This window comes from Argentina silus, assembly GCF_951799395.1.
Source record: "Argentina silus genome assembly, chromosome: X".
Taxonomy (NCBI): Eukaryota; Metazoa; Chordata; class Actinopteri; order Argentiniformes; family Argentinidae; genus Argentina; species Argentina silus.
The window spans coordinates 12,962,040-13,195,321 of NC_139653.1; the positions used below are offsets into that span (position 1 = coordinate 12,962,040).

At 41.3% G+C, this 233,282-nt stretch overlaps 5 protein-coding genes across 9 annotated transcripts; 2 read left to right on the plus strand and 3 right to left on the minus strand.

Annotated features, from left to right (window-relative positions):
- Window positions 1-8,833: 8,833 nt before the first annotated feature.
- Window positions 8,834-83,740, minus strand: prim2 (DNA primase subunit 2). The gene is made up of 14 exons (XM_083695430.1): window positions 83,671-83,740; window positions 83,192-83,341; window positions 77,614-77,726; window positions 76,815-76,909; window positions 76,454-76,574; window positions 73,721-73,816; window positions 73,363-73,500; window positions 38,840-38,907; window positions 32,804-32,876; window positions 30,275-30,460; window positions 20,421-20,547; window positions 17,572-17,654; window positions 11,960-12,028; window positions 8,834-9,398 (listed from the first exon to the last, which is right to left on the minus strand). The coding sequence occupies exons 2-14, from the start codon at window positions 83,334-83,336 to the stop codon at window positions 9,171-9,173; spliced, it is 1,542 nt and encodes a 513-aa protein (XP_083551556.1). The 5' UTR covers window positions 83,337-83,341; window positions 83,671-83,740; the 3' UTR covers window positions 8,834-9,170.
- A 477-nt stretch (window positions 83,741-84,217) lies between these two features.
- On the plus strand, window positions 84,218-91,627 carry rab23 (RAB23, member RAS oncogene family). Of its 2 annotated transcripts, XM_083694801.1 has the most exons (7): window positions 84,218-84,647; window positions 86,372-86,615; window positions 87,435-87,520; window positions 87,787-87,943; window positions 88,110-88,192; window positions 88,306-88,398; window positions 88,603-91,627. In XM_083694801.1, the coding sequence occupies exons 2-7, from the start codon at window positions 86,461-86,463 to the stop codon at window positions 88,734-88,736; spliced, it is 708 nt and encodes a 235-aa protein (XP_083550927.1). In that variant the 5' UTR covers window positions 84,218-84,647; window positions 86,372-86,460; the 3' UTR covers window positions 88,737-91,627. The 2 variants fall into 2 exon arrangements, with proteins under 2 accessions (XP_083550927.1, XP_083550928.1); XM_083694802.1 differs by lacking the exon at window positions 84,218-84,647 and having other exon boundaries at window positions 86,292-86,615.
- A 213-nt stretch (window positions 91,628-91,840) lies between these two features.
- On the minus strand, window positions 91,841-93,497 carry bag2 (BCL2 associated athanogene 2). The gene is made up of 3 exons (XM_083696346.1): window positions 93,315-93,497; window positions 92,733-92,842; window positions 91,841-92,591 (listed from the first exon to the last, which is right to left on the minus strand). Exons 1-3 carry the CDS (start codon window positions 93,434-93,436, stop codon window positions 92,197-92,199), a joined length of 627 nt encoding a protein of 208 aa, XP_083552472.1. The 5' UTR covers window positions 93,437-93,497; the 3' UTR covers window positions 91,841-92,196.
- Window positions 93,498-93,731: 234 nt separating this feature from the next.
- znf451 (zinc finger protein 451) lies at window positions 93,732-99,741 on the minus strand. Of its 4 annotated transcripts, none has more exons than XM_083694891.1 (13): window positions 99,699-99,741; window positions 99,366-99,425; window positions 98,969-99,052; window positions 98,732-98,845; window positions 98,400-98,511; window positions 98,040-98,190; window positions 97,749-97,875; window positions 97,146-97,305; window positions 96,856-97,006; window positions 95,177-96,708; window positions 94,996-95,028; window positions 94,745-94,822; window positions 93,732-93,916 (listed from the first exon to the last, which is right to left on the minus strand). In XM_083694891.1, the coding sequence occupies exons 2-13, from the start codon at window positions 99,414-99,416 to the stop codon at window positions 93,876-93,878; spliced, it is 2,634 nt and encodes an 877-aa protein (XP_083551017.1). In that variant the 5' UTR covers window positions 99,417-99,425; window positions 99,699-99,741; the 3' UTR covers window positions 93,732-93,875. The 4 variants fall into 4 exon arrangements, 2 of the variants coding, with proteins under 2 accessions (XP_083551017.1, XP_083551016.1); XM_083694890.1 differs by having other exon boundaries at window positions 94,996-95,073; XR_014554900.1 differs by having other exon boundaries at window positions 93,898-93,916; window positions 94,932-95,028.
- Window positions 99,742-109,132: 9,391 nt separating this feature from the next.
- On the plus strand, window positions 109,133-232,159 carry dst (dystonin; the record flags this gene model as incomplete). Its single annotated transcript, XM_083694576.1, has 108 exons — window positions 109,133-109,144; window positions 109,447-109,660; window positions 136,275-136,336; window positions 138,545-138,634; window positions 141,252-141,329; window positions 142,864-142,956; window positions 150,411-150,577; window positions 152,216-152,328; window positions 152,533-152,639; window positions 152,853-152,972; window positions 153,501-153,596; window positions 153,713-153,840; window positions 155,271-155,364; window positions 155,461-155,615; window positions 155,764-156,220; window positions 156,358-156,486; window positions 156,919-156,996; window positions 157,115-157,276; window positions 157,918-158,022; window positions 158,259-158,354; window positions 158,429-158,554; window positions 158,728-158,880; window positions 159,080-159,234; window positions 159,503-159,629; window positions 159,916-160,099; window positions 160,533-160,690; window positions 160,854-161,032; window positions 161,160-161,298; window positions 162,343-162,536; window positions 162,680-162,842; window positions 162,965-163,048; window positions 163,199-163,306; window positions 163,398-163,496; window positions 164,508-167,711; window positions 167,992-170,071; window positions 170,356-170,378; window positions 170,601-170,747; window positions 171,645-171,733; window positions 172,253-172,361; window positions 173,090-173,876; window positions 175,194-175,313; window positions 175,455-176,185; window positions 176,378-176,509; window positions 177,269-178,060; window positions 178,202-178,351; window positions 179,002-179,151; window positions 179,362-179,595; window positions 180,251-180,403; window positions 180,527-180,760; window positions 180,924-181,208; window positions 181,440-181,988; window positions 182,396-182,572; window positions 183,427-183,550; window positions 183,952-184,160; window positions 184,370-184,687; window positions 184,820-184,986; window positions 185,154-185,310; window positions 190,614-190,740; window positions 192,481-192,531; window positions 192,832-193,067; window positions 193,234-193,363; window positions 193,641-193,840; window positions 194,206-194,704; window positions 194,939-196,407; window positions 203,375-203,536; window positions 203,773-203,943; window positions 204,212-204,378; window positions 204,893-205,052; window positions 205,284-205,610; window positions 205,819-205,903; window positions 205,988-206,229; window positions 206,363-206,569; window positions 207,040-207,159; window positions 207,300-207,407; window positions 207,566-207,784; window positions 207,990-208,193; window positions 209,278-209,509; window positions 209,673-209,899; window positions 210,178-210,300; window positions 210,641-210,742; window positions 211,566-211,667; window positions 212,118-212,291; window positions 212,632-212,787; window positions 213,485-213,682; window positions 214,545-214,673; window positions 215,368-215,538; window positions 217,111-217,266; window positions 217,538-217,744; window positions 218,591-218,710; window positions 219,354-219,523; window positions 219,742-219,901; window positions 220,840-221,034; window positions 221,296-221,424; window positions 222,205-222,348; window positions 222,647-222,835; window positions 223,671-223,800; window positions 224,018-224,181; window positions 224,314-224,476; window positions 224,574-224,728; window positions 224,827-224,901; window positions 225,126-225,143; window positions 226,263-226,379; window positions 227,815-227,932; window positions 228,361-228,471; window positions 229,234-229,430; window positions 229,808-229,918; window positions 230,670-230,793; window positions 231,066-232,159. 108 exons carry the CDS (start codon window positions 109,133-109,135, stop codon window positions 231,320-231,322), a joined length of 25,254 nt encoding a protein of 8,417 aa, XP_083550702.1. The 3' UTR covers window positions 231,323-232,159.
- Between the last annotated feature and the right edge of the window lie 1,123 nt (window positions 232,160-233,282).

Consider the following 233,282-nt stretch of genomic DNA (forward strand, 5'->3'; position numbering starts at 1 on the left):
ATTTATTTTCTGTGCTAAGTTAATAATAACTAATAATAAAACAAACCGACCACTTAGATTTGCTAGTGTGTGTGTGTGTGTGTGTGTGTATGTGTGTGTGTGTGTGTGTGTGTGTGTGTGTGTGTGTGTGTGTGTGTGTGTGAGTGAGTGTGTGTTATACAAGGTCATCACTGTAGTGCTAATGTGCCTTTCCATATCACAGGTGCATTGGTGTGAAACACATACATACTATCGCCAACCAGATGCCTGAAACTTTACAGGTCCACCTCAGAATATTAATAGTTTTATTGGCAATGATATAAGCCACCTCTTATACAAATGACTATTATCAAAAGTAATAAGAACAAATTCATAATGACAAATTAAAGTGCTAATTGTTAACTAAATAACTAAATAACTCAAAGCTCTCCATCTCAAAAGGAAAACATTTACGTATTTTCATCAAGAGCTGTTAAATTCCTCTGAAAGTTGCTGTTCGTACTTACTCACAGACTAGGGTATGACTTGTCATTGGCATTACAGCAGGATAGTAAAGCCATTTGCGCTGCTGTTCACTTTGTAAATTTTAATACAGTGCATGAAAACGACTATTATGTAACTTATTTATTTCTTTATATTCACGTCCAGTATATCGGCATGGCAACACTGTAATACCTTACAGTGCCATTCTCCAATGAGATTGATTTCTCAAACCCTCTTATCCTTCTAGCGCTTATATTGATGTAGTAATTTAGAGCCACGACACTGTCAACACTGAACCCTGAAGTATGTTTTTTAATTTGTCAGTGTCAAAGGGGCCCATCAGAAGGGTTTCCTCTGAACTGTGGCTCCTCACAATCACATTTTCCCGCTTCTTATCTCCCCTCCCTCCGTTCGGGGTGCCAACTCTTTTGGCAGCATGTGAAGAATAAGCAAGCTCTGCTCCTAGTCTAGCTCCCCACACCCCCTACATGAAAAAAGGAGAAGCACTCAGCCGATTGATTGTCAGTGCCATTATGTCCTCCTAACATCCTCCAAGGACTCCTGCTCCCTGCAATTCACTCTATTAACAAGGGTTTTGGGTTCCATTTTCCCTTTGATGTCACACTTTGATGTGGATTTGTTTTTAATACGTGTGACAGGATCCACTTAACTGTTAGAGGAAGAGGATAGACTTAGTTGTAAAAGTCCCCCATTGGCAACTTTGATGAGGCATTCCGCTCAGTGTTCCTGAGGATAAATCTCAAGTAAAGTGGAGATGGATTTTAAGACGAATCATCATCACAGACAAGATAATTAATATATACACGTGTCACACATGGGTGAGAACCCCAAACAGACAGCTCCTGCTCTTTCACTGCTATTTTGGTCTGTTTTTGTTTCTTAATATTCCAATAGAAATTAATTACATGTGTGACAGTTGTTTTAATGGGACTGAGGACATACTGTAAATGATGAAAAAATGTTTGGGATGCCCTGGCTAAATTCCTTTTTATTTGGAGGGTAAGAGTATGGTGATTCTCTTGAATGCATTTGAACTTGACTTTGAGTAAAAGGAGATCTGACACACGGAAGGACATCCTTCTCCAGCTAGGTCTATCTACGAAAGTACAAAACAATATCATGGTGGGAAGCTGGAACTTCCCAAACATTCTCTGAGCAACACGGCATCTGAAACACGCATCTTGATGTATGGGAGCAAATCAAAAAATGTTTACCAAGTGAACACGCTTCCTCTCTTCCTCCTCCTTTTCGAAAAATCCCCACTTTCAAAAGGTCGTGTGCAACTGTAGGTCTAATAGGATGTGACAGCATGACTGCAGGTGGAGCTTACGGAGGAGAGTGAAGAGTTAGGGAGTGAAGTTAATCAAATGTGCAGCGGTTCATGTGTCTGCCAGGTTAATGAAGCAAACCCTAACAGAATAATGACAAGTTTACATACAGCCCCAGGAAGTCAGTTTCCAATTTTACAACCAGCGGGGTTTTCAAAGTGTCTCACTGCCCAGGCAAATTTTGTCCTAGGAGAGAGCACTTTGATGCTAAATGCCACTTTTTCTCTCTCTGAAGAGGAACGTTTTTTTCCACAGAGATACGTGCAGTAACTCAGAGCTTTAATTGACTACACTAGGTGAATGATTGCATGTGAAAATTTACGATGGGTTTTTAGATGAATAGGTCAAAATGCTTGATGAGATAATAAATTATGCTGATTCAATCAATCAATACAAACCCATACACTATTAAGAGCAGTAATACACATTCATGTGCATGGTGACCCAATTTCAAACCAACTAAATAATCCTCATGAAAGCATTCATGGCAGGCCTCATCAGACAGATCCACACCCTCCAAGTCTTAACGCTACACTAAAATCGTTGGAGATGTGTACATTGTTAGTTATGATAGGGGATTTATCAGAAGATTGTACTACTATCATAACTACCTTGCATATTACAGTAGATGGTTACTCTTCAACCTATACTCAAATAAGTACTTTACTTTTTCTCTTGAACTTGACGGGTTTAAATTAAAAATGGATTACAATTTTACAAATTCATCAATATTCGTCTTCATCACGACCATAGAATAACATATTTTTAAAAATCACAGCTCTCAGCACTGTCTCCCTCATTATATCTCACCCACACATTTTCCGAGTTCAACGTGTCAGTCTCACTGACACAATGTACTTTTCTGAAAACCCTTTTTAAGCATCATAGGGAGCATTCCTTTCACAATGGCATCCAAATACTCTGCGCTCCTTTTGACAGATGTGCACCAAGCATACCCCCGTTTGTAGAATGTGTTGGAAAAGTTAGAGTTCACTCGTCTTTTAAATGAGCCATGCCTGATCAGATCCCACAGTTTAGATCAAGGGTACTAGAACTTAGTTTGCGGTCTAGATTTTAGTGCATGATTTTGATCTTACTTTTTTGTCATGGTCCTGATCAAATTAGCACTAGCATGAGGAATACAGTAATGAGGAAGCTCTGTTTAAGGTCAAGATATTTAGGCCTACATTGTTTAGTACATTGTACTATAGTTTCTGCCTACACTCTTTGTTACAGTAGGAGAATGTGTTGGATATCTATGTCTTTTCATATTCATTTGTATAGTCTTACAGTAACACCTCTGAGGCTACTCTGATATATCTAAGTGTTCAGTCACCCCTACCATGGAAAGCCACAGAGGTAAGTTTATAGTGATGCTTTGACTATTACTGATGTTCAATGGATCCAAACATAGTCCCCAAATCCCATGAAGCGGGGGGAAAATAGTTGAGTGTCAAAAGACACAATCATAGCCAAATCAAACCCCACAAAGGGGTACATTTTTAGACGTCAAATAATTGAGGCCATTGATAATTAACCTTGTGCAAAGGCAGAAAGACTAGCACAGCAATGTGCCATTTGAAGAGAGTAGTTGATTAAAATCAAGCTGTAGATTATTTCCCCCTTAGTTTAGATAAATTGTTTTAATCAAATTCCCAGTACCCACCCACTGATGGTATAAAGTCACACACAAAGTATTATGCCACTTTCTTTTCATGTTGATGAGCTCCCAAAAGAATAGTGAAATTTGTACTGTAACACACTAAACAATTGTTTCTCTTCTTGTTGTTTGGCAATGATGACAGAGGTTTACAGAAGACTATCAGATCAAAGCTAACATTCTGTAACTAAGTCCCCTTTTAGACAATGGGTGGTGTTATCTACTTTACCTAACCCAAAAACAAGTGCTGTATTTTCCTCCCTCTTGTAGAGAGGGGTGGGTTGTGCATTTTTACACTGTGCAGGCATTGAGAGGAGGAGGAGAACCCAGCAGGACAGGGTTTGTCAGACAGAGGGGAGGCTGAGGCCCGTGGGAGAGAGTGCTGCCTGCTGATGAATGAGGAGAAAGAGAGTAGCTCATTTGTTTTCTCTCTCTGAGCGTCCACAGTATGGGGCCACAAGGGACTAGCCATCTCCCAGTTATCCTGTTATTCCACTGACACTTCACACAGTGACACCTCCACAACAGAACACAAACATATTATCCTATTTGTTCCAAACGATAAACCCATACTGTAGCATAAGTCTACGAAACAGAGTATCTCATTGTCTTTCTCAATGTACAGTAGGTGTGTGACCTGAGGGCATTACCATAACTGTCAAGTGGCTGTGCTGAACTATCAAATATATACTATATGAGACACACCCTAACTTAGATATGTGTGTGTTAGTGGACACCATAAGAAAGCATGAATTCACATTTCTACATAGTATGAACGCTCCCAACACCCTTCTAACAAAAACAGTCTATGTGAGATAACTCACATACTGTAAGTAACTTTGCTTACCTTGAAATAAAATATTTCTTAAATGTAAATATCCAGTATCCAGGAGGTCTAACTGTTGATTTGATTGTAATACCCTGAAGACCGGAATAATATTTTCCTCCCTCCGATTGTAAGACACATTACTCTATCATTATGGTAGCTTGGAATTTTAATTGAATTTCAATTGCTCATTACGCTTCTCACCCTGACACTATCAGTGATTCCATGGTGCAAAATAACCACAAGATGTATCTCTTTAATTATTCACTAGCAGTATAAAACAAACATTACACTTTTTATGCCTGCCACGCAATAACGTGAGGTCATTTTAGTGCACAAAAGAGAAATACAGTATGATATGATGTCTTGTGGGATATTATGAAGTGAAATTGGATGATTTTACCAACTCCACTAATTGTGATTGTACATTTCCCAGTCACGATTTCAGTCATTGCAGTCATTTCGTTACTCTAAAAATCGGACCATGATTCAGTTGTTTTCCACCGGAATCAACATTCAAAAATAATAACAACTCTTATATTGATATATATTGATTTTACTAATGTACAATATATTTATTTGACTAATGTACAATATTATCAGTCAATGATTAATCAATCCATTTCCTTCAAATGCAGTTCAATTGTCAACAGTTTTTCAAATTGGTTATTACACATGTACTGTTAGATACATAAGTACTGTATGAGCAAACATTTTGAACAGAACACACAACATACCAATATAAAGTACAGTAGAAATTAATGTAGTAAGTTGCCTTTCTTAATTCCTCCTTTAATATATGCTCTGACAAAACATTAATTTTCAGTGTAGTAAAAAAAAAAAAAAGTCACAATTGGGTAGGGAAAACGTCAATGCGTTAATAAGTTCCCCTTGACCTCTGCCAGTAATTTGCATTTTTGGGCCAGGTAAGAAACTTCGAGGTGCCAGTGCTTCGAGTTATCAAGGCTCTCAACTCCCTCTGGCCTCCCATTGTCACAGAAATATGCTAACCGCCATGATGGCCCACTTCCTGGGCTGTAAGCAGAACAGGTGTGTGGTCAAGGGCCGATAAATTAACACTTTTTTTCGGACATTCTGGAAATTGTGGGTTTGCAGAGGACTAGCCAGTCTGTGATTTGTTCACAACTGCTGCTCTGTGCACATAAAAGCTGGGGTAACAAGCAGCACTTTGAGGGACAGCAACGCATGAATCAATTCAACACCTGCATCCTTATCCAGCTTTTGGAGGACAAGACAAGACATACATTGGCTGTACAGCATTTTACAAACATTGTCATCTTTCGCAATGTCAAACCAACATGCACACCTCTTACAGTAGGCCAAAGTGCAATTCATCAGTTCCACATACAAGCTTTACATTGATTTTGTCCACTGGGCTCTTGTGGGAGGAATGTTGCAAGAAGAATATTTATTCAATTAATAGATTGTCCAATAAATAGATTGGGGTAGCTTGATATTTGGACACTTATGTTTACCATGATACTGTGGTACATGAATCATAAAGGGATACGGTACAGTATGCTAGTCTCAAGAAGCAAGCATCGTGAGCCAACAGCCCTCTGTGGATCAAAACCCTGGACCTGCATGCTGAAATTAGCAGGTCCACTGGCAGGTCTTCTCCTGTCAGTCTCTCCATTTTCTCACCAGCAACAAACGTCCTGCTGTCACTGTCACCGCCGCTGCCTGATCTAACACATTCCGACTCCATCCTCCTAGGCAGTCTCAAACTTCCACAAATCTCCTGGAACAAAACTCTAAGACCCACGCATTAGTCAACACCACTGCACTGCCTCGCCAGCTTTCCCCTTCTCATTTCTATGCAAGCCCAGATTTGGGTGGGGAGGCTGTAAGGAGATTGAACAGAAAAAAAGAGGGGGAGGAAGCGGGCAGCGTGAGATTAATTTAAACCTCACCAGGCCAGCATGTGCACCAGTAGCCCCTGCTAATTAGTCAACGTCAGGAGACATTAGGAGACGGAGAGGGTGTTGGGCATTGGCTGTATGGAGTTTAATCACTATGACTTCTGGTGTCAGGTAAAAGGTAACATCTCACAGCAATGTAAAACAGTGTGATATAGTACAGTACAGTACACACACATTATGTACATTACACCAGAAACAAAGATTATTCTCTCCAGAATTATTTATTTGTGGAGGGAAGAGGAACAGTGCTGATCTGAAACAATTGAGTGCAAAATAAAAAAAACAGTTAATTATGTGTATACCTTTTAAAAAATATATAATTTATGAGTCTCACACCTTTGTAAACAAACACTTGCATTTTTGTACACAAGCCTTAAATCATGGCCAGTCAAAATCATAATTTTTCCGTGAAGAATACAAGCCCAGGTTTTATTCAACAGTTTGAGGTGGAACGCTTCAAAGCACACAATTGTTCCCTGTGGAACTAGAACTGCAAAAAATGCTTATTTATGACTATTCCAGTGTCCTTTCAGCAAGATTAGAGGAGGAGGAATTATACCAAGAGTCAATAAAAGTATCCACAAGAGAATACTATATCAAGATAACTGAGGCTGGTACTGACAGAGCTTTGAAGCAGAAAGTGCTTCTTTTTTTTTTTTACTTTGAGAATCATAATAGAAAACCATATTCAACATTATACCCTGTTTTTCATGCTGTGAAACCCAAACCACTGGTTGTGTAACTACAGAGCCAGAAGCCAACTCTGCATACTGTAGTAAAGCATCTAAACAGTATTAGATGGCACACAGTACTGTATCCACAACATTAACTAAACTTCTGTTGGAATACAACCAAACACACAAATTGATCTTCACATGAATCATTAGAGATAGACTTGGCTTCTATATCAAACAGGTAATACCAGTATGCAAACCATACATTATGATTATGATTATACTGTATGAATTAGCCTGTAAATTCACCTACTTTGAAAACGCCAACATCAATGAATGTCGGTTGTTTGTTTCCCCACTGTCTTCCCTAACTGTATAAAATAAAAAAAATAAACTCAACAGGCACAGAAACAGAACACGCTTTAATGTGGGTTATTTCATTTCATCTCACAATTCACAGTTCATTCATTGAAACAAGGATTGCATAACTGTAAATAAACTGAGCTTCACAAATATGACAGCATAACATCTAGGAGTTATTGTACCTTTGTGCAATTGCAAATGGACTTTGAACGTTTTAAAAGAGCGGCACTTTGCTGAGGACAAGCCCTTAAATCAAATGCATTTTGTAAATCTACAGCAAGATATGCAGAACTGTGAATGCATGTAAGTAGTGGAGTCCCAGTTACAGTAGGCCTACGTATCTTATTCAAAAGATAAATGGAATGAAATTTCCCCTACAGAATGTAAAAAGGTGCCATGACTTGAAGGATATATATTTTAGGCCATGCTCTGAATACAATATACTACATAGTGTACTTCCTATCACCATTTTTTCAGTGAATGCACGCACTATTCCATCTTGACTTTTAGTCCATGTAAAGAGGAATGGAAGAAAACAAAACAAGCAGTGAAGTTGATAATATGACTAATGATTGTATATCTATTTGTGGAGGTGAACGCTGCCCTGGTGAATTGATGCAAGCCACTCGTGAAAGAGGACAGCTTTGTCAAATGCAGTCAAGCTCCACCAAATATTAAACATCAAGGTCTCTTGCTGACAGTAGCCTGGCTGTGCACTGTTAATATCCTGTTGCCTTGTTATATTGTGTAAATCCTCTCTCTGTCAAGCACCATGCTTGGATTCCAAAAACTAATTTAATTCCAGCTATGTGGCAGGGTGCAGGCTCCAAGCAAGCCAAGCGTTTATGCTTCAGCATTAAATGTGCGAGACATAAATGTACTGTAGCCTGATAATATGTCAGAGGCTGTGGCTTTGACATGCAGCAAGGGTTTATAAAACGACTACGGTACTTTTTCTTCTTTAAAGTGAGGAAAAGTTAATTGCTCTAAACATATCTGAACACTACACTAACAGGATTTTTGCTGTTATCAAATCAGGTGAGTAGGTAACAGACATTTCAAAAGAACAACCAACATACTGTCCACTAATTTGGTTTTAGGCACCCAGTATTTTTCACAAATAATTTTGCCAAGAGAGTTAAAGTAAAAGAATGCAAATATTCCCTGACAGGGTGGGCCTTGGTTAAAGTGCATCAAGTGGACTCCAAGGCAATGCAATACAACAGTGGAAATGGTGTTCACTCGTATCCATCCCCCTGCAAACAAAAACAATAACATTGTTTCTGGGGCAGCTGGGACATTTTCTGGTCATAGCCCAATGAGCAGATTAATCCTTGCCAGATCTACTGGCGATAAGCCATTTCTGTTTAAACCTGGATGGGCAGAGGAGAACAAACTATAATACTATTCCTGCATATATTGTTACAAAATGAATGAATAGAATTATATCAATTTCAGTTTCAACAAGCATTCAAACTGGGAGAGAAAATGAAGATGAATCACAGCAATATATTTAAATAATATCATTCCATTGTTGTGTGTTGAGGTATGCACATTGTTTTTGTATATCCCACAGTTGAGGCTGAAGTCAAGGTCCAGTTTTGCTCAGTATAGTATTGCATTTGTCCACCATCAAATCAGCACAAAAGAGAGATATTCAAAATACTCAACTTTATTAGTACATTCGGAGATAAAACAAGAGAGAGAAACATGTTTTATTTTGTTTTTTTGTTTGAAACATTATACAATACATGTGGTAGCTAATATTGAATAATTGGAAAAGAATATAAACTCATTATCCCATGCACATGTTTTTGATTGGGTAGGGGGGCGAGGAGGTCAAATCTATTCGAGGGAAAAATGTGATGACTAATGTAAAAGATATTCATGACATCAGGCATCTTGGAAGAAAGAATCAAGTTCCTCTGCCATCTCTGCCAAAGCCTGGGAGGGGTTCCTTGGTGTCTGGCTGGGCACGCTGGGGCCCTTGATGGCTGAGTTGTCCTGTCCTCTTTGTTGGGTGTCCAGCTCACGCTTCACCTCCTTCCCCCCACCCAGCAGCTTCTGGCTCTCCATGAAGTACTGGTTTGGGTGGTTGAGCGAGAACCCAGAATCCTCAATCTGATAACACAAAATAGGACATAGGAAATAGTTAGTTACTATATGTGACAGGGATGAGTTGTTGATGAAAACATACAGTAAAATGAAGAAAAGGTATGGTCAGGTATGACAGGGAGTCAAGTTAGATTGAAAACTCTGGTAAAGCTCTTACTTATTAAGTCTCACTACAGTCATGTTTGAGATGCCAGTCCGTCGCCCTTACAAAGCAGACTCGTTATGACTGATCAGTCTCTCTACTGTTGTCAGGAGATCATTGTCCCATGCAAATGCAAGCTGACTCCTCAGAAAAATGAATCAAAGCCCTCTACCGAGCTAGGCTTCCAAGACAAATATTTTAGTGCCACTGGTTGGCGAGAACAGATCTGGGCACTAATCTATTTCAGCATTATAGAAAATGGCACTTGGCCTTCTGGCCGTGGCGAATGACAAATGCATAAATATGAAACAATCCAAACCAGAGATCAAAAACTAAATCAATCCAGAGTGATTTTGCGGCAACCCAATTTCTCAGACCTAGGCCCCCCCCCCCCCACCCTTCTTCTGAGCTGACTTGCTATTGTTTGATTTATTGCCCTTGTGTAAATATTTCATCAGTGAGGTATTATATTTTGACCTTAAATACATTCTGCCAAGTAGGGAGGAACAGTGATGATCTATCTGCACAAACTCACAGATCTGGAAGCAGGTAAGACATATGGCAGAGATTGAGGTCTCCTAGGCAATCTCTTTGTGCATATGATGACTTGAGCATTCAATATGAGAGGTTGTGGATTGGTGGGATGGCCCAGAACCCACAGAAACAAGTATGCTTTATTATGCGTATTAATGTCACAAACTTTAGTGCATAGGACAGGGCTAAAATATGACTCATGAATTTCATAAATGTGGATTTCATTTGGGGAGGGGGGGCCAGAGGGGGTCCATTTATCTTTCAAAGCCCGTTAGACCACGCTGTTTATCAGACCTGACATCTTATTTATATCTGGGGAATTATCTGTCCCTCTGACTGTACAGCTCCAGGCTATTAGTCATCACCTATGACCCAGCGTGCTGTGCCTCCAGAGGTTTCAATGAAAGATGCCCTTGGAAAGTAATGACAGTCACATTCAGCTGAAACACCATTTAGAGCCATTTAAATCCTTCCTGATGACAATTGGGAGTATATCAAATCGACAAACGAATCACAACCCATAATTACCACAGGGATACATTTAGAATATATTGAATATAATGGACTAGCTTTGGGACATTTATGATCACAACCTAAGTCGCTTTAGAAGAGCAATGTATCTAAACCAAGAAAGGGCTGCAATACGAAACTGATATGAGGTAATTCAGGGCTTGAGACGACAAACAACGAGATTTACCCAAGGGTGTACAGTATGGCCTCCGCAGATACACTGTCCTCTGCATATGCCTGGAAAAAAAATCTAACATTCACTTTGCTTTTTGTCTCAAAGAGGCAGCCAAATGGGCCCTGTGACTTCTCAGTTTAATCTCAATTTACTTATGCTCAATGATAAAGGGAAGCTGAAAGTGAGATGAGTGAGATCATAAACAGGTCCATACTAACACCGTATCAAATTGCTTCAAATTAATCTGAAATCTGTAACTTGACACACAAATGATCTGTGAGACCTGCAGTATTTGGGGTGATGGAATAAATGTGTGCACATGTACCCTGGGTTATCAGATTGAAATCTTAAAGATATTTCCACCAGAGTGATGGCAAACATTTTGAAAGGTTTTTCTAACATCCACATCAAAGACAGCTCTCTTCTCAGACTTCAAATTAAACTGTCACATAGCAGATAAACATTTACATTTTGGTGGTATGTGCACACACTCCCATCCTGATCCTGTCTCTTTAGAGCTTTTCAAAGTGGAGGGACAGGCTACGTGTTAAAGAGCTAATCCTGACTGACATCTCACTGGATTATTGCTTTCTCACTTGAAAAAAATAAACACTATTTCTCCAATATCATCTTGTGGAGCTTCCAATTTGAATATAATAAACACACCACCACAGAGCATCAGAAGAATTGTCAACACATATCCAGAGACCCGCTTCTTCTCATTTGCTTGCTCATTGGCACTGACCCAGAAACCACCACTTTTGTTGCCTACTGAAAAAAAGGCATTATCAAACCCAGAGACCTATGTCACAGCAATTTGAATGATCAACATGCACAATAAAGCAAAGCCACACAGACTTCCAGTAATAAAGGCATGTTTGCACAAGAATATTTTAGATCCCTTTTTTCGAAACTCCCCTATAAATAGGGATCGAATATTAATAACCTTGAATGTGACTGAAACTGCTGATCCAAAAGGTCTCCACTAAAAGGCATTAGATCAAATAAATTAAATATTCATAGGGGGCTAAATTAATCTAAAGTGCCATAATAAACCTATAAAAATTAAGCGGCTGTGACAGCTAATGATGGATGTGATTACAGTGCTGGGCACCTCCAGAGCCTTCACGCACGAGCTGAAGGGCCGTCCCCGGCCCATAAAGGCAGCCCCAATTACTTCCGGCCTCAAATGAAAGGCGTCCTTACATTGTGTGTCAGCTCAAAGTACTTCTGGCAGGCCAGCTGAAAGTGCATTCCCTTGACCAACTCCAGGATCTGCAAGAGAAAGACACAGGAAGGAGGAAAAACACAAATGGGGAAAACACAAATAGCGGGGGTTAGGTTAGAGACATGGTATTGTAATTTCAATGAAACTTGAATGTTGTTCTTAATGGTTTGACATTGACCAATAACATTAGCTAGCAGCTAAGCACTTTCTTGAATAATTTGCCTATGATGGATGTTGCATTTGTATTTAGGCCCTTGTGTTTTTCTGATGCTAATTATGGAGAGACATCCCAGCACATCATAAAATTGAGGCTCAAACTATTATAGGAAATAATACATCCCCTGGCCTTGCACTCAATATAATACAGAGACATTCCTGACATTCTTATAGTGCATGCTTCCTCAGTCCTCCCCTGTACATTGAGCAGTGAACATATGCACAGGTGCAGAAATGCATTATACTTCCTTAAAGTGAGATTAAAAGCAATCGTTTCACTTCCCGCTTGTCAAATCAGCTTGCGGGTACCTGACACCCATCACAAAGCCCCCATTGGCTGAGGGGACTGAATATCACATTAAATCAGGTATGGTGCATTCAGAGCGTCCCTACATCAGTTAGGTCAGATCATAGGTCAGAGCGTCCCTACATCAGTTAGGTCAGATCATAGGTCAGAGCGCCCCTACATCAGTTAGGTCAGATCATAGGGCTACTGAAAGGCAGGATGGTGCCTTGCCTGCCACTCATGCAGTACATACATTGCATTTCCTTTGTTACCAACCTTTCAGAAAAAAAGAGCTAAAGGAAGACGTCAAAAAAGGAAGAAGCCAAGCTATTGGGAAGCTATAAAGGAGCATGTATTCATTAGCTGGACTTGGAATAAGAGAATTGAAAATAATGTGGTAATACACACTCACCGGCCACTTTATTAGGTACACCTGTTCAACTGCTCGTTAACGCAAATATCTAATGGTGTGGGGGATATTTTCTTGGCACACTTGGGGCCCTTGGTACCAATTGAGCATCGTTTAAATGCCACAGACTACCTGAGTATTGTTGCTGACCATGTCCATCCCTTTATGACCACAGTGTACCCATCTTCTGATGGCTACTTCCAGCAGGATAACGCGCCATGTCACAAAGCTCAAATCATCTCAAACTGGTTTCTTGAACATGACAATGAGTTCACTGTACTCCAATGGCCTCCACAGTCACCAGTCATCCAATAGAGCACCTTTGGGATGTGGTGGAACGGGAGATTCGCATCATGTATGTGCAGCCGACAAATCTGCAGCAATGATGCTATCATGTCAATATGGACCAAAATCTCTGAGGAATGTTTCCAGCACCTTGTTGAATCTATGCCACAAAGAATTAAGGCAGTTCTGAAGGCAAAAGGGGGTCCAACCCGGTACTAGCAAGGTGTACCCAATAAAGTGGCCGGTGAGTGTACATGTATACAGTCACATTTAAATTATTGGGGTAACATATCCAGTCAGTATACAGTTAAAAGTCTAAATTACTGTTACTACTAAATGAATAGTGTAATACTTATAGTTGATAAAGTATCTAATGTTAATATTGTTCCATTTCCCAAGATAAAACCATTGTCATTTAAGCCTCACTGAAGGACAGATGAGTTAGCTCCCATGGTGCATGGTCACTTCTTGGTGTCTGGCCTCTATGGCCTCCAGTGTCAATGTTAGTATGGGACTGGCTGAGTGAGAATGTTAATCACTTCCCTCTGAGTTCTCTCATATTCAGTTCACTTTCTCACATTTAATAATTCTGCTTACTTGTCCTCTCAGCTAAGGGGCCTATTGTACATGGTGCAAGAGCTCCTGGGCTGAAGCACAAATATTGTGCCCTCCACTCAACACACTCCAACTCTTACAAGTGAGGTTCCATGGAGGGGGTGCCGAGGGGGACAGGAGGGAGATGCTTAATTTAATTTGATGAGAGAGATGAGCATCCCTTGGGTTGGCTGTCCACCTAAATTAACACTCTCTATGACCTCAATGGCTCGCTTGGTTCATGGGCAAATCAATATTTAAAAAATAATCTCTCCTCATATTAAAACGTAAACATACAGGCATGAGTATGTCTCGACCAGTGCTAAGAATGAGAATGTTAAATGCCTCAGTGAATGGACATATTCAATTCAAATATATTATACAAAATAGTCCACACACATCTATGAACAAACAGTCAATTTAAAAAAAAAATTATATGCATAATACATGCCTGAGAAGCATGTTAATGCAAAAATGAAAATAGAAAAATCTCATAATATTATTTTAAATACACTGCCCCCCCATAAGTATTGGAAAAAGGAAGCATTTATCTTATTTTATCTCTCCTCTCCAACAGTTTGGATTTGAAATCAAACAAATACTATGTTCTACTTTCTATCACCATTTAGAAAGTACAACATTTTAGAAATATACTCCCCCTATTTCAGGGCTCCAAAGGTATTGGGAAAAAAATCATATAATGTCCAAATAAAGTACTTAGTATTTGGTTGACAATCCTTTGCAGGAAATAACAGCCTGAAGTCTGCAACCCATTGACCCCCCAGATGCTGGGTATATTCTTGGTGATGCTGCCAGGCCTGTACTGCAGCTATCTTCAGTTGTTGTTTATTTTGAGGACTTTTTGCCTAAAATTGTAATCATCAGGAAATTAAATGCATGTCCAATTGGATTTAAATCTGAAGCCTGACTTGGCCACCTTTCTACTTTTTGGCCCCGAAAAAGTACCTAGCTGCTATGGGAGTATATCTGGGGTCATTGTCTTACTGTATGATGAAGCGCCATCCAATGAATTTGGAGGCATTTACTTACCCTCGAGCAGACAAGATGTTTCAGTACACTTCAGAATACATTCTGCTGCTGCTGTCAGAAGTAACATCATCAATTAAAATTTTTTGCAATCACTCTGGTACATGATAATATTCGTCTTATCTGTTCACAAGACCATTTTCCAGACCTCTGGTCAGGTTTTTTTTAGGTACTTTTTAACAAACTGTAACCTGACCATCCTTTTTGAGGTTAACTAGTGGTTTGCATAGGTAAATGCAAAGGCAAATGCAAAGCCTAGAATCAATACTATAAATTGACAGCTCAAATGATGTCACGGAACACACCTGACTAACCAGAAAGACCTGTCAAGCCAACTTTCCAATACTTTTGGTGCCCTGAGATAGGGAACTATGTATAAAAAAGATTGTAAATTCTAAATGGGGATACCAATTTGAAAAAAATAAAACGTTCAATTAAAGCTGAGAATCTCCACTTTAACCTAATAAAAATTAAAAAAAAAAAAAAAAAAAAAAAAAAAAAAAAAAAAAAAGGACAGAAAATTGATTTAAAATCCAAACTGTTGGAGTATAGAGCTAAAAGAAGACAAAATGCTTCCTTTTTCCAATACTTATGGCGGGCACTGTATATGGGCATGAGTATGTCTCAACCGGTGCTGAGAATCAGCATGTTTAATACCTCAGTAGCCAGCTTTCCACAGGCCAATTGCTTTTCCACAGTCACTCCCGGGCTTCAACGGTGCTTACTCAAGGCCTATTCGGTGCTTAAAACTCAGGCTCTCCCCTCCTGGTCCATAGGGGGCCAAAAAGGGCTAGAGGCGCATTTTTAGAGCGAGGGCGGGATATTCTTATCATCCAAGTTTTAGTTGGCTAGCGAACTGGTAGGCGGCAGGCTTGATCTAAGTTAGCTCGCTGTAACTACACAATCAAATTGATTTGAATAGCGCTTTTTAACACCAAAGTTACCAGAACCTGCTGGCAAACTGGAGGATTTGACATGTTTCCGCCATATAGTTTGCCTCCTTACAAACTGTAGAATGTAAACAAACTGGAGATCATATGTGAGGCGGGATTAGAAAACCCAACTGTGGAAATTCCAACGTGCTTGTTCAGTAAGCTCGAAGCACAGGGCTTTAAGCACTAGCTGATTGCTAATAAGCCTTGGCATACACTTGCATCACTGCCGAAATGCGACTACTGAGAGGATATATTGAAAAGGCCACAAAACACTGATTGACCTGCAACAGTTTGAAAAATAGTCTGCATACATCTACGAAAAAACCCTAATATGCATAATATCTGCCTGAGAAGCATGGCAATTCTTACTGCGTGTACATGTCAAAGCAAACAGGGAAAATCAAAAGCTTTGAGCTCCATTTATTGTTTTGCCCCTGTTAAGTTTTTGTATTGGGGCTCCTTTTTGACAGCACACAAATTATTAGATGTAACTAACTAACTACCCAGCACAACCTCAAAACCTCTTCTTTTGCAATGTCATAGAGAAGGTAGTGATAATTCATGCAGATTTAAAAGTAAATAATGTGTGAATGCAATGCACACAAGACAATCTGCACTGTTCCAGGCTAGTCTTGAATGGTCATTACCGTCATTTTTAGGTAACATCTCTGACAAAATGTACCGTAATGAGGATGAACCTTACATTTTCAATACGCGTAGTAGTTATAATTTACAATACGGATTATGTTAAACTGCAATAGACCTATATCACGTTTTAATTAGATCACCATGGAGAATTTATAAGTACAGTAACATGAGTACTAATTGAAATATATATTGCAAACCTGAGTGGCTGCTTTGTTAACCATGGCAGAGGAAAACATGTCATTTTATTCCCTATCCTTAGTTAGATGTAAATGATATACTTTCAAACTACTTTAGAATATAATATTTCTAGATTATGCCTGGGATGTTAGGCTATGTGCTGTGTATATGTTCTCAATACAAGACTTTGAACAGTCAACTTTATGGCCCAATTAAAACCCGGCCATGAATTAAATTAACTTGAACTGAAGGTTCATAATTCCATGAGAACATAACAGCGAGACCTTACAAGTTCATTTCATTACCTGCACCATTGAACCCAGTTTAATATGTTGAGAGAACACATTGAAAGTGCTTAAAAAGTGCACTTAGAAATATGCCCAGATTCATTTTAAAGACATGGATGCTGAGGCTGTCAAAACTGTAAACTCAGTAAGCTGAGCTGCTCATGACTGGAGCATTGCGGTTTCTACTGCAAGCAGGAGAGCAACACTAAAAACCCCACTCGCATACTGCGGCTTCCACCAAGCACTAGGCTAACAATCTGAGCGAAATTTAATCTAAAGTCAATCTAAGGGAATTCTATTTCAGAAAATTGTGACCCATGTTAAATAACATTTCATGAATAGATTGTATATGGTTTCAAAACAATAACAGTTGTGGATGAATAGAAACTAATTAAAGTAACTAAACTAATATTGCTCTTAAACAAAGAAAAAATCTTCAAGAGAGTATGATGGCAATCCACATTTTGCTGCATTCAAAAAATATGATCCTGTCAATCTTTTCTTTTGTAAGTTGATTTCTAAAATAGTTTGGCACCAACCTAATTAATTAATCAGAGATAGCCTTAGTCTTGACAGAGCAGTGACAGCATATGCAGGTCTTACTGACTGCACTAAGATGATGCTATTTATATGTAGGTAGGTACGGTAGGTTAACAGAGTCTTGGAGAGGTCTGCAACATTGGCCACTGTAGTGAGCCAGACTCACCTGATTGATCCCACTGGGGGAGATCTTATAGGACTGCAGCTTCTGCTTAAGCAGCTCTGGGTCACTGTGTCGGAATGGACATCCTGCAAGGACCAGGCAATAAGTTAGAGAGTGAGGGAGGGCAGAGAGTAGCGATGCTGATGGTGGTTGGGGGGTACAGTAGGAGGGAATGGCACTCACACAACCTCATAACCTAAAATAACTAGGACACGACACATATGGTTTCAGTCAACTCGGTTCGACCCCACACTATGGGACACGTACTTTCGCTGAAGACCCCTATTCAATCACACCTGGTACAGGCCAGTGACGCAGGTGATAAGCCCGCCTATTGTCCAACCCAAAAAAGGGACAGAGCAAGTGCGCCATTTCATCCTTTCCACTCTTCTCTCACTGACTGTCCAAAGTGTACTGTAAATATGTCAGAAATATTAGCGCCCTGTTTGCAGGAGGGTTGGCTAGCGTGTGTTCATAGTCGCAAGGCCTACTGAACACACAAGCTTCGGCTGACCAGCCTAGCACGTTCATTGTCATTATGACATGTGGCTAATCTGACAGTTGCTAACACGAAATAGAGCAGGCACGAAATATCAGACAATTGGCATGCTAGCTATATTTCACCATTCAGTGTAGCTTCATTGCTATACTATTCTGGTGTATGGGCGTTTTTTCTCTCTAGGGAGATCTTACTGTTTCAGTTGTCGGCCCCACTACAGCTGTAGTGCGTGTGCTAACATCCTTAATAACCACTGTGTCTATGTTTCTCCCACAGGAAACATGGATCCGCTTTCGACTAGACCCAAGAAACTCCACACCAACATGGCGAGCCCCAGGGTCTGCCCGAATGGATATGGTCATACGTTGTGGAAGCAAGACTCTCACTCTGTCTGCCCACGGGCTTGGGTTTAATCCACGTACGGACCGCCATCCTCGACACCTCGTTCTGCGAGCTTTGCTGGATTCTGAGGTACTTGGACAGAGGGTCAGGCAGGTGGAGGGTGTCGTTGCTGCAGAGGAGGGCGAGGCGCAACAGCCCTGCCCTGGAGATGGCCCCTCCATAACTCCATCTGCCTTGAGCCCCTGCTCGGCTATATCACGTATGGAGTTGAACGAAGGGGACTACGAGAGCAAGGCTAGTGAGCTACCTAGCGAGTTCTCAGACAGGGACGGAGATTATGGCATCGATATGGACTCCCTCCCATCTGCCCAAGAGGTCTCCTTTGAGCCTGACATGACGAGTTCTTGTCTCCACAGTGTTTACAGATACATTCTTGTATCCGTACAGGCTTCCAGTTTGGAAAAGGCAATCAGGGGGTTCTGTAGAGTCCAATAGTGAGGGGCTGAACCGAGTTGACTGAAAGAGAACTAAAGGTGACAACTGTAAGGTTCTCTGAAGGAGATGAGGGAGACCCCTCACCTCATTGCCCCTCTCACACTAAGCTTGTGAAGATGGTGGATGAAATGGGCCACTTGCTGCAGCCCTTTATTGGGACAGTGATAACCCTGCCTATCACCTGCAAGCGTCACCGGCCTGTAACAGGTAGGGCTGTGACTGTCATGGAATTTTGGGTAATGGTCGGTTGTCAGGCAAATAATCGTTATATTACGATTTCACAATGGGGACACAACTCTAACGCATGACAGAGCCAGAATAACCTTGTGGTCCACTGCTGTTGCTATTACTGAATAACTAATAAACACATAAGTTGAACACATTATCGATTCTGACCCTCGACCTATCTTGCATGTCATCCCTCCTCTCTCTCCCATCCTTCCTGTCAATCTCTACTATCCCAATAAAGCAGAAATGCCCTAAACATTATTTTATTTTTTTTAAAAAGAGAAAAATAAACACATGCTATTTAATAGCAAAATGGGCGAACTATAAGAACTTTGTTAAGTCTATTACTAGGCCTCTTCCTTTAAGTTCCGTGCCAGGAATGTGAGCATATTTATGTTGTGCGGCTTGAGGCAAGACCGGATAGGGGTAACAATGTTCCCCACTGTACTAAAAACTCTCTGAGGCTGTGCTCGTTGCGCAAATACACATGTATTTTCTTGCAAGTTTCGCCATCAAAGGAAAGCGACCCTGGTTGTCTTGCCACCATGCCAGGGGATCATCAGTGGAGTCCAGCGGCTCTCTTGTCTGTCTAAGATGACAGTCATTTTGTTTTATTCAGGCCTTCCTCCTCCCCTCTCCTGCATCTAGCGTGATAGCTAGCTAGCGTGAGCTTCAAAGGGATAGCGCATTTCTTGAGGAAGAAAGCGCAACTACCCAACTATCTCTGCCTCAAAATACGAGACAGTTTGATAGATAGACGGACTATTGTAGCAAAACAATTGATAAGAATGATTTCACACTCATGCTATTAGGTAAAGCATATATACATGAAAATAAAAATCCACATTCTAAAATCAAAGCATTTCAACGGTTATGATGTTTTTTTTAAATGCTCACGGTCATCCTTGTGTAACCGCCAGTAACCACGTAACTGCCACAGCCCCTAGTAACAGGCATGATTGAATAGAGGTCTTCAGCGAAAGGTACACAAGAGTGTGTTTCCCATAGTGAGGGGTAGCATTTAGTTTTTTGTCACATGAACCCCATGATAGGCAAAACATAGTAGACTGTATACTATTGCTAATGCATCAAAGGATTACATTTGAAGCCAAACAAGTGTAATGTCTGGGTTCGTAGTGAAATAAATTGCATACAGTACACAACCTCATGCAGCATACTGTATGTGCATGGGTGTCACTGATACCAAGCTACATTAACTAAAATGGCAATAATGTTAGAAAAAAGGCTCATCACATGGGCAATAACCATCTCTCATAGCTTGACTCACCATGATGGTCTCCTTGGCTGGGTGGGTTTGACAAAATCACCTTCATGCAACTGTAGGGGGTGTAGTCTGTGCGTTTGCCTTCCTTTCCGAACATGTGGCGGATGCTGTAGGCATATGCTTTGTCAAACTGCAAGGCAAGAGAGAGAGAGAAGGATTGGGGGGGGGGAGGGCAGAGGGGGCAGAGGAGGAAGGGAGGTTGGGGGTGAAAACATAGACGTTGTCGTACATCATGTCAGTAGTGGCAGGGTGTTTTCCTCAGTGAAATATAGAGCTATTAGAGGGAACCTGCTGTAGAGGTGTCACCACACTGCAGACAGCTGTGACTGGATTATGGATAATGTGGCCCTTTTTCCCCCCTTCATTTTTTTATCCTCTACTGCACACCTTTACACTCATAGCCTATACTGTGATCTCTCATTCCCTCCTACAATGAACTCCATTTTAATGAATTTAACCAATAAACACAGTCCAATCACACAGGCGCATTACTGTATGGCCTGCACTACTTGAAAACTGTTGAGGTTACTTCAATGGAGACCCACATAGTGTTCTCGGAACGCATCTCTGAAAGTCCTCACCCCCCTACATTTTTCACTGTAGTGTAATTTTCCACCAGATGGAACATGATGGGTATGCCTTCACAGACCCACGCGATGGGTATGCTTTCACTCGTACTTAGTGAGACTATTAGCAGAGTAAACAATCAGAATAACCAATCATGGTAATAATAGTGTACCCAATTGTCATACATATTTACAAGTAATTATGCACAAGTGTTTTGTGTAAAAACTCCCTCTGTTCAATACAAAAAAACCCAGCAACAGACTATTCAACAGAAATTAATAGGCAACAGCTTTCCAAAGTGTTAATGCAAAACCTGGAGGCCCATGAATCTTATCTGTGCATTCCAATGCCACAGCTCTCTGCAGACCCACCGTCCACCACCTCCTGTCCTGCCCAAAATATATGGCATGTGCTTAAGAAACCATTACAGTGTTTGCGTTTGATGGGGGTCACTGCATTCAATCTCAGTGGTGAACTCAATTTACCAATCATATGTACTCCTGCGTAACCATTCAAAGGTAAACTGCCTCCCTGTGATGGTAAAATCAAGTGTGCTACTGGGAGAGGGAGAACACATTCATCACCATTGTACTCATCATAATCCATTAAAGTTGCCATAAAACCCCTGAACTTGACAAGGTGACTAGCTGCAGTGGCAATATAAGGAACGATAAAAACTACTCACCAATCATATATTAATTATATGGTGGTTCTAAGGATTTAGGAAGCCATTTCCAGTTTAAAGATCACAACCTACTGTATTAAAATTGTTCTAGGAGCTATCTAATGGTGCCAACAGACATTTATTGTGTAAAAGTGTCAACCATAGATTATATATATATATATATACACACACACACACACACATACACATATATATATATATATATACATACGCATATTCATGAGACAGCATAATAAAGTTTAGCACTCATCTTTATGATTTGTTCTGAAAGGACTCATCTTGGAACTAGTCCCCCCCCCCCGCCTTCTGACATCCTCAACAAGCAGCTAAGATTGCAAGGACAACAATGAGATTAGAAGCAAGTATAACTCTATTGAGGCGTCACTCCTCAGTGTCAGAAATGCCAGCCATTCATCCATTCACTGCTCTGTTGAAAGACTGCCATACACAGAAACCGTCAAACTTCTCTTGCACACCCCACTTATTCTTAAGCCACTAATTACTGTATTAATGTCAACTGCCTCAATTCATGCAAATGTGCAACAGAGAAATCAAATTATTTTCAGCTGAAATAGATTTGCAGGCTTTTCTTTGAAAAAGGTAATTTATCATTTACAATTTGAGACTACAATAGATATAAAAGGTTATACCTATAAACATTCATGTATTTCACATGCTCTTATCTACCTAATAGCTTAATTAACACACATCAATTCAAATTGTTAGTTTAAAGACGAGCCAAACACACGTAGCTAATTATCACAGAGCAAGTGCCCCTCCCACTTAAAACAACATCCCATGGTAACCCATGGTAACCCACATCCCATGCAGGCAGATGAGTAAGGCCTCCATTTCAGCCTTACCCCAAACATTTACACAGGAGACACTCCCCTAAGATGATGGTTTTCAGATTAAAATGGGGAAAAACCCCTGAAGTCATATAGATCCAGTAGAACATAATCTAACCCCAAGTAGATCTATGCCTGCCCCATCCACATCACAGGGGCTGAGGTGGAGTCAACAGCTTCAGGTTCCTTGGTGTCCACATCACTAAGGATCTAACATGGTCACACCACACCCACACAGTCATCAAGTCAGCACGCCTGCGTCTGTTTTTCCTCAGGCGGCTGAGGAAATTCAGCTTGTCCCCCCAGATCCTCACAAACTTTTACAGGTGCACCATTGAGAGCATCCTGTCCATCTGCATCACCGCCTGGTATGGCAGCTGCACTGCTCATGGCCGCAAAGCCCTGCAGAGCCCCCCTCAGCGCTTATATTTATGTTTACATTTATACTTATTACACTGTATTGTGTTGTTGAATTATGTTGTAGAGCTGCTCTGCCTGCTCTGAGCTGCTCTGCCTATATGAAGTAATGACCAATAAACTTGAACTTGAAATGGCACTTGTCCAATCCTTCTTGTGTAATGCCAATTAAAACACTTTCCGTTTTAATCTCTGTATATGCCTCTTGACAAGGAACACTTTTAAAGAGAGGCAAACTCAAAGCAACAATAAAGATGAGGGGCTCTGTACATGTCTCTTCCCAAAATGAATATTACATTGTGTGACGCAGTGGTTAAGATTCTTTTTGGAATGAGGAATACACTTTTAGATTGACAAATCACCGAACTTAGGAACTATATAGTCATTGACTTGGGTGAACCGATCTAATAATGTAATTTCTAACATACAAATATTTTGCCAAAGAATTAATGTCCAGAGTGGATTTTAAAGCACTCTCTTTGCAATCATTAATGCTCAGAAGCCAGCACACTGACTGACTACTTTTGTTTTTCCAAAAGAAAGAGTTCCAAAGACTAATGCTTCAGCAAAGACATTAAGCACAGAACTAGATGGAAACAAAGATTAGAGCCTGGCAGTGACTTGAATAATAAAACCTGTCGCTCCTTGAAAGATGTATTGAAGGTGGGGGGATTTTTGTCAGTCACGTACAAGCCTCAGTCACACAAGGTTTTTGGGTCAATTACCCAATTCCAATTAAAGGCAATGAATAAGAAACTATCAAATTACAGGAAAACAAAGTGGTGTATTAAGGACTGAGCAGGAGTGGAAGGAGAAACACAAATAGGAGTTTTTTTTTACTATGGGTTTGGTCCTCACAAATGCAGAACAAAGAATTTACAACAAAAGTTCTGACTTATTTTCCATTACTGTAGAAATATACTGAACCAAGCTATGGATATGACTGGGATTTACTAGAGCAACTCAAGTAAGAAACTTACTCAAGGGCACATGCTGTTGTGTCCTAACCTGATTAGATTAGATTATTGTCATTGCACAGAGTACAAGTACTGAGACAACAAAATGCAGTTTGGCATCTAACCAGATGCAGTGCAAATAGTGGCATAGTGCAAAAGACATGAAATTGTAGACAGCGGAGGAGGGCAAACAGTCCGTGGCTGGGGTGAGAGGTGTCCCTACTGATGCCTCGCGCCTACCACAGACACCGCCTGCTCTGGAGGACCTCGACTGCTCTGGAGGACTTTGAGGGCAGAGAGTTCGGCACCGGTGAGCCTTCCGGTAAGTGACAGAGCAGCTACCATGCCACACTGTGAGGCAGTTTGTCAGAATGCTCTCGATGGTGCTCAGATAGAAGTTGACCAGGATCCTAGGAGACAGATGGGCTTTCTTCAGTCTCCTCAGGAAGTATAGACGTTGCTGCGCCTTTTTGACCAGAGTGGAGGAGTTGAGGGTCCAAAAGAGGTCCTCGGAGATGTGGACACACAGGAACTTGAAGCTGGAGACACGCTCCACCCCATTGATGTAGATGAGGGTGTGTCTGCAGCCCCCAGCTTTCCTGTAGTCCACAATGAGCTCCTTGGTCTTCTTAGTGTTGAGGGCCAGGTTGTTGTCAGCACACCACACCGCCAGGTGCTGGACCTCCTACTGTAGGCCGACTCGTCGTTGTTACTGATCAGGCCTACCACCGTGGTGTCGTCTGCGAACTTGATGGTGAAGTTAGAGCAATGCACAGGCACGTAGTCATGGGTGATACAAGCCTTCTTAATTCCACTCCTCCCACTTCACGCCCTGCCACCCTTGAGTGTCTCCTCTCTCTGTCAATTAGTGAGGGTAAGTCATGGTGGCGCAGGTGGGTTTTGCTGGGTAAACAGCGTCCTGGGTAGAGGCTGGTTGATGGAGGAGGTCTCGTTGGTGCTGTGGAGTGTGATGTCTCTGGAGGAGGAGAGCGCTCTAATTAAACAGGCAGCTGCTGTGTGTGTGTGTGTGTGTGTGTGTGTGTGTGTGTGTGTGTGTGTGTGTGTGTATGCCAGGCCCCATTATTGCTGGACCAACCCTGTGCTTGTTCAACACCACTTGCCCTTTTTTGACATTGGAAAAGAGACAGAATTTGTGCATAAGTTATCCACTGCTTTCTCTCTGGAGATAACAGATGTACAGTAAGCCCATACAGTATAGAAAAAGGAGTTGAGAGCTACGGTCTGAGTTCTTATTTGGCACAGAGCAACAATCTTAACTTGACAACTGTAAACAAATGCAATCAGAATATCAGCACTTGCATCACCTGTTTTAAAACTAGTTGTCCCCAAACGGAGGTCCACAGGGGTGTGTGACACTATAATAAAATAACTCTGCTGTTGAGAAACTCATGTCCCCCTCCTTCAAAAAAAAAAAGCATTATGAAATCCTCCTCCTCTCATCAATCCATTTGTTCTCTATGTAATAAAGCCATTTGTGCCAGAGCCACCTGAGGCACTATTAACCAATATGCCTCTAAAACACTTTATATGTGTGTTCAAAAACAATCACATACTTTAAACACAGCCAAATTAGTAGAGAATGAAATCCAGTTTGTTGGGAGATTAGAAATGTAACATTCATATTGGTTCAGTGTGAATAAAGCGAGGGGAAAAGTTGACCAGCTATGTAATTACACAACATGCTCCCGAGGTCTCACACTGCCTTGAAACAACACTGCTACTAATTCATTCCACTGGTCTCTCCTGCGAGCCGGAGCACTAATGATAAGGACTAAGCTAATAATTACAGGATTACCGGCTGCAGGAACAAGAGACAACGCTTTGTTTAATTTTTTGAAAGACTGCTTTTCTTCATCCAAAACCAAATACTAAAACAAGCTAAAGGTCTTTGGATCCTGTTTCAACTGGTTCGGTTTTGAAGTCCTTTGCATGAAAAAATAATTGCATTCATCTTACGGAATTTCGGCTTCAATGTTGGTTGTTTTTGTTGCTAATTAGTGTAATTGTCAATTTTCTAAAGTATTGCTGTTTATAGAGACAAACTAATTGTTATCAGTGACTCTTAACGAGGCATGCACCTTTCATCAAGCTTAATTGCTGAGCCTTCAAACAATAATAAACAGTCATTAGAGTCTAGTCTGGAGTTTGAGTATCAGATGATTACGTATGCTCATTGCTTAAAAACTCATTTCATTACACATCTTTCTAAGGAACCAAAGAAACCACAACAACACTACCAATGAATGGAAATTATATCCTAATATATTTAATTTGGGAGGCATCAGCTAACCAAAAACTTCCATAACTGAAACATGAGTCATTCAAAAGAGAATAAAAACAATTCCTACCACAATATAATATACAATCCAAATATGTATATTACATATGGCTCCCTGTATTATTCACATAGACATGGATGTGCATGTAGCTGTGTCTTCTTGAGGTTAACAGTCTTTCTCCACAGTTCCATATGCCTGCGCTTACAGGCTCATAACACCGGCTATAAAAGATGTTCTAACACACAGCTGCTACGCAAGCTGCCAACACCTGCTGAAGTGTTAAAAAAGACAAATTAAAAACAACGCTAGAGCTTAAACGCACCTTGGTCCAGACATGCCCTCATCTGTGGATGCGACTTGGAAATAGGAATCACTAATGTAGGCTACAGTCAGCATCCCATGGTGCGTCCCTGGCCAGTCAAGAGCATTATATCCTCCGCAGGTCTGCAAGCAAGTCTAATGAGTTTCACCCTGATGCACCTCACATTGTACATGCTCAATCAAAATGAATGTTAACACAGTCCGCTTAGCAGCAGTGGAGACCGGAGGGGCCATAGCAGCAGTAAGAGGATTCCTGGCCTTGTCAGCCTCTTGCCTCCAGCCACAGAAAACCAAAAGGTTAACATGGCTCAGGCAATTGATATGTAACGTGTGCAGTCAAAGACCTGACACACAGTACAATATTGATGAGGTGTTTCTGAGAACGTCATGTTCCAGAAGCTGTAAGAGGGCCAAGGGGTTGCCATGATTTATTTAGACCAAATCAGCTCCATGCTGAATCAATAATGTAACTTACAGACACCACATCTTGGCAGATAAAGGCTGCTTTCCTAATAGCAAATCCCAGCTTGCTGCTGCCTTACAAATGCAGAAACAAAACATATAAAGTGTCAGTAGGTTGCAAATAATTAACCTCAACTTAACATCCAAAATCATATGAACAGAAGCAAGTACCCAGAAGCAAGAAAGCCACAAAACAGCATGGATGTAGTCATCCAAGTGGAATGCCTTTCAGAGGAGAAGAGAAATGAAGAGATTTACATTTACGGCATTTAGCAGACGCCTTTATCCAAAGCGACTTACAACAAATACATTTGTCTAAGTAAGTGAATCATCTATCAAACAGTCATCATACGAAAAAGTAATCTATGCTAGGACCAGGGGCCATTGGCTGTCACAATGCTAGAAGAAGAAAGAATTACTTTTTTAATTATTATTATTTATTTTTATTAATTTATTTACAGTAGGGAAACTGTACAGGGGGGTAGTGGGGATTAAGAGGTCTTTAGGAGGGACAGTTAAGATGTAGCCTGAAGAGATGGGTCTTCAATCTACGGCGGAAGATAAGTAGTGACTCTGCAGTCCTGACAGCAGTGGGAAGCTCGTTCCACCAGCGGGGCGTCAGGACAGTGAAAAGCCGTGACCGAGTAGCGCGACTGCTGCATCCACGTAGAGACGGCGGTGCCAGGCGGGAGAGAGATATCGTTTCTTTCATCCATTTTCTCTCTCCCTAGTCTGTAACATAACGTGCCTCCTCCTCCGGGCCTCCATTTCGGCATCGCTGCCTCCCATCTTTTTCCTCTGCCTTTCGCATGCTAATGGGGAGGCTTTGTGCAGCCTGCCACGAAGTGCAGTCCCACAGCACATACATCACTGCGAGAGCCACAACTTGCCTGGCTCCAGCCTGCCGCTGCCTCTGCCACTGAACAAGAGCCGGGCTTTGTGTATGCAGCCGTCCAGGTTACACCTGAGAGGGCAGACAGAGGGGACCCAGCCACCCTGGAAATGGGGCACTTTGAAGAGTGGCGTTGCATGACCACCAGAGAATGTCTTTGCCCGGGAGCCGCTTAAACAGGACGAATGGTGGGGGACTAAGACGGGGGTGGTGGGGAAAAGAAGGGAAGCTGGATAAATGGACACCCTCTTATTTATTTTAGTTCTGTGAAAGTGGCTTAGCAGTAGTCAAAGCAAAAGCATCACTTTGAACTCTGGCATGTTCCATGCAACCCTGTGTAGCATGGCACATATTTGGTTCTTCAGAAGACTGCTGAACTCAGAGGAAATGCCCAGTTGTGATGGTAACACAATGAGTCTCATACTGGATGCTTTTTATATATTTGTTTTTATTATTAAAAAGTTACCTACATACTGAAGAAGGCAGTTTTGCCCCAAAAAAGTCTTCCCTGTTGTGTTAAATGAATAAAAAAACTAATTGACACAATTGATCACAAATGCTTAAATCTAAGGAATTAACATAAGTGCATAATGCTAAATGCCTTAAGACTAGTACAATATCCTAATATTAACGATTTGCTAGTCAAATCAAGGAGATCACTGTGATTTATGGTATGGCACTCTGACTAAAACCTCTATCACAACGCCACTCATTCTAGCCACTTGGGCATGTCAGTTCATATACAGAAACTGTAGTCACCCGAGGCCATTTGTCTTGCTTTTAGGGACATTCTTAGCTGGTTCTTCAAAACAATTCCTACACAACCATCCACTAGATCTTCATTTATTTTACAAAGCAAAGTGACACCTTATTTCCTTGAAAGTGGAACAGTTCTATTCAGATGAAAACAACCTATATTTAATATCCATTTTCTATGCAGTGTTGTAAGAGAAAATTGCTTACCATTTGAAACGTAATCAATGAAAATGCTGCCATCTGCAGAAAGATAGCTGTTGTATTTTTCTTCATTTAACATTAGAGGAGGTGAATATATCCACACCTCATCACTCCCCACATGTCCTTGTATTGTCAACATAACACATGTATGGCTACACCTCCATTGTTCAATACATACTGTATGCTGCAGTCAAAGCTCTTTAAACCCATGAACTATTCATTTTGTGGAATATTCTCATTTGCACAATAACACAGCTCAGAAAAAGGAAAACAATAGTTAAAACAAATAATAACTTTGCTGAGGTATTGATGATGTATTTGTTTTCTTTCCCTGTAGTGGTAGAACCAAATAATGTTTATATGTTCTTAATCTATAAATTATTTAATTGAATATTGAAGTACAAATATAAATGAACAAAAGGCTCCTGTAAAAGCAGCATAATTCATTTACAGCATTACAAATGGCTCCCCGCTCTGTTGACAAATACTATGCTATCTTAGCTGGGAGTAACACTTGCAGAATCCTTATATACAGATACATGCCGTTAATACAGATTTGAAAATCTGTCCCTCACCTCTGGTATTTGCATTTGTCCTGCAAATATAGGTCAGCAGAGAGCTAGCAGACTGAGATGCTAATAATGTTCATCCAAGTCTATCCATATTTCTCTTTCATTGCATAGCTCCTAAACACACCTTCTATTTAACCCATTATAACTGCTCTGTTTATCCGATATGCATATATCATCAGCCACTCAATACATTTACTATTACTTACATCTACTATGAAACTAGAACATACTGTATAAAGACGAGCACACATGATCTAGCATAGGGAAACACCATCAGGTGAGTTTTACTCTAACAGAGAAAGAGACACAGCAACAATTGGAAAGACGCTTGACGCTGGTGTCATTCTCCAGCTGAGACTAACCGAGGTGAAATTCTACTTCAACGACAACAGAATTTCCTGCTAACAGCATGAGTGAGCACTCATCGACTGAAGAAACTCTCGACTGAAGTGATTATAGTGAAATGTCTCCCCATTCAGACACCACCCCTCAGGTAAAGATGTGTACCTCATCAGCATTCTTGTGATTGAGGATCAGTTGGGAAAAAACCTTTCAGTTAAAAATGAGAAGTGAAGAGAGGGAGAGAGTCCAGCTGGAGAAGAGTAATTTTCTTGTTAAATGTACCATAGACATGAAAATCTGATTGAATCACAAGCGAGGTGCTTTCTCTCAGAGTTCTATAATTAAGATCCTATAGGAAGGGATGCAAGTTAATCTCAACCTTCAATACAAATATGAGTGGTGTGGAGCCCAAGGCCATAAAATCAACCCTGAGTGATTTAGCCTTTTTTGAATACCTTGTCTTTATTTATTCAGAATTTCATTACTGGTCAAAATATTGTGGGTTGAAAAAAGAAAAAGGCAACACGTTAAAGGTTACCTTGTCAGCATCCACTTTGCCCTTGATGAACTCAGACCTCCAGAACTGCAGTGCCTGGTCCAGGGTGACGCCGATGCCCTTGAGGAAGAGGCCGTACTGCATGCGCCCGCCGTGGCGGAGGTGGTGGTTGTCCCTCAGGGCCTGGTGGAGCTGCCTCATGCACAGGGGGTAGGACTTGACAGAGAGCTGGAGGGCAAAGCCATGGATGAGGTTAAGACATCAGAAATGCAGGAAAAAGGTAAGTGAGAATCATGGCAGTAATGCAATCAACAAGCTACATGAAGTGAAAGTCACATCAATCAATGATTCCATATTCTGCATTTCCAATAAGCTTTCTGAATGCATACAGTACATGAGATCAGCAAGTAGTGTTGCAATGTGACAAACTAAATAATGTTTTCTCATATTTGATCTACGCCTGGCTCCACAGTCCCTTAAAGCTGATGTTGTGCTTTGAACATAGCTCAATACATCCAAAACATTCATGTACCACAACAGCCATTCAGTTGACCTGTGGGGGAGATGCGTCAGACTGTGCTTCCCTAGCCTAGTTGTCTGGTGATGACATGGTTCCACATTAGACCCCCTAAGCCCAAGGCTGACTCCATAAGTGCACAGCGAAGAGGTAAAAACAAAACCCAAGGCAACCGATGGCATTTTCATTATGGTTGAAGTCTACCGCTATGAACTTGGACACACAGTGCTTCCTACCATCAGGTTTCCCTGCACCACATCACAATCACAAACAGCAAACCCCTTGCTGGCCCATTCCAATTTTCCTCTCAGAACAGGAGAATGGAGTTGAAAAATATCCTGCCAGTATAAGAGGCAAACATTATTTAAACTGTAGCAATAAAGATGCAACAGCATCCATTAATGTGAGATTCTGTTCCAAGGATATATCATCATATAATTGTTCATCTTTTCTTTATGCTCCATCTATTTCCATTGAGAAGTCTAGAATGAAGGTTATTTCCCCCATAGTTAAGTACGGTACTAAAGTTTAGTGTCAAAAAACACTGTGTGTGATATTCTTTGTTAGGATAAGAAATGTCTAATCCTGAATGCCAACAGTTGGAGTCGAGTTGAATTGAAATGTTCTTGTTTATGAACCAGAGAAAGGCCTGGCTTTAAAAAAGCTGCTAATTACAAGTGCATACATGAGTTCAGATTTTGCTTTTATTTACTCACACTAAAACTGAAGGACAAAATTAGCATTTGTTGACAGCCACTTAATTTGAACAGCAGTCGTACATTAAGTGCAGAAAGTGCAAGTAAAGTGAGCAGTGGCCTCGGTCTGTTTATCTCTCCTTCAGAGAGACCACAGGAGTTCATTTAAATCCTTTTTGAATGTCAGTGAAGAGTGGTCTGTGTAGAATGAGACTTTGGGCATACAGTGTAAAGACTAAGGCCTCAAACGTCATTATCCATGTTTGCTACATCTTTGACCATCTGCAAAGAATCCTTCACATAAGTCTACCATTCTAAAACGGACGACCACCTACAGTATTAGTGCATGTTAGACCAATACAGAGTTGGGTGAAAAAAAACTGCAATGACATGACCATTGCCATAGGTTTGATTTTATGTGGGGGGGCACTTTTGGCAGGGGGCATCTGGGGGTCCAGAGTCATTTTTTTTATCAGAGATGAAAGGTAAGAGTTCTGTATACAGGTATATTACAATAACACTGATAATAGATAGCACTATGGATAGATGGCCTCTCTTCAATGTCCATAATTGAATTGAGTATTATCTTACAAAAGAATACATTCATTTATATAAATAATTGAGTTGATAGAGGGAGGGAGGAAGCAATTAGTTATGGTTTTAAATCCTAACTACAAAGGGTGGTAAATACGACCTGTGAATGTCCTCAGAAGGTCCCTAAAAAGTTCTAATAAAGTTCCTAAAAGGTCCCCAGAATGTACCCCTGACCACGGACGTCCCTAGAACGTCCTGAGGGACATGAGTAGATAATGGTTGTATAAACATCCCAATAAGGTCCCGGTTTGGTCCCATGTCCTGGAGACGTCATGGGAGTCAAAGTTAAGTAGACATGTCTTTAACAGACCTCCTAGGAGCCGAATCTAACCTTTACAATAATGTGAAATCCTCTCAACCCCCCATATTGAGCGACTGACATACCGTTGGCGATGCGGACCGCAATGCTTTTGCGGTATTGCAATCCTGTAATATTACAGTAAACTAAATCACATTTATAGGAAATATCTGGGCGCTCTTTGGAAATTGTAACACTCCAAGCTTTCTCTTCTGGGCCAGCTCAGATCCTATAATCTGGCTTTTAAATGCAATCTTTTGAATAAAAAGTGGGGAAGACAAAAATTCAATTTTCAAAAAGTGAGTGGGACAGGTCCCAACCATGCTTAATGAAACTTACGGCCCTGGCTATGACTGTATATATTTTCACACTATCTACAAATAAATAACCTATCCATCTTGAAGTGGAAACCATTCTCTACATCTTAAATAGAAAAATAACAAGTGTTAGTGTCAATGCATACTCACAGCATCAATCTCTTCCAAGGAGATCTTCCCAATACTCTTCTGAATGCTGTAGTCCTGGCCAACATAAGCATGGCTAAGAGAAGGAACAAGAGCGAGGAGAGTCGTCATTTACAGAATTACAAATTGTGAACATACAATCAATAATGAGTATTTGTGCATTTGTAAACATGCATAAGTGCAACAGGGTTAGAAGCTTGCTAGAGCAACAATTTGATTCTCTAATGTTCTCTCATGTTCCACTCGCTAGCTCTGTAATATGATAATGTTGCATTGAAAAGTGAATGTATTTTATTTTATTTTGCATGGGCAGATCCTGATTGCAGACAGGTTTTAATGAAGACATTAATCTGTTTTGTCTATCTTCTACTCAGGTGTGTTGCTTCAAGCGAAACATGTACATATGTTACAATGTAATGCATTGTCTTTCTGTGCCCAAGTTAGGTTGCACTATATTCATTCTGTTGAATGGGAAATGTTGAAAATAACATTGTAGAAAATGCTTTTCTTATACGTTTCTGAGAACTCAGTCATGTAATTCTATGCAATCACTTAATATTGTAACCATTGTGTATAATGTATTTTTGTATTGTTTGAAAGAGATTTGTATTCTTTCTGTGAACTTTCTCTCAATATATATAAAAGTAAAAAGCAGAAGCGGTACACTTCAATTGCTAGAGATCGTGATCGCAGACAGGTTTTAATGAAGACATTAATCTGTTTTGTCTGTCTTTTACTCAGGAAATAAATGAGTAAAGCTACATCATTGTCTGTCAGTCCTTAACCGCTTTGACCATTGTTACATAAGCATTATAAAGATTTAATCTTACCCAATGTTATACAGTAACATGTCATTGCAACCCATCACATATGGCCCAAAAACAATTCTCTCTCATTAGCTTACAAAGTGCAACACTTCAAGCACATGGTTTGTAGCTCTTTTGCTGTCCCTCCCAGCAAAAGGTTATATTGGTCAAAATCAATTACATAGATCAATATCTGTTTGACTGATTTCCCAGTCCCTGACATTTGAACAAGACCCTCCATAAATTAACCGACTCTCTTTGAGCAACTTTAGTGCGCCTTGCCAATGAACAACTGATCAATAAAGTGTTTCCCCAGTGTCTATATTTATTACATACCCTGTAATTATATAATGTAAACAAAACAAATGGTGGTAACCTAATCCACTGTAAATTGCAGGTAGACATTGTGCTTACATAAAATGTGATGTTAAATCATAAAAACAAAGCTTTGATACGAGTGTAAAGAAAAGGTATGAGCTCTGTGTCCCGTGGCCTGTCTTCCTCAACAGGCTAGTTGTGGCAGGAATTACCAAATATCAATGACCCTCTTAATTGCTTAAAATATCTTTGTGAAGCCACAGTGAAATTTCCAAACCATAAATTCATCTATGAGCGACTAGCCTGATGAATGTGTGACACACCTTATCACCCTTTGAACAGATTCAAAAACCAATCCATTAATGAAATCAACAGCTCTGGTTTTAGGATAATCAGGATTGTTAAAACCATATCCTGTCCAACTTTGATTAGAAGCTTGACCAACTACCCATAAGGCAATATTTAATTTCAACTGAAGGTAGGTTTGGCCAACACTTCATGGTATACCTGAGATTACCACTTCAGTGCCATTTACCAAGTCAAAAACAAGGTTCCAATACATGATGTGCCCTCTTTACAAGTGAATGCTAAATCTTATTGATATTTAGATGATTTAAGTCTCACTCCATAGTAACCGCAAGCCCACAAGGTTACGTCATTTACGTCATTAAAGGGGCATCCCCAAATGCCCCTTTAAATTTGTAAAATTTGTAACTTCGTGCCTACACCTCGCACAACTCTTAGGTAGCACCCTTTCTAGATTTGTTTTCTTTGGCAGCACACCTAATGACTGGATTGGATTTCCCACATACTCACATAATTGATAATAGTGGCATTGGCCAATGCTACACACACATTCAACAACAAAAAGGGGCCCTCATCATTGCAAATTCGATTATTCAGTAGGCTATCTAGAAGGCTCAGAAACATATTTTGTGTTGACAAGCTGAAGAGCAGACTCAGACTGTGGCATCATATAGTGTTCTTCCTTTATGTTATAGCCTAGAGAAATATCAGTAAGTACATCAAGCCTTCTTTGAATAACTGAATGTGAGCCCTTGTACGTCTGAGGGACAATTTACATTTACTTCCCATTTATATTATCCTGACAAATTCGCTAGCATGCAAATTTCACGTGTATGTTAGCCTAGAGCTAGCAACATGTTTTGTAGCCTATTTTCCTGATTCTAGCCCATGAAAGACCACATTAACTCTGCCTTGGAACAATATCGGAGCTGTTAACTATATGTTGCAATAATTGCTGATTATTTGTTATTAAATTAAATTATTTGTGTTTGCATTTACAATGCTCCACACAAGTGTGTGGATGTGCTGTACTTTGTTTATTATTTTTAGAAGCCGATGCGGGCTGGGCAAGATACTGCAATAAATCAAATCATCATGTTCATTGTGCATCCATGTGCACAAAATTAGTTAACAAACTCCCCAAAAATACATATTAGGACATGCTGGTAAAGATCTCAATATGTACATGATTTATGCCAATTGAGACCTGCAGATTTTCCTCCAATATTGTCCTCCAACAGTTTACCTTAGAAGTTAAAACAGTATTATAACCAAATCCTACCCAAATCTATTATCTGAAAATAATGGGCCTTTTTTTCTTTTGACAATAATAAGCCAAATGTTGTCACTGTGTGATTAATTAATTTGTGTGCATTATCTGTTATTATCTACACTTTACCTGATATAATGGTCTCTCTACTGGCCTTTAGCGGTATAGTCTTTCAATGTCCTATTTGTCAAGTCAAGTCAAAGTGCATTGATCATATGCACAAGATACAGGAAGTAAACTGTACAATGAAATGCTTACTTTGCAAGCTTCCTCTCAACAGAGCAATGACAACAGAATTAAAAATAGAATAACAAGAGTACACAATAATAATATAAGAACTAAGTCAATAACAATAAAGTGTAAGTAGCAGTAATTATATACACAATAGGACATACAGTATGAACTGGCTGCCAGTTTGTGGTTCTTTTGGGTTCTTTTGGTTACCAATTTGCAGTTGTTTTGGTTACCTGATTGGGGTTTTTGGAGGTACTTCTGGGTACCCGTTGGTGGTTGTTTTGGGTGATTAGCAGGACCCAATAAAAGCCTACCCTAACGGGAAGGTCAACAAACTCGTCCCTTTTTTACCAAGTAGCTGCTCTTACCATTGTACTGCTCCCTGATGTAGACTTAAGTATGGAGGACTTAAGACTGCAAGTGACTGTGAACACAAACAAAAAATAGCTCCACCCATTTCACGCATTGAGGTACGCACGGAGACCATGCAGCAGGCTTAAGACAACTCATATCCTAATCTAATGGGGAAAGTGAATGATATGCTGTACATTCAATGGGTGAAATAAAACATAAATCATTCATAAAATAAAGTCCCTACTAGTCATCCCAACGGAGGTCCACGGGCAGGATGTGACAATTTACAATAAAATAACTCTGCCGTTGTGAAACCCATGTCCCCCTCCTTCCCTAACTTTTCATAAATGTCTATTTTTAACATATTAGTGTTGGTACAATTTCAAAATCATACAGAAAACAATCTGGAAGCATTTTCATGACTAACACCTTTTTTTGATAGTCCACATCTACAAGGCACGTCCTGAGGCACGATTAACACCTGTTCCCAAAAGTAAATGGTCCATTCGCGCTAGCCTAACCCTCGTCATGGTGATTTGAAACTGACCTTATAGTTATGAATGTCTTATCCATTTCAACCATAATTGGTAGACAGAAAAACAATAAGGACTTATTTGCATTATCAATGGGCAATTACATGTGAATAGAAGCCAGCTGGCACCCAGCCTCAGAAGAAGACAGGTAACCTTCACACCCTTATGTCGAAAGGCAAGCTTGCTTTACTCACGCCACAACAGCTTTTCTCTGTCTATTAAACCTTTGTTTTCAATGAGCATCCTATGATCTCTCCTCCCTCATACTGTATGTATGTAGGCTACAGTTTGTGTGTGTATCAAGGCGAGATGATAACAATACTGAAAGTGGGCACTCAAAGCGTAATGACGTATATAGTGAATGAGGCAAACAATTTTCTCTCCTGTGTGTGTGTGTGTGTGTGTGTGTGTGCGTGTGCGTGTGCGTGTGCGTGAAAAAAACAATCCCTATATCCCTATGTGCTATGTATTGTCCACTGAAACCTTAGTTATAATACAGCTGCAAAGGCAGAAATGAACAACTTCTTAACATCAATTTCCCTGACAAACAAGTTGATTGCAAAAATGGAACCGGGAGCTTTCTACCCTGTCAATAATTCGCAGCATGGGGAGTGTGGACTGAAGCGACCCTCAATCTATAATGTGTTCCACATTTGACACGGGTTGAAATACGTCTGTTAATGTTATATTTAACAAGTAGCTCTTTAAAACACAAAATGTGGTATTCTAAATTCCTGGATTCTTAATTCCTGACACAACCAGTGCATTCTTTTTTGCATGGTATTGATTGACTAATTCAATAATTACACTGTAATACAGTGATAACATCAATGAATGGATGTCTCTGGACCTCACTCTGGGTACTCTGGTTAGTAATGCCGGCTCTGGGTTTCTATTGTTAAGATACATTTGTGGAGCACAGCGACACAAAGTCAGCCTTGGCAGAGGATGAAATCGGACCCTTTCACTGGTAATCTAGCTTTTAGCACATTATGTCTGAAAGGGAAACAGCTCTTAGACCAAACAAACAGTCAAGTGAAAAATCTATCTTGGGCTTATGCAGCATGCATACATTCTGATAGAGAGAGTCCCTGCCAACTATTGCTTAGTGTCCAAGTCCTCTTGTTTTCCCTTTCGATTCAACAGCTGGTTTGCTATAGGACATGGGTTTGTTTCAGGGGCACAAGCTGGCCCTTGACACTACCTTATCTGGCTGCCCCAGCATGTATGCCTCATGCTGGCAGGCACAAAGGGAAACCATTCTGCCACCGTAACAATCTCTGTTCCTCCAATGACACATCCAATTAAAGTACCCTCATTCTCAGGCTCAATCAGAAACCAAATGACATGGCTGTTGGCAGTGTTGCCTTTGGGGAATACCTCCGTTGTTCCCTCTCCTTTATAATCATGGCAGGTGGAAGAGGACTGGGGGACCAGTGAAAGGTTGGTGGAGGAGCTTTCATCTACTAGGGGACTCCCCAGTGTGTCATTTTATGAGAGCCAGGATGGGCTTACACCTGTAGGGTTGGATCATTCTAACATGGAGAATACGCGGACACTACCCCTGAGGTAATTTCATAAGTCCTTTTAAAAAGAGAGAATTGAGTAGAAGAGATGGAAGGAGGAGGGAGGGGGGAGCAGAATGAAAATGAGGGAGAAAGGAACAAAAGACAGAAGAAAATGCAGAGTGTAATCATCTGCAGAGCACTGGTGTGGAGGGGGATCCTCCGCTTCATTTAGAGGCAGGCTCCTCTGGTCATGGGTGGGCACTCCCTGGGCCAGGCTCTAAAAATAAAAGCCCTGGCTGCAAGTTGACACATTAGCTCTGCTGTTTGTGTTCCATTATCACAGTGTATGGGACAAGAGGGGACATGGTCTCAGAGGGAAACTGGTGTTAGAACCGCCTTTTCTGGGAAAGTGCACAAAAAGGATTCAGGGGCATGTGAAGTGAATGAGCCATCCGAGAAATTAACTTTAAGGAAAAAAAGCTAAGATTTTTTTTTTTATATAGTGGTTCTTCGTGTTTTTGTTTGCACTGCCATCCAACAAAGACTTAAAGGGTGAATTCATCAGAGTCATTTGAGTGCCCTTTATCTCTGCATGCTCTGCCTGTTTTGCTGTGGGTTTTTCTGGGGGAAGTGTGGTCATAATGACTATATTGTCATAATGAATAAAATAAAGCAGCGAATGCAATAATGCTACTAATAAAGCCAATTACCTGAGGTGGTTAAGCAGAGGTTGGAGTCGTTCATCAGACTGCACTGCTGGTAGGGAGCGGGCTGTCAGCTGCAAAGAAAGTGCATGAGATAAGAAATACAAAACAAGTTGAGAGGCACTAGCTAGGAAAGCTCATTTGGAAAATACCAGTGAACATTTCCATGCAATCATTTAATGTAACAATAAATCACCATAAAACATAGGCTATATTGCACACGGTAATAAAAACTAAAAATAAGTTTTCATGTAACCCAACTATGAAGAGCTTTAATCCCTCTCTCCACAAATTCCACAATTCATACATCAATTTTTTAATGAATATTCAAGTCACCACTTGGAAGTTTCCGATTCAAGCTCTAACATGATCAAGTCATTGTTATATCTTGTTAGCAAAATTTAAAAGGAAAGAAATCCACCTAAAAAGTTAGAAATGTCCTCAGGCAATCAGAAAAAATGCAGAAAGAGAGAAACTTTAGGGCCCAAATGGCCATCCAAACAATTAAAGCACACAGCAGCCTTGCTCCCGGAAATTAAGTTAATAAGTAACTCCCCCTGAAGGACATCAATCAATGCATGACAGGATATCTGTTAGGCGAAGCTGGAACAGAGACAATGATGAAGAGGTGTGGTGTTGTGAGCTTGATCAAACTATTGAAGTGGCGACAAATTGGATACCGTGACGAGTCGACTGTGCCCTTTCCAGCTAATTGATCATTGCCTCAAGATCAGAGGCAGCAGTACCTTTCAGAAATTAAGAGGACGTCCACAAAACCCTGATGCTGCAAAAAGGTAAAGGATGTCTAGTGTCATGGACAGATTTATAGACACATGGGTCCATACGGCCTCCTACAGTACCTCCACCTATCACAGATGAACACCTCATTGATCACCTCCATTTCATGGTTATTGACAACCTGCATGCTGATGTTCAGCATCACAACACTGAAGAGAGAAACAAAAACTCAAACTTCTGCAGCAACCTGCCCCCCCCAAAAAAACCTGGGAACATTTCTGTTCAGATAAAAATGACTGAGCAGCGAAATCTAGTCAGATGGGGAAAGCAGCTTTCAATTTCACGCTCTTTAATGACACCCTTTCTGTGATGTCCCCTCACTGTCCTCAACGGAACTGAATCACCATTATAATAACACACAACAGCCACAATGGTGCACTTATAGGGAGGGAAGGGAAGAGTCCATTACTCCATTCCATAGTTGGTGATCCGGATAATTGCCAGGAAATAGGAGGATGGATGGGAGTGACTACCACTTTTTGTAGTCTATAAGAGGGTCAGTCCGTCCTGTGCTGGGGGAGGCAGACATATTGAGAAATCTCCCAGGCTGACCTGAGACAAGTGTGTGTCCCCTTTCCCAACATCATTACCACGGCAATCACGTCCTGCTCTATCTTCCATGCACAGAATATATTTGATACTGATTGGATACTGGATTGGATTCTGATCCCATTTTTGCCAAGCCTCCCTGCCACAGCACATTTACAAAATATACATCTTCTTGAAGCAAAAGCAAGAAACAAATTAGCTATGCAACAATGAGAAATGCTGTACAAAGTGCATATACCAAATGTACATGCAGCGAGAGGAAAAGAACACCACTGAAGTAGAGAAGGAAGTTTCTGAAGAAACTTTGTGGGCTTGCAAAATCTCAATATGGCAGTGGATAAAGTTTAAACCTGGATTGGATGGTCAAGCTTAAAAGGTGAAAGACGATAAAAAATAATAAAAAAAGTAGATAGTCTAAATAGCATCAAAAGTATGTATAGAAATTATTTACAGTCTACACATTTTAAAGTTGGATTGAGTTGTCAAGCTTAAAAGATGAAAGATGAGATGCATTTTTAAAGTGTATCGTAGTAAAGCCAATGGTCCTGATAGAAACCCCTGTTAATTAATACAACCTAAAATGCTTACAGTTTAAAAAGTCTAAATGGTATCAAAGATCTGAATGAAAGTGAAGTGGAGTAAGTATACACATTTTAAAGTTGAATTGATGTGTTGAATACAGCTAAAAAACTATAAATAGTGTGAACAAGATTTTTTCACGCAAATTAAGTTAAGTTATCCAATGTTGCAAAACATGTTGTGCGTAAAATGAGCTATATAGGCATCTCTGTCACAGCTATGAAGTAGGGTGAACAGCCATGAAAAACCTTCTCTGTCCAGGCCATCTACATACACTGCTCAAAAAAATTAAGGGAACACTTAATCGTCACAGTGTAACACCAATTCAGTTAAACTTCAGGGATATCAATCTGCCCATTTAGGAAGCACAAGTGATAGTGAATCAATTTCACCTGCTTTGGTGCAAATGAAAGTGACAACAGGTGCACTGGAGAGGCAAAAGCAAGACAACCCCCAAAAAGGTAATGGTTTTGCATGTAGTGGCCACAGACAATTGCTCTCTCCTTATCCTTCCTGACTGATTCTTCTCTAGTTTTGTGTTCTGCTAGTGTCCTTGTCACTACTGGTAGCATGAGGCCCTGGGTTCCTCCTAGTGCAGGACAATGCCCGGCCTCATGTGGCCAGAGTGTGTAGGCAGTTCCTGGATGAAGAAGGCATTGATACCATTGAATGGCCCTCTCGTTCCCCTGACCTAAATCCAATTGAGGACCTATGGGATGTTATGTATCGGTGCATCCGACGCCACCAAGTACCGCCACAGACTGTCCAGGAGCTCACTGATGCCCTGATCCAGGTCTGGGAGGAGATCCCCCAGGACACCATCCGCCGACTCATCAGGAGCATGCCCAGACGTTGTCGGGAGTGCGTACAGGCACACGGGGGCCATACACACTATTGAATCACATCATGAGTTGCCGTGATAAAATTCACACAAGTTGGATCAGCCTGTGATTTGAATTTTTTACTTTGATTTTCGGTGTGATTTTGAATCCAGCCCTCAATGGGTTGATGTTTTTGGTTTCCATGGGACCATTGTTACGTCATTTTGTTCTCAACAAATTATACAATGTACATCAGTAAAGATTTTCAACTTGAATAATTCGTTCATCAAGATCTGATGTCTCCCTTAAGTGTTCCCTTAATTTTTTTGAGCAGTGTATAATCTATCCAGTCTCAATCCCACTGGAACTCAAAATCCTGCATGAACATTTTTAACTTTATTCTGTAATCCATAGGTTGCATTATCAAAGCCGATTTATTCATGTCAAATGACCAGTAAAACATTTCCCCCACTTCTCCAAACTGTGTTGCTGCACCATATGAGAAGGTGAGAAGGATAATGGGGACTAACTTGTGTCCTTAAGATAACATGATGTTTAAACAATAACAACTCTTTATCTACCAGTAATCTGCTAATTAACTCTGTTTGGCCAAATATAGGCTAGGACATATTTTCATTGTGCAAGGAGTTAATCTATCTACCAAGCTGATTAAGTGAGACTCTGCAATCAAACTATTCTTTCTCTCATGTTCATTTTTGTGATTATTTTGTTACAATGAAGAAACACAAATGTCAGCACTGTCAGTCACAGAAGGATGGATCTTTTCAAATATCCTTCACAGCTCTTTCCTCCACCTTGTGGTGGCTTTCAGCAGCACTTCACACGTCTTCACAACTACTATCTGCCACAGCAGTGGCATTGAGGTAGCCCACCGCTGCGATGACAACATGCATATTTTAAACAGTGACCTACTGTAGCTTACAAGTTGTAGGAGCAAGAATGAAGCAAGCCCACTAATAAGAATAAGTAAAAGAAGAACAATAGTTGGACTTGCTGAAGCAAGCCCACTAATTAACAATTTGACAAAGCAAAATCTAGTTTTGAATAAAATAAACTTGCCTTTGAGTACACTACTCTGGTTTATAGTTCCCTACCATTTCACTGTAATGTGCTCTTATCAATGGCAAAAGGGTGTGAGGGTATTTTTCAATCCGTATTTCATCAGTCCATATAAATGTCACTGCCTGAAGTACTGTAGAATGAGATTAAAGTTTATCAGGAATAAGGAGGATGATTTAAAACAGCAGTCAAAATATCTGAGTTTCAGATAAGAGAACTTTGTGACAAAAAAGGCTTTGTACCCACTACATCAAACATATCATTCTCTTCAGAAACTAGCATCAAACCAGTTTTAAAACGACGGGCTAAATTTATAAATGGCCAATTGGCCATTAACATTAAGTTGCAAACCAATTTCAACCTACAGAGTCCTACAGACCCACAGCACACTGTCCTCCTTCAAAACTCATCTTTTTAAACTTGCAACTATTTTTTATTGTTGTTTTTACTTATTATGGAATGTAGTGCCTTTGAGTACTGAGAAAAGCGCTGTACAAAATAAATGCATTATTATTAGTGTTGTGTAAATAAATGGGGGGTCAATCTGCAGTGTCCGCCCAGTCTGGTGCTTAGAGGTGCAGTGGGGAGAGCGCACCTGAGTGGACCGCTAGTCAAAGCTTGCACTTCAATGTTTATGCTGCTTCAAGCCCCACTTGTGCAAAGTGGTGATCAATGGCTGGGTGGCAAAGTCCACTGTGCATTTCTGTAAAGCCTGCATTACATTTAGGGAAATAAATAACAATGTGAATTTTCATATTTGTTGTAGCCTAAGATTTTAATCTCATATATTCTCTCAGGTTATAATTTAATTAATTTAGTAAATACTTGCCTTTTTGCCAATAGGCCCGACACATTAGAAATGTTTACTGATTTGGTATTTGAGTTTTTCATCCACAAATGACAGTGCCCTGGAAACTCCCCAAAATGTCCCAGAAATTTAATTAATGGGGGCAAAAAATTACCCTGAAAAATAAAGTTAATTTCCTACCGTGCAACAGAGTGCTGCCCTGAGTGTCCTCATAGTCTTCCTAGAGAGGCATTTAACATTATACTTTCTCACTAATGAGATATGACCTCCCACGAGCCAAAACAGGTCTAAGAATTTCCAAACAGTCCAAAAATGCTTTATTAACAGTACTTGGCCCGAGGCTTCCAGTGGTTGTTTTGTGAGATAGAGGCTGTTATACGGTATGGCCCTGTCCTCTTAGCGTCTTTAATGTACAAAACATAGAAGATATATATAGAAGCAATGAGACAGGCACAGTGTTTCCTCCTGTCAGCACCTTCACTTATTGGGCATGTCCTTTGCAACCAGTGTATTTCCTTTTTCATAGTACTCAGTACTCTTACATTTTCTGAGATTTGCATTTTTACTAATCACTACCTATGGTAACTATATACATGGTATAATTGCTTTCTACAATTCTGATGGAAGAGGTGGTAAAAGCCCACATTCCCTGATACATTAGAGTTCTAATAGAATTGCAGTCCACTCCATTGGTCTATTGACTAATCAGCAGTCTATTCAGCATAATTGACCCAGCTGTGTTTCAATGGCATTTGAGAGTTGATAGCAAACACAAAGGCCTACATTACAAGGTAGAAACAGATCAATATGGGGGGCTAGGGTCAATGGAGATAAGAAACATCTGTTGAGGGCTTTTCACACTGCTTATAATTTAAAAAAAAAAAAAAAAAACTTTGCACTCAGGTAAAAACAAACCATAATATAAAGCTCACTACATGACAGGAGATAATATTACACTGCCTCTCCTGGCATCATCCAGATTATTATTATGATTTCACAGAAAACAATAAATTCTCTCTTCACAGAAATGTCAGTGCAGACAGTAACAACCTTATGATTGAAAGAAAAACACTGCAAGTCTGTTTCTACCCTCATCTACTAATACTAAAACATTCTAATCAGGTAAATATATTGCCCTTCTGAAATTGACTGAAACTGCGTGGGAGAGAACCTGGGAAAATGCCTTTCAGAAAGGAATAAAGCTTTGTGACTGAAAGGCAATAGACTGCAGAATGACAAGGCAGCTCCACCAACAGGCCAAACTGTAGAAAACATTCTCCACGAAGATATACAATAGGTCCAGAATTAATCAAGTTCTGCATAATCTATTTAATGATCATCTCTTATTAAGACTCAGGTAGGGAGATGGGGGAACATTTGAACATGTTAGAGAAATCTACAGTATGCCCAGTACCATTAAAAACGAGGGATCACAATATCTGTGCAAATGATCCATCATTTGATGTACCTCCATAGTTTTCCACCAGGACTGAAAGCCAAACTTTATCCAACTCATATATGCTTTGTCCTTTGGAATGCTCACTGGGCATTCCAAATCAAATGAAATCAGTTGGGGATCTTAATGAGCTCACAGCACCAGATGGTGATTAAAACATAATGCAACAGTGAGGAAAGTTAAACTAGCCATAGTGTGCTGGGAGGACCATCAGGAGGCCCGAATCAACCAGCTAAGAGCCATGTAGGAAGATGAAGACCACATGGATATAATGGTTGTCAGTGTGACTCAGAGAACCTGCTTCACAGAGGCTGTTACAATCAATCAATTCACAGATGTCCCTCGTTAGTCTCAGTTCTAGCCATTAATTTATCAGCTTGGATCGTAAGAACCCTCCTGGTGCTCCATGGGAACATCTCCATGCTGAAAATGAAATGGGGGGTGGTACAAAGGGACTCACCTCTGAACCAATATTGGTAATCTCTGCAGGAACTTCATTACATCTCAGCAACCTCCATTGGTGAAGGTTGGGAACATATAAAATGGCTCATATGCATGCCTTTAATCTTTCCCCAAACCTGGCTTAGGTTGAAAGATATGGCATGATGGGGGAAATTTCACAATGCCAAAAAAAAGGTTACTGATGTCAATAGACACCTGCTCATTTGGAGATCATCTAGATGTAAAATAACTAGGAGTGGACTCCATCCATTTAATCTAATTGACTCAGATTTGGTCACACTTTACATGATGTTACTCCTATACCTGTGTAGTAACTCTGTAATTACTCTTGTTATTGTATTACATAACAATAAATTGTTACCAACACTTATTTATGAAAATCTTCAGTGAAAGGCTTTACCTCTTTGACAAAATTATGGATAAACAGGGAACAGGGATATTGGTCCCCAAAACCCAATCCTGACATTGCAAGAAAGAAAAAGTGACTACTTCACTGAAGGGATCCTTTTAGACCTTGGGGATATATGAATCATTTATTCTTAAGCAGCACATAATTTCTATGGAGTAACTGATGGTGCCCATCAGCTTAGGTATTTCAATACATTTTCATTGTGTCACACTGGTCTAGAATTTGCGATAACCCATCGAATAGCTCCTCATGGAATCTCCAAGAATATTTATGAATGTAAAATGCTGTAAGAATGACGATTTCTGTTGGTTTTTCAAATCCTAAGGTGTCTGTCTATATTGGGTTTTGTATTAACATGGTCTGGATATAAGATAGGAAAGTTATCTTCCTCTTGTTGAGAGAGCCATCAGCATCTCGATAAGCAATCAGTAATAGCGAAATTGACTTGACAAGATTAACTATCTGGAACCACTGAAGGGTATCTGTCCAACAAAGATATGGATGTAGCAGCATGAAGGTTGAGATGAGGTGATGTGAAATACACACTCCATTGCAAGAGAGAAAAATAATAGGTATTTTTCACCATTTAATAAATGTATAGCCTAATTTAGTTGTATTTTGAGGGTTTACCCAGCACAAGTAATACATAATTATTTGTTGGTCATGAATAGATACAAATAATCTAGGTATCTGAAATGAAAATCCAATTAATAATTGACTACTCATTACCTGCTAAATCCAGAGAGATGCCAATATTGGTCTATTCAATGGATTGAATAAAAAGTGGACAAACAGATGTACATTTTGTAGACACACATTAGTTTTGCAATATATACGATTTCTATCTAGTCTATTGACTAGATTTATTATTATTATTAAAGCTGTAAATAATAATAATAATAAATCCAGCATCTTAACATCAATAATATTAAAAACACTAACAATAGGGTTCTACACCCTACAGGCTTAGACCCCCCCTAATCCGATTTATATAGGCTATCACTTTCACTTTTCTAAGACCCGAAGATGCTTTACAAAAGAAGTGAACGGTACAATTCAATTCTCATGAGATTACATCAATACTATATGTGTTGTTTGCCCTAACAAGGCAGAAGCATGGTTTGTAAAATGTACAGGAATTTATTTACAAACCCACTATCTCCACTACCGATAGAAACCTGTGCTCTAGTAGCTTTCTGCCGCCAGCGCCTGCTTAAATAAAAGGTGAAATAAACAACTATCACCAAATCTAGACTTTTTGCATTGGCCTTTCCAAATTCCACCTAAGCTGCATATCCTAAAGATTTATTCGAAATGCATAAATTAACACAACCATTTTATTATTTTTGTGGCGTCAAATGGAATTGGAAGTGAAAAACACTACGGCAAAACACAACTCCATATTTTGTTAGCATAAGAAATGTACTGCAAGTTTACATTCAGATAAAAAAGACATGGAGGCCGACATTAGGTTGCATTTCATCTTTGCTCTGAGCATTTTTTGTCCTGGTCATACTAAGCTATTACCCTATCGCAGGCTGAATGACATTCAATGCGATGAGAGGTGTGTGCGCACACTGCTTGACACTTTAAAATCTAGTGAATAAGCTAGACCACGACCCCATATCGTATCGCTGCACAGTGCCCAAAATACACCAGCTTTATCAAAAAAGAGAAACATAAAAATTATTATTATCCAACTTGTCTTCTAGTAGTGTGGATGAGGAGGAATAAAATGTTGAGGGTGGGCTCAAGGGGTGGGGGTTCATTCAGGAAATCTCACCAGCCAGTGACGGACTGGGATGAAAAATCGACCTGGGAGGTTCAGACATACCAGCCCCCACCCACCCACACACCGTAAGCCTGCTGCATGGTCATCTGTGTGCATCTCAACACGCATGAAATGGGTGGAGCTAATTTTAGCAACAACGTGCGTTCTAGTGTTCATAGTCACTTATGGTGAAGTCTTCAGGTCTGTACTAGGAGGCAATACAATGGCAAGAGCAGCCTAGGCTACTTAGTAAAGAGGGACAAGAGCTTGTTGCCCTTACCCTTCCTTTCAATGGTAGGCTATTTTATATCATGTCCACTCATATAACACCTGCTTAAACATATTTGGCAACATGGCAAGCCCACTAATAAGCTTCCATTTGCAAAGCTTGACAGATAGCTAAGAGCTCCAATAAAGATCCAAGGCAGAATTAAATGTGGTCTTTACTGATCTAGATTCAGGAAAATAGCTACAAAATGTGAGTAGAGTAGAGTCACCCAAAAGTGTGATTGTCTGACTTGAGAATTCTGAATAATAGGCTAAATGTTGTTATATATTATAGTGTTACCAGCGGGTGGCATTAAATGGGCAATCTGGGATTCTAACAATAACAAAGCAGTCTCCCCACCACTTTTTGGGGATAAACAGCTGAGGGATGGAGAAATGTAACCACTCTCAAATTCATGGATGGAGTTATGGAGGCAAGGTCTGACCACCCATGAGATCAGTGATAGTTGTAACAATGTTAAAGCTACATAGTGTTTGATTACATTTCAATTGTTTACAAACAATGGATTAAAACAAGCTTAAATTTTGGGTTCTGATGGGGTAAAACAGTTGAACCAAGCTCATGAGGCATTGATACATTATTTTCTTCAAGAACCAATGGCCATATATCATGCATTTAAAAGTAAAAAAAAAATGTATGTACCAATGGCAGATTGGCAATGACAACTTTTACATCCCTCTATTCACATAGTTTTAGAAATAAATTGCAGTATGTATCATACCATGGCCTTTGCGACCAGTCACAAGCTTGCTGTATAAGCATCATTATTTATTTTATTTCAACCACGAGCCCCCATGATGGCACTGAACAGAGAGCCTTTCAGGCACTGATTGATTGAAAACACCAACTGTCTTGTTAGCATTATAGCAAAATGTCTTTTTATGCAAATTCACAGTGGCTCAGGGACAGCAGCAAAAGTGTTGAGTCGGCATTAAAGCTCGGCAGACCATGCAGGCAGCTGACTGGACTGAATTGATGAGTGCTGCAGGACCATTTAAAAGTCAGAATATTGTAGATCATCTCAACTTACACAAAGACTTTTATCTAAAATCTAAAAGTATCACATTTTTCATGCAATTATCTAAGCAATGGAAGTAGAGATCATCGGAAAACATAAAGCAAAGATTTTCCCATCATAAAGGGCAACACAATTCCTTGCACTTAAGACCAGGAAAAAGAAAAGGGCAGATGCTATTGACAGCCCTGAGACATTACTATGCACAAGCTGTACTAAGGGGTCACCTCATAGTTCCATACTATAAAACTTGGGGTAATTCAAAATAATTACTCATCAATTTAGCTTAGACTACAAAATAGGATGATGGTTCAGTACTGATTTTCATTATACACTTCACGCAACAAAAATGCATATCTGCAAAAATATAAGCACTTTTGTGTTTCATAAGTTTGTACTGAACCCCAAAGACCTCATTGAATTTAATCGTCCTACAGAAGGTCTGCATGTAGTGCATTTGGCAGATTGTAAGTCATCAGAGTGAAGAAATAGCAGACAGTTGAAAACAGCATCATCCATTATTATTAAAAAACCTGAACTACTGAGAGGGCTGTTGGTGAAAGCAGAAGCAATTTCTTCCCTGGATCAGCGGTGAGCTAAAGGTCACCTATCCTAGAGGGGGGAGAGACTGTTTGCCTCCAAACAACTCTCAACCACCTAGGGACTGGAAAGGGCATTAACACATTGACAAAATTACACCTTTGGTTGAGACAGTACTTCTCTACAGGTCCTATACTAAAAGTGCTAGAGGACAAATGGCAGAAATAGGCATGCAAGTCCTCCAACTTCATTCCATGGAGAAGGAGGGCCTATATAGCAAAGTGTGTGTAGTCCCCCACCACCACCACCACCACCACCACCACACACACACACACACACAGACCAAAAAAGGGAAAAGCCAAAGCATAAAGTAGCAGTTTGACACAAAATAAAGGTTATGCCCCAGTGGGGGACCTCTCAATACTCTTCATAATGGTTGTCTGCTGTTTCCACATATTGGTGGCTCTTGGGAGAAGCTAATGGGCTGGAGAGATCTAGGGACACTCTGGGCTGAAAAGAGGTTAGGGGAAAGGAGATACAGTGCCCTGCGTAAGTAATGGGACAGTAAAGCATTTTATTTTGGCTCTAAACTCCAAGTTTGGATTTGAAATAAAACAATTAGCATAAGGTTAAAGTAGAGGTTCTCAGCTTTGATTTAATGGTGTGTGTACATATTGGTTTCACCACTTAGAAATGGCAACACTTTTTATACATAGTCCCCCCCTATTTCAGGGCACCAAAAGTAATGGGACAATTGGCTTGACAGGGGTTTCTGGTTCATTAGGTGTGTTCCGTCATATCATCATAAGAGAGTGCTAAATGTCTAGTATTGATTCTAGGGTTTGCATTTGCCTTTGGAGTCTGCTATTGGTGCCTGTGAACATGAAGACCAAAGAGACATCAACAAAAGTCAGGGAAGCCATTATGAGACTGAAATATCAGAACAAATAAATCAGAAACAGAGCCAAAACCTTAAACCTATGAAAATCAACAGTTTGGAACATCATTAAAAAGGGAAAAAAAGCACTGGTGAGATCAGAAATCGCAAATGGCCTGGTAGGCCAAGGATGACTTCTAAAGTGGATAATGCTCACTGTGATTAAGAAAACCACCAAAACAACTGTCGCACAGGAACACTCTCCAAGAGGTAGGTGAGAATGTGTCAGCAGCTACCATCTGCAGAATACATCACTAGCCAAACTACAGACACTTCACTGCAAGGTGCAAACCAAACTAGTTATCCTCAAAAAGGATGGTGAGGTTATAGTTTGCTAAAAAGTACCTAAAAACCCTGCAGTCTGGAAAAAGGTATTGTGGATACACTTTATTAGGTACAGCTGTTCTACTGCGCATTAACGCAAATATCTAATCAGCCAATCACATGGCAGCAACTCAATGCATTTAGGCATGGTCAAGACGACCTGCTGAAGTTCAAACCGAGCATCAGAATGGGGAAGAAAGGTGATTTAAGTGACTTTGAACGTGGCATGGTTGTTGGTGCCAGACGGGCTGGTCTTAGTATTTCAGAAACTGCTCTGTTCTACTGGGATTTTCACACAACCATCTCTAGGGTTTACAGAGAATGGTCAGAAAAAGAGAAAATATCCAGTGAGTGGCAGTTCTCTGGGAGAAAATGCCTTGTTGCTGCCAGAGGTCAGAGGAGAATGGTCTTGTATCAACGGTTCAGGCTGGTGGTGGTGGTGTAATGGTGTGAGGGATATTTTCTTGGCACACTTTGGGTCCCTTAGTACCAATTGAGCATCGTTTAAACGCCACAGCCTACCTGAGTATTGTTGCTGACCATGTCCATCCCTTTATGACCACAGTGTACCCATCTTCTGATGGCTACTTCCAGCAGGATAACGCGCCATGTCACAAAGCTCACATCATAATATTCATTCATATATACACTCATATATCCATCTATCTCCTCAGATCCTGGTGAACTTCTACCGCTGCACCATCGAGAGTATCCTTACCAACTGTGTCACAGTATGGTATGGCAACTGCTCGGCATCGGACCGGAAAGCACTGCAGAGGGTGGTGAAAACTGCCCAACGCATCACCGGTTCCTCACTCCCCTCCATCGAGGCTGTCCAGGGCAAACGATGCTTGCGTAAGGCACGCAGCATCGTCAAGGACATCTCTCACCCCAACCATAGACTTTTCACCCCACTCCCCTCCGGGAGGCGCTACAGGTCTCTCCGCACCCGAACCAGTAGGTTCAGAGGCAGCTTCTTCCCTGCGGCTGTCACCCTGCTGAACTTGAACACTACACCTACCTGACAACCTACTACCCCCGCAACCCCCCCCCCCCCCCCCCACCCGGACAATTGCACTATTGCACTATTACTCCCCTCCCCTGCTCTTACTCAATACCACTGCTCTTCTGTACATACCTGTTCACACTGTTCATACTGTTCATAATGCACATAATGCACATATCCTATATTTTCTTTAATACTACTGCACATACTGTACATACTTGTTTATACTTTTTATACGGCATTCCATATTTATATTTATTCTGCATCTACCTCATGTTACTGTTAATACATATATACTGCTAGACTGCATTACCCATACAGCTCATATGCTGCTACACTGCTCATACTGTTACTATTTATTCTGCTATAATGCTACTGCTACTCACATACTGCTATACTGCACTGCTATATTATACTGCTTATATTATACTATATCATACTGCACTACTACTGATCATATATTGCACTACCTGTAAATACTGTTCATTGCACTTTCTGCTATTTTGCACTTCTGGTTAGACGCTAACTGCATTTCGTTGTCTCTGTACTTGTACTCTGCACAATGACAATAAAGTTGAATCTAATCTAATCTAATCTAATCTAATCATCTCAAACTGGTTTCTTGAACATGACAATGAGTTCACTGTACTCCAATGGCCTCCACAGTCACCAGTCATCCAATAAAGCACCTTTGGGATGTGGTGGAACAGGAGATTCGCATCATGGATGTGCAGCCAACAAATCTGCAGCAACTGTGTGATGCTATCATGTCAATATGGACCAAAATCTCTGAGGAATGGTTCCAGCTCCTTGTTGAATCTATGCCACAAAGAATTAAGGCAGTTCTGAAGGCAAAAGGGGGTCCAACCCAGTACTAGCAAGGTGTACCTAATAAAGTGGCCGGTGAGTGTATATATGAATGAATATTATGTAACAGAGTGATTGCAAATGTAAAACTCATCGAACATGCATTTAATTATAGAGGAGACTTAAGGCAAAACATCCTCAAAACAAAAACTGAAGATGGCTGCAGTACAGGCCTGGCAGAGCATCACCGGGCAGCTGAGAGGAAATGGAGAAAAACTGGCCTCCGTGATGACCTAGACCCTTATCTCTCTCTCTCCTCCTAAACTTCACCTCATCTGCATCAGCTGCTAAAGCTTCTTACTACCATTCCAAAATTCAATCCTCTGACCCAAGGAAACTGTTCTCCACAATTTCCTCACTCCTCAACCCACCTCCTCCCCCTCCTCCCTCCTCCCTGTCTGCAGATGACTGTCACCTACTTTGAAAAGAAGGTTGATGACATTAGCAGCTCTTTCCCTCTACCTCTCACCAACACTGCTACCTTTCCTCCCAAACCCATTGTGCTACACCCGGTCTCTGGTTTATCAGATTTTTCCCCCCTCTCCCCTGATTCTAAAACTGGTCACATCCAAGCGGGCAACCACCTGCCCCCTCGATCCTATCCCTTTCTCCAATCCGTCTCCAAAGACCTACTTCCATCCTTACCACCTTAATTCCTCTCTATCCACAGGATCTGTCCCAACGGCCTTCAAGACAGCCAGAGTCAAGCATCTTCTCAAGAAACCAACTCTTGACCCGTCTGCTGTCCATAACTACAGACCGGTATCCCTTCTCTCCTTCCTATATAAAACCCTTGAAAGTGCTGTCTCTAACCAACTAACTACCTCCTTCAGAACAACCTCCTTGACCCTCACCAATCCGGCTTTAAGGCTGGGCACTCTACTGAGACTGCGCTCTCCTTGCTGTCACGGAGGCCCTCCACTCTGCTCGAGCTCCCTCCCTCTCCTCATTCATCTGGACCTGTCCGCTGCATTCGACACAGTAAACCACCCGATCCTTCTCTCCACCCTCTCAGAATTGGGCATCTCTGGTTCTGCACTCTCCTGGTTTGCATCCCACCTGGCTGATCGCTCTTACCAGGTGACGTGGAGAGGATCTCACAGGTGGCAACACGCTTCTCTGCGTGTCTTGCAGACATTTCTACTTGGATGTCAGCCCACCACCTCAAGCTCAACCTTAACAAGACTGAGCTGCTCTTCCTCCCAGGGAATGCCTGCCCTCTCCAAGACTTCTCCATCACAGTAGAGAACTCTACTGTGACTGTGTCCCATACAGCCAAGAACCTTGGGGTGATCCTTGACAACCACTTATCCTGTGTGGCAAACATCACAGCACGCTCCTGTAGATTCTTCCTCTACAACATCAGAAGGATACGTCCATTCCTCACCAGAGAAGCAACACAACTTTTAGTCCAAACACTTGTGATCTCTCGCCTTGACTATTGCAACGCACTCTTGGCCGGTCTCTCCACCATCAGGCCTCTGCAGCTCATCCAGAATGCTGCCGCCCGACTGGTGTTCAATCTCCCCAAATTCTCCCAGGTCACTCCCCTCCTTCGCACCCTTCACTGGCTCCCGGTAGCAGCTCGCATCAGATTCAAGACCCTGGTGCTTACCTACCAGGCGGCAAAGGAAACAGCCCCTCCCTCCTTGCAAGCAATGGTCAGCCCCCAAACCCCTGCCTGATCACTCCGCTCTTCTCTAACGTTAATTTACTAAATTATCGTACCTTTCCAGTATTATTGACCAAATCCACTGTCATTCATTTCATCTCATCTAATCAAGCACCATTTAAACCAATGTATTAATGCATTAGATAGCTAGGAATAAATCTACATACTATTTTCCTGCAGGTTAGGGTCATGCTGTAGCCATGCAGCTACACTTATGTTAAAGGTTGAGCTGTGGGTCAGGATGGGAAAGACACAGATGTCTTGTACTTCAGGAACTAATATGTGGATCCACACATCCAAGAGAGCGGTGAAGCCAGCCAGACTGAGTGAAATCAGCTTCAGAAAGCCTAAGAGGACAGACAGCCAACTGCAGCCAGCCAAAGCAAAGCATAGAAAGACCAATGTCAAAGGTTATATATGATATATAGACAAGATCAGGTCATGGACATGTAAGAAGCAGGTATAAATGAGTACTGCTATCACACAGAATTAATATAAAAACATCATTATCAGTGCCATGTAATAAGTTAATGACCCATGGAACTAGCTGTGGTTGCAATTTGTATTAACAAAATAAGTTATGCAACATTTCTTTTATTATGTTTTCAGAGCTGACAAATGAAGACATAGCAGAAATGAAACTACTGACACCTAAAGCAGCTGTGCTCACTAGCACGGACTTCAGTGACACAGATTAAAAATTTAAAAATTAAGACCTTTGTTAACAGCTTTTCGATTCTGGCATTCCACTGCACAACATGTTTTCGGACTTTCGAACTTTCCTTTTGCAACCAACGTGCATTCAAACCTGTGTGATGTCAGTGTGACGTAGTCTGATAATTCACCTATATGCACACAAATTCCATCAAATAAAACCTCATAGTAATTGTTTGATTTCAAATCAAAACTTTTGGATTGTAGAGCCAAAAGAAGAAAAAATGCTACATAGCCATTACTTATGCAGGGCACTGTATATGAGGAACAGAAGAGGTCCTAGTATTGATCTCTGTGGCACGCCACACATTATTTCCCTAGCCTCTGACAGGGTTCCATTAACATCATAGACCTGCCAGGTACGACATTTCACAGCTGTTTAGTCCCATACACTTCAACTTTAGCAACAGTATGGTCTACTGTATCAAACTCCTTCTGGAGGTCAAAGACAACCATACCAATATAATTCCCCCCCTCACTCTCCAGTTTGATGTGATCAGAGATGAGTAATGTAAGCATCTGTGGAGAATGCTGCCTGGAAACCAAACTGATATTCATACAGTAGACTATCCTGGATAAGGTGCTCCTCAACTTGGTCAAAAACAAGCCTTTCAACACCTTGGATATTGTAGTTGAAACAGGCCTGTAGTTCCCCACCTCTGATCTACTACTCTTTTTGTTGAGGGGGACAACAAGGTTGGTAATACATTTGTAGACGATACCTGCACAATCCTTCAAGAACCTGGCTGGGATATGATCCAGGCCAGTGGCTTTGTATGCCTACAGTGAGGACAGCAGGACATCATTTACAACATTTTTACAGTGATAAAATGTGTTCAGGAATGGTAGTCCATATTGCCCTGAACCAGTAGATAGTTTCGAGACAAGAGAAGCTATGGTTGTATTTATTATTTTTTTGTTGCAATTTTCAGTTTATCAAAGCACATGACATTATTATTATTATTATTATTATTATTATTATAATGTACAATATTGCAGGATTTTGAGTTACACCTGCTTGTTGAGCCCAGATCTTTTTGGACTTTCTAAAGTTATGTAGGCTGATGAGCATTCTCACTGACAGCATCAGTATAATACTGTGACTTTGCTTTCTGTATCTTCTAGCTGGCTTGAATTCTACAATAAACATGTCATAGCCTGCCTGTAGGATTTTATTAATTTAGTCAGTTAGCAATCTCTCTGTCTAATTTGGTCCAAAAACTCACATTTTGCACTCCTGTGTTTAATTCTGACCTCTTTTATGGGTGAAACTTCTTCAAGCACAGATAAAAAATGTCCCTCTAAGCAAAAAAAAAAAAAATGTCCCTCCAATTCAACATGCATTGTCAACATCATTACATGACAATACATTAGAGCAGTCCCATTTCATCCAGTTGACACAAAATTACAATATATGTTTAACCCACAGTTTTCCTTATCACAGCTCCTTCTTCTTTTGTTTCAAGTTCTGAAGACAAGATTACCATCTATGAATGATTGTGTCATACATTCCCTCCTCTCTTTTTTCAGAATTCTAAAACTGAAATTTTGCACAGTATCAAATTCAATTCCAAACACCAAACCTCACTAAATGAGCTTACATATACCTGCTTATGTAATGTGAATGCACGGTTACATTAAGTCTATTCATTTTGAGTGTCATTTCATATTTAAATATGATTTGTTTATGCCTTTTCATATTTTTAGATCATTCACATGGTTGTAATGAAATATTTGTAATTGTGAGCACCTTGGATCCTTGTTTGGAATAATAATAATATTTTCTGGTGTCAAGTTGTTGGGTTAGGCCTAACCGTTAGGGTAATGGTCCCGCCACTTGGGGGTCAAGTTAGTCCAGGCGTGTATCCCCCAGGTCAGTGCTGACTGAATAAGCACCATAAGCATTTTACCATTTTCTGAGAGGAATTTCTAATAAGTATTTGGTTGCATGTTGAGTGCTTGTCTACATATTCTAATTGGCATGACATGGATCTTGTTTGTTTAGAATGTTTATATTGATCGCACACTATGAGGTTAGGTTGCTTGCTCAAGAGCTTCATAGAGCTACTGTACCAGCTACTGTGTTGATTGTACCAGCTACTGAACTAGGCTATACGGTTACATGCTGATGTATGTAATACTGTTATGAGATCATTTAATGTTTGAATTTATTACTGCGTCCAGGTTTGCAATAAATAGTAACCCCTTTGTCTATCATCACCGGTGTCCTTATGTGTGGCTATGCAGCGAGGGAATCAATGCAGCCAGTCAAACAACAGCACAATTCAACACAGAGTGGCTAGCTAACCATAAAGCCTATAGTACAGACAGTACCCCCATTTACCGGGCTGGGTTAACATACAGTTTCTTTCATGGTGCCTACAGAGTTTGGGACTAAGTTCCATACAGTATACATCATACTGTGACATTCTACTATGGTTTAGGTTAGCTACTACAATATATGACCACGTTTGGGATGGTTATTACATCTACTGCCAAGGTCTAGTTCTACCAAGGTTACACTTGCAAGTCATCTTTATAATCTAGACATCAACAATTCCATTTCATCTTAGAATCTCTTTAAAAAATTAATCTCATTCCTCCAGTCTAGTTTGTCAATTGCACATCAATTACATTGAGAATCATGCCAACAGAAAATTGGATGCAAGGCAATACATTTAACTAGGACAATATGCGCACAAGCACACAAGCTATGCATTGGCAACAAGTACTTTCACACATACAATGCAGTTAATGTACAGTAAAAAATGGGACACCGTTGAAAGTTCAATAAGCAATTTGTCTTAAAGAGGGGAGAAGAGTAATGGGATGCCATGACAGTGTCTCCACACCAGAGCCTGCTTGTTGGGCCTGGGCTCTCCCTGTGAAGATTCTCACTAGAGCAGGAGATTAGGCCTTTAATATTTAAACAGCCACACCACCCTGTACTCTCTACAACAACCAATGTGACAAATAATTAGAATTCTGAAAAATGTATTTGGGTGACTTTCCCCTTATCAAGGTGAGGTGAGAGAGAATGCATTTCAGTGCACAGTAGCCGTTATTTTTTTTAATTTTAGCCGGGAATGTGAGAATCAGTCTCCAAAATTCCATTATTACATTGCATTATTTCCCATCATTACAAATGGCAAGAAAAAAACCCTACCATATCATGTGAACGATCAGCACCCATCAATGCCATCACACACTCTGTGGAAGTTTATTATCCAAATTGATGACAGCTCTTCCAAAGTAAACATTCAGGCAACTCATTCAGACAACAGAATGGACCATTTTCACGACCATGCCCCAAGGCATGCATCTTACTACAGCACAAGCAAATTATTTTGAACAAAGTGCTTGTTGTTCTGCATTACAATGAGGGAAGAGAGACAGAGGAAGGAGGCAGTTTGATAGATGCTTGGATGCGGCCAGAGCGTTACATCCCTGGTGAGGCTTGCCAAGCGAGTAAGCCAAATAAATCAGCTCCTGTTGTTACTAGTGGTCCTCAAGGAGGTCATCTACTTCACTCAACATACATCAGGAAATAGAATCAGGCTGAAAGTGACAGCCTTGATGCTGACAATCAATTGGTGGGTTCTGTGACTTATAAAAGACATGGAGGGCTGTCGTTGTTAAGCCTTTAACAGTTTAGATATCCTAACCACCACCCTTAATACAGAAACTATGAATCAACAGTGACTTCTCTAGCAGCAATTCTGAAAGGTTACATAGAGCTTTTAATCTGCATGAGTGTTAAATAGCACTTGCCAACTTAGATACAGTAACTACCACAGGCACATCCCATCTATCCATCCATCAATCTATCAACAGTGCCCTGCATAAGTAATTGGACAGTGAAGCATATTTTCTTCTTAGACCATTTACTATGGAGGTTAAAGTAGAGATCTAGACCATTTACTATGGAGGTTAAAGTAGAGATCATCAGCTTTTATTTGATAGTATTTGTGTACGTATTGGTTTCACCATTTATATATGACACTTTGTAAACATATACATATACTATTTCAGGGCTGTACTTTAGGACCAAAAGTAATGGGACAATTGGCATTAGAGGGGTTTTTGATGTCTGTCAATATGAGGACCAAAGAGGTTTCAATGAAAGTCAAGGAAGCCATTATTAGGTTGAAAAATATAAAAGAAACTATCAGAAACATTGCCAAAATCAACAGTTTGGAACATCAGTAAAAAGATGAAAAAAGCACTGGTGAGCTCAGCAATCGCAAACTGGCTGGTAGGCCAAGGAAGACTTCGACGGTGTAACTTATCTATCTATAAATATAACTTTCTAACAGACTATCTATCTAGCTTCCATCTTTCCAACCTTATTATATACCTAACCTTTCTTAGAACATCTCACATGAGATTTCTGGCCAAAAGAAAACAAAAAAACAGTATCAAATGACTGATGTGTTGCCGACTGCTGGTTATCCTAGTGTATAAAAATAAACATGAATCTTGGAATGACACGTTTGACTTTCAGCAACTCCAAAAAACATAGCTTGGCTAAATATTTAAGACTGGCATAAACGTTTAGGCCCTATGGATGGCAGTGATAATGGACTCTCAGTGATACTTTATATCCATGGCTCATGTCTCCACAGGATGCCCGTTAAACTAAAAACTCTTCCCACTGTGGTGCAGCTGAAGGTCACCTTGCCCGGGAGCCATGCAAGATAAATCAGAAAATTAAATCATTTTAAACAGGCCAGTTCAAAGAGGATGCTTGCGGGAGGTGGGTGGGTGAAATAGTAAGAGCAATAGAAAAGATTCATAAAGAGGGTAATCTGAGGGAGAAATTGAGTATGACTGAGCATATTAGAGACAGAAAGACAATGAGACAACAATGAGATGCCTTTCATAGACACTGGGCAATGACTATGTGATGTCTTGGATCCGACATATAATCTGGCTTCTCCATTTTCCTCAGATAAATAACCACTTCAGGAATAGACATACATCATCTTCATGCCAAATGTCTTGAAATGTGTGTTCTACAGGCAAACAAGTGGGAACCAAAGCCAAATCCATCAAAGATATCCTACAGCTTTTATGTGAAGGGGTTTACTAAAGAATATACACAAGTACCTCATCAAACTGAGATATTGCCTCATGCCTTTTCCTAATCCACACAACCAGTTCCTAAGCTCTTTCACATGATGAAACAACTAGGGCCATGTGAGGAACTTTTCCTCAAGCTGATGCCATGCACTACAGAGGGCAACTGATATTCTATCATAGTTTTACACTATGATAGAATATCAGGCTTTCCGGCTGCTGTCTTGCAGCTCCCTGCCTCTCGCTGGAATCTCTCTGTTGTGTGAAACCCTTGTACGGCCCGGTGAAGCGCTCGCCTGCTTCCTCCTTTGTCTGCCGGCCTGCTCAACAACTCCTTCTCTCTAAAATACTTTTCTCCCTGGACTTTACTGGTAATTCAGCCTTCACTGCGTTGCTGTCTGATGGGCCCTGGAGGTTAAATCACATTGAGTAAGTCTCCACTCTCTCATTGCTGTTTGTTCTGCTGGCGAGAATTGTGTTGTGGAAGTGTTTTCTGACTGTGGGTCCTAGTGCTGGCTGGTTTTAAGTCCGTGGTCGGGGTCTGGTTTGCTGCGTACATGGTCCGTAGTGGTTTTTATGAATGGTGTGATACTTGGTGGTCTTTCTGTTCCTACATGGACATTTCTATTTTTTACTCTTTACTTCTGGATATTACTGTACTGGATATCTGCACATCTTAATACTGGAACATGCCTCTTTTTAATTCTCCTTCAGTGGACTTTGAGGAGGCTTCTGCAGAAGAGCGGTCCCTCTTGCTCACAAATTGTAACTCAGAGGACATGGTTACTTTAAAATGTGTCAAATGTTTTTAATATCTATGAAGGGAGACTCCTGTTTAGTCAGAGGAACCTTTTGTGTGTGAAGGATGTAACTGGCTCATCGAACTACAGGCAGACATCCTCCACCTCATGGAGGAGGTGAAAGTGAGAGACGATTGTATCATTGTTCTCCGGGACCAGCTGAGACAGCATCCTACAGCTCAGCCCTTGCTGTAGGGGAGCTCTTTAGCCCAGGTGCCTTCCCATGACTAGACCGGTCCCCAAACCAGTGGTCGCAGGTAACAAGAAGAAAACCAGGCAGGCGGCCAAAAGTATTGCTCCCCAGGTTTTCCCCCCATTGAGGATGGCCTGGTGGAGCTGTCAAACTGCTTTGGTCTTCTAGACCATGATACTCCAGCTCCATCAGCCCGTGACAACCCCTTGGATTCCTCTCCCACCCGGACAATGGCGGTCCTGGCCCCAGCAGCATCCTCAACTCCTACTGTTGCCACCAAGCCTCCCCAGGACTCTGCACAGCCTCCCAGCTGCACTGTCCTCCCGGAAGTGGCTACCCCTCCTCCCATCCAGCTGACAGCTGTTCCATCACACACTGCCCCACCTCCCAAATCACCCACATCTGCCCAAAGGCCTCCAGTGAGCGGCCGGCCACACCAGTCTCGCCAGCATCCCTCTCCCTACCCACCCTCCCCTAAGTAATAACTAACCCTAACCCTGCCTGACCCTTCTAGGATCGTAATTGGCAGCTCTATGGTGCGGGATGTTGTGATCGCAGAGAGCAAAACTTTCTGCTACCCGGGAGCATGTCTCCAGGACATAAACCAGATGCTTTCCTCATTCCTAGAATGTAACCAGAAGGCAAAAACTGCTGTGGTTCATGTTGGGTCAAACGACATCAAACTAGACTGTTCGGAGAAACTAAAAACTGACTTTATGTAGCTTACAACCCTGAAGGAATCAGGACTACAGTCAGTCATCTCTGGTCCACTACCCCCGCTAGACTCAGGTGATATGAGGTTCAGCAGGCTACGGCAGCTGCATCGGTGGCTGAAACAATTTTGACCTGTTTCTGGAGAGACCAGCATTTTTTAAACATGACCGAGTACACCCAAACAGAAGAGGAGCTAACAATATGGAGAAGGTGTTGAGTTGGTGGTGAGGGGACACTAGTCCTAGCCCTGTTAAGGTAACCCCAATCCATTTCCCCCATTCACTGCCAAAAAAACATGTTTCAGTACAGGCTAGCAAATTGACCTACGCCTCAGGGGAATTACCCACCCTAAAAACACCAGATGATTTTAAAATGAGAAATATGCTTGGACAACTACATTTAAATGCCAGAAGCCTAATAAATAAAATGGACTTCATCAACACATGGGCTCAACAGGCAAACCCAGACATTTTTGTGATCTCTGAATCATGGCTAAATTTGTCAGTGCCTGACAATGATGTGTCCTTAAATGACTATACCATATTTAGGACAGAGAAGGGAGAGGTGGATGGGTGGCTATTTTTTGTCAAAAACGGTTTTACTGCATCTGTTCTGATGTCCTCCACAGTACTACATCAATATGAATGTTTAGTCCTAAGTGTGTGTTTTGGAAATAACTCTAAGCTGTCTGTGATAGGATCATCTGCTCATCATAGTACCCTTGCTGCACTTCTATCCTCCTATTTACATTCTGAAGTAGTAAAAATAGGTGATTTTAATCTAGACTGGTTGTCTCCAACCACAGATAAAATCAAACACCTGTCCAATAACTATCACAGTTAATCTCACAACCAACACGGCCTAACTTGAAGTATTCAGATAAATCCACCATGCTATACATCATTCTAACAAATAGGCCTTATAAATATACACTCAATGAGCACTTTATTTGGAACACTATACTAATAGTGGGTAGGGTCTCCCTTTTCTCTCAAAACAGCCTCAATTCTTTGTGGCATTGATTCCAAAAGATGTTGGAAACATTCCTTTGAGATTCTGGTCCATGATGACACGCAATTCCTGCAGATTTTTCAGGTGCACTTTCAAGCTGTGAATCTCCCGTTCTACCACATCCCAAAGGATTCTATTGGATTCAGATCCAGTGACTGGGACGGCCACTGAACTCATTGTCATGTTCATGAAACCAGACGACTTTTGCTTTGTGACATGGTGCATTATCATGCTGGAAGTAGCCATTAAAAGATGGGTAAATTGTGGCGATGGAGGGATGCACATGGTCAGCAACAATACTCAAATAGGCTGTGGCATTCAAGCAATTGGTATTAACAGGCCCAACGTGTGCCAAGAAAACATTCCCCACACCATTACACCACCTCCACCATGAGAAGGTGTACAGGTGTTCCTAATAAAGTCCTCAGTGAGTGTATATCCAGTGGTGTTTTTTCAAATGACATCAGTGATCACTGTCCGATATTAGAGATGAAAGGATAAAACATTCTGCTCCACACTTCATTACAAAAAGAAGTTTTAAACATTTTAGCGAGCAAGGTTTTTTTTACATGATCTTCATTGCAATTTCTGCTATTTTGCACTTCTGGTTAGACGCTAACTGCATTTCGTTGTCTCTGTACTTGTACTCTGCACAATGACAATAAAGTTGAATCTAATCTAATCTAATCATTGGTCAAATCTTTCCCTCATCAGCTGCATACCTGACACCGATTTGGCTCTAGAACATTTCTCATCTATATTTCCATCTCTGTGGCAGACAAACATGCCCCCTTTAAACACCTTAGAATTTAGAAACAATCTAATCCTTGGTATTCCACCGAACTCTCAGATCTCCTTTTGTTGAGAAACCAGGCCTGGGCCAAAGCTAGAAAATCTCCCAGCCGGCTCGATGAGAGATCAGTCAACTAGTAGTGAATCTTTGTTGTCATTTCAACCATTTTCTACTTGTGATGAACTAGATGCGCTGTTTAAAATTGATGTTAAAAAATCCATTGGGGCTGATCTGCTTGATCCAGTCCTATTGCAGATTTTGGCCCCCCTGATTGCAGAGTCATTGAAACATATGTTTAATCTGACTCTTATCTCAGGTGCTATCTCCAAGGTTTGGAAGGCAGCCCATGTACTCCCTCTCAATAAATGTGGTGACCCCTCCGACCTAACTACTGCCCAATATCCAAGCTCCAAGCCTTTCCAAAGTACTAGTCTCTGGTCAACTCCCAGCTAAGAACCTTTTTATCTTCGCATTCTATTCTAAATGTGCACCAATCTGGCTTTAGACCTGGTCATAGCACAGTCTCAATGGCTACACTTGTCTTAAATGATGTGTTAAATTGCCTAGATCACAAAAAAACAATGTGCTGCACTATTTATAGATCTCTCCAAGACATTCAATATGGTTGACCATTACCTACTCATTCAGAGGTCGTCTGAAATAGGTCTGGATCAGGCTTCATGTAGATGGTTTGAAATGTATTTAAATGGACAGAACAGTGTGTCTTAACCCATGGTCTAAAATCAGGTTTTCTGGACATAACGAAGAGTGTTCCACAAGGATCAAATCTTGGTCCAGTTCATTTTACCATTTACATCAACAATATTGAATTATCTGTAAATAATTGTTACATGCATCTATATGCTGATGACAGTGTTGTACATGCTACTGCCCCCACCAGGCTCTTTCTAAGATACAGTCTGCATTCACTGTCCTGCAGAGAGCATTTGTTGGGCTGAGGTTGGTGCTTAATGCTGGAAAGACAAAATGTATGTTATTTACCAAACCACAGAAATATTTATCTGATTTATACATATGTGCTTTGGGTGGTGCCCACATTGAGCGTGTCCCTGCTTATAATACCCGGGCATTTGGTTTGACAAAGACTTGACGTTCAGAAAACATACAGAGGAGCTTGTTAAAAAGCTCAAATTTAAGGTGGGCTTCTTTTATAGGAATAGATTGTGCCTTTCCCTGAACAATAATCAACTTTCATGCCAGTACTTGATTATGGTGATATCATCTACCAAAATGCAGCAGCCACTACTCTTAAACCTTTGGATGCCATCTACCATAAAGCCCTTCGCTTTATCACAGGTGATGGTTAGGTCGGCTGAACTTCATAAAAATCTCTTCATACTCCCTTTTTGTGTATAAAGCCTTACTGCATAAACTCCCAGCTTACCTAAACTCATTATAAAAATTCAAGGACAAATTACCTAACCGTTCTCAGAATTGGTTAACTTCTTGAGGTCGTCCAGGTCTCAACCAAATTGGGTAAATCCGCTTTTAACTGCTGGAACAATTTAAAAAAATTAAAAAAATTAAAAAATCTGTTGGATGTTCTGGTGCCACTTGGGCAATTTAGGGTGTTAATTGAGGATGTCCTTGGTGAAAGATTTTCTTCCAGTATTGTGGTTTTATATAGATTTTTGTATTGAACTGTGTTGTATTTTTTACATGTTTTGTTATTATGTAAATATTGCTGCAAAAGAGGCAGCCCATGAATAAATTCATGAATGCTGCATCAAGTCCGCAACAGTCATTGCAATCTCCGGGGATTTTAACCATGTCACCCTGACAAAAACACTGGCAACGTTCTCCCAGTTTGTGAAGTACCCCACTAGGGACAACAAAACACTGGACCTGTTATATGCTAATGTAGAGGACGCTTACATCTCTACAGCACTCCCCCCCGGGCAGATCGGACCATAACCTAGTCCACCTCAAGCCCATGTATGAGCCTCTAGTCCAGCAGCACTCTGTGACCACTAGGACTGTGAGGAGATGGACAAAGGAGGCTAATGAGGCTCTGCAGGACTGTTTTGAGACAACGTACTGGGAAGTTCTGAGAGTCACATGGGGAGGAAACTGATGGTCTTTTACATTGCATCTTGGACTACATTAACTTCTGTGTGGAGAACGCTGTACCTACTAGGAGGGTGCTGTGTTTTCCCAACAACAAGCCTTGGATTACAAGTGACCTAAAGGCCCTCCTCAACAAAAAGAAGAGAGCCTTCAGGTCTGATGACAAGGAAGAACTTTAGCGGGTGCAGAGGAAGCTCAAGGAGAAGCTGAAGGAGAGCTGGGACACCTACAAGCAGAAGATGGAGGACAGCCTGCAGGACAACAACACAAGAGAGGTGTGGAGCAGCGTGAGGAAGATCACAGGCTACATCCAGCTACTCGCAGGCTAACGACCCGCAAGTGGCTGGAGATCTGGACAGGACCAAAGAGTTGAAACCAGGTCTTCAACAGGTTTGACTCGGGGGGGCTCTTTGTCTCCCTCCCCCCAGCTCCACCAATGACTCTTTACTCCGTCCTCCTTCTCCTACCCTGCTCAGCTACCGAACCAGAAATTGCTATTGTGGGATGTGTCAGTGGAGGCCTGGAGACTGAGTACAGAGGACTAGTGGACAGTGTTGAGTGGTGTGAGTAGAACCACCTGCTACTCAACATAAGCAAGACAAAGGAGATGGTGGTGGACTTTAGGAAGACTAGGGTCCCCCTGTTCCCTGTTTCCATCCAGGGAGAGGACGTGGAGGTGGTCCAGAGCTACAAGTACCTGGGGGTGCACCTGGACAAAAAACTTGGAGGAGGATGAGGACCAAACTCCTGGCCATCATGGACAATCCCTCCCATCCCCTACATGACACTGTGGCAGAGCAGATAAGCTCCTTTAGCAAAAGATTATTACAACCACGTTGCAATAGGAGATCTTTTCTGCCTGCCGCAATAAGACTGTACAACTCCTCCTCCAGCTGGCTTGATTGGGGTGATCAGTCAGGCTAGGGGATGTTAACTCATACTGGACTGTTCTTACTGTATATAATGTTTCAGATGTCTATTTTATTCTATTATTCTATTGTCAGTTTATTTTGTTGATGTGGGCTGCTGTAACGCCTTCATTTCCCTATAATTACCTCTGTTGGCAGGGTTTGAAATTGTTCAAAATCTTTTGCTCTCAGTATTTTATGGATGACTCATGGATTGATTCAACAGTAGGCCAATCAAGTAATGTAACATTGCTCATGTCATGGCCATTTGTTGATTAAAAAATATATTTGTAGCAGCATTGAAATAGAAAATTGCCATGCAAGCTGTGGTTGACGTTTCACTTGTTAGCGGTCATTTAGCCGACCTTGATAGTAACTGACCCTATCAAATAGCCTAAATGTATATCATTTCAAATGTATTGTCATTATTGCTTATCAATTAGAAAGAATGGCCACTCTGAAGGGAGGGAATCCGATCCAAGAATAACAGAATACATACAGTTCAAAGCTGTATTGTCATATTACTGTAGGCCTATGTACTGTAATACAGGAAAATGCACGACAGCACAAATACATTCTTATTAGCATGCCCTCCTCTTCGCAATAACCTATGAGAGGGATGGTGTGCTATCGTGGATATTGGAACTGCTGTGTTGCGGTCATAGAGGCACAGCCGATTTATGTTTGATGAAGATACTTTTGGGTACAAATGTTTCAATCTTTGCAAACAGTTGAGTCCTCCATGACAACTCTGACAGACAGTTGAAGGCTTAACTTGGCAATGTTTCCCCCATTGATTTCGCAATGCAATATAAGCACTGGAGACTGGACAGCAGTCATGAATAATTCATTGATAGCACTATGGACGAAACATTATTTTGCAAGCGTATGCATCTTTCTGTGCCTGTGGTTTAGATAATCTATTTTAAATCGATGCAATCCTATGGTTTATTGAAATTATAGAGGTCACAAACATGTTGCACTGCTTTATAAATCCCCTTCAAGCACAATTAATCCTCACAGAAGTTTCATGTCGCACATTATTCTCCACATTCAATACCATTCCAAAGCAGGTGGGCTATGGCAAATAACAGGGTATTTAGTTGTTATTTTAAGGTAAATGATAATGATATTCCAGTTTTTATATGTTACTATCCAGAAGAACAGCCTTCAAAATAAAGGTATTATAGCCATAGGACATAAGAACTCCATTATCTTGAAATTAACTCATAGATGACCAGAGGGTTGGGATTTTGAGGCAGCAGGGTGGGATTTTGAGGCAGAGGGGGGGATTTTTCAAGTGCGTAAAGGGTGGAACGTCTATTGGCAAGATACACGTGCACCTTTTCAAAATGGGAATACCAAATCTGGGAAAGTGAGGAGCCAGCAGTAGGTAAAAGACACTGAGCGCAAGGAAATCAAAATACACCCCTTAGGGAATGGCCTTATCAATTGTGACTTGATGACCATAGAGAATTACACAATTGAATGGCAAACCACTGTCTCAGAGTATTATCAGTCATATAATACCTACATGTTCTTTATGCAAATGTGCACAGTACATGACCCAAAGACCAATGATGAAACAGTGCTTTTACACAGTAATTGGCACCCAACAGTGGCCATGCAAGTGAATCAATTGAACTCAAAGACTGTCTTGTCAGGGGGTAGGAAAAACAAGCAATAGAAGCCACAGCGTTCCTCCAACCATGTCTGAAAAGGAAACAGGCCCTTCTGTCCGATCAGGCAGAGAAGTGTCGTCAAAGTTATGTTCCCATTCGTTTCTCTTGGCGAGGAGCAGGGCAGCTTCATTGAAATTCTTCACATTGCACAGCAGAGTAAAGGGTCACAGGCATCAGAGAAAAGCACTTAAGCTTGCACCCTAACCAAACGGCTGAAGAAAACAAGTAAATACCAATGGGTTCAGAAAAAAGTCTTGCGATCACAGTGCTGAGCAGAACCTTCAAAAAGACATAAAAAAATAAATAGTTGATGAGTTGAATGACTCAAGAGAGAGAAGAAAAAAAAAAAAGTAATAGACTTAAACAGTGTTTTTGATAAAAATTGCACCTCCTTTTTTGAGAGCCATTGCTTGGCATTTCTGACACCTGCATTTGCTAGGGCTGCTCAGAAGGTGGACAGTGAAGGAGAAAAAACTCAACCCAAGTGTATGGTCTGATTTTTAACCTGGCAATTGATTTCAACATTACACTATGGAAACTATTTTGAGTCTCATAAATGTCTTGTTCCAGGCTTGATTTACGCCAGCATCCACCATATGAAGATTGACACATTTCATTTTCTCCCAGCACCCCACATTCCGAATGCCATAGGAGGGAAAATGTGCAGGCAGCATATGTTTTCATTTGCCAAGATGGATTAGACCCGATGCAGCCATCACACAGTTCCTTGATGCAATGTAAGAGTAAACATTTCTGGCTGGCAATGTCTGCACCACACAGCCTGGACGCTAGTTTACTGGAAAATAATTCTAATGATTTCTTTGAGTGACAGAGGTAGGAATGTTTGCCAGAAATGAATTTCATTCACCTGTCACAGTCTTCTTGGCAATAATGCGAAAGACACTTCACTAGTGTAGCTGCCATGGTGGAAAGAGGCAAACAAAGCCTGATTTATTTTTTGCCTAATACAACTGGTCTGGTACTGTATTCATTTTAACAATTCCATCGTAATCACTACTGATCTAAAAATCATTAAAAAGAATAAGTGAAAAAAGGACGTTTTAACATATAGGGAACAGTCTTAAGCCAAACTACCAGGATTCCAAGTGATAAACAGAGCCAATTCCATTGCACCTTTCAGCAAAAGCTAATTGAGCAAAATCTTACCCGCTATTTTGCCAGATGATTGACTTTGGATGCAAACTTTAAGTACTGTTCCTAGAATCTAATTAAAATGCTCAATCAAGCTTTGGGTGGACAATTTCAGGATATGAAGCACTTTCTGTTCCCATAGTTGTCAGATGTATAATTATTCCCCATATCATGCCTACATTTTAATACCTCTGGTTATAGCAGCAATTACATCCTCTTCCACATTGTTTACTATAACTGAGTTTTCTAATCTGAATTTAATAGGTCATGAGACTAAAGTTGCAATTACCACAGATGATCAAAATCTCCCCACAGGAAACATAGGCTTGTATTAAAAATGGACGGAGGTAAAGTATATATTATATATATGTATATATATGTGTGTGTGTGTGTGTGTGGGACATGGGCCCCATATTGCTAGTCCATAAATGTTCTTGTTTGTCTCAAGGGCAAACTAGAGACACCATCAAAGAGACTTGCTTGAGAAATGTTAGAGAGCAAGCACAGGCCACACACCTGACAGTAAGGGACATGAGCTGACACTGCCCTCTGGAGTTATGGGGTGAGGAGTCAGTTATGTAGTGTCTAGTAAATACAACCTAAAGATACCTAGACCTAAGGTAGTCACAATACTTACAGTAGAAATGTGTCATACCCTACCATTTACACCATAATTTGATATCAGGCTATATTGTATGTATAATGGAAGCGAGTACATCCACTTTCATGGAAATCTAATCACAGTTATGCTTATGTTATCATTTAAAGTCTCATGTCATAAGAATGTGTTACCTTACAGTATGTAGCCTACACTCAATTAAAATTAAAATCAGATATTGTTACACTGCCTAATAGAGGAGTGTTTTATGGTAGATCTGAACTGGAAAAACATTTTTTATCATTGCTTTCCAACATTAACAAGGACATTTCCCCACAAACTACAGTAAAGGGCACCATATGAAGCCTCAGCACCTCCGTTAATGGATTTGGCAGCTTTTGTTTCTTCACAAACAATGGCAGCCTAGAGCTCATTCCCCTCAACAACAGAGAGGAGTCTATAATGGCCATGCCTCGTCTCTGCATGAATAATCCCTACATCAAATGAGAAGAGGGACACTCCTTATAATATGATTTTTATGGTCACTTTTGGATGGAAATGGCTTGTTGGGTTTTAATAACACCAAGAACAGTTGGAGTGAGATATTTCATTGAGGTCCCAGAAGAGAGGAAACATGTCCCACCGCAAATCAAAAATGGGAGTTGCTAGTGCATGCATGAACCGGATGACAAACAAGTGGGTGTTGTACAGACTAGCCAAGACCTTCAGTGCACTGGTTCATGGCTTACTGCAGTGGCAAATGGCTGACATAATCCAGCTACAGGAAACCATGGACAAACAGCTGAAAGGCGCATGGCAACAACAAGGTTACTTCTAGCTGTAGCTAGGCCTATATTTGCAAGCTGTATTCAACTTTGGGTAGTACAGAAAAAAACAGAATTACACAAAAAAAGTAGCATATCTCACACGCACTGTAGACAAATAAAGTATCAACATGTTGTGCAGATTTAGAATTTTTTTCCACTTGAACCCTCAAAGTTTTGGCCCAGTATTTTCCTCACATGGTTTCTCCTACCACAGCTATGCACTTGACTCTTTATCTCTTTCCCCCCTTCTGACTCACAGGTGGCAACACATGTCTCTGCGTGTCTTGCAGATATTTCTGCTTGGATGTCAGCCGACCACCTCAAGCTGAACCTTAACAAGACTGAGCTGCTTTTCCTCCCAGGGAATGCCTGCCCTCACCAAGACTTCTTCATCACAGTAGAGAACGCTACTGTGACGACCTTCCATACAGCCAAGAATCTTGGTGTGATCCTTGACAACCACTGTGTGGCAAACATCACAGCAACAGCACACTCCTGCAGATTCTTCATCTACAACATCAGCAGGATACGTCCATTCCTCACGAGAGAAGCAGCACAACTTTTGGTCCAAACACTTGTGATCTCTCGCCTTGATTACTGCAACGCACTCTTGGCCGGTCTCCCCGCCTCCACCATCAGGCCTCTGCAGATAATCCAGAACGCTGCCGCACGTCTTGTGTTCAATCTCCCCAAATTCTCCCATGTCACTCCCCTCCTCTGCACCCTTCACTGGCTCCCGGTAGCAGCTCGCATCAGATTCAAGACCCTGGTGCTCGCCTACCAGGCAGCATAGGGAACAGCCCCTCCCTACTTGTAGGCAATGGTCAGCCCGGTGCAATGGTGCGGAACATTGGAATGGATACAAATCTGACACTGACAATGGAATGATAATAGTGGGGAGAGGATTGAAACATGCACTTTGCTCTTTCAAACTATCTCTGTCAGCCAAGCAATCACGATCCTAAACTGAAAAAAGGTACTTCTTCAAAACCAGGTGCAAAATATGCTATAAAAATCATAGAAAAGTGTATTTCTTCACCTTTTATAGAAACGTTTTTAAAATAAAGGACCATTTAGACATTGTATTTAGTACAATCCGAGTTCCAAATGTAGGCAAAATGTGTTAAACAATAAGGCTGCATATCAATCTCTGGCCCTTCACAAGCAATAGTACTTTGTGGTACTTAGCTATACACCATCTCAGTGAATCTCCCTGAGCTCCCCCAATGTCTATGTCGGATTTTAATCTTAGAATGGGCTGGGGGGGTTGCTGGCACGGAATGACCTATAACTCCTACACAAGTGTATGTTGTCATCTGTTCTTAGGCAGGCCTCAAGAAACCATCTTACCTGCCTACTCCCGTCAACGGCCCGGAAAAAGCAATCCAGTCCCACCGCCTTCCAATCTTTCACACAACCACCTCAACCTCTCTCACCTCCACACGCACATCATCATCTTCTCATCACTCCCCCCACTCTCTGCTCTGTGGTCCATTAGAGGGAGACTTGTATTTCCAACCATCAGACATCCATGCATGTAATCCCTCCCAGTGCAGGAAAATTACAATGCTCTGCAGACATAAAGATTGCCTTATGTATGACTGACTGGACAGTCCACCAACAGACTTTGACCTTCAAAGAATTGTACCTTTCATTGTTTCTTGTCAGAGCGAAACATGGGTGAATGATGAGTCTTCCCATAGAGATCCAGCGTTTACAAAACTACACTGATTTGCCCAAGGGGGGTGCTGTGACATTCCAAACTTTGAACAAGCATATCTCTCAATAATCCACAAAACACACAGATGTTTGAATAATTGTCACCAATTCACACAAGGTGGGGCGCTACATCATCGGTGGGGGACAACATGTTTACTGTAAACTTGTTTCTATTGATTCTAGTATCATCGCGGCAGTACTCCTTCACCTGCTGGGAAGGAATAGCCCACTGTGAATATGAGCAGTGTAAAAGAAAATTATGTTGACTCGTGTTCAATTTCTAATGAAATAATTAAATAACTGATTGAGTTTACAATCAGCTATGAAGTGTAAATGTTTTGAGGCCTACTGGACAAAGGCTGTCATAGGGAAATGAATCAACCCCTACTAAGGTTTTCCTGTTAGAAAAGTGACAATCATACTTGAGTTTGAGCAACCATTCTTGGATGTCAGAGTGATAACCGAGACGGCCACCATCACAGAACCCATCTAAAAGAATTACTCTTGCGAGTTATCTTTATCCCGAACCTTAGACAGGAACCCGGTATCTGTCTCGTACTCTGATTGATTCCATTTCTAAATCAATCAGACTGAGACAAGCTCCTCTTGTTGTGATCATCTTCACTGGAACCTGCCGTTTGGACAAGGACATCCGCGACAGTGTGCCTTCTTCGAGAGCAATCAGGATTTCATAATTCAAACCCAACGTTGTCTCTCCTAATCGGATAAGCGTGGCCACGCTCCGAGTTCAAACCTCTACACATTTCAAAGTAATGTAAACAACTAAAGCCTCTTTCTTCCTAGCATTTGGCACAGTGATATGTTACTCTGTAGATTGAAATCGATATCAAAATATTGGTCACATTACCGCAAGTGCTTTGGATAGTCTTGTACGGAAGTCATTGAGAACGATGGTAACAATGTCCTGATGAGGGATGTAGACATACCCCCCCTTGAGGTAGACCTTCCGTGTTCGAACCAGATCCAGGGCGTCTTGAAATGGGACCTTTAAAAAAAGAATGAGGTCATTTACTCAACAGGGTTGAACTAGATTATTTACCCTCCCAACATGACGTTGTCATTCTAAGGGGAAACAACTAACCCTTCTCACTGACTGCAGTGTTTTCACAGGGTAAAATCGATATCATAATATTGGTCACAATATTAATATGAGTGGGGATTTCAACTTTGTAGTCTCAATGAAAAGAGGGAAATACATTACTTACTTTGTAGAAGTCTTGGTCCTCAACAGTGATCCCACTGACAGCATAGCTTGAGTGGACAAGTTTATCCGCCATGTTTTTCTTTTCATCAAAACTAATCTGGTAAATCATTAGGAGAGATAATAGGTATTCAATGACCCCCCCCCAACAAAAAAAATGTTGACAGTTGATAGTATACAGTAGCACAAGAAATGATGGCATTCCCAGGGGTGGTATACTGTACTGTAGACATTGTACAGTTACGCATTTATAATCATCCCGTCACAGAGGCAAAACTCCCAGGGGCAAACAATATACCTTGGACACTCAGCCAAAGAGTCAAGCATGCAATGAATGTCATTGTGTCTCATGAGCTGTCTATAACAAAGCCTATTCATATATCAGTACTTTTTCTCTCTACTAATAATTGACAATACCAAATAAATATTGGATGTGCAGTAACAAGGAGGTGAGTTTTGGGGGGAGGGGGGGTTGTAATTCCCCAAATAATAATAATAATAATAATAAAAACATTTAAGATTGTGGCCTCAAGAGATGGCAGGGTGAATGAGTGGATGGACACCTGGCATAACCGTCATGAAAAGCTCAGAATGCATGAGAGCCTTTCACACCCTATGGGCATGGATAAACACAGGGGTAAACACAGCCAACCTCAAGGGCAGAGGGAGAATAACGGTGAGAGCTGCCAGCTATGCATTACCTGAGGCCATGACAAACTCTTTTAACACCTGTCACTCAAATGTGTGTGTTGTTTGCAAAAGCAATAGTGAGGAGTCAATTCTGTTCTCACTTCTCATAATGCATTTCTAAAATGATGTTCTACCAAGACACATAATAGAAATTAATGAAAATGAAGTGTACTATAAATGGCCATTTGAGTTAATCTGATTTGGTCAACACTGAAGCATTGGGGTTTACACTACACTTCCAACAGAATGATGCTGGGACTGGATTTCTCATCTATGCCAAATGAAAACCCTTGATAGCAAAATTTAACCGTAACATCTCCCTGGGTTTTCTATGTAACCATATTTCTCCAAATCTGCTCCAAATTAACATTCAAATACGTGTAAAGAAAGAGTGGGGTCATATGATACCTTGAGTTGAAAATATCTCTTTTGGTTGTTGAGATACAATAAGTGAAGTGGATTTCCATCCATTAACAGAATGACTGCATGGGTCCCCTACAGAAATGCATCTTTTTTTTTTTATGTCATTCTTTACATAATAATGTAGCCAAAATAGGGACACAAAAGTAGAAATATACAATAGACTCTCATTAAAGTTAATTAATAATGTCTTCTTTTATCAAATTATATACATCATTAAAAAGGGTTAAAGTGATAAAAACTCACAAAGCAAGAAACTAAAATCTGCTTTGGAAAATATGAAGAAACATAAATCTGCCTTTTTCTTCATTATAACAAAAGAAAATAGCCTACACTTTGGGCAGCAAAAAAACAAGTAGGCCTGTGTCATGTGTAGACACAAACAGAAACACCCAATCTGTCCCTAGTTTGCCTCAGAGATAGCCTCTACAAAAATGCAACCGTTCTTTATTGTCTGCAACTGGTGTGGGAAGGATCCTTAGAATCTGTTTTAGGGACACCACACCATATGTATCAGTGCCCTATTAAATGATAAATCCTTTTTGTAGAAGTTTGCAACATGTATGTCGTCATTCTAAATGGAAGTTAGTTGCGCAACATATTTGTTTTATTTGCTGGCTTTGCTTTCCCCACTGAACTCAACAACAATGAAGTCCCCATTTATTGGAGCTTGAGCTTGGTGAGGATGTTGATGCAGTGGTTTGTAACTACTACTGTATGATTTCCCACTGTTTTTCGCTGTCTCTGCGGAAGAACCCTTTATATCAGTAAAAACACTACAAGTATTTGGGAGGTATATGGAGATAAATAACATTTTAACATATTTTACACATTTCTTTTGGTAACAGAATGACCTGGAGACTGGGCAATAATTCTTAAACCTACAGGAGCCAAAGCATTTCCTAAAACCAAATTATAAGTGTTGACATTAGTTGACCGGGGTCTACACATTTATGAGGTTTGATTTTTTTCTAAACACCTTTAAATACTTTTTCTGGTAGATGTTTTCTTAGATGCTTTTCCATAAGTTCGACCAGAAGTCAATGCCATTGCTTATCCCTATTCTTACAATGGAAGATGGCTTAATAAGGGATTTCTCACTTCATTTCCCAAAAATAGACTTAGCTTTCATTTCACACCCAATTTCATATGCTCTGATGAATTTCACATTTTGGTTCTCATGGGTCCTTTTACACCAAACTGCCCACTTAGTTACAGACTTTATCTGTCCATTTCAAGCTTAAATATTATATTCATAAGAATCTCTTATCAAATGTACCATGTCCTATTATTCAAGTTTAAGGATTAATTTGACAAGATTCGGTAGCAAACGCCATCAGATAATCTACCCTACCTACTACTTTTTCAGACAGGTTAACTGCAGTATTGTGGTCCTACAGCTCCATCTGTTGTCTAAAATCTGAAACACCACAAAATTTCCCCAAGACAGCCCAAATGCATTTGTATGGGCACAGTTCATATCAGGGCCTTTAATTGATAGTACATTCAGACTTATCTTAAATCATCCCATATACAGTATGGTATGATTAAAGTAACATATTTCTAAATTGCCTATTTACATGATCATATTACAGCTGTGAGAAACCAACAATAAAAAAGGGCTCACCGTATCATAGTGAAGATTATTTCGATGAAGAAATTCAGTTTTGTATTTTGGAGGCAGGTCATTGAAGCGATAACGGAAAAGGTCAATTTCCTGCTGTATAAACCACCGTCTGAGATCCTCTCTGCAAGATCACATTGAAACAAACAGTAAAGTGCATAAACTAAAACACAAAAAATAAACATGCCAATATGGTTCGGGAAACCCGCCCAGAATATTTAGATCATATCTAACAATAGCTAATTACTAATTCAGGCTCTCCTTTAGGATGATATTTGGTCATTTTATCTTGTTTTAGTATTGTATAAGCTCATTTGGAGAACAAGCCTGTTAACATAAAAGACTAAGTAAAGACTTCACTTACGTTTGGCAATAAGCAAGCCGAAGAATGAAGTGGGAGATATGGTCCTTTCTTCGTTTCTCATATTCACTGGGCCCAGTCTGAGGTTTCCTGTCATCCTTAACAGTAAAATGATAAAAAAATAAAATATCAGAGCATCTCAAAAACCAATGAAAAACATTGTGGCACTAGTACAATGACACATTGGTATTTTCAGGTTTCATGAGATGAGACTGAAAAGCCATGCTGACTGAATGAAAGATGTGAAAGCAACACAACTAACATGAAATGAACACTCCAATTAACATTTTCAAACAGGAGGACATCATGATGAGTGAATAGCCTCTCCTCGTGAACTCTGTCTTCACCATAAAGGCAAGTAGGACAGGAAAGCAAGGCTGATACATGATTGATTCTCCAGCAAAACACAAACTTGTCTGGGGCAAAACTTTTTCTCTACTATGCCATGAGGGCGCCAGATGTATATCTTAAAAGCTCAGCTGCATATCTTAAAAGCTCAGCTGCCTAAAGGTCAATGGCTACGATATTGTCAAGTAGCCAGTAATTCTAACATTATATTGTATTTAGCTGCGCTAATGCATTTTTTTTTTTTCAGTAACACTTTTATTTATTGTATTTTACACTGTTGCTGTTGTGTCATTACATTATGTATTCACAGTATAACTAGAATACATTATTACACTGTAATTATTACAGTAGTATAAATACAATTGTTTTCTTTCTTACTCTGCATTTCTCAATTTGATTCCTGCATTTATCTATTAATATCAAGATCTTATTGGTAAAATAATGTGGTACTTACAGCCTCTGTTTTGTAGGGAAAGTTCAGGTTTGAAATCTCTCCATCCAGCTTCTTAGTATATTGATCAGATGTTTTCACATAGCTCACTCCCAAATTCTCAACTGTCTTCAAGACTAGAATACAAGACAACAATAACATGAAAACCATATGGATTAATGGATGACTAGAATTAGTGTAGATGTAACCAAGCTTTTCGATAGCGGAGCTGGTTTACATCGGGTATTTGAGAAGGTCACGTGTGTCGCCAAGCCAGAGGTCGCAAGTTCAAGTGCTAGACGGAGCAAGTGGAATTGTGGTGCTACTGTATGCAGCGACTTGACGTCTGTTTCATAGAACATTACTTCATACTGTTCTTGGTCTCTCATTTAAGGTGTGTCTAATAATAATGAAGATAGTAGTTACTATGTTGAACGTTTGCATGATGCAAATATCAATCAATGACGAAATGCTAAGGATACAAATAAACTGAAGCCTTAATCGGGACACCTTCCTGCTAGCCTCTCGAAGGAGACTGTCCCGATTACCGTCAGCAATACTTTCTGAAAAGTAAACTAATTAAATATTTCGCTTGATTAGGATGAATAATGTCTTAATAAATACCTCAATAAGGGTATTATAATTGTCCTACATTATCATTACGAAAACAACCTATAACAAAATTGTTTATGTTGTTTTGTGTCATGGGGCCTTATACACTGCACAAAAAAAAATTAGGGAACACTTAATCGTCACAGTGTAACACCAAGTCAGTTAAACTTCAGGGATATCAATCTGCCCATTTAGATTAGATTAGATTAGATTAGATTAGATTCAACTTTATTGTCATTGTGCAGAGTACAAGTACAGAGACAACGAAATGCAGTTAGCGTCTAACCAGAAGTGCAAAATAGCAGAAAGTGCAATGAACAGTATTTACAGGTAGTGCAATATATGATCAGTAGTAGTGCAGTGTAATATAGAATAATATAAGCAGTATAATATAGCAGTGCAGTATAGCAGTATGTGAGTAACAGTAGCATTATAGTAGAATAAATAGTTACAGTATGAGCAGTGTAGCAGCATATGAGCTGTATGGGTAATGCAGTCTAGCAGTATATATGTATTAACAGTAACATGAGGTAGATGCCGAATAAATATAAATATGGAATGCCGTATAAACAGTATAAACAAGTATGTACAGTATGTGCAGTAGTATTAAAGAAAATATAGGATATGTGCATTATGTGCATTATGAACAGTATGAACAGGTATGTACAGAAGAGCAGTGGTAATGAGTAAGAGAAGGGGAGGGGAGTATAGTGCAATAGTGCAATTGTCCGGGGGGGGGGGTGGGGGTTGCGGGGGTAGTAGTTTGTCAGGTAGGTGTAGTGTCCGAGTTCAGCAGGGTGACAGCCGCAGGGAAGAAGCTGCCTCTGAACCTACTGGTTCGGGTGCGGAGAGACCTGTAGCGCCTCCCGGAGGGGAGTGGGGTGAAAAGTCTATGGTTGGGGTGAGAGATGTCCTTGACGATGCTGCGTGCCTTACGCAGGCATCGTTTGCCCTGGACAGCCTCGATGGAGGGGAGTGAGGAACCGGTGATGCGTTGGGCAGTTTTCACCACCCTCTGCAGTGCCTTCCGGTCCGATGCCGAGCAGTTGCCATACCATACTGTGACACAGTAGGTAAGGATACTCTCGATGGTGCAGCGGTAGAAGTTCACCAGGATCTGAGGAGGTAGATGTACCTTCTTTAGTCTCCTCAGGAAGAAGAGACGCTGGTGAGCCTTCTTTATCAGGGTGGAGGTGTTGAGGGTCCAGGAGAGGTCCTCAGAGATGTGGACACCCAGAAACTTGAAGCTGGTGACTCGCTCCACCTCAGTCCCGTTGATGAGGATGGGGGTGTGTGCGCCAGCTGTAGACTTCCTGAAGTCCACAATGAGTTCTTTGGTCTTCTTGGTGTTGAGAGCCAGGTTATTGTCGTTGCACCACACTGTTAGGTGCTGGACCTCCTCCCTGTAGGCCGACTCATCGTTGTTGCTGATGAGACCGATCACCGTTGTGTCGTCTGCAAACTTAACAATGGTGTTTGAGCCATGTACAGGTGTGCAGTCGTAGGTGAAGAGGGAGTAAAGGAGGGGGCTCAGCACACAGCCTTGTGGAACGCCGGTGTTCAGGGTGAGGGTTGAGGAGGTGTGGTTGTGAAGCCTAACAGACTGCGGCCTGTTGGTCAAGAAGTCTAGAATCCAGTTGCAGAGGGAGGGGTTGATGCCCAGTTGCCTGAGTTTGGAGATCAGTTTGGAGGGGATGATGGTGTTGAATGCTGAGCTGAAGTCAATAAACAGCATTCTCACATAAGAGTTAGTCTTGTCGAGGTGGGACAGGGCGGAGTGAAGTGCCGTTGAAATGGCATCCTCTGTACTCCTGTTCTGCCGGTAGGCGAATTGAAAGGGGTCCAGTGTGGGTGGTAGGCAGGTCTTGAGTTGAGCTAAGACCAGCCTCTCGAAGCACTTCATGATGATGGGCGTGAGTGCCACTGGTCGGAAGTCATTTAGGCTCGTTGCAGTGGAGTGTTTTGGCACCGGCACGATGGAGGTGGTTTTGAAGCACGCGGGGACAGCTGCTTGGGCTAGGGACAGGTTGAATATGTCAGTCCAAACCTTAGTCAGCTGCACAGCGCAGGCCCTGAGGACGCGTCCGGGGATCCCATCAGGACCAGCAGCCTTGCGTGCGTTAGTCCTGCTCAGTGCCGCACACACGTCGGTGGGGGATAGAGTGAGGGGCTGGTGATCCGCAGGGAGCACAGCCTTGGTGGCCACCTCCTTGTTGTCCCTGTCAAAGCGGCCGTAGAAGTGGTTCAGCTCATCAGGGAGGGAGGCGTCAACGGAGAGGGGTGAGGTGTTAGATGGTTTGTAGTCGGTGATGGCCTGGATGCCCTGCCACATGCGTCGGGGGTCAGAGTTGTTTCTGAAGTGATCCTCTATCCTCAGCTTGTGGTTGTGCTTGGCCTTTTTGATGCCCCTCTGCAGATTAGCCCTGGATGAGCTGTAGGCCCGAGCATCCCCTGATCTGAAGGCAATGTCGCGTGCCTTCAGCAGGAGTCGGACCTCACTGTTCATCCATGGCTTCTGATTAGGGAAAGTGGTGATCCGCTTGAGTGTGGTGACACTGCTGATGTTGGAATTGATGTAGTCCAAAACAGATGAGGCATATGAATTAATGTCCGTGTGGGAGTCATGGGTGGCCTGAGTGGCAAACACACCCCAGTCAGTGTTTCCAAAACGCTGCTGGAGCGCTGAGTCAGCTCCCTCTGGCCAGACCTTGACTGTCCTCACTGTAGGTTTCACTCGTTTGATGAGTGCTGAGTACTTGGGCAGTAGGAACAATGAGAGGTGGTCTGATTGACCTAGGTGGGGGAGGGGAACGGCTTTGTACGCATCAGCCATGCTGGTGTATACTTGGTCCAATGTCCTGTCTCCTCTGGTGGGGCAAGAGACATTTCGGTGGAATTTGGGCAGTACAGTCTTTAAGTTGGAGTGATTGAAGTCACCCGCGACAATGAAGGCTGCCTCGGGATGCAGAGTCTGTTGTTTGCTAATGGCAGCATACAGTTCTTTCATAGCAATCTTAGCATTAGCATCAGGGGGGATATAGGCTGCCGTGATAACAGTAGACGTGAACTCTCTGGGCAGATAGAAAGGTCTACACTTAACCATGAGAAACTCCAGGTTAGCTGAGCAGTGACTCTCGGTGATGGTAGTGTCCGTGCACCACGTCTTGTTCACATAAATGCACAAACCTCCACCTCTGGTCTTACCGGAGTCGCCTGCTGTTCTGTCTGCTCGGAGAACGCAGCGCCCTGCTAGCTCGATAGCGTTGTCGGGAACCTCGCTGTTGAGCCAGGTTTCAGTGAAAACCATGATGTTACAGTCCATAATCCATTTGTGGGTGGTGATCCGCAGCCGCAGTTCATCCATCTTGTTTGCCAGGGAACGAACATTTGCAAGGAAAAGGCTAGGTAAAGAGAGTCGGTGTGGAGTTAGCTTTAGCCTAGCTCTCAGCCCACCTCGGCTCCCTCGCCTGTGTTTTCGTTTCCGAGCCGGTCTGGGGCCTCTTCCGGTCGGTGTAGCGGAGTTAGCTGGACCCGCTGTTTTGCTAATCTCGGGTATATCGTCGAAGCACAAGTGATTGTGAATCAATTTCACCTGCTTTGGTGCAAATGAAAGTGACAACAGGTGCACTGGAGAGGCAAAAGCAATTGCATGTGGTGGCCACAGACAATTGCTCTCTCCTTATCCTTCCTGACTGATTCTTCTCTAGTTTTGTGTTCTGCTTGTGTCCTTGTCACTACTGGTAGCATGAGGCGGTACCTGCAGCCCACTCAGGTTGCACAGGTAGTCCAGCTCCTCCAGGACGGCACATCCATACGTGCAAGCTACTGGTGTGCATGTGTCTGACCAAACTGTCAGAAACAGACTCCATGAGGGTGGCATGAGGGCCCGACGTCTAGTGGGACCTGTGCTCACTGCCCAGCACCGTGCAGCTTGATTGGCATTCGCGAGAGAACACCAAAATTGGCAGGTCTGCCATTGGCGTCCTGTTCTCTTCACAGATGAGAGCAAGTTCACACTGAGCACGTGACAGGCGTGAAAGAGTCTGGAGACGCCGTGGTGAACGTAATGCTGCCTGTAACATCATCCAGCATTACCGGTTTGGCGGTGGGTCAGTGATGGTTTGGGGAGGCATATCCTTGGAGGGTCGCACAGACATCCATGTCATAGCCAACGGTACCCTGACTGCTGTTAGGTACCGGGATGAAATCCTCAGACCCATTGTCAGACCTTACACTGGTGCAGTGGGCCCTGGGTTCCTCCTAGTGCAGGACAATGCCCGGCCTCATGTGGCCAGAGTGTGTAGGCAGTTCCTGGATGAAGAAGGCATTGATACCATTGAATGGCCCTCTCGTTCCCCTGACCTAAATCCAATTGAGCACCTATTGGACGTTATGTATCGGTGCATCCGACGCCACCAAGTACCACCACAGACTGTCCAGGAGCTCACTGATGCCCTGATCCAGGTCTGGGACGAGATCCCCCAGGACACCATCCGCCGACTCACCAGGAGCATGCCCAGACATTGTCGGGTGTGCATACAGGCACACGGGGTCCATACACACTACTGAATCACATCATGAGTTGCCGTGATAAAATTCACACAAGTTGGATCAGCCTGTGATTTGAATTTTTTACTTTGATTTTCGGTGTGATTTTGAATCCAGCCCTCAATGGGTTGATGATTTTGGTTTCATTGACCGTTGTTACGTCATTTTGTTCTCAACAAATTATACAATGTACATCAGTAAAGATTTTCAACTTGAATAATTCGTTCATCAAGATCTGATGTCTCCCTTAAGTGTTCCCTTAATTTTTTTGAGCAGTATATATATATCTTGTAATCAAGTCATAATCTCCATCTTTACAAAAAGTAATGCATAAATTATAGAAATCAAGACCTAATGTGCATGTCAAAATGTCTTCGCTCCATTGTTTACGTGTTGTTGGAGACCTAGTATGCAGAAATCACAGAGTGGGGCTTTAACTTACGTTTCAACCGTTCCACAGCAAACGTCTCAAACTCGGTCAACGAGATGTTTTCATTAGGTGGCTGACCGTAAAGCTGCAGACAATGCCCGTACAGCTCCGCCTGTGGGTTGCCAATTATTTTCTTCCTTCTGCTCTGGAACTGCATGTTTCCTAGGGGTAGGAGGATAAATTCTAAAGTTGCTTATCTAGGCATTTCGGGCTCTGCCTAAGCCTACAGTATCGTTGATTGGCAAGATAATCAGGCAAAACTAGTAGAAATGTTCCGAGTTACGATACATAAGCGACACGAATTTAACACATCTAATAACACGAATCTGTAGCTAGCCTATCTTGCTAGCTTAGCTTAGCTTAATAACACTAGTTTTCTGGCCACTTTCTTGGTCAGTCTGTTATGCAAATAAAGAGTTGTGCAGCACACAGTCAATAACGTGTACCATAATGGGAACAGATGAAACGTTTACATCAGATATTTAACTTACCGAAGAGTGACTTAGCTAGTAAATTGGTTGTTAACTTGTTGTGAATAACACGAGTCCCGAATCCCGCCAAGTCAAGAAGTGTCAAAACGAGGTTCTGAAACGCGGGTAAATTACGTAGCTAGCTAGAGAACCAATCATGTCGCCGTATCCAAAACTTTGACTCCGCCTCTACGTGTGCGTGCTTTCCAGGACCTGTAAATATTGTGCTGTCTCAAAATTCTCCCAAACAATTTGCAGGGGGGGATATAAGAAGATTTGCGGGTAGTAAGTGCAAGTGGTGGGAAAAACATAGACTGGAACGCAAAACCTCAAATGTGAAGTAATTTCCTTGACGATGCAGCGAGACGAACTGACTCAGGATCAGCAAGGAAAGTGTGTTTATGCTGCCCAGTGGAGCTGCCTCTCCTGCTGCAGTTCAGAAACTGACCCAGGTACAGAAGAGCGTGTGGCTGTGCTAAAACTCACTGTCTCTCTGGTACCGCCCAGCGGAAACCAAAAGCGTTATAGCAACCTGCAGCTGCTTAGAGTAGTCAGAAAGACGTAGCAAGGCAGCGGCCACACAAATGTGTTGAATTCTAGCCTTTGTCGACCATAGAGCGTGCACTTCTCCGTCGATGTGAAGCATGGGTATTGTACCCATCCTTTTGAGTTGATGTCAAAACTGTCTCTGCCAGTTATTGCTGAATGATTTATGACATCGCTTGCTAACATAGCCAGTAACGGTACCAGGGGCTAGCCTTGTTATCTCTACCTACTAGCGCTGCTGCTTTGCGGAGGAGACGCGAGGCCCCGGATAATCCTTAATTTCATGCGTCTATCTAGGTAGCTAGCTAGACTTGGCTATAGCGACTTTCTTGCCTAATCCATCGTTTTCCTAGTTTGCCATTTCGTTTGGCACAGGCCAGAACACGGCAGGAGTGAACATCGTTTCGTGTTGTGGCAGCAGCTGCATGAGCCAGGCATGTAACTATATTCAGGTAAGAGATGGATACAATTGTTAGGAATTATGGTAATCTGTCTTCAAATATTGCCAGTCGTTATCTGATATTTGTTGCATCAGTGCTGAACATCCTAGCACAAGATAATTAATCCATTGGAGTAGCAGTACGCTATTCTGGGATCATTGTTAATTTAGTTGCCTTACAGCTAATAACTTGTATTAAGATGATAATACAATGTAACATAGTAATTATGATATTATTATATATACATTGAGCGGTGTGAATTATTACGCAAGTGGGATAAGAAAGTCCTTGTTCTACTTGTGTAATAACATAACTCAACACAATTATTATGCAATAACAAATAAATGACCAATGTACTGTGTTACTGTGTAATAAAGTGTGTGACTTATGTAATTACAGAGTTCCTACAAGGAAGGAGCAAGTTAATGTAAAGTGTGACCATATTACATTGAGGAACAAATAAGGTTGAAGTGGGGTCAGCTATTTGCCTTACATATCTAAACTCTTTTTTTAGGCTTGTCCATTTAAAATGGTTGGGTAACAAGATGCATCTGTAGGTGTCCACAGAAAAAGTTGGTTGTATCTGCAGGAAACTAAACCTGCCAGAACCTGTGGGACTTTGATAGCTCACTTTAAGGGGCCAGGCTCGTAGAACTTGGCCTAACGATTTGTTCAGACAAGTACTGTGGATGTTTGCCGGACTACCTGACACTGCAACCTAAAAGATAGGTCTGCTGTGTCACCCTCTGTTTAGGCAGAATTTCTACAAGTGTGTGTGAGTCTGCACTGCACTGTTGAGCTGGTTGTAAATTAAGCTGATGTCGTTGCATGCAGCTAAGTTACAGCAGGCTCTGTATTTAGTTACCTTACCTTGGGCGAGACATTGCGGGAGAGGCTCCACATTGTAACACAACCTGTGCACATTGCAGTTGCCTAGTATCCCAGTCTGTGGAGAATCATTTACGTTGTTTGTTTATGTTAGTTTGACTTATGTTAAAGGAATATTGCAGTGTTGGTAATTGTAATAGGTGCTGCCATTCTGGAAAGTCAACTGAGTTTCGACGGGGACGGGGGACTGCTTTTAATATAGATTCTCAATTTTGTTTGTTGTTTTACTATACAGTTGCTGTTGTGTTAATGTTGTGATGTTCTCAATCACATGATCATGCAGGGGATTGGGTGGGATCTGGCATGGGTGGGAAGACAACCATCTGGAGCATCATGGCCTCAGTCCTTGAAACTCTGCCACATCAGCTAGGCCCAGGCTACACCCTGGTCTCTAATAGTTAGGCAGCTAGGCTTTGGCTACACCCAGGACTCTCACAGTTAGACAGCTAGACTACCTAATGGAAAATGTATGGGAACTGAGGCAGTTGCTGAGCTGTAGCATGCAAGGTCATGAGGCATCATCAGCTGATGTTACTTCAGAGGTCTTCCTGGATGCACTGCCTTATGTTTACTCTCTGCTGTAAAACAGAGCCAGCTAGTGAAGGTTTTATGGGTAGAGGAGCAGTGAGGTAGAAACTGCACATCATCCAAACAAAGAACAGCACATTGTTGAACAAACAATGGGATCTTTTTATGAGGGCTCATAATTTGAACAGAAACATTAGGTGAAGATGTGGCAGATTGTTGACTATGGAGAGATTACTTTTTAAGGCCTTTTTGTGCTTGATCAATGCGTACATATGGCATCAGTATCAAATGTATTAAACTGTGTGCTATGCCCCTGTCAGGTGTCTAAACTGATCGTGTAAACGCCCACTGAAGCAACCTGTAGGTTACTGACTGGAACCGTGAGGAAAGCCTAGAAAAGAACACAGCCATGTTGGAAGAGGACATGGAAGTGGCCATCAAGGTGGTCGTGGTGGGCAATGGTGCGGTTGGAAAGTCAAGTATGATCCAGCGCTACTGCAAGGGCATCTTCACTAAGGACTACAAAAAGACCATTGGAGTGGACTTCCTGGAAAGGCAGATACTGTAAGGAGCTTCTGCATATAATTCATTAATGTCATATGACAATCACAGCCACACCCGCTCTAAAGATAAAAAAGACCAACGTAAACAATGTCTTCTTTTCTGCACACAAATGCATTTCTTAAAACTATTGGTTTTAATATATTAGCCTACATATTAAGTATGCTATTTGTAAGACAGCTATGGTATCCTATCTAACTGAAACTATTTGGTGACTGTTGTTGTGTTGTGTTATGGTGTTGTTATAGAGTGTAGCCACATGCTTCCTAAAACCACTCTCTCATGTCTTCCTTGTTCATATGCTTCGCAGATGTGAAGCAACCCATAATTCATAAATCACATGTCAAAACAAACGCTTTCTCTCCTAGAAAAGCTTGGAATTGATGTCTTGTTCTCCTTCATACTGATAAGGAATGAATGGTCCAGATAAAGGATATACAACGTCCAGACACCCAACTAGAGTGCATGAGGGAGCATAGTTACTCTTAGGGAATGCCAGAGAAAATACTGACATAGTGAAGCATGTAGTTTTGCACTTTGCTGCCCTCTTTGGCCACATTCAATATATAAAAAAAACCTACATTATGTTTTTTAATTGCAGCAAATGTGTGCATATCCTTGTAAACAAACAAAATGTGAAATAGGTAAGTAAAGGCCAGTGTTCGACCTTGAAACATGATTTCAGACCAAAACAGTCCTTTATCATGTGATCTAATTCCTTGATCGCTACTGATTTATCATGGCCATTTAGCATTTTTTAAAGCTCAAATCTACATACTGGACCTTTAAAAACCTGTTTGTCTTTTTTTATTATTATCCCAGAGTGAATGATGAAGATGTGAGATTGATGTTGTGGGACACAGCAGGGCAGGAAGAGTTTGATGCCATCACCAAGGCCTACTACCGCGGTAAGACCCCTTTGGCCTGTCCTTAAACAACCTTTACCCCTTACTCCCACCCACTTCATGTACAGTTGATCTAGGTAGCTTAACTTTCCATCCAACTGATAGGCTGTGGCTAGATGGAATTGTCACTATATTGCTTAATACCTATCCAGCAAGTATCTAGGGTAGATATTGTTTCTACAATTACCATTGCAAAACTAGTTCACACAAGCTTTTCCTTGTTTCTCAGAATATATTGGTGTAAAAATGAAGATCCCTCTGTGTTCCAGGTGCCCAGGCGTGTGTACTGGTCTTCTCCACCACAGACAGGGAGTCCTTCCAGGCTATCAGCAGCTGGAGGGAGAAGGTGGAGGTAGAGGTCGGAGACATCCCAACTGTCTTGGTGCAGAACAAAATTGACCTCCTGGATGAGACGATGATAAAAAAGTAAGACTACCCAAGACCCATATCCTTCCTTGGAAATTAAAGGAATTAATGGTCAGTCAATCAAGATACATTGCTTGTAAAATAGAAATATTGATTTAGACATTCTGACACATCAAACATGAGTCAATTGATCAGTAATTCATGTTTTCCTTTCCTTGTACTACAGTGAGGAGGCAGAAGGTCTGGCCAAGAAGTTAAAGTTGAGGTTTTACCGGGCCTCAGTAAAGGAGGACCTCAATGTAAATGAGGGTAAGTTACAATTACACATGTTCAGCTGAGAGTGAAAGTAACATCTTGAGTTAAATACTAACTATTTTTTTAATTTGGGAATTATTCAACCCTGATATTTCTTTGTTTTTCAGTTTTCAAGTACCTAGCAGATAAGTATCTTCAGCGACTCAAGCAGCTAACAGCAGAGGAGCCAGAGGTGGTGCATACAACAAGCAATAAAATTGGTGAGCATCTTGTTAACCATGTAATGTAATATCCTGAATTAGTCCAGATCTCTGGCTGTTTTTTATTTCCCTCATTAAATTGATGCTGGTGAAGAGTAGCCAACTGCATATGAGACGGTTTAATCTCATACATTCTATAATGACCATTTGCAATTTTAATAGGAATCACTTTATTGACACATCTTCACATCTCTACCTTTTCAGGTGTTTTCAACACCACAAGTAGTAACCTCTCCAGTCAGAACTCTAGCAACGGCCGTGAAGTCATCAGCTTGCGACCAAACAAACAGAGGACGAAGAAGGGCAAAAACCCCCTTGGAAGCTGCAGCCTGCTGTAGAATCAATCACTACACTACATTGTATGTTTTGACTGCCATATAATGTGAAAGAGTTTTGATTGGTCATTGGCAGTATGTTATGGGGCTACATTCCTAGAAACCAAAGTCTTCAAAGGATATCATATACATTTTAGCATAACCAAGATCTCATCTGCTCCTGAGTGTTGTGCCAAGTATTCGGTTAACCATCTACAGAATTGTTGCAGCCTTTGATCTTCATGGTTGTATGATGTGTTTAGCCCCAGTGTGATATGAGTAAACTGCAGTCCCCCTGGTGGCTGCTATGATTAATACAACCCAACTAATGCTATGTTGTAGCATGAATGGAATGCTTGAAGCATAATCTTATGAGTAATTCAATGACAGTGTAGTTGGGTGTTACTAGTTTGTCACCCCTCAAAAAGGTTGTATTGAAGGGTTACATTCTAATTCACTAACTTTGTTGTATATTCATATGTGGTTTTTACAGACTACCATTTGTGCATTTGGCTGTTCATCTGTGCAATATGTTTGTATTGTGAGAGATATACAGATTATTTTGTACCATATTTCTTTCTAAACTTTTAATAGAATATGGTTCAACATATGCTGTATATCCTGGATAAAGAATATAAGACTTGGAATTAATTGTTAATTATTTTCTCAAAGGTATTTTTATATGACAATGTTTAACAAAGGAGTTGCTCAACACCTTAGAGTTAATATAGTGCCAAATAGTTTCAGAACATTGTAAGAAATGTAAATATTTGAAAGTTAAAGGTTGGAGTGATTGGTTGTTGTATGAAAATATGAAATTAGAGATTAATGGTTTGTGATGTTATATTACCAAATTTAAATTGAGATTTGCACAAAAGGCCCTATATATCCCAGTCATGTTAAAATGTAGTGAACTTATAGAATGTGTCAGCCAGTGAAGGGGGTTGTGTTACATTAACAATTATTTTAATCAACAATTGCTAGCTGACACTTAAATATGTGCTACAGATCTTTTGTATAATTTCAGCCACTAGTTCTACAATTAGTACTCACAAGCCAAAAAGGGTCCCCGATATAGACAGACAGAAATATTGTCAAGATATTACCTGATTGGACACCTCCCCACACCCATGAGCAAAAGCTTATTTTGCTAAAGATTGTTGGTCTTAAACTGAGGACTGTGTGGTCTAATGAGATAAGAAATCAATGAACATATCATGAACCATACAGTCAACACTTAAGCTAAAATTGATGTAAAGAATTATCAACAAAAGTTCTGTGATGCATCTTTAACATTATGTTGCTCCAGTCTTGTGTTGTAATAGTGTAATTATTCGAGTGAAGACATTCTAGAATATATTGTGACTTAGTAATGGAGTTTAGCTTTTTTTGGCAATTACACAAGAGGAAATGGGAACAGTCCTTTTCCCACTTTTTAATAACAAAAACTGTTGTACTCTATTATTTTGTATTTAAAAATACAACCATTACATTACATAACAACATGTTTATACAATGTTACTAGTGATTTCAGCATTACTACACAGGCGTAAGAGCAACTTTGTGTTAAGTGTGATTCAATACGTCCCTCAGAATTTAGCACACAACTAGCACTCGCTAGAGTATGTTGTAACGGATTCACCATTATTATCTCACTTTTATTGGATGTAAGAAATTGCGATTGTTTACATGTTAAATATTTCTGCATTTTATTATACCTGTGCTTTCTTTGTTTTTCCTAATTGTCATTATTGCAGTAGAATGACATTTCAATGTGCTCATAGTTGTAAATAAGTCTTACATTTATATTTGTCACCTTAATTTCACTATTGTTACCTTAATTTAGACGTTTTAAACATAACATATGGTTGTTTACTTTGTCAAAGTGAAAATAGATATCATGTTCAGACCTTTTGTCATAGAGTGGTCTCAGTTGATTTTCTTAAGCTGTTTAATGGCTTAATCAGCTTGCCCATTAATCTATCATGCGTGACTGGTTTCTGTTCTATTACTGTACCACTGTATCACCGCTATGTTGCCTTTTCTGAGTAAAGACCAATATTTGTGCTCTCATTTCACTGTTGGACAGGAATATCCTAGTGGTGCTTTTACGAAGGTGTGTTGGACGTTGTTACTTTTATTTAACCAACTTTTTTTCATCAATCTATTGCAACATGTTCATAAATTCATTCTGCTGTATATACCATCATAGTACACTAATATCAATGTATGTGTTTTGATATCAGTGACTGCTAATGCTATTTAGAAAATTGCATGCCTGCCTTTTTTTTTTTTCCCATCTGAATGAATGTCGAACCACGGTACAATGCCACAATGCCTTGTCCATGTTTACATTCTCATTCTTTGTGCATTATTGATCCCCCTTTTACTTTTATAGTTTTAATTATCCCTGCTCATTAAATATTGTAAATCAAACTCTATTCCTTATAATAGTTGCTGTTGCTGAAAATTTATATTTTCCTTTTTGTTTAAATGGACTAAAGGCACTTTAACAGTGAGTTGATGTGTTGTACAATGATGAAAATACACAATGTGTTTCACACATGAAAGTTCCCATTCTTAAGTGCAATGTCACTCAGGTGTCGTGAGAATCTCTGTAAACTCATTCTGTTAGAATATTATGTGCTATATTTTGCAGACAGCTTCATAATACTGATTTCATGAACTTCCAGTATGTGTTTAAGCCCATATAGATCTTTTACTAAATCCTACATTTTGTCAATTGTGTGACACAAGGTAGTGTCTTGATTAGCCTGTTCATTTGTATTGTTTTGATTCAATACAGATGTAATTGTCTTAACCTCAAGGTATGCTACACAATCTTACACCTGAGGCTTTGTAGAAACTGTTTGATGGTGACATAGGACATAAATAAAACTTATATTTTGATTGTTTTCTTCTGCATCTTCTGTTTGTCATTACCACATTATACAAGACTGATAATACATCTTTGCATACATAATGTATTTTGTGTCAGGATTTACATTTTAACAATGTAACATTATGGAATGTGTTTCTCTTTACTGACATCTCTACAATTGAGGGATTATTAGTATACTTTATTATTAAAAACATTACAAAAAAGAGACAATCCAGAAAGTGTGCTGATTAACAAAGACCTGTGGTGTAGTGTGGTGAATCTATTAAAATACACCTATTTGCAATAGATTGACCAATATTCTATATTTGCTTGTGGTGTGCAGTGATTGCCACTCACTTCTCATCTGCATGTGGAATTCCTGTACTATACATGATATTAACATGGCCATGTCACTTCTAATTAAGCACAGCAATTATTTCTGGAGTGAGAGTTCACATACAATATGAATATGATTAAATTGAATGATTTCAACACGCCTGACTATAAGCCTGTTTTGATTTTATAACAGATATTTAGCTGGCTGGGCTGCTTTGTGTTTTCTTTGCATGACAGGGGCTGTTTCTTTTTACAATATCAGTTACTTTATTTGCAGTTGGCACTGTTTGATTCATCCAGTTTCTGATGATCCATTATCTTGATTGTTTTTTCAGCATTATCCACATTTCTTATAAGAGTCTCAAGCCTCCTCTTGATTTTTTTCTGATCCTCCAAGGCGCAGCTGATCACTATGCATTGGAATTTTTGATCGATAGGAACAGGCGGTGCCTCGGTTACGCAGGCAGCGTGCAGTGCCATTAAACGCATTCTGGCACTGTCCATGTTGTCTAGTAACTTCGAGACAACCTCATCTATTAGGGAGGTGGCCTTTTGTAACGCATCCTCCTGCTGGGAATTTCTTATGGTTTCCACTGAAATTTCAACAGTTAGTGTTCTGCCCAGGAGACGAGTGGCAGTCAAAGCCAATTCTTCTCTCTCTCCTAAACAGAGACAGAATAGCACAGGATTAGCATAGCAGATAATGCAATAAAACAAAACACCGACTTGGATTAATGGATAAAGTAAAGACACTGATACAGAGATTATAATTATATGTAGCAATGAAATCCTTACAAACATACCGTCACATATGTTGCGCATTTCTTGACTATTCTGTATAGACTGAATCATTTCCAGTAAAGACTCCCTCTCCTGTTCCATTGCAGTTGCAGATTCGCGTAAAGCCTCCACCCTGAAACAGATTCATGACAAGAATGATACATTGGGATGTATTATGATTGAATGCTAGTATGCTTCTATGTCCATATACCTTTCCCAGTGTTTATTTCTGTTTTACTATTTGCCTAATTAGGCTACTAGGTCATTATTATTAGTATTATTAGTATTTGTTTTATTTTACAACTTGACAGCTGTTTGAGTTTTATCCTAGAAGACATCAGTAAACCAGCTCGTGGCCACATTTTACTGAGCACAGTACCTGGCCAAGGCTACAACAACATGATTCCGATGTTCTCCCACCCTCACCTCTATGTTTAGAATCAGACAGATTCGCGTTTTCAAAACCAGCTGTCGCACTCACATGTGGTCATGTACACATACATTTATTAAATACAACCAAATTCGATACTAGTCTAATAATTCTATGTAATATCTAATATTTATATATTAAGTGTTATTATAGTGCTGAAAAATGGCTAGCCTACCTTATTTCCACATCGTCCAAACTTTCAAGTAGTCGTCCTGAGCGATCTGCCATTGACATTGATCTGCTGAACTTGCCTTTAGAGGCTTCATTCATTTTCGCTTGTATTTTCGCTTGAGCCATGATCAGGTATTAAAGTAGTCTAAATGCTATATTCCCGGGAGACTCGATTTCAAGACACCTAACTAACGATGGTCCTGAGAGTGCAGTCGGTTTCACTAACGGACAGCGCCCCAGAGTAAACATTTCCAAAAATGGTCTGGAACCTCCCTTAGCTGTTCTTACGGACCCCTCTGAGTACACTTCTGGAACATTGTAAAAGGGTGGGATTCAGCAATGTTTTAATCTCCCTTTACTTGACAATTCCACATCCAGACAACCATGGGCAGTTCAAAGAGAGAAACAATGAATATCGTATTTATTTCGCATGCAGAATTTATTGTAAATAGTACTTAAAATTGTAATTTATTGTAAATAGTACTTAAAAAAAATAAACAGTGCAAACATAATACAAACATAAATCATTTGACAAATGACATTCCCTGAAAGTAACATTTCCTTATCAGAAATCAAGAACACTTCTTTTGAGAGTCTCCTCCATCTCTGTGAAGACACGGGGGTGGGGGTGGGGGGGGGGGGGGGTGCAAAACCGAGATTCACGTTAATTCAACATTAGGCCTACATGCAGTACATACAAGTTTACACACACAACAAACATAATACAAGCAGCAACAATTCAAGCAGTCAAATCCTTTTTAATAAAAAGGGGAACTTAATATTTTTTAATACTTTTTCACAGTATACAGGAGACATGCAGATTAGAACCCTGGTCACTAGGGGAGGAATACATGGGCCCTGTCCAGAAACAACCCCTAGCACCTTTACCCTAGCCACTTGAGGATATGAAGGATTGGACCGACAAGCAAGATTCTGGACAGGGTCACAGTTCCAATTCAGAATCTATGACACCAGCGCACCACACTCTATGGTGGATTCTGGTCAGATCCTCACCTCTGCTAAGAGTCTTCAGTTAACAAAAGTATTCTGACTGCTTGACTGGGCTTCGCTTAGTGTGTCTGCATTTTTCAGTGAGAACAAGTCTTTTAGACCCTAACAATGTTGTGTCATTATGAGAATACAAAGACACCCATATATCTATGACAAAGTGCTCACACGACTTTCCACAGCAATATAAATGCACTGATTATCTGCATGTCCCAATGTGCATTTACATTGGTTTGATTAAACATACTCACACTGACGTTATTCTTCAAGCATGTAACGCTAGCAGAAAAAAAAATGTTTATGAACAAGATGCTGTACAGCTACAGAGACAACCTTTTTGGCACTTCAATGAAGCAACATGCCAACCCCTAAATGAAGTGGAAATGAGATGTCCAACTTAACATTTGTCAGTAAAAGGTTACACACCAATATCCAAGTCTGTTGACTTCTTCGCTTCTTCTGCACTTAAAGCCAAGGCATGCCTCATCTCCTCATCAGATTCATCTGGAACAAACAAAACCATGGCAAAACAGAAATTACCATTTTAAAAGGCAGCATTTTCAGGAGAGCTATGTATGCGTGTATGTAGGCGTATGTACAGTAGTCTATGTACCTTAAATAAAATGCCTATTACAAACATTGTGGAACAGGTAGGAAGACAATGGCCTAAAACACACCTCCATTGGAATCCATGTCTTTTTTGGCCTCATCTGTGTTCAAAGCAAAGACGTGTTTAACATCTTCAAACTTCTCAGCTGTAAATAATAATAATAATAAAGAAACAAACTAGTCAGTTGGAAGTTAATCATGGAATCCTATGACTGGAATCCTAATCCTATGATTTGAAAGCAGACTTGCCATTCACATCTGTTTTTATCTCCTCAGCATTCAGTGTCTTGACAGTGGAAGACGCTGCCTTCTCTGTCACACCTCCAGCCCTGGAGCTCAGGCAGGGCTGCAGCGGGCAATGATGAGAGTGGTAGTGGATATGGAAACTTGGTATGTCCTTATGACTCTCCTGACAGAACCCACACACTACATCATAGGTGTTCTCTAGCTTCGAGGCAGTGTGTCTGGTACGTAAATGGGTTTTTATCTGGGCATAGGAAGGCACCTGTATGTCACATGCCGAACACACAAAGCTGGTTTTGCCCTCACTGACTATCCGTTTAAAGCATGCTGTGAAGGTGGCCTTCCTTTCCTCTTCACCCTTTTTTGACGCCATGCATAGACATTCAAGGCTTTTACTAGTTGTTGCGAGTTGACAAGTGTTTTCAGCCACAGAGGGTGTATCCACCTCCGGCTCATCCATACGGTAGTAGTCCTCACTGTGCAGGCTCCTGTAGTGCTTCTGGAGCTCCTCTTCAGAGTCATACTGTATGCTATCACAGAGCCCACAGAAGTAGCGCATCTCTATTTGGTTGCCATGCTCGTTCACACAGTGCCTGCGTAATGTAGCCTCTTTGAAGAACTTCTGTGGGCAGTGGCCGCAGACAAACCTCTGGAAACTGTGACTGCTCATGTCTCTGCAGTGCTTGTACACAGCTGATTTCGAGTCAAAGTAGTCCTCACACATCCTGCACACCCACCTCTCATCCTGTTTGGGGGAAGGTGTCTGAGTTGTAGTGGGCAGTACCCTGGACCCGGTGGCAGCACTAGGTGTGCTGCTGGTGGATGGTTTGGCATAGGGGACAGTAGCAGGCTCCTCCTTAGGTACTTCTCTCTCAGTGAGATAGGTGTGTCCACTGTGGGTTTCTGACACATGCAGTAAGATGTCTTCTTGCCGCGGCATGTCCACGTTACACACCCGGCAATGGAAGAGGTAGTTGGAGAGATGAGCACCGCCATGAATGCGACACATGTGCAGTCGAGCAATGGAGGCCTCAACCATCTGCTTGCCACACACACAACATTGATGGAAAATCTGGTTGGCTGCCAAAAGGTGATTTCTGGCCGTGGCATCCTCTGGGAAGCGCAGTCCGCACTCACAGAACCACGCCAATACTGATCCTCTCTTTTGCCCAGTGCTGCCATGTACACCTGGACCAAGTCTCTGGCGCTTGGCTGGGGATCCTAAAGAATCATTCTTCTCTGTGTCTCTCTTCTGAGGTTGGGTTTCAGGCCCTTTGGACTGTTCAGACGGTGGCAGCACTGTGGCCCTCTTGGCGTGTTGTGTTTCACAGAAGTGGCAGTATTGCAGAATTGCCTTTTTAATGGTACTGTTGACCTCCACTTCATGCTGAGTCAATTCTTTGTGCTTCTGAACTTGATCTTGGTTGAGAAACATTTTGCGACATGGAGAGCACTGGCCCAGCAGTGGCAGCTGTCTCATGACCTGCACCACAGTTTTTTCTGACTCAGCGATAGCTCTGGCCAGTCTACACTGCACACTAGGGAGAAAAACAACAATGATCATTTGTAAACAAATGATTACAAGCAAATTGATGCAAGGTGTGATAAACCTATATCTGCCAATTAAACTACATTTTTATTACATGAAAATAAACAACATGCACACGGTACATACACAAACTTACTTAAAGTGCGCCTGTGCTTCCATGTGGGATTTCAGCACCTTTCGGCATGCTGTACACCTGATCTTGAACACTACATCTTTACATAAGGCAATGAGACGATTCTTTGCGTAGCTCGGGATAGGAATTGGCAATGCTGTTCCTTGAGTTTCATCTATACATAAAGACAGCAAAAAATGCATTGTTGTTGTCTTCAGAGGATACAATGTAATAGCCTAATATATCTTAGTACTATATATATATATAAAATAAAAGATGTACAGTAGAACACACAGTTATGACTTCAGACTCACCACTCAGGGTGATGGATTGAGAGAAGTGGTTCCTGGCAGACATATGCTGGAGGCACTCATCCCTTGTGGTGAAGAAGAGGTAACAGGCAGGGCAGGCAAAACACACGATCGACTGGCAGGTCTGAGTGCTGGCATGCCCCTCCGCATTAGACGAGGACACCTAGTAAGGAATTGTTATCAGAGAGCTCAAACCTCACCCTGCATCTCTATACTGGGATTTTTTCCCCCAGTAGTACTATAACATAAAAAATAGTGCATCATGTGTTTTTACAAATGTCCTTGATACCAGAGGGTGATTAATGAATTGTTTTTAGAGACCAAACCAATAAAGGTCACTGAGTTCAGCTCCAAAGCCTGCAGGTGGCAGTGTCTTCCCCTTCTCATTATTGCCATCAAGTGCATATCAAAACGAAATGCTGCCCTCTGCTGCTTGATAATCCAGACACAAGCAGTATTTTCCAAATGTTGGTCTACAAATGAAACTCACTTTGAATTTGTAAGCAAATCTAAAAGCAACAACAAAACATGTAAAGCTGTGGTGATATTGTGGAATGTAACAGCTGAGATCAAAAGCTAACTTATCCCAAATATAGTTTACCAGACCTTTGACTTCAGGTGGGACTTCCACACCTCCTTGGATTCAAAATGCAGGCCACAAGCTATGCAGGCACACAACTGAGATGGGCTTCCTTTCAGGTAAATGGTGGGGTCACAAGGTGAGTGGTCAAACCTGCAAACACAATAAAGGCTTTCTGTAAACAATGCTCATTGCTCTATTCCAATGTATGTTGTAATTACCTTAGAAACCACATTGAATAAATAGGTTGTTACATGCAATTACTAAAGTATTACAATATGTAGCAACATGTTAATACAATCCCCCAAAAATATCACCTTTTCAAGTGCCCTTCAAGGAAAAGCACGTTGTCATAAACTCTACCACAGTTCATCACTGGACAGGTATGTGTGGATGAGCTACTGGTGGGGAAAGAAGCAGGTCTGTGCCTCCAACTAGCACCAGTATTGAGTGCCCCAGGTTTCACACCTGAGTACAGACAAAGATGGGATAAAATCCTGCTTATCTATCAAATTAAACCTACATTTGTAATAAATAATAATTGTTAGGTCCAGAGCAGAAGTTGAAAAACATTGATATTTAGAACTGCACATTTGGCATGATTGCACTGAAATTTAATCGAAGCTTATGATGTTTTCCAACACATTCTTAATTTCCACTCAGAGTAACTACCTTACCTGGCATCTTTAACCACATGTCCACACAGCACATTGCATTATAGCTTTGTCCATAGCCAGAACTGATTGCCAGCTGCCCCTGTCCATGGGCTTTTTGAGTGATTAGCTTCTCCTGAAATGAGGCATGTAGAGACAGGATCACTTTTACAAAGAGTGTTGGCATGCATGACTTACACAGGTGAAAACTTACGCAATGTTGCATTTTATAAGGTTGCTGGTAGACCAAATGGAATAGCATGGTTGATGTTTATCTAGCATGTAGAGGGGGACCAAATAAAACCAATGGTTTACTGATGATGAACACATGTGTTTAAACTTGGAGTGTCCCTTACCTTGAAGGCTTTGCATTTATCTGCTCTTTCCTGTTTCTCCACAGCCACTTGGAGAGCCAGTCTGTCCAAAGTAGATGTGACTTGTGCCTTCTGTCTATCTATCTCATTTCCAATCTTCAAAGTGAAAGAAATGGCAAAAAAACAAGTCTTATCAAATATTGTCTGTAAAGTGAACTATAACACAACTTTTTAGACCAGCCCTAAGATTAAATCGTATAATTAATTTACCACACTCACCGTGTCTACCATGGGTGAACGTGCATCATCTTCACTATCACTCAGTAAATCTATGCATTCCAGTACTGGTCGGAGTGCACCCTCCTGAAACGATATAGAATAAAAACAGAGCCACTCTCAAGTGCAAGCACTACATCTGAGATAAGTAACAATGTGATGATAAAAGGGAAGAAAGGCTCCGACTAATCCCTGTAAAGACACAAAGCGATCATAATCTTTCAGCTATTAGATACATGAGTATCAAAGATTCTACAAGACACATAAGCAGTATTGGGGCCAATTAGCTCTGATAATTCATTCAATATGAAATTAAAATGCGGAAAAGGTTGACTAGTAAGCTAAATGATACACCATGCTCCAAACTTTGTTGCTTGCTCTGAACAGACAAATCACTCACAGACACAAACTCCACCTCATCTTCGTCGTTTGCTTCAGTCGAGGCGGACATTTAGGAAATCTGAAAAATAAACAATCAATTTCAATAATTTGAACTCTCAGTCACCACTCTCTCTCGCTCGCTAACTCTTTGACCAGGCAGGTGGTATTATGATGGCTAGGCTATTCACTTGCTATCAGGAAAATACTGTTGTAGCCTAGCCTACTTGACAATCTAGCTAACAAGTAAGCTTACAGGAAATAATGGTTATCGAAATAGGTGCAAATAATAGTAGAACTATATAACTGTGTATTATTGTTATTATTAATTGAATACACAAGTGCCAAAACTCACCGATTTGAACACTGATTCGACCCTCAACAAAAAACCCCGACGCACCGTCGCGCGTAGTGATTGCGTGAGCTTCCTTTTATGCTCAGTCTGGGATTTTGAGTTCTAATGATAACCCACAAGAGTGTCGCATACAAAAGTAAGAACCAATTTGGCCTAATCGACTTTTTGTAATAGAAATTATTTTCTACTTTGGTTATTGCAATAGTTCACATATTATAGCCTATTTTTGGCCATGGTGTGCGGCTTTGTTTATTAGCCTACATTAGGGTTAGTTATTGACTTTTAATCATGAAAATATATTTCATATGTGTCAAAAACGTAACGAGAGTTTTAAGATCAAACTAAGTCATCAATAGATTTGTTTAGCAATATGCCTTTATTGCATGCAAACTAAGCTACAGGCTGCGTTATGCTATATCTCCTCTGGCGTATAGGCCTAGGTCTATTTCAATAAGGCTTAATTAGGCTAGTTAGCCTACACTAATAAAGCTAAGCCAACATGTGTCAAATATTTCATTCGTTTTGTGGCTGATGATGGCCTATAGGCTACGGATTGTTCATAGTAGGGATGACACCTTTAAAAAACTCGTCGTCTGCAGCATCATGATGTGCTGAGCTCAGATGCAGAACCTCACTCCCCCTGCACTGCAAGAGCTGTAAAAAAAAAAAAAAAAAAAGAAGAAAAAAGAAGCTTTCTGCTGAGTCATGGGTTGTTACCATACATTATTGAAATCAATAGACTTCAAGGATAGTCTGTCTGTTTTGAGATGTGATTAGACATTCACTAGCCTATGTCAATACAATCATAGATACGCTGTCTGCATCTAGGGCAAGAGCAGAGCCGACTGTCGGTGCGCAGGAGGGGCTGCCCTACATCGCATCTTATGATGATTGCTGCGGCGTTTTTGGTCTTATTGAGACCATATAGTATTCAATGCGTTTTGCTATTATTGCTGCTTTTGCTAGGGACTATTGCAACAATACTATTTTTCTGTTGCTGGCATCGCAAGCTTCGTAACGGGAAACATCCTATAAAATCTGTGCTCTCAGGGCGCTCAAGGAGTCGCGGTGAGTAGTCAGCATCTCCTGGCAGCACGGAGCTAATCCACCCAACCAATGCATGTAATTCATGGAATATTCTCTCCTTTTTACACCATGACCTATATGGGAAATTTTAAAGCTATTTATCACAGCTGAATTGCCATTCCATATGGCAGACTGAACAGTAGGCTATATAGGTACTACAACTGCAGTATCTAACTACATATATTGTATCTAGTCTTAGTTGTTTCATCTACCTAATGTTTATAATTTAGGCATATACAAATCTTAGTTTGGCTAATTAGCATTGGTGGCATCTGGAGAGTAGGCCTTGTGACATGTGGGATGTGTTTGATGGAAATCAGAGTATGTTAGAACATTTTTCATTTGTCCTAGAAGCTGGTCTCCGAACGCATCACTTTCGATCAGAGGTAATCATTGGTTTTTACTTCTGTCAAGGTCATAGTATGTAGTCTATTGTGTCTTTTAAATAAACACTTAAACACGCGAAGGTCGTTTTAGTGGCCTATGTAACTTTTCATTTAGCATATTCTACTTCAGCATATACTTTTTTGAAGTTACAGTGTTGGTGCTTTATTGTTAGGATCCTTGAAATGCGCATTGCGCATGTGTGATCTACAAATAATGTGAGTGATTCTGCACTTTCTGTAGCTTGCTCATTCTTCTGCGAGAATGATGCACGTTCTATGCAACAACATATTCGCATACAACAAATTCAGCATTGAAATATAACTTGGAATTAGCTAACACCAATCATTTAACAGTTTACCATAACCCTGTCCTGAGTCGAGTAGACGTAATGCATATATTTTCATCAGTAGGCCTAATAGTGTGATCCCTAATGCTAAATGGATATCATTAGTAGTTCACTGCCTCTACGATCAACCATATTCAACGCTGATTAATCAACACGTATTTTCTCTTTTTTGAACGTGGCGTGTCATTATAGGGCTTCAGGCACAGTCCGCGCCATGCCAGGAGGAGCGCACGCGCTCGGGTTGCAGAGGAAAAGCCTCTTGTCGAAATTCCCGAGAGTGATCCAGACTCATCAACTAGTGTGAGGAAACGCAAAGTGAAGAAGAGAGTCCTTCCCGAATTTTACCACTCAGTACAAGTCACCCCAACACGCAAACCCGTAGGTATTTGCTTGACACGTATAATTGCAATGCCAACCACAATAATGTATCCATTCTCAATTAAATCTGCCACGGTCAGTGATTAGGCTACACTCTAATAGTTCTTCGACTATTCCTGTAAGAGAATCCAGAATGGTATATACACTCTGGGAGAATCCTTTGACTGAAGAACCCCTTTGGATTCCATGTGGAACCCTTTTGTGGTTCCATGTAACAAACAACTTTTCCACTGATGATATGGAACCCAAAGGGGTTTTTGAAGCCGATTTTTTTGTATTGGCTCTATAACCTCATTCTGAGTGTACTGTACTATTAATCTTTTCATCATTTTCAACTGAGTTACAAAAATATTTACAGGCTTAGGCCTATCCACCTCTCTTACTTATTTGTCTTTGTAGACTGGTATTTGAAAAGCTATTGCAATTTTTATGAACACATAGGTTTTTAGTGAAGCCCTCGGATTTATACAAATGGTGCCCAAATGGTGCATGGTGCTTGACATGCCTTGAAACATTTGGCAGAATATCTTTGCCATAATGTTGCTGCAACTGAAGCATGCATATGTTTATGACATACTGTAGTCATCGATGCAACCATATACTCCACTGTAAATGCCTTGTTTAAAATAGTATTGTGCTTGCCAAAAGAAAACAAAAGATAACAGGATGTACTGTATGTAGACAAAATGATTTGCATGGGTGCTTTTGCGTGTGTCTTTATTTTCCTCATATGCCTACAATTCTTTTTGCTCAGCAACTGGACATTCAAGCTTTAAGGGTTCAACTAATCAAATGTTGTGTCATACAAGGCATGGAAATTGATCTTATGGCATGTTGACTAAGTCCTTGTAGGCTACATTGTTTCAAAGGTAAGTGTGCACATATGACCGAAATGTCCAAGCCATGTGTAACAATTACTAACAGACATGCCTATGTTAATACCAATGTAGTGTGTCACAAATAAGGATGTTTGATATATGCAAATACAAACACATAAGGACATTTCAAGAAAGATAATGAAGAGTGCAATAAGTATGTTGGAATTTACAGTGTCTATAGAAAGTCTACACCCCCTTTCAAAATGTTCACCTTTTGTTGCCCCAAAGCCTGGAATCAAAATACATGAATTAATAATTTAAAAAAAAGTCCTACTGATTTACACACCCAGCTGGACACTTTCAAAGTGAAATAAAATTTAAAAATGTTTTCATTAATTTATTAAAAACAGAGAAATACCTGTTTGCAAAAGTCTATACCTCCCTTGCTGTGGCTCTCCTAAATTTAGCTCAAATGCAAAAATGTTATTCCATTAATGTTATTACTTTACTTACTCAATAAGTTTAATTGAATCCATTGAGTGCAATGATGACTTTTTAAAATATATAACCTTGTCTTTGCAGGGTCCCTCATTTGAATAGGAATCAATTACACACTCTGTTGATTAGGTTGTCACTAGAAACTGAGCAAATGGAGAGGACCACATCTGCTCAGGACTGCTACCCTGAGGCCTGGGGAGACTTAAAAAATACCAAAGAAATTGGTCTACATAACCAAGTTATGAAAATGTGTTTCTTTGGTTTTACGACAAAGCATTACATTTAGTGCAAATCCAGCAAACGCAAATGTTCTGTGTAAAGAATAGTGGTAGCTGCATCATGTTATGGGTATTCTTGTCACCACAAGTGACTGGGAAGTGTCAGGAATAAGAGAACATTTAAATGGTAGTGACAGCCTAATCAAAACAGTGTGCCATTGATTCCTATTCAAATCAGGGACCCTACAAAGACAAATACAGTGCCCTGCGTAAGTAATGGGACAGAAATCCCAACAAACAGTTATGGTGAGGTTTAAGTACAGATTCTCAGCTTTCATTTGATGGTATTTGTGTACATATTGGTTTCACCATTCAGAAATTACAACACTTTTTGTGCATAGTCCTCCTATTTTAGGGTACCAAAAAGTAATGGGACAATTGGCTTGACAGGTGTTTCTGGTAAGTCTGGTATGTTCTGTCACATCATTTGTGCAGGCATAAGAGAGCTGTCAATATGTATTGATGCTAGGCTTTGGAGTCTGCTATTGGTGTCTGTCAACATGAGGACCAAAGAGGTGTCAATGAAAGTCAAGGAAGCCATTATTAGGCTGAAAAATCTACAAAAAAAAGACTTCCACAGAGGACGACCAAAGAATGCTCACCATAATTAAGAAAAACCTCAAAACAACTGTCCCACAGATCAGGAACACTCTCCAGGAGGTAGGCGTGAATGTGTCAGAGACTACTATCTGCAGAATACCACCAGCCAACTAACCAGACGCTTCACTGCAAGGTGCAAACCACTAGTTATCCTTAAAAAGGATGGTCAGGTTACAGTTTTCTAAAAAGTACCTAAAAAGCCTGTAGAGGTCTGGAAGGTCACTTGTGGACAGATAAAATTAATATTATCATGGACCAGAGTGATTGCAATAGGAATGTTTGGAGAAAAAAGGATCTGGCCAAGATTTACAGCATACCACCTCATCTGTAAAACATGATGCAGGGGGTGTTAGATTTCAGCATGTATAGCTGCCACTTGAACTTGCTAACTTGTTTTAATTGATGATTGTAACTTCTGACGGCAGCAGCAGAATGTGTTCTGAAGTGTACAGAAACATCTTGTCTGCTTGAGTACAAGCAAATGCCTCCAAATTCATTGGATGGCGCAACATCATACAGTAAAACAATGACCCAAAACATACTGCCATAGCAACTAGGGGGTTTTTCAGGGTGTGAAAGTAGAAATGTCTTGACTGGCCAAGTCAATCTTCAGATTTAAATCCAATTGAACATGCATTTAATTTCCTGATGATAAGATTTTAGGCAAAAAGACCTCAAAACAAACAAGTGTCTGGTGGTGTCAATGGGTCAGCAGACTTCAGGCAGTTATTGCATGCAAAAGTAAAACTAAACATGAGTGCTTAATTTAGACATTTGATAAATCTGTCCCTTTTCTTTTGGGTACCCTGAAATAGGGGGACTATGCATACAAAGTGTTGTAATTTCTGAATGGTGAAACCAATATGTACACAAATACTATCAAATAAAAGCTCTACTTTAACATATTGTTTGATTTAAAATCCAAACCTTTGGAGTATAGAGCCAAATGAAGAAATGCTTCACTGTCCCATTACTTACATGTACACCTTATAGTCAGATGGTTCCTTACCCTGAAAGTACATGTAGTCCATGGGCCAGGAGAAACTGTAATTCATGGTTCAGTGTTGTTTAAATAGCCACTAATTTAAGTTAACTATAGCCACTGCTAACACAAAAATTGGGTGTGAATGGGATTGAAGAGACACATTTTAACATTACATGGCCAAATCAACTCAAATGAATTTTCTGTCTTGGTTTCTTTGAGGTGATTTGGCCACAAATGTTGAACTTTGTCTCTTGATCTCATTCACACCCATTGATTTTTTGTTAGCAGTAGCTGAAGTTATCTTAAGTCAGTAGGGGCTATTTAAGCAACTCTGAACCATGGATAACAGTTTCTATACAGTTTTATGGAATACTTTCAGAGTAAGGAACCATCTGGCTATAAGGTGTAAACTCAATCCAAATACATTTGGATTGAGTGATGAAGCGTGTTCTCTAGACTAAGTAAATTAATTTAATCTTGTTTAAAGTCAGTGTGTTGTTGATGGTTTTGCTGTGGCTATCCTGCCTGAAGCTCTGGAGCCTAGTTTCTGTTGAAAGCTATCTGTTTGAAGCCAATTGCTGTCAATCTCCAGTGGGAGGGCCTGAAAGTATTCTGCAAGGTATTTAACTCCTACTCACCTTGCGCTAGGACTAAATACATTTTGGATTGAGTGGTGAAACCTGTCTGGTTGTTAACTGATAGTTAGGTGGGTGGGGCTACAACCCTGCTAGTCATCAGTAATTACAGAATTTGCATTTCTATCCTGACGGTCTAAGAGTGACAGCCTCCTGACACAAAGAGGAAGGAGTCAATTTGTGGAGTCCATCGAGGAAGGCCAAACTACTAAGTATTTTTATTCTATTTAACTCTTTTTTCACTACTCTGAGTGTATTGAGAGCTACTACATCTTGTATCGCCCACAAACCTTCTACCTCTATACCGGCAAATATCACAATGTGCTTTCTCCCAATTCCTGTTATTTCATCCCTCAGGAGGACACATCGATGCTACACCTCCCCTCGCAACCATTCCAATCTAATCTACCCACCATGCTCAACTGACCATGACCTCACTGTCGCGGGAGGACTGGAACTGCCAGTCAGCAGTCCAGAAAGCAGAGGCTATCTCAGATTACGCCTGCTTCATGTCCTCCACTTCCTTGCCCTCACAGAGACATGGATTACACCGGAAAACACAGTTACTCCGGCAGCCCTCACTGATGCCCACTCCTTTTCTCATTCCCCTAGTCTCTCTGGTCGAGGGGGAGGCACAGGACTCCTCATCTCCCCTACGTGGTCACATAATGTTCTTCCCCTGTCACACTTGTCCATATCCACCTTCGAATTCCATGCTGTTTCTGTCACTGTCAATCTTCACATTGTCGTTATCTATCATTCACCAGGTCAGCTTGGTGACTTCTTAGATGAGATGGATGTTCTTCTCAGCTTCTTCCCTGAGGATGGCACATCGCTCTCACTACTGGGTGACTTCAACATCCAGTCAGAGAAGCTTCACTCGTCTGGAGTACTTGACCTTCTCTCCTCCTTCGGCCTTACCTTGTCCCACTCTCCGACTCATAAGGCGGGCAATCTGTCTTCACCAGATTCTCCCATACCTCCAACCTTACTGTCACCCCTCTTCCAGTTTCTGATCATCATTTTGTATCCTTCTCCCATCCCCTCAAATCCACCCCCTCCCAGTCAGTCTCTACCCACATTGTATCCTCTCGTTGCAACCTGCATACCCTCTCCCTCACCGCTCTCTCTTTCTCTGTCTTATCCTCCCTACCCTCTGTTGAATCCTTCTCCCTTCTATCCACTGATGCAGCCTCCTCCACCCTCCTGTCCCCTATTTCCTCATCATTTGACTCTCTCTGTCCACCGACCTCAAGGCCAGCATGATCCTCTCCACACACTCCTTGGCTGTCTGAAACCCTGCAAGCTTGTAGAATAGGGCTCCTGGCAGCTGAGAGGAATTGGAGAAAAACGGGCTTCCCTGATGACCTAAAACCTCTCTCTCCTCCTCAACTACACCTCAATCCTCTGCCTCTGACCCAAGGAAACTTTTCTCCACAGACACTTGTGATCTCTCGCCTTGACTACTGCAACGCACTCTTAGCTGGGCTCCCCGCCTCCGCCCTCAGGCCTCTGCAGCTCATCCAGAATGCTGTCGCCTGTCTGGTGTTCAATCTCCCCAAATTCTCCCTTGTCAACCCCCTCCTTCACACCCTTCACTGGCTCCCAGTAGCAGCTCGCATCAGATTCAAGACCCTGGTGCTCTCCTACTGGGCGGCAGAACAGACCCTCTTGCAAGCAATGGTCAGCCCCCAAACACCTGCCCGATCACTCTGCTCTTCCACCTTGGCCGGCCGCCTGGCTCTGCTGCCTCTACGTGGATACAGCAGTCGCGCTACTCGGTCACAGCTTTTCACTGTCCTGGCGCCCCACTGGTGGAGCGAGCTTCCCACTGCTGTCAGGACTGCAGTCACTACCTATCTTCCGCCGTAGATTGAAGACCCATCTCTTCAGGCTACATCTTAACTGTCCCTCCTAAAGACCTCTTCACCCCCACTACCCCCTGTTCAGTTTCTCTACTGTAAAATTAGTTTTCCTTCTTCTGGCATTGTGACTGCCAATGGCCCCTGGTCCTAGCATAAATTACTTTTTCTTATGATGACTGATGGATAGATGATTCACATACTTAGACAAATGTATTTGTTGTAAGTCGCTTTGGATAAAGGCGTCTGCTAAAAAATGTAAATGTAAACAAGTAACCTATCCCTTTAAACTTATTGAGTAACTTGTTGAAGACATTTTTGCATTTAAGCTAATTTTAGGAGAGCCACAGCCAGGGGGTGTAGACTTTTGCAAACAGGTTTTGTCTGTTTTTTTTAATTTATTTTTTATAAATTATAGAAATCTTTGGGATTTTTTCTTGCACTTTGAAAGTGTCCAGTAGGCTGTGTAGATCAGTGCGGAAAAAAACCTAATTTAAAGTATCAACATTCATTCTGATGGTGAAATTTGCCATATAATTCCAGTTTATGTGTTCTCCAATGATAAAAAAAACAAACCCATATTGAGGTCACATATTGTATGCACTTTTTCCAGCATGCTTGCCTTGTTAATGTATAGGTTTCAGCCATGGTTGTGGAGAGGAACATTGTGCTACCATTGTGCCATGGTGGGAACAGATCGGTGATTGTCTTGTTCATTGATTTGGATTCAACATCAAATGCAATTTCAGTCAACATGTGACTGTATTGGTATCTGAGCAGCCACACCACACCACCAATGTGTCAACACATGAGGCTGAGGGACTATGCACCTGCACTCACAGGGGTGATTGGCATAGCTGTATGTAAAATTTGAACTATATGGGCCGGAGACAGATTAAAACTAATCCTAGACTAAAACCCATCTTTAATGGATATTTTCCATTGAAATTGTGTGATTTAGTCCAGAACTAAGCTTAATCTGTGTCCTGGAAACTGGCCCTATATTTCCAAAAGGCAAAATACTCATTGTCTTGATAGGCTATATTGAATATAAAGCACACACACATCCATAACCTACATTGTAGTCATGTAGCATTACATGGGCATCGGACAGCACAAGAACAACTATGGGTACAAAGACATGACAAAGGATGCTGGAGCAGTCGCTGGATTTCTGATTGGATTCGACCGTAAAACGTGGATATCATCAGCACGCTACGCATATCATCAGCACGCACCCACAAGGACTGCGCTGTAACACCACAGCAACACTCCCGGTCTACATACTCAGAAATACCGTGTCGTGCTTCAGTCTCCATCCTGCTTTTTCAGTATCCTAGGATGATGACGCGATGACATAGCCAACTGTTCTCGCATCGTTGGCCACTCTCCCTCGGCCAATCTGTTCACTCTCTCTGGAGACTTGACATCATCTCGGGTTCTAAACTAAAGTGGGGAATGGAAGGGTGTGCATCGCTGGAAGGGTGTGGTCTGATCATAAGTGACATGCCGCTGTCTGAGCGTTTTAGCAAGTGAATAAGGATATTATCCAGCTAAATTGATGTATACAGCGGTAAGTCTTGTTTCTGACCTGGCGGGGGAGCCAGATACAATTGATTTCTCGTTGGCTCTTGGTGTTGCTTTTTATTGTTAAATCCGAGATCATTGCGAGCTGGTGGCTCACGCTATACTGTGCCTCCTGTAGCTCCCAATGTGCATTTACATACCGCACCTCAGTTTATCCAACCGAAAGAGCAGCGATGGTGAGAAATGTTGCATTGTGTATGATTATTGTCTGTATATTGCATTGTGTGTTGTCATATTCTTTTTGCGGTGGAGCAAGCAAAACATTGGTCAATTCTATTGTCTCAACAGAGCTCCGGTTCAGGGAACGCTTCCCTTCACTGTTCCATGTCTTCATCGGCGGATTTCTCGGACGAGGATGACTATAGTCTTAAATCTGGGTCGGTATCACCGGCGCCCGGGGATACGTTACCGTGGAACCTACCCAGACATGAGCGTTCTAAGCGAAAAATTCAGGGAGGATCCGTGTTGGACCCAGCAGAAAGAGCCGTGCTCAGGATTGCAGGTGAGTGTCTAATGTTATTGATTGTGGTAAAATTATGCACTGTCAGATATGGCATACATCTTATGTAATAAATTGTGTAGCCTTCAGATTTTTAAACATTTTTTCTACTTTACCTATGGCATAACCTAAATAAATTGACAGTAGGCTACAGTAGTCTGACGTCTGCTGGACAGCCTATTCATTTGAGAGCAGTCACTGTTGACTCATGCATGTCCTATCCAGCGGTGATGAAAAACAAAGACATGCATTAAACATACCAGGCAGGCAGTGATCACTAGAATTGACAGGCAGTGATCACTAGAATTGACAGGCAGTGATCACTAGAATTATTTATGGCTAAGCATATTCTCACTATGACAGGCTATACATTGGCTGACACCAGCTAGAACCCATATCATAGCAAGGTTCAGTATAGGCCCAGTCTGGTAATGCAGCCTAATACATTTCATTAGTCGTAAACATTTAGCTTAAAATAAATTAATTCAAACATTTTGAAATAGTGGAATTAATTGACCTACTGTTCCACGACCTGTACATTTCACAAGTGTAAGCTATTATTCTTGAACACTTGAATCATGGTTTATGAAATGAAAGTATTCATATATTTCTGGTGCGACCTTGGCATTAGCTAAATTCCTTTGTTTTACTGTATATGGCGACAAAAATACACTTTACTCAGACCAGTTTAGTAATACACTTTCCAATGGCCTAATTGGAATGAGAGAATGTATAATTATAGAATTAATAAGAACGTTCTTCAGATGTTTTCCTGAATTTCCTCCTGAATACAAACCCTTCTAGTGTTAGGACCTATGAGGGCATCTCTTCTGCCAGCTTCAGCACGTGGGATACCGGCAGAGTCATGCAATAGAGAGGGGGAAATAATATGACTAAAATAATGACTAGCCTAATACAGCGCAGTCTAACAGATTTGTTGGCACACATCATCACTGTATTTATGAACAAGTAGGCACAATTAAACAATAGCATACTTTATTAAGAAAGTTTTCATCTAATTATTATTTTTTATTTATTTTTGCAAAGGTCTAGTTCTGTAGATTTTTGGAAATAGGCATGAGGTAGGAGGTAATCCAAGGGGATACAAAACAGCTTTTATGCCTAAATGAGAATGTTACCATTAAGACAGAATAAAAGAACCGGCATCGGACCTATCCGTAGACTGTGAGTGTTGTCATATATTCATCTGAGTGACTCTGTAATCGAACAGACGAATTAGTGTGCTGGTATTACTGGAATAGGAGTCATAGGTGGCCTCCGCAGTGAGAGCGAATGGGATCGTGCATTATCATGGCTCAGGCGCACCCGCTCGATATGGGATGGCATTTATTATGTCCAGCAGCCCTTCCTCCCAGACAGATTTTTTCTCATGAAACCAGAGAGGAAGTCTCGCCTATTGGATACTTGATGGACAGGGGAGGAGTATAGGGGCGTTTCCTTTAGTGGTACAACAGCGGTGATCACTCTGGGTCTCTGTACCGCAACTATACTGTACGCTCGCCCAAGAGGCTGGTGAATGTCCAGTTTGTGGAACCCCGGTAATGGCTCACTACACAACACCGGCAGCTTATATGCTCGCGGACGAAAAGGAATATCTACAAGCGTATGAGGATGTCCTCGAAAAATATAAAGGTAGGCTTATTTACTATTAACTGATTGATTAATCGTTTATTGGCAGTGACACAATGATTCAGTATAGGCTATGTGAGTGAATTGCCCTGGATGATAGCGACTGACAGCCCAGTAAACAAGTCACTGGAGGGTTTACAGAAGATATGGTATAGGCTACTGCAAATATATAGGCTCGGTACTTGTCAATAATGACAATGACAATCATAATCAATTCTGTTGTTTTTGATAAATGGCAAAACTTCCTTTGAATTTGCGTGACATAGGAGTTTAGAGTTAGTATAGAGTTTAGCCTGAAATTTCTGTCAGAAAACGCTTTAATTTGAGAGGTTGTCAATGAAGGCAATGCATGACTTACAACGTAAGGCTAGGCCTATTTTACTTTCATCACATGTTAAAACCTTGCAATAACTGAGCTCACTGAGGCGTTTCTATGACCCCCACTAATTATGTATTAATATTTAGAATGGAAATGGTAATCGAATGTAGTGTTTTAAGAACAGTAAAAGCTAAATATGTTCTTAAGTATTGAATAGCTTGCTGTTGCTTATGATGTCTGATGTTTGATGTTTGTTAATTGCTGTTGGACCATTAAGCCTAATTGATAGTAGGCTAATATTGGCCTTTTACAAGGCCAACAGCCAAACTAGCCGCAGGTCAGTAGACTATTAACCATTAGTCCATAGAGATTTTTCCTTAGCAGACTAGGCCTACATCTGCTTTTTCCAGCAACACCATCAGCTGACAGGGCTGTAGGCCAATTCAGTTATTACGGGAAACCTGCAAAATACATAACACTTTTCAATATCCTTTAGACAGTAAAGCATTTTCTGCTACTAGCTGTACAGTGTGTATGACATCATCCTGTAACAGGCCTACTCCCTAACCAGGCCTATCTAGATATAGTGACATTAAATAGAAATGGAAATAGAAATGTCTATACAGTGATTTTTTTGTCTCATAGTCTTATTGTATTTTACCTCCATTCCTTTCATTTAAACAAAGATTGAAAACAACTCATTAGTGGATGGGATTTGGTGTATTGTGTGTGTGTGTGTGTGTGTGTGTGTGTGTGTGTGTGTGTGTGTGTCTGTGTGTGTGTCTGTGTGTGTGTACTGTGTTTATTTTAATACATGTTTATAACAGCACATAGCTAGGTGTCTCAGCTGTTGAGTGTCATTGCGAACAGACAGTCAGCTGTGGGAAGGCTTAACTGCCTTAACTTGAATCTAATGGAATCATATGATGTAGCATCATTTGGAATCTGTGACTGTATGTTGTCTTGAGGCGGTTTGTCAGACAATGTGGTGTCTTATAATTGAAGCTCTCTATGGCTCTCTCTAAAATATACTTTTTGGTTCTGTAAAAAATAGTTATCTAAGATTCACTTCATTTACCAACAGACTAAAATTATAGTTCTATCCCTGCTCTATATATGTGTTATAATGCTGTATAAATGTAAATTAAAGCAACCTGCCATGCCTTAATATTTGAAAAGGGGTCATTATTTATTAGTGGCTGGCAATGCAATGTAAGGCTACTGGTCTGTTATTCAAACCTACAACACATCTCTATTTGATGACACATGTGAAAATGGCATTTTCCCATGCATGATCAGAAGTTTATGGTGACACATAACTGTATATTATCTTTTTTTTTTTTTACTTTATTCAGTTATAATGGGAATATTGAGAAGTGGAATGCTGAGTCATAATGACTGTTTTGCTTAGACAGTTACCATGAGTGAACAAATCAACTGTTTATCAAATACTAGGTCATTTATTTACCAAATTGCAGCTGATGAGTATTCAGTGAAAGGTTGCTGTTCCACACAACTCATCACCCCCAAAATGGATGCGGAGACAATGTTTCCCTTCATGTAATATTGAAACAAATGTTTTTAACATTTTTTTAAGCAGTCGGTAATAAGGCTGTAGGGCAGTTTGGTTGTTACTTGACGTTGAGAACATTTCTCCAAACAGACTGTTATTGCCTTAGTCTGTTGTATATCTGGACACAGAAAGAGTCTTATGTTTCCCTCCTTGTGACTGGTGTATCAATGAGACATTTATTTAAATCATAGTTACGATACCAAACAAAACAAAACAAACTTGAGCAAAACAAATGAACGACACGGATCACTAGGAAAAATAAATCTCCTAGAAAGATGAATTAGGGTTGCTTATTTTTCTTATTCTTTGTCAATTTAAAATCCCCTGCATTATAGTTTTTCCCTAAAAAATATCTGTCTTGACAAAGGGAATGGTTTAAATCAAGGTGTGGCTTATTTGCTGTTGAGGAACTTTTTAGCCGTTTTGTGTCATCAGCAGAATGTTCTTCTTATTGGATTTAATTTAACATGCAGACAGAAACATTATTTGATTTGAAGAGCATGTTAGTGTTATACTTACCTTACCAATGTTCTTTTTCTCCACCGTTACAAAAAAAAAAAGAAAATCTAGTTAAAGTGGAAGTTATACAATGGTATCATTAACAACACAGTTGGGGTGGGGGCGAATTTCCACCAGGCCACATCCTCTACCACCATCACCTCTTCCTGTCATGTGTATGAATAGACTTCAATCTACTGCATGTTGAAACACCAGGTGTGGTCTAACCTGTGTTACATGTTATGGGTCACACGGTGGTCATCTTGTCACTGTATGGTCCAACCAAGCAGACATACAGCCTTTAAGAAAAATCTTTGTCAGGAGTGGTTGCTGAAATTTCCCTCAATAGTCTTCATTTAGCAGTGCTGTGGATGCTGTCTACTGATGATTTAATATATTACGGTTGACACATTCCCCAAAACTTGATTTGCAGCTCTATTGAGAAATACTGAAACAGTGACACAACTGTTCTTCAACAAAAGATCTTTAGACTCAGGGCATTTTTTTCACATTCCACCACCAAGATCTTAGAGAATGGACCCCAGCCTATTGGGGCTACTGTGACTGTCTGCTTGTCCGTGTGCATTTCAGCTGTATTAAGAAGCTCACCAAAATATTTGAAGCAGTTGCGAATGCAGCATCTAATGTGTGGATGTTTACATTGCTCTTGATATCAGATACATTGTGATTCCAATAGCTATTCAGTGTCACATGAAGCAAAGTATGCTGTGCTGACAGCCTCTGTGTGGAGGAATACATGCTTGGTTTGTAATAAGGGTTCTTCATTTGTCCCTGTTTAGGGCTTTGTAGAACCATTTTATGATGGTTCTATGTAGAACCCTCTACAACCCTCTACTACCTAGAACCCCTTGTAGAGGGTTCTTCGTAAGAGGGTTCTATGTAGCACCAAAAAGGGTTCCCCTACTGAAAATCAAAGATGTTGTCAAAAATGTTTTTTCTTGATGGGATTCTATGTAGCACCAAAAAGGGTTCACCAAAAAGGGTTCTATATTTGATTTGAAATGGTTCTGAAAGAACCATAAATGGTTCTAATTCCTAATCTACAATAAGAAACATTTTACTTAAAATATATATTATTTTTTACCTAGTTTAGGAGGAGTGCAGCCAATGTCATATAGGTAGCACACAACATATCTCAAAGTTAAAAACCACGAGATTTGATTCTAACTGTATTACACCTGTGCTCATGTTCATGTAACATCCCAACTTCAAACAGGTGCCTTGTGTGGAATGAAGTTTCAAATAGCACCTCTTTCATGAAAGGATTCAATATATGACCTCAAAGGTGCCATAAAGTACCCCTAATAACTATTTTTTTCAAGAATTTAGCCAATGACTGTTCAACAGAAGGACCTTCAGGTCCTTCAGAACCTTCACAGTAGTAAAGAACCCTCTCTGATGTACAGTACCAAAAACCAGAAACCAGAAAAAGAACCCTTTTTTCTAAGACCTCCTGTTCGGCAGCTGTTTTTATCATGGATTGATGGGGACCTCACCTCCAGTCTACAATTTCTAGGATTTTCTGTTTATAAATGAGTTAAAAGGTTTTCAATGGAAACTTGAACTTCATTTTTCTCCTGACACATGAAGTATATTTGGCACCACCACTCATATTTACTATTCAAGTACTGTTTCCCTCACAATTGCTAATTGGGCATTAGAGTTAATAACACACAAAGGGTTCTCTTTGGGTTGGTACTAAAGTAATCCACAGCTGTTTTTTTAATTTTTTTTTATCAACGATGAGGATTAGACCTGTTTCTTTCAAAATGTCGTAATCCCATACCTTTGAACTGGAATCAAATACAGCACCTACAAAAGGACTGTAAATTTGAGCACTAAGTTCAGGCCGCGGTTTCTTGGACATACACAATGGCCATGGCATAGAACAGTGGATGTATGGGATCACAGTGTTCTAGCCTCTTGATGGGCACTAGGGATGAATTATGTAAGATATTGTGTTTTTTTAAACACTGTGGTTAAGAAAGCTGAAGATTTATTGGGGGTGGGCATGTCCCTAGTTTTTCTTCTGATGGATTGATTTGTCTCTTCTACCATATCCGAAGGTTCTTTCATACTCAAAGATTGTGTGGCAACATCAAACAAATTGTTCATTGAAAGCCTGTGTAAGATCTTGGATGAGGCCTTGTCCCTACTAGGGTTGGGCGGTATAACGTAATATGGTAATATGGTAACTTTTAGGGTGCTGCACGTAATCTTCCACCTAAGAAAAAAAAAGATGACTAGTGCTAATGACTTGGTCCCTAAAAAAACATGCCACTGCTGCTATATGGCAGTATTTCGGGTTCTGACCCGACTATAAAAGAGAGCCTGCAGATTTGGACGAGATTTTCATGAAGAAACAACACTAATGGGAACTAATCTACACTCGCACCTCAAACCGAAACACCCATTAACAGCTGCACGAATGAGATATCTGTCTGTATCTAGTGCTGCTGTCGGGTTCAAACAGCTATTCGTGTGGACGTGTGGTCGTCAGTTAACATGACACCAAACACGTTGTTAACCGTCCACTTTGTCACACCCGACTGGAAACTGCAATGAAAATGCCTACAGACTAGATTTTTTTCCAGAAAACACACGGCAGACAACATTGTTGATGCACTCAGAATGCAAATAAACTCATGGCCGTAAGGACTGACAATGCTGCTAACATTGCAGCCGCCATCAGAGCCCTAAATTGGCCATGGCTCAACTATTTTACCGCAGCTTTCTGACAGACTGTTGGACATGGTTTCCCTGCTAATAGAACACCTCTGTAAATGGCTGACTTCATTACACTGACCTTCACGGTTACAGTACTTTCAATTTCACTAGATTAGCATTTCAAGTTTTTAATTCTGAGCCGGGCCGGTTTTAGCCTGCTATATTAGGGTGGGCTGGTAGAAATAATAGGTGGGCAACTTGGCGGTAGGTAGCCCAGAGACATTACATTTCATTAAATTTTTTACATGTTTGGCATCTACCAGACGCCTTTATCCAAAGCGATGTACAATAAATACATTTGTCTAAGTAAGTGAATCATCTATCCATCAGCCATCATAAGAAAAAGTAATCTATACTAGGACCAGGGGTCGTTGGCAGTCACAATGCTAGAAGAACGAAGAATTACGGGCGACAGCATTCTGGATAAGCTGCAGAGGTCTGATGGCGGAGGCGGGGAGCTCGGCCAAAAGTGTGTTGCAGTTGTCAAGGCGATTCTGGACCAAAAGTTGTGCTGCTTCTCTGGTGAGGAATGGACATATCCTTCTGATGTTGTAGAGGAAGAATCTACAGGAGCGTGCTGTCGCTGTGATGTTCGCTGCACAGGATAAGTGGTTGTCAAGGATCACCCCAAGGATCTTGGCTGTCTGGAGGTGGTCACAGTAGAGTTCTCTACTGTGATGGAGAAGTCTTGGAGAGGACAGGCTTTCCCCGTGAGGAAGAGCAGCTCAGTCTTGTTAAGGTTGAGCTTGAGGTGGTGGGCTGACATCCAAGCAGTTTTTTCTCCATTTTCTCTCAGCTGCCCGGAGCCCTATTCTACAAGCTTGCAGAGTTTCAGACAGCCAAGGAGCATGTGGAGAGGATCGTGCTGGCCTTGAGATCAGTGGACAGAGAGAGTCGAAGGATGAGGAAAGAGTGGACAGGAGGGTGGAGGAGGCTGCATCAGTCGATAGATGGGAGAAGGATTCAACAGAGGGTAGGGTGGATAAGACAGAGGAAGAGAGAGCGGTGAGGGAGTGGGTAGGCAGGTTGCGACGAGAGGATACAGTGTGGGTAGAGACTGACTGGGAGGGGGTGGATTTGAGGGGAAAGGAAACTGGAAGTGGGGTTAGAGTAAGGTTGGAGGTATGGGAGGATCTGGTGAAGACAAGGTCGAGCTGATTGCCCACCTTATGAGTCGAAGGAGAGTGGGACAGGGTATGGTCAAATGAGGAGAGAAGGTCAAGTACTCCAGACGAGTGAAGCTTCTCTGACTGGATGTTGAAGTCACCTAGTAGTGAGAGCGGTGTACTGTCCTCAGGGAAGAAGCTGAGAAGGACATCCATTTCATCTAAGAAGTCGTCAAGCTGACCTGGTGGACAATAGATAACGACAATGTGAAGTTTGACAGGGGAGTTGACAGAAACAGCATGGAATTCGAAGGTGGATATGGACAGGTGTGACAGGGGAAGGACATTATGTGACCACTTAGGTGAAATGAGGAGTCCTGTGCCTCCCCCTCGACCAGAGAGTCTAGGGGAATGAGAAAAGGAGTAGGCATCAGAGAGGGCTGCCGGAGTAGCTGTGTTTTCCTGTGTAATCCATGTCTCTGTGAGGGCAAGGAAGTGCAGGGACATGAAGCAATTGGCTTCGAACTGGTAGCTTTCAACAGAAACTAGGTCCCAGAGCTTCAGGCAGGATAGCCACAACAAAACACAGCAAAACTACCAACAATACACTGACTTTAAACAAGATTAAATTAATTTACTTAGTCTAGAGAACAGGCTTCACCACTCAATCCAAATGTATTTAGTCCTAGCCCAAGGTGAGTAGGAGTTAAATACCTTGCAGAATAGTTTCCGGCCCTCCCACTGGATATTGACAGCAATTGGCTTCAAACAGATAGCTTTCAACAGAAACTTGGTCCCAGAGCTTCAGGCAGGATAGCAACAGCAAAACACAGCAAAACTACCAACAACACACAGACTTTAAACAAGATTAAATCAATTGACTTAGTCTGAAGAACAGGCTTCACCACTCAATCCAAATGTATTAGTGGAGGTTAGAGGTTAGAGAAGCGGACTAGTAGCCCTAAGGTATATGTACACTATATCAGTCATATATCCAACTTTATCCATCCATCCATCCATCCATCCATCCATCCATCCATCCATCTATCCATCTATCCATCCATCTATGCTGTACCATTTGGACATTTCTTGACCAACATTGGTTTTGCAACAAGAATTTCATTTTTCAGACTCATCTGCCACAGTGCCAGCAAGTACATGCAGATAGCTCAACAAGGTGGAATCTAGAAATGCACTAGATTTGGATACAAGACTGCATATGGCTGTCATTAGGTCTACATTCAAATCTGTTTTCTATTTCTGAAATGTCCCTGTCAAGGATATTGAGCAGGGATCTTGTCAGAGACTGACAGGGGGTGATGGTGGAATCATCAGAATGTGTATGACCCAGAGTTGAGAGGACAACACTTTCACCAAGGTGTTTACTCAATGGTCTCCTTCTCTTTGGAGGATGTGAATCATCCCTAGCAGGTGCCTGAGAAACCTCTGTCCAGCAATCATCTTTACGGATGTCTTTTAAGGACTCCAGTGATGCACCAACAACCTCACAAGCAGTGCACATCCACAGAATAAGACTTTAAAATTGCATTCGCTGATTTCAAGACACCAAGCACCCTCACTAGAAATTTGCCAATCTCAAAGAAATGAATGGAATGGAATATATCTAGCAAGCTTCTTTTGAAGCAATGCTTGTACACTACCTCGTACTCCACTCATCACCGATGCACCATCATAACACTGGCTAACTATGTTGTCAGCACTGTGGCCAGCATCAGAAAGATGTCTCAATATTTCAGTGGACATGTACTCAGCATCAAGTTGATGCAAGTCAAGCAACCCAATCAGATGCTCCTCTGGCAGGGAATTACATACAAACTGAATCATTATACACAAATTCTCAACATTATACCTGTCCCTAGTCCCATCACTTTTCATGCAAAACCCAGCGTTTACATACCTTTTCCTGACCTCTCCAAGAACCATGTTTGCCAGTGTTTCAATTATCTAATTTTGAATATCCTTTGAGGTGTACTTGGGATTTTTAGGGTATTTTTAGGATATTTTTTTAGCTTTGGGGCACTGCTTGTGGAGGGTACAGGGGCAGTGCTTGTGGAGGATACAGGAGCAGTAGCTGGAGCCTCTGATGTGCTAGCGGCAGCATCGCTAGTGGCAGAAGCAGCACTAGGCTTGCTTATAGGATTAAAAAAATTATACATCGCACAGCAAGTGTTGTAAGTCGCTTTGGATAAAGTACATGAATGTAATGTAATGTAGGTCAAACTGAGCTCTCGCTAGCAGCACAGCATTCATGAACTGAGAGAATGGGTAAACTTTCTAGAAAAGTCACCGTAATGATATCTTAAAAAAGGTAGTAGTGTGGTATCTGTTAGTGTGTGGAACAATAGTAATCACCAATCGGTGGGGAACTATTCTCTGCTTCTGGGGGTGGGACTTTGGGTAGGGGTCTGGGAGACAGATCATTCTCCTCAGTCTGTCCTTCTCCCTTCATCAAATACATTTGAGTTGATGCAAATGGACTGCTGATGGAAATTCGCTAGAATCTGGTGCAAAGCATCTCCTCTCTCTAAGATTACTGTTTTTGTACATGATCCCTGCCAAAAATAAGCGTAATAAAGCAGGTTATATGTTTGAGTGTGTGATTTTTCACAAGCAGTGGGACCGTGTGTGTGCTTCTGTTTGCTTTGCCTTGCCCTGTGTGTGTGCAATCTGAGCCATCATAGTTCATAGTTGTCATAGCAACACCCCTCCCCCTCGGCATGCTCAGAGAGACACTCTGTGCAGCGGATGGGTCTGCTTCAGAGCTCTGTTTGTTTGTGCCTGAACACGATGAGAAGAGGGGGTGGGCAGTGGGCAACTTTGGAGGCAGGCTGTAGTCTGCCCACCCAATCAGAAGTTAGAAACAGGACTGGTATTTTCTGTGCTATTTTTCCACTGGCTGAACAATGTTTTTGATTCTTGATTCTGAGTCAGAATGAGGCTTAACACATAGAATATGTCTCTCAGTTTGCTTATTTGCTTACCTGACCAATGAAAGACTTGATTAGAAAGTGATTAGAGCCTGTATTCATAATTATTACATTGGCAGCTACAGTGTAACAACAATGTGGACTTCAAACCGCTGGAAGCCGTGGCAAAGGAATGTTTTTCCCACAGTTGATTTGAGTTTGTTTTCAAATCCATTGCATGTTTGAGTCACTGGTTTACTGATTGCTTGACCAGATTGCTCAGATAATATAATACTGCTCTTGCAATGAGGCAACAGGTCAACAGTGACACTCTCTGTGCTGGTCATGACACTAGAGTAAATAAGTGCTGGCACATAGCTGTGCACTCACATGACCCTTGTATAGACTCATGTCATGACCCTTGTATAGCACCTCATGTCATGTTTTGCTGACTTGCTTTCCAACCCTGAATGTCGTGTCAGCCCCATATTGAGCAGTGTTTAAAGGTCTGCTTTGTTGCCTTCGTCTGGTTTATTATCTTTCCCAGGTTGATTGATCAGACAGAAAATGTATTGATCAGACTGAAAACATTAGCCTGAATCTGACTCTTACCTGAAATAAAACCTCTATACTGACACATACACTCACTTAACACTTTATTAGGAACACCTGTACACCTTCTCATGGTGGAGGTGGTGTAATGGTGTGGGGAATGTTTTCTTGACACACTTTGGGCCTGTTAATACCAATCAATCATCGCTTGAATGCCACAACCTATTTGAGTATTGTTGCTGACCATAGCCACAATTTACCCATCTTCTAATGGCTACTTCCAGCATGATAATGTACCATGTTACAAAGCAAAAGTTGTATCAAACTGGTTTCATGAACATGACAATGAGTTCAGTGTTCTTCAGTGGCCTTCCCAGTCACCGGATCTGAATCCAATAGAACACCTTTGGGATGTGGTAGAATGGGAGATTCACAGCTTGAAAGTGCACCTGAAAAATCTGCAGGATGTAAATGCATGTAAAGACACATGTTGTCTCCTAAATTTGATGCAGTAGTTTGTTGTTGATCCACTGATTGAATTGTTGAACTACACCAAATGAAAACAAAAGTGTTTTGATTAGATTACATGTGACTCAGTACAATCAATTGCTAGAATCTAAGTCTCCTAGAGACGATCTACCAGTCTGTCATTGGGGATAAGCAAGTTCATTACAGATAAATCAGATTTTTTGATCCTACAATATTTGAACAAGATAACAAATTATTCTATTAATAACAACATACCTCACAATGATCACATCATATGTTATGCACCACTATCAATAACACGTAGGAGCCATTAGTTGTTGTTATCCATTGTATCGTTTTAAGCCTGCACTTATCTGTCAAGAAGCTGATCACTGTTTTATCTTTATTGTCTCACTTTACTGTATTTACTACATGAATACTGTCAATGAAAACTACCTCACAAAGTTGGCATGGTATTGCATAACTTATCTGTTTTCCAAAGCTGTATACATTGTTATTGCTGATATTCCTAAGTGACATTTTGTCGCTTTTTTCATCACTTATCAGCATATGTTAATTTATTATCTGCAGATTTGCTTTTCTACACACCTTCAAAAACCCATGCTATATTTAATATCTGACCCCTGCCCTTATTACCAGGTTGAGCTATAGCAACTGTCCAGCCTTTCTTCTATTGGCCAATGGATCAGCATCTGTCCTTGAAGGTTTACAGCCTTCAATTTGTATCTGTTTAGTGGGGGGTGAGATTGTATATGGTTACTGATCAGTGTTGTAGTGATATGAGATACAAGTCTCTCCTTTGACTGTGATCAGGGCAAAATAATTAAATTACATTAATATTAACTGTTCATTTGCATTATCACACTCCTTCCTCCAAGTTGCAACCCGCTTTTTTTGTCTGTCTGATATAAGGCCTTTGTTTTCTCTGCTCCCTTCTAGGGTGTGGTCACTACTCCCTTGTGGTGTTCCGGGCAATTATTATTTCTAGTAATCTCTAGGTTTCCTGTGAGTGTGTTTCATGATTCCAAACCGCAATTTTGATATTTAGCCCATCTGCACAGTGCAAAGCGAAACAATGAAAAATACCTCACACATTTGAATGTGTGATAACTACTTGATTATCCACAACAATAAGCAGTTGGTTGAGCAGTCACTGTCTTTGTCCATCCTCCCAGGGCTTTGCCTGGCCCTCCTCCATTTCTGCCTCTGACAGCCCACTCACCACATTAAAACGGCCGGCCAGGCCCACACATACAGCAGGACCCTCTATGGAGACTGTCTGTTACTGTACAAAAGACACATTGTATCCAAGGGAGCTGCATCCTAACTCCAGAGATTTGAACGTGTGCCATACTCCCAGTGGATGGTGGTTACAGGCCTTTGTCTGGACCTGTCTCTGATGGAGGACATTAGGCTACTGAAGTGTGTCCTGTGGGCTGGGGTAGGGTCAGTGGTTTAACATTCCCAGAGGAAACCCAAGCCGGGTGCATACTCAGCACTAGGCCATGACATTCCTGTCAGACACGGCACCCTGACCCTCCTCTGACCATGTGACTGTGGTGCTGAGAGAGAGCGAGAAATCAAAACACTGGGTGCTAGGGGGCTAACTCTCTGTTAGATTAGGCTAGTTGAGTGTGAAAACCTCTCTTAACCCAACTCTCAAAGGTCAATTTGAGATAACTGTTGAAATTATACCATTGAGTGACTTTAACGATCAAAAATTCATTCGAAATTGTTTCATAGCACTAATCACCTTTGAGATAATACATCAGAGCTGGTTACAGTTTAGCTTCTGGATTGTGCAATTGTACTTGAACCTGTTCCTTTCCAGATGAAGTGTTGGCTTGACAAAACAGCATTTGCTATTTTATTGCTTAGCCACAAGTGAGCAAACACTGGTCAGCTGACTGGAACACTGTTGATATAGTGTAATGTAAAGGCAAATATAACTTGGGTTTCTATGAAGAAAGCATTGGATATACAGTGCCCTCCGTAAGTATTGTGACAGTTTTTCCTCTTTTTGCTCTATACTCCACAAACTAAAAGTTTGGATATTAAATCAAACAATAACGATGAGGTTAAAGTATTGATTATCAGCTTTTATTTGATGGTATTTGTGTACATATTGGTTTCACCATTTAGAAATGACAACACGTTTTATATGTAGTCCCCCTTGACAGGTGATGGCTGCAGTACAGGCCTGGCACAACATCACCAGAGAACATCAAATTCATTTTGGAGTGTAGAGCCAAAAGAAGAAAAAATGCTTCACTGTCTCATTACTTACTCACTGTATGTGAATGTATGTTAGGTGTTTTTAAGGGTCATTTGAAAACTGCACCAGTAGAAAATCTTGAGTGGTAATGGTTATTTCAGTACATCAGATTCTGGAGCAGTTCCCGACTCTAATGTGTCAGCTTGGTGCCCCATGATACTGCAGTAAAGTCTAAGATAACTGACACTACTTTGTACCTGTTAACACAACTCTCTTTGTGTGGACATTATTCACTAATGGACAGACAGTAGCTGTCTATAAAATGTTTTATTTGTCTTTAAAACAGGTTTGGACTTGATATTTTTCTGCAGTGATATTGACAGAACGCTTTTGATTAGGTTGGTTCATTGCTCTGTGATCAATACACTATGGTAACTAAATGTGGTTTGGGTTTGGTTGGGATATGCAGAAAAGGAGAGAAACAACAACAAAGAAACAGCTAAATTTACTACAAAAAGTCAGTAGTGTTCTTTACTGTATATGCTGAAGTCATCAAATCCTCTGGAAATTGAGCAGGCTACTGACCCTGTTCCATTAGCCCTTCTGCCAAGCGCTCTATTGATCTGACCGCTCAACTACAGGCAGTATGGGTGGACTGTCAGGCTCCTAGGGCTCTTAGATCAGGATTGAGAATATCTTTCAGTTTGCTGCTAAAGACATCAATAGCCTTAGATCAGTAAACCATTACATGTTTTGAGCTTATCAATGCGAAATGACATTATCTGTCTTTATTTTATTTGGTGTCAATAAGCAAAGCTAACTTGTCTTGATAGAATTTCTCATTTTCCATGTGAAGTCACAGTGAATCCAGGGACTGACCTCATGGTATATCTCTGAAAGGGAAATGTCATCATGGCAATGATGTAGTCTGACATTATTACACAGTTTTGATCCAGTGATGCTGTGCTTGATGATATTGAGAAGACAATGATGAAGTTCGATGCAGACTGTGTGTTTGAGAGGAGTGGAACATCTGAGGAAAATCCCTGTTGGATGTGATGGAAATCAGCTGCTCTTTATAGCTGAGATGATTGTTGTGCTGGGACAGGCCTACATAGGCCCAAAGCTTTTCAATTTGTTGGGTCAAGCTTAATTGTATACTGGTTTCTTCAGTGAATCAGAGGAGTGCAATTCATTAAATATATTTTTGTTGCATGGTTGCTCATGCACAAATTTGTATTCAGTATTGTATTGAGTTTTCATGGTGATTTTAGGCCTAGCAACCTCCCTCGCTGGCTAGCTCACAGTGTTAGCTCTGTGTGCATGAGGTCATTTGATGAGTCACTCTCCCTCCCCTCTGGGTTAATGCTCTGTGACCATTGGCTTATTGCTCACCAACTGTAGCACTCTTCTCCTCTGAAAGCAGAGGATGCTGGGAAACACTCCCATCCCAGCTGCAGAAATGGATTTCCTCTCTCTTCAGGGTCTGGCCGGCTCTGGGGAGCAAATAAGCAGCAGAGGAAATCATTGAATCATCGTTGCTATTTTCTCTGTATGAAAGAGGAAAAATTAAAGCTATGTTTCCTATTTTCTGTTTACAGAGCTGACATTTTCCCACATATCGCAACATTCAATTGAAATGTATTGTGGCTCACTTTTTAAGAAAGGGAAAGTCTACCCAGCTCCCGCAAATCATTGACTTTATAGTATATCTCTTCTCTTTACTGACTTCACTGTATCTGTCAAAACAAAATTAAAAGATAAGATTGACTCACTAGTGGAACCAAAAAATGCCAAGTGTCCTTGCTATCCTTGCTGTAAGTGTCAATCAATTCATTCTGCACACACACACACAAGGGGACATTGGACATTGTCAGGTATATTGTCACCAGAGATTTAGTTCCTCTGTGAACAGCTCTAATACCATTTCACTGTTAGGTCAATTGTAGGTCACTGCCAGAAACTGCCATGATCATAGACAGGTGGACAATTCCATGGTAACAGCATGTTGCTGGGACTAAATTTTCCACTTTAAAATGTATCCCAAACAAAAACCCTTGATAGCAAAGTTTAACAAACCATACAACTCAAGGTCTACTCCCAACAATTCTCTCTGAAAAACAAAACAAAAAAAAACATGTTTATTTATGAAAAATAAGAACAGATTCAAAGTTTGGTAACACGATTACCCAAAACATCTCCCTGTTTTTTTTAGTTTTTTTTTAATATATAACCACATTTTCCCAAAACTATGGTAAACATCTGCTCCAAATGTGATGTGTTCTATCGTTTCCAGTCGCATGTTGCCGCCCCTAATTAGCATATAATGACAATTTTCATCAAAAACCCTTTCATGGGCTGTTTTGGAATTTCACTTGAACAACATGTTTTCTATCCGTTTCACTTCGTTTTAAAGGCTAAATCATAATGTATACTTTTCATGCCTTAAATGATAAGGTGGATAGAGCCTGCTAGCAGATGAGTTGCTTGCTCCTTACAACTGCACCAACTGTAACCTCACTGGCTAGCTAACTGGCTGGATTGCATTGCAGTTCAGCAAAAGTCAAACTGACAACTCATTAGCTGAACTGTAAACACTCTGCACACTAATACTCTGACTAACTGGTTCTTTGTCATTATTAGGAGTTAAGACATGAATTTGGCTTGGTGAGAAATGTTTTGGGGCACAAGCAACTGAAAATGATGGAGCAAGTCACAAATGAAGATCAAAATATGTCTACATAAAGAGTGGGGTGTTAGCTTTCATATGATACCTTGAGTTTGAAAATATCTATTTTGGTTGTTGAGCTACAGTAAGTGAAGTGGATTTACTTCCTGTAACAGAATGATGGTAAGAGAATGACTGCATGGGTCTCCTACAGTGGTTCCCAAACTTTTAACAGTCATGTACCCCCTGTCGGTTATTTTGTAGCCTAATTGATATACTATGAACATTATCCCTTACATATTAAACATTGTTATAATATTATTCTGTTGGATAGGGTGCATGCATTTATTTTTGCTACTGAGAATGCAGTTGGCTATTCAACAGGACTGTTTGGGAAGGTAAATCACAGATTTATTTAGCTTACCCCCTAGATCGATCCACATACCCCCGGGGGTACGTGTACCCCACTTTGACAATAGTGGTCCTACAGGAATGCATCATTGACATACACAATAGACACTCTCATTAAGGTAATAATGTCTTCTTTTATCAACTTATATATAACATTGAAAAGGGTAATTGATAAAACTCACAAAACACAAGAAAAATAAATAGTCTTTTGAAACTCTTAATTTCATATAATTACATTAAATCAGTCACATTTGTTATTCTCAATGTCTTTTTCTCAATTTATACAAAACAAAAATAGCCAACACTTTTGCCACCAAAAAACAAAAATATGGAAAAAATAAATACAAGTAGTGTGCAGACACACACAGAAACACCCAATCTGCCTCAGAGATAGCCTCTGCAAAATGAACATGTTCTTTATTGTCTGCAACTGGTGTGGGAAGGATCTTAAGAATCTCTCTTAGGGACACCACACCAATTGAAAATATCTTACACTTATGTAGGTTTTTGGTAACAGAATGATTCTTAAACTTACAGAAGCCAAACTATTTCTGCAAAACGAAAATATATGTGTTGATATTAGTTGACAGGGGTCTATACTTGAACATTAATGAGGTTTGATGTTTATCTAAACACCTTTTAAACACTTCCTCTGGTTGATATTTTCTAAGACGCTTTTCCATATGCTTGACCAGAAGTCAAAGCCTTTCCTTATCCCTAATCTTATGATGGAAGACATTTGAAAAATGTATTTCCCAAACATATAGACTTTTAGCTTTCATTTGACACGCAATTTGAAATGTTCTGATGAATTCACTCGATTTCACTTTATGGTCCTCATGGGTCGTTTTACACGGCACTGCCCAGGTTTATTCAGTTTTTTCTTGCTTGGTCATTTCAGTTTAAGAGAAATTACTTGGTTTTATGCTGTATTATTCTGTTAGTGATTGTATGCTTGTAAGTATGTAATTTTAAGAGGTACTGGATGCTTATTGCATCTACAAGCTAAGCAAAAGAATAAAAGGCCTCACAGAGCTAATATGGGTCTAAACGGCTGATCTAATGGCTATTTAAAAATCAATATGCACCACTATACATTGGGCCCCAACTGTCTTCCTCTTCGAACATAAGATTATCACACAGTCATCTCCTAAATCACATATAAAGGAGGAAGTCGATCTTGATCTGTGTGTGTGTGTGTGTGCGTGTGTGTGTGTAAAAGGTCTCACAGAGGTTGCTCATCTCCGATTTACCTCTCCTTGAATTTGAGAACTCATGTTTAAAGGCACTTTGCCAGCTTTACCTTCAGTCTTTAATAGTTGCTTCTCACCAAGCTAAATTTCAGTACTACAATTGGTTATGCAATTTCTCATTTAGGGGATGTGAAGTTATCTAAGGACACCATTCAAACATTTTTTAAATTACATTAAAGGAGTGTAAAACCCTGTCTTTTCATCAAGCAGGATTTCCCTTTTTTTCAGTTGCCCCAACAATAATAACTATTACTTAATGCTTTCATTTTACTGCACTATGTTGTTGAAATTACTACAAGCTACCTAATGTGACATCCCAGTGCACCAGCTGACCTGAGGAGAACTCTTGGCATCAGGGGGATGTTGAAAATTACAAGCAGCAGTGGCTTATATCTACACGCAACCTTGTCTAATCAGTGAGCCTGCTCTGACCCGGGAGATGTATGACAGGATCTGCAGACAGGATCTTTGTAGAGAATATGAAAAAGAGATAGATAGAGAGAGAAAGAGAGAGAGAGGCCCTAACACCACACTTCTCCTGTAGTTTGATTTCCTGTTTAGCACTGTGGACTCTGGACTAGGTCTTTAGGTTAAATCAGTAGGAGACTGGATGGGTTCTTTGAAGGCTGGGCGGCATGCTGTGAAGACCTGGCTGTCCTAGGCACATGTTTCAGATGCTGCCCTGCCCTGAGAAGAGACTCACTCAGGAGGAATGAGAGGAATGCACCCTCTGACATCTCTTTCTCCCTCTGTCACTCGCCTTTTTGTCCTAGATTCCTCATGCTGACAACATGTCTATTAGCACATGAGCTTGTAAATTTGACTAAACAACAGACTTGGGGAGGTTGTGAGATAATGGCTTGAAGCTGTGAGAGGAGAGCTGTTTAACAAGTCCACCTGCCTGTAATGTTTGCTTGCTGCGTGTTTTAAACAGACAGGAAATGACTCACTAGCCTAGGTTATGGTATTGTTTGTCTCCGTCTGAGTCTCCTCCCATGATACAGTGGTCTACAGTGTCAGGACTCGGATTGCCTAGATGTATGTACTGTGTTCAGTGCACCGTGCTCTGTCACATGCCCATGAATGAGAGGATGTGCCTGTTTCACTGTACTGAGCACTACTTTATTTTAGGCCGCCAGACTGAAACGGATTCCAAACAGTGGCAGTGGTTGACTGTGCCAGACATACACACATACACACACACACACACACACACACACACACACACACACACACACACACACACACACAAACACATTATGCAGGGAAAGCGCCCCTGTGACATTTACCCATTTTCCTATTCAAACGAGCCTGCGAATGGGGGGCCAGAAAAGTGAGTGAAAGGACAGTGTAAAGTGCCATACAGTGTCTTGACTCTGTTTGCCTTTCCCACTGTTTGTCAGCGCATGTTATTAAAAGCAGTGGTGCTATTTTCACTCCCTCAGAAGCATTAGTCTAATAATCTCTCCTGAGTGGGACTTTTTGGGTGTTTATAAATACTGCTGTTGGCACACGTCATGAAACCTTATGATAGCTTCTGTGTAGTCAGATGTCTGAATGAGAGAATGATGAGGTGGATCTTGAAATAGACCACTAAAGCAAACCACAGAAACAAAAATTATGTTATCTAGACCTCAATAAATGAACAACATAATTTGCTTCACAAGCTAGAGGGTTGTCAAGGCTGTTGTTATGAGGTAAGGTAGGATGTCATTGAAGAGGCACAGATATTATGTAGCGGGCAGGGCACACATGGTTTAGTGTGTACCTATTTATAGCCATGCCCATACACTTCCCTGAAGTCCACAAGTCACAGCAACTGTCCTTTTGGATCAATGATTGTACAGTTTACACTGACTAGCTCTGCCCTTGGAGGACAGACCATTGGACATTACAGTCCTATATGCCATTATGACCGCCCTATGCTGTGAATGGGTACATCTTTTCTACATTATCCTGATTATTATGTAATGCTGAACATGCTGTGATTTGAAAGTTCACATTCAGTTTTGTATCATTGCCATGTTACCTTGTGAAAACAAAACAAAACATTGAGGTATCAATTCTTAGATAATTATATGTGTATGATCCGTGTAGCTGCAGAAAATGGGACTTTTCCACATGATGGTCAGTCATTTCTCTAAAGGCAGTAGTTTAAAGGGTAATCTCTCAAGTGGAACTTGGCAACAGGAATTAATCAAGACTTGTGTGTGATACTGCAAACATCAACCCAGGAAAGTCAGAGGTCAAGAGAGCTGTTGGGTAACACATTCATAATGCATTCCCATGACCCTGGGTGGACTAGCACTTTTAAACATCAACAGTTAGCAGAACCTTAACTTGTTAATGGGAAATTAAGAATGGGCCTGCATTCTATACAATCTGTCCCTCTGTCTGAAACCAAGGCCTCATTTTCTAGGGCAATTCAGACCATCTGTGTTAATGAGGATTATTTCTGGCTGCTAGTCCTCTGTGTTGGTGTTGAACTTGCAGTTGACAGGATGGATCAACTTCAAACTGTGAAGAAGGGCTCGATGACAGGTCATTAGTTTGGCTTGGCGATGAGGAGTGAAAGGAGGGAATAAGAGGTGGCTTCCATGGTATTGGCTCCATCATCTCAATATGGCCGTAGACATGTAGGGTTCTGTGATGATCAGCTCTTGTAAAGTAGGACATTGGGAAAATGACTAGAAGCTGATGGTACATCATTTCTAAACTCTTTCAAATGATGCACCATCAGCTCCTCCTGACAGATGATTCAACATCACAGGTTTGTTTTTGTCTTTCAGTTCAAGGAAGACTGTGTTTGGTCAATAATATATACCTATTCAGGGGGTTACTGGAGGTAAACTAAAGGGAAAGTGATACTGTAGATTGGATGAGACAATTGCTAAGAGGTTTAGGTCCAAAGTCAAACATTCCAGAATTTATTGGATAACATGTGGATGAGTCAGAGTGATTAGTTTGTACCAGTAGGGTTTATTATAAGTATTGTTGCTGTAGTACAGTAGTAATCAACTGATGGTCCTGTTTTATCTGACATCGTCTTTACTGTGTAAGGCAGCAGGTCTGTTTAGATCAGAAGTGACTGGATCTATTACCCAGGACTTGCAAGGAGTGTTCAACTGTAAAACAAGCACTGCCAAGAACCTGACCTTTACTACCAATTAAGTGTAATGAAAGGCGCTTGTAAAAGTATCATGATTACACTGTATTTGCAGTGCTCTCTCCTTATGACACATATTATGATATTTAACACATTTACTTGGTGTTTATATGAAGTTAATGTTTTGTATTCTAGAAAGGCTTGAGTGATCAGTTCTCCCAACCTGTTCCTCAAGAGGGCACCATTCTCTTTAAGATTACCTCCTTGGTTTAGAGAAGAAGGCTACACACATTCCACATGGACAGTTGTATATCCTCAGCAACTCCTTGCCTCAGTGTGCAATTTCCATTCATGATGGAATCTGGATACAGAAAATCTGTTATGTACGTTCTGTTATTAAGGTATGGCAGGGCTTTGATTTCATATCATGCAATGGTTTGTTTTTATCTATGTAAATTTAAACCATATTAGTTGGCATGTTTTCAGTCCACTCTCCTCAAACATGGTAATTTGGTACATTTATCTTCTTAAAGGGGCAATCCGGGATTCAAACAACAAAGCAGTCTCCCTGTCACTTATTTTGGTAAACAGCTGAGGGAGGGGGCTGGAGAAATGTACCCAGTCTTAAATTCATATGGATGCAAGGACTGACCATCCAAAGGATCAAAATGATAGTTTTAAGTTTCATGATGTTATAAAGCTATACAGTGTTGTTTACAATAACATTGTTTACAAACAGTGGAGTAAAACAAGAAGTAAGACAGTTGAATTGAGCACATGAGGCATTTCTAAATTATATTATTCAAGAATCATGGCTATACAGTATGTCATGAATTTAAAAGTCTCAAATTGATGTGCCAATCCCAGATTATCCTGTTTTTTCTGTCAAACTCAAACTGACATCATTGGCTGACCACAGTGACACAGCAATCTCAGCTCATCCCCTGGGCCTTGAGAAGGGGTTTCCTGGAACAATCCCTGAAGACCATCTATATTAATGAGTCTCATAATAGACTTATGCATTATGTGGTAAAATGCCTTAGATAAGGCCTCTAGCATCACAAAGTATTACTTCCTGAAGGCCTAGCTCTACCCTGTTTCAAGTGTAATTGAGTTAAAGGTCATGGAGATGGGGAAGGACTGTGAGGGAAGAGGAGATATATATCCAGACATGGCAGGAGTGGCATAGTGGCACTGCAATGATGCTGCAGAAAAAACTGGTGTGTTACGATGGCTGTGAAATGTGAACATAGTCTAATTTCCTCCCAGCGACACTGGCATTTTACCAGACATAATGAGGTATACCTATATGCTTTTCTAATGTTTTCTTTCCAAATGTTTTATCAGCAACTGTGAATGCCATTGCATTTAATTTTGCAGTGTCACTATATAGCTCACAAAACACCTTGATTGGTGTTGCTTAATTGAAATAGAAATATTTGATTGAGACTAGCACAGAGGATGTGTTAGAATGGTACTAGTCCACATGTAAAAGCAATAGAGGATTGGTGGCATGTTTTGGCCAATATCATGTGCAGTCCTGTTCACTATCATGCAGAGCAATTCCCAGTCCAGCACAGTTTTGAATCCTCAACAGCTTTTACACACATACTATTTTTAGCTGAACCAAATGGAAAGGTCTGCAGAGACCGCACTGTTAAGATGGCTCTGTTATGTTAGAGATTTCTCAAAGTCCCATGTTTTAAAGAAACATGGAAAACCTTCTGGGTTATCTACAGAAGAGCAATCACAACCAGTATTCTGTTACAAAGTTGAGCGAGGTGCCATGCACCCCCAAATAAAGTGGTGTGTGTCTTCATAGAGAGTCCAATGTTTTATGTTTGGAATGGGGACAGGTGTTGTTTTTGGTGGTGCAGCATAGATAGTACTTTAAGGATATATTTATAGATACAAATGGATATTTTATCCAAATAAAATGTAGTCCCTTTTGCCTTTGAAATTCTAAGACATTATTAGCCTCTCAAAATGGTCTCATCTGACATACTGTATAACATACCCTCTCATCTTTTTATCTGTCTCAGTGTAGGCCCTCTTACCACTCAAAACAGAGAAAAGGATGTGACAAAAATGTTACTGATCATCTCTGAGCAGTTAATTTACTGACCTCAAAGTGAGTGGAAAAGTTATTATAGCATTATTAAAACAGGGCTAATTGCCATACTGACATGTTGTATTTGGGAGTGTGTTGATTGTTTTGATGAATGGAGGTTTTGTCTGGAGTTGATCTTTATAATTCTGCTGACAACCATAGTTTGGCAAGTCTGGGCAGCTGTACAAGAGAGGGAAAAAGTTCTAAACACTTTTGTAATTTGAGAAATTTGGTCTGTGGTACACTCTATTGTATCTTATTGCTCAATACATGATCCTGCACTTACTTGATTGCGTTATGAGAAAGGAAATTCTTGCCTAAATAAACAATATTAACCCTAATGGCCTGAGTAGATGTAATTTATTAGATTAGATTAGATTAGATTAAACTTTATTGTCATTGTGCAGAGACAACGAAATGCAGTTAGCGTCTAACCAGAAGTGCAAAAAAGCAGAAAAGTGCAGTGTGAACAGTATATACAGGTAGTGCAGTATATGAGCAGTATAGTGGTCAACACTTATGTGGTCGACACTTACTTGTGTAGTGTAATATCATAGATAGCCAAATGGAATTTACATTTTTAGATGTATTTCTGTGCACCATTGTTTTGTTGTTGGGAGAAACCAACCTTCAAATTTACAGAGGGCCACTGATAACACTTTTGTCCAGACTGATCCTGAAAAACAGGCCAGTCAAAAAGGAAAAAAAGGGATTTTGCTCCTTTTTCTAAGGAGCCTTATTCCCCCTCCTGTAGCCTTGAGGGAGTGTGGTGTTGTTAGGTAAACAGTTAACATGCAAGGAAAATGATTAACACTGAGTGGCCATGCGTGGAAAACCTGACAGGACTCGTTCTGGATCCTTGATGAGAAGAGAGGTAGAGGCTGCCCTAGAGGCAGGCAAGCAAGCAGGCAGGAGGAGTCTCTTGCTGCTCCCTCAGTTACTCTGGTAGCTCACACACATGCCATCCCTCTGCCTGGACCAAGATGTACTCTCTCGAGAGCCCTCAGGAGCTAGTTAGGGAGATGTGGTACCTGCTCCAGGGCGAGGGGGAGCTCAGCGCTCACCTGGTGACGTTGATGTGCTGCATGGGTCAGTATACCGCTTCCTGCTTCCGTAGCCAGTACTATGCTAGATTGTGAATTTCTAACATGCTTTGCTTAGTGGGGATCGAAGCTCTCAGCCAGTTTCTCATTCAGAGAGTGCATTAAAACATCCCAGAAAAGCCACATCCGTAACGTGTGTTGTTCAAAAGAATTAGGTTATCTCTGTTATTTGCATTTTGGTTCCAAAGTTCAAGAACAATCAGATTATGTACTGTTGCCATTATTGTTTTGAGCTGAGCTAAAGACTTTGTTTAAATGTGTCTTACTGTGTTAACAGTTGTTGTGTTTATAATGTGATTTACTGGGCTTGTGATTTTTGGTATTCAATCATGGCTGAGAGGGCTTATATCAGATAGACCTTTAGGCAGAGAGATAAAATAGGACAGTGGTATCTGGCCTGAATCCCACACTGCAGCCTTCTCTCTGTCTTGCTGTGTGAGACAGATGATGTAGAGAGAAGTGAGGGGACGTTGTCCTAGGACCAGTATCTGCATGTACAGTGTCACCCCTTTATTTGGAGATGGACTTTGTTATGATGATGTTAATGAAATACAATCTAGTGGTACTTGTGTCTGTGTTGTGGCTTTGATGATAACTTCTCTAACAACATTTTTGTCTGATTCCGTATTGTATATCTGTTGAGGTTTGCTTTGACAGCACAATTGAGCCTTTATGTGTCCAACATTACTGTATCCCAGAGAGGCTCATGGCTGTCAATGTGGCAACATGGAAACGGCTAGCCCTGTTGTCATGGTTACAGGAAACAAAAAATAATGTGGTCAACTGTGCAGTACAGAGCCATGAGTAATGGAAGCAAGGCCTCATGGAAGTTACATCTTTTCAATTATACTTCCAAAAAATATCACTCTGGGGAAGAATAGTTCTTATACAGTATCTGGAAAGAACAGCAGTAACTGACAGAAAGGTTCATTTATTTAAGTTCCTTTATCTAATCATCAAAGTAATTAACTATACATATTGATATGAGTGAAGGAGTTAAAGGGGTCCATTTAAGTAGCCATTGCTCCAAATTGGTGATACAATCTGAATGTGAATTCTCTTCATATCAAGCATACCATGTGAACAATTTTGCTTGTCATGCAAATCACCATCCCCCTAGGAAAAGTTAAGTTGTAATATTTAGACTACATGAACCTAGTCTGGTTTGTTAACTCTTGAGCAGTCACTGCCTTTCTCTCTATAATGCAACGGGGGTGGAAAATAGAACAAAATAATGACATCTGCAAGTGCAATGGATCCAGTGCTGGTCTATAGACTTAATAACTGTAATTCAGTCAGGACACTTAAGTCGTTGATGTAATGAATGTACAATTGATTTGGCGTAATGTAGGTTCCACTCTGATATAGCTCCCCACATTATAATACAATATAATATACATAGCGGGGAGCCCATAAACGTCTAACCCCCTGCTTGAATAAACAATATTAAAATGAATAATAAAAATGGGGAGAACCATGAAATTCAACCCCCCGAAGGTGGGTAACAACAGCTAACCTGCAGGTGGAAGCTGGGGTGGTGGTGAGAAACTCGAACGAACCGTCAGCGTGAACGACTGCTCAAGCTATAGTGGAACTACATGAACTGGCTCTTATAGCATATGAACATGTGACATGATCAGCTGTCCGTCCCTGGCGGCCAGCTGCGTCCTCCTTGCCGTGCCTTCCTGAACCTGCGTGATACTTCAATAAGAGGCAACGATCACTATGATGGTGAATGTTGTTACATACAATTATATTCACTAAGAGTATGACACAACTTATCTTATCTCCAAAGAAGGTCTGATTATTATACGTGTAATTTTATCATGACAGTTCCACCATACCTACAACACTTCACTAAATGTTGTATCAATATGTCTTTTCTCCAGATGAAAGAGACAGAGTTCAGAAAAAGACGTTCACAAAATGGATAAACCAACATCTCCTAAAGGTAAGAAGTTAAATATTCACTGTCTTCTTAATACATGTAACAATTAATCACAAATCATTCTTCATGCACATATTTTCTTCTGAATCATGCAGCTAAATTAATGGAAAGTTGATGGTATCAATAGTTTAGAATGATGCTCGTGTTCTAATCTTGTCTTAGCATGTTGACACATCTGTCTTGCTGTCTTGCAAGACTTGTAGCTATGTATTATATTCATCATTTCCCATCGGAAAATGGTTAGTCATATACCTCCTACCTGCCTAATTACCTCCACCTTCTTGTCATCACCTCTCTGCTAGTCTGTGTTGAGATGGTTATGTTTCTACAGCATAACCTACAGAAGTAAACATGGTTGGCAATGGCAATGGAAGAACAGACTGTTTTCAAGTTTTGGTCTTGACAGTTTCCTTGGAGAACAAATGAACCATTATCTGATTACACAAGAGAGCCGTCACTGATGACAGAAATCTACCACCTTTCATCTTGGGTCTCCTCTTGTTATTACAGACAGATATTTAGCAGAGCTGCCAAGGATATGGTTTATGCTCGCTTGCCAGAGTTTTTTTTTGTTGGCTCTGTCTTAATTGCCTTGGTTCATCTGCACATGAAATTATCCAGTGCAACAAGTGTAAGCATGTGTTTCAGTCTGTGTGTCTGCACAACTGACTAGACTCATATCACATGTTATGCGATGTGAAAGGCAGTACAAACACAATATAAGTGATCAAATAAATTATATATCAATGCAGATTTTATGCATTCAAATCCCCCTACCTACCGTATAAAATTCTTAGGGAGGTAGTTATAATCCTGTGTTTGTCACATATTCAAGAGATTTAGTCAGCATTATTTGGTAGAAGGCAAAAGTGTTGTAAACCCCTCAGCTCACAAACGGCATAGCTGTCTATCGATGTTATACTGTTCAAATTGACATCCATGAAGCTAGGCCAGTGGATTATTTGATTTAAGGCTCTGTTTTGCACTGTTTTGCTTTTCAAAGAACTGTTTTGCTTTGACCACAGATGGAAGTTAAATCTTTGAATCTTTTATGAGCTCAATTATTTCATATTTCCTAATGTTTACTATTATTTTGGACATTGTAGCCAAATTAGCCAACCCCCTCTGTTTGAATTTGAAATTAAACTGTTTGGCAGGAAGGACAACGCTCTTTAAATTCTCATGTCTCTGTGTCTGGGTCAACAGGCCTTATCCCTGGTGACATTGTTCGTTGGAGTCAGAGGTGCTGAGTAATAGTGGGGGAAATATTTGGCCGATACTGTAACAGGGGAGCGTGTCTATTTTGGCTCCACAGCTGTGCCTGTTAGCTGGGATTATGTCGTTTAGGGGCCTGGGTAAAAGCAGGTCACTGGGCAGCAGACTGATTTCAGAGGTACGGTATTCAGGACAGGAAGGGGAGATGGGCCTACTGGAGAGAGAAAGCCTGGTTCTGGAGTGGTTGAGTGGATGCCTAGAGAGCCTTAGATAAGGTGCAAGTGCCATGTTCCCCAAATGTTATGTAGAGACATTACTGTATACTCTCCAGAGCACCATCGAGGGAGGGCAGGGAACTGGATGGGAGTTATGTTAATCAGGTCTTCAGCATGGAGAGGAGGGAGAAGAGCTAGCCCAACTCCTAGCCACCTTACAGCATGTTAGACTTTTTGTTTAAATGGATATGCTGTGATATACCATGGATTGCCCTTTGGCAGATGTGATGTTACATTCCTACTTATCCTCCTCTTTCTTGTTTGCATGTATCTATTCAACGCAACACTGTGCTTAAAGTGTCATTAGCAAGCATATTAGCAAGACACTGCCAATCCCTGCCAATTGTCTGAAACAGGTTAAGCAGTACCTGAAATGTCAGATTGTGTTTAGCATGGGGGTGCCGTCTACTGTTCATGACAGAGGGGAGGCTAGGGGTGATTTACTAGAAGGTTAAAAGAAGGACCGGTTTTCTGTAAACTATAATAATTGTTTTACAAAAGCCTTATCTAGGATCACAGCTAAAGGCCTTCTTGAAAGCCTTCTAACCTGTATAAGGTTACAGTCTACCAAAAAAGGGTTAGGGTTAGGGTTATGAAGGTCATTTATTGATCCACAGCACTTCATCTTTAAGTTTCAAGCAATAATCCCCAGATTTCTTCAAACGTACATCTTGATAAATGCCCTAATACGTAAGTGACAGTTCCTTTCTCGTGTTCTTAGGTACGGAAGCATGTAAATGACCTGTATGAAGACCTACGAGATGGACATAACCTGATCTCACTGCTGGAGGTCCTTTCTGGGGAGTCATTGGTGAGTAGTCTGTTGTTATGGTAACTTGACCCTTATGTCATCTTTCATCACCGTTGCTGCACTGAGTCATGTTTTTCATGTTTTAGAATGTTGATTCTATAATATTACAGTAGTCTCCTAGGATGTGTACACAATGATTTAGGATCAGTACCAGTATTATTGGAGAAAAAAGTAACAATAGCTGGTATTATATCTGTTGCCTTGGTGCTAAACCTCAGGGTAACACAATTAATTTAATTGTGTCATGATTATTAACTTTAAGCACCCTGGTGTAGTACCCTCTGAGAATTCTAATATTGAAAATAAAGTGTCAGTATGTACATTACAATACCCATATTTGGGTGCTAATGTGGTTCTAGATCCTGGATCAACTTCTCAGACAAGTACCAAAAATTTGTTTTCATGTTATACTGTAGATATGTTGCCCAAATGTGCCCAGTGATATGTGAAAGTGCCCAAAGTCCATTTATGCTTCAAATTGAGGGGACAACTAACATTGCATTACAATGCTTGTCATGATAGTGTGGCTGGACAACACATGATTTTATGGATATTATCATTATAGGAGGCCAACAAAGGATTATTATTTAGATTGTTGTGATTTCAGGTATTATTAATTTGTGTTATATGTAATGTAAGGGAAAAAAGGAGAGTGTACAATGTCATTATCAGCTTCTCTCAGTTCTGAAGGTCTTTTGACTTTCTGTTTGATGGTTAATGGCTGAAGCATCATGTGAAGAACATGTATAAATAGCTGTACACAAGGTGTTGACCCAATATTATTCAAATGTAGACTTATGTGGTTTTGAAGTGCCTCATGAAATGGTGGACAGACGATACTGGTGCTGTCTGTTATTATAGACTTTCCTTGGCTCAGTCAAAATGTCATCCTTTTGTCTTCAAATAGAGATGATTGATATGAATCACAACCATGGCTGACCTCTGATATTACAGTTGTTGTGTGTTGTGCAGCAGCATAAGCTCTCTTAAACTCATGTGAGAAGCCCCAGAAATCCTCAAAGTAGCCATCTACTTTCTTTTGTTTACATCCTGTTTCCTCTCTACCCTCTTCTTCCTCCTCTTTGATTTCTCTGTCCTCTTTTCATTTGCCCACTGTGTGTCCATGTCTTCCTGTGTCCCCCCTGTGTGTTTCTTTCCTGCACTCACGTACTGTGGTAAGCCAAGGGAGCGTGATTTTCTGAAGACATTGCGGTTGGTGAGTGCGGCAGAAGCATGTGCAGTTGAGCAGCATGGAGATGCGCAGGATGATGATAAGGGGGTAGGTGTGGCTCGCCATACTCCCCTTCGTAACACAACTAATGCGAGGGTGCCGTGGTCATTAACAAGAGTGGATAGAAAAACTCTTTTTCTAAGTGGACTGTAGTTATTTCCATAGTCATTTTGTAGGTAATGTCATGTGGCTACAGTAGGTTAAGTTTGCTTCCTTTACAATCTACAGTATATAGTGCAACACTGTGCTCTGATAGTGCTATGTAGAACAAGGACTACCGATGCATAGATGTGCTAGCTGATTTGTTATGGATATGTGCACTTGCTTTATGAACTAAAGACCCAGGCTCATGTTGAATGAAATGTATTCTATATTATCAAAGATGTACTGTAGGCTATTGTGCACACAGTAAAAGAGCAGTACATGCACTTCAGACTAGCCTCTATATGCAAGTGCATATATAACATTTGAAAAATACAGGAATCCAGCCTGGGTCTTTATGTCCAATCTCAATAGCTTTATGCATCATTGAGTCATACGATCAAATCTATATGAACCTCAGGACATTTTTCATCAGATTGCGGTTTACCATTGAATACCCAAAAGATGGCCACTTTTTTGAATGTGCCGTGTTGAATGAGAGCTGTAGGGAAAAGGCTTCTGTGAATGTTGTCATTCTACCATTGAGGTGAAAAGGATTCCTCAGCCTCCTCCTCTCATGGCCAGCTGGTGGCTGAATGCAGGGGGATCTATCTGTAGCTTGACTCTGGTTCTAACTCTGCTGAGGGACTGGTTTGAGACGCATTATCCATTTAATTACCTCATGCTGTGGCCACTCATTGTCCATGTGTGTCTGTCACAGGATGTTGGCTCTTTGCTTACATCATGACACTCAGCCCTAGCCTTAAATCTGCTATACTACAGGTTACAGTGTCAACTTCATTTAAACAATAATGCTAAGATACACTTTAGATGAGCCTTTTTATGTTTTGTGTCAATAGCCCTCATTGGAATTAATTTATCACACAGACACACTGGTGTACTGTTTGCTTTTTGCAATTGGTTGCAAGTGGTGAAATATGTTCTGTTAGATCATATGATGTTTTCTTTTAGCTCACAGTTTGAGAGGACAAATACTGTATTCTGTATGTTCTATGTCTAAATACAGTGTGTAGAAGCAATGATTTGGGCCAGAGTTGGTCCTGTCCCTCCCTTTTGGTTTTGTCTTTGTTCCCCAGCAGGTCACTGGGTAAGAACCTGGCAGCATGTGCTGTGTCCTCATACTACTAATGGTGTGGTGAGTCCCTGGTCCTTAGACAGCAAGAGACACTCAGCATAGTCAGTGATATCTCCCCCCTTCCCCTCCTCCTACTTTTGTGTCCACAGCCTCGGGAGAAAGGACGGATGCGCTTCCACAGACTCCAGAATGTACAGATAGCATTGGACTACTTAAAGAGGCGGCAGGTAAGGACCAACCCGATGGACATTTTTAGGCCTCTTGTTAAGTTGTTTCTATGACCACACGCTTGTTGTTGTACATTATTCGAAAGGTAACAATGCAACGTATGTAAAGCTAATAAAAAGCATTGGCCCACATCAGAACAAAAATGTACGTGTCACGAATAGCCAATATCATTGTCTCATCCTTGCATCCCTTGCTCATAATGATTAACAAGAGGGCATGCTGACTCCATCTCCCAAGGGTGGGGTTACGTCTCTGATTGCACCCTCCCCCCACCCCCACCCCAGTCAGGATGTGATGGAGAACACTGCTCTTGCGCAGCTGTAGCCAGACATGACATCACTGAAAGCAACCCAAGACCTGAGACAAAGGATTCACAGATGATTCAATTATTCTATTGTTTTCTGTACATACCAGGCCCATTCACACCTCATTCATATTCATAAACAGACACACACCAGTTTCATTTTGTTTTTTTCTTCTGCTGTTGATATGATGCTGTGATTTGTCTCATGTGGTAGATTTGCCAATACTTTTTTAACAAACTGTTGGGAGGATAGATAAACTATGATATTCCAAATAACTATGCCCAGCACCAGAACAACTACTATGCCCAGCAGTATGTACAGTATATCTGTATCTGGTTTTGAGAAATCTGAAAAGGATAAGAGACAAATGACTTTCTGTCTGTTTCATCATTGATAGAACATTGAATTAGGAGGAGGCATAGTCCATCTCTCATAATCAAATAAACTTGCCTGTCTTTGCACAGCAATGTTCATGCATATCAATGAAAGGCCTTGTTTGAGACAACATGGATACACAATTTAATTAGTGTGAAAACAAAGTTAAGTACAAATGATTTTGATATAGAATGATGAAAGTTGATTATTTTGTCAAATGTAGAACAATTACTGTATTAGCTCATTAGCATGAAACACATAATACAGTTCTACTCTTTTCACATAGAAAAGGGAAAATACTAGATTAATAATACCAGAAGGTTCTTCGTCATTCAAAAGTAGGCCTACATCCTCATGCATACAGTACATTCACTTAAGGCCAGCTGTCATGGATGATTTATATTATTAAAGAGAAAAAATTATGCTTTTCTGGGGGAGCTAAGACAATGTCTGTAGCGCCCCCTTGTGTATTTGTTGTAGACTCAGGGCCATGATCTGTTTTCTGTCACAGTTTAAATTGCTGTCAGAGGGTATTAGCAGATAGAGAGAATCTGGTTTTAGCATTTCCCCCAAATCTAGTGCCTTGCTCTAAATAGAGGATCACCTTAAAGCAGATATTTTTAATCTGTTAGTTTTGAATGATCTGAGTGAGACACTGATGCTGATGAACACATTAAAATACAACCTTACTCTTTTGTTGTTATTACAAATTGAACACACAATCTATTTGTTTTTTTCTATTAGGAAATTGAGAACTCTGCAGTGGTTCTTATCTGCACATATACATTGATATATAGGAAAACTCTGTCAACTGTCTCTGTCATGCCTAACTGTGTTCTTCTGTTGTCCTCAGGTCAAGCTTGTAAACATCAGGAATGATGACATCACAGACGGGAACCCCAAGTTGACCCTGGGCTTGATATGGACCATAATTCTGCACTTTCAGGTCAGATTATGTCTGAAATCACTTATTTTGGCCAAGCTGTGTATTTGTTATTGTTTGCTTGTATGAACCTGTATGTGGGTGTCCTTTCCCTTTTATGATCTAGTATATTGAAGTGTGATTGGAATACGAGCGTGTTGCTTAAGCTTGCTATTGAGTGTTATTGCATAACACTGTCTGACATTTGGTTCTGATTGAGCCATTTCAACTGGCAGCTTCTTTTTAAAAGTTGCTATTCACTCTTTGACCACAAGATGTCAAAGCAGTCCAACCAAGTGGTATTCAATGGATGTTTTGGTTTTAATTCCCCCTTAGATATTATGAGGCAAGTTTGATTGATAACTCAATTCTTAATATCTTCCTTAATTTTGTTTATATTTAATAAATGTTGTTGTTAGGTTCAAGTGAATCCAGTACAGTGTTAGGGTTAAATCATTTTAATTACTTACTGTACCACCATGCTGAGACTTTTATCTCAAATGTTGAGCTTGACGTTTTGAGGTATAGTCACAATATTGTTCAGTATCACTGTTTGCACACATTATTGTTGTAGACTGATCCGGAAAGGCTTATTGTAAACACAGTATACAATCCAGTGTTTTATATCTGTTAGGTGTAATGAACGTGAAAGTGCACACTTTAAATGGGACAGAATTATGATAAACTCAATGTTTTATTGATGTCTGGTGGTTAATTTATTTGCTGTTGTAATTAGTTGTTTCCTCTCTTTCCAGTTCTGCACATATGCATGTAAAATGTATGAATAATGAAAATGTTTTTTGGCTGTTGAAATGTTTTTTCATTTGTATACATTGAATTGAAGGTAATATAATATGGTTAAGGGCCTTAGAGAATATAATGGTGAAATTGTCATTTACTAGCTTTTTGGATAATGAGGTATACGATGTGGAATAATTGTATTCTATTGTTCTTTGCACTGTATTTTTAGTTGAAAATGGATGCTCTGTGACAACCATTCTAAGCACTGAGATCTACAGAATGGACTGTTTGTTTTCTCTCCATCTGTGGTTACATTTTGACATGAAAACTGTGAAAAGATGGGACATTGAAATGCAAACAATATTTCCCTCCCTACCTATAGTAGCCTATTTGATGAGTACAGGAAACATTTTGGTTGGTTTAAGAGGAGTGTTCTTTCATCTTTCCTAAAGCCTAGGTTCTCCAGCATTTTCACAGGCTAGTTCAGAGTCAAGACACACCGTTTTTATTGTGTTGCTGCAGCTGCACATTTGTTGATGCAGCTATACAATAGTGCATACAGTACTAACAGTACAGTATTTGGGATGTCACACAGGAAACACACAGTCTGACACACGATTAGGGGCTTATATAGTTGCCTAAGGATGGGGCACCATTAGTAGCAGCACAAGGAGGATCTAGAGTTGCATTACCCCCCCCCCCCCTCTCTCTCTCTCTCTCAGGCTCAAGCTATGGATTATTAATATATTTGGCACAGTCTGCCGGCTTGACTTGGCTGGGTTACAGTTTGGGAAAGGAATGTTTGCAGTAACAACCGTAGGCCTATCTGACCATGATAGAAAGAGAGCAAAAAGAGCACTTATGCCCCAGTTCATATGAAACATAACATAACTTCACTGAATGTCTGGAAACAGTATACAATCCGATGCACCAACACTACCCTGCTACCTGAATAGCCTTGACTCCAAACGGTCTGGTTGAAATAGAAAATTAAAGTGCTTTAAAGTGCTTGTCAATAATAGTGAACAAAAGTATTTTATTATGCTTGGGGTCATAAAACATGCTGACAGGTAGCTTGGGTGATGTGTGCCCACACCTGCCCCTGTCAGTCTTGCGTAAGCCTTTGGGCATTCGTGCTAGTGGCCTGTTGCTTCTTGATTTGTCAGGGTTGCAGGGTACTAAGGGAGAAATTATTCAACATTCTTTTCAGGTTCCAGTTCTGAGAGGGTTTAAGTCCATCTGTCAAAAGTGTGACATACCTATGAACCCTATCCAACACTGTTTTTATGCTACGTGTACACTGTCTCTATTTGACAAGGTTTTGGGAGAGGCAAGATGGCGTTACTTAAAGTATATGGGATCCATCCACTAACCTAGCTATGTTCATCCAATGACATTTTGTTAGCCTTCTTAAATTTGCTTCTACCTAGGTCAACAGAGGATGTGTGTACCTATGGTTTGACAGGTAGCTTTATATTTTAGCATTTTAAGTTACAGTACACAAAATATTCAATACTACTGCCTCTTCTGCCAAGAATTGGTTTAGAAAGGCAGTATTTCAGGTGTGTTTACATATACAAAGAAATCCTGTCTCACGTTTCTACAATGGGGAACATATTGTATATTTCCTGGGACAAGGCATTGATAGGTGTGGTGCATTATCTTCTTTTCCGTCAGTCTCTGGTGAAACTTGAGTACAATGCCACAACGATGCACAGCAGCTCTGTAGTCTGCAGTTTCATCTAACTGACAGTCAGTCTAACCCTAACCCTGTGAGTCATGATCAAGGTCCTGTCAGATGGCTCAATAGAAACAAAACTGATATTATCCAAACATCCTAATAACAAACCACAAATTAAACACCAAACAGGTGATGTTGCTTTTATGCAGTACTGTACATGTTGGTGTGGTGCAGGTATATCTAACTGCAGGGCCCGGCAGCCTGTAACCTTCAGAGGAAATGTCATTGGTGTCAGAATAGTGTCAGAGGAGCGTGGCAGCATAGTTATTTTTAGTCGGTCTATGTGATAAAATGATTTCCACTAACTGTATCTACCCACATCATTGGTAGTTAGAAACATTAAATTGAATATTTAGCAAAAATACATAAATACATACATGCTTAATATTCGATTTCTCTTATTAAGCATACTCTGTGCTCACTAGTCACATCATAACCAATGTAATTACAGTAATACATCTAATCATGAGTCACTTCCTGTACAAAGTACTGTATGTTCGCTCCCAACTGAACTGGTATGGCAATGATCTCTGTGGATAACAGTGTTTGTTTAAACCATTGGAGCGAAGCCCCACCTCTGGCTTTGCAATTGTATGCAGCCTGATTAATAGGCAAAGTGAAAGCGCTTTGTTGGCTGGGTGGGATTTGCCTCTGCTTCTGCTTTTGTTGACCCATGCTGTCCTGTTATTTTTAAAGCCCTTATGATAGGCCGGGATTCTCTCTGCCTGGGACGGCCTATCAGAGCAGCCCAACTTGCTGAGCAAAGTTTTCACATAATTCACTGCATAATCAGTGGCTATCTGCTGCCGAGACTGTCAGCCGCAGACCCTGTCCCACTGCCCTCCCCCTACCACCCCTGCCCCCTCAGACATGGCCATGTTACAGACAGGCACATTTGGGGAAACCTAACACCAGGAGGGGGCCTGGAGGTGCCCATGTTTACACTTCAGATGACAGGACAGGCCGAATCAGGGCTTCCTCTCTCTCAGCTGTGAGCAAGAAAAAATAGTGGGCTGTGCCTCTGCTTCGGGTGTGCATTTATGGTGTTTGTGTTGGATTAGCCGGGCCCGGAAAACATTTCAAAGGTCAGAGACAAGTGTTCCTGAGAACAGACCAAACAGGAGAGGAGAGCAGTGACAGAGGAGAGACCCAGAAGGAGTGTGAGAGAGAGGGCGGACTAGACGCCTGGGACACCTCAGCTGTGTTCGACTGGGAGTCAACAACAGGAGCAGCCACACTCTCTCTCCCCTGCTCTATGTAGAGGGGGCTTTGAGTCTGGCTGCTGGGCAGCCTGCCATTGCTTCCTCTCCGCCCCCTTTGAGGGAAAATAATGGCTGCCTCTCGGTGGAATAAGAGAGCTCTGGATCAAGTTAAGTTTACTGGAATCCCGGCATGAAAACAAGAAACGACCGCTGAGAACCAAACACTGTTTATGGGAAAGGGAACGCATGACTGACAGCCATGGGCAACATGTGTGGCTGTGTGCGGGGCCCAAAGGAGGAATGTTATGTGGACCCCAACAAAGCTCCACTCAGCCCCGAATCCAAAGAGCTCAGAGGCCGGCGCTACTTCCAAAGGAAGAAGAAGAGGAAATCTGGGGAGTTTCAGCCCACGGACTCCCTCAGGAACCGAGGAGGAGAGAGTGTCCAGAGTGAAGACATTTCCAGGAGAGGAGAGCTTCAGTATGGCCCAGACAGGGGGACTGGGGAGAGCCCTGCAGGGATGGAAGGAGCACCAGAGGGAGAAATAGTTAGACCCTGGCTGGGAAGTATAAGCAGAGGAGTGTATGTTGGGGAGGTGCAGGTGTTCACCCCTAAAACTTCAGATGGCTGTAGTCGTCCTCTCGGACAGAAGTTAGCATTAAGGTCTGGAAAGTTTTCTGCACACCAGACAGACAAGAGCAGGGCCAAGCCCACGGTGGTAGGAAAGCTCCATGGCATTACCAGAACCTCCAGGTGTATCACTCCTAAGGATGGTCTACTGGAGAAGAAGCTGCTACAGAAGCAGTTAAGAAGGGCAGTGAGTTTCGGAGCTGTGGAGCATATGCTTCGGACTCTGAGAGGAGACGACAGATTTGGGAACCTAGATGGACTCTCCAAAATCATATGGAGTACTCAAGTACACAGGAGGAGGAGGGGGGCCCACACCTGTTCTGGAGGGTCAGGCTCTCAAGATTATCTGGATACCCTCCAAGCATCTACCAAGTGTACATCCGCCCAACAAGAGGTAAACCAAGTGCAGGGTATTTATAGCCATTATGTGGTTGAGCAAATGTGCTTGAGTACAACTGGTGGCTTGGTTTGGTTAAGTAATGGGACAGTGAAGCATGTTTTCTTCTTTGGGCTCATTACTCCACAGTTTGAATTTGAGATTCTCAGCTTTTATTTGATGGTATTTGTGTACATATTGGTTTCACCATTCAGAAATTACACCACGTTTTATGCATAGTCCCCCTATTTCAGGTTAGCCAAAAGTAATGGGACAGATTGATCAAATGTCCAAATTAAGCACTCATGTGTAGTATTTGGTGGACAATCCTTTGCATGCAATAACTTCCTGACGTCTGTGACCCTTTGACCCCACCAGATGTTGGGTATCTCTGGTCCATGATAATATTCATCTTATCTGTCCACAATACCTTTTTCCAGACGTCTGCAGGCTTTTTAGGTGCTTTTTTAACAAACTGTACCCTGACTATCCTTTTTGAGGATAACTAGTGGTTTGCACCTTGTGGTGAAGCGTCTATCGTTGGTAACAGATTCTACGGATGGTCTCTGACACATTCACGCCTACCTCCTGGATAGTGTTCCTGATCTTTGGGATAGCTGTTTTGGAGGTTTTCTTAATTATAGTGAGCAATCAGTCATCCACTGTGGAAATCGTTTTTTTTGTTCTTTTTAATGATGTTCTAAACTGTTGATTTTGGCAAGCCTAAGGTTTTGGCTATGTTTCTGATTGATTTTTCAGATTTTTCAGCCTAATAATGGCTTCCTTGACTTTCATTGACACCTATTTGGTCCTCATGTTGACAGACCCCAATAGCAAATTCCAAAGGCAAATTCCAAGCCTAGAATCAATACTACACATTGAAAGCTGTCTTATGCGTGCACAAATTATATGACGGAACACCCCTGACTTACCAGAAAAATCTGTCAAGCCAATAGTCCCATTACTTTTGGGTACCCTAAAATAGGAGGACTATGCATAAAAAGTGTTGTAATTTCTGAATGGTGAAAAATGGCAAAAATAGTGGCTTTATCTTTGTCTTGTTCATCTTGAGAGATCTGTGTTTTCGGTGTATGCGTCATTTGTTCACAAGGAGTGGTGTTCCATTGCAGTGGTGTCCCATGGAGACTGTTTGAGTTGATGTGTGATTTGGCTTCATGGCACAATTCTTTCCATTCTGACTGACTGCTAACCCCCATGTGCTCTCTAGAACCATTCAGAAAGCAACTATAATTATACTCTGACATAGTGTAAGATTCCCTTTGAGTCAAAGACAGACTACCTACTGTGTCACCACAGGCTGCTGAATCTGTTTTGTATGAAGCTACAAAACATGGGCAAAGAGAAAATTACTAACCTGGACAGTTGAACAACATGTTTAACTGCCTTAATGATCCTCACAAGATATTTCACTCACCCATATTTAATAGGGCTCTCCCATTCTCCCACTCTTGTCAAATCAGGTTATAAACTTGTCTCATAAGCATAATTTGTTTATGTATACAATATATTTTAAAAGTGATTTAATGTAAAGTGATTTAATGTGAGCATTTTGAGATTATGTATTTGTTTAATATTTTATTATCTGTTAAATGTAGAGGTGTAGAAGCTATGCTTGCTAAGGTCCATTCAATCATATCACTGTCTAATGGTTGGTTACTTGATTTCCCACAGTTTTTACTCTACAGGAAATAAGGAAAGAGCTTATCTTAAAGGATCCTGACAATTATTTTCCATGACTGGATTCCAAGTAACGAAAAGTACAACAACCTTGTGGTGATGTGGATCATTTTATTTGAGCAATTTATACTTAAATGAGTGGCTTTTGGCAGGAGATGACTTTATCCTATTAGTATGCCCTCAGTCTACTTGATTGCTATAATATGTGACATTACTTCTCTCTACCACAGTTGCAGTGTCCATTTCTCCTAGCTCACCAGAATGTTTAAGTGTAGGTTATGTAAGTCAACATTGCCTAGAACATGACAACACAGCATTAGTGAGTTTAAAGGTCCTTTCTCTCAGACAAGGTCATAGGTGATCATGCTGGTCCTACAGCTCTACATGGAATTGCTTCCTTATGTCAACAGTTTTCAAGACTCTGAGGAATGTGTTTGTTTGCGGTCATCATAACCTCACTCTTTAACCTGTTCCAACAAATGGGTTATTTAGCCAAATTGTTGTCTATGCTGCCATTTAAAATGTTTAACATTACTCATTCAAACACTGCAATTCAGTAAACCAGATATGGAATTCTAGAGATGTGTGAGAATTTGGTGCTCATATTGTTTTGTGTGTTGCCAATTAAATGTATTTGTTGATATTGTATTCTGTCTTAAGCTCTCTAGAATATGCTCCAATACAGTACCCCTGGAAACTGAAGTGTTTTCCTGTTTGTAATTTAAACACCCTCCCCTGAATTTGTACAGTTTATCTCACCATCCCACATAATTTCCTTACATTGTATGGACATTTGACATGTCATCAATACTTATACAGGTACGTGCGAATCCCTGAGACATCTTTGGTTTGATTGCACATTGATACGCTACGATACTAGTTGCTGCTGTGACAATGTTCACTGCTCAGATACCTCTTGTTTAATTTGATGAGTCACTCAGTGGTGGTCCGCCATGTGTTTGATTTTTATTTAACCCTATGTTTTTGATATTAAGTGTGGTGAGACTATGTCTTGTCCATGTTTTAATGTTATGTGGTGAAACTAACTGTTGTGAGTTGTGTTGTGATGTTTGGTTGTTTTCCTTCACAGATCTCAGAGATCCATGTTATGGGGGAGTCGGAGGACATGACAGCCAAGGAGAGGCTGCTGCTGTGGTCCAAGCAGATGACAGAGGGCTATGTGGGCGTACGCTGTGACAACTTCACTACCTCCTGGAGGGATGGGAGGCTATTTAACGCCATTATTCACAAATACAGGTAACACTGCTGAAGTGTATTCTCAGACTTTTTGCCTTGTTGAGCAATTCATGTGGTTCACATTTAAATCTTGTATCTCTCTGTTTCCCATTCAAATAGGACAAACACTTAGCTTGTGGTTTTCAAAAGTCATTAGTGAGATATTGATATGCTACAGTACCCTGTTGGACTGACCTACAAATGATTAACTAGACTGCAGTAAATTGAAAGGGATTTTTTTCCTGCCCTGGTTCTGTTTGTCAGAGTTTGTGTTGAATGTCATATACTGCATTTGTTTGCAGTCTGACAACTCAACTCAAAACCAGTGTATTTGCTTAAGCACATACAGCTGTAATTGACGTAGTGAAATGCTTTGGGGATCTTGCTCCTCTCTCAACACTTGACAACAATCAACAATCAGTAATACAATATAATATAGTAAAAAAAAAAGTGACAATAGTAGTGCATAAGGGTGTAGTGTAAGTAGCTGCAGTAGCTGAAACTGTTCCGGTACCTTTTGCCAGAAGGCAACAGCAAGTGGCTGGGGTAGCTGGGTTCCCTGATGATCTTCTCAGCCTTCCTCTTGCACCTCTCAGAGTAGATGTCCTGAATGGCTGATAGTTTGCAGCCTGTGATGGACTGGGACATTTTCACCCTCTGTATAGCCTTACGGTCGTGGGCAGTGCAGCTGTCGTACCAGACGGTGATACAGCCAGTCAGGATACTCTCTGTGGTGCATCTGTAGAATTTTGTAAGGACCTGGGGGTCCATACCTCAGCTGCCTGAGGAAAAACAGGTGCTGGCACGCCGTCTTGATCACACAGTGGGAGTGGTGTGACCATGTTAAGTCCTCGGTGATGTGGACACAGAGGAACTTGAAGCTGCTGACTCTCTCCACTGCAGCCCCGCCAATGTGGATGGGGGTGTGGTCCCCCCCTTTCTTCTTCCTGAAGTCCACGATCAGCTCCTTAGTTTTACTGATGTTCAGAGAGAGGTTGTTATCCTGGCACCAGTCTGCCAGGACTCTTACCTCATCCCTGTCGGATGACTTGTCATTTTTAGTGATCAAGCCAACCACAGTGGTGTCATCAGTAACCTTGATGATGGAGTTGGAACTGTGTGTGACCACACAGTCGTGGGTGAACAGGGAGTACAATAGGGGGTTGAGCACACAGCCCTGGGAGGCCCCCATGTTGAGAGTCAAAGTGGATGAGGTGATGCTGCCTACCTTCACCACCTGGGGTCTACCCATCAGAAAGTCTAGGATATGTGTGGGTCATGTTGAATGTTTGTATGTAACAATTGACTTCTTTTGGGCTTGCTTGACTGTCTTTGACTCTTGAGCAAACAGATTTGTTTCAGTGGAACATTTGGGACTATTCTCAGGCATTTCCTTTGTGGTTAGCTAAAGTACATTGGCTGTATTATTTGTATGTATGACCTACTGTACAATACTCACACCAAAGCTCCCCTTCAAAACATATTTATTTTATTTAATGAAGTTCTTTACAAATTCAACAAAACTCTTCAAAAAGTATTGGAGAAATGATTAAAATGCCTTAAAAACCTACATGTGATTGTTTTGTTGAAATTCTACATTACTGTTCCCTCTGGCAATAATGTCAAATATTCACAATGATATTCTCTATTCCATTTCAGGCCTGACCTGGTTGATATGAGCAGAGTGTCAGCCCAGACCAGTCGATCAAACTTAGAACAAGCCTTTGGTGTAGCAGAACACCTGGGGGTGGCCAGACTGCTGGACCCAGAGGGTGAGTTACATTATCTTTATCCTCACACTCTTCTCTAATGTCTTGTTTGACACAGCAGGTAAGCATTATCCAACCTATTGACACCTCTCTGCTATCAATCAGCTAGACCGAAATGCACTTATATTCTTAACCAAAGAGGCAAACGATTGCTTTTAAATGTTGTGCTTTATTACATGCACAGTATTTCTATTTATTTTTCATCAGATGTGGACGTGCAGTCTCCCGATGAGAAGTCTGTCATCACGTATGTGTCAACACTGTACGATGTTTTCCCTAAAGTACCTGATGGTGTTGATGGCATCAATGCAAATGTAAGTAGATGTTGAACGTATTCTTGTACAGGGCAACAACTATATATGTTTCTACCCTTGTACAGTATTATCAAGGTAGAATACACATTTACATGACACAATATGCCATGCATCTGGAATATGGTCAATTTTGATAAATCCACCCATCCCAACATTACCCAATGCACAGTATGACTGAATTCTAATTATCTAATTTATTTTATTTCTGAACAGGATGTTGACATCAAATGGGTAGAGTACCAGAACATGGTAAATTACCTCAGCCAGTGGATCAAACATAACGTGATAGTGATGTCAGACAGAGCGTTCCCTAACAACCCAGCAGAACTCAAGGTAATATACAAACACAGTTAACAGACAGATCAAAACCATCTTTAATGACTATCATTACTGCCACATTGAGAAGTAGAACTGGAGATCTTACAGACTTTGCTTTAAATATGCCTCCAAAGCTTGAGGTGTGTGCCTGGTTGATTTTACATAGTGCTGAATATGATTTTATAGTGCTGGGTTATGAAAGCCTGAGGCTACAGTAACTATCTGCACACTGTCAGAGGCTTCAAATGACACTTAAGTAGCGTCTCTCTCATGTAATTGAATATTAAAGCGATATTGATGGGTATCAGAGCGCAGCTCGCTTTACTTCAAATAGTCGACAGCTGCTAATGGGACAGGAGCTCTATATGGTACAGTCATTTCAAGTCTTGTTTGAGTATACTGTATTTGACATGATTTTTGTATAATGGCATAGATTAAATGGATGGATTGTATGGTGTACTGTATGGATGACAGTATATGGATATGGATGTAAATGGAAAACAAATTTCACATTGAACTAATTCATTTTGTTAATTTTCACAGGCACTTTATACACAGTATTTGCAGTTCAAGGAGAATGAAATCCCGATGAAAGAGAATGAGAAGACCAAAATCAAGCATCTTTATAAAATGCTAGAGGTATGCTGTTGCAACGTACACTCATTTATTCTTTACTTAGAGAGATTGCAAAACTGCATTTAACAGAAGGTGATAAACTGATGAAATGTTGCTGGGTATGTGTGTGTGTGGGACAGGTGTGGATAGAGTTTGGTCGTATCCAGCTGCCCCAGGGGTACCACCCCAATGATGTGGAGAAGGAATGGGGAAAACTGATCGTGGCCATGCTGGAGAGGGAGAAGAGCCTGAGGCCTGAAGTGGACAGGTATGAGGAACCAACCTTAACATGATTTACAACCCTAATACCTTACCTACTGTACATGACAGCCTTCGGTCACATATGATTTGTTTGTTATGTTGATTTGAGCCCCCCGGTTGTTATTATACTGTATAAGCTACACTTTTACCTCAAAAGCAAGGAGATACTGGAGAGCAAAGTATTTCTATGCAGTCATTTCTTGGTGAGAGCATTTCTTGGCAGTGCAGCATTTCAGATTAAAGCACTACACTTGTTCTTTACAAATCCTACATGTTGCGGTCTGTGGTTTGATTAGATAAATGCTCATTTGTCAGTTCCTCAAACATGTGTACCGAGATGTGAAATCATACATTATGTTGTTTTCCCCTGTGCCTTGTGAGGTTTGTAGGCATTAATTGTATGGTTATTCCATGCCTGTTTTATAGAGCCAAGCTAGTCTCCTGTCTTGATATGTCTTACAATATGATACATTCTTCTGTGTTTAATTTGCCAAAAGCAGATGATGAATCATAGTAAGATATATATACTCTCAATGAGTTCTCTCAACAATAATTAGTGTTCTGTTTCTATCGCGATGGGTGTGCCCATCATTTAATTTCAAGCATGAGTTTATTTATATAGAACAATTCTGGTACTGTTATGTGCACTTGTTGTACTGTACATAAATCATTTTTGGAAAGCAGAGAGAGATTTAGTAGGAAACCACCTGGCTTGTTGGTGTCTAGTAATATTGTGATATTATGTAGATAATATAGACTTTGCAGTCTAATAAAACTCTTTGAGGTGAGTGAAAACTGGCAGTAGCCTTGTAAGTATCTTGTGATACATTCCACACCCCCCTAAAGAATGGTTACTGTCTCAACCTGTAGCGGATTGTCAGTTATGAAGGATGTCATGAGCATATATTACCTAAGGCAACATATTCTTTAAGGCTGGGTTTTACTTCATTGGCTCTTCAGCTTTTTACGTGTAGGCAGGTACTGTACAGGAGTATAAATAGGGGCAGATGACAGCGCTGGGTGCCAGATGGATCTGTGTGTTTCAGATGGATGAGTGGGTGACACTGCGTACTGTAGATGTGATTCTCTGAGTAGTTTGGCGCAGTCATAGTCGTCTACCATGCACAGTAACCTGGCATACTGCAGGAGTGTCTCGTCCGTGAGCAACTGTACTCTCACCAGCCTAGGCTCCTCGGAGAATCTCCTCACAGGACCTGCCGTACAGGACCTTCCTTTACTATCAAGCACCCCGGTCATTCTCAATAACAACTCTGTGTATGAACAGTTGTATGGATCCAGGTGAGGTAGCTGATGAGAAGTCTGGGTTAAATTGTGTTGTGTGTCTGTGTGTGTATTCTGTTTTCAGACTGTGAATGTTGAATGTTGATTTATTAAAAAATAAATACCAACTTCAGATTTCCTGATTTTATCTTTTAGACTGGAAATGTTGCAGCAGATTGCCAACAGGGTTCAGAGAGACTGTGTCACTGGAGAGGACAAATTAGCCTTAGCAAGAACTGCCCTGCAGTCTGTAAGTAAAACAAGTATAGTTTTAATAATTCCATAAGATAAAAAACTCCAACTATTTTACCCATTGAAACACATTTCTGTTTGTTTTTCATCTTAGGATGCAAAGAGGCTTGAGTCTGGGATCCAGTTCCAGAATGAGGCTGAGATTGCTGGATACCTTTTGGAGTGTGAGAACCTTCTTAGACAGCAAGTGGTGGACATCCAGATTCTCTTGGATGGGAAGTTCTACTTTGTAGATCAGCTTGTTCAAAGGTGCAAAATCATTCCTTTAATTTTGAAAAAGATAAACTAATTTAATAACATGTGTTTTGTTATTTGGTTTCATTGTAACACTGTAAGTAAAATATACATATTACAATGAGACTAATAGTAATATGTGTTATGTGCTGTACAATTCCAGGGTATCAAGGCTCCGGGATGATCTGCTGGCCCTCAGGACAGAATGCTCATCTGTGTACAGTAAAGGGCGCACCCTGACCACGGAACAGACCAAGATGATGATCTCCGGCATCACTCAGAGCCTCAACTCCGGCTTCTCCTCCAACCTAAATGCTGGCCTGACTCCAGACCTCACCCCTGCACTTACCCATGGAGGCCTGGGAACCCCCGGCTCCACCTTCTCCTCCAGCCTTACCCCGGGCCTGACCCCAACCTTGACTCCTGGCCTGCAGCCTGCTTCAGTCCAGGCCTACATGGGGGGTGGAGAGGGCATGGAACCAGGAGTTCTCCAGCACCTCAAGCACATGCAGATCCGCAAGCCCCTGGGCAAGTCTTCACTAGTAGACCCCAACATGACTGAGGAGGAGGTCAATATGAACTTTGTTCAGGACCTGCTCAATTGGGTGGAGGAGATGCAGGTGAGAACTGTTGCAAAGCTCAATATTCAGACTACTTTGTGAGACTATTGATTACATTTTGAGGACTATTGGACAATGTAATATTTGTGTTTGACCATTTGGTGACTAATGTTGAAATTATTTGTCCCTTTTTGAAGGTGCAATTAGATAGTGCAGAGTGGGGATCCGATTTGCCAAGTGTGGAATCACATTTAGAGAACCACAAAAGTGTACGAAGAGCCATCGAAGAATTTCAAATAAGCCTCAAAGAAGCCAAACTTAGTGAGGTATGTATGAACAAAACTCAGCAATTTCTCTCCCAGATCTATTTCTAAACAAACTTGGAAATGTATCTGTTTATCACATTGAATTGTTCACCTCAGTGCTGAAAGGTTCTTGCATGTAATGGGCTAAATGGTCTGTACGGTCTAACCCTGGTCAAAATTTACATTAAGTGGCCCCTATGCAGCTGTGTAATAACTCAGTTCTAGCTCTTACTCTGGCTTTGTAATTGCATGTTAATGGAATGCATTTTGTGTTATTATCACACAAGTGGAATAAAGACTGTAAAGACTGTTTAACAGCTCAATTCACATTTATCAATTACCACATGACTATGTACAGTAACATGTTAGTACAATTTTACGAGAGTCATAACAGTGTTACTACACATGTAATATGTAGCAACATAACAAGTCTTACTTGTCTCTTTTTCTCAGATTCAGATGAACCAACCACTAAAACTGAACTATTCTGAGAAACTGGGCAAATTAGAAACCCAGTATGGGAAGTTGCTGGTAAGTGTTGGCGTTTGAATTGATTGCAGTTATATGTACTGTTACAAATTAATTACAGCTCTTTTGAATACCATGTGAGCAATATATATCTCTATTTCCCATGACTTTGCTTCTGTAGAGCTGTTCGAGGAATCGCCAGAGGCACCTGGAGAGCCTGCATGACTTTGTGTCCCGAGCCACCCAAGAACTCATCTGGCTCAACGAGAAAGAGGAAGAGGAGGTTGCCTTTGATTGGAGCGATTGCAATGGCAACATCTCTAAGAAGAGGGAGTACCATGCTGTGAGTCATGCCTGTCTTGAGCTGATTGTATTCTCTTTTATTTTGCTGCGAGCATATTTGGCTATTTAACCACATATGATCACGATTCAGTTCATGTTGTTTATTTTTTAGGTTTAGTTTGAGATTATAAAATGTGTTTAAGGGGCTTAACACTTCAGCGGTGCTTTGCGGCCATGGATACAGTACCTTGCTAGCACACAATGCTTTTCCTACCAGGAAGTGGGTTTGACTCTCATGACCAAGGGAATAAAAACATTTCCTATGGGTGAACAAATATCCCCAAGACATGTTAATATAATAATAATGTGTTATAATAATAACATAACATGTTATCTCTGAAGGTGATATGTTTACTCAAAAGTACAAAGGTACAATACACATTGGTGGAGAGGAATCACAGGGGCTAATTTTGAGCTTAGAGCACTCCATTTGAACTCCATTTGGATGTGGCTGTGTTAGCTACCAACCCTCTATTCATCATCATTCAATCATTATCTTCTCAAAATTATTTTGTTTGAGATGGTATGGCAAAGTACATGCCTCTGCAAGACAGAATCCCGAGAAGGGATTGGTCTTTGGCCATGGTTGTCAAAGACACTGCCTGATGTATCGGGTGTCTCTCTCTTTCTCTCTCTCTACAGGACCTGATGAGAGAGCTGGATGAGAAGGAGGAGGTGATCAAGTCTGTGCAGGACAAGGCAGAGAACCTTCAGCTTGAGAACCACCCTGCCAGGCTGACTATTGAAGTAAGCCCTGTCTGTGTGAAGCCATCCAATATTTCAGTGTGTGTTTTTATAGTTGATGCAACACTTTTAGTAGTATGATTTATCAGTTTCATTGCAAGTCTTAGATATGTTGAAAATGTATTTTCATTATATTTTACACCTAAGAGCTCTATACATAATACAATTAATTCAGTTACTAACTTAACTGACTGACTTATTTGACATAGTAACACATGTTTCTCTGTGGTTTCCCCTAGGCCTATAGAGCAGCCATGCAGACCCAGTGGAACTGGATCCTACAGCTCTGTTGTTGTGTGGAGCAACACCTGAAAGAGAATGCAGTCTATTTTGAGGTGAGTCAACTCAATTTTCTTCTAAGGAATGAAGGTCTGCTAGAGTATATCTAATCCCCTTTCCCTCCCAACAGTTTTTCAATGATGCCAAAGAGTCCATGGACTACCTAAAGGGCCTACAAGATGCCATCCAAAGAAAGTATGGCTGTGATCGGACAAGCAGCTTACACAAGCTGGAGGACCACATTCAGGAGTCCATGGTAAGCTTGCAAATGAAAACTGGTTAGAAAACACAACCAGTAGTCATATTGAGATTTGTCAAAAATATGTGGGGTCCAAAATTTAGTGGTCCTAAATGAGTATCTCTCCATTAAAGTAACCCTGTCCCTGTGATTGAATTGATGAACTGAGGCTGGGTGTTGTCTTTCCCCAGGACGAGAAGGAGCAGCTCCTCCAGTATCGCAGCACTGTGGCTGGGTTGGTGGGCAGGGCTAAGGCTATTGTCCAGCTCAAGCCCAGAAATCCAGGGAGCCCAGTCAGAAGTTCCATACCTGTCAAAGCCATCTGTGATTACCGCCAGATAGAGGTACTATTACTTGTTACACTTTCTCCTGTGATCGCAAGATTTGTAACACTGTCTTTTAAGCATTTCTGCTAATGGTAAGATTTAAAGATGCATCTTAAAAAGTTGGTCATAAGTCTGATGCTGAATTGGTATTGAATTTAGCCTGTAAATGGTGTAGTGCTATTGATTTGAACATTGTAACCTCTATCTTTTCTGATAGATAACAATCTATAAGGATGATGAGTGTGTGCTGGCCAGTAACTCTCATCGGGCCAAGTGGAAGGTGATCAGTCCATCTGGGAACGAGGCCATGGTGCCTTCGGTCTGCTTCACCGTGCCTCCACCCAACAAGGAGGCTGTTGACATGGCCAGCAGGTGAGACACTGGAATCTGAAGGTTTCTATTCTATTCTATTGTCTGCACTCTTATCAGGATGAATAACAAATGTTGTTTTGCATAACTAAAGAGCTTGATCTTTGGTAAATGTCTTTTCACTCAAAATTGGAAAAATGACAAATGCTACCTATGTCATGATTACAACAGCTCACCAATTCCATAATGTGTAAGGGCCATTTTCACAAATTGATGTGTGTACATAAAGTCTTTATTGTTAGAGTGATTCATCTTCTCATTTTGCTTTCAGAACTGAGCAGGTGTATCAGAATGTTCTGGCCCTGTGGCACCGCTCCCACATCAACATGAAGAGTGTGGTCTCCTGGCATTCCCTCATGGCTGACATCCGTGCCATCCGCAACTGGAACGTGGCCTCAGTATGTTTGTGTACTTACATTAACTTTCATGTACTTAATGTACAAGTCACACCAAGTCTCCTTTTGCAGCAAAACTTAAACTCTAAAGATAGGGAGTTATCTCAAGTAGCCAAATAGAGATGTAATTATATGTGATCTACTTATTTCGGTCTGCATGTTAGAGAATGATTATTGCCTTAATGTTTCCGATCCCTACTTTTATATAATGTTTATAACTGGTGCAGTGCATTTGTGGATTGTGGATCTGTTATGGATCCGTCTTATGTGGTTTCCCTATTTTCTCAAGATAAAGACCATGTTGCCAGGTGAGCATCAACAGGTCCTGAGCAACCTGCAGTCCCATTTTGAAGACTTCCTTGAGGACAGTGAGGAGTCTGAGGTCTTCACTGTGGCTGACTGTGCCCAGCTTGAGAGGGAAGTCTTGGCCTGCAAGGAGTACTATGAGGAGCTGCTCAAGTCTGCAGAGAGAGGTTAGAATAAGCTAACCTTACTATATCTGCTAACAAGAGGGTGCTGATACACATTTGGCACACTACCTCGAGGAAAACACATGTTTTTTTAAGCCTATTAGGAAAAAAGTTAATACCTTTCAGGAGTACTCTTTAACCTGCCAAGCACCCCATGGCCAGCACTGCAGGAAGGGTGTGTTTGTGTGGGTGCACTGGTGCGTGTGTGTGCGCGGGTGTGTGTGCATGTGTCTGTGTGTGTGTGTGTGTGTGTGCATGCGTGTGTGTGTGCATGCGTGTGTGTGTGCGTGCGTGCCAAATGGTGCCAAAGACTAATCATTTTCAGGACTGAATGGATTGTTGATATATATCTGAAGGCAGCATTATCCTACTACAGAGAAAAGTATCTAAATATTTCAAAATGCAGTTACTCTTTTTATGCTTTTGTTCTGAGCAGAAGAACATGAGGAGTCGGTGTACAACCAGTACATCTCTGAGGTGCGTAACTTCCGCATGTGCCTGGAGGCCCAGGAGGAACACCTGATCCGACAGATCCGCACCCCTCTGGACAGAGACGACCTAGAGCAGAGTGTTATGCGCATCGCAGAGCAAGAGGTAGAGAACCCAGCATTCAAACAGTACATTCTGTTATACCCATCTTTTTATTACATTGTTTCCAATGAACTTACTTTCACAGCAGATTGTTATTGTAAAAGAGAATTCTTTTTTGACTTACCTTGTGAAATAAAGGTTGAATAAATACGTTCTCCCTTTGCAGAAGAAGAAGGCAGAGTTGGATCAGCTGAAGGAAGACCTGGAGGCTATGAAGGAGAAGTGTGAGACATTCCTCAGACAGGCTGCAGCCTCTCCCTCTGTCCCCACTCTCTCCTCTGAGCTCAACATCCTCATCCAGAGCATGAGCCAAGTCTACTCCATGTCCTCCATCTACCTGGAGAAGTGAGTGGATCCAGCCACTGCCACTGTTTGGCCTTTGAAGTGGTGGAGTCATATTAAATGGATAGTACACCTAAAATGTACTAAAAAAAAGTCATTTCAAAACAAAATGTCTCTGTCCATGATGCAGGCTGAAGACGGTGAGCATGGTGGTGAAGCACAGCCAGAGTGCAGAGGCTGTAGTGAAGCTCTATGAGGCCAAACTCTCTGAGGAAGATGCTGTGAATTCTGACCTGAAGTCCATTGAGACTGTCATGAGCACACTCAAGGTAATCTCTCTCAAAGACATTTGATATGACAGCATGTTGTATTAAATGCTGTGATAACTCTGTCTGATTGCCAATGTTCTTGCTGGATGAATATATCTTATTATCAGTGGTGTTTCGTCATTCAGGGTCGGTGGTGTCCAGCCCCACCAGCAGATGGTGGTGTTGCGCGAGTCATATAATTGTATCTTCATTATCTTAATTGCATACTACCGTTAGCAAATCACTTTTTTTTTATTTATTTTTTTTATCTTTGGTTAATGAAACATTCACGGCTGTACTTTAGTTCATTTTCCTTGAGTATGGAAGCTCTGAAATGTGTGAAATTTGCTGTTTTTCGCAGCTGGCTGGCTGGCTCAGTGCTACTGTTTTCTGTGGTAGTTGGACCAGTTCTGTTCGGCCCTCTCTGACAATGAAACGCTATGAGTGAGGAAAATGGTTGTGTGCATGCTCAAAGAAGGCCTCTCTGTTGAGAGGCAGGCAAGCTAAAAGGGCTGAACTCCACTGGCCCCACTGTTCCTAGTGGTTCAAAAAAGTGCTGCAGCCAGAGAAAGACAAAATTGTTTAGATGTCTGCCGCGTCTTTACAACTGCTTTCCTACGGGGTCTGGTGCGTGCAAATTGGACAGGCCAAAGTAGTCACATAGCAAGTGGTCATAGCTAAACAGAAAGCTAACATGTTGGAAATAGAACCTGTATGATTGCGCCCACGAGAAATAGTTAAACATATTTCTTAATCTTAATCTTAAAATATATTCTGCAAATAGGCAAGTGTCAATATGTCGATAGGCACGTAGGCTGTATCCAACTGTGTTCATGACGTGTAATGTGTTTTGTTTGACTGTGGTTCCACTGGCATGCATCTGAGCGTTTTTCACAGTGGCCCCACCAAAATGTTGGGGTTAAAATGCCACTGCTTATTATGATATGTATTATTATGAATGGTATTGTTATGATTATTTGTGAGATTCAGTCCACACAGTCATCCTTATGCAATGAGTGATGCGATGCCTGATTGATGGGTGACCAGTGTCCACTCTGCTCTTAGCAATGGCGCACAGAGATCGATGAGAAACGAGATGTCTTTCATGACCTGGAGGATGAGCTCCAGAAAGCCCGTTCCATCAGCGACCGCATGTTCAAGGCCCACAACGAGCGTGACTTTGACCTGGACTGGCACAAGGAGAAGGCTGACCAACTGGGCGAGAGGTGGCATAATGTCCACTCCCAGATTGAGAGCAGGTGAAAGTGTTTTCTGGGGACTGTGGTTTCATTCTATACATTGATATTCTATACATTCCATTCATACTATACATTACATTGACAAAGAGTAAACTTTTTACTTAACGGTAAGGTTAAATCGTTATCCTTTTATAATGTTCCAGGCTTCGGGAACTGGAAGGTATTGATAAATCTCTGAAGTACTACAAAGACGCCTATGGCAGTCTGGATGAGTGGGCCAGAGAGATGGAGGCCACTCAGATGAAGACCCAGGAGAACCAGCCTGAGGATAGCAAGGCGCTAGCTGACCTGCTCAACCAACAGAAGGTAAACAAGGGGAGAAACTGTTTTCCAATTTTAATGTTAATGTATCAAAACAGATACAGTAGATAGTTGAGATTTTCCCAAAATGATGTGTCTTTTTTGTAAAAAAAAAAAAATTGTCAAAGGTCCTTGTTGCCGAAATGGAACAAAAGCAGAGAAGAATTGATGAATGCCAAAAGTATTCAGAGCAGTACTCTGCTGCTGTTAAAGTAAGTAGTCTCATTAACAATTTTATTTTTTATTGACGTAGAATGAATATATTTTATTGATATATTCACATTTATTTAGTTTTATAAAAATGTTGCTGCAGGAAGACCAGTTGAACACCAGATGAATAATATGCACTAATGTATTTTCAGGACTATGAGCTACAGCTGATGACCTACAGAGCGATGGTCGACTCTCAGCACAAATCACCACTCAAGAGACGGAGAATGCAGAGCTCATCTGATGCCATCATTCAGGAGGTAGGAACACTGTAATGTTACAATGCTCGAGACCCGTGTGGAGTGTGTTACTGTATGTGTGTTAAGGAATTGTTATTTTTTCTCATCGCAGTTCATGGACCTCAGAACTCGCTACACTGCTCTTGTCACCCTCATGACACAGTATGTGAAGTTTACCAGTGAGACGTTGAAGAGAACAGAAGATGAGGAGGTAGGGGTTTTGATTAAATATCCTTTCACTTTTATTGCTGAGATGATAAGCGATCAACAAACACAATGTGCATGTCATTTGTGCATGGTACTTTTGCTGTAAACAATACAGTGCTGTATTGTTTTCTTCAATTACGTATTGCCATTTAGAAAAACCTGATGTTTCATACACTATGGATACTTATGTTGGCATACAGCAACTCTTGTTAATCCTCTGGACACAAGAGTGTTTTATTCTCTTATGCCAAATTGTGGTAGGTTTGCAATATGTAAAATAGTGTGCATTCTCTGAATTCCCTTCTCTTTTCCCTTCAAATTGGTTGTTGACTCCCAGCCATATTTGAGGTACCTCTTCTTTAAGCCATGAATACACAATAACTCAAAGGGCACTATTTCTCTATATCATTCAGTCAGCATGAATGCAGATGTCTTGCTTTATTCATCGTAAAACCACATAAGCAACTGCAATGCAGATACAAAAGAGCTATTATTTTGTATTGTTGTTGGTGATGGTGATGGTGTTTTCTCTGGGAGGAACAAGCTGTCACCTCTCACTGAATCTAAAACACTTTCACATGGTGGCATTTGCTGGGGACAATTAACAACGCTGAAACACTCTTCACCTCGGTAAGGATATACGAATTGTGATACCACAAGCAGTTTTATTGGTTGTACTGTTTATTTAGTCATGCTTTACATTAAGTTGCCCCTATAATTGTGTAGTAACTCTGTAATTACACTAGTAACTACATTGTATTAACATGCTCTTACATTGTACATAGTTCCTTATTCCATGTATGCAATTACACAAACCGCTCAACTCCATATTCTATGTAATTACATAATGACTATGTAACAACATATTACAACATGTTTTTAGTACAGTAATTACAATGTAACAACACAGGTATACTGAATGTGTAATGTTTTTTACAATACAGAAATTATCAAGTATTTACTTGAGTTTTACTCAACTCTGAAGCAGTCGATGACTTGTTTTTTTGCATTGTAGAACAGGAAGGCTTCTGAAAGATCAGAGTACATAACTTGGACAGAAAGCATGGAGTTCCGAAGGGTTACAGGAGAGGAGGTGATTGGACGGCTTGAACAGCAGGTACAGGAACTGAAGGACTCATTGGCTGAGAGACACACACAGATTGACTATCTAGGAGGAAAGGTAGAAACACAGAAGAAGACCATCAGTGACCTGACCCTCCAGAAATCGAAGGCTGAGGATGAGGCCCAGCAGTGCCGCAAAGAACTAGAAGGGGCAGTGAAGGGCAAAGCTGCTGTTGAGCAGGAGTTAGGTAATGCATGGCAGTTGGTCCAGCAGTCTGAAGCTAAGCGATCATCTCTGGAAGGTATTCTCCATAGGTTGAAGAAGAGCATTGAGGAGAGCACGGTGGCACGGATGAAACTTGAGGACCAATTGAGGAAGAAGAGCAGCAATGTTCAGGATCTTGAGGAGCATAGTCGCATACTGCGGATGGAGCTCAAGGCAAAGGAAGGGACTGAGGCAGAGCTTCTAAGTCAGGTTCAGTTCATGGAAAAGGATCTGGCCCAGCAAGCCATGTCCTCTGATACCAAAGTACTCCACAATGACTCACAATGTTCCACGGTTGTCAGAGAGAGCATGCAAACTTCCTCCTTCTCTACCAGCACCCAGCTAGCCCATACAGACATAGAGGCGGAGGCCCTACAGCACAAGCTAGAGGAGCTAACCATGGTCAAGAAAAGAGCTGAAACTGAGATCAAGACGCTGAAGTCAGAGCTAAACACTGTGCTTGTACATAAAAACATGACAGAGGAGAAAGCTCAGCGCTTCAAAGACCTGTTGGATGATGCCAATAACAGGTTGAAGAAACTTCAGCTGAACATGGAATCAGATAGGAGCAGCATGAGACAAAAGTCAGAGGAGCTCAGACATGAAACTACAGAAATGAAAAAATCCATCTATGTCTTTCAAGAGCAAATCAAATCCCTCCAGAGGGATAAGTCCTCATTGGAACAGATGTGTATTTTCCATAAAACAGAGGTTGACGGTCTGAAAGAACAGCTAAAAATCAACCAAGGAAAACTACTCCAGAGGACCTCCATGGAGCAGGAGATGAGAGACAAGATGAGATGCTTCGAGGAAGAGCTGGCCTCTCAACAGGCTGAAGGAGAGCAGTTGAAGTTTAAAATCAGTGAGCTGACAAGAAAGAATGTGTTGTTAGACAATAATATTAGGAGTCTTCATGTCACTATTGAGTCATTACAACAAGAAAAAACATTCTCTGAACAAAAGATCAAAACATTGAAAAGCGAGACAGAGAACTGGAAACAGCATCTTCAAAAAGTCAGAGAGGAATTCACCTTTAAGGCACAATCTGAACAGGAAATGCAGCTCAAATCCAAAAACCTGGAATCAGAGCTTCAAAAAAGTGGAATGGTGGTCGCTCAACTGCAGAATAAAGTAGAGGACCTTAAGAAGACTAACATGGAGATAGAACGTAATATGAAAAATGTGAAAGGTGAACTAGACAAGGTCATTGTGGAAATGGGGAGCAAAGATCAACAAATAAACATATTCAAATCTCAGGTGGAGAGCACTAAATCACAGGTAAAAATATTTGAGGAGGAGCTGCTGAAGAAATCTCAGACTTCACATGAGCTTCAGATAAAACTGATGGACTATAATGAGCAGGTAAAGAAAACATCTGAACTGCAGCAGAAAAACAAAGCCCTCAGCTTGAACCTCACTAATTATGAGAAGGATATCAGAAATCTAAAGTCTGATCTTAGCTCAGTTAACACAGAGAGACATGTGGCCAATCAAAAAGTCCAGGAGCAGAAGGCGGAAGTTAATGATCTGAACACAATGATAAGAAAAACAAAGGCAGAATTGCAAAAGGAGTCAATAGAGGGACAAAAATATATGGCTAAAGTGAGGGCATTGGAGAGTGAACTTTTGAAATGTAAGCAGAGTATGAAAGGAATAAGTGAAAATTCTGAAAAAGAGGCAACGAGTGTCAAGCATAATATCAGTGCCCTTCAAAGGGACAAGAAAATGGCTGACCAAAAGCTGGAAAACTTGAAATTAGAACTAGAAGAGCAGAGCTCTGCCCTAAGAAGAACAAAAGATGAGTTGATTAAAGAGACCCAGGAAGGGAAAATCAGCCACTCTAAGATAAAAGAGTTAGAAGCGGAGCTACAGAGGAATAGATTGTCCATGAGAGATATCACCTCCAACTCAGACAAATTCTCGTCAAATTTCAAACAGGAAATCACAGTCCTTCAGAGGGAGAGAAGCACAGCCCTAGAGAAAAGCATGTCATTGACATCTGAGGTCACAATGCTGAAGGGAAAACTCGATCAAGCCCAAGGAGAGTTTAAAGAAAAGCAAAAGGTAATTTCAGCCCTTCAACTGAGGTCCCAAAAGCTGGAAGACCAACTTGAGAATTGTAAGCAGATGCTAGAAGACCTCAAAAGCAAACTTGAACTACAGAAGAAAGGTTATGAGAGACAGCTGCAGTTACTGCAGACTGAGATGGAACAGAAGCTTACATTACAAGAATCTCAAATTAAACTGGAATTGGAGAAGAAATCTAGAGAGCATTCATACAGCACAGATTCAGCCAAGAGCGATAACAAGTATATACAGAAAGAAATTGAACAGTTGAAAACTTTTAATCAGAGCACATTGAAATTAAAGCAGGAGGCTCAACAGCAGTTAGATGGGCTTCGTATAAAGATGGAACAAGTGCAACATGAGAGAACAATCATCAGCCATGACCTGCTGAAGGCTAAATCTCAAATTGCTCAATTAGAAACAGAAAAACTCAAACTTAACTCTAACATAACCCAGCAGGAAAATCTCAACAGGGAAAGCTCCAAAGAGGCCACAAAGATCAAACAAATGTTGACAGACAATGAGTGGAAACTAGGAATAAAGGAAAAGGAAACAAGATCCCTCAACGAGCAGATTGTTTCCTATGTGATGGAGGTCAAAAGTCTCCAGGAAAAGGTTCTGAAACTGGAGGCCACTGTTACCACTGAACGTAGGATGGTAAAGGAACTGAAAACTACAAGTCAAACCAATCATCTGTGTGCTAAAGATGACGAGCTTGCCAAGCTGAATACTGAGCTTTTCTTAACAAAGAAAATAGTGTCCTCATATGAAGATGCAAAGCACACTCTAGAAGAGGAGCTAATGAAAATGAATATGTCCTCAGAGGTATACATTAATTACTAACTAAGTAATTTAAACATATTTTTTATCCAGTAATGTCTATATATACAGTTTATTTATACTGTTTGAAATGATAGCACATATAGATTAGCTGTTTCTTAATGCAATGTGCAAATGTAAATGCATTCTACATAGATAAATACAACGTACACAAACACACACACACACACACACACACGCACACACGTATTAACACATATTATTATCACTTCCATTGCTATCTTTCAAGTAGTTTCTAATGATTATCCCTGTCTCATGCCTACAGATGGAAACAATGGAGAAAGACAAAGTGTTAGAGGAGCCAAAAAGGATGAAACAAGGCACAATGGAAACTGTCCACAATCAAAACATGCATGGTCAGGAACAAACAATGCTGGAAATTGCAAACAGCTCAACTATCCAGACTTCAACAGTTAAGCAAAGACTGAGCCTGAGCCAGAGTATGACAACTGAAACTATGGCCATACCAAATAAGAGCTCAATATCTCTGGATAGGCAAGCAGGGAAAAGTCTGAACATTACATCCAATGTCACTAGCACCAGCTCATGTAATGTCAAAGACATGTCATCCAAAGTATCTCATTCTACCAGTATGCTGAAAGAGGCCACAAGTGACGTGAAGCAGAGTGAGACAACTTCCCTTTGGGCTTCACTGAAGCTCCCAGGGCTTAGAGGCAATATCAGTATAAGGAAGTTGATCAAAAACAAGCTCCTGGATAGAGAGATTTTGCAAAAATTAGAAGTGGGCCTTATCACTGTTGAGGAGGTGCAGGCATCCCTCGCTCAGCTCATTGGCAAACCAACTGCTATTGCTGGAATATACTTGGAGTCAAGCAAGAAAACATTATCCTTTTTGGAGGCCGCAGAGAAAGGATTTTTAGCTAAGACGTATGCCATTGAGTTTATGGAGGCGCAGGCTGCCACTGGTGGTGTTATAGATCCCGCTACTGGAAAAACCCACATAGTTCAAGATGCTTTGGAGAAGGGTGTTGTTGAGGCAGACCTGAAAGACAAACTGATGGATGCTGAAAAAGCAGTCAGTGGCTATGTTTATGGCAGTAAAACTCTGTCTGTGTTTGAGGCTATGGAGGAAAGGATTCTTGATAGACACAAAGGAAAGAAGATTATTGAGGCCCAGATAGCAACTGGAGGATTGGTTAACCCAGTGATTGGTGTTAGGGTGCCCCTTAACATTGCTGTTGAACAGGGTATTTTAAATAAAGCCACCCTACAGAGTCTCTATGATCCAATTGGCAATCCCAAAGGCTATCACAACCCTGACACAGGGCAGAAGGCCTACTATTCAGAATTGCTGAAAATGTGCCTGTATGACACCAATAGCCATGTCTATCTCCTGCCCTTCGGAGATAGGCATCACTCCAGTTTCTCTCCCGCCAGTTCTCACAGAGTAACAGTTGTCAATAGTGCTCTTGGTGCTGAGATGTCTACATATGAAGCATATAAGGCCAACCACATTGACGAGAGGACCTATCTGTTTCTCTCCCAGCAGGACAGTGAATGGCAGGAAAAAACCATTGCCGATGTAAATGGCAGTCCTTTACATATAATGACAGACCTCAAAAGTGGACGGCAGCTTTGCATTGAAACTTCCCTTAGTCAAAGACTTCTTGAAACAGCAGAACTTATAAGCTATCGAAGTGGGCTCCTCAGCATCTATGAGTTGGCAGACCTCATAATTTCAAGGATGGTCGTTGTTGAGGACGCAAATAGCCCAGTTGCCGGTCTGTGGGATACCACACAGAAGAGAAGGCTGTCAATTTTCCAAGCATTTCAACAGAGCCAGATTGACAGATTGACTGCATTAAGGCTGCTGGAGGCCCAAGCTTGCACTGGGGGTATCTGTGACCCAGCCTCTGGTGAGAAAGCCACAGTCACAGAGGCTCTGCGCAGAGGTCTCTTGGATGAGACATTTGCCCACCAGCTCCAGCAATGTGAGCAAGCCTACTATGGCATCATTCACCCACAGACAGCTAAGACCTTGACTGTAGCTCAGGCTATTCAGGGGGGCCTCTTCCCAAAGGATGTTGGTCTTCGGTGCTTGGAATTCCAGTTTCTGACTGGAGGACTGATAGTCCCTGAGACTCACAATAGAATCTCACTCGAGGAGGCTGTTCAAGGCTGTCTGATCGACAAAGCCACTGCCTCATTATTGAAAGATGATCAAACCAAAAGCCTCACCTGTCCAAAGACTAAAAGAAAAATCTCATTCAAGGATGCCATTGAGAAAGGTGTCTATGACAGCCACACCGGCCTCAGGCTGCTAGAGGCCACCAAGGCTCATAATATTGGAGCCAAGTCATCATTCCAATATATTTGGACCTATCGCCAGATTTGAGTTTGTTATGTGGTTGTAGCTCGTGAATAAGGAAAACACAATTTTTAATTGGTCAAGCATATATTTAAGGGTCCTTGATCTTAATTGATTTAAATTAAATATTAACACCAACGTTGCTCTATGCTTGTTGTATAACTCTGCATTTACTTTAATAAAAGCATTTGTATTTCACATTTATGTTCACATTTGGTTTTTTTTGCTTGTTTTAACATGTAGAAAGAGGCAAAGTTGTGAATGTTTATTTTTGTTTTTTTCTGCCTTTATTTCTAACAGTCGTATTATTTCTAAAAGGACGCGTAAGACCAACCAACTTGGTTCATGTAAACCATGATGATTGTGTTGTCAACTTGAGTTGTTCATGGTCCATTTCTTGAGAGGGTGAAAATATGGCTGGGAGTACTTGGGGTTTCTCTGATGTTGAATATGTGCATGGCCACATATCTTATGCAACTTTAAATGTTATGACAAAATGTAACTGACACTAACAGCCTTTTTGAAATTCTTTCCTCAAATCCTAGAGATCTATTGATGAGGAGAAGAAAGAGCATTGTGATAAAGTTAGCAAGTTATTGCACTGGATGTCCAGTGTGAAACCAAGCCTGAGCAAAGATGAGAAGGGCATGAAAGATGGTAAATCCATCACAGAGGACTCTAGTAAGCCCCAGGTAAATACTGTGTGCAAAAAATTTAACTGTTACTTCCTCTTTTCATCCCGTTTAGTTATTACAGTATATGCATACAGTACAGTAGTTATATATGTTATTATGCCCTCAATTGTGTGTATAACCTGTTATCCAAACATATCATTTTAGTTACAGATGGGTTTATGGTCAGAAATATGCATTAGAGATGCAAAATATCACACAGCCTTTCGCTGTCACTGTATGTGAATGGTTTCCAATAAAAAACTATGCTTTTGATACTCTCTTATCATTTATTTACCCCATTACAAATATGAATACAAATATATAAGTTGGGGTAAATCCCTGACAACTATACTGTACCTATGAGCAGAAAATAGAGTGTGACCATTACGCCATTACTTCAGCTCCCCCTGGGCATTCAGAAGTTTACTCTATGACACAGTTGCACAAGCGCAATCATTCCAGTTTTTCAAGTCAACTTTATGATAAATAATATAAATAAATCACTTGACCCCCCAAAAAAATATTGTTTAGCCTACACTCTTTCCTCTGATATTGCTGCACAATTAAGGCATTTTCAAGAAAAATAATAGATTAATAGTGATTGTCTGCCCAACATGATAAGATACAGTACTGTACTATAGACCTTTGATGTAATGACTGAAAAACAGTATCTTCTGAATGCACAGGGATGTTACAATGAGAACATGATCCTACAGTAAAACTATGTATGACTCAAGTCCAATAAATTAAAGTAAAGGTAACAAAGATTCACATACTGCACAAATCACACTTGGATATGTCATTGGTGAAAATTGTGTGTATACACCAAAGATACAAGTGGCTATTATGCCTGGGAAAGGAATTGCCATTTCAAGTGATCACAAGTTTAATTCGGTGTTCCCTTTGTTACTCCAGGTTTCAATGGAGGAGATTGTTACAAAGAAAGAACAAATTGCTGAAGCACTGATGACTACACAGATGATGCTAACTAAACACAGTGACAAGTGAGTTGAATTATATTTGCATGTATTATAATTGAGGCTCTGTCTTCAATGTAGCCTCATTCCCAGACACTTATGCGAATGGTCTGGTGGACCAACACGTCAAACTTGGCCTTCATGAAGGCCAATAGAAAGAGCGCTGAAAATGGCCGGCGCGTAGCCATTGGTTTTACTTCACTGATCAATCATCTCCCACAACACTTCCGCCCCCATTGTTGGCACACCACATGTTTCTGATTCAGAGCTATGCCTCACAGCCATGTGATTCGCTGAAATCAAATAATAAAAAATACTTTACTCAGTAAATTCACTCCCACTAAAGCTAGGTTTGAGTCGTTGTTTTTCCAGGCTTATATGTGCTGTGTGCATAGCCTGGGCACAAGGTTATCATCAATGTGACTTTTGCTCATGCTTCTGTTCAAGCTACAAATGCATGCATTATTCAGTATAATTGTGTTTAAATATGTAATGATAGATGATTACGATAAGAAAATGTAATGCCTCAAATTCCCTGATGTACAGGATGACAGAGGAGGAGAAGGATGAGGCCAAGGAGCAGCTGAAGTCCCTCCATCAGGCCTGCAGTGACCTGGCCCAGCAGTGTGCTGATCAGACCCCCTCTACTGAGCAGGTTGGATACTGGGCCTTTTTTCTGCACTGGGCTGAATATGAGTGTGGTGAAAAAATGTACCAGTGCCATCTACTGTTCAACTGCATGACTAACCTTTTACCCCAGATTTCTAGCATGGTGTGACAGGTTTTCTCTTGTGCCCTATGATCCATACTCCTTTTAAAATGACTGTATTGAGCGCTACATGTTTTGAGAGAAAAGTGAGGCAATGTAGGTTTCTCACCAGGATATTGTCTTGTGCCTTTTCTCCCCGGTACCCATTGAAACTGAGTATGCTGTGAACATGCTAATAATGGCACGAGTGTTTCATATCACCCAGTCTTTCCACAGCGATAAATAAAACTAATATATCCTTATCATCACAGGTGTTCCCAGAGCAAATATAACAGCCTGGATGTGTTGTGTCTAACTTGCTCTCTTGTTTTGCAAGATACTGAATATTCTGTTCTCAGATGCATGCCAGCTTTTTATGTGTCCACTGTACCTCTTCTTGCTGTTGAACTGATACACAGCCTTGCACTGTTGCACATGAACTGTTAACATTCACATGCTTGTCCAAGGGGTGAGTACATGTTTCACCTTGCTATTAAATACAATCATTCTGTATACATTTAAAGTACAGTATATACATTTACCAATAATAGACATATTATCAGTTTTTATCACAGATTTTATTCATTGGATTACATTATGTTTAATCACTATGGTTTCTTGTTTTCCCCCCACAGGATTTCCAGACCATTGAAGGCATTCTAGAGGTGGGGAGTGGAGCAGTGCACTCTGTATTTCATTCTGTACAGACAGGCCTGCTCGACCAGATCACTGGGATCAGTCTCCTAGAAGCTCAGCTCATAACCTCTGGCCTCATTTTGCCTGAGTCCAGGATGTGTCTGGACCTGGATGACGCTTTCAAACATAACCTTGTTGATGAGCCCAGCTGGAAGCAACTACAAGAACTCAACACAACAACCAAGTGTATTCACAGCCCTCGGTTTAGCTCAGAGCCCCTCCCTGTGATAGCAGCGGTCAGAGAAGGGGCCATCTCTGAACGTCTGGCCTTAAAGGTCATAGAGATCCAACTGGCCACAGGTGGACTGAGGGTGTCCTACACAGGGGATGTACTGACCCTTGAGAGGGCGTTTCAATTTGGGCTGATTCCTGCCTCTCTGTTTGTGAAGATCCTGGAGAGACAGAAAATCTGGAAGAATTTGATCAACCCCAACACAGCTGAGATGGTCTCTCTCATCCAGCTGGTGCATAGAAGTGTAGTTCATGAGGAGACTGGGCTGCGGCTGCTGCCAGTGAAAAAAGACCATAATGGAACTATCTCATTGACATCAGGGAGGGAGATCAGTATACTGAGGGCTGTTCATGAGGGTGTTATTGATCGAGAGACCATGTTGCGGCTGTTGGGAGCTCAGCTGTTTGCAGGTGGTATTGTTGACCCCAAAACAGGATGTAAGTTCACTGTAGAGGAAGCCCTGTCAGAGGGCCTGATTGATCAAGACACAGCCAGTGGGATACTTAGCCACCAGGTCCAAAATGGCGGAATTTTGAACCCTCAAAATGGAGAAAGGCTAACAGTTGATGAGGCGGTTCAGTGTGATCTGATTAGCTCTTGCACTGCACTCTTAGTGCTGGAGAAACAGAGAGGGTTTACAGGGCTTTTATGGCCTCAATCTGGGGAAATCTTGACCATGTCCACCTCTCTGCAGCATGAAATCATCACCAATCAGTTTGCATGCCAGCTGCTCACCAATAGACAGAAAATAGCAGCCTTTTACATACCAGAAAACTCTGAGGTAGTCGATATTGATTCTGCTGTTCAAAATTGTTTAATTGACCAGCATACAGCAGAGGTGTTGAAAACCATAGAAATACCAGACATTTTACCTGATCTTGCGGAGCTTAATGCCAGATTTTCCTCCTGGCTGATGTTCAGGGAGATTCAGATTGATGGATCCCACCGTCCTACATATGACCTGGACATTGATGATAAGAGCATTAATACCCCATCTCCCACAGAGGCAAAACAATTATTCATCTCTTACCTCATGATAAATAGTTATATGGACCCAAAATCAGGGAAAAGGCTTTTAATATTTGATGGACAGTTGTCTAAAATGGCAAAACTTTTAATTGAAGATTCCAGGGAGACATTAGAAAACAATTGCCACAATTCTGAACTTGCTAAATCAACTTTTGGTGGTATTCCTATGGAGGAGGATATTTTAGAAGATTTTAGAAATTCAGATATACCTTTTGAAAGAAATACAGATGATCTCGCTTTATTGCACATTAATGAAGAAACAGATCAAACAATGAATGACCAGGTTTGTTCTTACAGTGAAACATATACTGTTATCAAGGCAACGTTGCTACAACAGCATATAATAGAGGAATCATCAATAGCTGTTGACTCTGTAAAGAGTACCACACATCCTGATTATGAAGTGAGTGTTTTGTGTGAGAGCTTCCCTCAAAAAAACACAAGCAGCACAAGCAGCACAACAACATCTTTTCAATTTAATTTAAAAAACGTAGATGTAGATTCAGATAATCAACAGAAAGAGACTGTCAATGGAGGTTCAGCCACAGAAACCATTCCGGAGAGCTCAACTCCTCCTAGATCATCCTCAGTGAATGGTACAAACCTGAGCTCAGCGTCAGATACTTGTCTCTCTGCTATAGGTTCAGATAGCCAAACGAAGGAGACTGTCAATGGAGGTTCAGCCACAGAAACCATTAAGAAAAGTTTAACTCCTCCTAGATCATCCTCAGTGAATGGTACAAACTTGAGCTCAGTGTCAGATACTTGTCTCTCTGCTATAGGTTCAGATAGCCAAACGAAGGAGACTGTCAATGGAGGTTCAGCCACAGAAACCATTCCGGAGAGCTCACATCTTCCTAGATCATCCTCAGTGAATGGCACACACATGAGCTCAGCCTCAGGTATACATGATTCTAAAAGGTTATGTCCCACACCTCCAGTGACACATTGTAGTCAAATGAAGACAGAAGCCAAAACTAATTCATCCAGTGAATTGACAGAAACTGTTGATAACCGGGCTACAGAGTTTGAATGTGCTTTAGAAGTATGGGACAATGAAGATGAAAGAGGCTATGCCATCCACCTACTAAGAGCCCAAGTGGAGGAGGGTGGCATTTTGGATGTCACCTCTGGGAAGCGCTATGACCTGGATGCAGCTCTGGATAAGGGTCTTGTTGATGAGGAGACTGTGTTGGAAGTGCTAGCTCTGCAGCTTCACATGAGAGGGGTCATAGGGGATCAGAACAGTACAATGTCAACCCTCAAAGAGGCTGTGTCGAAAGGGTCCATATCCTCCCAGGTAGCACTGCAAATCATGGAGCAGCAGAGCCTGTTAGGTGGCGTATATGACTCCAAGTCTGGATACACTATTAGTGTAGGGGAAGCACTGGATTCAGGGTTGGTTAGTGATGACTTGGCTGATAAGATCCTTCACTCAGACCCACTTCACAAAGCTATTATTGACCCTGATGCAAACTGTTCCCACTCCATTTCTGATGCCCAAAGTCTGGGCCTCATAGACAGCGTGGAGGCTGAGAATATGCTGCTGCTGAAAACTGAGAGAAAAGTTGCAGTCATAGTTATTGATCTCATTGATGAGCAAGTCAATGAGAGAGATATAGAGAATGGTAATGGGCAAGCAGAGGAAGACTGGGAGGCAGCAGGACACATGGAGAGGACGAACGATTCCCTGAACCCCTTACTTCCCTCATACACCATTAGTCATGATGGGTCTATACATAAACAGATGATCTCACCCATTTTGTCCAATCAGGTAACTGGGGAATATGCCATCCATCAAACTGACGGAACGTCTTTACTGAAGGAAGATTGTGTCTCACAGGGCCTCACCAGAGCACATCTGTCAGATATGGTTCCTGGATCTAGAAATCCTACCCAAAGTGACATTTTATCAAACATTTCAAATTCGCTCATTCTGAGTGATGGTGAAGCTCCCCATGGTCAGGCTACAGCAGTGAAACAGACAGAAGATGTCAGCTCTCCTGGGAGACACATTGTGTCCTGTGAGGCAGTCAGCTTCACTCTGGATGATGGGCTTGTTGGAGCAGGGTACCGTGAGGTAGTGGTGAATCAGACTGTGAGTCCTGTTCAGAGTGACTCAGGCGTTTCCTGCTCGTCACACAGTGACATGTTGTCTGAGGAAAGAAAAATGGAGAATGTCCTGAATGCTGTTCAGTCACCTCTAGTTACGGAGTCATCTAGTTATTCATCACCAAGGGGTTTTTCAGACAATGTGCCGAGCCCACTGTCAGAGGTTACAGTTGAATACATGGATAAAAATACGTCAAACAATGTTGAATATTTGTCAATAGACAGTGTGCTGCCTCAGCAACCAATTGTCAAGTCAGAGGGGGAGAAAGACCCTGAGCCCACAGCTTCTCCAAATGGATACAGTCAGAGTATGTCTGTTTATCAGAAAAAGTTTAAAATACAGTTGGATGAATCCTCTGTTTTACCTGTTGTGTCAAATATATTAAACATAAACAACAGCAGTGAAAATGATGATAGCTATAATACAGCTGATCAGGACCTATTAAAAGCATCTCCTATTAAAGAAAAAACATGCAGAGTTACCCCAGATCAAACTCTGGCGAGTAAACATTTGTCAGATTCAAATGTTAATGCCTCTGCTGTTGAATCTACCAGGGGTATTGTATCAGACCTGAGTGAATCTAGAAGGGGAATTGACACAAAACTGTCCTCATGGAGGCAAAGCAAGTCACCAAATAAGATGATCTCACAGACTACTGATCAAGTTGATTCAGCCACTGTGTCCATGACAGCAGAAATAGGACAGACAGATAATGACATATATGATACAAGTGTGTCTATAAAGTCGTCAGATACAAGCACACCCTCTGCATCAGAGATGATCTCAGAGAATCCATTAATTGGGATAGAGCCAGGCCTGGGATCAGATACACAGGATGGGAATATGGCAGATGAATGTACTGCTTCTGAGAATCCACAGCTGATGGCCCATGTTAAATCAGGCTCCTCTAAACCTGATAGTGCCATGCCACCTGAATCAGTCCTCTATAGTGCCGTTCGGTCTGGTCTACATGAACTGGGACAGGGGACAGATGTTGATGATTTGCAAATGGCTGAGTCCCAAGCAGTGACCGACATCATCAGCATGATCCAGAACATTCCACAGTCCCTTGGGAGAGAGGATTCTAATGAGAGAGATGCAGCTCATGGCCTTATGGAAGGTAGCAGCCCAGACCTTCTTATGGATTTGCTGAAGCAGGAGGCTCTCCATAGGAAAGAGACAGGAGACCAAACAAAGAGTCCCCAGGAGAGGAAACCTCATGGAGAAGCACTTCCATCTGATATTGCACAGATTCAGTCTCAGTTGATGCAGGTTATTCAGGGTGTTTCCTTAAACCAAGACCCAGTGCTTCAGGACGTGATGGGAGCACTGAGCTGTATCCTGAGGAGTGGTTCTCAGGAGGACAAACGCTGCTACACTTTAGAGAGCATCAAGGAGGAAGGCTCTGATGATGAAGCTGAGGGTGTGGTGGGAAGTAGTCCTGACATCTGTCATTCTGCTGAGCCTGATCGACAGTCATGTGTACAAAACGTCTCGTGCATGGGGGAAGCAGACAAGGCTCAGTCGACAACATGGGTAAGTTCTACATTTTTCAATTCAATTCAATTTAATTAAATACATTACATATACTATTACTCAATTCTCACACATAACAGTGTTTTCTATAGTTTGTTAAACACTTTATTTACTATTCCTCATTCATGTATTCATTTTCAGCAACAGTTCACCACCCAGAGTTATTTAGAGTGTGTTGGTAGACTCCAGGACCATGCAGATGTTATAGAGGACGTCAGAAATGAGCTGCTAACCCACGGCTCTTTGAGTGACAACATGGAGGAGTTACACAGTCAGCTGAAAGAATCTCAGGTTTGCTATCTATATTTTCTATCTACAGTATCTATCTATCTATCTATCTATCTATCTATCTATCTATCTGTCTATCTGTCTGTCTGTCTGTCTGTCTGTCTGTCTGTCTGTCTATCTATCTATCTATCTATCTATCTATCTATCTATCCACACAACCATGCTTACCTGAGTGAATACAGGGGCTTTATTCTTAAATGTTTTCAGTCATGTTAAACCATTTTATTCCTTTCACTATTACTTTGTCTGAGTTTTCCCTCTTTGTATGAGCATCCGTCAACGCATTCACCCACTTTTAACATTTCACTTTCCTCTTTTCTAACTAAACTCACTCTGTTTCTAGTCACTGGAATCCCATCTCTCTTCACTGGCTGGCATTCTAACCACAGATCTGGAGATAGCCAGGCAGCTGTTAAAATCTGTTAATGAACACATTCCCACACAAATCCACCAAGATTTGGCTTCAGCGTTCCTAGATTTGCAGCCAGCTTTTGCAGATGTTTGCCAAATGTCTGCAGAGAAAACTTATGTTCTAACACAGGCAATTGATGCTGGGAAGGTAAGTGTTAATTTTTCATGATGAAATTGTGATTTTGGATGTGTAACTGCAATATCAGTAAATACAATTAATCTTTACCATTTGACATTTTTAGGCTTGTTTGGCATCAACGTACCAGGAGCTCCTCTCTACCCTTGATAAGCTATCAGGCTGTATCAATGACAACTCTGAGATGGTCTGCAACCTGGACATCATGAACACATACAACTTAGACACAGTGAAACTCATGATACAGCAAAACAGGGTAACTCATGTTCATGCACATACATACAGTCTGGCTAAGCACAGTATTTTAAGATATTGAACAGAAGTTATTTTTCCCTCATATATTTCCTCCAAATAATACTTGTGTTACATTGGAGAGGTAATTGGAGGATAACATTGACTGCATAAACATCACATCAGTTCTGTGAATTTGTTCAGTCTGGTTCCTTAACCTCCTCTGTGTTTGTAGGACATGGAGAAAACCCTGAAAGGTATCCAGAAGCAGCTGGAGGAGACATCATTTGACATCCAGTACTTCATCTCTGACCATGCCCAGTTCCTGAGCCCAGCTCAGAGCAGGCATCTGCTCAAGTCCCTGAGTGCCACTCAGAGGGCATTTAAGGAACAGCTGGAGAGGTTGTCCAGCCAGGGACATGCCCTGGAGCGACACCTGAAGATCAGAGAGGATGAGAGTCAGCAGAAGGTCTGGACCCAAATGACTGGGGTTGGACACAGTCCATACAATAACACCATAGAGATTGTTGATTTTAGCCACTTGAGAAAACCATGGAAATGTATTGAGCGATGAAGTGAGCATGTGTGTGAGGTATGCATTAAGCATATTTAATGGATTGAAACTAATTCTTAAACTTGTTGCACATGCTGTATGCTCGGTATTTTCAAATAGATATAACATAATCATCTATTCAGAATTAATGTAGTCAAAATAAATAAATGTGTGTTTTGAATTTGTCTTCCTCAGATGTTATACTGTTGTACTGCATGTTACTTCTAACATCACTTGAAAAAAGACTTGCTTGAACACTGCCAAACGCTAACTGTTCTTCTGGTCGTGTTCACATTTCACAGGCTCCAAGACACCTTTGAACTCTTAACTCCAGAGGACAAAATGCATCTTCAGTGTGGGAATGCTTTCCCTCGCAAACTTCAGCACTAACACACTCTAAGCTCTCTGCCAGTCCTCTTCACCATGTCATAAAGATAGCCTTTTGAATGGCTAGCATGTTTACAGCATACTCAGACAATGGTTCTAGATAGGACGTTGAGTGTCTAATGAGTGTTGTGGACTGTATGCTGCGACTTGGTTGGGTCTTAACACTGCACTCTGGTTTGTCTAGTCTGTGGTGGAGAAACAGAAGGAGTTCTCAGATAAGCTGCAGGAGGTGTGTGACAACTTGACCCAGACAGAGAACCGGTTGATCGGTCATCAGCAACAGGCCAATATTGCAAAGAGTGTGGGAGACCTGCAGCAGTGTCAGCAAGAGAATCAGGTACTGTGCAAATACACTCTTGTTATGATACATGTCAGTACACTCTTGTTATGATGTCATTTCCCTACCCTGTTTAGGTAGCATTTTATCAACCTAATTTGTTTGTCTCTGTTTAATCTCCAGGCCTTGCAGAAAGATGTTCAGACCAATGCCAGTGCCTTGAATGAAGTCATCATCAGCACCAAGAAATTCTTGGACGAAAACCGGAGCAAGCTGACGCCAGAACAAATCAGTGCCATTGAGAGCAAGCTAGTGGAGGCCAAGAGCAAGGCCAAGCTCATCAACCAACGGGCTGAGGAGTCCAGCAAAGACTTGGACAAGGTTGTGACTAATGCCATCAAACAGGAGACAGAAAAGGTTGGACATGTTACATTAGCATTCATATTATCGACACTTATTATGACTGCTCTGTGCAGATCTGAAAAATATGAGAATTAATTATCTTCTTCTATTTTTGTTTAGAGGAAAAAAAAAAAAAAATGGAAAGTGGAAATAAATTTACTTCATCCCATTCATTCAGGTGGCTGCTGTTGAGCAGCTTGAGGAAAGCAAGAACAAGATTGGGGATCTCCTGGACTGGATATCCAACATAGGGAATGAGAAAGAGACTGGGAGCGACCAAACAGACCACATGGGCAAGAAGAATGGCAACCAAACGTCAGAAACCTCAGCCAAGGGCATCATGGGAGAAGATAATGACCCCAATGGAAATGCTCTACAAACCACAGATAATGACCCTGAGAGGCAGGCCAAAGGGAAGGGCTCCTCAGATGTGGACCTAGACAAGCAATATGACAGGGTCAAGGTGAATTATTTGGTGGATATGTTTGATTCACAGAAGCATTATAGCAAAACTATATTATTACGTGTTGGATATGCTACATTTATATACATTTTACAGGCCTGTTCTCTTTATTGCTGAACTAATTTGCTTGTTTTTACTTCAACTGCATTGGCTTCTTCTTTAAATATAATCCAATCGACTCACAGGCTTCTCTCTCTCTCTCTCTCTCTCTCTCTTTCTCTCTCCCTGCAGGCCCGTCACCAGGAGATCCTGTCCCAACAGCAGGACCTGATCATAGCCACCCAGTCGGCCCAGGCTCTGCTGGACAAGCAGGCCCAGGTGCTGTCCCCCGGGGAGAAGGACAAGCTGCAGAACGACATCCAAGAGCTGAAGGGCCGCTATGAGGCCTCCCTCACCCAAGCCGAGAAGCAGATGAAGCAGGTGCAGTGTGTCCAGGAGGAGCTCAAGAAGTTTCAGGGGGACTGTGAGGAGTTTGAGGGCTGGCTGCAGCAGGCAGAGGAGGAGGTGGAGGAGCTGGGTACCCCTACAGGCCTTCTGAATGTCCTCAGTGAGAAACTGCAGCAACAGAAGAGCTTCTCAGAGGACGTCATCTCCCACAAGGGGGACCTGCGCTTCATCACCATCTCAGGGCAGAAGGTGCTCGACGTAGCTAAAGCCTGCGGAAGGACAGACCCAGGGGGTAAAGACGTACAGCTGGTGGTGGATACCTCTGGAACCTGTGCTGCTGTGAAGGAAAAGCTGGACTCAGCAGCAACCCGCTACAAAGCACTGCATTCTCAGGTATGATGATCTAATTCTAATAGTAGAGAGTCAAGACACACATTGAATAAGATACAAGACTATGTCTTAGACTGAGTGGGTGTAATACCCCATTCTCACCATATGGTGGGAGCATTTCTGTTTTGAAATTTAAAACAAAGTCAGCCCTTATACTGTATCAAAGAGCATTGGTCACATTGGTTGACTAGTATTGTAAGGTAAATACTGACTTTGAGTAGATGTTAATTTCAAAGACAAGTTATATGTTCCTTCATTATAGAGTATACATTATACAATAGACCATCATTCAGTGTTGTTGATCAGCTAATGATGTTATGTTGACCCCTGGGAAAACACCAGGTTTGTTTGTGCATTTAAATAGTTATAGTTCTATCAAATAAATCAACATCACAATATATTTATTTCAGTGCAACCAGCTTGGCAACAACCTCAAAGATGTGGTGGACAAGTACAAGAAGTATGAAGACTCCACCGATGGTCTCCAAAAGTGGCTCAACAAATCAGAGGAGGAGGCACGAAGGCAACAGTCTGAGGCCATCGCTGCTGACCCACAAACACTACAGAAACAGCTGGAGGAGACCAAGGCATGAAACACTACAGACACTCACTAAATCAGCCCAACATTTATCAACACAAACCACAACACGAATCACTGATTCAACAGACTCAGAAGTGCAGGCAGGTCAAGTGGATGAATAGTTGTTTACAGAACTTTGTTCAGAAGTTACTCACTGCTCTGTGCACTGAATGGTTTTGAAGGTCATTACACTGCAGACCTGCCTCTCCATATAGAGTGTTTCCACTCACTTTAAAACAACACAGCTATTTATAGGTTCAATTTCAAACTTACAGTGGTCCAAGACATGAATAGCTTAGCTCTGGTACCCTAACAACTGGACTGACGGAGGTGAAGAGTATGCCTATTATCCGTAAATAGATTATTTCCTTGCTATACTGCCAGAATGAGTTTAGCTAGACAGAGAGAGAGAGAGAGAGAGAGAGAGAGAAAGAGAGAGAGAGAGAGAGAGAGAGAGAGAGAGTAATGTTCCCTAACATCTCTCTATGGAGTAGCAGTGACTCAGTGTATAGAGATATGCAGAGATAAGAGGCGCCTGAAACACTGTCTCTTGATTTTGGTTACAAATCATGTCAGAAAAATGCTGACTTTTCCCCTGAGTGCAAAACAGTGTATGTACTGTGTTGCATCAATGGAGCATGTTGTAGATGGGTTCAGTACTTGACTAAGATAGCAGTTGAATGAATAAACAATTATCCTTCTAGCTGCTTATATACGTTTGCCTTCACAACACTATCACAGTTCACAACATTATTACTGAAATATAGTTATGAGAATATATTTGGAGTTGGATTGTGGTTTGTCTGTAACTCTTGTTGATAATAATGTTTTGAATCCTTTGTCTTCCTTGCTCATCCTTAGTCTCTACAAGGTCAGACCACTGGACGTCAAAACGCCTTGGAGACACTACGCAAAACAGCTGACTCTCTGATCACAGCCGAGGGTGATCTGTTGACCAATCAGGATGAGATCCAGGAGACAGTAGGTGAGGAAATGATCAAAGTATGGATGATCAATTTGATGCTGCGTCTATAAATATGTCTATAATGATGTGTTTGACAGAATATTGCCACGGTTACCTTTATTGACAGTGAAATAGTGGTTAAGGAATGCAAGAGTGACATAGTGTTATTGGAATGTTAATACTGTTTGCCTTATCATATTGAAATCATATTGTTTTTGGCTGATTCTCAAATATTTTTGTATGTGCCATTGATGTATGTTTCAGTAATCTTTTCTATACCCATGACCTTAACTGAAAGGTCTTACTGGAACAACTGAAAACCCCTGGTTTCAGATGTTTAAAATGCTCATATTTCACTATTGTTGTGTGAACCATAGCTCTAGCATTCCTTTAAAAAACATGCCTTGTTTCCTTCCCTGTAGATGACATTGCAGAGAGATATGACAACCTGTCTAAATCTGTGAGTGACCGGAATGAGAAGCTGCAGATCACTCTGACCCGCTCCCTGAGTGTTCAAGATGGGCTGGACGAGATGATGGGCTGGATGGAGGGAGTGGAGAAGAGTGTGAAGGAGAAAGGACATGTACCTCTGGAATCTGCAGCCATTGGGGATGTGCTCAGCAAAGAGGCAGTATGTGTGAAATAGTGATTTTTTAAATGAACACCACCTTATTTTAACTTGTCATTTTGCCCAACAGTTGATTTGGGAGTTTGCTTGTGTCTGCATTATCCTTTACATATGAAGAAACCTCTGTTGTATGTCGTGTTTCAACATTATATTATACATTTAAAAGGCTTTAAAATAAATGTCTATCATCTGTCATTTTGTGTTTGTTCAAGGCTCTTGAGCAGGATATATCGAGTCGTCAAAGCAGCATCTCGGCCATGAAAGCCAAGGTAAAGAAGTTTGTCGAGACAGCTGATCCCTCTGCGGCTGCCCTGCTGCAGTCCAAAATGGATGCACTGTCGCAGCGCTTCTCTGACACCTGTGACAAGCACAAGCAGAAAGTGACCCAGCTGGAGCAGCTGAAGGACACGGTGGGGCAGTTTGAGAAGACCTCAGAGAAGGTGCAGCAGTTTGTGCTGAAGCGCTCACAGGCCCTCTCTGAGACAGACGGGCCTGGGAAAAACGTCAATGAGCTCTCTCAGCTCATGCAGGTAGCTCAGAGTCATCAAACATCTTATTTACCATTAAGTGGGGCACATTTTGTAAAATGTAATAACGTGAGTGTTCACAGAGCACTAATTGATAAAATATCCTTACAATTACATTTCATGATGTGGCTGTAGGACACTAATGCTGAGTTGGCTGAGCATGCAAAAGACGTGGAGACGCTACAGAAGCTGTCAAAGGAACTGTCTAATATGGATCCAGAGGGAAGCAAAGTCCAGATTCAGGGAAAGATGGACAAAATCTGCAACACTTTCAATACCTTCAAAGACACTGTTAGAGAGAAGTAAGTGAACAATAAGAAGGTCGAGAAAATACCTAAGGTGTTACATTATGATTACCTGTTCTGATTTTACTCTGGAGAAGTTAGTTATTTTCCCCTCTCAGTTGATAATCATGTTATGTATGGTATTCCCATTTGCTCTCTGTGACTGTGATTATGTTGTCCAACAGAGAGGAGGAGGTGTCTTCCTGCCAGGACCAGCTGGGACAGTTCAGGTCTGCAGCCGGAGCGCTTAGGAAGTGGCTGGAGGAGACTACAGAGAAGGTGCCCGTGGTTCAGCCATCCAGCAGTGAACAGAGTCTGGGGAAGGACCTGCAGAGAGTCAATGTGAGTTATCAGACTAACTGGTACCTCATTAGGGAAATTAGGTGTCAGAAATGCAACTGAACAGAAAGGCAACTTAAGATACAGTATATTTAAAAAGTAAAGGGGCCTTGCCAGTTGGCATTGTTCTCATTTCTGAAATTATTTGTATTTCACTCTGTATCATTTGTCCCATAATTGGCTCTAAATGCGAGTAGTGTGGTGCAATGTATCACTGCTGTCCTCCCTAACCTCCCTGTTGTTTTCCAATCCCATGCCAAACTAAGGAGAAATGAATTGTAGGTGTTTTAAATAGGACTAGTCAGGGAGTGAAACACTAAATTACTCCCTGCAAGAAATACTCCCAAATGGAGATAAACATATCACTGAAATGATGAAGGACAAGAGAGTCACACACCATAATTAAATAGGTCAAACATCAAAGATGAACAAAAAAACAGTCGAGCTGGCTGCCTGCTTCAGCAGCTCTGTCTCTGTTTTTGTAGTTTATTTGTCTATTTGTAGTAGTTTATAGTAGTTTTTATACTGTATGTTAAAATTGACATAGAAAATTAACCAAATAACCATGGACACTAAACGTTTTATTTACTTTTTCACCGTCTTACTACTCATGGGGACTATTTTATTCCTGGTGGATTTGCGTGAGGCGAGTCTGCTATTGTTTACTTACGAGAACAGCTGATCGCGTTGGCTCAGCCGGCAATGGTTTGTGAGCGGCCCACTGTACCACAGGAAATAAGGAGATGGCATCGGGGGAGCAGAGCGGGGTTAAAGCGACGGATGAAGAAAAGGAGATATAAACCGTGTCTTCCTTCTATCATCATGGGCAACGTGAGATCTCTGGGAAATAAGATGGAGGAGCTTACGGCACTGGCGAGAGGATAGAGGGAATACCGTGAATGCAGTCTTATGTGTTTTTTATGGAGACATGGCTGCAGGAGGTTATTTCCGACACAAACACCACCATTGAAGGCTTTCAGACAGTGCGGGTGGACAGGATTCACCGTCAGTGCAGCAAAAAGCGAGGCGGAGGAGTTGCTGTATTTGTCAACAACAGATGGTGCAATCCTGGTCATATTCACGTGAAGGAAAGTGTCTGTAGCCTGGACATTGAACTTTTGGCCGTAGGACTTTGCCACGTGAGTTCTCTCATGTTATTGTTGTGGTCGCATATTAGATTAGATTAGATTAGATTCAACTTTATTGTCATTGTGCAGAGTACAAGTACAGAGACAACGAAATGCAGTTCACACCTCCCCTCCGAAATGCAGTTAGCATCTAACTTACGAGATATACAGTGGGGGAAATAATTATTTGATCCCCTGCTGATTTTGATAGTTTGCCAGATTACAAAGAAATGAGTGGTCTATAATTTTTATGGTACTTTTATTTTAACAAATAGACACAGAATATAAAAAAAAAAGTCCAGAAAAACATATTATATAAAGTTATAAATTAATTTGCATTTGATCGAAGGAAATAAGTATTTGATCCCCAAGCAAAACATGACTTAGTACTTGGTGGAGAAACCCTTGATGGCAAGCACAGAAGTCAGACGTTTCTTGTAGTTGGTCACCAGGTTTGCACACATCTCAGGAGGGATTTTGGTCCACTCCTCTTTACAGATCCTCCTGAAGGTTTCAAGGCTTTTGCTTGGCAACTCGAAGCTTCAGCTCCCTCCACAAATTTTCGATAGGATTAAGTTCTGGAGACTAGCTAGGCCACTCCATGACCTTAGTGTGCTTCTTCTTGAGCCACTCCTTTGTTGCCTTGGCCGTATGTTTTGGGTCATTGTCATGCTGGAAGACCCATCCACGACCCATCCTCAACCCCACAGTGCTCTGGCTGAGGGAAGGAGGTTCTCGTCCAAGATCTTACGGTACATGGCCCCGTCCATTGGCCCCTCAATGCAGTGAAGTCGTCCTGTACCCTTAGCAGAGAAACAACCCCAAAGCATAATGTTTCCACCTCCGTGTTTGACGGTGGGGATGGTGTTCTTGGGATTGTAGCATTCAGCATTTCTCTCCCTCCAAACACGAAGAGTCGAATTTATGCCAAAGAGTTCAATTTTGGTCTCATCTGACCACATCACCTTCTCCCAAGCCTTCTCTGAATCATTTAAGTGTTCATTGGCAAACTTCAGATGGGCCTGTACATGTGCCTTCTTGAACAGGGGGACCTTGCGGGCACTGCAGGATTTCAATCCGTTACGGTGTAGTGTGTTACCAATGGTTTTCTTGGTGACTGTGGTCCCAGCTGCCTTGAGATCATTACCAAGCTCCACCCGTGTAGTTCTGGGCTGATCCCTCACCCTTCTCATGATCATCCTTACCCCACGAGGCGAGATCTTGCATGGAGCTCCAGGCCGAGGGCGATTGATGGTTATTTTGTATTTCTTCCATTTTCTAATAATTGCACCAACAGTTGTCTCCTTCTCACCAAGCTTCTTGCTGATGGTCTTGTAGCCCATTCCAGCTTTGTGCAGGTCTACAACTCTTACCCTGATGTCCTTTGAATGTTCTTTGGTCTTGCCCATGGTGGTGGAGAGGTTGGAATGGAAGAGTTTGATTCTATTGACAGGTGTCTTTTATACCCATAACAAGCAGAGATTAGGAGTACTTTCTTAAAGTGACAGGACTAATTTGTGTGCCTCATGGACATATAACCGGTCTGTATGAGCCACAATTCTTGCTGGTTTGTAGGGGATCAAATACTTATTTCCTTCGATCAAATGCAAATTAATTTATAACTTTATACAATGTGTTTTTTCTGGACTTCTTTGTTGATATTCTGTCTCTATTTGTTAAAATAAAAGTACCATAAAAATTATAGACCGCTCATTTCTTTGTAATCGGGCAAACTAACAAAATCAGCAGGGGATCAAATAATTATTTCCCCCACTGTATATACACCCCTCTGCCGATGCGGAGGCAGCATGCGAGACTGACGCTGTTATCGCAAGACTACAGACCGACTATGACTACAGCACCTCGGTGTATTCATTGCAATCTCCAGGGATTTTAACCATGTCACCCTGATGGAGGACAGCCTGCAGGACAGCAACACTAGAGAGGTGTGGAGCAGCGTGAGGAAGGTCACCGGCTACAAACAGGTTAACAACCCACAAGTGGCTGGAGATTGAACCAGTTCTTCTACAGGTTTGACTCGGGGGCTCATTGTCTCCCTCCCCCTTGCTCCACCAATGACTTTCCACTCCATCCTCCTTCTCCTCCCCCCAGCTCCTCCAGCCCTGCTCAGCAACCGGACCAGCCCCCCTCCCCCCTCCCCCTGCCCTGTTGGACCCATTCACACCTCTCACCTACCCCTTTGTCCCATCCAGTACCCTCTCCCTTCCCTCTCCCTCTCCAGCCCCTCTGACTCCATTCACAACTTCCCTCCTTCTCCAGCCCCACCATTTCCTCACTTCACAACTCTTCAGAGCCCTCTATTATTCTGCCCCCCAACATCACTGCCACAGCCAACGACCCACCCACTACCCTTCGCTCCAGTGTCTTCATCAGTACGACTCAGGTAAAGAGAGAGCCTCAGTCTGGAAGGTCCCATCAATGTGGAAAACATCTTGCCTGGTACCGGTACCAAAGAAAAGGAACCCCAATGTTCTGAATGACTATAGACCGGTAGCCTTGACATCCCACATCATGAAGACCATGGAAAGACTGGTGCTAGCACACATGAGGCCCCTGGTGAAGACATCCTGGGACCCCCTGCAGTTTGCCTACCAGGCAGACATTGGTGTGGATGATGCCATCATCTACCTGCTACAGAGCTCACTCCCATTTAGATAAGGCTGGCAGCACTGTAAGGGTCATGTTCTTTGACTTCTCCAGTGCATTTAACACCATACAGCCCTTACTACTTGCGCATAAGCTGCTGAGGATGCAGGTGGACTCCCCCATTGTTTCATGGATTACGAACTATTTGACCAACAGGCCACAGTTTGTATGGCTGCAGGGATGTGTGTTGGAATGGGTGGTGAGCAGCACTGGCGCCCCTCAGGGGACAGTTTAGGCTCCCTTCCTTTTCACCCTCTATACTTCAGGCACAACACAGATATTAGCCATCTGCAGAAGTTCTTGGACGATTCTGCTATTGTGGGATGTATCAGTGGAGGCCAGGAGTCAGGGGTACAGAGGACTGGTGGACAGTTTTGTTGAGTGGTGTGAGCAGAACTACTTGCTACTCAACATCAGGAAGACAAAGGAGATGGTGGTCGACTTTAGGAGGACTAGGGTCCCCCTCTCTCCTGTTTCTATCCAGGGAGAGGACGTGAAGGAGGTCCAAAGCACAAGCAAAGTACCTGGGGGTGCACCTGGACAATAAACTGGACTGGACTGGTAACACAGATGTCCTGTACAAGAGGGGCCAGAGCCGGCTTTATTTCCTGAGGAGGCTCAGGTCCTTTAGTGTGTGCAGGACTCTGCTGAACATGTTCTACCAGTCAGTGGTGGCCAGTGCAGTGCTGTACAAGGTGGTATGCTGGGGGGGCAGCATCAAGGAAGGTGACAACAAGAGGCTGAACAAGCTTATTAGGAAAGCTAGTTCTGTCCTCGGTGTCACTCTGGACACTGTGGAGGAGGTGGCCAATAGGAGGATGAGGACCAAACTCTGGCCATCATCGACAATCACTCCCATTCCCTACATGTCACTGTGGCAGAGCAAAGAAGCTCCTTTAGCAATAGATTATTACAACCACGTTGCACTAAGGAGCACTATAGGAGATCTTTTCTGCCTGCCACAATAAGACTGTACAACTTCTCCGGCGGGCTCGATCGGGGTGATCAGAGTCAGGCTGGGGGATGTTAAATCATACTGGACTGTTCTTACTGTACATAATGTTTCAGATGTCTATTTTATTTTTATTCTATTTTCTATTGTCACTTTATTTTATTGTTGTTTGTGATGTGAGCTGCTGTAACGCCTTCATTTTCCATTGGGGATCAATAAAGTATCTATCTATCTATCTATCTATCTATCTATCTATCTATCTATCTATCTATCTATGCATCTCTTGGTAAATAACAACACATTTGCATTTTGAATAATGTGCATGTGCGACCAGGAAAATAACAGTTTGAAATTAAATTCATGAGGAGTTGTAACAGAAAGGATTTCCTGAGAGGAAGATTTTGTCTGGTATGGCACTCCAAATATTTCTGGGGCTGTTTCTCACAATAACACTCAGACATAATCATTCAGTCTTCTTTCATTTAAGGCATGACAGTTGCTGCAATATTCTTGTCATTATTGTGTAAACTATTTAATTGAACTGATTAATCTCTCCTTAGGGCTTATTGGAGGAATGGATATCCAAAGCCTCAGCCGTTCAAGGTATAAATAGCAATGGATCTGCTTTATGTAGCCTCATCAGTGTTCTCACATCTCCTGCCAAGACCAAGACGTCACACAAGCCAGGTACGCTTATACACTTTCACTTGAATGTTTGGCTCTTTTACAGCAGTTCATGCATGATATTTCTTAGTACAGATATGAATGCAGGGCTCCAGAGAGCAATCAAGCGACCAATTTGGTCCAGTGCAACTAAAGATTTTTTTTGGTCGCACCAGTGCGACTGGAATCTAGCTGGCATTATGTTTTGTTTTTTTGTATCCCCAAAATATGAGTCGGTCAAACAGTAGGCTAATTTTGTATGCATTATTTTATCATCCTCTATGTACTATATCAGCGGCATTTGTTTCTCTGTCTCTGGTGTGTGTGTGTGTGTGTGTGTGTGTGAGAGAGAGAGAGAGCGAGCGAGCGAGTCCCCCCCCCCCCCCCCTTGTAACAATAATAAAAAATTTCGCGCGCAATGGAAGCTAGCATAGCAAGCGTTGGAAAATAAACAATACGATAAACTCATTTTTCGATCTACCAACGTTGGGCCTATGGTGCCTGTGCCTCCCGAGCCCTAAATAACAGCAACAGATTCCGAGCCAGAGGTAGAACAGCCAAAGCCAGCTGCAGCTAAAAAGAAAAAAACTCTACTGTATACCGTTTCGCCCCGAATGGCTTAAAGAATACACCTGGCTAGTATGATAAAGACATGAAGCACATGTACTGTGTTTATTGTAAACAATGTGGTCCAACTGTTGCAGCAACACACCATTTACAGCTGCAGCTACATTCAAGCATGAGACCCTCAAAGTTCATAATAACAGCAAAAGGCACACGCAATGGACAGATATGAATGACGGTATGGACAGCAGAGCTGCCACCCTCCATGCGTTGTTTCAACGGCAAGAAACAGACTTATACAATTTAACATGGCATACAACATCGCCAAGGAAGAACTGCCTTTCACCAAATTCAAATTGCAAATACTACTTAAAAAGCTAAATGGATTGTCTGTAAACCCAACATATAGCAACAACAGCTGTGCCCAGTTCATTGGAGCGATAGCGGACACCCTGAAAAAGAAGACCGGTGCGCAAATTGCTGCGTCTCCTTACCTGTCTTTCATGATAGATGGTGACACCGATATATCAACGAAATAATGTGAGATTGTTTATGCGCGTATTATCATTCGCAAGGGAAGACCCACCAACATCCTGATAGGCCACGTTGAAGGTGTGTATATCAAAGTATATTTATATAATTGGCTAAGCAAAAATAAGATATGCAGCATTTTATACTTTATTATCTATCTAGATATGATTTATTGGGATAGGCAAACAAACATGATGTTATTTTTCATTGTAGGAGTCTATGCTGCCACTAAGAAGGCATTTTCTGGTCTCTGGGCACAGTGCAAGGACTGGCTTGAAAGAACTGTGGTTAAGGGGGCAGATGGTGTTAAGCAGTTATTTGCATGTGCTGTGACTAAATAGCAAATATAGCATAGCATATATACATATATATATACATTATATATATATATATATATAAAACAAAATAACAAAAGGTCAGAGCTGCAACCACTGGCATATTTTTGGGTGCGACCAAATTACGTGCTGGTGCCCTTAACACAAAAAGTGCCAGTGCCACTAATGTAGAAAGTTAGTCTGGAGCCCTGGAATGTACAGTAACTACTAACCAGCAGTGATCATACAATCAGCATTTCCTTGTATGAATCTATCCCAGTATAGTTTGCTTCTAACAGTAGCTGTTTTTAAGAAATAAGCATTATCTTTTGTTTTTTGTATCATTTACAATCAGCTGTTACTAATGGTGGAGGCCCAGGGAACCATGCCTATCTAACCAATAAAGGTAATATTTTTTTTACAAGTATGCTATGGTGAGAATGTATAAACACATTGTACCAGGCCTATGCATTATCATAACAACATTATCATAACAACTTCCATCACACAGCTGTAAATCTAATGGCTTGTTGAAACATACTAGCCTTTATCTTGAACCAAAATAAGTTTAGAAATTCACCACAAAGCTGAAAAGAATAATGTATGTATCCTTATTGAGGTACTGTCATTTCTTGTATGATGGCAGTACTGTGTTTTCAAGTAAATGATGTTGAAGGGAATCTGTCTGGTCTCTAACCATCCACAGAGCTGATGGTGGTTCAGCAAAACATGTCATACATCAACGAGGGTTATGAGAGCCTAGGGGAGCTGCTGAAGAGTCGGGCTGCAGAGCTTAGTGGTCTGGTTCAGGAGGTGACAGAGGCCCAGAAGGAGACTGATGCCATGATCAAGTGGCTGAAAGACATGAAGAAGACGGCAGCATCCTGGAACTCTGCAACAACAGAGAAAGACTCAATGAAAACACAGTTGGAGCAACAGAAGGTACATTTAAACACAGGCAATGCACAGACAATTTTATGATTTATTCATCCAGTTAAAAACCTGTAAACTAGGAAAAACCTCAGAGCAAAATACTACATTAAAAGCCAATACTACATTAAACTTGTGTACTATGATGTGAGACTAGTGTTATCTCTATATCTTTCAGGCCTTTGAGGAGGACATGAAACAAAAGCAAGAGCAGCTCCAGAAGCTGAGAGAGAAGCTCCTCTACCTGATTGAGAAACACCCTGACTCTCCTGAAGCAGCAAAATGGAAGCAGATGCTGGCACAGATAGGTATGCATCATTTGTCTGTCTCCAGATGTTTAGTATCTGCCGCTTTATACCAGAGAAATTTCCCTGGTGTCAGTCCACTCATCCACTCCTTCCTGTCCAGGAGAATGAGGTTCAGTGTTTTGCCAGGATACCAGGTCTCTCCCCCACACCTACACACTTGGCATACTCCTAAACTATGCTCTAATCAGTGGGGCACTAATAAGGTCAAATGCAACGGTTGGGAGTGTTTTGTGCAGATTGATGTAGAGAGGTGTGTTTGTTCTAACCCCCTGCTCAGATGCTGCCTGGGCAGATATCAGCGGCTCTGTAGAGGACAGGAAGCAGCACCTGGAGCAGTCCAACAGGAACCTGGATGTGTTCCAGACCACCGAGCCGCAGCTCCGCCAGTGGCTCTCAGAGAAAGAGCTGATGATGAGCGTCCTAGGGCCCCTCTCCATGGATCCCAACATGCTCAACACTCAGAAGCAGCAAGTCCAGGTACTTCATTAAGAGTAACAACAAAGCGGTCACCTGCCACTGAGGGATGAGGGATGAGGCTACAGAAATCTAACCATTTTAAAATTCATAGACTGAGCTATGGATGCAAGGACTGCATGCTTGAGATCAAAATGATTTTTTTTTTTAATGTTTTGAAGCTATACAGTGTTTGTTTTACAGTTACATTGTTTACAAACAATGGAGTAAAACAAGCTTATATTGTGGGTTCTGATGGCGTAAGACAGTTGAACTAAGCTCATGAGGCATTTCTAATTTATGTTAGTTTGCATGATGTGATCCTAATTTCCCATCAGCTTTTCTTGATAAAGTGGATCAAAGTAATTTGGGCAATTCCTTCACTCTAGATCCTCCTGAACGAGTTTGACAGACATAAGCCGCAATACGAGCAGCTCAACGAGGCTGCTGCTGCCATCCTTGACTCGTCAGGCCAGCAGGACCCCTCAAGTGGGAAGATGGTGAGGGAGCAGCTGGCTGCTGTCATCCAGAAGTGGCAGGGCCTGACTGGGCAGCTGGAAGAGAGAGCCAGCCTCATCGGCCAAGCTGTGGGGAAGACAGGGCAGTTCCAGGGGCTGCTGAGGAGCCTCAGTCAGACCACTGCCTCCCTGGAGACCCAGCTCAGCAGCCAGCAGGCCCACAGCACCCAGCCCGACGTGGTTAAGAAGCAGCTGGAGGAGGCTAACAGCATCTCTGCTCAGCTTAGGGAGGAGAGGAAGAGGCTAAAGGAGGCTGAGGCCTTATGCTCAGAGCTCTCAGCTCTTGTGACAGAGGACTACCTCAAAGCAGACCTGGCCAGGCAGCTGGAGAGTGTCACCAAGCCTTTCATGCAGCTGGAAGATAAAACAGGTTTGGCTTTTATTTCATTTGCCTCCATTGACGCTATACCTGTGTAATAACTCTGTTATTACTCTACTAACTAAGTTCATATACCATTTTATAGCACAAACCATGAAACTGCATATACTATGCAATTAAAAAATGACAAAGTAATTATAGCATTACTAAACAGGTACAGTGTAGGAGCAAGTTCATGTAAAATGTTACCTGGCCTGAAAATAATTGTTAAATGTGTGTCTTTAGTAAAGAGGGTCCAGAAGCTGAACTCAGCCTTCGCCAGTTCCCAGCAGTTCCACCAGACGTCTAAAGACTTTCAGGGCTGGCTGGATGAGAAGCTCCAGCAGCAGTCTAAACCCCAGGCCATCTCAGCCAAAGAGGAGACTCTCCGACAATGCCTGAAGGAACAAAGCATCATCCAGAGGGCCCTTAGTGAACATGAGGAGCCCTACAGCACCATCATCAGGGAGGGAGAGACCCTCCTACAGAACACGGATGGTGCTGAGAAGGTAGCACTGCAGGGGCAGCTCTCTGCCATCCGCTCCAACTGGGACGACATGAAGAAGAGCTCTGTGGACCGGGCAGAGAAGCTTCAAGTGGCGCTGCAGAGGGCCCAGAAGTACAAGGAGCATGCAGAAAAGCTCAACTCCTGGGTCCAGGAGTGTGAGACCAGGGAGGGCCATGTCAGGCTCAGCGTGGACCCTGTGGAAGTGGAGAGCTCCATCTCTCAGGTCAAGGCCATTCAGAAGGATATAGACAAGCACAGGGGCCTGGTGGAGCAACTCAACACTACTGCTGAGAGCCTCCTGGAGGTGGCCAATGCTGACACTGAGGCTGTCAGGGAGGAGAAGGCAGCCATTGGCCAGAGTGTGGACAGGGTCATTGAGGGGCTACAGAACAAGAGAGAATCACTGGAGAAGGTTTCACAGAGACTGAAAGAGTTCAACGACACTCACAAAGAGGCTAAAGGCCAGCTGGAAGGAGCTAAGAAACAGCTGGTTGACCACACGTCACTGGGAGTCCAGGCCTACAGCAACAAGAACCTGACCAACATGAAGGCCCAGCAGAAGAGCCTGGATGGGGTACAGACCCAGGTGGAGCACCTGAAGAGCCTGGCCCAGGGCCTGGTATTGGATGTTCCTGAGGCAGATGGGGTGACTGACCTTCTACTGCAGGCCGACAGCCTTGAGAAAGAGTGTGGCTCCGTTAGCAAGGAGGTAGGGGAGACCTGCTCAACCATGGAGTGCAAGCTGCAGGGCATTGGGCAGTTCCAGAGCAACATTCGGGAGATGTTTACCCGCTTTGCAGAACTGGACGATGAGCTGGACAGCATGACACCAGTAGCGCGTGACTTGGCCTCTCTGAGAGAGCAGCAGGGCAGTGTCCAGGACTTTGTGGCTAAACTGCAGGAACTGAAGGCTAACACCACCAATGCTGGAGACAGCTGTAAGAAGATGCTCGGGACGGAGGCCTCCCCAGACCTGCTGGGCCTGAAGAGAGACCTGGATGCTCTGAGTAAGCAGTGTGGCAAGCTAATGGACAGAGCTAAAGGGAGAGAGGAACAGGTTGGGAGTACACTCACCCGTCTAGATGAACTTCACTCCAAGCTCCAGCAGTTCACACACAAACTGGGCGGAGCTGCAGACCAGGAAGAATCCCAGGGGCCAGTCGGCATGGAGACAGAGGTCATCAACCAACAGTTGGAGGCATTCAAGGTAAGATGTAATTTTGTAAATATTTGAAAATCAAATGTATGTGCTGTACAGTGTCATTAATGCAAAAAGAATCACCAAGGTGTATTAACTTGTTAGACAGTGAGTAATGTAGTATGATGTTGGGGGAAAAAGTGCATGAACCTTCCATGGCATGTCTTACAGCATGTATCAATAACATTCATAGTATCATATTATTTCTGCACATGTTTTTCTTTTGTACTCAAGAGGTATCACTTTCACCAGCCACAGCACTGAACTGGATGATATAACCATGCCAAAGAGATATAATCCTCTGAATACTACCCTAACGTAACCATCAGTAATAAGCAATATACAGTGTGTCTGACAGCCTCCTGTTACAAGTGAAGTCAAATATGATCCTGAGTGTCTAAAAGAAGGTCATAAGAACATTACCACAATCTGCATATTTACATTTGAAATGATTTATTGTACTGTAAAACCACCAACCATTATGCAAAGAACATAATATGCATTTGCTGACTGTAAATATAATATAAATAAATATAAATAATATGTTTTTGGTACACTTCCGTCCTGGTTTTCACATACACCAGTTCACATCAGTTCATCTTTTTGCAGTTAGATTAGATCTATACTATAATCAGCTGCATACCCCAGTGGTGTGAGTTGCGCCATGTGTGTGATGCTCCTCTGGAGATTGCTGGTTCAGTATGTCGCTGAGCATCTGGCGCTAACAAAAGAGCTCTGGCCCATGAGCCGTTGTGGTGGATGAAGACCTAGGAGCCAGCTGGGAGCCAGCGATGTGTTGTATGTTCCAGTGGCCCAGGGTAATGTAGCCCAGTCTGACTCCTATCCTTCAGAATGAGTGTGGTGGGCAGGACACCACTCACTAGCATGAAATGAAAGTGTAAAAAGTGGCTTTGTCTCATTATTTATTCTACCAGCTAATTCACTGGTGTCCGAGCAGCTGCTCCTCCTATCTGTTTGAGAAGCTCATTTTGGCGGAAATTCAAAAAGGGTGTGTTAAGCCTACGGGTTGTTGTGTAGACGGTCATCTGTTTCCTGTGAATTTATTTTCTGATTAAATTACCATGTTCAAGTGGATCTACGCTCTCTCCTGAAAGAATGGACAGAAAATAGATTCCTTTATTTAGAAAAGCATGTGGTATACCACAAGAACTAAACGAAGGAGTGTTCTGTACCATACCATGTAAAAGCTAAATTTAACTAACACAGCCTCTTTATCTAAAAACCCAATTTTTCGATCAACAAATTATCAGGAGATTTTTTTTACATTTGTTTTCAATGTCTTGTATGTATTTTATTGAATATATCTTTAATAGGAAGATTTGGTTTCTACTAAATTATGAACCAAACAATTATAATTCAGTAACATTTAATTTCACTTACAGAGATGCTGTTGTTCCTATATTAAATATAACAGGGATACCCATTATCAAGACTTATAGTGAGATATAAAGCATTCTAAAAGCCTGTATGCAAGAGGATTAACCTATTTTTGGATTTGGAATATTAAAATGCTTATTTATTCATGGTCTGAATGTATTATATCAAGACAATATACTGTACATATTCAACACTGCACACACATATAGGCCGAAGGAATTTAATTGTGTTCATATTAAAGATAATTCTTTATTACCAGACGGTTGTTTACATTGATTAATCACAACATCAGCTTTATATAAATGTCATGTCAAAATACAAGTGTAATATAACAGCCATGCTGACCACAACTTAAATTTCAGAATTTGTTGCCTGGTTTAAGAAGGTTTGATGTGTAGCCATCCCAGAATTGAATACTGCCAGCTGTTGTTTAGTGACATGTTTCATTCTGGCTGTGCTCACCCCCTCATTGTCCCATCCTGAGTCAGCTTGGGTAGGGTGCACACCAAAACTTCAGCTGCTAGCGGAAAATCTCCATTGTCCTCCCTCATGCCACCATTCTCTTCAAGTAAAAAGTACCCTGAGAATGATGGATCACATTCAGACTTCCAGCTCAAAGTATTTCTTCTTACGGTGTAAGAAGACCACGAAACATACAGCATGTAGACAGAGACCAGACAGAGGCTGAACTGAATGACATATTTTTAGTCTAAATAGAGGTTTCATGCTCCGTTTGTGTATATGTAGATCTGTGACTTGGTATATTTTGGGGTTTCATTGGGGTTTATTTCTGTTGTGAGAGAAATAAACTGGTTCAGCTTTTTGATGAGTTGTTACCATTTTAGGTAAGGGGTTGTAGAAGCCTTGGAGTTCATGGTTTCACTCTTATTGTTTTTGTGGCAACAGCTCTGGAGGGTTTGCTGGGGAGCTGCTCTGGTGTATGTATTCCTTCATAATAATGTGAAGTCAGTAACAAAACCTGATTGGGATTGGGAGTTGGGAGGTGTGGGCGTCTTTTCTTTTCCATACAGACATTACATCAGTGTCTCTTGTGAACCTAAAAGGAATTTCTCGCCCCTGAATCATAGCTATTTCTCTCACTGAAGGTGATGAGGGGAAAAGTGCCGTGGGGAAGAAGACCACATAGTGTAGCTTACTCATTGCCCTGGTTATGATACACTCTCCCCAAGGTGAAACATGAAACTCCATGTCCCAGAAGATCTGAGTTGGTTTTACACATTGTTTTGCTATGATGGAGATCACTTTTCATGGTGATGTTCATGTATAGTTCCATTGTGCATTTGTTCTGATGCACTTAAGACCATTTTAGTGTTTAAGCTGCTCTAAAAAAAAGAGTGCACTTACACACAATCAAGAAAAGCGTTTGAATTTCCTTCATTGACATCTTTGTTCAACCCTTTATAATGGTTTCATTTAATTTCAAGCCATTGTTAGTGTGAGTGACTGATGAGTAGTTCTATTGAAAGGGGTTTTCCTGCAGATAATGTCACAAAGAAATGTAGCCTTTCTTTAACCTTTGGACTGAATAGCCTGTGTGAAAAACATTATTCACAGGCAATGTTATATGTTCCTAATGCTCAATATGGTATGAGGGAGATATGTAAGGCATTGTTTAGGGAGTGAAAGTGTATAACCTGAAAATAGTTCTATCAATGTATTTTCCATAACAGAGTGTTTGCCCTGTGTTGATTGGAATAGCCATTTGTTTGTTTGTAGTTCCATACATGGTTTCCTTAAATTAAACATGTTTTTAAATCACACAAAATATTTGATTAAATATATTGAATATAAGTTAAAATTATATGTGTCTTGACCAGCAGACCTGAAACAGCCTTAGCTCCTGGGAAGAAGGACCAGATGAATAATTTGCCTCTATGTCTGGATTATGACAAACGTATGTGGGATTCAGCTGCTGAATACCCTTTCTCTAAATCCCAGAGATCTCTTTAACTGCTTATTCATCTCTGCCAGTCTCCCCTTTGCTCTCCTCTCAAGCAAAGAGGGGTGGTTGAAGAAGTCAGGATGGTTCAACTCCTCTCTGTTATCTGGCAACTGTAGTGCCAACAGTTCAAGAAGCAAAAATAAATTCCTCTCATTATCACTCCCTCTATCCTCCTTTCTTCTCTTACCCACAGTCACTTGCCATAAAAAAGCCCCATCATGCACTTGGCAGAGCTGTTGGTGTTAAATTACCTGGGACCTGTGCCTCCCACAGCATTCCAGAGTAATTAAGAATATCTGCAGGGTCCTCAGCAACCGTCCACAGGACAACAACAGAGAGTGAAAACGAAAAAAGGAAAAACACATATCTATTTCAGCATGGTGTGATGTCACCAAAGTGAGAGCTGCTGCTGCCTGCTGGTCTAGGTTTTTTCAGAGCAGAAAAGCTGGTGCGTGTTCCTCCCCTCCCCATCCCCTCAGTCAGAGAGAGAGGGAGAGAGTGATGGTGCCAGGACGCAGAAGATGACTAAGAAGTTAAGTCATATGGGCTCTGGAGACAGAAGGGGGGAATAAAAAAAAAAAAAAGGTCAGGCGTCCACCAATCAACATGTGCCGAAGCAGCCCTCAGCACAAATGGACTTGTGGCAGATGTTGTCTGAATAATGAGCGGGGGCGGGGCCTGCAGCCCTCTGCCAGAAGGGTGGGTGTCTGTCATTGCCGGGCGAACTACGAGAGAGGCAGGGCAGGCTTTTTTGTTTATCCAGGAGTACCGGCTCTTCTCAGATTGCCCTTTGTTTTTATAGAGCCCTGCTGGATTTGTATCAGGATATTCTACTTTGCACTAAAGATTTCCCTCAGCTTGTGTGGATGCTCCAGGGATTTGAGGAAGAAAATAAGCACTTTTGAGGGATGTTTGTAACGGAACCAGGGACCAGCAGAGCAAGACACACTGATGAGCAAGTTTTGACAATGGGGAGAACAGAACCAAATAGGGAATTCTCAGAGGATAGGTGACTGAATGGGATGACTGCTTCTCCTATTCCAGATACTGATTGCACAGTTGTTACATTTTCTGACAGAATCTTTTGCATTAATGTTATTTGGGTCCTGTTTTTTCTATATTATCTTTGAGTAATATATTTTATTTGTTTTTTTAATGAATATTTTTACAGTACACAGTAATTGTACAGTAAAACTGATTATTATTTGTTTTGTTTTACAAATTTGTTCTGAGAACAAATTGCAGTTGATATGGTCAATTCAGTGAAAAGTGTATATAGTATATTTTAAGCACCTTTTTGCTTTTGCAGCACATTTCTGCACTGAAACAACATATACCTCAAACCATATTACTACCTTTTTAGTAGTATTGTAGTTTGCTTTTTAGTCAGTTGATTGAAGTATGGGAAAACCTCTGAGCAGACCAGATTGTCTTCGTCAGAACCCCTCTTGTGTGGGGAAAGGAGAGGAAGAGGATTTAAACATTGATGACTGCTATGTGCCTCAGAGATCTATCTATGACACTGTCCGCCTCAATGAGCAGATTGATTGTGGTTCTAAGGGCAGCCTGGCCTCCAGACACTTCACAGGCACCCTGCCCTACACTCACCGCACACTGGACATCAACAGCCTCTGTGGGAATGGAGTACTAGCCTCCACTAGTGCTTTTGAGCTCTGCACCCGAGAGGCTGCTAGGCTGGACGAACGTGCTGTCTTTGACGGGCTGAAGCTCAATGGGGACATAATCAGGGGAGCAGGCACTTTACTGCCCAAGTCTCGTCTGCAGGGTGGGGGGGAGAAGAAGGAGCAGCCCAACCACCGACGCTCCTGGAGGAATTTTGCCCCCACCAACCTTGGCGAGTATGCCAGCCGCAGTGGGACCCTGTGCACTGAGGGTGTGGAGAGGAAGGGCCTGGTGCGTGGCAGGAGAGGACGAAGTGTAACTAACTCACTGACGTCAGAGGAGGACTCAGGCTTATGCAGCCCCACAGCGGAGAGAGAGCGCCGTACCCATCGGGCCTCCAGGAGACCAGGCCCTGGCACCAGGAGCCTCTCCTCCACAGAGGCCATGCACGCGTCTGGGGACCTCAAACCAGGCCGCTCCCTCAGCTCGGGGCAAGAGGAGTTTCCTTTCTCCCCAGTCAGGGACCACATTCCCAGGGGACTGTATCACAACATCAGCAGCCCAGTGCAGGAGTCCCAGCAGGGGGGTGACACCTGTGCGATAGACCTCAGTGAAACAGAGCTGACCATCACTAATGGAGTACACAGAGACTCAATAGGCAGAGTGCCATCAAGGTCAACCTCTATGATACAAAATGGTAGCTCTGAGCGGCACTCCAGGACAATAACAGGCTATGATGAGCTCTCCACTGCAGAGCTGCTAGATGATGTGTCATCTCAGGAGGATGGCGAGTTGATCAGTGTGGTTGTGACCCAGCCAGAGCCATATGTGAATTATGTGCCCCTGCCAGAGTGTCGGCAGGATATTCACGCTAAACCATTTAATTTGCAACACGGTGCATCCAAATACAACATGGAGGACCTGGAAGACTTTCTACAGTCGGTGGAGAGGCAGGCCTGCTTGGCTAATGGTAGTGAGCAGACGTACCAGCACATGGGGGAAGATGAGATAGAGAGCTTGTTAACTGCTATTGCTGCATGTCCCGAAATGGACCTCATGGGCTTCTCCTCCTCCCAGGTATCCAAAAATAGTCTCCTCCAGCATTGCAGGGTGTTTCCAGCTCAACTGGCCAAATACACATTTTATTTGATAGATATGGCACATTTGATTAGTGTTTCCTGGGTGCTGGCGCAGGTCGTTCCTTGTATATCAGATTACGTGATGGCTGAATTGGGTTTAGCACACTAGCCTGGCCTATGAGTCTGCCTGTGATCCTGCACAGCTGTGCTTTAACAGATTGCTATACTTTATTTTCCAGAAGCTGCAACCCTGTTATAAAGAGCTTGTTATGGCAGCTCTGTGGTTGTGGCCTAGCCTGTATATGTTCTGTATACAATCACTCTTCAGGAATTGGCTAAACCAAATTTTGTGCCTACTGTAGCTATATTTTTAAACATCCTTCTTGATTTATGTCATTGAAAGGGCCTAGTTGATAATCAAATTTGACTTGTTTTTGTTTTGTTTCAAGGGATAATACAGTACATGGCTCCCAAATAACCAATGCATTTCAATGAATTTACAAGAGTCTATCAGAAATAAAAACAGAAATATCTTCGGAATTATGAATCCTGCCAGTGGCTGAGATTATAAACAAATGGAATGCCTTATCACTCTTCAGAGGAAATTCAAAAGCTTAAAAGTACAAAGTGAATCAAGCCCTTCATTATGTCCAAGTTGAATAATTTCCAGATAGGCATTTAAAAGCAAGTATACCTAATTTCTAAAAGCTCTCTTAAAATGTTGAGTAGGAATTTTGCTTAAATCAACATCAAAGTTCTCCTGTTCTGGTTTTGTTTTAATCTTTGTCAGTATGAATTGCTAACACTGACTGAGAAAACATTATTTACCATCCAGTCTAAGTTGATCTTAGTTTTTCATCTGGTAGTACTGCAGTATACAACATGTATTTGATTTTGTTATTTGTGTTTACAGGTATTTCAGAAAGAGGAGATTGATCCACTGCAGACCCAGTTGCAAGACATCAACTGGCTAGGCCAGGGACTGATCCAGAATGCTACCAAAGGCACTAGCACTAAGGGCCTTGAACACGACCTGGAGGATGCCAACACACGGTGGAATACCCTCAACAAAAAGGTTAGCTGTCTTCAGATTATTAATCCACCTTCCACTGGGTTATTGTTGCTATTACAGATGTCAAAGAGGTAAAAAACAAATGGTATTCTGGATCTGGTTTCAAGTCATGATGCTCCTTATGCAGCTCTTGTTGATTTTAGACAATGTGATATTGCATTATTCACTTTTGTTACTGAACATTACTTTTATTTGGCCTTAAAACATTTGATGTCTTTATCTGACATATTCTTCTACAGATTGCTGAGCGCTCAGCCCAGCTGCATGAAGCCTTATTGCATTGTGGGAGGTTCCAGGATGCTTTGGAGTCACTGCTCAGCTGGCTGACTGACACTGAGGAGCTGGTGGCCAATCAAAAGCCTCCCTCTGCTGAGTTCAAAGTCGTCAAGGCTCAGATACAGGAGCAAATAGTAAGCCACTAGTGAACTAACATGAACATACAACAGCATACATTCAATCGGACATATTCAATGAACTCACGTAGGCTGATGGCTTATGCATCCATCTTTTTTATTGGCGTCCATTGTCAAACATTGTGTTGCGCTAACCCAAAGCTTCTGTTCAATGAACATGTCATTTACGGCTATTAGATTTACTTCTTTCCCTAAAAGCAATACTTGTTCTCAAAGCTTGTTGAAGTGACCTCATGAGTTCTCATCCTTTGTTTGCCTTGGACAGCTCCTCCAGAGGCTGCTGGATGATCGCAAGCCCACGGTGGAGTTGATTAGGAGGGAGGGAGGGAAGGTTGCGGAGCTGGCTGAGTCTGTGGATAAGGAGAAGGTTGGGAAGGAGATTGATAGCCTGGGGCAGAGGTGGGACGCTCTGCTCAAGAAGGCTGAGAACAGGTCTGTCCTCCTATCATCTGTCATATTAAGCCAGTCTGTTGACATTATTGCACATATTATTGCGCACTGACAATATGGTCACTTTTTGTCAGTTTTTATGACTTATTGTTGAATTGTTGATTGATGCTGACTGCTGTTGTTGAGCGTGGAGAAAGATCCTAAAACATTTCACTGTCAATTAAATTTGATTTGATTTGATTTGATTTGATTTGATTTGATTTGATTTGATTTGATTTGATTTGATTTGATTTGTTGAAGAAAGAAAATGATGAGTTAAGCAAAGTGTTTTGCTACTTAATAAATTAATTTGTAATACAATGTGTAAAAATAGCATCAATTAAATGCTACTGTGTCGTGTTTTTCACAATGTCTTAGGCCCCATTTAAAAAAAAAAAAAAAAAAAAAAAATGCTAGTCTTAAAAAATACCATATTACTAATCTAATCAAAGTATTTTGTGAGACCGATTTAAGCTTGCCTCATTCCTCACCATTCTTTCTCTGTACGTGGTGGCAGGCACAAACAGCTGAAGAGTATCCTGCTTGTGGCGCAGCAGTTCCATGAGACTCTGGAGCCGCTCACTGAGTGGCTCACTGGTACAGAAAAACGACTGGCCAACTCTGAACCTATTGGCACTCAGACCTCCAAGCTGGAAGAGCAGATCTCCCAGCATAAGGTGACACTGACATGCTGCTTCATAATTCAATCATTTTCATCATCACCCTTATCCTGTTCAGTTTCTCATGATTTGTTGTGTTCATTTTGTAGACATTATCTGTTCAGATTTGTATTCAGTTCAGGTATTTTGAGTTTTGTGATGTGTTCATCATTTTTCATTGTTTTCCATTTTGTTTGTGTTTGTATTTGTGTTTATTTCCTGGGTTTGTGTTCCATTGGTGGTGGTCAGGCCTTAGAGGAGGAGATTATGAGTCACAGTAAAGACCTGTATCAGGCCATCAGTCTGGGCCAAATGCTCAGAACTGTGAGCTCAGTGGACGATAAGGAGCTGGTCCAGGCTAAACTGGACTCTACTCAGGCCAGTTACATAGAACTGCAGGAGCGCTGCAGGAGGAAGGCTGAGATGCTACAGCAAGCGCTGGCTAACGCCCAGCTCTTTGGAGAGGATGAGGTGGCCCTCATGAACTGGCTCAACGAAGTGCACATTAAACTGAGTGAAGTGTCTGTTGAAGACTACAAAACGGATGTGCTTGAAAAGCAGCGTGCAGAACAACTGGTATTACACACAGGCCTAACATTCATTCATTCATTCATTCATTCATTATTATTTCTATACTGTATGTTGCTTTAAGTTACCTCAAGGTTTTTTCAGTTACTTTATGTTTTAGTTTTTGATCAATTTAGTTGAATAGCCCTATTGGTGCTAGGCTCCTAATGCAAACATGGTCAAATGAGTTGTTGCTGAAGTTCTATTTGTTCCTCAGGCCCTGCAAGAGGACATTGAGTTGAGAAAGCAGAATGTTGATCAAGCCATTTCCAATGGAATGGAGTTGCTAAAACAAACAACAGGTACAACAGTTTTTCTAACCCTCCTTAGGATCACTGATATATTATTATTATTATATTATTAACATTATTGACCTTATTTTTTAGGTGATGAGGTGGTTGTCATTCAGGGCAAATTGGACGGAATAAAGACCCGATATGCTGAGATCAACTCCATGAGTGGTAACGTGTCTAAGACCCTGGACCAGGCCCTGACTCTGGCCACTAAGTTGCAGCACACCCATGAGGACCTGAGCTCCTGGCTGGCTACAGTAGAGGGTGAACTCACTGCCTTCACAGCTCACCAGCCTGTGGGAGAACAGCTCACTCAGGCACAAGACAGACAAAAGGTAAGAGGATTTTTTATTATTTTTTATTATTTACAGATGGGGCTGGGCTCTGATATTTACTATGACAGCATCATTAACAAAGCAAATGAGTAGACATGATTGTGCTCATTGTATGTCACTCCCTCTTATCTAGGCATTGCTGAAAGAGGCCAGGGAGCACAAGCCCCAGGTTGACAAACTGAACGAAGTGAGCAGCTCTCTCCTGGAGCTGGTGCCATGGCGGGCCCGTGAGGGTCTGGACAAGATGGTGACTGAGGACAACGAGAGATACAAGTCTGCCAGCAACACCATCGCCCAGCATGTGGACCAGATCGACGCTGCCATATTGAAATCACAGCAGGTAAATCAATCATATACCCCAGGCGATGGCAAACAGAGGAAATAATAAACTGACACAAAATGGCACCACAACCCCACAAATGTGCTCAAAAAAGGGGACCTGTGACAAGTATGCTAATTTGCATTCTGGATGATGGGTGCAATTATGGTTTAAATCCCATCTGCTTTCAGCACAACGTCCTGCCTCATTTGGCCATTGAGCCTCTTGGGAGCTTTGTTTTCTGTCATTGTTGTTCATTAAACACTGGGATTAGTTACAGAGTGTGGGTACATTTGCATCAGATTATTTGCTAATTAAGAAAGCATATGTACTGTAGTACTACAGACGCTAAACAGAGTATGGTTGTCCATGGTTATCATTAAATTATGTCAAACTTATCAATAGATATTTGACATTTCCCATTACAGATATTCTTGTAAAGATATCAGGTGAAATTAAGTTGTTAATTATTGTGCCATGTTTCTGTACAGTTTGAACAAGCAGCTGATACGGAGCTTGCCTGGCTCACTGAAGCAGAGATGCAGTTGATGTCACTGGGCGAGATCCGGCTTGAACAGGACCAGACCACCACTCAGCTACAGACACAGAAGGTTTAGTTTTTCTATGTCTGTTTGTAGAGACATTGGCCACAACTGTATAAACAAGTACAGTAAACAATGATGTGTGCTGCAACTGCGTCTGGATCATGTGTATTACATTCAAAACCAAACATCCTCCTGTGATTGAGCAGGGCTTCTCCATGGACATCATGAGACACAAGGATGCTGTGGATCAGATCGTGAAAACAGGAGAGGCCATCATGAACAGTAAAGACCAGGAGGAAAAGCAAGCCTTGAAGGTAAAAAAGCACCACAACATCAGTTTATTGCAAGTGACACTCCACAAGAGTTTCCCTGTGCGGCTGTGAATGTGGTTGGGGCCTACATAATGGGCCGAATAGAAACTTACATCAACTAATGCTTGAACATCTATTTTTCCCTTGTCCCATATGAGCAGGCCAAAATCCAGGCCCTCCTGGAGAAGTACAGTGTTGTCAGTCAGCTGAACTCGGAGCGCTATCTGCAGCTAGAGCGAGCCCAGTCTCTGGCCAGCCAGTTCTGGGAGACCTATGAGGAGCTGTGGCCCTGGTTACAGGAGACCCGCACCAGCTTTAGCCAGCTGTCCAAACCCGCCATCGAGTATGAGGCCCTCAGACAGCAGCAGGAGGAGCTCCGGGTGAGGGACCTAAATCCTTCTCAACTAGCAGAGCTGTTGTTTTACTGGAAACATAAAGGGCCAGGAATTTTTCCTGACCACATTATTGTTGAAGTTGTAATTATTGTCTCTAGTCTCTACCGTTTGATTTCGTGTTATTGTTTGTGTAGCCAAATTGTTATAGGCCTACCATACGTGTTCTCTGACAATGTCATCCCCACCACAGCAAATGCGAGAGCTGATAGCAGAGCACAAACCCCATATTGACAAGATGAACAAGACAGGCCCCCAGCTCCTGGAGCTGAGCCCAGTGGAGGGGGTCCACATCAGGGAGAAGTACACAGCCACTGACCTACTTTACGCCCAGCTCAAGGAGGATGTCAAACAGAGAGCCGCCACTCTGGATGAGGCCACCTCCAAATCCACTCAGGTGACAATGACACACCCACTTTTGTTGTGATAATTTCATAGCCGCTTTAGTTGATCTGCCTCCTTTTTGTTCTCATTTACTCACCTCTTCAACATAGTGTATTTCACTTATCCTTATTTTTCCCATATCGGTTTTCTGATTCTTTGATGACTTTATTTGGATAAATGACACCCAGACCAAAGAGCTGAGGCCCATTGGCACAATGATAGCTGCCTAGCTGCACTAATGTCAAGTCAATTTAGTGGACATGAGCTGTAGAGTTTGAAACAACTTATTGTTTATGTGAAGGATGCACCAGCATTTGAGTTTGGTCGTAAGATGGCTTATGTTGTTTCACTTAGTGCATTTGAGTGGGGATAAGTGTGTTTTAAAAAGGGTTTGGGATGTGTCCCATAGTGGGATTGTTTGATGACCTGCCAAAATGGCATCGCTCTAATGAAAACTGAAGCTAAAACGGCATGATAAAACTCCTTATCATGTTCCTGCCTCAAAGCTGAAAGGAAACATTATTCATATCCTTCCTTTGAAAACAGGACAAAAATACTCATGGTAAAAACAGGGCATGTCTGGTTCCAACTTTGAATGGGTTTCACCTGCAGAGTTATGTTTATCGGGTTGCATTTGTGGGGCCTATACTAAACTGTGGCCCTGCTGTTTAATTGCATGTCGATTGATTATTATGACAATTGATCTGATTTGCACTCTGAGAATAGATTTCAGTTGGAAGCCTGTCAAGGAGGAGCATGTAATGATCAGTGTTCTATTAGTAGTTTACAGCTTGTAGTCTCTTAAACCTCAATTAAAACGGTTTGATTTGTTCTATTTTCATACATCAGTTCTCATTACATGCTGTATATTGCTCCTTTAGTTTGCAGAACACTTTGAGTTACAGTAGCAATTTGCACGTGTCCATTGTTAATGTACAGAACTAAAACTTTGTATGTGAAACTTTGTATGTAATGTGAAAGCTTTGTTTTATGTAAGAAAATATAAAAGTACTTCAGAGATTTTGTTGGATCAGATCTAGATGTCTAGATGACCCAATAAGTCAGTTTGACCATCTATCTGCCCTCTCTGCCCTCAGTTCCATGACAAGATTGACCCCATGCTGGAGTCCTTGGAGCGGATTGTTGAGCGGCTGCGTCAGCCTCCCTCCATCTCTGTGGAGGTGGACAAGATCAGGGAGCAGATCACAGAGAACAAGGTTGTTACCATGGACCTGGAGAAACTACAGCCCTCTTATGAGACTCTGAAGCAGCGAGGCGAGGAGATGATTGCACGCTCAGAGGGGGCTGACAAGGACATATCTGCCAAAGGTAATGTCCGTGTCCCTCCTTGTCCATCATTGGGAAATGTTTTTAGCAGTGCTATTTTGTATGGTGTTTGGACCAACTGTACGTAATATTCACTCTGCATAGGGTTATGGTTAGGGTTGTTGAGGTGTGTGTATTCAGACAGTTCTCTCTGTGTTTCTCTCAGCTGTGCAAGACAAGCTGGACCAGATGGTGTTCATCTGGAATGACATCCAGGCCTTGCTGGAAGAGAGGGAGGCCAAGCTGCTGGATGTGATGGACCTGGCAGACAAGTTCTGGTGTGACCACTGTGCCCTCATCGTCACCATCAAAGACACCCAGGACCTACTGAGAGAGCTGGAGGAGCCTGGGGTGGACCCCTCGGTGGTCAAACAGCAGCAGGAGGCTCTGGAGGTCAGAGAACCACACCTCATAATAGATTTGTCTGGTGGATTTGTATTTGCCATTGTATATGCATATGAAGACATAAGTCTAGTCAGTTGTGTTTAATTTTTGCTCTGCTTAACAAAGTGTCTTTAAAATGTCCTTTTAAATATGACTGTGAGGGTTTCACACAAAGTGGTGCCATGGATGGTATTATCCCTGATACTCACGCTGTGTAGTTTAAGTGAGTTGACCTTGCATTAACCTTTAGATACTACTCTGAATTCATAATTGGTCTTCTCTCACAGGGGTTCAAAGAGGAGATTGACGCGCTTCAGGAGGAGCTCGATGTGGTCCGGAACCTGGGGGCGGAGCTTATGGCTGCCTGTGGGGAACCAGATAAGCCTGTAATAAAGAAGAGTATTGATGAGGTAATCAATGACATCACCTTAAAAGAGCATGTTAAAAAGGGACAAGATCCCTCAAGTAGCCTACTCTAGACAAAGTCAAGCTTTTTTTTTCAAATGGAGGACAATTCACTTGCATCTTATTGAATTTCATATGGATGTTTGTTCAGCTGGTTAGTTAACATCACATCATATTATGGTTTAATTTTGTCCCGAATAATCAATATTAGCTTTGCTACCCAATGTGATGTAACATTGAAACGTTCTATATAGTCTCAGAGCACATACAGGTATGCAATTTTGTCTAATTGGCACTAACTGCTGTGATGGACCTCATTGTGTGAACCTGTGTTGTGTTTCTCAGGTGAACTCAGCGTGGGAGACCCTGAACAAGTCGTGGAAGGAGAGGGTGGACAGACTGGATGAGGCCATGCAGGCTGCTGTACAGTTTCAGGATGGCCTACAGGTACTGTACTGTTCATTATATTGATATTGAATGTTTCATCATACTCTTCAGTAGCTGCTGTCACTGAACACCCTGACAAACATTTAGCAGTTTGAGGTATTGGAGGGAAGGAGTCATTGGGAGATGAATATCATTCTTTGCATGTAATGTACAAGTTAGGTGTTTGAGGTTTCATTAGTCATTGTGTTATGATTCACTCTACCTCCCCTGCCCTTTATTCATAGGAAAAAGAGAGTCACTCACAAGCACTTATAACATGTCCATGTTTTTGGTTATGTTTTAGTCTTCTGATCAATACAAAATGGCCCTATTAATCAAAGTAATCTGAATGTACTTGGCGCCTAATGTGGCAATTTAGCATTGTGGCCACTTAACGCCTCTCACACAGAATCAAGGGTTTCAGTGTTTACAGTGGTTGTAATGGGAGATGATACAGTGTTAGCTTTAGAAGTGCAAATGAAATATTTAGCTATATTTGGATTGCACTACTTTATGTGTTTTGTTTATATTGGCTGTAAGTTGTTTACAGTGCAATGTGTGGTCCCTGAACATTTTTAATTAAGTGATTTTAAGAGGTTTGAATATAGACTGTTGGTTGAAGTTGACTAATTTTGGAACCATTTCACAACTCTCATAGACATGAATAAGTAAAGGTCTGTCTCTATTTCGCTTTGAGTTTCTTCTGCAATATTGACAGTTTGGATTTACATAAGAACAGTTGGTGGATTAAGTGATACAGATGATAATGAATGTGAAATCTGTGTCTTTGTAAAGCTAGCATTGTATTTTCCCAGTGACAATAGCCTCTTCTCCTCATCCATAGGGAATGTTTGACTGGGTGGACATTGTGGAGAGCAAACTGGATTCAATGTCACCTGTGGGCACAGACCTGGAGACTGTAAAGCAGCAGATTGAAGAACTCAAGGTATTGTATGTCTACAGTTGTAGACAAAACATTCTATGTTTGAGAAATGTTAGACTCTGACCCATTCCCACATTTATTTCTCATCAAAACATGATGAATATGTTTTCTCTTGCTTCAGTATAACAATATAAACCAGCATCACACACCTAATACCAGCTGTGTTTATGCTCTATGCTCAGTTTAGGCCCTCCATTCATTGAACTGTAGTGTTAACAATGTAAATAATACTTTACAGAGCATTACATAGACGTGTACAGTATTTGCATCTCTCCTTTGATTCACAAGACAAACAAAGGTATTGTCTGTCTGTAAAAGGAAAAGCTTATTGTGAGAGACAGGTAGGGTCAATGTTTTGTTTCTGCCACCAAATCATAGCCATTATGCAACTCTATTGACTAGTTGCTTTTACAATGCTTGGTGTGTGTGTGTGTGTGTGTGTGTGTGTGTCAGGAGTTCAAAGGCGAGGCGTACCAGCTGCAGATAGAGATGGAGCGCCTGAACCACCAGGCGGGCCTGCTGCTGAAGAAGGTGACGGAGGAGATGGACCGCTTGGCCATTCAGGAGCCCATGACCGAGCTCAAGATGCTTTGGGGCAACCTGGATGAGAAGATAATCAACAGACAGGTCAGCCAGGGCTACCTGTATGGGTGCTTTATTGATTACAGGACCATATCTTAACTTGATTATGGGACCATCACTTAACATGACCATAGATTGTACTAGTAGTTAGTACAAACAGTACTAACTACTGTTTGTTAGTACTGTAAATGATCCATCGCAGCATTTGTAGCTACCCGTCATCCAGTTTAAACTTTTTTTTTTAGAAGACAATGTATACAGCATCTCTAAGTAGTGCCTTTTTCCACTCCCTTTTAAAAAAAGGCTGATAACAGTGACATGATGAGTGTTTTCATGTGACTTGTATTGTAGCTAACTTGAGTCTGACCGGGTTTATGTTCTGTAGCACAAACTAGAGGGAGCACTGTTGGCCCTGGGGCAGTTCCAGCATGCACTGGACGAGCTTCTGGCCTGGATGACCCACACAGAGGACCTGCTCAATGAGAAGAGGAAGGCTGGAGGAGACCCCAAAGCCATCGAGATAGAACTTGCCAAGCACCATGTATGACAGACCTCTTTTTTAATCTTAATCTTAGTGTTACTACATCAGCTTCTGTTTTATGCAGCAAACAGGAATAAGCAGAGCATCGTGATGTGACATTTTCATGACCTCCCTGTCCTGACCTCCTTAACCTCGGGATTAGATAACATCAACAACAGACATCAAACCCCATCATGCATACAGTACACAAATACACACACAGCACTATCAAGCATTCACAGAAAGCTATATTACAATACAAATACACATACAAATCTGTGCAGACCACAGTTCTCAAGTTCATGTGATCCATTTCTCTACAAAGCTGCTATAACTTTTAATCCATCTGACACGTTAATGCTTGTGTGCTTTGAGCCATCCTCAGTGGAAAATGGGAGTTATGTTTAGCCTGTCTGGTAAAGGACCACCATGCTGGCCAGCAGATTTATGTATTGACATTGAGTATTGACATTTCTAAACTTATGGGCAGTAAGAGTTTAGTGGATTATATGTGTGCGGAAGATATCCATTAGAATGGATTGACAGTCACACACACTTAGTATAGACACTGGAAAAAGACATTAGACAAGAATATTGAGGGTAAAGGGATTGGAAAATGTATGTCTAGCTAAGTGACAACCCCACCATTATCTGCTCCTCTGTTCGAGCCATTGACCTAGCTTTTCACCATCTCTGGACCTTCATCTCATCTCCCCAGGTCCTTTCGAATGATGTGTTGGCCCATAAGGCGACAGTGGAGGCCGTCAACAAGGCAGGCAGTGACCTGGTGGAGTCCACCTCTGGGGAAGAGGCCTCTGGGCTGCAGAGCAAACTGGAGAATCTCAGCCAGCGCTGGAAGACTATCCGGGAGAAGACTGAGCAGAGGAGGCACCAACTGGACAGTGCTCTGCTCCAGGTATGTGCTATAATACCTCCACAACACCCCACCCCACCCAGATCTCAGCTATCTATCTTCAGCCTCACCCAACAGCTTGGCGGAATATCTTAACCGAGGCTATGATTAATACTCCTCTCCCCAGGAGTGTAAGAATGTTGTATCTCAAAATCATAAAGATGCTTTTAGAGAAGTTGGAAGAGAGGTGCCTAAGCCCCTCCCCCTCTTCATTCCTATCTCAGCTCTTGGTGCCTCTATTCATAACTTTGACATTTTGGGGAATGCTTTCATGTGAACGTGTTGTAAAGAATGAAAATGACCTGTGGATATGTATTTGTATTAGAAGAATTTTAAAAGGGTGGTTATCAAATAAATATCTGTTATTATATGAACGGTTTTATGGCCAAGAATCAGGAATGTTTTACAAAAAGTAGTGGAAAGTGAACCCATATAAAAGAGCTGTGTATGGTCTTGATTAAAAAAGGTTTGCCCAAAATGATCATGTCCATTCCAAGAATGGTGCTCAGTAAACCTGCAAATCTCTGTTAATATAATTTTATAGACAAACATGGATTTATGTAGATGTGAAAACTTGAGAGTAGAAAATTATTTTGTTATTATAGCCTGGTTTGAAGTGGGAACATTTCAGTCAATTACACATGAAAATGTTTACTGATTAGACCGTTTCCAGGTTTATTGTTCATTGTTCACACTGTAAAATCCATATACTCACACTGTAGAAAGTCCAAATACAACTATATTTGGACATTAAATGTATGTAAGGAATTAATATCTCAGACATTCCACTTTTCCCCCTCCATTAAGTTCCAAACAATGACTGTATGAACCCTATTGTCCTGAGTTAGGCTGTATTGTGTTGTAGGCCCAAGGTTTCCATGGCGAAATTGAAGATATGCAGCAATGGCTGAAAGACACAGAACGTCAGCTGTTAGCATCAAAGGCTGTGGGAGGCTTACCAGACACGGCCCGGGAGCAGCTTAACGCCCATCTGGTATGTATTTAACAATATGAAAGGCCTCATACAGATGGTAGGCTTGTAAGGGCCTGGCTCTGCCTTGTCTGTATTCTATCTGAAGTGTGAAAATTAAATTACATTGCAAAATACACAAGTGTTTCTTCTGAAAGATTAATTAAAAACTAAAAGTGTTTCAAATTGATTAAGCGTCGCCTGAGCACAATGAATGTTGGGAGACAAGCTACTGTGTTTGTTTTTGTTTGGGTGTCTCCTGATTGGATACCCTCAGACACTGTTAACTTTCCCCCAGGGATCACCATTAGCAGCATATTATGGGAACAAAAACAGAGATTGTTTGGAAATTATAATATTATCAAACTTGCTACATCACATTTGAAGGTTTGACAGCGTGTGTGAAAATTCTTGGCTGTGTGTTCTCTCACTGCTCTAATTCTTTCACCATTTATGGACTTGATTTGAATGATATGTGCTCACTAAACAACGTGGTAAAGAAGTCAGTTACAAAGTAAGGCACAGTAAAAAAAATAAAAAAATATAATGAAAAAGATATGCCTAATTGACAAATTTAATTTAGTTCAACAAGTTGACATTTTCGCATTATAAGTATAGAGTGTTGTTATTTGACAAATTGTACAGTATAACAACATTATTATATAATTAATATAACATCACACTTGTTTAATCAGTCCCTCATATTGTCCCCCTGCAGGAGCTGTGCTCTACATTTGAGGCCAGGGAGGAGCTGCACCAGCAGTTGATGCACAAGGGTCAACAGCTGCTCACCATGACCCCTGCGGGTCAGGACAGCAACACGGAGCAGGACCTCAGGAACCTGCAGGAGAAGTGGGAGGCAGTGCAGGCCAAGGTGGCTGAGAGAAAGGTAGGGAATAGGGAGTACTACTATTATGATGATGGAGTAGCATGTGGCTTACATCCGCCAAAGTGGTCTGAACATATCAGCTAGTGATTCAGGATTTGGGGTTGAGATCCCAAGTGAGATGTTGCTGTCCCTGCACTTGTGCACTCATGTATATACAAGCCTTTAATCTGAGTGTTGATAATTAATGGTGAAAAGCAGAGAGGGTTGGAAGCAGATGTAGGATGTACATTAGATCACCACTGGGAAATGTGAGTCAGCACGGAACAAAGTGTTCTTGCCTTTGAACCTGACACACCACTGTAGTCATAGGCACATGACAAGTTGTAAGGGATGTAAAGGAAATACTGGAGTTGGCTGAGAAAGTGATCCAAACCCAAGTCCCTTAATCTGCTACAATCTAGTGTACTCTACTTCTCAACAAGTACAGTAACCTCTGGGTTATGAGATTGTGTAAAGGTAGCACACTTCAGTCACAATTATAGGTACACTGTGTTGAGGAAAAGACAGTACTGTTAGACTTACTGTACATTAGGGGAGTATGCCACAGCCTTTCATATTGTAGAGCTTTGTAGGTTGGCAGCTGTTGTTAAATGACAAAGAACAGAGCTCATGACCCATCAGGTCTATGATAGGGTAAACTCATGAACAGGACCAAGAAGAATAAGATAAATAACTGCTCTTTCCATTCTGTTTTATACCAACACACCTAAACTATCAGTGTTCAAATCAGAGTTGTTATCAGGATGAACTAATCAGACCTCATATTATCAGTTACAGGGTCAAATGACACTCAATTCAGGAATCTACCCCAAGGTGTGAAAACCAGTTTAAAATTCCACTGTAGGGTAATGCATGACAAGAGAGATGCAATCCCATAAGTACAGTTACTCAACTTCAAAGTGAGACAGGTCCTTTGTCTGAATGTGCTCACAATGGCCATTTGGGGCCATTTTGTTAGCGAGGTCAAGGAAAAGTTACAAGGAAAATAAGGATTCTAGGCAATCTGAACACAGCCTTGTCCGCTTGTGGCTTGTCCGCCTTCAATATCATTATCTCATTGTATAATGTGTTGAGGATGTTTACATTGGCCTTCACTTTTGCTTTCCTGGCTGTATCAGTAAGGACCTTTTCTGTTGGTTTGACCACTCTAAATACATTTGTTAGATTCAACCACAGGCTTATTATTCAAACCTTTTTGAAGTTCCTCCTCACCACGAGGTTCTATCTGGAGATGCAGACTTCCTCTGTCTAAACATAGGTCATGTTTGGATCATGTATGATCAACTGATGCTGTGTGTGTGTGTGTGTGTGTGTGTGTCTGGGTGTGTGTGTGTCTCTGTGTCTCTGGGTGTGTGTGTGTGTGTGTATGTGTGTGTGTGTGTGTGTGTGTGTGTGTGTGTGTGTGTGTGTGTGTGTGTGTGTGTGTGTGTGTGTGTGTGTGTGCGTGTCTGTGTGTGTGTGTGTGTGTGTGTGTGTGTGTGTGTGTGTGTGTGTGTGCGTGTCTGTGTGTGTCTGTGGGTGAGTGTGTGTACAGAGAGAGTGTTGCTCAATATTTTTGTTTTGTCTCTGCAGGTGAAACTGGAGGAGGCCTTTGCTTTGGCCACGGACTTCCATAACTCTTTGCAGGACTTCATCAATTGGCTGACCCAAGCTGAACAGACTCTTACTATGGCCTCTCCTGCCTCCCTCATAATGGAGACCATCATGTTCCAGATCGACGAGCACAAGGTATGTGTGTGTTAAGACATTCATAATATATTCAGTAGATATAGATGCTTGATGAATTATTCTGATGATGGGAATAGAGTTTCTGTATTAGTTAAATGCATAGGATTGTACAGAAAATTAAAGCTTTTTCCTTTCCATGTAACTTTTCCTTGACCTCCCTCATAGACTTTTGTCTGCATGAGCTCACAATGTCCCCACTCGATGTTTTATTATAATCTCATCCCCTTAGGAATTTTAGTAACCTGTTTCATTCTCTGCTGTGTGTTGGCAGGTGTTTGTCACTGAGGTGAACTCCCACAGGGAGCAGATCATTGAGCTGGACAAAACAGGCACACACCTGAAGTACTTCAGCCAGAAGCAGGATGTGGTCCTGATTAAGAACCTGCTGATCAGTGTGCAGGGCCGCTGGGAGAAGGTGGTGCAGAGATCTGTGGAGAGGGGACGTATGCTGGACGATGCCAGAAAGAGGGCTAAACAGGTACCATATTACTGGGCCACTAGGCTTGTGCCGGTATCAGAGTTCTCAAACCGGTATACCTGCTAGACCTGTAATACCTTCCATAAAGTTTCAAAAGTGGAACCTTTGTGCCTGTGCACAAGCTGAATCTATTGATTTTATCAAAAGTAATTGAGGTAATATTCTGTCATGCGCTTTGCAGTTAATGTTGAATTATGTTTTGAAAAGCTGTTTTTACCTACATAGAATCAGAGTTCTAATATACCATTCCGCATAGGAATAACCTCTACGTGGCTAAGGTTCACTAACTGGCTACACACATTGTCTGGATTGCGTGATTCTGTCTGTGTTATTAGAATTCAAAATGTTGCCATACTGGGGTAGTGAACACACCTCACTCATTGCATATGTCATTTTATTAATTTAATAAATGTTGGCTCCACCTCTTGGCAGGTGTAATGGCAAAATAACGTTAGGGACGGTGCAGCAGGAATTATACTGGTGTAAGCTTGTACACTGTATGCTACTGTACCAGTAATACCAATAATACCTTCCACTGACCCAACCCACAGTTAGTTAGTAGGGTTCATTTTGGATTATGTCAAATAATAAAACAAAATAGACTTAAGTAGACGAGACAATTTGTCACCGCCATTATGGTGCTTATTATCCTTGGAAAACTGGAAGTTTTACAGTACGTTTGTCTTACATTTTAATTCCAAAGGCTTATCAAAGAGTTTTCATTAGTATGGCTATCACTTTTCTTGGCCCCGAAATATACTCATCTGAACATAGAACAATAAATCAAGTGAAATCATATATCACACAATGAGCTTTACTCTATACTCATTTCCTGGTCTTCCCCAGTTCCATGAAACCTGGAACAAGCTGACGGAATGGTTGGACGAGTCGGAGAAGGCTTTGGACTCAGAGCTGGAAATAGCCAACGATCCTGACAAGATCAAGATGCAATTGGCTCAGCACAAGGTGACCGAACCATGTCTAATTCTTCTCCTCAGGGAAAAAAAAGAAGGAACGACAATGAAAGAGTTGGCAGGATTCCTCTGATAGCCAGGCTTAAATGGAGTAGTTTAATTTATCACACAAAAGCATCTGCAGCGCCGTAGTCATTCATTAGAGATGTGAATTACAAATCCAGCTGCTCTCCAAACCACATCGTTTTGTGCTTTTTATAGCTTTATGTGCAAAGAGAAGTGCATTACTATTTTTTTTATCAGTAAAAGCTATTTTGAGGAATTATACTAGAGCCTACTGTATACAGTATGCACTAGTGCCCACTTTAGTGCTCAAGACTACCCAGTGTTCTGTTGTTGTCCTTGCACTGTTGTGAGAGCAGCTTTTGCTAATCCCATCATAATCTCTGGATGTACATAATGTATTAGGGACATCCCTGATTTTGAATACTTTTAATCCATGTGGATGAAAGACGTTTGAATTTTGACCCCGTCTTAGCTATAACACAGTGTATTCTTGATGAACAAATGGGCTGAAAGTATGACCATGGTCAAATTGCTTACAGTTCAAGCGCAGATATGGCTCTGTTTGCTGTCTAGCTGTCTAGTCTAAACAGAACTAAATAGTGACCATGTTTCCATATGGGCTTCCACAGGAGTTCCAGAAAGCTCTGGGGAGCAAACACTCAGTGTATGACACCACTAGCCGCACTGGACGTGCCCTAAAGGACAAGACCTCACTGCAGGATGACAACCAGAAGCTGGATGACATGCTGAGTGAACTGCGTGACAAGTGGGACACTGTCTGTGGCAAGTCAGTTGAGAGGTAAGGGGACACATTGACACATGGCTGTGATGGACATTATTGTATTCCCTGTCATCTAATGTTGATGATGATGCTTTTTGAAACCGTTGGCCTCATGCAGGTCTTTGATCGACTATTACACCATAATTCCCCTCAAAACAAAGAAAGCAATAGTATATTTCTTACAGTCAAAGCTCAATATCTACAGTATTTTACTAATGATTTACATTTTATTTCAGGCAAAACAAGCTTGAGGAAGCTCTGTTATTCTCTGGTCAATTTACGGATGCTCTGCAGGCCCTCATCGACTGGCTGTATAAAATAGAGCCTCAGCTGGCTGAGGACCAACCAGTACATGGAGACATAGACCTGGTCCTCAACCTGATTGACAGTCACAAGGTAGCATACTTTACATTCAGTTTATACTGTGCACGTCCACCTATGCACTATACTACATCAGCCAGAACTGTGAGCATAACTTGCTAGCACCACCATGTGATTAATCATCTCTAATTCTCAAACATGTTTCTCTTTATGTAACCTGAAAGGAGTTGAATTATATCAATGTTCAGATACTGTACTGTACATGGCTTTGCTGTTCTCAATGCTCATCTTATTTTTTTTCTCATTCCTTCCTGTGGCTCCTGGCTAAAACATATTAAACATGATTATGGTCTGAGAGCGGTCATTCATTTCAACTAGCCATTTGTTGGAAATCATGATATGTGACAAAACGCTGGTTTGAATTAGCTGAGACAAAAGATTGTTAGGCTCAGTGAGATGGTTCCTGGCAGGATATCTGAGTCACTGTGCTGAAGTAGGCTAGATCTGCAGTCAGAGCTGCAGTTTAGTCACCCTCCATATGTGGCCTTCAAAGTCATCCAGATGACTTCATGGGGGTTCAAAAGTCAACTGCTCAAAGTGAATTTTTCTGGCACAAGGTTAGCAGTGCTGGATCGGTTTCAACCCTGTCATAATCTATTAATACCAATTTTTCACAGTCAGTGTTGATTTGAGCTGATTTGTTTTGGATATCTGATAACCTCGCAAAGGGAATAGGGCTACATGAATGTTAATGTGTCTAACCTGAATTTAATTTATCATGGGTACAGCAGTAACATTTTAGCAGTAAGGAAAAATCTATGATGTTGTGTTTTGATAGTCTGTAAAGAGCTGTATATCCAGTATTGATGGTTTCCAGTAATGAAAAAATGTGTGTGTGTGTGTGTGTGTGTGTGTGTGTGTGTGTGTGTGTGTGTGTGTGTGTGTGTGTGTGTGTGTGCGTGCGTGCGTGTGTGTGTGTGTCTCATCTGTTCTTCCTCTGACCTGTGGCGTAGGTGTTCCAGAAGGAGTTGGGGAAGAGGACAGGGAGCGTCCAGGCACTGAAACGCTCAGCCAAGGATCTGATTGAGAGCAGCCATGACGACTCCTCCTGGGTCAAGGCTCAGATGCAGGAGTTGAGCACTCGCTGGGAGACTGTGTGTGCCCTCTCAGTGTCCAAACAAACCAGGCTGGAGCAGGCACTGTGTCAGGTAGGACCCGAAACCACCCTCTTTCTCTACCAACCATTAAAGAGATAGTTCACTCTTTCTGAAGTTTAAAGCGGGAGATGCCATTCATAACTATCCAATGGATTTACAAATGATGGATGAACAGACAACACCCTAAATTAGGGTAAAACTTTAAAAAGAGTGAACTATTCCTTTAATGCAAACCAATGGCATAAGGACCTGAAATGTAGAGGAATGCTAAGGAAGACATGTGTCTGAACCTCTCTGGTCTCCTGGCTGCAGGCTGAGGAGTTCCACTCCACAGTCCATATCCTGCTTGAGTGGCTGGCCGAGGCTGAGCAGAGTCTGCGTTTCCATGGCACCCTGCCTGATGACGAGGAGGCCCTCCGTGCTCTTATTGAGCAGCACAAGGCAAGTGGAGTTTGACATTCAACATAATCCTCCTATTGAACATCTACAGAGAGTATTGTTGTTCAACAATGCTGATTATGCAATATCCTGTTCACTTACATGCACAAAGTATTTCATAGGCAGAAGCAGTATGATTATGTGTAACATTGTTTGGACGACCTCAGATATCCACCCTCTAATGTTGAATTAAGAGGCTAGCTTTTAGCTATTTCATCTTATAGAAAGGCTTTAATTAAGATTAGAGTGAGGGTTACGGTTAGGGTTAGAGTTAGGGTTAGGGAGTAATAATGGGCTTGCATGCAGTACTTTAGGATGGGTCTTCATTGGCTATTTTCATTGTAAACAAGCTACCTAGCTCAAATATATGGCAGTCAACGGCTGATATTTACAGAGAATGTGTGTATGTTCCTTTCCTGACTATCATTTCTGTCTGAGGTAAACTAAATAACATGGTGTAGACCGTTAAAACGCAGCTATCGTTGACAGTCTCTGCACCTCTACCATGCATGCCAGTAAAGCAGAAATGCCATACATGGGTTTTAGGTTCTGATTTGCTATTCTATGCCAAAGACTTGCACAATATTGAATTTTCGTCAGGCATGATCTCATTGAATTGAAAATTGTTTCTCTTGGCTTCACATATCATTATACATTATTCATTTGCACATGATTGGACATTGACTTAACAGAGAAATGTCTAGTTGGCTGCTAAGATTTCTTTTTATGTCTGTTTTGCTGCAAACATTGTCAATTGCTAATGGAAACCATTCTCGTTTGAAGGAGTTCATGAAGAAACTTGAGGAAAAGAGAGTGGGTCTGAACAAAGCAACCAGTATGGGGGAGGCTATCTTGACCATCTGCCATCCAGACTCTATCACAACCATCAAACACTGGAACACAATCATTAAAGCCCGGTTTGAGGAGGTCAGTTCCCAGTTACATGCCTGTCTGCTCTGCAGCCAAGGGTAGCCAAGGGTTTAGAGCCTATATCATGGCAACGCCATGTCAGCCCTGAAATATCACTGACACAACTCCAATGCCAGTTGTAGTACTACAATAGCTTCTCACTGACTGTCTTTTCAGAAGTAAATTGAAAGGAATGTTGTAGTTAATGGTTCTTAATCAGCTCAGTAAGAGTAATATGGCCCTATCTTTGTTTCAGTAAATCAAGTGTAAAGTGTTGAATGAGAATCATGATGTAAATGTTGTTTTGCTATGTCAGGTCCAGGCTTGGGCCAGGCAGCATCAGCAACGTCTGGCTGGTGCCCTCAGTGAGCTGCTGGCCACTCAGGAGCTGCTGGAGGGACTGCTGGGCTGGCTGCAGTGGGCAGAGACTACCCTCAATGAGAAGGACCAGGAGGCCCTGCCTCAGGAGTTAGAGGAGGTCAAAGCTCTCATAGCCCAACACCAGGTACTGTATGGCGACTGCTCTGACTGAGAGCTTTGGAGTATGACCCTTGGTTCTATGATGCCATGGAAGTTATAAAGGGTAGTTTTAAGTATTACTTAGTTACAGTTCATATCCATATACACTCACTGAGAACTTTATTAGGAACACCTGTACACCTTCTCATGGTGGAGGTGGTGTAATGGTGTGGGGAATGTTTTCTTGGCACACTTTGGGCCTGTTAATACCAATCAATTATCGCTTGAATGCCACAGCCTATTTGAGTATTGTTGCTGACCATGTGAGTCCCTTCAATGCCACAATTTACCCATCTTCTAATGGCTACTTCCAGGATGATAATGCACAATGTCACAAAGCAAAAGTAGTCTCCAACTGGTTTCATGAACATGACAATGAGTTCAGTGTTCTTCAGTGGCCTTCCCAGTCACCGGATCTGAATCCAATAAAACATCTTTGGGATGTGGTAGAACGGGAGTTTCACAGCTTGAAAGTGGACCTGAAAGATCTGTAGGAATTGCATGATGCAATCATGTCATCATGGACCAGAATCTCAAAGGAATGTTACCAACATCTTGTGGAATCAATACCACGAAGAATTAAAGCTGTTTTGAGAGCAAAGGGAGGCCCTACCCAGTATTAGTATAGTGTTCCTAATAAAGTGTTCAGTGAGTGTAGTTTACCAAGCTTACTGCATACTTTGATGTGAAGATTTAGTTCTGGGTTGAGTGGTTCAGTGGTTCTAGCAGCATGAGTTATGTGTGCCTGTGTGCTATTCTCACAGCCTTTGAAGCGGATATACTGTACAAACTAAAAACATGCTTTTTGTTCGGCTCTGCAGACGTTCATGGAGGAAATGACCAGGAAGCAACCAGATGTTGACAAGATCACCAAGACACACAAGAGAAAAGCTGCTGTTGAGGCCCCAATCCAGTCCCAGATCCCTATCCTGGAGAAAGGAAGAGCTGGAAGTACGTACCCCAAAAGACCCCTAAAGGCCCTGACCTGAGCCATCTGGCCCAGCTTTGAGGCACTAGAAAATGACACAACATCCTCACACACTGTGCTTTATGTCCCCAGAATTATATCATGTCAACATAATTTTTGGCACAAAAAAATTATGTTATGTACAGTACAATGGAAAAAACATTATCACTAAACAGGATTCAACTTGTTTTTCACCTTCAGGGAAACGTTCTCCCACACAAGGCATGTACCCGTCAGCTGCACAGGCACCCATTGAGACTAAGAACCCACGGGTCAACCTGTTGGTCAGCAAGTGGCAGCAGGTGTGGTTACTGGCCTTGGACAGGAGGAGGAAACTCAACGATGCCTTGGACAGACTGGAGGAGGTAAATCACAACATTTAAACCCAAGTTGCAGCAGCTTCATGTTGAGTACTTTATCCGCTCTATCGAGACATACAAAAATGAGTTGTAAAACATTATCTTCAGTATAATATATAATGTACTTTGAATTTTCAGCTAAAGGAATTTGCCAACTTTGACTTTGATGTGTGGCGTAAGCGCTACATGCGCTGGATGAACCATAAGAAGTCACGTGTCATGGACTTCTTCCGCCGCATTGACAAGGACCAGGATGGCAAGGTCACCAGACAGGAGTTCATTGAGGGCATCCTCTCCTCCAGTAGGTCTCTCTCAAGTCTGGTTAATACAGTTGGAATGTCATGTTACAGTATGTATCTCGGTGAATGCTTACCTTTATCCTCTATTCCACATCCCAGAATTCCCGACAAGTCGCCTTGAGATGAGCGCAGTTGCAGACATATTTGACCGAGATGGCGATGGCTACATCGACTATTACGAGTTTGTGGCTGCCCTTCATCCCAACAAAGATGCTTACAAACCACTCACAGATGCAGACAAAATTGAAGATGAGGTACTATAACTTGACATGAAGATTAGGTCATAAACTCTGTAAGCTCATATATGAAATGTAGAGCAAATGATGCCTAAATATTGTGTTTCCTTTTATAGGTTACACGCCAAGTCGCGAAATGCAAGTGTCCTAAACGATTCCAAGTTGAGCAAATTGGCGCAAACAAATACAGGGTAAGATTATTTTACTCATGTCCATCTACTGTTGCATTATGTCATGTCAGGGTTTCTCATGTCTCAGGGCAATATATATATTTTAATAATCCTAGTAAATCCCAAACCTACATTACCATATTTGTGTATTTACCAAGATTATATTGTACATGTGTATATTGTACGTGAAAAAACGTTCCAATTGAGAAACTAATGTGTCTTTACATTGTTCCTCCCATACCCAGTTCTACCTTGGAAACCAGGTACATATGAAAGGCTTCTTCTTTTTTCTCTATGATGTGGTTCTGTACCTAATCAAGACTTATGTCCTTTTTGTTTAACATGTCTGTTTATTCAATTAACACCTTCGGCCCAGACTCTTCACTGATTTAATCAGAATGCTAGTCAGAAGTGGACACACTACAATAATGCTCTCAGACTTGATTCTGAAAAGGCTCACTTTGAGTCCTATTTATTAGTCCATCATAGCAGCTGTGCAGGTAGTTCCACCAGCGTGAATATTTCAGATATTGGATTTGGTTTGGCTGCTGTGGGAAAGCAGCTGGTGCAGGTACAGGCCAATTGATGAAATAGCCTAATAGGATGGCCTGTGTAGGTTATTTCCCTCTTTAGCTGATACCAAGTAGGGCCATGTGCTATAAATGAACTGTAACAAGCCCTGGCACTGGAATGTAAATATAATGAACTTAAAGTGGCAGTAAAGTAATAATATTCTTTTTTCTTTTTCTTTTTAAATAGAAGACCAAATCTAAACCAAACCAAAAAAAGTACAGAAAGCAGTGAAATGTTGGTGTTTTATAGTAAAATGCTATTTCCTATATGTCTTAGTTGCGTTTCTGGTTTTGAGTTTCAAATATCAAATGAATCGTGTTTTTTAACCCCAATACCATTCCAATACATGTTTTTACTATCTGGTCATATGCATTAAATTAACTGTCGGGCATTTTTTGAATATAAAGCTTAATGTGTCTGTTGCTTCTCTTGTCAGTGTCCTGGGAATGACATAATTAAATAATGGCTGACATGTATTTTATTCAACAAACATTATTTATGTATTTTCTTTCAAAACTGGGCAACCCCTGTCATTGTTAGAGACACCTTGCTTGTTTTTATTTATGAGTTAATTAAGTTCTAATGTGCTTTGAACATAGAATTGCATGTTGCAATCCAGGATTCATAACTCATATGTAGTCATGTGCCACATGCTTGTTGGATATAGAGTGGTGATGGGAGGTGTCGTGAGGGGGAGAATCTACAAGGGTTAAGGGGAAACTTTTTTCCACAATTGTACAGTATGTGTCTTATGCACCAGTTTGTATTCATTTATTTCAACACATCAACTGAATCGATTCTTTTAACAGTTTGGTCTGGTTCACTGCTTACATGACCCCTTAATCGCCGATGAGACAATAGCAAACAGGGAAAATCAAAATCTATGCCCCAACCTTCACGTTGCAGTTTTGGAAAGCTGTATTCTGGTAAATTGTCGTTCTTAAGATGTTGTTGTGAATCTTTTTTCTCCAGATCATTCTCCAAAAAATCATCACTTTTACTGTACTTGATCACAAAATTCACCTATGGCATTAAATCATTATGGGAATCATATAGTACGAAGTTTGATGAATTTAAGTCAGATTTTATAATAGGCACTTTCTGGATCATCAGTGTGTGGTCATGTTTAAGTGTAACACTGTGATTGGCTAGAGAGATGATAACCCATCCCATGTTGTTTCTCAGTGTCTCATTGGAGTTTAGCTGCATTGGTTCTGCATCAGTATCAGTGCATCCTATATGAATTTGGTGGTCTGTAGTAGTAGAAAGTGCAACATTGTCGGTTCGCAGGAGAGTTCTGTTTGTTTGTATGTTTGTTCGATTGATGTGTTATGTTGTGAAGACATTGGACAGAAAGCATGAGGCTGTGCTTGTTGTGTTGTAAATTCTGTTAACACATGGCCATATCCAACTGGCTGACTTCTCTTGCATATCATCTCATAAAGCTTGGCTGCTCACCTTTCATATATCAGCTTATTGGAATAGCTTGTTGGAAAGCTTTGCAAGATACATCATGCAAGCATGCCTTTGTTTTATAAATCAAGGCTCTTGTTTTGTGTCTTAGTAAATAGTTGTTTTATAGCTCTTCCCACGGTAGGGATAGACCACAATACCATAGTGCACTCTAGTGGTTGGATATCCTCTCTTCAGTGTACTACAGCCTTTTATTGTTCGTAATATAGTGAGGAAAATAAGCTGACTAGTGCAATAATATAAGAAAACAAGATTACCTCACCAACTGCTATTTGAAATGAATGAAACCTTCTGTAAGTAATTATTCACAAGTTTAAGTCAGTAATGATAACATTTACCTGAACTCTTTATAATTACGGCTTCATTACAGAGTTAAGTCGGCCCTTTGAGGGTTCAGGTAAAGTGTTAACCACCCAACCTCTATTCCAAATCAATTCATCACAGTTTAAAGTCACAAAGAAATCACACTATTTCCAAAGATGAATGCACATACAAACACACTCTGAGAAGGATAAACCAGTTGGATTGACCCTTCATTTGTGTCTTTGAGAATGAAGCATTGATGTTGTTGTCATGTCAAAATCACTTGGCTTAGCTGAGCAACAGGAAAAGAAAACCAGCCAGCCCATTAAGAGAGAATTATGTGACCGCTGATCTAGTCATCTCGTCAAGTTAAATCACACATTTGTATCACAACACATTGCACCACTGTACTGCATGTGGTTGAAACTTAAGCAATGAGGCACAACCATATCGAAGGAGAAATCAATGTAAAGTATCTCCAAATGTGGCGCCTGGTTTCTGGTGTTGCACAGCTTCAAGCCTGGTTCAGTGTGTTGTACCGCTCCCTGCCTCACCTCCCTTTCTGTGGTCCTACCTCCACTGCAGTTTGGAGACTCTCAGCAGCTGCGCCTGGTGCGGATCCTGCGGAGCACCGTCATGGTACGTGTGGGAGGGGGCTGGATGGCCCTGGATGAATTCCTGGTGAAGAATGACCCGTGTCGAGGTAAGGCACCAGTCTAGACATGGGAGGTGAAATATTAAAATAGATTATTCTAAGATAGTGAAATCACTTGATTTGTTAATAGTGGTTCATAGAATTATTTGCACCTGATAGTTTCATCATATTCTTTGTTACACATGTGGTGTAACAGTTTCTGATAAAAGGATAAGAAATGGCTAGATATTTCTAAGTAGGGTATCTCCTTTTAGGGCCTTTTTAGAGGCTGAATCTTGCATCGTATCTAAGTCTGGATGTGTGGGTGAATGTTGCTCTTGCTTAGAATGTCAGATCCTACTGTCATGCTTCCTGGTTGGCTGGTTATGAAAGCTTGTTGACCTCTTTTTACCTTCCTCTATCTATGTATTTCTATTCTTCTGCTAAACATTCCTACTGCTTCCTTTGTGACAAGAACCCTATATCATTTTTTCTAGTTCATCACCACGGAAGTAAAATGTTGCGCTCGGAATCAAACTCTTCAATTACTCAGTCTCCTATAGGTTGGCAACTCTCACACTATCTCACCATGCTCCATGAACCCAGTGGTATGTGTGTCTGCATCTCCGTGTGTGTGTGTGTGTGGGTTGGTGGGTGTGTACAGAATGGCGTGGTCATCGTGAACAGCATTCCCATAAACCAACTCCACTCACACTCTCCTGTCATTCAGCAGTCTGTGGGTTTCAAGCATGCAGTTCTTTCTCAGATTCACATCACCTGATTACCTGCAGACCAATAGCTGCTTTCTTTCAGCATGTATCCAGTGGCTCTGTGCACCAATTCTTTTGCAGTGTTTTTTTCAAGTTTGCTTGACAATAAAGTTTGCTTCAGATTCACAATTGGACAATAGTTCCCAAGTCTGGTTTGATTAGAGAGAAAAAAAAGGCAGCTAGCAATTATAGTTTTTCTGTTTTTACTATATTTTTGTTTTGGGGGAGGAGATGCCACAGGTAGGGGTTTCTATGTACAGAGTAAGTCCATTGGGGATTGAACACTCTGTTCATATGAAGCTTTTATTAGCTTATATGAGAGTCTATTACTCTCACTACATTTACGAATTATACTTTTTGTTTTCGGTGAGTTTGACAGCTTGGCTTAGTGATGTGAAACTGCATGTCCTTCATCACATTGTTATTTGCACAATAGTCCAATCACAATTTATAGACAATGACCTGTATTCATTTCAAGTGGTCTGCTTTACTCCAAAGCAGGTACTCATCCTCCATTTACCCCTCTGAAATGAATGTGGTTGTCCTATAGAGTAACAAGCATGTTTATGGTACATGACTCATATTTAAAAATGTCCCCAGCTAAAGGCAGGACAAACATGGAGCTGCGAGAGAAGTTCATTCTCCCAGAGGGCACCACTCAGGTGATGGCAAGCTTCCGCTATAGAGGTCGAAGGTCACGGCCATCATCAAGGGCTGCCTCTCCAAACAGGTCAAACTCCAGCCATAGCTGTCCAGCCCAGCATAATAACCCAGCGATGACCAGTACACCCAGCAAGGTAAGAGATGGCCAGGTTCTGTGTGGTATAGCTGTTGAGTATACTCCTCTTCTTCCACAACAAATACAGACAATATTGGGTAATTGTATGTGAAGTAATTGCACCTGGAAACATCAACGACTACAACAGTACCGTCTTCCTTCAGACAAGAGGGAGTGTTAGTTTGTCCACCATGTTCCACATGCTCCCAACCATATCAATGTTACCACATCTGTTTTTGTTGTTTTTGTTATGATTTTAGTTGTCTGTCAAAATGTGATCATCCTTTTGTTTTGTGTTGCCATTTTGTTGTTCTCTGCCCCCATGTAGTCTTCCTATGCTCCTTGTAGTTTTTGATTTGAATCCCTGTGTGTTTTTGATTTGCCATTGTTCCCCAGACTCCCCAACACATAACCCGCAATTATGATAAACCATGGCTGACAAACAGCAAACCCTCCACTCCTCTTAAATCATCAGACTCCTTTGAAAGCCAAGGTTCATCCTCAGAGGTATAGTGAATAAACATGATCTGGAACGCTTCCAAGCTCTGACCTAACAACTGCCTCCTACTGTACCATCCAACTGAAATCCATAAAGTCTGAGACAAGGAATTGACTTCTGATTTTCCATTATTGGATATGTGATAAGTAGGATATCACCTACTGGTCACCCCTCTCACAGTCCTGCTGCTGTATTCAATGATGCAAATATATAGTAGATCACATGTTAAATGTGATTTATGGGAGTGCAAGAGCTGTATCTGTAGATTTCAGTTGGGTTATAGCATCAGTGCTTTACTAACCTGTACTAGATCTCTCTTGACTGACAAACCTTTCTTCCTCATTCTCTAACTCCGCTCAGAAACAAACTTTTGCATGTTTAACTGTTCATCCTGTGTACAGGTTTAGGTTTTTCCTTGAAAATACTACAGCTTTTAATTCAAAGCAATAACTCCCTACATCAGAAGACCCTGGGATTTGAAGATTTCATCAGAATGCCACATTATATCAAGCTAATTTTAGTAGACGCTGAAAGGGGAGGCAATAAAAGAACATGTGAACAATATTTTAAAAACAAAGTCAAACTACATAATTATGTGTATTGCCATTTTGTAACTAATAGTTTGTAAACCTGTTGCTGTGAGTGATGCTATGATATCGCTAGAATCCCAATAACAAAACTTTTCAAAATGGAAAGTAAAATGCGTAGACCCCCGTTGATCCATTATGAAAGTTCCAATGAATGCTCTGTCTTTTATAGGGAACACCGATCCAAGGCAGCAAATTGCGGCTTCCTGGATACTTGTCAGGAAAAGGATTTCAGTGTGGAGAGGAAGGAACCTTGATCAATGCTGCTGTAATGAAAGCAAGGGGTCAGGCCATAGGTGAGAAAAACACCCCTATCAAAATGCAGTTACTCATGGGAGACATTTTCCAAATACAGAAGAAATATACAATTGTACATGAACTGTTAAGAGGGCAGGACATTTCACTTTATTCCCCTCAATGTTTTCCACTCAGTGTACAGCAAGTGTAGCCGCCTGCTCTGGCTGGATGTCTTTTCAATAACACCTCAAATGAAAATTGTAATGACAATTACAGTCTGAAATGTCAGTCACTGAAATAGGCAGTAACAATACCTCAATATTTTTCCCAGAATCAAGAAAGACCTCCAGCCGACCTGGAAGTAAAGCAGGCAGCCGGGGCAGCAGTCGGAGGGGAAGCGACGCCTCTGACTTTGACATCTCAGATATCCAATCGGTATGCTCAGACATGTCAGAAACGGTGGGCGACTCCAGCCGTGCAACACCCCGCTCTGCATCCCGCCAACACGGAGGCAAGCCATCCAAAATTCCCACTCCTCAGAGAAGATCGACCCCTACGAGTAAACTGGCCAAGGCCTCCAAGAGATAGTCAGGGGACTTGCAACAACCAGAGGAGCCAGTTGGCCTCACACACAGTGGCCCCTGAGGCTCCACAAGAGATAAGGAGACTGGAGACATATGAACTGACACTAGAGACTGCATATGTGTTGATTATTTAAAGTGTTGCGAAGATGTAAAATATTCTGTTGAGAGAAAAAATGGTTTAATATTAAGTGAGAATGGAATGTCAATGGCCTTGTGTATTTGTCTTAATGTATTTTATTTTATGTGAATAATGTCAGATTATTATGATTATTTTATTTTATTGATGCTAAACCTGAATAGGTTCTGAAAATCAAAAGAAAAAAAACATGGAAAAGACTACATTGTAAACTAACAATTTTACACACTAATGAATGGTAACATACAGCATAGTGCTGTGAGAGAGTTCCTGAATGTACTGTAACTTCTGTAAGCTGACATGCGTGTGACAGACGGTGCGTCACGATACACTGTGGGGCACCTCAATTATCTATCTATTTAAAGTGCAATGTTATACTGCCAAAATGCATTTAAAGGGCAATACAATATACTGTACCACATAGTAAACACTTCAAATATCTTCTGAAATTACTGTTGAAGGCAAGATCACGCGGAAACCCCTTAATATCCAGGCTTTGAAGTCCTATTCTTTATTAGCACCTGCAGTTACTGTTTTGTTTGGTCAAATTTACAGCACTGACCTTGAACAGGTGTCCCACCTGGGCCCTGCGTAGACATTCTTTAGTGCATTCATGTCAGTGTACATGTATGGTTAATTTTGCTAGAGTGGAAAGGATTACTGTAACCTTTTTGTAATAAATATGCTTGCTGAAAGCTACCATGGGATACTGAGATGGACCACTGATTTGTCTGTTCCCTTGTGTATCTACTTACAGTATGTGTGTGTGTCTTGTCTGTAAAACCACCAGAGTAGGATGGAGACAAAGAGAGACAGATAGGATTTAGCCTCATAGGGATCATGGATATGGAGAGCATAGAGTCATGCTGTCATCATCTAAGTGTAAGCAGGCATCATTGGCTCCATTTTCTTTTGTAGAAATCCTTTAGTGTAATGTACTTTCCTGTGTGGCAATTCAAAATGTTCTTGTCACTAGACTATAGTGGTGGCTTTGTACATTTTTACAGTGTAAGGGTGAGTCTTGCTTCATTTGCACTGAGAAGAAATAAATAGTTGTTGTAGTGGTCCCTTTGATCTCTGACATATATCTAAACAAAAATAAAAATAAATGGTCCCATTGCAATTCGATTAGCTCCTTTATATATTTTTAAATTAGAATAGCAATATATTGAAGCAATCTCAACCCCAATTTAGTTCACCACGGCCCCGTAGCATCATGCCCAAATCCAGTGCAGGTTAATGACGTTCAGCGCCTCTAATTCTCTGCACGGAATGTTTGCAGAACACATCTCGTGCGTATCTGCGACATACTGCATCTTTCTCTCAGTGAGAATCAAGACAGTGACTTATTGTCCTTGGAAAACGGTCACTTATTCTAAATAGTTTAATGCTTTATTTGTCAGCAGAATGATTCAGTGTTCTAAGCCTATATCAACATAGGCTTAACTTAAAAATAATAATATGTGAACTGTAAACAATCTAGAAAATCAAAAAGAAAAAAATAAGAAGAATTGCTGATGATTAAGCTTGGCGCAAATACATTGCTGCCACAATTAAGTTAATTAATCTTTATTTTCTAACAATTTTGTCAATGAATTTAGTCTCTCTTCTCGTTTGGACCTGACATTTATAGAAAATCCTTTGCAGTGAAACTTATTAGTGGAAATAACGGACCTATGGGAGAGGGCAGATCCCCTGGGGACCAAAGGTGGAGTGGAGCTCAAGGGTCAGGTTCTCCTGAGGCCTGGGATATTTAGTTACTATTAGTTTGAATGGTTCTCCTGTTCAATTCAAAGTGTGGCCTAGGGATGGCACTTTAAAATTTGCT

Coding starts and splice junctions, on each gene's coding strand:
- znf451 (XM_083694890.1), bottom strand. CDS start 99,416: ATGTCCGCCTCGACTGAAGCAAACGACGAAGATGAGGTGGAGTTTGTG. Junction 96,709..96,855: donor GAAGCACAGGCGCACTTTAA/GTAAGTTTGTGT, acceptor TTTTCTCCCTAG/TGTGCAGTGTAGACTGGCCA. Junction 94,823..94,995: donor AGACATGGATTCCAATGGAG/GTGTGTTTTAGG, acceptor TGTTTGTTCCAG/ATGAATCTGATGAGGAGATG.
- rab23 (XM_083694801.1), top strand. CDS start 86,461: ATGTTGGAAGAGGACATGGAAGTGGCCATCAAGGTGGTCGTGGTGGGC. Junction 87,944..88,109: donor GATGAGACGATGATAAAAAA/GTAAGACTACCC, acceptor CTTGTACTACAG/TGAGGAGGCAGAAGGTCTGG. Junction 88,399..88,602: donor TACAACAAGCAATAAAATTG/GTGAGCATCTTG, acceptor CTACCTTTTCAG/GTGTTTTCAACACCACAAGT.
- bag2 (XM_083696346.1), bottom strand. CDS start 93,436: ATGGCTCAAGCGAAAATACAAGCGAAAATGAATGAAGCCTCTAAAGGC. Junction 92,843..93,314: donor TTGGACGATGTGGAAATAAG/GTAGGCTAGCCA, acceptor AATCTGTTTCAG/GGTGGAGGCTTTACGCGAAT. Junction 92,592..92,732: donor AATGCGCAACATATGTGACG/GTATGTTTGTAA, acceptor GTCTCTGTTTAG/GAGAGAGAGAAGAATTGGCT.
- prim2 (XM_083695430.1), bottom strand. CDS start 83,336: ATGCAGTTCCAGAGCAGAAGGAAGAAAATAATTGGCAACCCACAGGCG. Junction 77,727..83,191: donor TGCTGTGGAACGGTTGAAAC/GTAAGTTAAAGC, acceptor CTTGTATTCTAG/TCTTGAAGACAGTTGAGAAT. Junction 38,908..73,362: donor GACTATCCAAAGCACTTGCG/GTAATGTGACCA, acceptor CTTTCTTTGCAG/CTGACAGCCCGCTCCCTACC.